The following is a 214,913-nucleotide window of genomic DNA, read 5'->3' on the forward strand; positions in this document are numbered from 1 at the left end:
CGCAGTAATATTGAGTTCATGTGAGCCATGCGCAGAAATGAATGATATAAATTAAATAATTTAAATGATAATATATTAAATTAAATTATCTAACTTAATTGATTAATTTCTAATCAATTATAAAAAATGGCAAATACTTTTGTAAACAGCAAAGAAAATAATAAACTAACTTGATTAATTAAATTAACTTCACTTGGCTTATCGCAAAGACAGTTGAGAATTGAAATATTATCATCTTTCACAAAAATTTGATCCATCATTGAAGAACAGAATTCTTCGATTTCGTCCCTTGAAATACTATTTTCACCAATTAAATCTTTTGATTCAGAAGTTTCAATGTTATCCTCCAAATTATCCAATAAAGATGCTTTTAATTATAAAAGTAATTAACTAATTAATTTGATTTATTTTTAGAATTTTTTATACTTTTTTTAGATTTTTCTTAACATTTTTTTTACAAAATAACAAAATTATAATCTTACATTTAGAAGTATATATTCTATGATTATTTTCATATATTTTCGCCTCTTCATTAGAAGATATCGGTGATGAAATCTAAAAATGAACGGAGATTCTATAAAATTATTAAAATTCACTAAAAGTGGATTTAAAAATAAAATTCGAGTTCTAAATTTTATATTAAAAAATCAATTCTACTATTAATTTTACCAGATATTCGTGTGCAATACGATCAATGGAAATGCTTTTCTCAAGCCACTCGAATCTGTAAAACACAGATATTGGCATTTCGTTTAAAAGAACTATTTTACGACTAACACTCAATCCTAGCTCACAGCTAAAGTAAAGCTCTCTTGGTATTGGGATAATTGTCGGAAAATTCACTTCCGCATGGCACTTGATTTTATTCTGTAAAATAATAGGTTTAGTTCCTTTTTTTGTTTCGAGAAAAAAAAATGTGTGTCTCTGCCGAGATTGTTTAAATTTTACAAAAATTAATTTTCATTCAATTTTCTTTTTATATAAATAGAAACCTTGGTAAGATTTTCATCATATTCAAATAGCAAAATTTCTTTAAATATTCGTGAATTTCGATCTTCATTGCGATTGAATTCAAAATAAATTCGAATTGGAGTTTGTGAATATTTTGCGAGCACAATTTTCAATTTATTTGTTAATTTCTTCGACGATCCATTATCAATTTCATCAGTAATTAAATAAAATGGAGGATTTACAGTGACATTTGTATTTAAGTTTAATCCAGAGTCGTTAATTACGTAAAGTTCATCTAGTTAAATTTTGTAATTTAATTATTAGAGATTTCAAAAAAAAAAGAAAATTAAACAATCATTAATAAATTATTTATACATTATTAAAAAATTATTAATAAACTCTGAAATTTTTTTAAAAAAATTGTTATTAATTATTGATAAACTATTTAGAAAATTAATTAATAAATTATTATTAAATAACCTATTTGTTGCAGTTTTTCGCCATTTGTATCGACATCGATTCGAAATACAAGTTCCATTTTGCTGAATGAAATATTTGCTTCAACAAATGTTGCTTTAAATAAACTTGTGGCTAATAATTTTCTTTTTCCTTCTCCTTGAATGACACCATGTAGGTACCATTCTTCCGTCACTATTTCATTTCTTTGAAATAAATAAAAAAAAAATTAATTAATTAATTAATTGATGAAAAATTTTTTTTTGGCAATTTAGAGAATAATAATTTTTAATTACTTTTTCCAATGAATTTTACAAAAAACGGTGATACTGGCACCAGGTGATAATTCAATCATATGTGGTTCAATTTGAAATTTATCCCTGAAAAATAAAAAAAATTTATAATAAAAAATTTGAAATTAAGAAATTAAAAAAAAATAAAGAAAGAAACAACAAATGATGGTGAAAATATAAAATAAATGTTACGATAATTTATTAAAAGACGTACAATTCTTGTATTTGCGTATTAGGACCTTTCAGTAACGATCGAATATTTGTTTTATTCGCAAATAACAGTTGATGATGTCGAGTGCCTTCATTTTTTAAAACTATCGGCAATACTATATCTTGTTGACTATTAAAACTTAATATTATTCAATTTATTAATAAATAATGAATTAATTAATTTTATTGAAATCCAATACTTCTAATTTGTATGTCGCAAATTTTTTAAATTTGCTTAAATATTTTTTTGAAATGTTGTTTAAAAAACTTAATAAGAAAACTTGAATAAAAATTTTGTTTTTAAATTCAAATTTAATTTTGTTCAATTAAGTAATGATTTTTCTTGAAATTATATATTTTATTTATTATTCTATTCTCCGAGAAGTGGCGCAATCTGGCGAAAGTCCCTGTTGCACCAGGGGAGAAGAAATATAGTAGAAATCTACAATTTTAGAAAATTAAAGTGTAACTGCTCTCTTTTATTTAATTTTTAACTTCATTCTTGCATTAAACATTTGAATAGGAATAAGAAAATAAAATTCAAAAACACATTTCAATAAGGTAATTCGAAATTAAAATTTAAAAATTAATGAAATTTAAATTAAAAACAAAAAATTTTGTTAATTTGTTTAAATTAAAGAAAATTAATAAAATTTAATAAAATTAAAAATTCAAATTCAAATTTTCTTTTAAAAAATATTTTTAAAAATAAATAAAATAAAATATAAAAATAAAAAAAAACAATAATAATCGAATTTGAACCTGAATAGTAGGCCCATCTCAAATATAGGAAAAATATTGGGATTTGTCACAATAGAAGTTCCAATTCCAGTTGCATTTAAATTAATGGGAATTGTCTTGCCGTTTGTAACTTTAATCAAAAGACGATCAGAGAATTTTCCAGCATCGCGTAAAAATGCCGTCACATCGAGTTTTATTGATTGATTGGAATTCAGTTCTCCAGAGATTGGTTGCACAGACCACGGTGAATTCTTTTTATTCTTGTGGTTTGAAAATTAAAGAGAACAACTTGTATACGTAAAAGAAATTGAACTTAACGCAACATTTTTTTTTCTCTTTTTAACAAATAAAAAAAAATGATCAAGTACCTACAATAATTTTTCCAACATAAAATGAAACAAATTTAATTTTCTCTAAACCTACAGTTAGATAAATAATTAATTGATTAATTAATTAATTAAAGAAAAATTCAATACCAAAGAGATGATAAATTCTGCTGAAATTGGAGAGTCATTAAACATTGAAAATTGCAAAGTATTGCAATGAAGAAGATTTATATTTTTCCAATCTAATTGCATTGGCTTGACAAAAATCACAGGACCTTGTCCATCGCATACAAGATTGCAACATGTCGTTAAATTATTTTCACCCAATATTTGCATTCTGAAAAGAAAATAATTTTTTCAACAAAAAAAAATATATATATATTTATATATATTTTTTTCTTTTTAGGTCAATAAATAGTTCGTGAAAAACAAATATAATAGAATAAATTTTCTTATTCTAGAAACATTACAATATTAGGGTTTCTTGTTTGCCTAAAGACTTGTTGACAATGTTTATTGTAATTTTCATTGATTGATGTGGTTTCAAACAACCTTCATTTGGTGACATGGAGTATTCTATATTCCTAATCGATGAAGTCTACAAATACAATATTGTTAATACAGTTTGGAAAAAAAATTTATATTTTTATTATTTAGTCACTTTTAAAAATTTTTTAATTTTTGTTGGTATTAGTAGTAAAAGCTAGTTGTAGTCAGACAACGTTTTAATTTCTCATATTTTTTCACCGAAGTAGAAACAGACAATGTTAGTCAGACTATCAAAATTTAATTCGTAAACGATACTTTCAATCAAATAAAAATGCTTTAAATTATGAAATGTTTTGTAATTAGTAGTAAAAGACAAGTTTGGTCAGTATCAGTAGTATACCTGTGGTATAGTCAGACTTTCCAAAATTCATAAAAATTTGATATATTAGTAGTAAATGTCCATTGCAGTCAGACACAAATTTTTGAACTTTAATATCTAGTAGAATAAATTAATTTCAGTCAGACAAAACATTAAATTCTTGTAATTCTAGTGTGGAACAGTATTAAATAATTTACATTTAAAGGGATTTGAATAATATCAATAATTCTTACGAATTGAGGAGAAAAGTAGAAATATCCCTCAACTTCAGATTTATTTTGAATCGATATTGTTTTCGTGTACGAAAAATTAATGAAGCAAATATCAATTACTATTTCGTTAGGCGTTACTACGAATTCAGCGATTTCCACTGAAAATACAATTGGTAAATAAATTGTCTCTGTTTCTGAATCCCACATTTCGAGACGAAGAAATGTTTTTCCCGAACGTACAATATTCGGAGTATAAAAAATCTGTATTTTGAAGAGAAAAAAAAAATTTTATATTCTCATAAAATTTATATGTTTCGCTAAACTACTATCAAAATATATAATAAAAATAATCATTAGATTGTATAATTTGTTTTATAATCGATTTTATATAGAAACAAAGATTTTTCTGTATGTACTTTGACTGTTAAAGATGTTTGAGGGCAAATAACACCATCAACTGAAGTGATCATAATTTCACGTGGATAAGAGGGAAAAGTGGGTTTTATTTGTGTTTCCGTAAAGTCCTTATATGTGACAGGTGGATCACATCCGTCATCGGGAACATTCAACTTGAATTTTACAGCCACTGGTGAATCATTGTATATACAAAAATCTCGTTCATATGTAAATCCTATAAAAACAAAAAATACATTTTTTTGACAATTTTTTTATATAATTACAATTTTTATTTATTTATTTATTAGCTAATTAATTTATTAACCAATGGCTGTTTTTCCAAAATCTAAATATTCCCTGTCAAATCGAAGAAGTGGACAGACAACAAAACCTCTGTAAACAAATTTTAATTTTACAATACAATACAATACAATATAATATAATATAATAAAATATAAAAACAAATGATAAAATCATAAAATAATAAAAAAATAGATAAATAATAAAATTAATAAAAGTAATAAAAATGAAAAATAATGTTATGCTAATTTTTTGCCTCATAAGATTTATTTTACCTTATGTAAACTGAAATAATTTCCTGACTTTCTTTTATCATAAAATCAATTCTCTCGACAAATTGTCCTTTGTGAATCGAGGTAAATGTAATCATAAAAGATTTAATGTCCTCCGGCTCTAAATTTAATTCAGAAGGAGTAACTTGTAGAGTTCCTCCGAAATCTGTATTTTTTGATTTATAAATCAAACCACCAGGAATTAGACCATTATTTGAACATGTAAGCTAAAACAAATTCGAACTTAAATGATTTAGTGTTTTTTTAATAAATACTATTTTTAACAATAAATTATTGTATAATAAGTTAATAAACAAAATTAATAAAACTTAATTCAATTTCATGAAATTATATTAGAAAATTTGTGAAATGGAAATTTATTATGTATGGAAAATAAATAAGATAACGACGAGAGTTTTTATTGAATTTTTTCTTTTTTTAATTAATTACCTCATAATAATGTGACAAACATACAAAAATATTTCCAGTATCAATTGTAATTGCTGATAATTGCAGATTTGGTCCAATGCAAGTTCCATGCAAACTATATTAAAAATAATAGAGACATGCAGATTAATTTTATTTGAATTTGTAAGGAATTTTTTCATTTTCCAGGAAAACATTCTATTCAAAACAAGTTGTAAATTCAGATGTTCATTACATGAACATTTTGCTTCCTCTTTACGATCAGCAAAAAAATTTGCTTCCTCGTGGAGAAAGCAAAATTTTATTGACAAAATGGGAATTTTTGATTTTTTAACTTTCATTAATTCTTTAAATTTACCTCAAATGAATACTTTATATATATCGATCGATTCGTCTTGACGTAAAGAATACGATTTTATTATATATAACCTTAAATTTTTCTATTTAAAAATTTTTTCGATTAAAAAAAAATTTTTGGAAAAAAGACAATAAAATTTTTTTTTTGGAGTATTATTCAAAATACTTTTGTCAGATTTGAGATATTAATATGATAAATGAGCCTACTAAATTTTATCTAAATCCATTAAAACCTGTTAAAGTTATCTTCTAAACAAAAAAGGGATCCACACACACACACACACACATACATACATCCGGACAATTGATCAGGATCTCATATAACATGTTTCTATAAAGAAAAAAATTTGTGTCCGCCACTTTGAAAAGTTTTATAAACGAAAGGACTACAAAGCTTACTCCACGAGGAAGCAAAAAATTCAATTTTTCTTAGGCAGACGATTTTATTGCATATTCTTGCACAAAATACACCGAAAAGTGTAGAAAAAAATTGACACCCAGATCCGAGTAGAGGAAGACCCTTTTTATGACCAAAAACGCATCCAAAAGCATAAAAAACTAACCAAAAAAATTCAATTTTTCTTAGGCAGAAGATTTTCTTGCATATTCTTGCACAAAATACACCCAAAAGTGTAGAAAAAAATTGACACCCAGATCCGAGTAGAGGAAGACCTTTTTTATGACCAAAAACCCATCCAAAAGCATAAAAAACTAACCAAAAAAATTCAATTTTTCTTAGGCAGAAGATTTTCTTGCATATTCTTGCACAAAATACACCCAAAAGTGTAGAAAAAAATTGACACCAAGATCCGAGTAGAGGAAGACCCTTTTTATGACCAAAAACGCATCCAAAAGCATAAAAAACTAACAAACAAGTTGTAAATTCAGATGTTCATGACATGAACATTTTGCTTCCTCTTTACGATCAGCAAAAAAATTTGCTTCCTCGTGGAGAAAGCAAAGTTTTATTGCTACACTCAAAAATATTTTAGAAAAATTTTCGAAAAATTAAATTCGCGAGATAATCGTTCGGGAATACCGCCAAATTCTTTAGCAAAAAGTCTCGAACAAAAAATGTATGGCGCACTTTTTGATTGGTCCAGCGGATGCTGAGCTACACTCAAAAATATTTTGTTTAAATTTTCGAAAAATTCAATCCGCGACATAATCGTTCGGGAATACCGCCAAATTCTTTAGCAAAAAGTAGCGAACAAAAAATGTATTGCGCACTTTTTGATTGGTCCAGCGGATGCTGAGCTAAACTAGAAAACAAATTCGGAAAAAATTTAGAAAAATTAAATTTGTGAGATAATCCTTCGGGAATACCGCCATAGTGATTAGAAGAAAGTTCTGAACAAAAAATGTATGGCGCACTTTTTGATTGGTCCAGCGGATGCTGAGCTACACTCAAAAATATTTTGGAAAAATTTTCGAAAAATTAAATTCGCGACATAATCGTTCGGGAATACCGCCAAATTCTTTAGCAAAAAGTAGCGTACCAAAAATGTATGGCGCACTTTTTGATTGGTCCAGCGGATGCTGAGCTACACTCAAAAATATTTTGGAAAAATTTTCGAAAAATTCAATTCGCGACATAATCGTTCGGGAATACCGCCAAATTCTTTAGCAAAAAGTAGCGAACAAAAAATGTATTGCGCACTTTTTGATTGGTCCAGCGGATGCTGAGCTACACTAGAAAACAAATTCGGAAAAAATTTAGAAAAATTAAATTTGCGAGATAATCGTTCGGGAATACCGCCATAGTGATTAGAAGAAAGTTCTGAACAAAAAATGTATTGCGCACTTTTTGATTGGTCCAGCGGATGCTGAGCTAAACTAGAAAACAAATTCGAAAAAATTTTCGAAAAATTAAATTCGCGAGATAATCCCTCAGGAATACCGCCAAATTCTTTAGCAAAAAGCAGCGTACAAAAAATGTATGGCGCACTTTTTGATTGGTCCAGCGGATGCTGAGCTACACTCAAAAATATTTTGGAAAAATTTTCGAAAAATTCAATTCGCGACATAATCGCTCCCGAATACCACCAATAAAATAGGGAAAAAGTTTCGAACAAAAAATGTATGGCGCACTTTTTGATTGGTCCAGTGGATGCTGAGCTACACTCACTAAAACTGGGGAAAAATTTTCGAAAAAAAAAATTTGCCAGATAATGACGCGGGAATAATGCCAAAAAATTGAGCAAAAAGTCTCGAACAAAAAATGTATGGCGCACTTTTTGATTGGTCCAGCGGATGCTGAGCTACACTCAAAAATATTTTGGAAAAATTTTCGAAAAATTAAATTCGCGACATAATCGCTCCCGAATACCACCAATAAAATAGGGAAAAAGTTTCGAACAAAAAATGTATGGCGCAATTTTGATTGGTGCAGCGGATGCTGAGCTACACTCACTAAAACTGGGGAAAAATTTTCGAAAAAAAAAATTTGCCAGATAATGACGCGGGAATAATGCCAAAAAATTGAGCAAAAAGTCTCGAACAAAAAATGTATGGCGCACTTTTTGATTGGTCCAGCGGATGCTGAGCTACACTCACTAAAACTGGGGAAAAATTTTCGAAAAAAAAAATTTGCCAGATAATGACTCGGGAATAATGCCAAAAAATTGAGCAAAAAGTCTCGAACAAAAAATGTATGGCGCACTTTTTGATTGGTGCAGCGGATGCTGAGCTACACTCAAAAATATTTTGGATAAATTTTCGAAAAATTCAATTCGCGACATAATCGTTCGGGAATACCGACAAATTCTTTAGCAAAAAGTAGCGAACAAAAAATGTATTGCGCACTTTTTGATTGGTCCAGCGGATGCTGAGCTAAACTAGAAAACAAATTCGGAAAAAATTTAGAAAAATTAAATTTGCGAGATAATCCTTCGGGAATACCGCCATAGTGATTAGAAGAAAGTTCTGAACAAAAAATGTATGGCGCACTTTTTGATTGGTCCAGCGGATGCTGAGCTACACTCAAAAATATTTTGGAAAAATTTTCGAAAAATTCAATTCGCGACATAATCGTTCGGGAATACCGCCAAATTCTTTAGCAAAAAGTAGCGAACAAAAAATGTATTGCGCACTTTTTGATTGGTTCAGCGGATGCTGAGCTAAACTAGAAAACAAATTCGGAAAAAATTTAGAAAAATTAAATTTGCGAGATAATCCTTCGGGAATACCGCCATAGTGATTAGAAGAAAGTTCTGAACAAAAAATGTATGGCGCACTTTTTGATTGGTCCAGCGGATGCTGAGCTACACTCACTAAAACTGGGGAAAATTTTCGAAAAAAAAAATTTGCTAGATAATGACTCGGGAATAATGCCAAAAAATTGAGCAAAAAGTCTCGAACAAAAAATGTATGGCGCACTTTTTGATTGGTCCAGCGGATGCTGAGCTACACTCAAAAATATTTTGGAAAAATTTTCGAAAAATTCAATTCGCGACATAATCGTTCGGGAATACCGCCAAATTCTTTAGCAAAAAGTAGCGAACAAAAAATGTATTGCGCACTTTTTGATTGGTCCAGCGGATGCTGAGCTACACTAGAAAACAAATTCGGAAAAAATTTAGAAAAATTAAATTTGCGAGATAATCGTTCGGGAATACCGCCATAGTGATTAGAAGAAAGTTCTGAACAAAAAATGTATTGCGCACTTTTTGATTGGTCCAGCGGATGCTGAGCTAAACTAGAAAACAAATTCGAAAAAATTTTCGAAAAATTAAATTCGCGAGATAATCCCTCAGGAATACCGCCAAATTCTTTAGCAAAAAGCAGCGTACAAAAAATGTATGGCGCACTTTTTGATTGGTCCAGCGGATGCTGAGCTACACTCAAAAATATTTTGGAAAAATTTTCGAAAAATTCAATTCGCGACATAATCGCTCCCGAATACCACCAATAAAATAGGGAAAAAGTTTCGAACAAAAAATGTATGGCGCACTTTTTGATTGGTCCAGCGGATGCTGAGCTACACTCAAAAATATTTTGGAAAAATTTTCGAAAAATTAAATTCGCGACATAATCGTTCGGGAATACCGCCAAATTCTTTAGCAAAAAGTAGCGTACCAAAAATGTATGGCGCACTTTTTGATTGGTCCAGCGGATGCTGAGCTACACTCAAAAATATTTTGGAAAAATTTTCGAAAAATTCAATTCGCGACATAATCGTTCGGGAATACCGCCAAATTCTTTAGCAAAAAGTAGCGAACAAAAAATGTATTGCGCACTTTTTGATTGGTCCAGCGGATGCTGAGCTACACTAGAAAACAAATTCGGAAAAAATTTAGAAAAATTAAATTTGCGAGATAATCGTTCGGGAATACCGCCATAGTGATTAGAAGAAAGTTCTGAACAAAAAATGTATTGCGCACTTTTTGATTGGTCCAGCGGATGCTGAGCTAAACTAGAAAACAAATTCGAAAAAATTTTCGAAAAATTAAATTCGCGAGATAATCCCTCAGGAATACCGCCAAATTCTTTAGCAAAAAGCAGCGTACAAAAAATGTATGGCGCACTTTTTGATTGGTCCAGCGGATGCTGAGCTACACTCAAAAATATTTTGGAAAAATTTTCGAAAAATTCAATTCGCGACATAATCGCTCCCGAATACCACCAATAAAATAGGGAAAAAGTTTCGAACAAAAAATGTATGGCGCACTTTTTGATTGGTCCAGTGGATGCTGAGCTACACTCACTAAAACTGGGGAAAAATTTTCGAAAAAAAAAATTTGCCAGATAATGACGCGGGAATAATGCCAAAAAATTGAGCAAAAAGTCTCGAACAAAAAATGTATGGCGCACTTTTTGATTGGTCCAGCGGATGCTGAGCTACACTCAAAAATATTTTGGAAAAATTTTCGAAAAATTAAATTCGCGACATAATCGCTCCCGAATACCACCAATAAAATAGGGAAAAAGTTTCGAACAAAAAATGTATGGCGCAATTTTGATTGGTGCAGCGGATGCTGAGCTACACTCACTAAAACTGGGGAAAAATTTTCGAAAAAAAAAATTTGCCAGATAATGACGCGGGAATAATGCCAAAAAATTGAGCAAAAAGTCTCGAACAAAAAATGTATGGCGCACTTTTTGATTGGTCCAGCGGATGCTGAGCTACACTCACTAAAACTGGGGAAAAATTTTCGAAAAAAAAAATTTGCCAGATAATGACTCGGGAATAATGCCAAAAAATTGAGCAAAAAGTCTCGAACAAAAAATGTATGGCGCACTTTTTGATTGGTGCAGCGGATGCTGAGCTACACTCAAAAATATTTTGGATAAATTTTCGAAAAATTCAATTCGCGACATAATCGTTCGGGAATACCGACAAATTCTTTAGCAAAAAGTAGCGAACAAAAAATGTATTGCGCACTTTTTGATTGGTCCAGCGGATGCTGAGCTAAACTAGAAAACAAATTCGGAAAAAATTTAGAAAAATTAAATTTGCGAGATAATCCTTCGGGAATACCGCCATAGTGATTAGAAGAAAGTTCTGAACAAAAAATGTATGGCGCACTTTTTGATTGGTCCAGCGGATGCTGAGCTACACTCAAAAATATTTTGGAAAAATTTTCGAAAAATTCAATTCGCGACATAATCGTTCGGGAATACCGCCAAATTCTTTAGCAAAAAGTAGCGAACAAAAAATGTATTGCGCACTTTTTGATTGGTTCAGCGGATGCTGAGCTAAACTAGAAAACAAATTCGGAAAAAATTTAGAAAAATTAAATTTGCGAGATAATCCTTCGGGAATACCGCCATAGTGATTAGAAGAAAGTTCTGAACAAAAAATGTATGGCGCACTTTTTGATTGGTCCAGCGGATGCTGAGCTACACTCACTAAAACTGGGGAAAATTTTCGAAAAAAAAAATTTGCTAGATAATGACTCGGGAATAATGCCAAAAAATTGAGCAAAAAGTCTCGAACAAAAAATGTATGGCGCACTTTTTGATTGGTCCAGCGGATGCTGAGCTACACTCAAAAATATTTTGGAAAAATTTTCGAAAAATTTAATTCGCGACATAATCGCTCCCGAATACCACCAATAAAATAGGGAAAAAGTTTCGAACAAAAAAGGTATGGCGCACTTTTTGATTGGTCCAGCGGATGCTGAGCTACACTCACTAAAACTGGGGAAAAATTTTCGAAAAATTCAATTCGCGACATAATCGTTCGGGAATACCGCCATAGTGATTAGAAGAAAGTTCTGAACAAAAAATGTATGGCGCACTTTTTGATTGGTCCAGCGGATGCTGAGCTACACTCAAAAATATTTTGGAAAAATTTTCGAAAAATTCAATTCGCGACATAATCGTTCGGGAATACCGCCAAATTCTTTAGCAAAAAGTAGCGAACAAAAAATGTATTGCGCACTTTTTGATTGGTCCAGCGGATGCTGAGCTAAACTAAAAAACAAATTCGGAAAAAATTTCGAAAAATTAAATTTGTGAGATAATCCTTCGGGAATACCGCCATAGTGATTAGAAGAAAGTTCTGAACAAAAAATGTATGGCGCACTTTTTGATTGGTCCAGCGGATGCTGAGCTACACTCACTAAAACTGGGGAAAATTTTCGAAAAAAAAAATTTGCTAGATAATGACTCGGGAATAATGCCAAAAAATTGAGCAAAAAGTCTCGAACAAAAAATGTATGGCGCACTTTTTGATTGGTCCAGCGGATGCTGAGCTACACTCACTAAAACTGGGGAAAAATTTTCGAAAAAAAAAATTTGCCAGATAATGACTCGGGAATAATGCCAAAAAATTGAGCAAAAAGTCTCGAACAAAAAAAGTATTGCGCACTTTTTGATTGGTCCAGCGGATGCTGAGCTACACTCACTAAAACTGGGGAAAATATTCGAAAAAAAAAATTTGCTAGATAATGACTCGGGAATAATGCCAAAAAATTGAGCAAAAAGTCTCGAACAAAAAATGTATGGTTCACTTTTTGATTGGTCCAGCGGATGCTGAGCTACACTCAAAAATATTTTGGAAAAATTTTCGAAAAATTTAATTCGCGACATAATCGCTCCCGAATACCACCAATAAAATAGGGAAAAAGTTTCGAACAAAAAATGTATGGCGCACTTTTTGATTGGTCCAGCGGATGCTGAGCTACACTCACTAAAACTGGGGAAAAATTTTCGAAAAAAAAAATTTGCCAGATAATGACGCGGGAATAATGCCAAAAAATTGAGCAAAAAGTCTCGAACAAAAAATGTATGGCGCACTTTTTGATTGGTCCAGCGGATGCTGAGCTACACTCACTAAAACTGGGGAAAAATTATCGAAAAAAAAAATTTGCCAGATAATGACTCGGGAATAATGCCAAAAAATTGAGCAAAAAGTCTCGAACAAAAAATGTATGGCGCACTTTTTGATTGGTCCAGCGGATGCTGAGCTAAACTAGAAAACAAATTCGGAAAAAATTTAGAAAAATTAAATTTGCGAGATAATCGTTCGGGAATACCGCCATAGTGATTAGAAGAAAGTTCTGAACAAAAAATGTATGGCGCACTTTTCGATTGGTCCAGCGGATGCTGAGCTACACTCAAAAATATTTTGGAAAAATTTTCGAAAAATTAAATTCGCGACATAATCGTTGGGGAATACCGCCAAATTCTTTAGCAAAAAGTAGCGAACAAAAAATGTATTGCGCACTTTTTGATTGGTCCAGCGGATGCTGAGCTAAACTAGAAAACAAATTCGGAAAAATTTTCGAAAAATTAAATTCGCGAGATAATCCCTCAGGAATACCGCCAAATTCTTTAGCAAAAAGTAGCGTATAAAAAATGTATGGCGCACTTTTTGATTGGTCCAGCGGATGCTGAGCTACACTCAAAAATATTTTGGAAAAATTTTCGAAAAATTCAATTCGCCACATAATCGTTCGGGAATACCGCCAAATTCTTTAGCAAAAAGTAGCGAACAAAAAATGTATTGCGCACTTTTTGATTGGTCCAGCGGATGCTGAGCTAAACTAGAAAACAAATTCGGAAAAAATTTAGAAAAATTAAATTTGCGAGATAATCCTTCGGGAATACCGCCATAGTGATTAGAAGAAAGTTCTGAACAAAAAATGTATGGCGCACTTTTTGATTGGTCCAGCGGATGCTGAGCTACACTCAAAAATATTTTGGAAAAATTTTCGAAAAATTCAATTCGCGACGTAATCGTTCGGGAATACCGCCAAATTCTTTAGCAAAAAGTAGCGAACAAAAAATGTATTGCGCACTTTTTGATTGGTCCAGCGGATGCTGAGCTAAACTAGAAAACAAATTCGGAAAAAATTTAGAAAAATTAAATTTGCGAGATAATCCTTCGGGAATACCGCCATAGTGATTAGAAGAAAGTTCTGAACAAAAAATGTATGGCGCACTTTTTGCTTGGTCCAGCGGATGCTGAGCTACACTCAAAAATATTTTGGAAAAATTTTCGAAAAATTAAATTCGCGACATAATCGTTGGGGAATACCGCCAAATTCTTTAGCAAAAAGTAGCGAACAAAAAATGTATTGCGCACTTTTTGATTGGTCCAGCGGATGCTGAGCTAAACTAGAGAACAAATTCGGAAAAAATTTAGAAAAATTAAATTTGCGAGATAATCGTTCGGGAATACCGCCATAGTGATTAGAAGAAAGTTCTGAACAAAAAATGTATGGCGCACTTTTTGATTGGTCCAGCGGATGCTGAGCTACACTCAAAAATATTTTGGAAAAATTTTCGAAAAATTCAATTCGCCACATAATCGTTCGGGAATACCGCCAAATTCTTTAGCAAAAAGTAGCGAACAAAAAATGTATTGCGCACTTTTTGATTGGTCCAGCGGATGCTGAGCTAAACTAGAAAACAAATTCGGAAAAAATTTAGAAAAATTAAATTTGCGAGATAATCCTTCGGGAACACCGCCATAGTGATTAGAAGAAAGTTCTGAACAAAAAATGTATGGCGCACTTTTTGATTGGTCCAGCGGATGCTGAGCTACACTCAAAAATATTTTGGAAAAATTTTCGAAAAATTAAATTCGCGACATAATCGTTCGGGAATACCGCCAAATTCTTTAGCAAAAAGTAGCGAACAAAAAATGTATTGCGCACTTTTTGATTGGTCCAGCGGATGCTGAGCTAAACTAGAAAACAAATTCGGAAAAAATTTAGGAAAATTAAATTCGCGAGATAATCCCTCAGGAATACCGCCATAGTGATTAGAAGAAAGTTCTGAACAAAAAATGTATGGCGCACTTTTTGATTGGTCCAGCGGATGCTGAGCTAAACTAGAAAACAAATTCGGAAAAAATTTAGAAAAATTAAATTTGCGAGATAATCCTTCGGGAATACCGCCATAGTGATTAGAAGAAAGTTCTGAACAAAAAATGTATGGCGCACTTTTTGCTTGGTCCAGCGGATGCTGAGCTACACTCAAAAATATTTTGGAAAAATTTTCGAAAAATTAAATTCGCGACATAATCGTTGGGGAATACCGCCAAATTCTATAGCAAAAAGTAGCGAACAAAAAATGTATTGCGCACTTTTTGATTGGTCCAGCGGATGCTGAGCTAAACTAAAAAACAAATTCGGAAAAAATTTAGAAAAATTAAATTTGCGAGATAATCCTTCGGGAATACCGCCATAGTGATTAGAAGAAAGTTCTGAACAAAAAATGTATGGCGCACTTTTTGATTGGTCCAGCGGATGCTGAGCTACACTCACTAAAACTGGGGAAAATTTTCGAAAAAAAAAATTTGCTAGATAATGACTCGGGAATAATGCCAAAAAATTGAGCAAAAAGTCTCGAACAAAAAATGTATGGCGCACTTTTTGATTGGTCCAGCGGATGCTGAGCTACACTCACTAAAACTGGGGAAAAATTTTCGAAAAAAAAAATTTGCCAGATAATGACTTGGGAATAATGCCAAAAAATTGAGCAAAAAGTCTCGAACAAAAAATGTATGGTTCACTTTTTGATTGGTCCAGCGGATGCTGAGCTACACTCAAAAATATTTTGGAAAAATTTTCGAAAAATTTAATTCGCGACATAATCGCTCCCGAATACCACCAATAAAATAGGGAAAAAGTTTCGAACAAAAAATGTATGGCGCATTTTTTGATTGGTCCAGCGGATGCTGAGCTACACTCACTAAAACTGGGGAAAAATTTTCGAAAAAAAAAATTTGCCAGATAATGACGCGGGAATAATGCCAAAAAATTGAGCAAAAAGTCTCGAACAAAAAATGTATGGCGCACTTTTTGATTGGTCCAGCGGATGCTGAGCTACACTCACTAAAACTGGGGAAAAATTTTCGAAAAAAAAAATTTGCCAGATAATGACTCGGGAATAATGCCAAAAAATTGAGCAAAAAGTCTCGAACAAAAAATGTATGGCGCACTTTTTGATTGGTCCAGCGGATGCTGATCTACACTAGAAAACAAATTTGGAAAAAATTCAGAAAAATTAAATTTGCGAGATAATCGTTCTGGAATACCGCCATAGTGATTAGAAGAAAGTTCTGAACAAAAAATGTATGGCGCACTTTTTGATTGGTCCAGCGGATGCTGAGCTACACTCAAAAATATTTTGGAAAAATTTTCGAAAAATTAAATTCGCGAGTTAATCGCTCCCGAATACCACCAATAAAATAGGGAAAAAGTTTCGAACAAAAAATGTATGGCGCACTTTTTGATTGGTCCAGCGGATGCTGAGCTACACTCAAAAATATTTTGGAAAAATTTTCGAAAAATTAAATTCGCGACATAATCGCTCCCGAATACCACCAATAAAATAGGGAAAAAGTTTCGAACAAAAAAGGTATGGCGCACTTTTTGATTGGTCCAGCGGATGCTGAGCTACACTCACTAAAACTGGGGAAAAATTTTCGAAAAAAAAAATTTGCCAGATAATGACGCGGGAATAATGCCAAAAAATTGAGCAAAAAGTCTCGAACAAAAAATGTATGGCGCACTTTTTGATTGGTCCAGCGGATGCTGAGCTACACTCACTAAAACTGGGGAAAAATTTTCGAAAAAAAAAATTTGCCAGATAATGACTCGGGAATAATGCCAAAAAATTGAGCAAAAAGTCTGGAACAAAAAATGTATGGCGCACTTTTTGATTGGTCCAGCGGATGCTGAGCTACACTCACTAAAACTGGGGAAAATTTTCGAAAAAAAAAATTTGCTAGATAATGACTCGGGAATAATGCCAAAAAATTGAGCAAAAAGTCTCGAACAAAAAATGTATGGCGCACTTTTTGATTGGTGCAGCGGATGCTGAGCTACACTCAAAAATATTTTGGATAAATTTTCGAAAAATTCAATTCGCGACATAATCGTTCGGGAATACCGCCATAGTGATTAGAAGAAAGTTCTGAACAAAAAATGTATGGCGCACTTTTTGATTGGTCCAGCGGATGCTGAGCTACACTCAAAAATATTTTGGAAAAATTTTCGAAAAATTCAATTCGCGACATAATCGTTCGGGAATACCGCCAAATTCTTTAGCAAAAAGTAGCGAACAAAAAATGTATTGCGCACTTTTTGATTGGTCCAGCGGATGCTGAGCTAAACTAAAAAACAAATTCGGAAAAAATTTCGAAAAATTAAATTTGCGAGATAATCCTTCGGGAATACCGCCATAGTGATTAGAAGAAAGTTCTGAACAAAAAATGTATGGCGCACTTTTTGATTGGTCCAGCGGATGCTGAGCTACACTCACTAAAACTGGGGAAAATTTTCGAAAAAAAAAATTTGCTAGATAATGACTCGGGAATAATGCCAAAAAATTGAGCAAAAAGTCTCGAACAAAAAATGTATGGCGCACTTTTTGATTGGTCCAGCGGATGCTGAGCTACACTCACTAAAACTGGGGAAAAATTTTCGAAAAAAAAAATTTGCCAGATAATGACTCGGGAATAATGCCAAAAAATTGAGCAAAAAGTCTCGAACAAAAAATGTATTGCGCACTTTTTGATTGGTCCAGCGGATGCTGAGCTACACTCACTAAAACTGGGGAAAATATTCGAAAAAAAAAATTTGCTAGATAATGACTCGGGAATAATGCCAAAAAATTGAGCAAAAAGTCTCGAACAAAAAATGTATGGTTCACTTTTTGATTGGTCCAGCGGATGCTGAGCTACACTCAAAAATATTTTGGAAAAATTTTCGAAAAATTTAATTCGCGACATAATCGCTCCCGAATACCACCAATAAAATAGGGAAAAAGTTTCGAACAAAAAATGTATGGCGCACTTTTTGATTGGTCCAGCGGATGCTGAGCTACACTCACTAAAACTGGGGAAAAATTTTCGAAAAAAAAAATTTGCCAGATAATGACGCGGGAATAATGCCAAAAAATTGAGCAAAAAGTCTCGAACAAAAAATGTATGGCGCACTTTTTGATTGGTCCAGCGGATGCTGAGCTACACTCACTAAAACTGGGGAAAAATTATCGAAAAAAAAAATTTGCCAGATAATGACTCGGGAATAATGCCAAAAAATTGAGCAAAAAGTCTCGAACAAAAAATGTATGGCGCACTTTTTGATTGGTCCAGCGGATGCTGAGCTAAACTAGAAAACAAATTCGGAAAAAATTTAGAAAAATTAAATTTGCGAGATAATCGTTCGGGAATACCGCCATAGTGATTAGAAGAAAGTTCTGAACAAAAAATGTATGGCGCACTTTTCGATTGGTCCAGCGGATGCTGAGCTACACTCAAAAATATTTTGGAAAAATTTTCGAAAAATTAAATTCGCGACATAATCGTTGGGGAATACCGCCAAATTCTTTAGCAAAAAGTAGCGAACAAAAAATGTATTGCGCACTTTTTGATTGGTCCAGCGGATGCTGAGCTAAACTAGAAAACAAATTCGGAAAAATTTTCGAAAAATTAAATTCGCGAGATAATCCCTCAGGAATACCGCCAAATTCTTTAGCAAAAAGTAGCGTATAAAAAATGTATGGCGCACTTTTTGATTGGTCCAGCGGATGCTGAGCTACACTCAAAAATATTTTGGAAAAATTTTCGAAAAATTCAATTCGCCACATAATCGTTCGGGAATACCGCCAAATTCTTTAGCAAAAAGTAGCGAACAAAAAATGTATTGCGCACTTTTTGATTGGTCCAGCGGATGCTGAGCTAAACTAGAAAACAAATTCGGAAAAAATTTAGAAAAATTAAATTTGCGAGATAATCCTTCGGGAATACCGCCATAGTGATTAGAAGAAAGTTCTGAACAAAAAATGTATGGCGCACTTTTTGCTTGGTCCAGCGGATGCTGAGCTACACTCAAAAATATTTTGGAAAAATTTTCGAAAAATTAAATTCGCGACATAATCGTTGGGGAATACCGCCAAATTCTTTAGCAAAAAGTAGCGAACAAAAAATGTATTGCGCACTTTTTGATTGGTCCAGCGGATGCTGAGCTAAACTAGAAAACAAATTCGGAAAAAATTTAGAAAAATTAAATTTGCGAGATAATCGTTCGGGAATACCGCCATAGTGATTAGAAGAAAGTTCTGAACAAAAAATGTATGGCGCACTTTTCGATTGGTCCAGCGGATGCTGAGCTACACTCAAAAATATTTTGGAAAAATTTTCGAAAAATTAAATTCGCGACATAATCGTTGGGGAATACCGACAAATTCTTTAGCAAAAAGTAGCGAACAAAAAATGTATTGCGCACTTTTTGATTGGTCCAGCGGATGCTGAGCTAAACTAGAAAACAAATTCGGAAAAATTTTCGAAAAATTAAATTCGCGAGATAATCCCTCAGGAATACCGCCAAATTCTTTAGCAAAAAGTAGCGTATAAAAAATGTATGGCGCACTTTTTGATTGGTCCAGCGGATGCTGAGCTACACTCAAAAATATTTTGGAAAAATTTTCGAAAAATTCAATTCGCCACATAATCGTTCGGGAATACCGCCAAATTCTTTAGCAAAAAGTAGCGAACAAAAAATGTATTGCGCACTTTTTGATTGGTCCAGCGGATGCTGAGCTAAACTAGAAAACAAATTCGGAAAAAATTTAGAAAAATTAAATTTGCGAGATAATCCTTCGGGAATACCGCCATAGTGATTAGAAGAAAGTTCTGAACAAAAAATGTATGGCGCACTTTTTGATTGGTCCAGCGGATGCTGAGCTACACTCACTAAAACTGGGGAAAAATTATCGAAAAAAAAAATTTGCCAGATAATGACTCGGGAATAATGCCAAAAAATTGAGCAAAAAGTCTCGAACAAAAAATGTATGGCGCACTTTTTGATTGGTCCAGCGGATGCTGAGCTAAACTAGAAAACAAATTCGGAAAAAATTTAGAAAAATTAAATTTGCGAGATAATCGTTCGGGAATACCGCCATAGTGATTAGAAGAAAGTTCTGAACAAAAAATGTATGGCGCACTTTTCGATTGGTCCAGCGGATGCTGAGCTACACTCAAAAATATTTTGGAAAAATTTTCGAAAAATTAAATTCGCGACATAATCGTTGGGGAATACCGCCAAATTCTTTAGCAAAAAGTAGCGAACAAAAAATGTATTGCGCACTTTTTGATTGGTCCAGCGGATGCTGAGCTAAACTAGAAAACAAATTCGGAAAAATTTTCGAAAAATTAAATTCGCGAGATAATCCCTCAGGAATACCGCCAAATTCTTTAGCAAAAAGTAGCGTATAAAAAATGTATGGCGCACTTTTTGATTGGTCCAGCGGATGCTGAGCTACACTCAAAAAAATTTTGGAAAAATTTTCGAAAAATTCAATTCGCCACATAATCGTTCGGGAATACCGCCAAATTCTTTAGCAAAAAGTAGCGAACAAAAAATGTATTGCGCACTTTTTGATTGGTCCAGCGGATGCTGAGCTAAACTAGAAAACAAATTCGGAAAAAATTTAGAAAAATTAAATTTGCGAGATAATCCTTCGGGAATACCGCCATAGTGATTAGAAGAAAGTTCTGAACAAAAAATGTATGGCGCACTTTTTGATTGGTCCAGCGGATGCTGAGCTACACTCAAAAATATTTTGGAAAAATTTTCGAAAAATTAAATTCGCGACATAATCGTTCGGGAATACCGCCAAATTCTTTAGCAAAAAGTAGCGAACAAAAAATGTATTGCGCACTTTTTGATTGGTCCAGCGGATGCTGAGCTAAACTAGAAAACAAATTCGGAAAAATTTTCGAAAAATTAAATTCGCGAGATAATCCCTCAGGAATACCGCCAAATTCTTTAGCAAAAAGTAGCGTATAAAAAATGTATGGCGCACTTTTTGATTGGTCCAGCGGATGCTGAGCTACACTCACTAAAACTGGGGAAAATTTTCGAAAAAAAAAATTTGCTAGATAATGACTCGGGAATAATGCCAAAAAATTGAGCAAAAAGTCTCGAACAAAAAATGTATGGCGCACTTTTTGATTGGTCCAGCGGATGCTGAGCTACACTCACTAAAACTGGGGAAAAATTTTCGAAAAAAAAAATTTGCCAGATAATGACTCGGGAATAATGCCAAAAAATTGAGCAAAAAGTCTCGAACAAAAAATGTATTGCGCACTTTTTGATTGGTCCAGCGGATGCTGAGCTACACTCACTAAAACTGGGGAAAATATTCGAAAAAAAAAATTTGCTAGATAATGACTCGGGAATAATGCCAAAAAATTGAGCAAAAAGTCTCGAACAAAAAATGTATGGTTCACTTTTTGATTGGTCCAGCGGATGCTGAGCTACACTCAAAAATATTTTGGAAAAATTTTCGAAAAATTTAATTCGCGACATAATCGCTCCCGAATACCACCAATAAAATAGGGAAAAAGTTTCGAACAAAAAATGTATGGCGCACTTTTTGATTGGTCCAGCGGATGCTGAGCTACACTCACTAAAACTGGGGAAAAATTTTCGAAAAAAAAAATTTGCCAGATAATGACGCGGGAATAATGCCAAAAAATTGAGCAAAAAGTCTCGAACAAAAAATGTATTGCGCACTTTTTGATTGGTCCAGCGGATGCTGAGCTACACTCACTAAAACTGGGGAAAATATTCGAAAAAAAAAATTTGCTAGATAATGACTCGGGAATAATGCCAAAAAATTGAGCAAAAAGTCTCGAACAAAAAATGTATGGTTCACTTTTTGATTGGTCCAGCGGATGCTGAGCTACACTCAAAAATATTTTGGAAAAATTTTCGAAAAATTTAATTCGCGACATAATCGCTCCCGAATACCACCAATAAAATAGGGAAAAAGTTTCGAACAAAAAATGTATGGCGCACTTTTTGATTGGTCCAGCGGATGCTGAGCTACACTCACTAAAACTGGAGAAAAATTTTCGAAAAAAAAAATTTGCCAGATAATGACGCGGGAATAATGCCAAAAAATTGAGCAAAAAGTCTCGAACAAAAAATGTATGGCGCACTTTTTGATTGGTCCAGCGGATGCTGAGCTACACTCACTAAAACTGGGGAAAAATTATCGAAAAAAAAAATTTGCCAGATAATGACTCGGGAATAATGCCAAAAAATTGAGCAAAAAGTCTCGAACAAAAAATGTATTGCGCACTTTTTGATTGGTCCAGCGGATGCTGAGCTACACTCACTAAAACTGGGGAAAATATTCGAAAAAAAAAATTTGCTAGATAATGACTCGGGAATAATGCCAAAAAATTGAGCAAAAAGTCTCGAACAAAAAATGTATGGTTCACTTTTTGATTGGTCCAGCGGATGCTGAGCTACACTCAAAAATATTTTGGAAAAATTTTCGAAAAATTTAATTCGCGACATAATCGCTCCCGAATACCACCAATAAAATAGGGAAAAAGTTTCGAACAAAAAATGTATGGCGCACTTTTTGATTGGTCCAGCGGATGCTGAGCTACACTCACTAAAACTGGGGAAAAATTTTCGAAAAAAAAAATTTGCCAGATAATGACGCGGGAATAATGCCAAAAAATTGAGCAAAAAGTCTCGAACAAAAAATGTATGGCGCACTTTTTGATTGGTCCAGCGGATGCTGAGCTACACTCACTAAAACTGGGGAAAAATTATCGAAAAAAAAAATTTGCCAGATAATGACTCGGGAATAATGCCAAAAAATTGAGCAAAAAGTCTCGAACAAAAAATGTATGGCGCACTTTTTGATTGGTCCAGCGGATGCTGAGCTAAACTAGAAAACAAATTCGGAAAAAATTTAGAAAAATTAAATTTGCGAGATAATCGTTCGGGAATACCGCCATAGTGATTAGAAGAAAGTTCTGAACAAAAAATGTATGGCGCACTTTTCGATTGGTCCAGCGGATGCTGAGCTACACTCAAAAATATTTTGGAAAAATTTTCGAAAAATTAAATTCGCGACATAATCGTTGGGGAATACCGCCAAATTCTTTAGCAAAAAGTAGCGAACAAAAAATGTATTGCGCACTTTTTGATTGGTCCAGGGGATGCTGAGCTAAACTAGAAAACAAATTCGGAAAAATTTTCGAAAAATTAAATTCGCGAGATAATCCCTCAGGAATACCGCCAAATTCTTTAGCAAAAAGTAGCGTATAAAAAATGTATGGCGCACTTTTTGATTGGTCCAGCGGATGCTGAGCTACACTCAAAAATATTTTGGAAAAATTTTCGAAAAATTCAATTCGCCACATAATCGTTCGGGAATACCGCCAAATTCTTTAGCAAAAAGTAGCGAACAAAAAATGTATTGCGCACTTTTTGATTGGTCCAGCGGATGCTGAGCTAAACTAGAAAACAAATTCGGAAAAAATTTAGAAAAATTAAATTTGCGAGATAATCCTTCGGGAATACCGCCATAGTGATTAGAAGAAAGTTCTGAACAAAAAATGTATGGCGCACTTTTTGATTGGTCCAGCGGATGCTGAGCTACACTCAAAAATATTTTGGAAAAATTTTCGAAAAATTAAATTCGCGACATAATCGTTCGGGAATACCGCCAAATTCTTTAGCAAAAAGTAGCGAACAAAAAATGTATTGCGCACTTTTTGATTGGTCCAGCGGATGCTGAGCTAAACTAGAAAACAAATTCGGAAAAATTTTCGAAAAATTAAATTCGCGAGATAATCCCTCAGGAATACCGCCAAATTCTTTAGCAAAAAGTAGCGTATAAAAAATGTATGGCGCACTTTTTGATTGGTCCAGCGGATGCTGAGCTACACTCACTAAAACTGGGGAAAATTTTCGAAAAAAAAAATTTGCTAGATAATGACTCGGGAATAATGCCAAAAAATTGAGCAAAAAGTCTCGAACAAAAAATGTATGGCGCACTTTTTGATTGGTCCAGCGGATGCTGAGCTACACTCACTAAAACTGGGGAAAAATTTTCGAAAAAAAAAATTTGCCAGATAATGACTCGGGAATAATGCCAAAAAATTGAGCAAAAAGTCTCGAACAAAAAATGTATTGCGCACTTTTTGATTGGTCCAGCGGATGCTGAGCTACACTCACTAAAACTGGGGAAAATATTCGAAAAAAAAAATTTGCTAGATAATGACTCGGGAATAATGCCAAAAAATTGAGCAAAAAGTCTCGAACAAAAAATGTATGGTTCACTTTTTGATTGGTCCAGCGGATGCTGAGCTACACTCAAAAATATTTTGGAAAAATTTTCGAAAAATTTAATTCGCGACATAATCGCTCCCGAATACCACCAATAAAATAGGGAAAAAGTTTCGAACAAAAAATGTATGGCGCACTTTTTGATTGGTCCAGCGGATGCTGAGCTACACTCACTAAAACTGGGGAAAAATTTTCGAAAAAAAAAATTTGCCAGATAATGACGCGGGAATAATGCCAAAAAATTGAGCAAAAAGTCTCGAACAAAAAATGTATTGCGCACTTTTTGATTGGTCCAGCGGATGCTGAGCTACACTCACTAAAACTGGGGAAAATATTCGAAAAAAAAAATTTGCTAGATAATGACTCGGGAATAATGCCAAAAAATTGAGCAAAAAGTCTCGAACAAAAAATGTATGGTTCACTTTTTGATTGGTCCAGCGGATGCTGAGCTACACTCAAAAATATTTTGGAAAAATTTTCGAAAAATTTAATTCGCGACATAATCGCTCCCGAATACCACCAATAAAATAGGGAAAAAGTTTCGAACAAAAAATGTATGGCGCACTTTTTGATTGGTCCAGCGGATGCTGAGCTACACTCACTAAAACTGGGGAAAAATTTTCGAAAAAAAAAATTTGCCAGATAATGACGCGGGAATAATGCCAAAAAATTGAGCAAAAAGTCTCGAACAAAAAATGTATGGCGCACTTTTTGATTGGTCCAGCGGATGCTGAGCTACACTCACTAAAACTGGGGAAAAATTATCGAAAAAAAAAATTTGCCAGATAATGACTCGGGAATAATGCCAAAAAATTGAGCAAAAAGTCTCGAACAAAAAATGTATGGCGCACTTTTTGATTGGTCCAGCGGATGCTGAGCTAAACTAGAAAACAAATTCGGAAAAAATTTAGAAAAATTAAATTTGCGAGATAATCGTTCGGGAATACCGCCATAGTGATTAGAAGAAAGTTCTGAACAAAAAATGTATGGCGCACTTTTCGATTGGTCCAGCGGATGCTGAGCTACACTCAAAAATATTTTGGAAAAATTTTCGAAAAATTAAATTCGCGACATAATCGTTGGGGAATACCGCCAAATTCTTTAGCAAAAAGTAGCGAACAAAAAATGTATTGCGCACTTTTTGATTGGTCCAGCGGATGCTGAGCTAAACTAGAAAACAAATTCGGAAAAATTTTCGAAAAATTAAATTCGCGAGATAATCCCTCAGGAATACCGCCAAATTCTTTAGCAAAAAGTAGCGTATAAAAAATGTATGGCGCACTTTTTGATTGGTCCAGCGGATGCTGAGCTACACTCAAAAATATGTTGGAAAAATTTTCGAAAAATTCAATTCGCGACGTAATCGTTCGGGAATACCGCCAAATTCTTTAGCAAAAAGTAGCGAACAAAAAATGTATTGCGCACTTTTTGATTGGTCCAGCGGATGCTGAGCTAAACTAGAAAACAAATTCGGAAAAAATTTAGAAAAATTAAATTTGCGAGATAATCCTTCGGGAATACCGCCATAGTGATTAGAAGAAAGTTCTGAACAAAAAATGTATGGCGCACTTTTTGCTTGGTCCAGCGGATGCTGAGCTACACTCAAAAATATTTTGGAAAAATTTTCGAAAAATTAAATTCGCGACATAATCGTTGGGGAATACCGCCAAATTCTTTAGCAAAAAGTAGCGAACAAAAAATGTATTGCGCACTTTTTGATTGGTCCAGCGGATGCTGAGCTAAACTAGAAAACAAATTCGGAAAAAATTTAGAAAAATTAAATTTGCGAGATAATCGTTCGGGAATACCGCCATAGTGATTAGAAGAAAGTTCTGAACAAAAAATGTATGGCGCACTTTTTGATTGGTCCAGCGGATGCTGAGCTACACTCAAAAATATTTTGGAAAAATTTTCGAAAAATTCAATTCGCCACATAATCGTTCGGGAATACCGCCAAATTCTTTAGCAAAAAGTAGCGAACAAAAAATGTATTGCGCACTTTTTGATTGGTCCAGCGGATGCTGAGCTAAACTAGAAAACAAATTCGGAAAAAATTTAGAAAAATTAAATTTGCGAGATAATCCTTCGGGAATACCGCCATAGTGATTAGAAGAAAGTTCTGAACAAAAAATGTATGGCGCACTTTTTGATTGGTCCAGCGGATGCTGAGCTACACTCAAAAATATTTTGGAAAAATTTTCGAAAAATTAAATTCGCGACATAATCGTTCGGGAATACCGCCAAATTCTTTAGCAAAAAGTAGCGAACAAAAAATGTATTGCGCACTTTTTGATTGGTCCAGCGGATGCTGAGCTAAACTAGAAAACAAATTCGGAAAAAATTTAGGAAAATTAAATTCGCGAGATAATCCCTCAGGAATACCGCCATAGTGATTAGAAGAAAGTTCTGAACAAAAAATGTATGGCGCACTTTTTGATTGGTCCAGCGGATGCTGAGCTACACTCAAAAATATGTTGGAAAAATTTTCGAAAAATTCAATTCGCGACGTAATCGTTCGGGAATACCGCCAAATTCTTTAGCAAAAAGTAGCGAACAAAAAATGTATTGCGCACTTTTTGATTGGTCCAGCGGATGCTGAGCTAAACTAGAAAACAAATTCGGAAAAAATTTAGAAAAATTAAATTTGCGAGATAATCCTTCGGGAATACCGCCATAGTGATTAGAAGAAAGTTCTGAACAAAAAATGTATGGCGCACTTTTTGATTGGTCCAGCGGATGCTGAGCTACACTCACTAAAACTGGGGAAAATTTTCGAAAAAAAAAATTTGCTAGATAATGACTCGGGAATAATGCCAAAAAATTGAGCAAAAAGTCTCGAACAAAAAATGTATGGCGCACTTTTTGATTGGTCCAGCGGATGCTGAGCTACACTCACTAAAACTGGGGAAAAATTTTCGAAAAAAAAAATTTGCCAGATAATGACTCGGGAATAATGCCAAAAAATTGAGCAAAAAGTCTCGAACAAAAAATGTATTGCGCACTTTTTGATTGGTCCAGCGGATGCTGAGCTACACTCACTAAAACTGGGGAAAATATTCGAAAAAAAAAATTTGCTAGATAATGACTCGGGAATAATGCCAAAAAATTGAGCAAAAAGTCTCGAACAAAAAATGTATGGTTCACTTTTTGATTGGTCCAGCGGATGCTGAGCTACACTCAAAAATATTTTGGAAAAATTTTCGAAAAATTTAATTCGCGACATAATCGCTCCCGAATACCACCAATAAAATAGGGAAAAAGTTTCGAACAAAAAATGTATGGCGCACTTTTTGATTGGTCCAGCGGATGCTGAGCTACACTCACTAAAACTGGGGAAAAATTTTCGAAAAAAAAAATTTGCCAGATAATGACGCGGGAATAATGCCAAAAAATTGAGCAAAAAGTCTCGAACAAAAAATGTATGGCGCACTTTTTGATTGGTCCAGCGGATGCTGAGCTACACTCACTAAAACTGGGGAAAAATTTTCGAAAAAAAAAATTTGCCAGATAATGACTCGGGAATAATGCCAAAAAATTGAGCAAAAAGTCTCGAACAAAAAATGTATGGCGCACTTTTTGATTGGTCCAGCGGATGCTGATCTACACTAGAAAACAAATTTGGAAAAAATTCAGAAAAATTAAATTTGCGAGATAATCGTTCTGGAATACCGCCATAGTGATTAGAAGAAAGTTCTGAACAAAAAATGTATGGCGCACTTTTTGATTGGTCCAGCGGATGCTGAGCTACACTCAAAAATATTTTGGAAAAATTTTCGAAAAATTAAATTCGCGAGTTAATCGCTCCCGAATACCACCAATAAAATAGGGAAAAAGTTTCGAACAAAAAATGTATGGCGCACTTTTTGATTGGTCCAGCGGATGCTGAGCTACACTCAAAAATATTTTGGAAAAATTTTCGAAAAATTAAATTCGCGACATAATCGTTCGGGAATACCGCCAAATTCTTTAGCAAAAAGTAGCGAACAAAAAATGTATGGCGCACTTTTTGATTGGTCCAGCGGATGCTGAGCTAAACTAGAAAACAAATTCGGAAAAATTTTCAAAAAATTCAATTCGCTAGATAATCGTTCGGGAATACTGCCATAGTGATTAGAAGAAAGTTCTGAACAAAAATTGTATGGCGCACTTTTTGATTGGTCCAGCGGATGCTGAGCACAAAATACACCGAAAAGTGTAGAAAAAAATTGACACCCTGATCCGAGTAGAGGAAGACCCTTTTTATGACCAAAAACGCATCCAAAAGCATAAAAAACTAACAAAAATAATTCAATTTTTCTTAGGCAGAAGATTTTATTGCATATTCTTGCACAAAATACACCCAAAAGTGTAGAAAAAATTGACACCCAGATCCGAGTAGAGGAAGACCCTTTTTATGACCAAAAACGCATCCAAAAGCATAAAAAACTAACAAAAATAATTCAATTTTTCTTAGGCAGAAGATTTTATTGCATATTCTTGCACAAAATACACCGAAAAGTGTAGAAAAAAATTGACACCCAGATCCGAGTAGAGGAAGACCCTTTTTATGACCAAAAACGCATCCAAAAGCATAAAAAACTTACCAAAAAGTTGTAAATTCAGATGTTCATTACATGAACATTTTGCTTCCTCTTTACGATCAGCAAAAAAATTTGCTTCCTCGTGGAGAAAGCAAAATTTTATTGACGAAATGTGAATTTTTGATTTTTTAACTTTCATTAATTCTTTAAATTTACCTCAAATGAATACTTTATATATATTGATCGATTCGTCTTGACGTAAAGAATACGATTTTATTATATATAACCTTAAATTTTTCTATTTAAAAATTTTTTCGATTAAAAAAAAATTTTTGGAAAAAAGACCATAAAATTTTTTTTTTTGAGTATTTTTCAAAATCCTTTGGTCAGATTTGAGAAATTAATATGATAAATGAGCCTACTAAATTCTATCTAAATCCATTAAAACCTGTTAAAGTTATCTTCTAAACAAAAAAGGGATCCACACACACACACATCTCATATAACATGTTTCTATAAAGAAAAAAATTTGTTTCCGCCACTTTGAAAAGTTTTATAATCGAAAGGACTACAAAGTTTCCTCCACGAGGAAGCAAAAATGGAATAAAATTGATTATTCTTAGTCTATTGCAATTTAGGTTCAATTGGTAGGTTTTTTTTAAGATTATAAAAAAATTGTATTATTTTTATTTTACTACCTCAATGAAAGTTTGTCTTCACGGCCACTAATTTCCAAATAGGCAACACTTGTAATTTCTCCAATTTCACTTGGTTGAAAATAAATCATTATATTTTGTGAACTTTGTGGCCAAATTTCACCCTCCTGGAAAATAAAATATAAATAAATAATTATTTTTTTGTATTTGCAATTTTTTTTATCTTTATTGATTGTCCATAGCGAAAAAATTTGAAATATTAAAAAAAAATTACCATTGGATCGAGAAAAAAATTCAAATTTTTATAGGGAAATATTTCATTGACGAGAGAAAAAATTTCCTCTTTGTAAATTCTTTCACAAATTTTTTTATGTGTTTCAGGTAAATATATCTTGTGACATTCCAATTCAGTGCATTGATTTATTTCACTAATTTTAACAACACGATTGGAAAATTCATTGTATCTATTTGAGAAATTAAAATTATTATTTAATATACATTTATTGACTTTGAAAAAAGTAAAAAAAATAAATTAAAAAATACAATGAAAAAGAAAATGAAAAATAGAAGAAATAAAATTAAAAATTAAAATAAATTTTAACAATTAAATAAATCTTGTTCTATTTCTCAACTTTTTAATAAACAACCTGATATAATTTCTAGAACTTTATTGTTTTTAATATTTTTCATCTCTCTTTTTTTACAATTTAATGAAATTTAATAAATTTTTCTGCAAGTAGTATAACGCTATTTACGTCAGACATACTCTTTTTCAAATTTATTCTTCATCTCCATTCTTATTTCTGATTAAAGAAAACTAACTTGACATTTTCTTTTCTTTTTTTTTTTAATCCAAAATTTCCAAGTTTTATTTTCAGTCGAAAAATATATATGTATATAAGAGCAAGAATAAAAGTTCTTTCAGAATTTCTCTACTTTTCTTACTTATTTGTTTTTTTTCGAGAAAGGAATTTTCTTTTATTATTTTCTTTTGAATTAACTGTTTTTAAATTTCATTTTTCAGTAGAAAAATATGTACAAGTCAGACAAAAGTTATTTTATAATTTATCTCGTTGTTGTTTATTATTATTTTTTTTTTTGAGAGAGAGAGAGAAACAAATTTTCTTCATTTATCAATTTGAGTAATTTAACAACATATTACATTTATAACATTAAATAATAAGTGAATAAGAACATTTTTAATAATTATATTTAGTTCCCAGTAGTAATAGTCAATTTAGGTCAGACAATCAATTTCCCATTATTTTATATTATGCATTTGGGTTATATAAAATATATTCTCATGAACGTCATCTTTGTTAATAAATTGATTTTCGATTTTGTAAAGAGAAAAAACTTGAAAAGATGATATTTTCTTGGCATATTTAATTGTATAATTATTTTAGTGCTTTTAATTTTAATGTATATTTTAAGTGAAAATAATTTATATGGGTCATGCAATAATATGCATACAAATTATAAATTATTTAATTAATTCTACCTTAATTATATTTTAACCCTACATTAAATCTACATACAACCTGCCGTGACCATATTTTAATCATAAAACCTAAGCCCTACATTGAACCTACATTACTCTACACTGAACCTACTTCAACTCTCTTTGAATGTTCCTAAACAGAAAAATAAAAATTGAAATAGTAAAAATTAAATGAAAAAAAATTGTCTTTTTTCTGAGGAGTGGAGATATTAATAAAACTGTCTTGAAAAATAAAAATTACCTTAAGAGGAAAATACATTCTTTACAGTTAAATAATAAAAAAGAAAAGTTGGTAAATTTGTTTGGCTTTCATATATAAAAGGAAAGTGGTTTCTAAGGGTTTTTTTTTAGAAGTTTAGCTCTCAAGAGAATTTTCTCTTTGTTATATACATATATATGTACTTTTCTCGTTGTATTTCATCTTCCTCGCTATCACTGTATTTCAACCACCGGAACTTGACGATGTGATCACTTCTGTTGTGAACAGCGAGAAGCTTAGACCTTGACATACTAAAATACGTGTCTTCCATTCGTAGACTTCCTCTCTCGAGACGAATATTACAGTTGACTGCCGATGCTTGCAAGTTGAGGCGTACGATTTCACCTTTTTTTTTTATTTTATTTAAAACGAAAGAGAGTCAATTTCTTTAAACTGATTTAGACGATTCGATTTCCGTGCATCAGTAGAAGTAGTAAAGAAGAAAATTTTTTTTCCTTTTTACCTGATTCGTATTTGAGGTAGAGCTTCGACTCAAAGTCACCCGTTCTGTTTGAGATAAAACTCACCGTAAACTGTATCATTTCCTCTTCTTCTATCATGCCCTGTGTTGGAGTTACATTGAATCTCGGACTGTAATAAAAAAAAATTTGTGAAAAGAGTCCCTTTAGGTACATTTTTTTGAATTTAAAAAAAATTGGGGAAATGAAAAAAATAGTGTATTTTAAGTCAAATTAAAAGTTTTATAGACAAAAAAACAAAATGTAAAAGTATTTTACATACTCTTGAGAATATAGACTGAACAAAGCTGGCATATTTCCAATATTTCGAACCAAAACAGTTTTCGAAGATGAAATCTTTACTGCTGTCGATGGAACCTCGATTCGATCGGGAAAGTCCAAAATTGCTCTCGGTCCAATGGCTTTTCATTTAAATCGAAATACTTTTTACTAATAATTAACTTTTTTATCCATCGTGATATAATTAAATTATTTTTTTTACCAATCATTGGCACTGTAAGAATTTCATTATCAGAAACGAATACTGCTTCATAAACGTAGTCTCTTTTTTCATCTGGAGAAAATTTCACTTCGTAAGATAATGTCATTCCCGGGGCCAATCTCGTGTTCAAAGTATTTCCTTTAAATCCTATTTGAAATGAGGGATCGAGCTCAGAAATCATTTTTACATACTTTGGAACCTAATGGTGTCGAATGATATAATATTTGAAAAATTTGAAAAATTATTATATTATTTAAAAAAAATTAGATACATGCCTTGGATACATTTTGAATGAGAAAGGAGATGGAATACGTTTCATTGACATGTGTTTGTTGAAATATCAAAATATTAGGTGTTGCTTGAAAAGAAATTGCTTTCCGTGCATTTATTATTGAATTAATATCAAGTTTTTGACAATTTTTTATCAAATAATCCGCTCTCTGTTCAGTAGTCATTGTCATTTGCCTGAGATATTCAGACGGAGACAAAAAGATCTGAGAATTATATAAATTATGTTATATACTTTTTATTCTATTTTTATTTTTTTTTATTTGTAAAGATAATAAAAAATTTTATTTTTAAATATTTAATTCTTGATTAGAAAATTATTTTGATTTAAATTATTTACAATAATAATAATAAAGATAAAATTTTATGTATCTTTACCGGTTCGGTTTCATCTTGATTTTTCACTGTTTGATCCGATTTTATTTTTTCGTCTAATATCTTAAAAAGATCAACGACATTAACATTTTTTGAATTAGGAGAAAAGAAATTAAATTCCTTTCTATTCTGTTCCATTTCCTTTGAAAGTTAATATTTTTTTAACATAATAATACTGACAGTTTGAATTTTAAGAATCAACTATGAAGTTATCAACTATTAACGTATTTTTATAACAAAACTTTGTTTTCATTATACAGAAATTTTTGAACAATAATTTAATAACAAAAATTATATACAACCATTTCTTTTTTCTCTGAAATAAAATTTATTTTTCAGAAAAATTAAACATTATTTTTTTATTACAATTAAAAAAGTTTGATCCATAAAAAACATTGTTTATAAAAATTAAAAACGATACAAAAAAATATGTTCCGTTTGTATCAAATTTTATAAACAAACACTACAATTTTAAAATAAAAATTAAATTTCCTTTCCGCGAATAAACAATTTTTACTCGGTGAAATTTTTCAGCGACAACATGAGAACTATGATGGAATAGAATTTGATTTCCTCGCGAGATAAGTGAAACCTCCAATAATTCTTGGTTCTTGAATTTCATTCATTGAATTTTCGTAACGTACAAAATGTGATCTTACATTTTCACAAATTGCAGATTCTTTTACATGTTCATTATCAATATAATGTGGATGCTGAATAATAATATCTGATATGGGAAATTGATTTTGAATATAATTTTCTTGAAAACATTGATATTGTCGATTCTCATTTTCCGGAACATCAGTGTTATTGGTAACATAAGACGCTTTTTTCGATCGTGGATATTCCATTAATTGATTATCAAAATTTTTTATTTTCAAAGGTGGCAATGGATTATTTGGATTCCGTTGATTCTCTAAACCATTGGCAGAAACATTTTTCATTATTTTTTCATGCAATGGTTTTTGTAAAAAATCTTTTGGTATCACTCCCGGTTCTTGAGTGCCATTCAATTTAATGATCGAATCCTTTTTATTCAAATTCACCAAGTACTCGAACCCTTTTCTGGTATCCGACTTTGTCAATGCCTCTAGCGCCTCCTTTATCGTGTCTGCATCTTGTAGACCATTGTTTCGTTGCTGAGGTTGCACAATTTCCTTGTGGTAACGAAGCCGCAATAAACTGGAAGCTTCCACTGAATTTAAATTTTCTCCCGTTGAACAATTTTCATCAAATTTTAATGGAACTGATGGCATTGTTGTAGAATTTTGTTTCACTGTGTGATGATGATTATTATTCGAACATGAACAGTGATTTATCCATGAATTTTGTTGTTGAATATAAGTTTGATGATCTGGTGCTGGAGGCTGATGATGTTGGACCAATGATTGTTGATACAAAAATGCTTGTTGATTTGGTACCATTAGTGATTTTTGATTTACTAACGATTGTTGTTGTGGTATTAGTGGTTGCTGTGGGGATTTTTTATGTGGTACCAGACATTGGTGCTGAGGTACCAGTGATTTCTGATGTGCTACCAAATATTGCTGCTGTGGTATCATTGGTTTTTGATGTTGTACTAACGACTGCTGATGTGGTACTGCTGATTTTTTATGTATTAACGATTGCTGATGTGGTACCAGTGATTTTTTATGTGGTTCAAAAAATTGGTGTTGTGGTACCAAAGATTTCTGGTGTGGTACGAACGATTTATCATTCTGAACTAGTGGTTGTTGATGCATTGAAGATTGTTGCTGCAAATTATGTAAACAATCCTGCATCTGCCGATGATACACCTCCTGGTCCAAATTTGAAACCGGTATTTCTGACCGTTGATCACCCATCTCCATCTCCTGATGACTTTTACCTTGATTTTGAACCTAAAAATATTTATACTATATTTATGACCCTGTTAATTTTGTTATAATAAAAATTTTGGGTCGCAACAAACCTGAGGCGAACGATAATCATCATTCTGTTGATGAATCCACTGGTATTTCTGTGGCAGTAGACACTGGCATTTCTGATCCTCAAGCTGATGTATCCGATTCAGATGCTGATCTCTATGATAATTCTGTATTTTCTGCTGATTCTGAAAATTTTGCTCATTCCAATTAGGTTCGAATCCATAGCATTTGATTTTCTCCATTTCGCAGTAAGTTATCCTCGGTGGAGTTATATGCTCCATCCATTCGGGTTTTTCATCAACGGTGTTTCTTGTAATTTTCCTTGAAACATTATTCCGCTGCCTCTGAATAATTTTCCCTTCATTTTCTGATAAACTTTCTAAATAATTGAGCTGTTTCTTTTGCTCAATGAGCAACAATTGAAATTGTCTCATCATCACATCCTCGGGGAATTGTTGCTGTTGCATTGTGTTTAAAAGTAATTCCTGATCCTTCAGCATTTGTGGCGTGAAGTAATAAACTTTACTACTCGTTTTATTCTGCTGCTGTACATCTGGAGATTTTAATGTGGATTTATTCTGATTGGAGTGCTGATTATTTTGTGTATAATTATTTGGTACAATTTGTTGACTTTTTTCTGCCTCAGCTTGAGAGTGGTTGAATTGTGGATTTACCAAATCCATGGCAAATGAAGTGTATTGTGTTCTGTCATTACGATTCATTGGAAAATGATAATTATTCGAATGATCTTGTGAATGTTTATCATTGTGAAGAAATTGAAAATTGTTTGGAGTCGCTTGAAAATTATTTGGGTTTGCTTGAAAACTATTAGGGTTTGTTTGAGAATTATTAGGGATTTGAAAACTACTAGGGTTCGGATGAAAACTATTAGGGTTGGAATAAAAACTGTTAGGGTTCGGTTGAAAATTATTAGGGTTTACTTGAAACTTATTAGGGCTTGTTTGAGAATTACTAGGGTTCGCTTGAAAATTATTACAACTCTGTTGACAATGTTGAAAATACTTCTGACGATTAATGGAAAAATCCTGCGGTGATGTCATTCCGGAATGAAAATTAGGTTTGTAAAAATAAGATTCCTTTTGTTGTTGATGATTTTGATTCAATACAGAATCATGTTGCTGACAATTATGTAATTGATGATCCGTTTGTTGATGATTTGGTTGTTTAATATTTTCCATTCGCAATGGAATTGGATATTTATTTGGAAAATTATTCGATTGAATTGAATCACGTTGAAACACTGGAGCTGATATTGGCAATTGTTGCATCACTTGTTGCCTCATTTTTTTGGGAGCAAATTCTTTTTGTAAATTGTAATTCTCTTTCAAATATGATTCTCGATAAACAGCTGCAACTCGTCCACCAATTGGTTGTTTCTCGTAGTTTGTTTCAGTTTTAAAATTATCAGAAACAAATTCTTGATTTTGTTCTGTTTTTTCAATTTTGTCATGTTCTCCACTTGGAATTTTGTCATCTTCTCTTAAAGTTTCCTTATATTTTTCAGATACAATTTCTTTTTTTACAATTTCTTGGTTTACATTTTCGTGATTTTTGACAGTTTTTTGACAATTGTCATCAGCCTTGACGATTTCTTGTTCGAAATGAGGAAATTTTTGAATATTGTCCCGGTGAGTTGGAAGATGAGAAACAATTGGTCTTGGTGTGATTTTGTTTCTTGGTGACGATTCAGAAAAAGAATTAGGAGTAAAAAGTCGATGAGTTAGAAGGGGATTGACATTTTTTTGCGAAGTTAGAATACCTTCTGATTGGTAACAATTCTCAGTGGGATAAAAATAGGTTATTTTATGACTTTTTGGAGTTTTTTTAATCAGTTCTTGGTTTGATGTTATTGGTAATTTTTCCTGAATATTTGCAGCATCTCCATGACCAATATTTTGTCTTGTAGGAGATACATTTTCCGTTCTTGTTGATGGTAATAAAACATTTTCCTTTATTCTATTGATTTTCTCCGGTGGAAATGATTTTAATCTCGGTGATGGTGATAAACGATCATTGGATTTATCTCGTGGCGTAAGTTTGATTTTTGGAATATTTCTCTCCAATGTACATAACCTTCCGGAATTTGTGAAAAGATTTTTGCAATTACGCTTCAATGTTTGAGTGGTCATAATTTAGATATTTTCTTTGAAATTTTTAATTCCTAATTCCAATTTTATAAAATCTTTTATATGATTGGTATAAACAGTCTCGCGATAATTTTCTATGAGAGAGAAAAACAAGGTTAATAATTAAAAGAAAAATTATATTGAACTATTTTTTTGTTTTTTTCAAAATTACCTTTTTTGGGTTATTAAATGTGAAAAATAAATGGTGCAATAATTTTTTTGCTAATTATGCAATAGGCTACACTAATTACGAAAAGGAAATTATTGTTGATTAAGTTACAGAAAGAACGTAAAAAAAACAATATAACCAAACTGCTGTCATTATCAGCCAGTTAACCATATTCAGAGATGTAATTTTTTATTGTTAAATAATAAGAAGAAAATTAATAATTAATTAATAAAATTATTATAAAATTTTCAATAATAATTATTTTCATTTATTAAATTTATTTATTAACTTTTTAATTTATTATTAATAATAATAAACAATAAACAATAATAATATTAAATAATGAAGAAGAAATAAATAAAATAAAAAAAAATATAAAAAATGTTAATTAATTTTTTCTTTTGGTTTAGATATAAAAAAATTAAAAGCAAAGTATATTTGTGCTTGCATGGGTTGAAAGTCACTAACTCTGATTATCAAGAGGTCGATTATGAAAGATCATGTATGACAAGCAATAAAGTCACGCACGTATTATACAAGCACGATTTTATGGGCAGTTAAAAAACTGCAAAACTGGACTTTTATATCGACTTGGCTTTTTATATTATTATATAAATTCTCCTCTCTTTATTTTAGAGCTTGGAAAAACTTTTCGCTGAAATAAAATAATATGTACAAGACTTTTCTTTATAGAAGAAAGTTCTAAAAAGTCAAGTTGACTTTTTTTTGAAATTTTTATTTCTCAACTTTAATATTTAATGACAAAGAATGAGAAAAAGGAGATGAAACCATTTATCTTATTCTATACTGAAAAGTGCAATTATTTTTAATGAAAATTTTATCAACATTTTTTTTATACCAAGATTGATATTTTATAGAAAGCAAATTTCATTGTAATTAAATAAATTAAAAGCTGGAAAAACAATTTTTTCTTTTTCAGGAATAATTTACGTTATTCAAATTTTAAAAAAAATTTCCCTTTTTTATATTTATGTATGAAAGGGTATTTTTTATTTGTGAGCCCCGTTTAGACTATAAATAGATAAATAAATAAATAAATAAAAACGACAAAAAAATGAATAACCTTGAAATAGAAGAATAAAAAATAAATCTTGAACAAGAAATTGATAAGATAATTGAAAAACCTAAAAAGCAATTGAAAACAATAGAAATTTTTTTGCAAAGAGTTAAAAAAAATTAATTCAAAATTTGACATTGAATAGATTTTTTTTAATTGTTCTTGTAAATTTCTTACTGTGATATAAGTTTTATATTGGAGATGTTTTCAAGGATCATTCATCTTTCCTTTTCTCTGAGTTTAGAGTCAGACTTAGCTCTTTACGAGAGTCGAGTATCGACCACACAGGTTCTAAGTCGTCATGTAGCGTATGTACTTACTTTATATTCACTGGCGACACTTTATCACGTTTCGTTATGATATATTTTCACTTGCAACCAAAAAGAATTTTCCCTCAAGAATTTTTGAATTCAAAATTTTAATATTTTTTGAATGATTTTCAAAAATTATTCAAAAAATACATTTTGTACTCTAAATAAATAAATACAAACTCTAAATAATAAACACAAAAATAAGACACAGTTTTTTATTTTTTTGTTTATAATTTTTAATTTCCTCAGGAAATCATATTGGAAAAAAATATGTTTTATTAAATTTCCTTTTCAGGGAATGGAAAAAGATAAATAAGGACAAATTACCGATATCAAATTTTATTAACAATTACTAAAAAACATCTCAAAAGTTGTGCAAAAAAAAAAAATTTTAATCTATTACATGTGAGTCTCGAAGTAGAACAAATATCCTGAAGGTAATACTGACATACTTTCTGCTCTATATTGTATATTTTTTTAGAAAAAATTACATCATCATAAAGTGAAAAATAATTTTTCTTTATTTTTATTGTGGAAATTTTTTTTACCACATTTATAATAAAAAATATTCTTTTTAGTAGAAGATACCTTTTATTATGATTGTAACAGAAATCTATCAGTAATAAAAACTGATTTTTCATATGTTTTCGAGAATGACAAAGAAAAAAAAGTAGGGTTTTATAATGCGGGGAATATGTTTTTTTTTTTTTTGTAAAAGCGTGAATATATATCAAACAATACAAAAACCTGCTCCATTGGGAGGCTGAGCAGGAATACCACGTTTGTTCATGCGACAAGCGTGCTCCTCCAAACGCCTCGAGACATAGTCCAGAGATTGTACTTCAAAACTCCAAAGTCGTTCAGCTGCCGCACTTGCTCGAGGCCAGATTCTCGAATGGACGTTGTTTCTGCAAAGTTATAAATAACATATCATTATAATATAAAAAAAGAAATTAATTATGAAAATAATATTGGATCCGCTGAAACTATACAAAAAAGTCACGTTTTTTCCAAACTTTTATGATTTTTGAAAAAGTCAAGAAATAAATATGTAATATTATGTAGTAAAAGTTTCTCAAGTCCATAGATGCAGTTTACATGTAAAAACTTGTCAAAATATATCAGAACTGATATAAAAATAAATTTTACTAAAATTTGTTCAAGAAAACATTTAAAAAAAATTTTTTTAAATATAAATGAGGAAACAAAATTGTTTGAATAATATTTTTGTGATAAATAATTATTACCGATCAACGAATTCAGCCCACATGCAAGCTTCACCGCCCATCATAAGTTTCTTTTGTTCATGTGATCCAGAAAAGGAGAGAGGATCGCAGAGATAATATTTTCGCCAATCACCACCACCAGCAACATGATCCAAGTACCTTGAAACAAGGTAAATTTTCCTTCAAAATCCTATCATAATTTTCCTCATAATTTCTCGAAATAAAAAAAACATACCAGCACGTGGAAAGTATCACTGGAAATCCGGCACTAGTGACGCTGGAAACTTCACTTTGCCAAGTTCCAGTCCAAATTTGAACAACTGTTCCAGGATGAATTTTCACTCCGTTATCGAACACCTATCATGGTTATTGAATTCAATTATTTTCATTATTATTAAAAAATCCAATTTTTTTTGTATTTTTAATTAATAAAAGTAAAACAATCACCTCCTGCCAAACAATAGTTTTTACATTCAAATCATACGTTATATCGAGCAGTCTATTGATGAAAATATTTTCCAATGCTGTGAAATTTTTCGTAATATTGTGATCCCTCATGAAAGTAAGAACATCAGGATTACTTTCCCAGCATTCGAATGGCACTTCGTCACCGCCCACATGTAAATATTTATCTGGGAAAAGTTGCACAACTTCCTCAAATAAATTTTGTAGAAATGTATAAAGAGCAGGCTTTGTTGGATCCATTGGACCCGTTGTTCCATCCAAATTTCCATCTTTATCTATATATTTAATTTTTCTTTATTATTCTATCATCTTTTTGTAATTTATAAAAAATGAATGCGCAATTACCGTAACATTTTGTGAGTAACTCGGGATGACCCTGTCCCCAAGATGTAGTATGTGCAGGAGTATCAAATTCGGGAATTACTCGAATTCCTCTAATTCGTGCGTAATCAATGATTTTTCGAATATTACTTGCACTGTAGATCATTGTTGGATGATAGGAGCCCTTTAGGGAAAGTTTGGGAAATACATTACTTTCATAGGGAAAACTATTGTCATCGACAATGTGCCAATGAAAAACGTTTAATTTATTATAAGACATTCCATCGAGAATTAGGAGAATATCATCAACTGGAATAAAATGACGTGACGTATCGAGAAGAAGACCTCGATGTGGCATTCTTGGCTTATCATAAATTTGTTGAGACGTCAATTTTAGCTGTAAAAAAAATTTATTGTTTTCAAATTTAGAGAATAAACTTTTGAAAAAATTGAACAATTTTTTTAAAAATTTAATTATGTTCTCTAAAAAATAAATTACACTAGCTCCCAGTCCCGATGGTGACAATAATTGCGTGAAAGTTTCAAGACCCCGAAGAGCTCCCCAAACGGTATTTGCACTCAAAATTGCAACATCTGATATTTCGGTGATTTCTAACGAATCTAAGAAGAAGAAATTTTCAATTATTTTGCTTAAGAATTTTTTTGGCAAAATATGTCAATTATTTACGATTTATTATTTACTTACATGATTCATCCATTTGAAAATAAGGTTGCGATTCACAACTATTTAATTTTTGAATCAACATTCCTGTTATGATTCCAGAAATTGATGAATTTGGTTTTTCTATTCCTTGTACTAAATGAGCAGCAGATTTTGCTTCTTCGAAAATTATCGATTTATATCTTTCAATGGCATCTTGCAAAATGGGACAATCATTGTTTGTTGTCTGGATAATTAATTATCAAATTAAAGAATTTTTTCATTTATTATAATAAATAATAATAATAAGTTAATAATTTTTCGAGTAATAAAAACATACCTCAATTTTGAAACTTAATGGTCGTAAAATAAGTGAATTATTTCCCATAATTCTTTTCCACGGTGCAGGCCATGGTTCACCTTCTGTCGCTGGAAACCATGGTCCAAATTTTCTTTGATCAATTGAAAATGATAAATTAATAAATAAAAAAACAAACACTGTAAGCAAAAATAATTTCATTTTTTTTTCTCTCGACTTGTTTCACATTTGAGAGTTGAGAGCCTACTAAACAAACGATGGATCTCTTTGATCGACACAGTGCCTATCATTAGCCATTAAACGTTATCGTTTAATACTCAGAGGCCATTGGTCAAGTGGGAATTACCATCACTCGTTTTACTTGTCTAATCTAATATTTGTCAATCATTCAAAAGCAAAAACGAAACAAAAACATTTCCCCTTTATTTGTTTATTTTCTATGAGACAAAAACTAGTACCATTAATTTAAACTACTGTTAATTACACATGTTATTGAATGATTCATTAATTTAATTGTATTTTATATTTATAGACGAAAATGTTGATTATGAAATAAAATTCCTTATCTCATTTGGCTGTTTTTTAATCTTGTTTCTGTATATATACAATTATGAAATAATTTTTTAATTCTGGGACACATGAATGAAATTTAAGAGAAGATAATTATTATTTAACCGAATTGTCATTTAGCAAAATTTTTATTTAACCGAATTAACATTCAACTCATTTTTTTTATCAGATTGAACTGCTATTTAAGTGAATTTCTACTCTAAATGACAATTCGGTTAAATAAATAATAAATGAATAAATGAACATTTTGATTAACTGTCAATTTGGTGAAATGACAATTCGGTTATTTGAGAAGATACTGAAAAATTGTAATTCGATGAACTGTCAATTTTTTAAAATTCTAATGCGGTTAAATTTGGTTAAATGGCTACTCGGCTGAATAAAAATTCGGCTAAGTTAACATTTTTAAAAAACAATTCGGTTAAATTACATTTCGGCTAAATAACCAATATATTAAATGGTATTTTGATAAAAAGTAAGTATTGTTAATTAGCAATTTGATTAAATGTTAATTCAGACAATTCGATTTATTGTCTATTCGGTTAAATGCAGATTCGGATAATTGACGTTTGGTTAAATTGTATTTCGGCTAAATGACACGTAGAATAAATGGCACTTTGATAAAAAGAAAAATTCCTAAACAGTAGTTTGTTTAAATGTCATTTTCTATTAATTGACAATTCGGTTAAATCCTAATTTGATTTAGCATTAATTTGGCTAAATAGGAATTTGCTAAATGCCAATTTTACCAAATGACAGTTTGATTAAATGTTAGTTAAATTTAGATCCCTAACAACAACGGATATTACAGGATATCTTATGGACGTCCTAGCCGTATCCGGAAATTTGGATATCTCTAGGATGTCCTCAGGATATCTATGGATATCCTAATTACCGGATATCTATAGGACGTCCATATGATATCTTGAATATCCGGATGCTGTTAGGATCATACTCTTCAGTTAAATACAAATAAATAAGGGAAAATTTCTTGAATAATTTATTCTGTCAAAATGCCAATTGTGTTTCTGCACTTTTTTGTCCAAACTTAAATTTTTGAACAATAAATTTTTAATTAGTTCATTTTGATTTTCCCGCCAGCAAAAGGTCATGACCTTTCTCAATATATCTGTGAATACTGTATGAAAGTTGATCTGATTGCTCACAGAATGCAGCACCAGCATTTCTCTCTCTCTCTCTCTCTCTGTTTGAAAATTGATGTCATTGCTTCTGCGTAATCGTTGAAGGATCAAACAGACCCGAAGGGATACATGGGAAATTGCAAACGCGAAAAACGTTTTTCCACCCACTATATAGAATATATGACGTAGAGCTTGCGTTTGCGCGCGTGTTTCCCTTCGACCAGTGGAATATACGCTTTTAGCGACGCTCTAGTCTCTCTCTCACTATATGGAGTACGTTGAATTATCGATCCAACCTCGCGCGTACCCGCTTAGTTCATTGATCGAAAAATAACGTGAGGGTAAAAAAAAGAAAATTTTTTTTTTCTTTTTTTTCTGTACACATCTTCTTCTTTCTTTTTCCATACAATATACATATGTATATACAAATTTATTGTCGCCACAGAAGCGCATCAAATTCTTTTGTTGTTTCAAAATTTAATAATTTCAAGTTCGTTGGACTTTCAGTGAACCCTGAAATAAAAAAAAATCGATGATGGGAAACATATTTTCTAGGATCGTATATGTATATATATTTTTTTTTCTGTTACCCTCTCGTGTTACAGCACTGTTAGGTGAAACGTAGCTTCATTGACGTACCGGGGCCACGAGAGGAAAATCCAAACCTCACACAACTCTTTCGAGTTCTATACCATTCAGATCAGCTTTTATATACATATATATATATAGAGAGAGAGAGTTAAAAGAGTTATCCTTATTAGTGGCGTAAAATTTTTTTTTAACATAAGAAAAATTATGCCTACTTTATATTTTTTTTCCTTTTCCTCGTAATTACACTATTAAATTCATCCTTTATATATGGAGAATGATCCTTAATTAGTCAAGAAGTACTAACTATATATCGAACACTTCCATTAATTATAAATATGGAATTGGTATAATAATATAATTACACCTACAGAAATGATATATTTGTCTCACAGGCATTTATTTGATTTAAATAAAAAATTTTACTGATTGCATTTATTTTTTTTATAAAGAACTTCCAAAGATTATATACATGGGAGAAGGTTTCATAGTCGCGAAAAGTGATAATAATTTGATCATTCTAGAGTTATCTTTATGATAATGACAATATGTTCACGTATTGAAATTTTAATCATATCAGTTATTATTTTTTATAAAAGGAAAATCTTTTTTTTTATTTTGTTATTTTTCGTTGATAAATATGATGACATTTTTTGCATCAGATTGATCTTAATTTGTTTGCAGATTAATAATTTTAATAATTGATTAATAATTTTTTTTGTCAAAAAATACAAAAGCAGAGTAAAAACAAATTTCCATTTTTTATAAAATATTCTTTATTTACTTTTATTATATGTTTTCTAATTTAATATAGTTTAATTATGTAAAAATTATTTTTTATTTATAGTAACAACTATATAACAAAAGTAAAGTCGTTGTATATGCGCCAAGAGTAATAAAATTCTATAACTATAGTTGATAAGGGTTGTTGTGTTAGTTTTTATTGACTGCAGTTAAGGAGTTTGTTATAAATTGTCACTGTTTTGAGTTTATTAGAGGCCATTATTAGGTTGCCCATTATCATCGCTAAGAATACTTATCATTATTTTTTTTTATATCAATCCAATATTTAAGATCATAAGTACAATAAAAAAATCGTATACATTTAGCTGAGAGTTTATTTTCTTTTCTCATGTGAACTTTCGATTTGCGTCGAGAGAAAATTGTGACAATGCAATAAGAAAACTAAAATTGAGACAAATGAACTTTTAAAGAGACCAAAAGTAGAGTTTTATTTCTTTTGATTGAAACTATTTCGATATTAGTCGAATTCTATTACTTTGTGGAGAAAAAGAATAAAAATCTCGTAGATTTTAATTTATTTTTTCTAAATGACTAAAAATAAAATAATATACTCTAATATTAGAGTGAAATTTCCCACTTTTTCTTGCAGTAATATTTTACTTTAAATTTTCTTTCAGAAAATTTTATATCAATACAAAAATTTGACTCACATCAAAGAAACAAATTCGTTGGAGTGAAATCCAGTATCAAAATTCACTCCAAGGGAGTTGAATATGACTCCAGTACTAATTTTACAAAATACCAGTACGAATTTAATAAAAAATTCATCTCTACTAGAGAAAACCACACTCTTTAAGTAGTACAATTCATTCCAAAAATTAAAACAAAAATTTTAATTGAAAAAAGAGTATTTTTTATGCTGAAATTTGAGTTTAAATTTATAAACCCTTGCTTGGAGTGAAAATAATATCTGCCAGAGAAAATCATACTTTCTAAGGAGTAAATTTTACTTTTTACAGAGAATATTACACTCTCTAAAGAGTGAATTTTACTCCAAATGTTAAAAAAAGAATTAAAAAAAAATTTATAATGAAAGTTACCTTTAAATTTATCCTACCCTTCCTTGGAGTGAAATTCACTTTTTCCAGGGAAAAATTACACTCCACGGAGTGAATTTCACTTCAAATGTAAAAAAAACAATTTTAAATGAAAAAAATCCCTTTTCCTTTGTTAATGGAATAGAAAATAGGGGGAAAAGATTTTTCCTCTACCATATATACAGTTGCTTCAAAAGCGAACTCGCTATGATGTGCGAGTTTCCGGGGATATTATGGAAGAGGGGCAACGGAGGGTGCAAGGGAGTGAGTTTGGTTATAAGGCGGGTTGTGGGTGGTGCGCGGTAGGGTGTGGTGGGACGTGTAGAGGAGAACTGTTCGCGACGATTATAGTGGGGAGAAGCAATGCATGGATATGTATAGGAGAGAAAGCAGGAATCGAGCGGGAAAAGATGTGTATGTAGTTGTGTGCCGGTCTTTTACTCTGTAGTAGTACTAATAGTAGTAGTAGTAGTAGTACTTGCATGCTGTGAGAGAAGGCAGAAGGGTAAAACAGGCAGTCAGTTCGCGCGGGTCTGTCGTGCCGTGAATTTCCTTTCCTTCGTTTTTCAAAAGGGGATCGCGCAAACCACCCCTTGTGCCGGTACAGTGATTATTGTGGAGGTGGTTTAAAAAAAGGTGGCCGGAAATCTGAAAGGAAAAAAATCAAAGTATCTAAATAAAGGGGTGTGTGTATGTGTGAACTAAAATTGAAAATAATTTTTTGATTTTTTAATATTCAACCCCTTTGCGAAAGAAGGTAGAGTCGCGCGCATGTCAATGCCGGAAAACTCAAGAAAGATACTAAATATCACTGGAGTTGAAATTCTATATATTTATACATAGGGGAGTGTGTGTTTCGTTTTCTCTCATGGGTTTTCTGTTTGGAAAGAAGGTCAACGATCGATCGTTGTTTGTTGAAAAAGGTCGGAACGGGGAACATCAGTGACACATTCACCGGTCTTTGTCGACATTAACGCCACCTTTTTTCGCTATGGAAAAAGCGGCTTGGAATTAGAATTCTGGAGTTGGATTAACATTTATAATTTTATGCCTTGGAATAAAAGAAGAGAGTAATTCTAATAAAAATTTTCAATTTCAACTGGTAAAATTGTACTCTTCCTTTTCTAATAATTAGAAAAGGAATTCTGGAAATTATGAACGAAATGAGCCGTTCTTATCGTGAGGTGAGGCGACATCGTGCACGACGTCGCCGATGACCGGACACCCCAAAACAGTAATTTCCCCTAAATTCTAGAATAGTTTCTAAATTTACCACCGGGGAGACAGACAAAGAAGAGGAAAGAGTTTGCCGTAGCCAGGCAACGTAAAAGAGGAAACAACTAGAGGGAGAAGGAGGAGAAGGAAGAAAAGGAAGAGACGGAAGGAAAGGAAGAGAAAATTAAGGGGGTGGGGGGGAGATTGCGCCCAAGAGAGAATGTCCAGAGACCCCTATTCAAGTGGAAGCGGCGTGGTCGTCGGTGGTCCAGGAGGTGGGACACGTTCTCCACGTAGTGGTCGTCGTGTTGGAGAATTGCCGACTGTCGATCGTAGTCCATCGAGAAGTTATGCCAGTGGACGAGGTAGTCCATTGGGCCGTAAACGTGGTACCCGAAGTGGTAATAATTCACCGGAACATCTCGGTTACGGAAGTTACCACCATCATGCGCTAGGGAGTCCATATTATTCACGTGACGAGGACCTTGGCAGTCCTGTGATGATTGACGAACGTGGTAGGAGTATGTCAACTGGTGCTGGTGTTGTTCATCATCGTTCAAGAAGTGCATCACGGCCAGCAATGTCGAGCTCAATTGGTTTAACTGCTCGTTACACGAGTCTTGATCGTGCATCGGCGGGTATTCTTGATCATGATCGGGAATTTGTGCCAATTCGTGATCCAAGGGAGCGTAGTCGTGATCGTGGTTTATATCTTGACGATGATATCTACAGTACAAGATCAGCGCGACAAAGTCCAAATACACATATGTTACGCGATGGTGGTAATTACATTGGTGAGCTGCAACATCAGAATAATGATCTTCAACGCGAATTGGGTAATCTGAAAAAGGAATTGGAACTGACGAATCAAAAACTTGGTAGCTCAATGCATAGTATCAAGACATTTTGGAGTCCTGAGCTGAAGAAGGAACGTCAGCTGAGAAAAGAAGAGAGCACCAAGTACAGCCTCATTAATGAGCAGCTCAAACTTCTCAACTCGGAAAACCAGGTCAGTTGTGTTTTGTATTTGGTGGGTTGGGATTTCTTTTTTGGCTCAACATGGCGGCATCTGGTTTGTAATTTTGGCAAATTTTGCTTTTTGAGAGAGGAACAAATTTTTTGTCATTGGGAAAGTATTTTATCTTGTCATTGCCTACCACGTGTGCATCTAGTTGATCAGAATGGGATGCGCGAGTCATCATAGTGTACCATCCTCTCGCTCAATAACGTTTAAACGGATACGCCTTCAGAGGTCAGGTAATCAGGTCGCACCGTATTCAAATATAACCTGTCTTCCGTGTTCGCATGCATTTTTCAGTACGATTATCGCCTCTTCGAATTGATTCAGTCTTTGTCATTCTAGAATTAACTGTCGATAAATATCTCAATTCAATTTTCAGGTACTAAAGAATGTGCAAACAAATTTCTTTTGTTGCGTCGTCAAAATTTTTATAATCCTAATCAGATTTTAGTTGGACAGAACAAAAGTTTTGGTTATCCTAATCAGACTTTAGTTTGACACAACAATACAGAACTAACAAATCTGGTTTGTTGTTGCATCAAACTTTATTCGGTATTTATATTCTTACAGTTATAACAAAAGAAAATTCTGCAAATCGATTTTCAAAGCATGAATAAGTTTTTACATATAATTATTAATATTTCTAGAAATGAAAGCAGCATCTTAAAATATCCTCTAAAAATAAATTGACCAATTGACAATTTGTATTATTATTATATATGCTAATTTGATTAAATTAATTGAGAAATTATCGGAAACATAATTATGAATATAAACAATTTGATTTGACACTTTAAATATATATCAACAAAAAGGTCATATGTGGAAATTAGTTTCACGTCATTTGCATTTATATAGTGTCAGTCTGACATTTTATACTTATTACTGCAATCAGAATTATTCTGTGGTTGGGATGAATGAAAAAAGAAAGGAAAAAAAAGTTATTTCCATTCAAGGGAGAAAGATGAGTTATTCCCTTGAGTAATCAATTGTTCTCATGTGTATGTATGTGTGAGTAAAAGACCATCAGCATCGTAAAAATAAAATAAGAACGCTATTTTCACAAATTGAAAAATTTTCTTTTTAAAATAGTATACAGAAGATATTGTTATTTCCATAAAAGGGAAATTTATCATAAGAAAACTAGATATTATGCAGTTGGATAATAAATTTAAAAAAATGATTTTCTGCCAAAAGATCAAAAAATGAAACTAAAATCGATTTTGATTTTGGCTAATGCCTTTTCGAATTAGAACCATACCTGATGACCTAAATTCTAGTTATCGAAAAACAATTTCTTGATGACGAGAAATATATATGTGGTATAAATTCATCCAAATACAATAGAGAGCAATTAAATTCTTCACGATATATTATGAAAGAAATAATGTGATTACCTTTTTGTCGAAATCGATTTTATTGAAAAGAATGTTTTTTAAAAGTACTTGGATTTTGTATACAAAAGCAATCTCAGTTACTTTTGGTATCCAATCATCATGATCGTTTAGTGCTCAGAAAAGATTTATTCAGCAATGCTGGTAATATATATATATATACAGCATACATACAATTGTATACACAGCCCCCCACACATGCCAATGATATTTATTAGTGGGTTGGCTGAAGATGAATGAATCATTGCATCTAAACGGAAAGAATTTCTTGGCAAATTGCCTGTATTTTCTTCAGTCCATCACTTTTTTGTTCATTACATATCCATAAACATATGGCTGTTTAATAATATAAACAATTAAAATTTCTTGTTGTTTTTTAGTATGAAATACATTTTTTTATTACTTCAATTAATCGTAGTTGATTTAATCAATAAATAAAATTATGAAAATAATTGCATTTCATTGGAATACATTAAACGCATTCCTTTTCTCAAAACATTCCACATTAAATTTTTTCCCCTAATAACTCAATAATAAAACTCGCTTAAAAATAAATTCGATCAACTATTTATTTGAGTAAAAAAAGATAATAATTAATTATATTAGAGTATAATATTACGTAAAAATATAATAAATATTATTATTATTTGAACTTGAATTTGAAGAAAAAAGTATAAATACATGCACATATGTATCGCGTTAGAAAGAGATAGGTCTTAAGAACGATCAGCAGCCGTTTTCTAAAAATAACTGAGTAAATCTTCCATTACCTAGTCGCGCTCATGAAAACTGGAACTGGATCCCGCAAAAGAATGAAGTCTCTCTCTCTCTCACTCACTCTCTTCCATTTCGCGTGAAATAAAGTATAGACGACAAGAGAACATTTTCAACTCTTCTCTCGCGGGCAAACTTAAAGCATCGACCGTATACGCTAATGTTAAAGTAGGTCATAAAATATGTAAAAAATGAGAAAAATATTTTGAGTTCAAAATAATCATAACGTTTTGAAATTTCCATTTTCAAATGCGCAAATAATCTCAAAATAACTTTTTACTCCTCTTTTTATAATAAAAACAAAAAATAATGACAAAAAAGTCTTTAAATTTATACTATAAACATAAACTTAAAATTTAACTTATTTTCGATTAATTAAATTAATTAAGTAAATTTTAAACAGACTTTAATTTATTTAAAATTGTAAACTTAATTGGACTTTCGTTTAATTACATCTTATAAACTCATTTAGATTTTAATTAATTAAAATCGTAAATTAATTAGTTAAATTTCAAAAGGAACAATGACTATTTTTTAATGTGACCGAATTTTTGCATAATTAAGTAATATTCTCATTGAATGAAATGTAAGTTTTTTTACGTATATATATACACGAGAGGAAGTATCGTTATACATGAGTTCAGTATGTCTGGCGTCATGTCAGATTTGTAGCTGTCACATACCCTTTCAATTCTTTCTTCTCACAATCCACCCACGATTTTGAGTTCATGCGTCTCATTCTTCGCGTCAACTTTTTATCCTTTGTTTTCACGTTTACACTTGGTAGCTATGAAGACAACGTTTTACTTGTAGACACATTGCTAAATTTTAAAAGACCATATAGTCTACGTATGCTAAAAGGTTTCTATATGCGCTTTTTAAGAAAAAATATTCATATATCCTACAACATAAGTGACGTATTAAAAGAGTCACTCCTGTTATTTTGAAAATCAATCTTCTGCGTCCTGCACATTTTTATTTATTATTTTAATAATAATATTAAAATGTTTAATTTATGGTAATATTTTAACATTCAGAAAATTTGTCACATAACTATAAAAAATGAGAATGTTTGAGATTATTTTTCAAGAAAGAAAAATATTTTTGCACTTGCATTGCACTTTATTCAATTTATAATCTCAATGAAGTATATTTTAATGTCGCGTTATTTTTATATTTATATTATCGCTTTTAATAACTGATGTCGTTCACTGTCAGGGTGTCGGTCACTGTACCCTTTTCCCTATCAACGCAATGTTTATCCAAGTAGCACGTAATATTACAAGTAATATTAAAATGTTCGCCTCATCCAAGAAATATTACATGTAACATTAAGGTAATATTACTGTTATATTACCTGTAATGTCACACCGTATTATTTTGCATCTTCCCTGTAATATTAGTGCGATATTAAGCTGATATTAAGTTCTACTTGGGTTCACAAATGTGATCACGTAAACTTACTGATCGTAACATGCCCTTAAAGTAAATTTTGTCAAAAAAATTTAAAAAAAAAATAGTGAAAGTAAAAAAAAAGTGATTATCAAAAATGTATAATGAAAATCGTTGAGTTGAAAGTTTAATAAAAGTTTTCGTCAACTTCAAAGGAAAAGCCATCATGCAGAATCGATTACTTCAAGATTGATTGATTTTCCTTTTTAAAAATAAAGAAGGGAACAAGGGCAAGAAAGCCGGAAAGCAAGTTAAGGAAAAGCACGTTTATCAAAGCTAAACCATGAAGAACAATGCGGTCGCGTCGGACGTACACATATATGTATATAATACATAGAGAATATACATATATGTGTATAGCTATAAACACACAAGTGGCGTAGGGTCTCGGTAATCCACCTCGTTATATTTAGGCCGATCGATATAAACCGATGTTAGTATCCACGTGTAAAATACATGTACACCTGCCATATACATAAAACACATATTGGTAATTTCCAATCTTAAAAAAAAGAAACAAGATTTTCATTTTAGGGCACTTTAACATTCACTTTTTTTCAAAAGATTTATTTGCTCCTTTTAACCAAATATTTAATATTTAACCAAACTCTCAGGCGAAAGAGTTTTTATTTAGCCAAATTTCACACCAATTCGGATGTTTATCAAACCGAATTCGTAAAATGAAATTCAGCTAAATAAAAATTCGGTAAAATAGAAATTTGGTGAAATAAAAATTCTTTCATTTAAATATTTAACTAAGTTCGAATACTATGAAATTAAAAAAAATAATTCTCATTTACTTTTTAATGTCATCTACTTTTGTATGTATAATTAAAAATTACAATCTAAAGCCAAGTTTCCGCTATCTTTAATAAAACCGGAAAGTACTTTATAATTTGCTCTCGCAATATGAACCTTTTTAAGAAGAATTCCAGGGTTTTTATTGCAGATGTGATAAAACCAAATGGTTCACTCTAGAAATTGCCCTGGAAATAGAAATAGATTTTACTGTAATGTCATTTGAAATTTTTTTTTTGTATTTCCACAAATATTGCGTATTTCTTATCGTCATTCGCATTATCAGAGATTGACCTGTGAAACAAAAGGTTTCCACTTATTTTCAAATGTGTTTTTCTTTTACTTAAATGTGAAACAATAACGATTTTGAAAAACATTTTGTCTCGCGGTAAAAGTTTTTGCAACCGCAAAAAAAATTAGTTTCGTCATTAATTAAAAGGACCCTCGTTTTTTTTCTAAAATATAAAACGAATTTTTCTGTAATCGAATGCCTCTTTTTTTATTTAAAATAAAATGTTGTGTATTTGAATAAAAAAAATGTCTCCCCTTTTGATCTTTGTTTCTTTAATTAAAACACTAGTGCGAATACGATCGCGGGAACTAAAAACCAAATTTTTTTAAAAACAATATTATAAAAACACAGAGTGACAACGAGGTAATATGATATCTTATACGAGATGAAAGTAGAGACTATTTTATTTTATCTCTCGCGGTCTATAATGGACCAATGTCTGTACGTATTTAATTCTAAATTAGAAGTAGACTCTAGATCGAATATTTCCGGAGTCGTCAATTAAATTGTCCCGAGAGCAAGAAAAATTCAACGAATGATCAGCTTTTTGGCGAATTTCCAATTTAAAGTAAAAGATAGCAACAGGGTCGACAGATTGATGGAGAGAAATAGTATGTATATGGGGCATTTCACGTGAGATTTTCATTCAAAAAATTTTTTTTTGTCTGGAACATTTTTTTCGAATTTTTTATGAAAAATGAGAAAATACGTATTTTTTAATTTTTTTATTTGATACAAATCATAACTTCCAAAATGTTTATCAAATAAAGAAATAAAAAAATACGTAGTTTCTTATTTTTTATGAAAATTTTGAAAAAAACTGTTATAGTCAAAACAAATGTTGAATGAAAATCTCACATAGAATGCCCATATATATATATATTACGTGACAATGGACGTTAGTTTGATCCGCCTAGAAACCATTATAGTGGTGCGCGTTAATGAGGAAATAACTCTCGATGAGTCATAAAGAGAGAGAAAAAAGAGAGAGATTCATGTACTTAAAAAACGTATTTAGGCATTTTACACTAGGGTGGGATCAAAAATAAGTTGTATAAAATATTCTTTATTTCATGAAAATAGGCTTGAAAAATATTCAAATTCAAAATTTTTTTTTAATTCCTCCTTTTTTTAAAAAACAAAATTTTATTATTTAAACTAATTTACAATGTGTTTAAATAATTATAATAATATTAAATAACAATAATTTTTTTTCTCTTTTTATCACTATTATTATTATTAACTTTACATGAGGTTAAGTAGGGGTAGAAGAAGGCGGCAAATTTGAAAGTTACATCCAGGTCAAATTGTTCGTCAGTATAAATGCTTTGCAAATTCCAATACATAGTTTAATATATATATATATACCGATATAATTTTTTAAACTCTCGAGAATTATTTGAATTTTTCAATATTTGAAATGAAAATTAATGTGTTTTAAAAATTATAAAAAACTGAATGAATAAATTTTTTTTTCAAAATTGAAATAAATTCTTGTGTTTCTTGTTGTTTTTCATAAAAAGATGGTTTTTTTAGGAGAGGGGAAGGCCAACTTAATATAACTCTTTCAAAGAGTCTTTCCTCCTACTCTTATCATCACCTTTATACATTTTCTTTTTTTTTTACAGCATCTGCAACATCCACTTTTACTAAGTAGTTTTCTTACTCGCACAAAATTAAATCGTTACCAACGTCAAACATTTTTTTAAGTAGTTTTAAAAGTATTTTTATAAATAGACAAAATTTATATTGACGACGTTTTCTCAATTTTTATTTTATGTTATTGTATGAAATTTTTTTTTAAAAGAAAAAAATATTTAACAAGCGGATTATTAATAATAATTATTATTTTTATAACATTTTTATTTTTATAAAAATATATTTTTATTTTTTTTACATCAGTGTAGTATAGAGGCGAAATTTCCTTAACATATTTAGTAATAATTCGTGGAAATATAAGAGCAATTGCATGAGAGGAAATTGAAGAGTAATGTTGCAGACAGGATGCGTTTTGCTATTTCATTTCGAATCTAGGCCACCGGAGACTGAAATGTTACCATCAATATAAAGTGTAAATTAGAGAAATCAATTAATGATCTTTCAGGATGACCCTTGAAAGAAAAATCACGTACAAATGAAATGCCATCAATATTATTATGAAATAAAATGGCTATTTTTTAATTAATCAATCACCTGTCATACTTGATAAAGTCATAAAATTTTCAGTTAAAAATTAATTTATATAATATACCACTCATAAAATGCGTTAAATGGAACTTTTATTAGATGTACAGAATAACAAATTAAGAAAAAAATTTTTTAATAATTAATAATAAATATCGATATCCTAATTAATTCAACTCATTTTATCTTCAATTATAAAATATTAAAAGTAAGTGCATTTAAAAAAAATCTATTTTGAAGATATGATAAATGCCTGTTTTAAATAGAAATAAAAAAAAATGTGGATTTAAAGACAAGTGGCTTTGTGGGAATTTTCGATCCATTTAGACTGCAGTTAAATGATATGTTGGACGATGAGAAGGAAAAGAAGAAAAAAAGAAAAGAAATGAAATTATTTGAGAGGAGAAAATCAACTATATAAAAAGAATGAGCAGGAGACGAAAAAGAGAGTGAAAGAGAGAAAAGATAAAAGTGGAGGCAAAGTTAAAAAACGTCTCTCTTTTTTTTCTGGCAGAGTGTATGAGTGGGCGCATATATATATAAAGAAGGGGGAAAAAAGACGGAGAGTTGGTGCCGCTCGATAACGCCTCTGCCTCCACTTTGGTCCGCCATCATTCTTCTCAAGCTTTCAGTAGGAGATCTGAAACTTCCGGATATACTATGTGGATACTTTCTTCAAGAATCAACTTTCGCAGTTACTAATTAAACCTATCCCCCCGACATTCTGACTTTTTCCCCTTTTGCCATTTGAAACATCAAAGAAAACCGAGAGAATCATATTAAGAAAATGTCAAAAAACTAAAAATTCCCCCCTCCGAAAGAGAAAAAAAAAATAAAAAAAGAAAAAATTAGAAATCAAAAAATAGGAAAAAGAAGAAAAATATGAAAGTAAAGAATGTGAGTTAATAATTTTTTTTTTAAATTCTTTTACGTTATTTAAACTGACGAATTTTGATATTTATTCACGAGGCGATATAATTATTGTGGTTTTATTGACCTACTTTTCGCTCTTATCAATATTATCCATTTTAGGTACATTTACACAATTCCTTTTTTTGGATCATGATTAATATTCTGCTTTTACTCTAGGTTTGAATACACGAATGCTATATACATAGAGAAGTGGAATTATCTTTTCTTTCTATTTTCCAAAGATTAAAAACTGTCAAAGCCAGAGAAAAGGTCATAATTATTATAGGAGAGTGGTTTCTGTTCATTTAATTGGTGCATTGTGGCTTCAATGAAATTCACATTAGCATCTAGTTTTTTTAATTTCTATTTTTCCAGATAATAATAATTATAATTATTCTTTTGTTTAATATAATAATTATGGATTTTTATGTAACCGAATTTTTATTTAACAGAATTTGATAAAAGGGAAATTCTGTTAAATGAGAATTCTGCTAAAGGATTTTAACTTTCAGATCTATTAGGCACGTATTTGAAACTCATTTTCGAATTAAACGAGCAATGGCAATTTTATTTTATTATCTTATAAGTAAAATTTTTCATTGAACGAAAATCACAAACATTGAATTTAATTAATTTAAGTTATATCTTTAGAACCACATCTGCATTCAAGTAAAATGCTTTATAATGAAAACTTTTTAACACTCGGAGGAACTTAGTGCATTTCAATAAGGCACAATTCATTTTCGATGTATATAATCCACACATATGTGAACACACATATACGATTCGAAATCCTTGCGTTTTACTTTGATTCCACTTTCGTGAGAGGGCATTATTGGTTTTTAGCTCTAAGAACCTATTGAACGAGAGGAGGCGAAAATGTTGGGCTAGATGAAACGGAAAGTGATCTGGACCGTGATGCTGGCCTAAATGATCGATTTAAGACGATTTAGAAATATACCCTACGTGATAAACGATTTCTCATCTTTCTTTTATGATGCTCAAATTTCCAAATGTACAGTAAAAAAAAATTTATTTAATTCAAATAAAGTAAATACAGTTTATATTTTTTTAATTGTTAGCAACAATTTTTTGATAAAATATTTATTAAATACCTTTTTTTTAATATAAATTTTTAGTATTTCCAAATGTATAAAATAAAATCAGTCGATAAAATATAGAACAAAAATGGAACATATATGAATGAGTATAGATATAGGTTGATAATAATAAAATTCCTTGAGGGGGAAATTGAGTACGAGTTTGGCTGACTCGAGTGGATGTTACTACTGAATGACATTCAACCCCGTATACGTATATAAGAAATTTACGAAACCCAAGGGATCATTTATATCCCCTGGATTTTTCCAATTTTTTTCCATTTTTATGTTTATCAAAGCTCACAATTTTCACATGTTCGCAATATTTGTATATTTACAATTTTTAACATTTTCTTTTTATTTATAAATAAAAAAAAATCGTGTTTTTTTTCTATAAAAAAAATTGTTCCTATAAAATTTTTCAAAAATGAAAAATAGAATATTAATGATCTAAACTGTATTTCTTATTGTATATCAAGAAAAGAAGATCAACAAAGAAAGGGATAAATGAAAAATTGTGTGTTATGTCAGTAAGCAGACCTGAAAGCTTTTAAGCTTAACTGTACAGAGTATCTTATCTTCCTTCAGTAGTGGAGCAACTTCATTTTTCTCAGTAGCGTGTATGAGATGTATAGGATAATAAAAAGAGATGAAATTTATTTTGAAACGCATCATAGGGAGAAAAATAAAAAAAAATCAACGATCGTTGTGGGGCAAAAAATGTATTTTTCTTTTTTTCCTTTTTTTAAAAAAACTACTTCCGGGAAAGGCTTATCAGTGGGAGAGGGGGTGTTCGAAAAGGAAGGTAAACCAAAGATTGCAAACACGAGACGTCTACCAGACCTTAGTGTACAGGTAAAGTGCTTGAAGGTATGTATATATATGGAAGCGTGACCTCTTCTATACATACCAGGGCCGCAAAGCTCGGAAAGCACACGGGTTCTCGGAAGAGATCGATCTGGGTACGTCGACCTCCTCGCAACCAGACTCTTATTCCTCCGTTTGGCTCGTTCACGAGAACGTGAAGACTGACACAGACATAGAAATACACATTGGTCTCAAGACAAACTGCTGCCCAGCCTATTTGCACGTCTGAAATTACCAGTCGATCACCCCCCCTCTCTCTTTCTGCCGGCAGACTATGTACAAAACCACCCGCAACATGCAAACTTTTGTTACACATCACGATATCCCGCAGTTTTTCCTTCAAACCCCGGTGATAATTTTCAAAAATTAATTTAATTAATCGATTGCTTTCTGCCAGTCTGCTTTTTAATTTAAAATCAATTTTTCTTTGATATACGCTCAGTTAAAACGGACCCAATTATTGTTTTTTATTATTCATAATTAATATTAAAAATACTTATATGATACTAAAATCATTATTCATTAAAACCAAATAATTGTTTAAAAATTAAAATAATGACTTGAATTTTAATTGCAAACTTAAATTTCGCGACAAGAAAGTGATTTAGCGATTTGGACATGGAAATAGATGGAAACTGTTATTTTGAGAGACGAAAATAGAAGAGATGAAGAGTCTTTTCTGGTTCAAATCAGATTACATAGTCCGATTTCAAAGCAGGAAATTTAAACAAGGATGTAGATCTAATCAGCTGAAAGTTAAAAATACTTCCTCAATTTAAAAGTTTTAAATCCAGGTATATTTGTTTTTATTTCTTCAATTATTTACTCGTTAAATAATTAATAGTTAATAATGTATCGATCTTGAAAAATAAAAAACAGTAATAGAATATTTTGGAAGATGTTGATTTTGAAAAGAAATAAACGGGAAAAATTCCTTTCGGAGCGTCTCGTAAGTATATTAAAGTGGAACGAGAGGCCCGACACCGGATATTATTGGAGCGCTAAATTGTACCTAACTAAATTATTTGCCTTAATTGGTACTCATGTGAGGTTAAAACTTCGTCACTATGTAGCGCGCATTGCGTCAAGCTGATTACATATTATTTATTATGCTTAACAGTAATTAAGTTCTCCAATTTAAAGTCATATGTATGCGTAATATAACATACAGTTTATCTTCATATAACTTTTTAAGTAAATACAAACAGTACTAATAATATTAACAATATTAATAATAACAATAATAATACAATTTTCAATACTTTTATCTCTATGGAAAAAGACATGATTAAAATTGATTGACTTGCTACATAATATAGGTATACGCTTTATGTGTGAATATATGAAGAAATAAAGATCAAATATTATTATTCAGGTCACAATAACCCTCGGTTTATAACATTTAATAGTGCATTGTAACCAGACTTGACTCACATTGAATACAATGGCGAACTTTATTCAAACATAAATCGCCTCCGATTTATTTGATTATTATTGAAAAGTCACTTGGAAGTTGCCCACACATGACATTATAATGAAAGAAGTTTCATTGTTGAAAGTTATACTGCTTTTTGAAAATGAATATATTAAAATATATAAAAAAATATATAAAATTATCCAAATATATGGGTATAAAATAATATACTAAAAGAAATACACGGAGAGAAATATAGTACTAGGTACCATATTTGATCTTATACATATACGGACAGCTGTCTAGATTCTATCCGTTACTATCTAGATTGCAGTGGGTAACATAACCATACTTTTTGTAACATCTTTGATAGTACCGGATAACATCTACTTTTTACCATCCTAAGATCATAAGTTCTTACCATCTATTTCTCTCCGTGTAATAAAAATATTTCTTTCTATTAAAAGTTTTATTTCAACAAATTGATATACACTACATTTTTTATAAAACGTGACTTTTGGAACAGTTATTATGATTTGAAATTTTCCTGATATATTCATCGAAACATATATAAAATATTTTCATAGAGTTAATGTATTATAGCTGTGGAATTTTAAAGTTCGTTTAATTTGAACTTATATTTCACATTCTGGACACGTATATGTCCCGAATAATTCCAACATAACAGAGAGAAAGAGAGAACGTATTCCCTTTACGTTTTGGTTCATTACATTTGTGACAAAATTTTATTTATTACTAACACTGTACTGTCATTTCAAATAAATCAATGACACACATCGAAAACACACATACGTATATTTAGAGTGATTATCTGTTTTTTTATATCTTTGTGAAAAAACATGATGAAAACTACGTCATAGAACAAAAAAAGTATATACCAAAAGTGATGGAAAACATTGTTAAAAATTTTCATTGATTTATTGTTTTATATCACTGTAAAAATAAAATAACAAGTCATCAACAATGATTATTAAATAAAATAGAAATTAAATCTTACTGCATAACATAAAATTTATAATGCGTTTATTAATTGTCATTTTATAGTGAAAATTCAATTATTATATTTTTAATGATACTAAAAGTGGCACTTATTGTAATTTACGATAATTCAATTTATGACAAATATTTTACATTATTTAATTGACATTTGATATATCATATATAGTTATTATGCATTTTGATTTACGACTAACTGAAGTATTTTGTATAATGGAATAAATAAACGGGGATTGAATAAATAAATAAATTTTTAAATGTACAAAAACTGAAATGGAAACCATCCAGTCCTGCAATAAATGGATTACTATTCGGTGATGTAAATTTCGGTCAATATGGATAATCTGTCAATATTTGAAAGTGGAAACAGTATAACATATGCATATACCCCTTTTTTTGTATTTAATTTTAAAAGCAAGGGGAATGTAAATATGGAAGACTTTTCGATGCAAGACAAATTGAATCCTTGTATGGTTAGTACAATTCGATTTGAATTCTCGTCAACATGGGAGCTAATTGAGGTTTACTACCATATGGAGTATTAGGGATCGATAATCCATATGAAACTACAGAGGGATGATGATGAGCACACGTATATGTATATACGACTCTCGTTTTGAAACGTTTAACCCCGATTAACTCCCTTGTGGAATCTGATCTCCAAGGGATATCACACGACTGGATGATTTGATCTATATGTGATATATATATATATAAAACCCTCTCATGGCTTGCAAAAGACGAATATAAGAAAGAATAAGATAAGAGTCTAGAATTTAAACGAAGCCCCGCTTAAGACGAGATCCAATTAACGATCGCGTAAATCCTGGACGCTTTTTCCTTACGCCGAGTTTTACTCTTATACGCCATAAAACATTGGAACACACACACAAATTTTCTATGTATTTGTATAAATGACAATTAAGGTTGTTTGGAACTTATCTTTTATATATATATATATACTGTCAATCTTGACACTCTTTCTACATTTTCTATGCGAGATTAGAAGCTCTACGGTTTTGAAGAAATTAAGAAAAATAAAAAAAAGAGGGGAGATTTACTGGTCGAGAAAGTATATATGTACAATGGAATTCCTATTACGCTTATTACACTTATTACAAGTATTACCTTTTATATTACAGGGATATTACAAAGTACTACGCTTAATTACACAAATACTACTCGGTATTACACGTTATTACCTACCCTTTATTTAAAATATTTTACCTAAAAAAAGTTAAAAAGAAAATGGGATTTTTTTAAATTGTTCTCTGTTATATCTATTTATTTGTCCCATAATTCCCAACGAAAAGTAGTTTCATGCCTCATTAATCGGGTATTATATTTAAAAGAGACTTTTTTTCTCTCCAGGTGGGAAAATTCTCTGTGATGAGAATATATATTTCTCGAGTACGAAGTAACTGAGAAAATTAACAAACTTTCTTGGTAAGAAACAACTGGCACGCGTTGATCCCTCGAGGAACAAATTTTTTCATACTCGTCTGAATTTTAATTTCAAAAAAGCACTTTTAATCTTCATTTACAAAAGTAGAAAAAAACATGAAAATCAAAAAAATAAAAAAAAATGAAGGATCAAAAAAGAAAATAAAAAAAACACGAATAAAAAAAGAAGACCAAAAAACAAAAATAAAACATGAAAACGAAAAAAAAGAAAAGTGTGAAAAAATAATCATTAAACGTAATTTTGTAACCTATGAATATCGTTTTTTCTTTGTAGGGAATTTTTTTTTCATGCATGTCAATAAAAGTGAACGAAACACGTGAAAAGGGTAGTTTTACGGGATTCGTTGAAAGAGGGTGAAATGATTTTGTTATGGGGGCTATTTCACTCTTACAGTGCGGGGTGTGGCATACTCATGTGACGTCACACCACAGGCAAGTTGTCGAAGTTTAATTAGGTCAAATCACGGAATTCAAACATACTCCAAAATTGAATATATATTTTATACAAATTTCTAAAATACATATTTGAATAAAATAATTTTTTACCTCTCTAAATTTTGACTTCTGAATAAATAATTCCATATATTTTATTCTGATGACCGAAAAAAAAGAAAAAAACATAATTGAAATATTACTTTTCCTTGTTATATATGTAGGTATGATCAAGTTTCCGTAAATTTATTTTTCCTCAACGAGAAAGAGAGAGAGAAAGAAAAAAAAGAAAATAAAACCCATATTCTCCTATATGGACGATATTCCATTTTGATACTTCTTTTTCTCGTCATAAATTTTGTTCTCTTGAAAATTCACATTTTCTCCGATTTTCCTCGCAGTAAATAAAAAGCGTGCATTATTCTCATTCATCGAAGATGCTCAACTTACAAAAGAAATTGTCGAGAGAAGAAAGGTGTTACAGAAAAATTTTGTTTTCAAAAAAAATAAATAAAGAAATGAAATTTTACTATTTATTAATATATTCACGGACTAGGATTATTATTGTTTTAGATTTATGGAGATAAATATTTAATATTTTTAATGGTACTATTGATTTTTCTTTATACATATATATTCTTCGACAAATGAAAATATTTTATTTCAAAAACGTTTTCTTAGGGGAAAAACTATTTTTCTAGTTGTCAACAAATGGGAAAATAGAATGAATTTTGTATTGTATTGTACACCTGAGAAAATATGTGACAAAATTTAATGACAGAAATTGAAAAATATTTTAAAAATTTGAAAATTATTTTTAATTGAATTAAAATTATTAAAACAATTATTATTATAATAGTCCTATAATAAAAAATTGGAATTTTGATTGCAGAAACAAAGCATGATGGTTCGGCAACTGGAGGAGGAGCTGAGGCTGCGGATGCGAGGCCCGAGCATTGAATTGCAGCAGCAGATGGAAGTTTTATACAACGAAAACGAGCATCTTACTCGCGAAATTGCCATACTTCGCGACACGATAAAGGTAATTTTCCATATCAGAAAAAAAATTGTTTATTTATTTCTTTCGATTTATTTTCAATTTTTATTTCTAAATAAACTTCTCTGAGAATATTGATTTCCCCGCGATTTTTAATTTTCAAATTAAAAGAAAATTCCAATTAATTTCATAATTTAGTTTTAATCGAAAATTTATTCTTATATAATCGAAGTGTATATACAATATATATAATATGAGTTAAAAAATACAGGTAAAAAAAATACAATTTCTAGTGTATATAGAGTTACAGCGAAGAATTATAAAAAAGATTAAAAGCAATGTAGGTCAGATTGTAATAGAGGAGAGCATTTGTCCAAGTTTTCCCAACTGTCTCGGACAGTTATAAAAAAAATACAATATGTTTTCTCGTTACATTTCAAAGACGTATAATGTCGTACATATTTCTCTCTTTCTCTTTTTATATATATCTAAAGAAAATTGAAAATCCAATGCAAACAAGAATATATATTTTTTTTAATCAAACGAAAATATATATTCAACTGGGCAAGGGGCTAATAAAAATATATGTATGTTTTTTGATTATTTTTTTATTCTCGAGACTTGAGGTAAATGACCGGTAAATTCCTTGCCAATAAAACTGTAGACTGAGATCTTGGCACGTACCAAGTGCCACATGAACACGACATATTTCATGCCAAGCAGTAGACCACAAAAGATCACGATTTGCCTCTTTTTGAAAAAGACAGGTCTCACTGTCAAAATCACTGTCTGGTGAATATTTTTAGGCTTTTATTCTAATTTTTACATTTTTTTTACAAAATTAAATTCTACTGAATGAAAATTCAACTAAATGCAAATTTAGTTAAATAGAAAAATTAGTTTTCAATAAATTTTCCACCAACTTGTAAATAATTCAGTTAAACAGAAATTCGACATTAATAATTTTGATAAATTGCAATTTTGATAATAATTTTATTAATTGTTTATGAAAAATTTTGTTATTTAAAAAAATTGTGGGATATTATAAATCTATATATGTAAAAGGTCAACGTCATCGTAGACAGGTCAACTTGAGAAGCAACTAGTCTTTGGACAGATGCCAAATTATGTAGGCACTTTCTCGTTGCGTCGTTCATTATCAAATTGGCCATCATTTCCGTATACATTTAGTCCATTGCCCTTTTTTATAAATAAAATCTATTTTCTAAAATTTTACTGCATTTTTTGCAAAAAAAAGAAAACAAAAGAAAATATTAAGCTAGGTAGGTTAGTAAGAAAAAAAGAGTTAAAAATCCCAATAAAAATAAAATATGTCTTATGAAGAATAAACATTTATAAAAGTATAAAAATAGTTTTGTAAAAATATAATTTTAAGAAAATAGTAAAATACATGAGTTAAAATTATTTTATATTTTATGGGTACTACCCGTAAAACTGTTATAAATAAATGAATAAATTATAAAGGTGCCTAAATAAATGTAGAAATAAAGAATATTATAAAGAAATTTTCACTGAATCAAAGTCGAGGAATTTAACATTATTTCTTCTTTTTTTTATTTTAGGAACTGGAGCTAAGGATAGAGACGCAAAAGCAAACGCTGCAAGCTCGGGATGAAAGCATCAAGAAGCTCCTCGAAATGCTGCAAAACAAGGGAATGGGTAAGCTTCTGATTTTTATTCAATTTTCAAATATTCGTTTAAATTGTTCATATTTTTCTTCAATGTGACTTTATTAACACTGTATATATTATATATATTGAGTTACAAACAGAGTACTTGAAAACTTCTGTAAACTTTCTGTGTATATAAAAGAGTTCTTTATTCCAAAGCATGATAGGATTATATCATTTTATATTGAACAACCAAATCACTATAATATAAATTTAAATAATATATTCTATTTTGAAAGCAAGATTAAATTCAACTATCTACAAATATTTTAAAAGTGAGATTAATTTTTTTTTAATTTTGTAGTAATTTAATAATTTATACAATATGTGAGATATTTTAAATTAATTGGAAACTTTACGAAAATCTAATTACATTTTGTTGAGATCAATAAAATATTTAGCCAAATATATAATTATTGTTTCATAGTATTCATTATTATTAAAAGTATTTTAATTAGATGGTAATAATTACTAACTTTCAATAAGGTTTCAATTAATTTTACATTCTCCTGAATGATTTAAATCAGTGCCACTAACTTCATATAAATAATATAGAATTATTTGTCATTTTATAAATTTCGTTGTTTATTTTAATATGTATAGTAAGATTTCAATTGTTTATAAAAATCAGCTATTAATTTATCAAGGTAATTGGTAATAAAATATTAATTGTACAATTTCTTAACAAAAACTTTCAGAAAATTCCTTTTTTTTCTTTTGCCATTTATATGTATAGACTGAAAGTATAAAATGAAAATGGAATTATTTGATGAAATTTGCATTTTTTTTCCGTTGCCAAGTAAAACAAATGTAAGCTGTGTGAAAATAGAATTTTACTTTTAGCGAATTTTCTTTTCGTTTATTCAAAATGAAAGTATAATATAAAAAAAAATTATGTGTACTTTTCACGTGTCCAGAATGTAAAACAATAATAAAAAGGGTAGGGAAAAATTTGTACCATTAACTTTCTAAAACTACAAATCCTCCTGAAGTGACTCAAGTGGCCTATATATATATATACTAAACTTTAGTAAATCTTCTGCTCAACTTTTATATGGGTTTAGAACTCGTAATTTTTCATATACTTTTTCTATATAGTTCATGAAAAAGAAAATCGCTTTAAATAAAACTGCAAACAGTTTCTAAAAACATTTTTGCACTGAAATTATATTTTCTAACTGAGAAAACATATTTGGTGCTTTTATATTATTTTAAAGCAGTTTTATTCTTAAATTTAGAAAATTTAGTACATTAATAGTATATTTAATTTAAGAATAAATTGCAAATAAAAAAAATAATCTTAAATTTAATACATTATAATACGAAAATTATTATGGTGAATTAAACCAGATGAAACTTGAAAACGTAGCAAACGTTGTCATTAATGTGTGTCCTGATAAGCAATTCACTGTTCAATGCCTTTCATTGATGCTTTTTGTTTTCTTTGCTATTCAAATAGCATCATTGACACATTTTTTATTCCAACTATATTAATAGATATATTTTATATACTCAATGTCAATATTGATTTTGAAAAAATACAAAATGTATAAAAATTAAAACTGAGGATGAAAAATTATATTTGTGAATACTGGAAAGATCTAGTGTAATATCTACTGTTACAGGAAAAGAGGAAGAGAGGATCATGTTCCAGCAGATGCAGTCCATGGCCCAGAAGCAGGTCTTTAAGAATTTAAATTTTTTTTTAATTATTATCTCGGTCGCGATTCCCACAATTCGCGTCTCATTTTAACTGTACGTAGCTGCTTGCCAGTAGAAATTCGCTGCGTGGCTTATCTTTTTTTTTCTTTTTTGTTCAATTCACAAAATAGCGTAATTTCATCGTCATTTCATATTTTCATATATTCAATTTCATTTGCAAAAGAAATCCCACCTTTTCGTCTCGGAAAATTGCGATTTACAAAATAAGAAATTTACATTCTTTTCATACTTTTTATACCTAATGATTTTTATTCTTAAATCAATTTTCATAATTTAAATAATTCGTATATTTTTCTTTTGTTCGGATAATAATACATGAAAATTGAAAATTATTTTCCAAGGGAAAAAATTCTAAACCAAAAATTGTAATTTTCCGATTCAATAATAGTTAAGAGGATAGGAATTTTCAATAATTTTCTGCGCCCAGCGTTGGTGAAATAACCTCCAATGCTTACATAGTTCTAGATACAGAATCCTGCACCGACATGTTATCGACATTTACTAAAAAAAGGTTCTAATTCAACCCTTTTTGGCAAGAAACAATTGAAAATCTTTTTTTCGTTTTCGTGGCTTTTTTCTATTTAGGAAGGAACAAAAGGACTTTTTTTCCAGTGTCGGTAACATGTTGGTACAGGAATCTGTATTTCGCACATGGGACGTTATCAATTTTTAAATTGGGAATTATTGAAGATGTGTCTTTTGAAATAAAGTAATAAAAAAAATATGGTAAGATCCGATAATTATGTAGCACCTGGTGTAAGTGATACATAAATTAAAAAAAAAGTATTTGCGATACACACTCATAAACATTATATATATGCGATCACACGCGACTATATCATCATCCATCACTGCTATATATATTATTTGCATCATGACTATTGCTCTCTTATAATCACTCTATATAGCCTGCTCTCACTCATTCGCACAATATTAGCATATATATGTCCCTTGCACAACCATCTTCATCACCGCACATTATTGTATAACCTCTTATCGTGAAGTGTACTTTATAGATGTTAATCACTATGCCCATTACATTCCAAAAATTAAAAGAAAGAATATTCAATAAAATTTTTTTTTAATTTTCTTTCTTTTCTTTGAAAAAAAAATAATAGCAAATGAAGAAAATTTTTTTATTTAAATGTAAAATATTAATGGACTTTTTTGAAAATAAATTGCAAAAAAAAAGTTTCGACGAAATTGTAACTTTGTAGTTTTTGCACTTTGGATCTAAAAATGTAAATGGTAAAAATTAGAGAATTAAAATTTTTATTTAAAATAATGATAAATTTTTGATTTGTTTCTCGCGGAGAATTTATTGACAATTTTTTCTTCATTATTATTATTTATTTATTATTTTTTTTGAGCATGATAAAAGTTCTTGGCTGGTGAAGTCACTCGAGAAAAATACGAAAAGTTACTTATATTTGGAAGAGAGTAGTGTCATATATTTTCAATGCATCGATCGAGACTGGAATTGATCTACATAATCGAGAAGTTATTGCCAACAACAAGTCTGGCGACACACAGTAGTCGATGTCTGTTATTCTCCTCTCATATATATGAAAAGTCACAAGGCGGGCTGCATAATTCAGTATGAACCGGAAATTAGGTCTGTGTTCACGTATAAAAGCCTCTATCTCACTATGACTTTTTCCCAAAGAAATCGTTAATATTTTATAACAATGATTTATATAACGTTAATATTTTTATCTCAGAAACTTATTTTTAGTCTCATTAAATTTTACTCGTGATTAACATAAAAATTTATATCAGTAACTAAAAGACTCAATATAAAATTTTTTAAAATTTGCAATAACATTCATAAAATTTAAAAAAATTTATTTTACTGAGACAATCGAGTGATTTCCAGGCCATTGAATATATATCTTTCGAAAGTTCATGCAGAACTCAAACGTATTAACACACAAAACAAATATATTGTTGACAAAAAAAAAAATTTCTAAGATGTATTTTTCTGAATTAAAAAAAAATGTAATAACTGAAATCAAATAATATTAATTTCCCAATTTTGAAGTTCTAATTTTGTAAACCTGGATTAATTTTTTCGACTTTGATATTTATATTTTTTGTTCAGATGGTCAAAAATTGAGGCACCGGATCTTAAAAGGGCACACGCGCCATTCACTTAACATTGCGCATGTGCCCTTTTAAGATCCGGAGCCTCAATTACAAAGTTACAACAAAATTTCACCGAAATCTTTTTTCAATTTTTTTCGTATCTAAAAAAAACGTTTTAAATTGTAAAGAATATAATTATTGAGTAAAAATAATTGAAAATACTTTTTCAATTATATTTCCAAAGAAATAATTTTTTTCCACAATAAAAAATATTCTCGTTTGATTTTTGTACGAATCCTTTCACAAAATTGCATTTCCTCTGTGCCTGATGTTAGTCCTAGGATTTAGGAGGTGTCTACGTGGCTTGAATGGCATCAGAAAAATCGAATGAAATATTCGAAGAGACTATATTTCTTTGAGAATTATAAAATTGACAGCACGAATCAAATGCACAAAAAAAATAAAAATATTCAAATATATATACGTTGACACCGAGTGCACTCGTATCTATATCTATATATATATTATATATTTGCTTGCGTCTCTCACTTCCCCAAAATGAAACCAGAATCATCTCATCTTTCGCACTAGTAAAAAAATGTTTTTCTTTTTTAATTTTATTATATTGTCCTTTTTTCTCTCTCCTAATATCCATGTATTAAGGAAAATTAATATTATCCTTCTATTTCCATAATTAATTCCTCGACGTTTTCTCAAAACTTGAATATTGTCGTTAAATAAATAAATATTTCGACATTACGAAATATTGGACTGACTTTTATATAATTCTCACAATCAAGAGCCATTTTGTTTTTTTCTTATTTTCTTCATTATATAAAAAATGCAATTTAGAATTTAATTAAATATTAATCTTAGTATTAATTATTATTATTATTTGTTATTTTTTTATTATTAAATTAGTTATAAAATTATTTATTTATTTATTGGAATCTTTCAAATAATAAACATTGTTATTTAATTTTTTTTTTTCATTTTGTTATAATATTTAGAAAATATTTTTTAAAAATTAATTTTCCAATCTCACTGGCTCTTGAATTTGCGAGACAATTGAGACAAAATAATTAATAATAAAAATACAGAAAAGTGAAATGTTGTCGAATGCGTGGAATGAGCTGCTTTGGATGTGTAGGTGATAAGACGTTAGCACTCCTCATGGGGATCACGCCCGCATCTGCCCTCTTATCGTCACTCACTTCGTCACAAAAAAAATCATCATCATGATCATCATGAACTATGACAGAATTTGAATTTCTTGACCGTGACAAAACCAAAAGTAAAATAAAAAACTGCAAAAAAAAGAAGACTCTGCTATTGAGGAGACTGATAAGGTACACAATAATGTCAAAAAAACATTAAACTTACATATACACCTGTCATTTATTTTTTCAATCCTTTTTAAAGACAATAAATAAATAATAATAATAAAATTTATTTAATAATTTAACAATAAATCAATATACACTAACGCGGATGAATAATTATACGGGATAAAGATTTACAATCGTCGAATCAAATATACGATACACAATAAGAATAATTATACAGATTTCATGTTTGAATAATTTATACACTTTCGATAATCTAACTATATTGATATGTATAGTTAACATGTAAATTTATATGGATGGTAGATGTGCACTTTAATAGGGCGATCCTCATATTTTGATTTTAGATTTTTTCAATCTTACTTTGAAATTCTAATTTTAATTAATTAATCCCATATATACATATATATATATATAACATTGCGATGGATCGATTAATCGATTCATTAATCGAAAAGTATAAGATTGAAAAAATTTATAAAATATTTTGTACAAGGTCAAAAAAAATAACGATATACAAACATAAGAAAACTTAAATTCGAACTCCCTTTGAGGTTTTTCTCTCTCTATATATATCTTTTTTCTGTAATAATGAATTGTACGCACAAACATGAGCACAAAGAGAGGCCAAAGTCACTCAATTCTTTTGAAATACATATATTTTTTTTTGTTAAAAAATTTGCATCTCGATTTTATATAAAAGAATAGGGATAAAGGAAATAAAATTTTTAAATTTTGCGTAAAAATTTAAAATAAGACTTAAAAGTAGTTGATTATAATTATATAGTACATAATGAATTGGTATAATAAAAATGTATATTATAAAAAAATAGAATTTTAAGATTGTGTGACTTTTGACTCTATCCTGCATTCGGATATTTATATATATATATATCTATATAAAATGCAATACCTATACATATCTATATTTTATGTACGGAATGTTTTACCTTGCACCAACTTCTTTAAGCTCTCACTATCTACTAAATGTGTATCACTTAAATTTTATTCAATAATTTTTTAACTCTAAGCAAAAACTAATCAAGTTTGTCGACATCAATGCAACAAGCTTTTAACTTGTAATTTATTAATATCTCTTAATAATTAATTATTAATAAATCTTTATTAATTAATTTTTATTAAATTCTTAATCCTTAAATGAAATTAGATTTCTTGAATTCTTAAATAACTTTTAATAGAACTTAATTAAATGTTTTTAATTACTATATAATAATTTTTCAATTAAATCTTAAATTAATTAAAGTGCTTTAATCTTCACTAAGTTCACTAAATTTAAAAACTATTATACTTTCCCTAGGAATTTTTATTTAAAATGGAACTTGATAATTTATTAAATAATTATAAATACTCTATATAAATAATTTAAATTCAATTCTTTACTTAGTAATGATTTTCTTTTTTTTTTATAAATATAAAGTAAATTTTATGAATACCTGATATTATGCATTTAATTTTGAAATATTCTGGAAAAAATGCAAAAATTTAAAAAGAAAACAAAAACAATGCATAATACCTCTCATTTTCATCAATAATCACAGAAAATTGTTAGTCGTAAAAAGAAAAACATAAAATGCAAAGCAGTAGAATAAAAAAAATATAATTTGAAAAAAGCAGAAAAGAGTAACACGACTGTATGTAACATTGAGATAAGGCAAAAGTATGTGAAATGTAGAAAAAAAATGAATACTTGAAAAAACATGAAACATATAAAACGAGAAAAAAATGCTAAAAGTTTCACAAAAGTAGATTATAAAGTGTGAAGAGACAACTGCGAAAAGAGGATTAAGCAGAATATGAAAGAAATAAAAAGAATTTTTTTACGAGAATATAAGAAAATTTATATACGAAAAGCAAAGTAACTTATGTAATATAATATAATATATAATATAATAATTGTAAACTTTATTTTGTAATCGAACTTTAATTTTAAAAGGGAAATATAATTGTTAGGGGATGTATTATTTTTTACATAATTTTATTTTATGATCTTGTTGCATTGCATTTTGATAAAGCTTGAAAAGACACACTCTCCCGTTTTTAGTCCTCGCTATTCTTTCTTTTTGATATTTACAACACAATTTTGTCTATTTTGTACGACATTCATTCTATATATAATTCGTGTTAAAACCCAACTATTCGCAAAAAGTTTTCGTAATCTGAAGCTATAGAATATTCTATGAAAATCTTCAAACAAAAATCTTTGAAAAGAAAAAGAGAATTTTATAATAAAATAATAATAATAATTATTATTATTATTATTATAATTAAAGAGTCAATAATGCTTCAAGTTATGAATTTTAAGTGCATTTGATGTGAAAAATGCGCGATTCATTCAAAAATTTATATGGTCGATTCTCCAAAAAAAGGGCATGGCATCAGATAAAAAATTAAAAAGAGGGCACTTTTTATCTTTTACTTATCAAGAAATTAAGGAAAAAACATTTGACTTCTCGAATCCATAATAGTAAAGAAAAATGAAAAAAAATCTACGTTGGTATTTTTACTAAATCGGATGTCGTATCACGTGATAATTTTATTTATTTAATACATTACAATAAATTAGAAAACAATAAAGATAAAGCAAATAATTTAATTAATAATTAAACAAATCGTATTTTCATCGAAAAAAAATTTCTCTTTCGAAAATGACTAATTTCTGGAGAATCACCCATATGTAAATTTGATTTATACATAAAAAATACAAGACATTTTTTTACAGAACATCATTATAATCACACATAAAAATCATTGCTGTATTATTTTTTTTCTCTATTTCTATATATTTATATGTTGATCACACTTCACCGCTGTTATTTATATATATATTTTACCATAAAATTTGCTTTCGACATTAAATTTATATATCGTTTTTTTTAAATTAAATATTCATTACGCATTTATTGCTTTCACGTGAAAAGATCTTGTCCATTCAGCGTTGGCGCAATATTTTATAATCTTTTTTAAAAAAAAACCTAAGCGTTATTCTTAAAAAAAAATTTCCTCTAAGGGAAAATAAGTTTTAAAAATATTATACGTTTACAAAAATGAAATATTCAAACTTGTTACGAATTGAAATAATAATTAACACTAGGAACAGCTTTAATATCTAATAATAGTGTTTTATTTATAGAAACAAAATGTCAAGACAATTTTTTTTACAATTCGTACAAATGAGAAAAGAAGAAAAATTGCAAAAATTAAGGCAAAAATAGAAATTAAAAAAAAATAAATTAAAAAAAAGAATTGATTTTAGAAAAAAATGCGCCTTGCACAATGGACAATGTCGGCCGTACGTCGCGGTGGGCGAAAGAACTGCGGCGGCGCCCGGCATCAACTGGAGGAATTCATTTCGAGTCGATTTTTTATTTTTTACTATTTCGAATTTCGCGCATCGTTAAAAAAAATATATAGCGACGAATCATTGTTCTCCTGTGAGAAAGAAGAAACAATTTACAACGTCTTTGATAATTGCTGATTTAAAAAAAAATAAAAAAAAAAAAGTAAAACTGAAAAAATTCAAGAACAAAAAAAAATGATTTACAAAAGAAGAGCTAAAAAAATGACGGAAGAGATTGCAGGAACAAAAAAAAACTTGTGGCTGAACGTCGCTTTTCTTTCGTCAACCGAGACGCCCTTTTTAACCAAAATCAACATACTTCCGTACTTTCCTCGAGGCCGACCAAAATCGGCATCAAGACTGAAAAGAAAATCATGAAAAAATTTTTTTTCATTCTTTTAGAAAAACTCGGAGCAAATATGCACATTTTTATTTTACCAGTTCAAATTTTTGAATATTAACCCTCTAATGTTAAGAAAGAAGATTTCAATCGAAAATAAAAATATTCTCAAAGTTGCACAGAAAGAGAATATCCTTTTTAAGAAAAATAAATAATATTTAAATTTCAACATTAGAGGGTTAAAAATAAAAAATGAACTTTGATAATTCCTTATTTTTTCCGAAGGTCTTTACAGCCTCGAGCCGATGATGGAAGATCCTCTTCAATTGCAAATCCAAATTTTCCCAAATATATATATATAAAAAACAGAGATAAACAGATTTCTTCACCTCCAATTGAAATTTATTTTCCGATTAAAAACACGAACAAGAACTAGAAATTTGGAATATACAAAAGAAACATTTTAACAATTTAGATTAAATTTGACCCTTCTATGACAAATATATTTTGTATGGAATTATTTTTCCGAAAACAGATTTTAAATTAACTGATTGTACGGAAAATGGTAACAGAAATAAATATGGGGAAAAGAATAAAAATTATCACGATTAGGACCATGTGATGATGATGATGATGATGATAAAACAAATCACGATCATAGAAGGATCAAAAGAGAATCTTATAGAATAACAGTAGAGATGAACAAAAATTGTTTGCTTGAATCTTTAACCGGATTTTGAATTTCAATTGCAGATGAAGAAATCTAAATCAGCTCCCAATATCCCGTTACTCCAGCCGCGAGTAACTCTACTATTGCTTGTTATAAAGGAGCTCAAAGCGACGAACGAGACGCTAAAGAGTCTTCAGACGCAGTTGGAGCTAGCGTATGCAACAACAGCATCGTCCGGTACGGCGGTAACCGGAAGTGGTGGCTCAATTGGCTGCATGGGAAGTGGAACAATACTGGGTGGTAGTGTAGCGGTACCAGGTGGCGTTCCTGGTAGTACAACATTAACAGCAATACTCGAGACAAAAGATGCACGAATACAAACACTCGAGAAAGAAGTGCTGCTCCTTGAATGTGAACTCCAACGAATAAAAGAATGCGGCGGAAGATTAAGGGAACAATTGTTACGAGCAACAGCAATTCCAAGCGGTACCAGTGGCCCAACGACATCATCGGCAGGTATTCTCTTTGGTGGAGCATCAGCAGCACTGACAAGAGGACCATCCGTTGTCACTTCACTGGTACCGTATGGACAATCAAATTCCCTAACGAATTCGTATTTAACAAATTCGGCAGGTCTACAAAATACTTATCTAACTGGCACAACAACTGGAATTGCAAATCCCTATCACGATCGTTACATTGACCCTCAGCATCAGCAAGCCGTTCAACAACTTCATCAGCATCATCATCTTCATCACTATCATCAACAGCAGCAGCAGCAGCAGCAGCAACAACACATTCGTCATTTGAAACATATCGAACCCGCCGCTGCCGGAGCACTTGCACTTCATGCGCACACCTTCAACAAGCACGACATGAACTTCAAACGTCAAGTAAGTTTCTTCATCAACAACGTGCGCATCGAAAAGAACGACACACTCTAGGATAACAACGCTTCTGATGTTTGAAGATGCTCACTAATAATAATATTCTGGTTTTTTTAATCCCGAGATGGACTACGACAACGTGCTGTGCTAATCAGAAAGTATTTTTTGTGTTTGAAAAATATTAAATACGCGAGTCTTCCATCGCCGCGTCTTTTTTTTATATTTTTTCCTCTGAATTTCGAAACTTGTCTATTTTTTTATGTATTTAGATAGACAAAAGAGAGACTGATATCTGCGAAGATTTATATTGTGATAAAAAGATTATATAGTTAAATTAATTAAAAAAAAGTCTATTACATGGCTCATCAGCGAGTCAATATCACACGAACGGTATCTTCCATAGTCTCAACAATGAGTGAGATTATCATGTTCAATCATAAATAGTGATAATAATATAAAATCAGCAAACAAAGTCCTAGAAAATGAAAATAGAGGATTGATTTTAAATACAATTCGGATACGAATTATTAGATGGAAAGTAATTCTGAAAGAAACCTCCCCAAAATGATATAGAAAGAATTAGAGAGAGAAAATTTGAAAAATAATATCTGAATAAATATTTCGAAAAAAAGTTTTTTAATTTTAAAAAAATCTGCTGAGAAATTTAATTTAATAAAAATTCTTGGAAAAATTTAAAAATTCTCAATGTTTTTAGAAATTAAAAAACGTAGAAAATCTAAAAAAAATTCTATCAATATTGTCAAAACTATAGAAAAAAATTTTCCTAAAAAATCCCCTAATAGTAATTTTTGAACAAATTAAAAAAAAAACAATAAAAGCTCAGAAAATATTCTATATATCTAAGATCCAAAATAAAAGTCTACAAAAGTATTTAAAACTATTCAAAAATATTAAAAATACTTCTAAACATTATTTCAGAAAAAATCTCAAAAAGAATATTCAAATACGTAATAATCATATTGAACAAAAAAATCTATACAAATAATAATTCCCGAAAATATTAGAAAAAATTCACAAATTATATAGAAATAGAAAAGATATTAAAAAAATATTTTAAAAAAGATATTATAAACAATTCAAATAATAATTCAAAAAATTTCAAAATAACTCGCCCCAATTTAAGGTCAATAAATGCTGAAAAGAACAAAATAAAAAATCATTTCACTAAAAAAAAATCTAAAAAAATATAGGATTTTAATTTAATTTGAAAAAACTAAATTTAAATTTAATCCGACACCTGACAAAAAATACAGAATAATTTTTTAAATAGAACCCCAAAAAAACTAGATGAAAATTAGCAAGTGGAAATGCAATTTAAAATGATAGAAGGGTCGTTACAAAAAAAAGAAAGTCATTCGGTATATAGTTAGCCGACTAAATTGTGTACCTAATTTTTAGGCCTTAGAAATTGTTGACCCCTTTTGAAATGTCTATAAATATTGTTAATTGTACAGAAAAAAAATTCAATCCTTAAAAAAAAAAAAATAAAGAAAAAAAGAAAAAAAATACTAGAGTCTATATGGTTAAATAGCGAATAAGATTAAAATTTAATCGGTATATTTTCCTAGCTGAGTGCAATTTAACTTCTCAAAGGAACGTTGTTTGATTCCAGTCTTCGCTTTAATATTCGGAATCCGTGCAATATGTAAAGCTCTAGAATAAATTAACTGTATTCAATTATAACTATAATATAATTATAATATTTAAAAGTAATTACTATATTTCTCTACAAGAAATAAAATATTTCTCTACAAGCAATAAAATATTCCTCTACAAGGAATTAAGATCAGACTCATAAAAATATAACTCGGGGTAACAAACTAATGATACGATAAAAGTTTCTAAATCTACGAAAAAGAATAATTTGAAAAACTCCAAAATTGATTTTTATATTATATATAAGATATCAAAAATAAAATTATGCCTTAGATTTTTTGGAAAAAGTAAAATTCAATCTGGAAGAAAATACATTTTTTTTTAAATTAATTTTCAAGAAATGCCAAAATAAAATTAAAAATTGGCAAAAAAAATTTTAACTGAAATAGAAATTAATTTTTCTTCGAAAATTAGTTCTTTAAAAAAGAAGATCTGGGAAAAAAATTATGTATATTTACAAAATTATTACATTAAATTAAATTAATAAAAATTAAATAAGGAAAAAATAAAGATATAATAGGTTTGAAGAAGGATTAATTTTGATTAGGTTTAATTTTTTGAGATAAGAAGTAATTATGTTAATTAAAAATTAATTAATATGTAATTTTTTGTGAACCCCTTTAATTAAAATGAAACATCGGCCTGGCGCATGTCTTGTTTTTGGTGCACTCGTAGTGATCATTGCAATCATCGCACCCTGTATGCTTCAAGTGAACTATAAACTTTGTTATCGTTCGTATATAATAGTAGTAAATCACAGTGATTGTCATGTCATACGTTTGCCGTTGCACCCAAAATAGCATGCGCCAGTCCGGGTGCTCCATATTTCAAACTATATCGTCATAATTTCCTATTTTCACATATATTTATATTTTATATATTGTAAATTATATAATTTTTTATAATTTATATCATATATTATATAATATATATTATATACTATATAATAAATATTATAGATTATATTTTATATATTAAAAATTGTATATTATACATTGTATATTATACATTCACAAGTAACACGTAAATATTACCCTAATATTACTGTAATATTGGGGTAATATTGTTATTGCAATGAAATATTGAGAGTCATTTTGTTTGATGAAAAAAACCATGCTACTGGGGATCGAACTCCGAACCTAACGCACAAGAGTCGAGAGTCTGAACCAACAAACCAATCTGACTTGTAGTAATTTTAATATTTATACATATCTTCTTAATAATCTAAATCTTAAAAAATTCAGGTTAGTTCGTTGCTTAACACTTTCATCTCGTGTGCAAAAGGTTCAGAGTTCGATTCCCTGTAGAGTAATATTACTGTAATCTCCTGTTACTGTAATGTTACTGCAATATTACAGTTTTATATTACGAATCTTCCACGTAATGTTACTATAATGTTTCAGCATAATATTACAGTGATGTTAAGGTAATATTACGTGCTACTTGGATTATATATTATATATAACATATCATATACATATGCAATAATTCTCATCAATTTCGAATCTTTCAAAAAACTCTGAGGCATATCTTACATCATTTTTTAATGTATTCATACATCTAATGACAGTAGAAGAAAGATTCAATTGATGCAATATATTATGACTTATATTATCATTATCATCACCATTTCGCATCTGTCGCAGCTCAGATCATCGCTTTCTGGTCTGTCGTTCACTCGCGATCACTCTTTTCGCGCTCTCTTTAACTCTCTATCTACATATATATATATACATATAAAAATCCACTTTATTACCTTTTCGTCCTTTTTATTATCTCAATATATCCTTTTTAGTTTGTCATTAAATTCCCCTTTTTATTTCACTATTACTTTCAACTCACTGACATTTTTTATTTTATTGTCATCCTTTTCTCCTTGAGATCGTTCCCCCCCACCTCTCACCCTAAGAATACTTTAATGTCTCATTATTTTGTTTGGCTTCCATATCTCAATGTTCTTTCCATTTTTACCTTTGGTTTCTTCTTCTTTTTCTTAATTATTGAGAAAAATTTATTATTTCTTCTTAAAAGTTCTTATTTAACGAAATTTAATATTTTTAATAATATCAGCAAAGTTTTTTTTTAAATCAGAACTTTAATTAAGAAAGGGGGTCTTAGTTTAAGAACATGATTCTTAATTTAAGTGCCATATCTTAAAGCCAGGGAGTGAGTCTTAATTTATTTTTTTATTTTCTTTTCTTTTTTTAAGTAATAGTATTTTTAACGAGAGTAAATATTTATTTAATTTAAATCCAAATGAAGTCTTAAAGTAAGAAAGAATTTACTGAAATTATGTGTCATAATGTTCTAATCCTTTCCATTTTTTCTCTTACTCTTTTTATAATCAATTATTATAATTTTTTTTTAAATTTCTCTTTTATCTTCCCTCGATTATTTCTCGCAGTTCTCAAAACTTTAATCATATCATTCACCTTTTTTCAAAAAAAATTTTTTTTGACCGACTTGACTCGACTATCGTAACATCCACTTTGTGTCTGATCCATATTATATATGTATATTTGTCTGTATCTGTATTTGTCCGAATTTCATTTTTTTTCTTTTTTTTACTATTTAGAAAAAACAAAATGCAAGTCTATTTTCCCTTTTTTCACGCAAAGTCCTTCATCACCCAGTTGCAGCACTGAACTTTCAAAACATTGAGCATGCAATTTTCCGCCCCACGAGGCATGATGCATGTGAGCATATAATAATATAAATGGAAGCTTTCTCTTTTGACTATATTTTGCTCTCACTTCTCTATATATATTTTTTTCGTTCAGTCACTAATCTGGTAAGAAAGGTAAAATTACAAATTTCTCTCATTGTATCCATATATCACAAATAATAAAATTACTCACATTTTATAATATAATGAGAATTATATCATTGATATTTGTAATTTTTCCAATTTTTTCAAAAAAAAAAATTAAAGATGGACGTTTATTTGGTTTATCTAAAAGTTTTCCTTTATTTATTATTCAATAACTGATTGTTACTTCACTATTAATTTGACGTATAATTATAATTGAATTTGAAAAAATTCAATTTAATTGAAGAATTAATTAATTTCATATCTTTATTTCAATTAATTAAATTAATATTGTATATAATTATTATATTATAAAAACTGGTATCTGGTATTTTCTTTCTTAATTTTGTATTTTATAATTTTTTACCCCCTCTTTTTTCTACTTCTTGCATTTCTTGTTATACTGTTCCCCCTAAGCAAATCCGAAATGCATTGCTTTTTTGGAGACACGAAATTTAAATACAGAGGAAACTCTCTAACTGTATTATCGATAAATATGAGAATTAAATAAATAAACTAAATTTTCAAATATATACTTTTACTGAAGTTAAGTAATATTGGTAGTACAATTGTGTATCACAGAGAAATTTATTAACAGTGAATTTTTTTCCATAGAAATTTATTGTCTTCAACTTTTTGTGCGAAATTTATTTTTCTTTGATAAAAAGTATTATTTTCATTTTTTTACACTATGAAACTTCTTTTCTGTAACTAAACCAATTTACTCCAACTAAATTTACTTTCTTCAAGTTTTATTTTCTATATATATAAATAGTATCTTTAAAAAACTTTTCATTGTTTGAAAATTCATTGTTTTTTAGAAAAGCTCTTTTTCCAACAAAATTAATTATTTTTAAAAGATATTTAATAATTAATATAGAAAGAATTTTTCTTTAAAAAAAATTGGAGAGTTTCGACTGTATATATAATAATTAATTTAAAATAAAATATATCTTCTTTTTTTTGCTTTTATGGCTTCTTATCAAAATAAAATTACCAAACACTGAAGAAATCTTTGAAATGCTTGAATTTGTTAATAAAAAAAAAAAAATTGCTAAAATGTACGTGCTATAGAAAAGATGAAAAAAAATGAATGATATAAAAATTTATGCTAAGCCAAATATAACGACTTTCTTGCTTACACTATATAAATACATATAGCCGATAAGATCAACATAATATTTAAGCTTAGAATAAGCTAGAGCTAAGATTAAAGGTAGCAAAATGTTACTTCCTGCTCCGATTACTTCCGTCACTGAATTCACACAAAATTCTTTGAGAAATAACCCAAAAAAGATAAGAGAAAATTTTAAATATTAATTTTATTTGCAATATGATTGAAAAGGAGAGAGAGAGAGTGAGAAAGAGGTAAAAAAGCTGAGTCTCAAACGAAACGTAACGCAAGTCAAATTTAAATCAATTCCAAGTAGAATATTTCAGAGTTGAGAAAATTTCTTAAAATATTTTTTCAAAGTAATAAAATTTACATTTTAGTAAAGTTTACTTTTTAAGTATTTTAGAAAAAAAATATTTAATTTTCCCATTTTGTTATTTTTTTCAAAATATATTAAAGAACTGCAAAAATAATTTCATTGAAAAATTAAACAGAAAACTAAAATTTTACTTTTAGATCAAAAATGAATTTAAAAAAATTAAAAACCTTTTTTTCAAAAGGAAAAGAAAGTATTTTTTTGCAATCGGGGGTGGGAAAGAGAATCAAAAAGTGTGAAATTTTGTCGGAAGAAACTCGGAACCAGGGGGGCCCCCCATATAATGAGCGAAGCATATTAAATGTGGTGCCCGATATTTTAGCTTTCTGAGGAGGTAAGGATATCTCATCCACTGATGCACTTCCGAGTCTCTACCTTTCCTTCGTTTTCCTCTACGTTACGTAACGAAGTCTGTTGTTATGGTAGTGCCTCTGGAGAATCGTAATTACAAAAAAAAAACAAAAAAAAAATTTTTTTTTACAAAAGTTTGACGTTTTAGTAGTTTATTGATGAATTGTTCTATATAAATATTATAATTAATGCTACCTTTATTACTACTGATAATTACAATTTTACAGAGTAACGTTATCTGTACGTATGTAGATAGACGGTAGATCGCGTAAATTTCTTGAATTTATCTTCGGACATTCAAGACGTATTGATTAATTAATTCAAAATGATTTTTTAAACAATTCTTTGTCAATAAATATATTTTTCTTTAAAACTTATTTTGCTTGACGACAGATTTTATAATTTATATTGTTCATATATTGTAATTATTTAATTATAATTATAATTTTTTTTGCTTCATTGTCGATTTTGAGCCAAGAGCAATTTGCTTCAAGACTGACTTTAAATTTAAAATTAAAAATTTTTTTTAACTGTTGAAAAATTGAGTTTGAAGATAAATTTTAGGCGAGGACAATAATTGAAAAAAAGGATCCTCGATTTCAATAATTATATCTGTGTGTGGTGGACGATCGACGAAATTTTGAGAACGACATTCGAGAAAGTTCGTGATCTGGTAGCGTCGGTCCAAAATTGGAAGCACGTACAATTATATAAACATCTCTCCTCGATAATTAATTATAATTATTACCTATTTTTTTCAACAAAAAAAATTTAATTCTTGAGAAGAAAAGTTATATAATGTGCTTTCTAATTCTAGATGTTTTATATATATATAGTTTAGATCTAGTTTGTACACAAACCTCGCTTTTTTGCGATGCAACATCTCAAAAAAAAAAAAATTTTTTTTTTAGAGGCATGATTTTTTTTGTATAGGCAAAAAGAAACTAGGAAATGAAAGAAATAGAAATTTTGTATTCCTTTTTTTGGTTTCACTTTGTCCTTGAGAATTTGCATCGGACCCACACATATACACACACACGCTTCCAAAACAAATAATGATATTAGATCGAACAGAAATAAAATATGTAGGGTACAAGAGAGACACTCTCCTTTTAAAATCCTGACACTATTTTGAACATATTTTTTATAAATATGACACCAATTGTTTTTCTACATAAGCAAAAACACGTATTTATATTATATAATTATACCTATAATTACCAACTACCCTATCTATCTACCTGCAATACAGAAACACTGTTGTTTCGATGGTCTGTCGCTGCATGCTGCGATCCCCTGCCCGAGTATGCGGACCTTGCATATAATATTTTATTTTACTATTCAAAAATTATTTCTAATATTTAAAATCGTTTTTTCTTTTCAATTCTGACTTGATTCTATTCAAATATAATTCTATTCAATTCTGATTCAATTCTGATTTAATGGTAAGTTTTATGCAACTTTTTGGTATGATTCAATTAACATTAACAGTCTGACTAAAACTGATTTGTACTACTGTTATAATTACAAGAATTCTGTAAACTTTGCCTAACTAAAACTGACTTTTACTACTGAGATTAAATGTAAATAAAGAATATGTCTTGTCTGAGTAAACTTTGCTTTTACTACTGAGGTTTATATAAAATAGTTTATTCTTTGTTTGACTGGAACTCACTTGCACTACTGAAACAAAAATTACAATTTCAACGTTTTGCATAGTAAAAACTTTCGTTTACTACTTTAATGCAATTTTTAAAAAAATTAGCCGTCTGACTAAAATTCGCTTAAACTACTACTGTCTGATCGAAATTTACCTGTACTACTGGGATTTACATGACAAGAATTCACCAAATTATGTCCGACCGAAACTTTCCTATACTACTGCAACAATTATTAAAATAGTACACCAGTCTAACTAGAATATACTTGTTCTACTGATTTTTAATTTCAAAATTTCGGAACATTCTCTGTCTGACTGATACTCAGTTTTTCTACTAATATAAAAATAGTACTAATTCCACCATTATTATTATTTTTTTTTTTTGAATCAATTTGAATCAGTTGCAAAGTTTCAATTAAATTAACAAATTTTTCAAAAACCCAATTAAACTTTCAATTTTAAATTAGAATAATAAGAAAAAGAATGAATTATTATTTGAAGAGATGATGTGTCAGATATAAATGAGAAAAAAAAATTTTCGGCAAAAATAAAGAATATTTTGTTTGTTTTGGGAGGAAAAAATTTGTTTGTTTTATTTAATTGAGGGATTGAAGGGGAAAAAAAATAAATGAGTCGCTAGATTGTCGACATACTCGGGCTAGGTGAAAAGAAGACCACGAGCTCTTTACTGTCCCTCGGCTGCCGGAACAAGAGACTGATTTTTCCTGGACGGCGGCTCTTTTTCGCAGCTTGATGAACTTAGAACAGAAGTGCAGCGTCGGGACCAGGAACTTTTAGGGATGTCTGCCAAAATGAGGACCTTGGAGGAACAACATCAGGACTATCAGAGACACATAGCCGTCCTTAAAGAATCTCTTTGTGCTAAGGAGGAACATTACAATATGCTCCAGGCGGATGTAAGATATAAGCAACATTTTTTTTATTTCAAAAAATTATAATTTTATCTTTTATAAAATTAGTTTACAACTTCAAGAAAATGTTGCAAAATTTTTATTAATAGAAAACTTATGTCAAATTTATTTCAGAAAATAAGTTTTAGTTTTTTTAGAAGAAGTAATTTTCAAAAAATTAATAAAAAAATTAAAACTAAAAATTTTGAAATCTAAATTAATATATAAATTATTATAAATTTTTTTCTCTAGGTGGAAGAAATGAGACAACGACTAGAGGAAAAAAATCGTCTAATCGAGAAGAAAACACAGCAGGCAATGCAAGCGCAACAAGAGAGAAATCGTTTCAACACAGAATTAACTGAACTCAAGGATCACATGGATATCAAGGATCGTAAAATTAACGTTCTTCAACGCAAGGTGAGTTTATTTTTTAAATTTACAATATTTATTTACCCGCATGAGATAAATGAAAAATAAAAAGGATTTTAAATTAATCCTTCTTTTTTTCTTCTATAATTTTTATTATCTTTTATTTTTTTTTTAAATTTCTCTTTACATCTGATTCTTTTCTTCTTTATACAAAAATTGAATGTGATTTTATTTTGTTTGTTGTTGAATTTCTCAATTCTTTATAAATGCTTTTTTCCACTATAAACAATATACATACAATGGGCATTCAGATTTTTTTACGCTTCTTTTATCACCATTATTTTTTCCTATATATACATACCCCCATTGAAATATAGAAACAATATAATTGGACGATAACAAAAACTGGAAAATTATTATATTTTAGTCCAGAGTTATTTTATATGCTGTATATATTTTTGTGATATAGTTTAATTTTAGTGCTTGGTATAATGATAAATTTCTTAAATAAATAAATAAAATGGAAAAATATTGTTGTATATTTTTTTACATTTTGTAAGCAACTTTTAAGTAGGTATAGTTGCGATAAAAGAATATATGACAAATGATGTCAGTATTTTCTCATTAATGAGATAAATATTTCATTCGATGAGATATTTAATATTTAACTTAACGAAATCTTTTTAAAGACTCTCTTCAACTTAATAAGCACTTAGAAAAGATTACAATTTTGATAACCACTCTTATGTTTATATATAAGGTTTATCTCCGTCTAATTCTAAGTTTATAATTTAAGTTTATTATTTACAAGAATAAACTTATTATTTATAATTTATTAGGCTTATTTTATAATTCATAGTTTATAATTTTAGCGATGTATGTGTATAATTTATTTATTATATTTGCATTATATATATTATATATTTATTATATTATTATATTTTGTATAATTTCCTAGATTATTAAGATATGTATGTATATTATTTTTACCTGTATTTATGCTTAATGAATGTTTATTATAATTGTGCCATTTATTTAGCATAGATATTTTTAAAAAATGATTTATTTTTTAGTAATTTATTTGTAAATTGTATTTTAGTTTTTAAAATTAGTTTTAAGTTTCCTCAGTTGTTCTCGTTACTTAGGTAACTATATTCTTTTTTTAATAATATTTCATTATATTTTATTATGTTTTATATATTTTATTATTTTCTATTATATTCTATTATATTTCATTATACTATACTCCCGCAATTGTAAAATTTTTCATCTACAAAAATAATTAAAATATTTTTACTCTCTTCTATTTTTAAAATACATTGTAAATTATTTCATTGTTGAAATCTTATAATAAATTTTTCCCCGTTTTGCAATATATATTTATAATTTTATCCACAATTCCCGTTTTTATCTTAATTCAATTTCATTTATATTACATTGAATTTTTTAATATTTCTAATTTTTAAATTTAATCGAAACACACTGAAATAACTTTTAAAGTATAATTAAAGTTAAAAACTGGAAAATAATACGTTAAGAGTGATTTAGAAAAAAAAGATATCAATAATAAAGAATTATTAAAAAAACAAGTAAGTATGTGTAGTTTAAATTTTAATTCAGCTCTTTTTTCTCTCTTTTTAAAGAGCATTTTAAAAAATTTTCCGCTTTTTTAATCCAAAAAAAACTAATTCGTCGTTAATTTCCACTTCTTTTTTTTTAACAACAAGCTTGTAATTAACACTAAATAAAATTGGACCAATTTAAGAGTAATTCAAAACTCTCTATTCGTTCTGGACAATTTCATTTTATGGTAACATGTTATAGTCACGTTTAATTCATTACTAAATATACTAACAACATTTTCAAATTTAACCGCATAAAGAGCTTTTTAATGAGAAAAATAATTTTTTAATTTAAAAAAATCACTTTTTAAAAAAAAATTCATTTTTATTTCTTTCAAAAAACGAACAGAAATATAAATATTTTCTCTGTGTGAAAAAAAAACTAACAAAAAATTTTTTTTATGATCAATTTTTTTGGACAATAATTTTTATAATAAATTTTTTTTTTTTTTAATGATTCAATAGATTGAGAATTTGGAAGATTTACTAAAAGAAAAGGACAATCAAGTGGACATGGCACGAGCACGTTTGACGGCAATGCAAGCGCATCATTGCAGTAGTGAAGGTGCATTAAGTAGTCTCGAAGAAGCAATTGGTGACAAAGAAAAGCAAATGGCTCAATTGCGAGAACAGAGAGATCGCGCTGAACAAGAGAAACAAGAGGAACGAGAACTCCATGAACGTGAAATTGCCGAGTATAAAATGAAAATCCACGCTCTTGAATCAGAGGCTCGTATATACATAGATATATATAATAATAATAATAATTTCAAAACTAATTCAATTTATACTGGTGCAAAATGAATTCCAAAACTTTCCTTAGTCTCAAATTAATTCAGTATCTATCTCTCTTCGTTGCATAAAGTGAACAAACATTTCTCAAAAACTTTATATCTAAAGTTTCTCACGAACAAAATATTTGTCCACTTCATTTTTTTCCCATCATTTATTCTATTTTTATTTTATTTAATAAGTTAATATTTTTATAATATTATAAAAAAAAATTTTGTTATATTAATTTATGTACCTACCAAAATTATTTTTTTTTATGAAATATTTTTTTTATATTTTTTATAAAAATTTTTGTTTATATTTTTCCTTTTATTCAAGTCAATAGTTATAAAAATAATATGAGAAAATATTTTCATTTTCTTTTTTCTGGAGGTATAGCGCGTCTGTATCAAGACAATCAATTATTTATTAAAATCCAGTAGCTTGAGTTTGAATACCTCATATAAACTAAGATCACTTTTTTTTCCTAAGAATAAACTGAATATCATACCCGTGTCAAGATATATTAGTAAATGCTCTTCTTGAATATTTTATTATTGACCCATTTTTTTAAAAGATGCAACAAAAAAAAGTATCCTTTTTAAAGTACACAGTCGAGAAGAGCTGCGAGAGATACTGAAATTAGATTTGAATTCAACTGATTTTATAAATAAAAGAATTTTTTCATCTACGTTACAAGATTACAAAAAGTCAAGTTACTCTTTTAATATGCATAGATTCAACAATGTTTATTAATTTTTTGACACATTTCATGAAAATTAAAGACATTAAATTTATTTCGAGAAAATATTGAAAATTTACTTAAATACAAATTTTTAACAAGAAAACTAAATTTAAATATATAAATTAAAAATGTAGTAAAAACTGTTTAAGTGAGACGCTTCGTTTTCCATATTTTCGTGTTGCAATTTTATGAAAGTTTCCAAAACACATTCTCAGAAATATTCCAACTGTAGAGACCAGGTCCAACTTAATCAGGTTTGACTGCATAAGAAAAAATCGTTAATTTAATAACTAGTAAATTCAATCATTCGAATTGGTATTCACCTTCAATTTGTGGTTTTAATTAATTAATTACTAATTCATTTTTAATTCATAAACTATTGATTTCGAGTAATGTTGTGAATAATTAAAATGTAATTTGATATAATTGTGAAAAGAAAAAAAAAATTTTGCTGATCAGGTGGAGAAACTTGGTGCTCGTTTAGAGAGAGCTTTAGCAGAGAAGGATCGTCTCGAGGCAAAATTAGAAAGTTCACAATCTGAATTGGGTAAAAGTAAAGCTGAGCTTGATAAGGCAGCATCTGAAGTTGGACGCAGCGGTGCAGATTGGGAGGCTGCCAAACAAAAATTGACAAGACTGGAGCTTGAGAATGAAAGGCTGAGGCATGACATCGACAGGTCACAGTCCAGTTTTGGCAGAAATACAATCAACTCCTCGCAGGAAATGGATAGAGTTCAAGAGCGTGCTGAAAAAGCGTCCACTGATCTCAGAAGAGCTCAGGCTGAACTCAGAGTCACTCAGGCCGATAATGAGAGGGCCAGATCTGAAGCTGCTGCTCTTCAAGAGAAGGTGATTTTCTATAGATTATTTTTATTCACCTGTTACTTAATTAATAATTTTTTAATTTATTTACTATTTCGAGATTGCTAATTACGAATCATTATAATGTAATTTCTCTTTTTTCTCTCAATTAGGTGGAGAAGAGTCAAGGTGAAGTCTATCGACTCAAGGCAAGACTGGAGAATGCCCAGACTGAACAAGAAAGCCTTCGCGACGAGTACGACCGGGCACAGGCAACTGTAGCTCGGTTGCACTCCGAGCGTGATAAGGCTGTGGGTGAGCTTGAAAAAGCTCAGGAAGAACTTGAGCGGACTCAAGCTACCCTGGGCAAAGCTCAACTTCAACAAGATAAAATACAAAATCTCCTTGACAAAACTCAAAGCGAAGTTGACAAACTCCAAGAGAAATTGGACAAGTCCCAAACGGAAATTCGAAGGGTAAGAAAATGTCTTCTTTTACTTGTTAAAAATAATGGAAAATAAGAATTTTATTATCAAAAAGAAATAAAAAAAAATGTTTTCTCAGATGCAAATGGAGAGAGAAAAACAAAACTATGACTTTGAGAATGTTCAAAGTCAGTTGGATAAATCTCTTGGTCAGGCAACGCGAATGCAAAAAGAACGAGAAACAATTCAATTGGAAGTTGAACGTCTTCAGGATAAATACGAAAAAGCTCAGGTATTGATTATTTTTAAAAATAAACATTAAAATACATTAATAAATTACAAACAATACATTTTTTCACAATTTTTCAAGAAATGGAAAGGAAAAAAGATTTAGATTTTATATTTTTTAGAGTGCTTTTTTCCAGTCTTAGAAAGTAGGATTTACAACAAAAAAAAATGATAAAAAATAAATTAAATTCTTATGAAAATCTGTAAGAAGATGATAGATTTTCAAGCGATACTTGCGCTAAACGAGAGTTAACATTTATATCTATATGGGTTTATCGTACATAAAATATTTTTCACGGCAGATTATTATGCAACGACTACAAAAGGAGCGAGATAACTTCCAAGAGGAAATGGAAAAACTGCATGAACGACTGGAATTCCAACAAAGCCAGACTGCAAAATTGCAGCGGGATAAGGAAAATGCTTTGTCGGAGCTAGAGTTAGTGAAAGACCGATGGGAAAAGACTCATACATCTCATCAAAAAATATGCGTATGTAATGAAGCATCAAATGTTGAAAGATAAAAAAGTTGAAAACACTATTTAGTTACTCCACTTGTAATTTCTGTTACTATTAAACATTTTTTTTTATTTTTATATCTAAAATTTTAGTAATCCGTTTCTAGACTTCATTCACTAAGATTTTTATAATAATAATTATTATTATAGTAAAGTTGTTTTTACAAAACATCTTTTTCTTTTTTAAGTATAGCTTGAAAGTACTTTTGATTGTTTAATTGATATTTTTAAATAAATTAACTTAGAAAATAAAGAATTTTCCTTGTTCTATTGTAAAATGTAAAACTATAATGCAATTGATTTCTATTCGCAGCTTGAAAGAGACGATGCTTTAACGGAAATTGAAATCTTGAAAGACAAGATGGAGAAAATTCAGTATTCTCTGAACAAAGCTCACGAGGAACGAGAAAGCAGCAATAAAGAATGTGAAAAATTAATGGAGAAATATGACAGGCAAGTATTTAATTTGTTTTTCTTTATTATTATTTACAGTTAATGTTTTGATAATTTTTCAATGAAATCTTACGTTAAATTGCTTAATGTGATTTTTATAAAATAAGTTTTTACTTTCTTAGTTGAAAAAACACAGACTTATTTAATTATTAATTTTCTAATATAAAAATAAAATTAGCTTAATGAAGATGAAAAAATGAAATTTGTTTGTAGATCGCAGAGTGAGTCGTACCGACTGCAAAATCGAATCGACGTTCTCGAAGCGGACAAGGATCGTTTGGAATTGGAAGCGGAGAAACAACAGATGCTGGGTTCAAAGAGCAGAGAAGAGGCGCGTAAGGCGCAAGAGGAATTGGCACGCATTCAGGAGATGTACGACAGAGCAGCACTTCAACTTGGCAGAACCAAGGAACATGAGGAGAAATCCAAGGAGGATCTCGATCGTTTGACAGTTGATTTAGAAATGGTTCGCGAGAGGTACGAGAAATCGCAAATTGAGATGCGTCGTTTGCAAAATGAGCGTGAGAAACTTGTCGCTGACAACGAGAGGATAAGCTTTGAGCTTGAGCGAGCACAATCGCAATTGCACAAGGCTCAGGCGGCCACTGAGAAGACACAAGAGGAACTCGCACGGATGCAACTTGAATTGGAGAAAATGTACGAGAAACACGATCGACAACAGGCGGAAGTTCGTAAGGCGCAAGCTGAGGCTGAGAGATTACGAGCTGATGCCGAGAGTTCACGTGACGAGAGCGAGAGGTACGCGGCACGTTTTGGAAAATATCAGGAGAACACCGAACGTCAGAAGGACGAGTACGAGCGAGCGAAGCTGGATAATGAGAGGCTGCGAGATCGGCTTGAGAAGACAGTGGCGGAGCTCGATAGAGCGCGAAAGGCAGAGCAGGAAGCCTCAAGATTGCGAGCCGATTTGGAAAGGGAGCAAGGCGTTCGAGGTAAATACCAATACGAGCATGAGAAGTGGCAGAGCGAGGGTGGTAAACTCCAGCAGGATCTGGAAAGGACCAAGGAGCGTCTGGAAGCGCGTGATAACGAGCTCAAACGATCGCAGTCGACAATTGCTGATCTCGAGACGAAATTGCACGAGTCACAATTGCAGCTCGATAGATGCCGTGAGGAGGCAAATAAAGTGCGTCAAGCGGAGGAAAAGAATCGTGCCGAAATCGAACGTGCTAGAATTGAGGCCGAGAAGATCAAGGATCGCTATGATAAGATGAAGGTACGAGCTGACGCACTCGAGGCCGATAATGAGAAACTTCGAGTTGAGATCGTCCGTTTGGAGAGGCTTATGCAAACCGAGGGGAAAACAAGATCAGAGAGTGCAAGTATCGAGGTGGAGAGGCTGAGGGCGAGTCTCGATAAGGCCATCACCGCTAGGGATCAAGTCGAGCTTGAGGCTGGTCGTCTTGCTAAAGAATTGGAGAAATCACAAATGCATATCAAGAAATTCCAGGAGGCAGGTGAAGTCGCCAAGAAGGAACTCGAGAGATTGAACAGTGAAGTGAATCTTTCGCGAGAGGAGAGAGATGCCCTGAGACAGGAGTTGAGGAAAAGTCAGCAACATCATCAAATGGCTGGCAATGAGGAGATTGCACGTCTTCAGCATGATCTTCAGCTGGCGCAGAGGGATCGCGACAAACTCGCGGCAATTCACGAAAATCGTGAGAAACACGCCGAGAAGGTTGAAAAAGCTAAAGAGAAATTGGAAGCCGAAGCAAAACAGTTGCAGGTCGAGAGGGATCAATTAGTCATTCAATTGGAGAAGTCCCAAGATATGTTGATGAATTTCCGGCAGGAATTAAACACGAGCGAGGCCGAGGGTGAGAAACAACGGGAGGAGGTGATCAGACTTCAGCAACAGGTTCAGCAATTGCAGCAGCTGCAGCAGAGAGCGCAATCACAAACTCCGGATCGAGCTGCACAGGAGGCGATGGAGGCTCAACTTCGTGAGGTTCATCGTCTAACACAGCAGGTTCAGACTCTCACCCAAAATCAGAATAAGGAGAGGCAACGCGCCGAAATGGCAGAGAAGACTATACAGGAGCTTCAGAAGCAACTCGCTGCCGCAGCATCGGGAACTCCTGCGTCCAAGGAGCAAATTGAACAATGGCGGAAGATGTGCGAGACAGAAAAGCAGAGGGCTGACACTGCTGAGAAGAGGGTGCAGACAATGGAGAGGCAGTTACACGCTCATCAACAACAAATTCAACAGATGCAGGCGAATCTTCATCAGAATCAAAATCAACAAAATGGATCTGAAGCTGCGAGATTGCGAAAGGAATTGGATCGTGCGCGAGAGGAAGTTCAGCAAGCGACAGTTGAACGTGAACGATTCCAGGCACAAATTGAGATGTTGTGTCAGGAGCTGCAGAAAAATCAGGTTAGCAGGCCACTCTCGTCCTTGATGTCCTGCGAAGATGCTGTTACCAAATTAGAGCTCAATGATTGCCCAGCACGCTCACATTATATAATTAAATTGATGCACCAATTTTTTACGCACCTCTCACTTCGCCACTTTTTTACTTTCGTCAAACAAGAGATCATCTATTCGAATATATTATCATCTTATCATTATTTTTCTGCATAATCGACGTCTTTATTATTTTTACGCAATTCATTTATTTATCTGTCATGATTGTTCGTCGAATCTTGATGTTGTTACAGTTTAGCTTTCACTGTAATTCAAGTCTTGCAAAGGAAAGTGTTCTGCTTTAACTTTCATGTTTTTATTTTCTTTATAATTTTAATTTTCTTTAACTGAGACCTAGCAGTGAATGGATTCGACTTGCCTGAAAAATAAGTCAATACAATTTTTAATTTAAACTCAATTATAATTACAATTATAAAAAATAATTTAATAATTATAAATTCAAATTATGTAATTAAATAACTTTTTATTCAAAAAATTATTTTACACGTAAAATTATTTCTACAAAAATTTTTTTTTTAAATGAATAGCAGTCTCTGTAAGAAACGTTTTCATCATAAATCAAAGAGGATTTTATCGGAACTTTTATATTCATCGAAGATTTTGTAACCGTCTAAGAATTATAAATAGAGTCTGTCGACAATTTTCATGAAAATTTCATATCCCTCCCTCCGTTTATGAAAGTTATATTGGGATCACTGTTTCTTGCAAGACTTTAAATTGTCAGTGTCAGAATGTCACGCGTGAAACATTATTTTGTATTATCGATTTACTGCATCAAGACCCCCACGAAAGCATGCACTGCTTCAGTGCACCTGCGTCGTGCCTTAGATTCTATTAAACATATATAACTATATTTGTATCGTTATATCGCTTATGGTTTATTTTGTATTTCACAAATATATCACTCAAATAGGCATCATTACATGTATATATATATTTTATGAATAGTAACATGCAATGTATTTTTTATTATTACTTTGTAAATTCAAAATTGCATTATAGCTTAAAATAATGCATCATTTTTACTGTTTGCATGTTTTTTCTTACTTTCTTCATTTCAACTATATTCATTTTTCTTTTGAAAATTCATTGGAAAAAATATAGAGAAAGTTTGGTGACTTCAAAAGAGATTTGAATGATAATTGTCTATTTTGTTTAATTTCTAATGAAGTTGTGTAATTTTGTTTTCATTGATGATTTTCTGGTTTAGGTGGATCTTCACGAAGCAAACAAGAAACTTCAAGCATCACCCGCGAAAGCTGGCGGCGATACTAATCAGCAACAAAAGCAATTGGAGGATCAGAAACGTCAAGTGGAAGAACAAAAGAAGCACATGGATGAGAAAGCAAGAATGGTCGATCAAAAAGCAAGAACGATAGAAGAAAAAGAGAGATCTCTTCAGAATCTCGATCAGGAATTAAAGAAACGAAAGGCCAAAATGGACCAACTTGAACAACAGTTGCAAAAGGCAATTTTAAAATTTTCTTTCCTTTTTTCCCTTTAGAAGAATGATAATCTTTTAATTCTTTTAATTAAATTATTACCTCCTTATTAGGGAAATTATATATTTCAAATTTATTACAGAGCGGAGGTTCACCAGACAAAAGAATGGTGGAATTGCAAAGAACATTGGAAAATGCAGAAAAAGACTTGGAAAAGGCGAGAGAAGAAGCCGGAAGAAGTTCTGCAGAAACGGAGAGATTATTGCAATTGATGCAAATGACTCAAGAGGAGCAGAACGCAAAGGAGAAACAAATTAGAGATCTTCAAGAGTGAGTGTTTTTGAAAATTAAATAAAACTTAATTTCATCCAAGTAAAATTATCCCATAAATTGAATTATAAATGAATGCAACCCATTAATTATAAGAACTAATTAAATCTCTGCCTTATTTAGAGCACTGAAAGCTGCACAAGCCAAATTAAAAGCGACAGCCGCTCAGCAACAAGAGGTCAGTGAAAGATTTTCAGAAATAATTAATTTTCTTTTTTTGACAATTCACTAACTCTTCTCTTTTCAATTTTTCACGCTTCTCCCTGGATACTCAACAATGCGCAATCGTAAATAAAAACTATCTTTACTAAAAATTACTTGCAAATTACTAATTTTAATAATCTAACTTACAAATTGCTACTAATTCAACAAATTCTGTGTTAATGAATGGAAATAAATAGGCTGGACCTGCCGGATTCTTAAAAAGCTTCTTCTAAGGTCCATTTTGGTTGGAGACTATTTCTCCTTTAATTTCAGTACAATTTGCATATTTAAGCGAGATTATAACGTATATATAACGAACAACTGATTGACACAATAATTATTTTACGTGATTGCTACATTGACCATTATTGACCGTACTTAAACGATAGAATTAACCAAGTTTTAACGTAAAAAAAAGAAAAATAACGACAACAATAATATTAACTACTACCGGATTAATATGTATATACGTGTGTAGATAAAATATATCGAAAAAAATGTTTAAAAAAAATTGAAGAAGCAGTTCAAGTAGGTCGTAAAAAGACCCAAAGGACACGTATACGTTCGTATCCATTCAAAGACACTCTCTGTGACATGTTTGCCTTGTCAGAAGTATAAATCTCCTCTTTGAGTCTTTTTTTAAAAAATATTTTTATTATTCAATTGCTTCTTTTATTTTGTGACAAACTGCTGACTTAGACCCCATACGCGAGGAATCTTCTTGACCAATCGGGATCCAGTGATGGAAAATCGGATGGACGAGAAACCTGGAAGCGTGATATTGAAACGAAAAATCGCAAAATTCTTCAACTTGAACGCGACATGACGCTGATGAAGAAATTACTTAAAAGACATTCTAATCCAGAAGGAATTCAAGAATTTGCCCTTGAACTTGATAAGAGGAAGTTCAGGATTGAGGAACTTGAAGATACTGTTGCTGAATTTCAGGATTTTCTCAAACACAATCCCGATGTGAAAGAACTTCATGATCTCAGGTGTGAATTGGCTGACAAGAGTCAAAGAATTCAAGAACTTGAGGATTGGATTCGAATGAATGGCGAGAGAGAAATAAAAATTGAACGCGAAAGAATTATGGAATTGGAGGAGATGGTGACGCATTTAGAAGATTATGTCAAGGAGCATAATGTTGATGTAATCAAACAAAAATTGAAAGATCGAGAAGATAGAATGGATCAATTACAAAAAAGAATAGACTTTCTTGAGAAGGAATCTATGAGAAATGAGAGAATCAAAATTCGTGATTATCAAGATTGTGGTACAATGATTGATAGAGATTTTCAATTTGATGATAGAAAATTGTTGGAAAGAGATCAAAATTTAATGGAAAGGGAGAAAATGATAAAGCAAAAAGATCAAAAACTATTGGAAAGAGAGCAAATGATTGTGGAGAAGGATCAAAAGTTGAAGGAGAGGGAGCAAAAAATGAAGGAAATGGAACACGCATTGTCGGAGAAAGACAACAAGATACAAGAATACGAACAGCAGGTGATTGAGTGGCAGGACAGACTGAATAAACTCAAAAAGGAAATGAATAAACTGGAAAAGGAATTAGAGGAATATGAGGCTGAAGATATAGGAGTTTTGAAGGAAGAGATCAAAGTAAGGGATGAGAAAGTGGCACAGTTGGAGGAAGAAATTGATTCACTGGAAAGAGCCTTTAATGAAAGAATTGATCTCGAGCAGATCGAAGCTCTCGTGGGTCTTGTCAAGGAAAAGGAGGAACGAGAAAAGGAATTGGAAACTGAACTTCGAGAGAAGAAGAGTAGAATCGAGGAACTCAGTGAGGCTCTCAAGGAAAGTGTTTTGATGACTGACGAAGGGGAGAAGAAATTAAAGAACGAAATCGAATACAAAAAAACAGCCATTGAGAAGGTGAACTTATTTGACTATTTGATAAATATTATAACAATATTAAAATTTGTTTAATAAAATCATTTTCAGATAGGGAAATTGGAGCAAAAGATCGCTTCAATCCAAACGGTTTCTGCCCTAAAGTGTCCTACATGCAGACCATTGTTGAATAAACTTCAAAAATCGGAGAAAAAACTAGAACGTCTTGCTGAAGAACGAACAACTCAGATGGAGGATTTACATCAAATGAAGTAATTATCTAAAATTTTTTGATACTGTTGTCTTATGAGTGAAAAAGTTATACTAAGTTAATATATTCACGATTTACACTTAGACGTGAGGCGTTAAAAGCAGCAGTTTCTGAGAAAGATGCACATTTGGCATTATTGGAGCTAACGGGTTTGAAAACCGCAACTCAGATCGAACAAGCGGAGAATCTTAAGGCAGAACGAAAGATGTTACTGGAGAAACTTAAAGAAGAGGCAAGTATCTTTCAAATACTGATACAGAAAATATGTTACCTTTGAGTTAAAAGTTAATTTCAATTATTGTTGAATAGGATGAGAGAAGTATCGAGTTAACAGCGGAATCGAGTAGTTCATCAACTCAATCGAAAAATGAGCCTGTTATCAGTCACAATCTTGACAATAGAAATCGTCCTGATAGTGAAGAAGTGTTCTTCAATAAAGAACAATTCCTGACGAAAGAGAAGATTGGGTATGTGTATTCATTGTTTGTGTTATTATTAAATTTTTATGTCTACTTCTCTTTTTCAGAATGAAATCAATGAAGAAAGCAGTTCGAAAAACAACAAGTACATATTCCGAGAGGGCAAAGGAAAGCAGATAAGTAGACAACATTAAGAATTGGTTCCTTCGATGTTGTCATATGTGCACTCGCAATTCTAGAATAAAAATCTAGATCATTTCTAGAGTCTAGAAGCTCTTTAACTTCTGTTTGTGGTGTATTTCTATCATAAAGCGACCATTCTTTTCACGCTTTATCCTTGATCATCTTCATCAACATTCTGATCAACATCATCAATATCATCCGCAACATTATCATCATTATGCAATCGCCATTCTATCTCATCAATTCGGCTTTCTGTGGCCGATAAGAAGTTCAAAGGCGGTAACCGATTGGACCTCTTGAAGAAAACCCGAAGACTAATTCAGCCTGAGAAATATAGACAAAACAAATTTTAGAATTCCATAGAATATGGTCTTCTAATTTATTATTTCTCGAGACTGAATTCATTCAGTCTCAATTTTTCTTTTCTTTTTAAGTCGAGTGCTTATTCTTCCAAAGTGTTCGATTAATTCAAGCTCATTGAGCGTGAAAGTCTTTTTTAGAAACTTAAGAACAGTGATAACCGCGAAAGTGTAGAGTCCTTCTTGAGAATTGTTGTTTTTTCTTTTTGTTTTCTTATTTCATCGAGGAGGATTTCCTAAACGCGTTCTTTTTGACCATTGAAGAAACTCTTTTCAAATAAGAAAAGCAGGGATAACTCTCACCATTTAACAATTTACAGTTGTAGCCTAACTGATTAATATTCAATTACTTCTAAATAATAATAATAATAATACTCTGCCTATATTTCTGAATGTCTTACTTGACACTGGGCCAAAAATAATAAAAACGCGAGAGTGTTATTTTGACCTTCAATGATTATATAGATGTAGACTTGATTAGAAGCTCTAGCTCTATAAAGACGAGGAGAAATGATCTTTCCATCAGCTATTAAATACAATTACTTTTCGAGAAAAGTAATTTTTGGAAATTGAAATTATTTTCCAATATAACTGACGGATCGAACAGGTTTAAAAAAAAGAATAACCCATGAAACTTTGAGAATCACCTGCAATCAGCGTGATACAAATCAATATCTCCCCGAAGAAGCTAATTGCAAATTCCATTCCTTTTTTGCATTGTCTCAGAGTTTTCCAAAAACGAAAAAAAAGTAATTTAGTTTAGCAGAAAATTTAAATTAAGCAAGATCGTGATCTTGTACAGTTTTTTTTCATTTGGATTTCTCGTCACGGGTCCAAAGGTCGTCATTGTATAGAGTACGATTTAGTACTACAGTTAAAGATATTGAAGAGATAATCTAATGTGTAAGCAAATAAAATTTGTAAAATACGGAGCGGGAAAAAAGTTTAGGGAGTTATAGAAAAGGGGGATTGTTAGAAGAAGAAAAAAAAGTAATAAAGAGAGTGAGGGAAAAATTGTCAAAATGGACGAAGAGACGCAAAGAGAGAATGAAGAAAAGATAAAGGACTGACAATGAAAAGCAATTTTTTTTGGGCTCAGGTGCTGAATCGTTTTTATGATGACAATAATAACCATTCGTACGCATCTCGCGTCGCTATGAACTCGGATAATTTCTTCTTTTCAACAATTAGATCTGAAAAAATTTTTTGACAATTTAAATAAAATTAAATAATTAAGAATCTAAGAAAACTAAAATTTATCTAAATGCAAAATTACTTTTGTGATGAGAGTGTAAAAATTTTTTAAATTAAAAAAATCAAACTTGAATCCCAAAGAAATTTATTTCTAAAAATATTAAAACTAAAAAAAAACTTTAATTCTTAAAACAAGAAGAAATGAAAAGAATATTATCCGAGTTACTTGATCTTTTGTAAATATTTCAATGAGTCTCTCAGTTCTTCGTCCAATTCCAAATCCCTTGTGTTAGAAATATTATTATTGATGCAATTCGAATTGATATTTATTATGAAAGAAATAAAAAAATGAAAAGAAATAATATTTGAAAATCGTATCTAATGGCGTGTTATTTATCCATATTAAAAAAAAAAAGTGTAATGAAGTAGCAAAGAAATCGTTAGAATTGAAAATCGAATTCTTGTATAAAGTCATTATTGAAAATGTGTTTTAAAAAAGAAAAGAAAAAGAGTCAATGTATCCAACAGAGTTAATCGCTATATAAAAAAATGTATAATAGAGTGTTAAGAAATTATCTAACTCGTTGCTTAATAAAACCTTTAATCTTTATTTTAATGTCCACGTGAAAAAAATAATATAGGCTGTTATATTTCTAGTCTTTAATAGTCTCAGGTTTTTATATAAGTTAAGAAAATATGATGCACCAATCAATATAAAAATATAATTGTTTATAGTATAATTAAATTCTCAAAAAAAATTTTATAGAATAAAAAAAGAATATTTATAGAAAAGAAAAATCTATACAACTTCTTCATTGCAGAACAATTAGTTTATTCTATAAAAATAAATTCTATTATAGAGAATTATAATCTTAGTTAATGAGAAATTTTATTATTGATAGTTTATAGATACGTCAACGTCTATCAAAAACAATGGATCAAAATAGATTAAATAATTTTTCCCTTGTTCTTCTTCTTTACAACAGAGAAAAGATAATTTCCAACGCTCTATGTATAGTAGAATATGAATAAATGTTTTTTTTTTTAAGAAAGAAAGAAGAGGAATCAGGTGTAGAATATATTTAAGAAAAAGAGCCGCCTCTTTGCTGATCTTCGATGTTACCCCGAGTTATGAGTCGCGAATTTAAAAAAAGCTTTTATCAGCGAAAGTTCGACGTTATCTCCTCGTGTACGGAAATTAGGTCCGATGTGCGGAGATGCAAGCCTGTTAGACTATAGAAAAAGAAGAATATGTGTGTAAATTTAGTTAGCTAGAATGGAGAGACTGAAAGATGCTATGATTATAAATGGAATTATAAAAATGAATGCTTTTCAATGCATCTGAATGTTCAAAATAGATTTTGATTGAGAGAATTTAAAAACGGATGCTGCATTCTGTTAAACTGTTTCCAAAACTGATCTGTTACATCCCTAAAAATGCATTCTTGAAAATTAAACTGATATGCTGTATCCTTAAAAAAAAATTTTCAAAAATTTTGAACAAATGCTACATTATAATTGAATGCTATGTATGTATTAGGGAAAAAATGCTAAATGTTAAGGTTTGCTTAGAAAAGTTACAATAAACCAAATATCTAATAAAAATATCTGTAAGAGATATAAAAAAATGAGAAAAAGAAAATAAAATGCGATTTGAAATTGAACGGTGACAACGGGTTGTGCAGGACATTAGTTAACGTGCCACCGTCATATCAAGCCTATATCATCGTGTTACGTCGTGTATTTAAGAAAATTAATATTATATCGTTAACGAATAAAAAAACATTGTTAATGGAGTATGCCTGTTTTGAAAGTGTGTAATGGATTTATCACTTCGTTCATAGTTGAATCTCAATGTAAGTTTACGAATAAAAAAAAACAGACACATACATTGTCATATAGACATTTTTCTCTTTATATATATATAAGGAATTGTTGAAAATTAACAGAGAAAAATGAAATAGAATACGCACACATTTTCTATAATTTCTGTTAAAGAAAACATGGACAGAGATTTTTAATAGCATATTTGATTTTATATCAAAATTATTTTTTTTTAATTAACGAAATTCATCGAACAACTTTGATAACATTATCATCGGTTTAAGAATTCTGTTTTGCTTTTTTGGGTAAATATTTCTCAATTGACATAATATAATTTTACAACCAAATATGAAATTAAAAAATCGATTCATCTGAGAAAAAATTGAGATACCTCTACGAGCGAGGATGAAAAAATCCGAACGTTAAAAAATCGAATTTCTTGTTGACCTATAGATTCTACTTTATTATTTTATTATTATTGTGCTATAGCCAATTCAGAGTTTCAAAATACACCATGTTATAGATGAAATCTATTCGAGTAGCTTAAACAAAAAAAACGACCGATTCTACGTCCGCTGCAATTCTCTTTCTGTATACAATATAATTACCACCGTTTTACAAAACAAAAATAATAAATTACATACAATATACATATACATACATATATAAATATAAAAAAAAATTCACTCACACAGGCCAACAAGGTTTTTCCATATACATATATACATATAAATATATAAATAAATATTGATTCTCTATTTATCGTGCACCGAATTGCGTGTAAAATCCTCAAGAGAGAGAGGCTGTCTCGATTATTTTTCGACTCGACTATTTAGTATGTTTACGAATGTTTTTTATCTGAAATAATTACTAAGAAATCAAATGGACTGATCAGGGATTCACGGCCCGGAAGCTTTTTATGCTGAATCGCAAATTACATTTAAAAAATTTTAAAAAAGTGCTTTTCTCCTGCTTCTTGTCCTTCACCATATTAAACAAAAAGAAAAAAAAATCCCTAAGCAAATTAATGTACGTGGGAGATATTCATCATACTGAAAAATAATTAGACTGCTTGTTTAAAATTTTCATTTATTTTTTAATTAATTATTTTCATTATTATTATTAAAAATTCAATAAGAAAATTTCTAAATTTTTTTATTTCATTCTTTAGATAACAAGAAAATTATTTTCTTATGACAAAAAAAATTGCCTGAACCAAAAATTTTTTTGTTATTTTAATAAAATTTTGATTAATTTAATTTTGTTGCCTTAATTAAAAACTAAAAAAATTATTAAAAAAGTTTTCAATTTTATTAAAATTATTTTATTCAATCAAAAACTAATGAATGTTTATTTAAACAAGCAGTCAAATGAATATTAAAATATTTCTAATTAAACATATATAATAAATTATATAAATAATATATATCCCAGGCCGAGGATCCGTGTTTAATCCTTAAAAAAACGACTTGGCTCCCCGCCCCCTTTTTTTATTCTTCAATTTCTACGTGTTACTGCTATAAGGTAAGACCGTAAGTACTCGAGTGACATGCATACAACTTATATTGTAATAAGGACGTAAGACAACTTATTTCACTCGCGTGTATATATCTAAAAAAACGAGAATTAAAAAAAAATATTCGCCTATTCCTAAACAACACTTTATAGGATAAAAAAAATTTGGGGAGAGAAAGAGCGAGAGAGTGAGAAAAATTGAAAACTGATTTTAAAGATTTGAGTCACAGTGAGAAAGGATGAAGAAAATAAGGAGAATAAAAAAAATTATATAGAATATAAATCATTAAAATCTAAGCTAAAAAATAAGCTAAAAAAAATAAATAAAAATTTTATTGAAGTATATTGTTGCAACTGCCATGCTGTGTGCCATTATATCTAAACAAGTCACATTTGTCGTAAATGAAAAAGGAAAAAAAAATTTAACAAAAAATATATACGCGTCTCGTCTATCTGAACTTCTAATACATTATTATGTTATATTCCCTGAATACATTTTGCTCGAAGTAGTGCTTCGAAAGACAGGTCGGTTTTTATATTCTCATCTGGTTCATATATATATATTATAAATATTATATTAATATAATTCGATTTTACTAATTGGATGTTATGAGATTCAAGGTTGTGATCAAGTGTCATATATATACTAGAAATCCACCTGTCGATCGAGACGTTCATTCAACTGGTTAGGACATTTTTAGAAAAAAAAGAAACTGTTCCACGTATTCAATTAACATTTTTTATTTTATAAAAAGCATTTTCGAAATTTAATTTTTTTATAAAATTATTAATTTTATTTAAAATTTGTTGAAACGGTGAAAAATTATTGTTGTTACATAGTCAATTTGTAAACCGCTTTAAAAATACATTATTGTTAAAAATAAATTTTTTCTTTTCTATAAAATTACTTTTTTTTGTATATCTTATTATATTTTTACGAAAAAAAAATATAAATGTAAACAATAGTTTTTTTTTCTATTCATTAAGTACAATGTGAACTTTGCATATATATAAAATAATTATAATATTTTGTACGTATAAAAAATGATTTAAAAGAAAAAGAATGTTGAAAACGAAAAATTTCTATAAGAAAAATTTAATTAGAATAAAAAGAAGAATACGTGAGAATATTGTAATATTTCACAAAATAAAAATGTGACAAGAATTAATTTTATGGAGGATACCTTCTCGTATCGAAATTTATACATTAAATTATTAAAAAAAAATTTGTAGTTAAAGAAATTCCAAGTTCAAATTTTCTATATTGCAAAAATTTATACTTTTGCATTAAAAAATAAACTTGTTATTAATTTGAGTAATTTTAGAAATAATTTTTGTTTTTTTACGTCAAATTAATTGGAGTTAATTTAATTAATTAGTTAATTAATTGGAAATTTTTATACGGGAACGTATTCGTTAAACTTGAGAAAAATTGGAACTTCACTGATAGCGATGACAGTCCACAGTTAAATGGCGGCGGGTTGTGTGAATTATTTATGCAAAACAACACAAAAAAAATGAGGCGTTGATCCATCATAGATTCAAGCACAATAAGGACTAGTAGGGCCAGGCACAATAAAATTTGGCCGACACATTGTAGGCAGCGATCTGTTAGAGCGACAAGTCATATAAATACCTATATAGCGAGAATATTAAATAAACACATATTGTCTATTGTCAGTCTTGTGTCTTTTTATTTAAAAATTTCCATCATTTTCCTTAAATTTCAATTATCTCTTTTATTTTTAAATAACTAATTTTCGGTTGCAATTTTTTTTCAGAAAAATTTTATTTATAAAATTTGGTGTTTTAATAAATGTTGATTTCTGATAAATTAAATTTTTAAAAAGACCAAATAAAAAAAAAATTTCAAAAATTGACGTAGTTTTTACATTATTCGTGAATCAAATATTATTTATCATTGGATACACAAATCAAATATTTGCATTACAACATTATCATAACTTGAAATATTGAATTTCAATTATTATTATTATAATTAAATTCGGCGTAGGTATATATTATCTGCTTGAACTAAATTATAATATAAATTATTTAGAATATTATTAAAAAATAAAATTTGCTGATTAAAATATAAATAAATAAACAAATTAATTAATTAATTTAATTATTTATTAATTAATATTAAAATAATATAAATATTAAATAATAAATATACTAAATAATAAAAATATTAATATATAAATTAAACATTATTATAATATAATAAATTGTTCTTAAAAATTATTGTATAATTATGACAAAAAAAATATGTCATTGGAATAACAAGGAAATTTTAATTTTTCAATCAATATTATTTTCGATTTTATTGTAGCGTAATCATTTTATAGTGTATTGACAGAACAAAGAAGTGTACACTGTACAATGAACAATTATCGAATATTATTTACATTTTACAGGCGTATTTATAATTTTTAGCCTTATAATGATATTGATCATACAATTTTGACACAATATATACGCAAAGAGGTGAAGTTTTTTAAATTACTATTTACAAATAGTTAAATAATCAAATCATTAAAAACGATCAAATCCAGAGATGAATTAATAGATATCAAGAAATTTCTATTTGAAATATTTTATTAGAAAATAAAATTTCTGCCATCGAATTTATAGAGTGATGAGAGACACCAACAGGAAATATTCAATTAGAATTTATAAAAAAACATAAAAAAATTAATTAATTTATTTATTTTTTAAAAATAAATTTTAATAAAAAAAATATATCAATGTTTTATAAAATAATAATTGTTTTGAAAAATTCACCTCTATATGTATATATGTAAAATCATTGAAAATGTACATTTGGTTACATGTAATTTTTTATCAGATATTAGTTATGTTATGCCAGAAAATAATCGTCTCTCTACTGTTTTAATCCACTTTTATTATTTTTTTTTCGAAATGACAAGTGGAACATTTTATTTATACATACGAGATTTCTAATTACATTGGCCGAAAAATATTCATTTTAAATTATCACATTTATTATTAAGGCCTACTTTCTCTTTACATCGTACGTTTTTCTGTTAATTTCCTCGTATTTTGTTGATAATTTCATTTTATGACAATAAAGTGAATTGTTACTAAATATTTAAAATAACTCGGCTCGGAAAAATTAATTTTTACAATTATACAAAATATCGCACCTAAAATTATAATTTATAGTTATATATAATTATTTATAATTCATATTTATATAATTATATATAATTACAATATATTTGTACAATAAAGATAATATTTTAATTATTAATTGATTCGTTGTAATTTTTATAATAACTGAATAATATTGCATAAAATGTAATAATATCAACAAAATTAGATTGACATTTTTTGGCTAAAAATTGTCTTGACAGAAAATATGATTTCTTTTTTTTATTACAATTTCTTTCTACATTTTGTTAACTTCAAACTATTTTTGCATTTTTTTTCTATATTATATACGGGAAGCTAGTGAACATAACAGGATAGTTATTTATTTTTTATGTTTCGTTTGTGCATATGGACATTTTTTCAAAGAAACGAGAAAGCATTCTTATTACAATTAATATTATTATATTTTTGTGTTACCTAGTTTTTTTTTGTTGATAGAGTGTAAAAAGTAGTAAATACATTAGGATATTATAGAGTCAAAATATGTTATATAGATTTGTATACATTATTTTCATCTGTAAAGAGAAAAATAAAATAGATGTACTATTTTTAGTGCACAAATATGTAATTTTTTGATTTTATAATTACAATTTAGATTATTTTTTAAATAAAAAGAAAATAATACATATATTAAATTTTTTCTCTTTTCATATTTTTTTTTTTTGATATTGATAATCATTAATTAATTACATGTTGTAGCTTCCTTTTAATAGAGAGCATAGAAATAGTATAACAAAATATATGAAATATTTATAAAACGAGTTTATATTGTTAATTATAAAATTCATATTTATTTTTTTCATTTTTTAATTTTGAGGAGATATTGAGCTCGAATATAAGTAAATAAAATTCCCTACATTTTTTTAGTAATAACGATAAAAAAAACTTCCTCTATGAGAAAGCAATAAATTATTTTAATTAAAATATGATTTTCATAATTAACAATACAGAAAATTGAATAAACACCATTTCGTGCAAGGCTAAAGCCGTGTCTTATCACATACTTTTTTTTATTTTTATTAAATTTGTTTCAATATTTACAGTCACTCAATGACACTTAAATTACTCATCATTTTTTATTTGATAAATTTAATTTTGTAGCTCATGGCATATGTTTAAATTTTATATTGTTATTTAATTCGAGTTTTTCTGAGCCCCTTAATTGCTATACGAAAATTTCCGTTAAAATTTTTTTTTCTCATTTTTATTACTATAAATTTTTTTTCCTGGCACATAATTATTCTCAATCCGCGATAGAGATATAATTATAATTTAATCAAAATTACCTTATATTTTTTTTATATATTCTTATATATCTATATAATTACAATTTTCGTTATTTTCTATACAAATATTGGACGTTGGTTGCGTTCAACTTTTTTTTAAAAAAACAGTGCTGTGCACATTTCCTATCAACATTTTTATAGACAATTTGTTTTCAATCAATTTCACTCGTAAATTAAAAAAAATGTATTTTATGATATTATAAAATTATTGTTAAAACGAAGTTTAAAATGCTTTTTTAGATTTTTCATTCAAATGGTCAAGTGCATATAAAACTTATTGACATAGTCTATGTAAAAACTATCAAGAAAAATATTTATACTTTAAAGATTTTTTTTATTTAATTTATTTTTTAAATTACCAAAAAAAATATTTCTGTTTATTTAGATAAATAATAATTTTTTAATTAAATATCGTTTTACATTTTTCAAATACAATTTAAAAAATTGTTTGAAAAATATAATTATTATTTAATATATAAATAAATCATTTAATAAAAAATTCATATAAAACTGAATATAAAAATTAATCTGAAAATTTTGTAATTTTGTAAATCTTTGAAGTAAAAAACTTTTTCCTGTACAGTTGAACTAATATTATACATATGGATTATATTAATATTTTGAAAGCTTGAATTCATCTAAACCCATCACAGCAGTAAATATACATATATAATCTATGATATGGAATGATATGAAAATTCGATAATAGGAAGAGTACCAAGTTTTTGTACAAAAAATTTGTCAAATCTCTGTCCTAAAAAAGTGGTTAATTAATTTTAATATAATCATTAGAGTTACTTAGAAATCTTATTATTATATATACTTGAGTCGATGATAAATATATATATATATACATATATATATATATATATATATATATATATATATATATATATATATATATTGTTATTATTATTAACAAGAGGAAGTTTCAATTTTGTGCTTTCTTTAGAAAATAATTTACGTTTTTGTCGAAAAAATATTTTTTTCAAATTAAACAATAATATTACTCCTCCTCGAAAACATTTACGTTCTTTAATTACAATTGTTAAAATATAAAAAAAATAAATATAACAATGCAATTTTTTTTCGAACAATAATTTCGATTAAAATTTTTTTTTATATAAGAAATTGATGATATTTGATATGAGATCATTTTTCATTGTTATTGGATTTAAAAAAATGTTTTAAAAAAACGAAAGTCGAAAATGAAATTACGTTCCCTGAATTTTAATGTGATATTAAATTTAATGATCGATGAACCATTAATTTTCAAAACTATTTATTATTAACATAAACATTATAAAATAACCTTGAGATCTTTTTTTATTAAATATTAATTTCATATTTAAATAATTAATTAATTATTTTCCAAAAAAAATGTTGTTAGTTAATTTTTTTCAAAGACTGCCCTTTGTTTAAGTAAAGAAATAAAATTGATAGTTATATATTGTATAGCATTTTATAAATGTCAGTCAAATATGTGATAAATTAAAAAATATAAATTGCGGGCAGTGAGAAAACTGCGTGTAATTGATTTTTTTTTTTTAAAAACAAAAAAATCTCTTTTTCCAGTCTAATGGTTTTTTTCCATTCCGTGCGATATAGGAATTCGGGATGGGAAAAATTTCGATCTTCGGCAGTGACAAATTGGCTCTCAATATACATATGCAACAAAATATTTTTAAAAATATCGAAAATTGTATATTCCAAAAATGATATATATAGTAATTGAATAAATATATGGCAAAGAACAACTTTTGTCAATATTAGAAATTTAACATTTGTAATAGAATTGATAGTTTTTTCAACAATACTTTCAATAAAAGTTTTTTTTATTAATTTGTCGTGATTCATAATTTTTTTTTGAATAAACTAACACAGAAAATTAAAAGGCATTAAAATAAGCTGCAACGCTTATTATTTTAATCCAATTTTACTTATTTTAATACCAAAATGGATTAAAATAAGCAAAATTGGATTAAAATAATAAGCGTTGCAGCTTATTTTAATGCCTTTTAATTTTCTGTGAATGTGAGTTTTGAAAGGATGAACAAAAAAAAGAATTAACAATAAGAGAAATATTTTTGTTGACAGCAAAATATTTTGTTGATATTTGATTTGTCTTAAAATCAATAAAATATTCTGTTATCAAATTAAATTGTTTTTTAGATATTATTTCAATAGGCAAATAATTCTTCCATAAATTCTGAATTTTTTTCACTTTTTCAGAAGTTGAAATTTTTCTTTACATTAAAAATGTTAATTTTATTTCTCCTTTTAGTTTTTTTACCTTTATAGCACAGTTTGTAAGGAAGTATTTATATGTATATATAATGAACTGATATATGAAAAATATTATTTTCCAATAGGTTCTTTTTTTCTCATCCGCAAAAAAATGTTCAAGCGCAAATTGGAAAACAATTATTGTGAATCCAACTGCAAAATGTGTTTTTATTTATCGATTTGAGGTATAACAATTTCTTACTCTCAAAGAGCCTTTTAATCATAGGCAAGATAGGCATGTTCTATTCGTAAGACAATATTATTATCTAAATCTAAATTAATCACTATTGATTAAATCAAAAGCACCGATTCGTTCCTTAAATAAATTAAACTTCAATCCTAATAATAATTATTATTATTTCAATAATTGATTATTATAATAAAATGTATACTTATTTAAAAATAATGAAAAGTTTGTGGAAAAATAAATTTTTTTATTAATATTAAAATAAATAATAAATAACAAAAAGAAAAAAATGAATTATTAATTAACGTAAGAATCGTAGCTTTTATTGAAAAAGTCAAAAATAATTACTAATTCAGATTTAAATAATTATTTACTGTTTCGACATTTTGAATATATATATATATATAATATATTTTTTTTATACAGACAACAAGTCTCTTTAATGAACTTTTATTATGTTGTTGAAGCAAAGAAAGTAAATGAGCCATGTTGGTTCTAATTAACTTTTTTCTTTTTCTTTTATTTATGATTTTCTTATTGCTCAGCTATCGAAGGGATCAAATGTCAAAGAACGCGTTTCTGGAAGCTGTCGAATATTACTATAGTTCTGATATAAATTGGAGGAATGTTCGGCATCACCAGCACTAAATCGATGGGAAACTTTATTTTCCGAATCCCATGACTCTCGATAGCCTCTTGACATTACTCGTCTACATGAACTTTTACCAAAACCATAGTTACCTGAAAAGAAAAAAAAAGAAATTTCTCTATTGTCTCTGTACTTACTTGATTTTCTCTTTTTTTATTTGTAAATTCTAAATAAACAATTTATTTAAAAACAATTAATGTTTAGTTTAACATTAATTAATTTCTAAAAACTGACGTCGAATACCTCCGAGTAATAAGATTCAAGTAAATCTGATGAATTTTAAAAAATTTTGTCCGCCATATTGGATCCGCCATCTTGGATTTTTGGAAAGTATGTTCCACTGTTTTAAAATTATATTTACCTGGTGATTCAGATGGTGACCGATGTGGAGAACCACCAATTGGAGAAAGAGGTTCATAAGGTGGTGGTGGAGGTGAAGATGGCGATGGTGTTGGCGATGGTGGGGGAAGCCTCAAAACAGATTCTGGCTCAAGGCCTAAAATTTTGAGAACACGTTGAGGATCGGTTCGTACCCACATATCTAAAATATCCACAGGCCAATCTGTTTGTGTGCAAACATCAATTAATCGCGCAGGTGGATTCCAACAAAGAGCATCCGGTGGATGCGATGAACTTCTTGCTAAAACTCCACTTCCTGCTCTACCCGCTGGCATTGGAAGATTTGGATTACTTTGAGGCGAACTTGCCAAAATTTGTAGAGCTTGAATTGCATTTCTCACCTGTTTTTTTATAAAGTAAATTTCAATGTTTTTTAATTTTTGCGGCATTCTTAAATAGTTTACTTTTCTGCTTTAGTTTTTTTATAACTTAGTTGGAATGAAAATTTTTCTACACTGTTTTATAATTTTGCAGCATACTGTACAGAAAAGTATACTATTCTGCACTTGTTTTTTTATAACTTTGCAAAAAAGCTACTTTTCCGCCTTGTTTTTATAACTTTCCTTAAAATATGCAGAAAAGTGTAGTTTTCTGTACTGCTTCCTAACTTTGTTGGATACAATGCAGAAAAGTATACTTTTTTACACTTCTTTATAATTTTTCTGCAAACTGTGCAAAAAAATATGCTTTTCTATCTGTACTAGTACCATTGAAAAAAAAAACAATTTTTGCCTTATCCTCTAAAAATAAAAATATTTCCTTTACTAAAAGAATTTAGCTAAAAGAAGAAGTTACTTTATCTTGTCATTTATTATTAATAAATTATTTAAACAATTAAACATTTAAGAATTTTTTTTTTGCTGTGAAAAAATGTTTATTTTTCAATGTTTTAAACTCGTAAAAGTTTCATGTATTTCTTTAAAAGTAAATAACTGTAAATTCTTCGTAAAACTTGATATATAATCATAAATTGCAGTTTATTTATATTTGAACAATTTTATTTTATGCCATATCAGTAAATGTTATTATATACGATAACATTTTATTATTTGCCTCTAAAAAGATTGTTATACATTTTTTTGAACAATTTTTTTTTTTAATTTTTAAAACGTGTAATTACATTATCTGTTTCTTTTTGAATTTTTTTTAATAATATATTAAATAGTAAAAACAATATACTAATATTATTTGTTCTGTTATTAGAAAAATATTAGTAATGTTAAAAATAATATATCTATAAAATAACCACGTGGAAAAAATTGAAAATGATTTTGGCAAATGGGAAATTATTTTTTTTTGTATAATTACCTCATAACTGAGCATAGTAACATCTTGATGCAATGTTGAAACTTGTGTATCAAGCCTTTCAACTGATCCTCGAATATGATCTTCAACAATATCATGAGGAGGAACTGCTGTTGTTCTACTTCGAACTAAAACCCCTTTTAGTGGCCTTCTACCTTCTCTACATTTATCCCTTTATGACAATTACAATTTTATTTTAAAATCTTTCAAAATTAATGATTAGGTACATTTTTTAATAATAATAATTAATAATAACCTAAATTTCGCGTGTCTTGGACTCGTTGCTGAATGTAACGGCGATCTATTAGGTGGTGACAAAGGAGACGTTTCACCCTCTTCAGGAATATTCTCGTCGTCCTCACTAATTGACGGAAGAGTTAACGATGGACCATTCATATCTGATTCTTGCTGTAAATTGAAAAATTCTTTCTCAATTTTTCTCTAAGGAAATAAATCCATTGTAAAAAAAATAAAGGTTTGGTTGATAGAATAATTTGATTGTGGGAATTCATTGACGATGTGTGAATATTAATTACCTCAGCTTCATAACCTTCGCGAAGATTATAAGTGAGATCATGTTGAATTTCATTGGCGAAAACTTGTTGATATTCAGGATAGAGACGAAGTACATCAACCAATCCCTGTATGTGGATACACTTGAGATCACAGTATGTTAAAGCTTTCACATCACAGCTTGATTTTACCACAACATCTGTTGCCACAATACTGGGACCTCCATTGGCCCCATGTTGAGGATGCTGTGCGTTAATGTCACTACCTACTAAATCTCCTTTACCTGTACAATTAAAACACCCATAGTTGAGACAATAAAATTGTCAATGCTAATGAATAACCTCATTTTTAATTAATAAATATGATAAAAAAAATTTCTTCTCAATTTTCTTACATTAGTGTTCATCACAAAGACTTTTATTTGCTATTGTTTTATTAAAAATAATTCCAAAATAATTAACAACTTAATTAATTGCTTTGATCTTTTGTGTTTGCTTAGGGTTAATGTACCACGACAAAGTATAAGAAATTTGCAGCTGTTTCCTTTGCCCTATGAATTCCATAATCAATAGAGAATTATGTAATCTGATTTTTGATATTAATGATAATGCTAGATATTAAAATTCAATTTTGTATTTTCTTACAATTAGTACTTTGTACAAATGGGTTCTGCCTGTAAAATTGTATAAATAAATATAACAAATAAAGTCTACTTTTGATTTAGGTAACCGAATCAGACTTTAATCTGATTCAGATATCTGCTTCAAGTAAACTTGACTTTTGATTCGGATATTAAAACCGAAACTAAACTATCTTGATTCTAATGCCGGAATCAAGATTCACTTGTATCCGAATTAAATCTAAAAAGTTCACTTTTGTTTCCGATAATATAATCCGAAACAAATTGTTTTCGTTTTTTTTCTGTTACGATCATTGCCTTTATTATCTAGCTTATTAAAAATTGATTTTTTTACCATTATTTACCTACGATTAGAAACATAAAAAGGTAAAACGTTGCGTTTACACTATACATCTGTTAACTGACTAATCATAACAGATGTCCGTACATTACAGAATCCGTAATTGCGGACCTAAAAATCATCGAGAAAAACTGTAAATTAGTTGAATTTATCAAATTGATATACAAATTTTTATATCAATTTGATACTTTTAAGTTAACTATGGGCAAAGCGATACAAAAAAACAGTTGGATGAATTTTAGAAGGTACCGTTTTCTGTTTGAATGCTTTGATTTTGAACATACAGTGTACAGCAAACAATAAATCCATTATAGTTTATTAATTAATAATAAATTACACATTATCCAAAATAGATATTAATTTTAATTGATCATTATTATTATGAAATTCTTACCTAATATGGCGACAACCATGCTATTTTGCACAACTTCCATACTACCATTACAGAGATAATAAATGTACGAAAGAGCGTCTCCCTTATGAATAAGGAATTCGCCCGGAGCACAGAAATTGTTTCTGATATGTAGTGAAAGAAGTTTGAGGCATCCTTGAGAAGCACTTTCAAATATTGGTAAACTCAAAATTTCCCGATGCAAGTGCATTGATACATCGCCCCTCAATTCTTCTGGAAATTCTTTAAGGGTCTGAAAGAAGATGTTCAACATGAAACTTATGTTGTAGAAAACAAATATACTTGACTTTCACTCTTTTTTATACATCATATATTTTATTAAATTCCCTTTTTTTGTTTTTAAAAATAATTCACATATTTGAATAAATTAGAAAACAATAATATTGAATATGATCAATTTTCAATCTTTTCATTTTTTTATTAATTCGAATTTTATCTCTATGAGAACATTTTTAAAAAATTTTCCAACAAAATTATACTTTTCTTGACAGAGGAAATTGGTTTAGTATTTTAAATTTTATTGAGATACATATATTATATTTTCTCCTACTATATATAGAAAATTGATTTAAATTTAGAATAACCTATTTTACTTCTATAATTCAGAATAATTGGAAATGATTTTAAAACCATACTACTTTTTTTGTATATTGTACAATATATAGAATCGTTATTGATAATTATTGTTAATGATATAAAAAATTCCTACTACTATTTTCTGTAATAGAATAGATAAATAAAGCGCAGTATCTTTTAAATAAAATGTTGAAGCTTGTATTTTTTTACCTCATGTATATCAATCCCGTGATTTAGTGACCACATCGTATGAAAGTAATCTTGCATCCTCTGCTTGAGCTCGTCTGGTATTTGATGAAGGACGAGGAAATCCTTTAAATCCCTCCACTTTGATTGATATAATGACCTTCTTGAATACATCCTTTGTATGATTGCAGTGACATTTCCAAAAACTACAGCGTGCATTAGAGCTGAAAGAAAATTTATATTCGCAGATTACTGATACTGTTATAATTATTATCACACAAATTCCATTAGTTTTCATTTTTTATTTATTTTTCTTTTTTCTTTTCTGTTTTAGTTATTTATTTATAAAAATAAACGTAGTGAAACTTAAGTTAAAAAATTTCATAGAGCAAATTAAACAATTTTATTAATTTTTATTACAATTTTAATTCTCTGTATCCGAAAAAAACTTTATAGAATACTGCAACTTACATCGAAACAAATAATTAATTACAAAAAATAATTTATTTAAAAACTGAAACCCGTACAGAAATGGTATCGCTGATTACAAATCCGATGTCAGTTTTTCAAAATTCCAAATGGCGGATCCAATATGAAGGACAAATTTTTTGAAATTCATTGAATTTACTTGAATGTTACTGCTCGGGGATTTTTGGGGTCGCTGATTACGAATCCGATGTCGGTTTTCAAAATTCAATATTGTGGATCCAATACAGAGAAAAATATTTTTTAAATTGATCCTATTTGCTTGAAATATCAATTTCTGCACGGAAACAACGAAACTTAAAGAATTAAAAAAAAACTATTTATCCTTAAAAAATACTAACCTCCTACAAGCATTGTTAAAATAGAAAATATTTTTTCAAATGTTGTATTTGCTGATACATTTCCAAATCCAACTGACGTGAGGCTACTGCATGTGAAATATAGTGCAGTCACATAGCTATCCATACGAGTGACATTTTGTACGGGAATTTTTAGTCTATCTGCGAGAATGTGAATCCAACCTGTAAAAAAAATGGCGAAAACTAGATCATAAATCGTTGAAGTATTTTTTTTTGTGGAATTTTAGTTTTATTTTTTAGACGCTGGAGTTCTGTATATATGCAGTCATTCTATATGCTGAGTTTTAATAGCTCGACTATATGTCAAGCAATCTCGATTTATTTTCTCACCAGTTGTGCACCCAATTTTCCGCACTTTACAAATTTTTTCTTCTTCTTTTTTTTTTTTTTTTTTTTTTTTGATTCGCATTAATTACTTTTGTGTCAAGTGTGAAAAATGCAAATCCAAAGTCAAGTCTATAAATAATAAACATTTTCATCGGTTTATTTAAAAATTGATTTTTTAAATTTGATCGTTTAATCAAAATGTTTAGAATTTATTTTTAAAAAAATTTAAATATTCTAAGCATGTAAATGGGAAATACAAATAGTGGTTTATTTTAATAGTGATTTAGAATTTATTTTCTTTATTGTCTAAATATATATATATATATATTTGTGTGTGCAACTCTATAGGAATTTAGAGTATGTTTAGGTACGTAGTGACGGTTTGAAATTCAGGTTGACAAATACTGGAGGATCCACTCGTAAGTCTAGTGAATCGTGAAGGGAACGCGGAAGAGATAAGCGCCAAGCTTTTGCATTCTCAATTCATGTAGAAATCTTATTTCTGGGTCAACATTATTCGGATTTTTCTCTTATATATATATATTATATCAGGAAGATGAATAGTATGTTCCAAGGTATATAATTTCCTTTACCATTTCCGGAACATTATATTTGTAATATCTCCTTGACATTGACAGTATTAGGGTAATGAAGAAATTTTCTTTTTTTTTGGGGGGGGAAGGGGATTCAAAGTTGACATTTTTTATTTTAAATTAATTCAAAACTGTTTGCAATGATTTAAAATTTTTTAAGCTCCATTTTGAATGCTTTTGAAAATTCTTCTTTATACTTCTTTATACTACTTGTAAATCTTTATACTTTGCAAATTCTTTTTCTTTTTTAAAATAAAAGTTAATTGCATAAAATTTTTTACAATGTTCCATTAGGTTTTTTAAGAAGTTCTATTTTTCATTAATTAGATGATAGAATAAAATTGTTTATCACAGTTTTTTAAAGAAACAGAATTAATTAAAAAAAATTTCACTTGGCAGTTGTTTAATAAAAGTTAAAAATTCAAATGGCTATAATATTAAGTAGATTCTGGAATCTGAGTTTTTCATAACAACACTCTGGAGAGCTGTCTGTATTCGCCTATCACACAAGTGCTATACAGACATTTACGATTCCCATTGCAACAGGCAAGGGGAGACCAAGTTGTTTTCGAATTTAACTTCTTTTTTTCTCTTCTTCTTCTTCTTCTTCTTGTTTTAAAGTAGGAACAAAGAAAGAAAATACGTCTATTCAAAAGAAAAAAAATATTAGTCTATAAAGGATAATTAAAAAGTTTTACAACATTTTTTTATGTAACTTTTAAAACAATGCAAATTTTTATGCAGAATAAGTATTGTCTATATGTAGATCATCAAAAAGATAAACAGATAAAAATTTATATTAGATAAAGGATTATTATTCTTGAAAAACAGACCCATATTATAATTATTAATTAATTAATAATTTTACTAATTAAGTAATTAGTACAATTTTTAAGTAAGAAAAAAATTTGGCTGATAAATATAAACCAATAATAATATATAAAAATAATAATAAAAAAATATAAACTCAGTAAAAAAATTTCAATTAAAATTTTCACTAAATAAAAAGTTTATTTCTCATTTTAATTGATTTGACTAGATGTTTAGTATATATTATATATATAGAAATCTAAAGAAATTTTCTCTCAGATATTTATTTTTATTTAAATTTTAAAGCAATAATTTTGAAAGTCATCGAGAAACCTGAACTTTACTTTATAAATGAAAAAGCAAGCTGTAATCTTTTATGTTTAGTAAATTTCAAATTTTATCACAACTTCATGTTTCTTGATAACTTTTATAAAGTTTTACGTAAATGTCGAAAAAAAAATTGAAAATATTCTACATAAATTTTAGAGAACTACTTTAAAAATTATATAATAATTAAATTAAATGCAATTTAATTTTAGAGAACAACTTTTGAGTAGTAATTTCCGTTAAAATAAGACTGGTAAACCATATATATCGGTCGAAATTAACAGCTCCACTCCTCCTGTAAAATTCCAGAGAATATTTCCACCTAGTTTTAAATTAAAAGTTTTTTAAATTCCAAGAATGAAAAATTTTACACATTTGATAAATGAAAAATTTTTGTTCTGAAAAAAAATTCTTGTTTACTTTTATAACAGGGATTTTATTAAAAAAAAATGTTCCAATTTTAAAATAGAATTCTACCAAACTGAAACTATATGAAAGAATAGATTTATAAAATTTTTTAATAAATTAATTAATAAATTAATTAAATTAAAGTTTGAAATCCAAGAAGCCAAAAATTTTCCAGTTAAAAAACTAAAAAAAAGTTTAGGTTTTATATCATACATTTATGAACATTTTTTTTTAGTTCAGCTTACTGATTGGTTCAATAAAATATTTTTTTGAAAAAATGTATAGTTTATTTGTTAGGTATTTACCAAGGTCCCATTCTTTATCGTTTCGTAATCTCTCCTTTTCTGCGATGACATACCAAATACAGGCCAACCAATGAGCAACCAGAGTGAAGAAAATCATAAGTAATGCTAATATCATTGCACTATATTGAGAAAACCTATCCATTTTCTGCAGAAGGCGTGCTAGCCTTAATAATCTGGTCAATTTCACCAGGTGAATGTGACTTTGGCCTGATTCCTGCAAAAGACAAATGGATATTATTTTTTAAAAAATGTGCCTTGAAATCATTGATTACGAATCTGAAATTAGATTTTCAATATTCAAAATGGCCGATTCAATATGGAGGAAGATTTTTAAAAAATGTGTATCGCACAAATTTTCCATTTTTACAAAATTTCTCTTTACCTATATATATATATATTTCTATATTTTTTCGAATTTGATTACGAATCTATCACTAAATTCGTAATTTCTGACCTCGAAAACCTCCGAGTAACAAGTTTAAAACGAATTAGATCAACTTTTGAAAAAAATCTTGCATCATATTGAATTCGCCATTTTGAATTTTGAAAAGCTGACATTTCATAGTAATACATATTTTTAAATTTAAAATTATTTTTTTTTAATTCTATTTTTCTCTACTAGATTAAAAAGGAGTTTTGATAAATTTTTCAATTATTGTTTTGTTGAAAATTTCATTTAAAATAATATATATATATATATATTTTTTTTTAACGTAGATATAATTAGAAAATAAATGTTCAAGATAATTACTAGATGATAAGAATTATATGGATAATTTGTTTGTGAATATCGACTATATAAAGGACTGAAACTATTGTTTTATTTTAATTAGCAGTTTTTAATTGTAAAAAGGTGGAATAAATTTTTTTTCAGTCAAAAATGTTTCAATTAAAAATTTTATTTGGTCTCACTGTAATTTTTTCATTAATTGCATTATCAATTGGTCAAGCCAATTATTGTAATATTTGTCGTGATCACACTATGTGTAAACCTCATGTGAGTTGATTTCGCTACGCAAATTATTATTAATTTTTATTATTTAAATAAAAACAAAATTATTGGAAATTGTGTTTTCGTTTCGATAATAAAAAAGCCAGTACCTAGAATTAAATAAATTTATTTTAATTACAATATAATAATACAAAATTTTTTAAGTATACAAGACCAGCTTGTCCAACTAGACAATTTGGCCTTACCAAACAACAAAAGAATAAAATTCTTTCGGAACATAATAGATATCGACAATTGGTAGCTAGTGGTAATGAACCAAGAGGAAACCCTCGAGGTCCACAACCAAAAGCAAAATCTATGCCAAATCTGGTGAGAAAATAATAATTATTTATTTCCTTTTATTTTGTATTTAGTTTTCAATTATTGCAATTTTAATTAATTCCAAATTTAATAAAAAATTAACATATTTTTCTGATATCAAAATCGATAGACAATTTTTCCTAATAATACGCTAATTACAGTACTAGAATACTTTTCCTGTCTTTATTTTAATAAAAATAATTTATTCTCATTTGAAAAAATCATAATAGAAACTCTTTTGTTTTTGTCAAAATAAAATAGGAATGGGATCATGAAATAGCAAATATAGCGCAAACACAGGCTAATTCATGCATTTACGCTCATGACACATGCAGAAATGTCAGTTAGTATTAACAATTTTTCATTTATTATATTGTCAATATTATTAATATTTATATATTTATTTATTATTATTACATTTGTTTTTTATATGTTTTTATAATTGTTATAATTAATTAATTAATTGTTAATATTTTTTAAATTAGTGAACTTATTGTTATAAATTATTTGCCTCTTTAGAACGATTCTCTGTTGGTCAAAACATTGCACAATGGCCTGTGGCTCAGGGTGGACAACCTCAACCAGTGGAAGCTTTAGTAAAATTATGGTACGATGAAGTGGCACTATTTAACCCTCGAATGGTGGAAAATTTTGTGTAAGTCGAAATTATTTTTTTTAGTAAATATACATTTATCTTTACTATTATTATTATTATTATTTTGATGTTTTTTATTAATTATTAATTGGAACTATTTTATTTATAATGTAGATTAAATTAAATTTATTTATTTTTAATATGTTCATAAAAAAATATATATTCTTTAAATGCAGATTTGAGATGAAAACTGGTCATTACACACAAATGTTATGGGCAAAGACAACCAAACTTGGCTGTGGTTATGTAAATTATCAAAAAGGTGGTCAATACATTGTTTATCTCGTTTGTAATTATGGTCCTGCTGGTAATATGCGTGGTGGAAAAGTTTACGAAATTCGACGTTAAAGAGAATAATATCGAAAAATTAATGAATTTTAATCATTAAATATTTTTTGTCATTTTAAATAAATAGAAAAAAAATTATTAAAATCCATTTCTGCAAATATATAACAAAAAAAATGTATATCATTTAATAATAAAGTAATATTTGACTATACATATTATTACATTAATATTATAAATATTTTCAAATTCATTTTAAATTTTTTTAAAAAATTTTAAATAATAACTTTGAAAATTTTTTAAAACAATTGAAAGTTTAAAAAAATATATACAGTGGAACCTCTATTATCCGAACTGAAAAACATTTTATCCGAACTTCTATTATCCGAACTATTTTTTGGTCTCCCGAATTTTAAATTTTATTTTCTCTATTTATTTTATCATTCATTCATTTATGAGAAGAATGCGTGATTTGGCATCTAAAAAACGAATAGATGCTATCTTTCAAAGCAAAATAACCAAATTTATGCCAAAAAAATCTTAAAAATTTCCGAATTTTCTGAGTTTTTAATATATTATTAATTAATATATATTTACATATATGTATATATACTTATGTATATTTAAAAACATATGTATTAAGTTAAATATATAGTTCAACTATACATTTTTTTACTTTAATTATAAAAAAAAATTAAAATCTCTATTATCCGAATTTTCGATTATTCGAACCCGGCCTTGCCTAGATTAGTTCGGATAATCGAGGTTCCACTGTATTAGTATACTTATCAGTTTTCTGATTCAAAGCTAAACGCACGATTTAATTATTAAATATTATTTTTTAATATATCCATTTTTATGAATTTTCTATCTAGATTTTTATTTTTTTTTGAAAGAATAATAATTTTTTATACTATATAATAAAAGAGAATATTGACGAAATATTAAAAAATCGAGTCATGTAAAAAAATATTACTCACGAATTTGAGGGTATAAATACTCCGAAAGTAATACGGGAATCTATTTCACGCATAATTTTTTTCTTTTGCTAAAGTAATAATTATTAACGTATACAGTAAAGTGCTAGAAAAAAAACAAAATGTTTTCTTCAAAAATTGTTTGTTCTTTTTCATTAATTTTTACAATTAATGAAGTTTTCACCCAAGAATCTTGCTTCAATCGAGTAAGAACTTTGAATTTGTTTCAATTTTTTACTTCCACTAATTCATTATTATTGTTCACTCTTTTCTCTATATTTTTATTCTTATTTTAAGAAGAAAATATTTTAAAATAATTTATAAAAATTAAATATTGTTTCTTTTTTTGTATTTATAGGAATTACCAGCACCATCGTGTATTACAGAAAAAAATGGTTTAAGTCCTGGTGAGAAAGAATCAATTCTTGTGAAGCACAATAAATTAAGAAAATGTCTTGCTTCGGGTGCAGAAGGAACAGGTTCAAACAATTACGGACAACCAGCCGCAGCATATATGCCAGATTTAGTAATCAAATTTTATAAATTATTAATTTTTTTTCTCAAATAATAATAATTATTATTAATAATTATAATTATAATAATCTAAAGTAAAATTATAAAATTATTTTTTTTAAACACGGAATGGGATGAAAAATTGGCAAAACTAGCGCAAAAATGGGCTGATACTTGTAATTATGGACATGATAGGTGTTTATTTGGCAGTAAGTAGATGTAAAAATTTAATAAAATTGTTACTGATTCCCAATAGAAGATATTTTTTCTAAAATATATGATTTTATTTAAAAAATTTTAATTATATAGTAATATAATAATCTAATAATGATAATAATTTTTTAATTTTTTTTTAGACGCTATGGGTCAAAATTTGGGATTTATTTCACATTCTGACGAAAGCCAGTTAAATTATCCATCCATTGTGCAAGGATGGTATGATGAAGTAAAAATTTTTGATGGTTCACAAGTAGAAAATGTGATGTAAGTGCGGTATTAAATGTCAAAGAGACACCATTTTGTATATTTTTATTTTGAAACTTTTTTTTATTACTAATTGAGATTAGTTTTTGTATACCGTTTGCCGTGGTCTTTTGTAAGGTTTGGATATTTTATACTCTATTTTAAAAAAAAAATTTTAGACAATATCGCCTATTGTTTTTCTAGGAATTTTGGTGGATCGGCTCACTATACGCAAATGATATCAGCAAACACTACAAAAATTGGATGCGGAGCTATAAGATATAAATCTGACGGTATGACTCGAATACAACTTACATGTAATTATAGTCCTTTTGTTAATATGATGGGAAATGGATTATATAAAAAAGGGACTATAAATCAACAAATGCCTTCATCTGGAAACCCCTATCACTGCGAATAAAAATTTTATTCTATTGTAAAAAATTACATTTTCGATTTTATATTTTTAATTTTAATAATAAAGGCAAATATTTTAAAAAAGCAAATAGAAGATTGGCAATGTAAAATAAATAAATATTATTCTATTGAATTAAAAAATAAAATTTCTTTTTTTCTAGACCTTTTGTTTCTTTTTTTTATCTTCTTTCTTATTGAAGAAAATCACAGCTTATTTCATGAATAGTTTCGCGTAATTCAAAAAACAATTTCACGCTTAATTGTGTAATTAAAATGCAATTTCTAAAGATTTATGATTTGTTCTGAAAACGTGAAGTTAAAAATCATATCAACGCGTTAATACACGTCAAATATTATGAATACCTTCATATATATTATACTAATTTGAATTTGAAAATATTTTGTATTAAATATATAATTATTTATCATGTAAATAAAAAAAATATATAAAAATAATAATAAATTAGTATAATAATTTAAAATTGTAAAATTCAGTGCACTCTATCAGGAAAGTATAACAAATTTAGTGAACTAATAAATAATTTAAAAAAATTTTTAATTGTCTGAATTAATTCATGAATAAAATCCCTGTGACTTAAAATTGATAAATGAAAAAGAAAAAAAAACTTTCTTGATGACATAATATCATTTAATGCTTTTTTTTTGAATAATTTTAAAGGAAAGTTTTGAAAAATTACAAAAAATATTATAACAATTTTGTGGAAGAATTTTCATATTATATAAAATAAATATGTAAACATTTTGTATAATATTTTAAAGATGATTAAAAAGTATGAATTATTAGATATAAGTAAAAGTAAATGTTATTATTTACCATATATATGACTCTAATTTATACACTAAAAGAAAATAATTTTTTTAATTTTTTAAAAATATTTTATGATTTTGTAAAAATATGCTAAAAAGAGAAATTTACATTTTCTATAAAAAATTTTATATAAAATTTAAATATTAAATTTTCAATAAAAATATATTTGAGGTATTGCTAAAATAATTATAAATTTAATTAAAATATTTTAAATAATAATTTATTAAAATTCGCAATATATACTTTGTGCAATCTTTATATATATATATATACAAGGAAAATGCGAATGTATATTTTGTTCGATAAACTGCAACAGTTGTTTTTTCAAAAATAAATTATTAAAGCTTATCTCTAATAAAAGCAATGCTTTTATGTTATTTACATATTTTAACAGTAGAAAAATAATAATCATAAATTGTTTTTATAAAAAATAGTCAATTTCCCCTTAGTAATGTCTCGTTAATTTCATAAATAAAATAAAACTGAATTACTCATTTATGATTAAAAAGTTATAATTATTATTATTAAAAATATTTTATAATTTAAGGAAAAAAATGATGCCATCGACAGTATCACTTACAGAATACAGAACACTTTTAAAAAAAGTTAAATGACTGATTTCAGGTATCAATAAAAAAATAAATGACAATTTAACATCGAAATCGAGTCTAAATTAAGAATTTCGAGAAGTCAGAATTTCTTTTTACATAGTAATGTGAATAAAAAAAGAATTTTTTAAAAATATTGAATTAACTAGAAATGAAAAAAAATTTATTTCATTCAAATAATCGATTACTTGACTATTATTATCAAATAAATATTTATTTGTATCAAATAATTTTTATTTATTTATTATTTATTATTATTACTTTTGGACCAATTATTTTTTTACAGTGAGAAAAAAAAGGTAAGAAAAATTTATTTTAAATTAATGATCTGATAGTATGTAAATAAATGTTCTACTATACAATTTTAAATCCACTTTACCCCATTTGACGACACAAATACAGAAAAAATTTTACTTTCGAGGAAAGAGGATTGCAAATTTATTTTACGATAATGAACACCTGATAAAATTTTAATGTCAACAAAATGACATTAATTAGATGGAGCATAAAGAGCATAAGATTAGTATAAAAGAAACTGAGAAAAGTGCATGAGTAAATTGTTTGTGGTTGAAGTAGCAAATTAAGTCAATCTCATTGCACACTATACGAAGTATAATGGCATTGTTACGCAGTCTCTTTTCTCTTTTCACAATTCTAACAATTGTTGTCCTAATCCAAGGGCAAAATGATTATTGTAACATTTGTCCAGATCATACAATGTGTCGTTTCACTGTAAGTATATACGAAATCCAAAAGTATGTACAAAAATGAGAAATTTTCAAAAATTATTTTAATTTGATTTGATCAGATCAGAATATATTTTATTAATTTCGTATCATTAATAATAATTTTAATGCATAAAAAGAATACAAAATTATAGTCTTTTTTTGAAAACTGTTTAATTTATTTTTTGTAGAACCCAAGACCAGTTTGTAATGCAAGAGTATCTTCTCTTACACCTGCACAAGAATCCGAAATTGTGAGAATACATAATGAATATAGACAAAGAGTCGCTTCAGGCCAGGAAAGAAGAGGAAGGCCTGGACCACAACCACGAGCCAGAAATATGCCAAATATGGTGAGATGGAATATAGAAAAAAAATAAATAAGAAAATAAAACAGTAATTACAATTTTAACTAAAATATTATTTAGTAATTTTGCTAAACTTGTACCAATTTTAATGACTGGTTTGATATATTTACTAATTGTTAATTTTTAATTAAAAACTGTTAACATTATTTTTTTTTAAATTATTTATTTCAAAATTTAGTTTCAAATATTTTAATTACAGTAAAACCCCGTTTATCCGAAGTGGTGTCCCAGTAGGAAATTCTGTATTATCTGAGTCTAGTCTACTTCATCCGAGTTATTTTTAATTTTAGTTTTTTATAAATATGAGTTTATTTTTAATAAATTCTAATTGTTTAAATTATTATGAAATATATACAATATTATTTTCCTGTTTGTAATAAATAATAATTGTTTAAACAATAATAATATTAAAATGTAATAACAATTCGGATTATCCGAGTTTTCGTCTTATCCGAGGTAGGTCCGGTCCACATTAGCTCGGATAACCAGATTCCTACTGTAATAATACAGATTACAAAGAAATATAAGAGAATTAAGAGAAATTAAAGAAATGTTATTTTCACTTTTTAAGGTTTGGGATAGGGAATTAGCAACCGTAGCACAAAGATGGGCTAATCAATGCAAATTTGAACATGACACTTGCCGAAGAGTTCGTAAGTGTATAATAAATTATTTTCAATACGAATAAATAAAAAAAATTCATTTTATTCTAAGTAAATTCTCTTAAAAATAATTAAAATTTCACCAACGTTAAAGATTTAAAAACAAAATTTTTAATTTTTTTTAGGACGTTTCAATGTTGGTCAAAATATAGCTACAGCATGGACAACGGGCTCGAATCCTTCATCAATAAGAGATTTAATAACAATGTGGTATGATGAGGTGGCACTATTTAATCGTAACGAAGTTGAACGATATGTGTAAGTAAAATCAAAAATCATTTGTCCGTAAAAGAAAGAAGTTTCGGTTTTTTGTCTAATTTTACTTGAAATTATGTCGTTTTAATTTAAGATTCCGAATTTCAACAAAATATTATAATTACTAAATAAAAAAATTTTACTAATTTTAAAAATAATTCTCCATATGAAAGAAAAAATATTTTTTTACGATTGTAATAAAATGAATTATTAATTAAATCATAATTTAATTAATGATTTATTACTGGTTACTGTTTAATAATTATGTAACTGAATTACGTTTATATTAACTAAATTATTCTGTCACATACAGTTTATATTTTCAATTGATTTAATTAAATTTTATTTATTAACAATGATTTTTTATAGATTTAGATTGGAAACTGGACATTACACACAAATGGTATGGGCAACAAGTATTAACATTGGCTGTGGATATGTTAATCACATGGTTGGAAATCGAAACACTGTTTTATTAGTTTGCAATTATGGACCAGGGGGAAACATCCGAGGAGGAAAAATATACGAAATTGCTAATTAGAAGAATTTTATTTTAATGAAATATCTTTCTCAAAAATTAAAAGATGTAATGTTTAACAATTTTTGATCATTAATTAATGGTTAAAAATTTGTCAATTTCTATTTAATAAAATAAAACCTTCGTTAATAACACAAAAGAAGATGTCTTGTCGTTTAATTTAGATCTACGCTTAGCTTATTACTGTATTTTTGTAAAAGAAACAAAATTTTAAATTTTAAAACCTTTTTCAGATTCTATTTTTTTTATAAATTAATGAAGAACAAACTATCCTTTAATGAATAGAATCAACATTTCGAGACAATAATTGAAATAATAATACAAGTAGTAAATTAATTATTTATTTAATAATAAACAAGTAACCAATTATTTGGATCAAATAAATTTTTTTACAATGTATCTGCTAAGAGAAATATATTATTTTAAATCAGTGACCTAAACAAGAGAAAATAAAAGTTCTACCATACAAATATAAATCCATTTTACCCCATCTGACATTACATGAAAACTTTTACTTTCGAGGAAAGTGGATTGAAAATTTATTTTATGATAATGTACACCTGATAAAATTTCAATGTCAACAAAATGGCAATAATTAGATTGAGCATAAAGAGTATAAGATTAGTATAAAAGAAACTGAGAAAAGTCCATAAGTAAAGTCCATTTGTGGTTGAAATTGCAAATTAAATTAATCTCGTTGCTCATTATACGAAGCAAAATGTCATTGTTACACAGTCTCTGTTTTCTTTTTACAATTCTAACAATTGTTGTCCTAATTCAAGGGCAAGAAGATTATTGTAGCATTTGTCCAGATCATACAATGTGCCGTTTCAGAGTAAGCATATATTCAAAATACACATAGAAGTACAATTTATTAGAATTTTTTTAAATTGTAAAATAAGAAGAAAAAATTATAGTTTTATTTAAACTTTAATTTTGTCTAGAACACAAGACCAGTTTGTAATGCAAGAGTATCTACTCTTACAACTCCACAAATATTGGACATTTTGAGAGTACATAATGAATATAGACAAAGAGTCGCTTCAGGCAATGAAGGAAGAGGAAGACCTGGACCACAACCACCAGCCAGAAATATGCCAAATTTGGTGAGACAAAAAATAGAAAAACAAAGAAATAAAGGGACGTTTCACGTCAACCTGATTAAGAGAACTTAAAAAAATTTTAATTTCACTTTTCAGTTTTGGGATTGGGAATTAGCAATAATTGCGCAAAGATGGGCTTTTCAATGCAGATTTGCTCATGACTCTTGCCGAAACACTCGTAAGTTTTATGCTATACTTTGAAAAAATTATTTCTTGATATAAAGATATCGGTTTCATTAAGATGTTTTGTTTCATTCAAAATAAAATTTTCCATAAGAAAATAAATTTTTATAAAATAATATTTGAATTAATAGTGCTTTAAAACAGAGAAACTATTTTCTCGATGTAAGTAAAATAAAAATTGTCAACATGAAATATATTTTTGTTTTTATAGGACGTTTCCAAGTTGGTCAAAATGTAGCTACAGCATGGACAACAGGCTCCGATCCTTCATCGATAAGCGACTTAATAAAAATGTGGTATGATGAGGTGGAACTATTCGACCGTAACCAAGTTGAACAATATGTGTAAGTAAAATGAAAATAAAAAAAAAATTTTTGTTCTATAGAAATAAAATACATAATAAAAATCATAATTTAATTAATAATGAATAATTATGTAATTAAATTTTGTTTATTTTAACTAAATTATTCTGTCACGTACAAGTTTATAATTTCAATTGATTTAATTAAATTTTGTTCATTAAAAATGCTTGTTTATAGCTTCAATACTGATACTGGGCATTACACACAAATGGTATGGGCAACAACTAGGAGAATTGGCTGTGGATATATTAATCACATGAGTGGAAATCGAAACACTGTTTTATTAGTTTGCAATTATGGACCAGCGGGTAATATTCGAGGAGAAAAAATATACGAAATTGCTAATTAGAAGAATTTTATTTCAATGAAATACCTTCTTTTGTAAAAAAACAAAATGTTGTACGGTTAACAATTATTGATCGTTAATTGATGGTTAAAATTTTATTGAATTTCTATTTAAAAAATAAAATCTTCGTTAATAACACAAAAGAAATTTGTCTTCTCTTTTAACAAGACCTACATATAGCTTGCTGCATTTTGAAATCTGGAATTTGTACGTACCTACACAAAATTTTTTATACACAAAAATTGAAACCCCGAAGGAATAATAAATAATTCAAAATGTGTATGTAAGAAATCAGCATTTAGTACAAAATAGTTTAAAATTAAGGGGAAATTCGATAAATGAAAAGTTGCATAAAAATAATAGGAATCCTTTCAATAAAAACAAATTTTTTTCAGCAATATTTTTAACCAAATAGTTTTTACCATAACCAAACTGAAAAAAATATATTTGAAAATTTGATCCAATTAAATATTTTTTTATTATAGCCAAGTTACCGATTATTTGGACGAAATAATTTTTTTTTACAATGTATCTGTTAAGAGAAATATATTTTAAATCAGTGACCTAAACATGAGGAAATAAATATTTTACTATACAATTTTAAATCCATTTTACCTTATCTGACGAAATACATGAAGAAAACTTTTACTTTCAAGGAAAGTGGATTGAAAATTTATTTTACGATAATGTACACCTGAGAAAATTTCAATGTCAACAAAATAGCAATAATTAGATGATGCATAAAGAGTATAAGATTAGTATAAAAGAAACTATGAAATGTGCATGAGTAAATTATTGTTGAAATTGCAAATTAAGTCAATCTCATTGCTCACTGTACGAAGCATAATGACATTTTTACGCAGTCTCTGTTTTCTTTTTACAATTCTAACAATTGTTGTCCTAATTCAAGGGCAAAATGATTATTGTAACATTTGTCAAGATCATACAATGTGTCGTTTCACTGTAAGTATATACAAAAGCCAAAAGTATGTACAAAAATGAGAAATTTTCAAAAATTATTTTAATTTAATTCGATCAGATCAGAATATATTTTATTCATTTCTTAGCATAAATAATGATTTTAATGCATAATAAGAAAAAAAAATTATAGTCTTTTTTTGAAAACTGTTTAATTTATTTTTTGTAGAACCCAAGACCAGTTTGTAATGCAAGAGTATCTTCTCTTACACCTGCACAACAATCCGAAATTGTGAGAATACATAATGAATATAGACAAAGAGTCGCTTCTGGTCAGGAAAGAAGAGGAAGGCCTGGACCACAACCACGAGCCAGAAATATGCCAAATGTGGTGAGATAGAAAATAGAGTTTTAACAATGTTTTATATCATGCTTACTGACCGTACCTTGAGATACGCTTTGTAATAATTAAGATCGCCAAATCAACAAATTTTTTGATTGACTTACAATCTCTTGTATTTATGATATTGAACCAGAAGTTGACAGGGATTATTATTTTATTGCTTATTATAATTATTACACAATTTATTTTTAAATAATTTAATTAATAATTCAAATTTCAAAGAATTATAAAAGAATCAATAGAAATTTAAAAAAAAAATTTTACGTCCTTTTTTAAGGTTTGGGATAGAGAATTAGCAACCATAGCACAAAGATGGGCTAATCAATGCAAATTTGGTCATGACACTTGCCGAAGAGTTCGTAAGTGTATAATATATTATTTTCAATACGAATAAATAAAAAAAATTCATTTTATCCTGAGGAAATTCTCTGAAAAATAATTAAAATTTCAGCAACGTTAAAGATTTAAAAAAAAAATTTTATTCTTTTTTTTAGGACGTTTCCAAGTTGGTCAGAATGTAGCTACAGCATGGACAACCGGCTCCAATCCTTCATCATTAAGAAATTTAATAAAAATGTGGTATGATGAGGTGGCACTATTTAATCGTAACCAAGTCGAACGATTTGTGTAAGTAAAAACTAATATCATTTGACTGTAAAAGTAAGAAGTTTCGGTTTTTTGTCTAATTTTACTTGAAATTATGTCGTTTTAATTTAAGATTCAGAATTTCAACAAAATATTGTTTTATAAACACAAAAATTAGCTTATTTTAAAACTAATTCTCTCTACAATTGAAAAAAAATGTATTTGTTCTATAGAAAAAAAAATTAGTAATTAGTTAAATTTATTAAAAATATGTAATTGTTAACAATGCTTGTTTATAGCTTCAATTTTGCTACTGGACATTACACACAATTGGTATGGGCAAAAAGTACGAGAATTGGCTGTGGATATGTTAATCACATGAATGGAAATCGAAACACTGTTTTATTAGTTTGCAATTATGGACCAGCGGGTAACTTCCGAGGAGAAAAAATATACGAAATTGCTAATTAGAGGAATTTTATTCTTCCTCAAAAATTAAAAAACAAAAAGATGTAAAGTTTAACAATTTTTGATCGTTAGTTGGTGATTAAAAATTTTTTAATTTCTATCTAATAAAATAAAATATTCCTTAATAACACAAAAATAGTTGTCTTCTCATTTGACTAGATCTACATATACCTTACCGAATTTTTCCTAGCCAAAAAAATATTAAGATTAATTACTTAATTTTATATGTATTTCAAAGTAACAGGAAATTTTTTTCAACAATTGAACAAACAATATTTTCATCACGTTTCTGGTATATCAATCTCAATTCTAGTCTCAGACGCATGTAAAAAATAACAAAAGCCAAAAAAAAGTTTTATTTACTATTTTAAAATCGATTGTAATATATAAGAAGTGTTTTTGGAACTTTGCATATGTAAATTTTAGACTTTGACGTATGTAAAAGATAACAAAAAGCCAACAAAATATTATTGGCTAAAAAGCTAGAACTAATTCTCATACGGAAATTTTTCATGTGTAGTATCCAAATTTTTAATTTAAAGAATTTAATTATATACAGTTGATTTTATGATAATGTGCACCTGATTAAATTCCAATGTCAACAAAATAGTAATAGTTATATAGGGCATAAAGAGTAACAGATTAGTATAAAAGAAGTTGAGAAAAGTGTATGAGTATAAGTTCTATTTGGTTGAAATAGCAAATTAAGTCAATCTCATTGCTCACAATACGAAACATAATGGCATTGTTACGCAATTTCTGTTTTCTTTTTACAATTCTAACAATTGTTGTACTAACCCAAGGGGAAAACAGTTTTTGGCAAAATTGGAGAAATTTTTTAAAACGATTTAATAAAGGGCAAAATAATATAGAGCAAAATAATAATGGGCAAACTAATAAAGGGCAAAATAATAATGGCCTAAATAATAATGAGAAAAATAATAATGGACAAATTGATTATTGTAACGTTTGTGGAGATCATACAATGTGCCGTATTACAGTAAGTATATACAACAAATAGAAGTTTTCAAAAATTATATTCAATTTGATTTCATGAGAGTAGAATATAATTCATTAATTTGTTATCATTAATAATGATTTTATTGTATAATAAAAAGAAACAATTATAGCTTCTTTTTTTAAACTGTTTAATTTATTTTTTGTAGAACCCAAAACCAGTTTGTAATGCAAAAGTATCTTCTCTTACACCTGAACAACAATCCGAAATTGTAAATCTGCATAATGAATATAGAAAAAAAGTCGCAACAGGCAATGAAGAAAGAGGAAGCCCTGGACCACAACCAGGAGCTAAAAATATGCCAAATATGGTGAGATAGAAAATAGAAATACAAAAAAAAATAAATATAAATTTAAAATAATTATTACAATTTTAACTGAAATATTATTTAGCAATTTTATTGAAAATAATATACAATTTAAATTAATAGATCGATTTCTTTTCAATCGATCTATTGATTTTTGTTAATTTTAAATTAACAACTCTTTATTAACAAATTCAGATTTCAAAATATTATAAGAGAATTAAGAGAAGGTAAAAAAAATTTAATTTTACTTTTTAAGGTTTGGGATAATGAATTAGCAACCATAGCACAAAGATGGGCAAATCAATGTACATTTAAACATGACTCTTGCCGAAATACTCGTAAGTATATATTAATAAATTATTTTGAATACGAATAAATAAAAGAAAATATTCATTTTATACTAAGTAAAAATTCTATCAAAAATAATTAAAATTTCACCAACGTTAAAGATTTTGAAGAAATATATTTTATATCGTCTTTTTAGAACAATACCATGTTGGTCAGAATATCGCTACATCATATTCAACAGGCACCAAAAATGACTCGTTAAAACAATTAATAGAATTGTGGTATAACGAGGTGAATCAATTCAACCGTAACGATGTTGAACGATATGTGTAAGTAAAATTAAAAATCGTATGTCTGTAAAAATATAAGAGAAGCAGGCGCATGGTGCCTCCATTGCAAGGTTTCGTGGTCTGTGAAGGTAACGATTATTACCATGGTAACGGTTGCTATGGACACGGGTGTCATGGATACGGTTGCTATGGTAACTGTTACCATGGCAATTATACGAGTGTACGACGGACGGACGGACGAACGCCAAAGCGAAACTATAAGGCTTTCGGGCCTGAACCACGAAACCATAATTAATAATTGATTAAATCATAATTTAATTAATGATTTATTAGTGTTACTGTTTAATAATTAAGTAATTGAATTGCGTTTATACTAACTAAATTTATCTGTCACGTACAATTAATAATTTCGAGTGATTCAATTAAATTTGATTTATTAACAATTTTTTGTTTATAGATTCAGTTACCATACTGGACATTACACACAAATGGTATGGGCAAAAAGTACGAAAATTGGCTGTGGATATGTTGATTACATGAATGGAGATCGAAACACTGTTTTATTAGTTTGCAATTATGGACCAGCGGGTAACTTCCAAGGAGAAAAAATATACGAAATTGCCTAATAGAGGAATTTCATTTCAATAAAAATTAAATAAAAATTTAATCATCATCCAAATAAATTTCGATTATCTGGATTATTAATTCATAAAATTAATCAGTGTTTATCTTGACGTAAAAGTGGCAATGAAATAACATAAACATTTTGTTTGATGATGTAATATCATATTTTTACTGCTTTTGCATAATACAATTTTGCGTAATCTAAAAGGAAGTTTTTGAAAAAAATTAACAAATATTACAGCAATTTTGTGAACGCTTAAGATAATTGACATTGCATAAAATAAATGCAAATATTTTGTATTATTTAATAGATGATTAAAAAAATCTTCAATGTTATTATTTACCGTATTATTCTAATCTATTTATGCAATTTTATGGGTACATAAAAGCATTTTTTGTAAAATTATTAGTTAAAATTGTTGTTGTTTTTCTTGAACAATTATCGACTATTTCAAATAGTTTATAAAAAATCCATTATTAGATAATATATAGTCGCTATATAAATTATGTGTAATCATTACGTTTAAGGAAAATTGTCATTTTTTGATAAAATAAAATTTGAGCGTTAATCTAGTAACAAATTATTGGTGCTTATCCTTTTAACGAAAATAATGTTTTTAAGTTATTTACAGATATTTTACTAGTAGAAAAATAATGATAAGTTGTTGTTTTATAAAAAAAATAGATAATTATTAATTGAGTACTAAAAAATAAGTAATTCTGGATAATTCATAATAATAATATGGATAATTAAGAAAATGAAAAACCCTTTAGAGATGTTTCAGTTATAAAAAATTTTAAATTTATGCTCATAGTTTAAAAAGCACGTGTTAACTGTTCAATAGTGTAAAATGTGAAAAGTATATATATATGTTATCGCACAATTTTAAATTCACTTTACCTCCTTTGACAACATTAAACTTTTGCATTCAAGGAAAATGAACTGAATGTTTATTTTATGATAATGCATACCTGATAACATTCTACGTTAATAAATTGCAATAATTAGATGGAGTAGAAGTATATAAAAGAACGTCAGAAAAGTGCACGAGTAAGTTGTTCTGATCCAAACAGCAAATCAAGTCAATTTCATTATTATATTCGTAAAACACAATGGAATTGCTACGCAGTTACAGTTTTCTTTTTATAACTCTAACAATTGTTGTCTTAACTAACGCGCAGAATGATTATTGTAAGATTTGTCGTGATCACACAATGTGCCGTTTCACAGTAAGTACAAATTGCTTATATTTTTATTATTATTATTTTTTCTATTATATTTTCAAACAAATTCTACTGAATAATTCTATAAAAAATTGGTAAAATTGTTTCAAGTGGATTTTTATTTTTTGTTCAATATAATAATAATTATTGATATTTATTATTAATCTTTTTATATAGAACCCAAGACCAGTTTGTAATGCAAGAGTATCTTCACTTACATCTGCACAACGAAACGAAATTGTAAATGTGCATAATGAATATAGACGAAAAGTAGCTTCAGGTAATGAAAGACGAGGAAGACCTGGACCACAACCACGAGCCAGAAATATGCCAAATATGGTGAGATAGAAAAATGATGAAAAATATAATTACTGAAAATTTATAAGAAATTAAAATAATATGCAATATGTTATTATAATCTTTAGGGAAATTAAAAAAAGTATTATTTATAACAATGGAAATTTGTTAAATTAAAATTTTTCTTATTAAGGTTTGGGATAATGAAATAGCAAGTATAGCACAAAGGTGGGCTAATCAATGCAAATTTGATCATGACAAATGTCGATCTGTTCGTAAGTATTTTATTTTAAATGAAGTGATGAATATTTTAAATTATCAATGCAGTTGAATGAAAAATATTTTTTCATTTTTTAGGACGTTTTGGAGTTGGTCAGAATATTGCTTTGGCATGGACAACGGGCTCGAATCCTTCATCAATAAGAGATTTAATAACAATGTGGTATAATGAGGTAGCACTATTCAACCGTAACCAAGTTGAACGATATGTGTAAGTAAAATAAAGAATTATTTAACGAAATTTGAAATAGACATTTGTATAAAGGGTTTCGGCCCTGAGCCACGAAATCCTAAAAAATAGTGCGGGAAACAAATTGTTATAAATAAATTTTTAAAAAATGATAAATTACTAAAAATAGGTAATCAATCTATATTATTATATCATCTCTCGTATAATTTTTTATAATTATTATTAATTAATTATTATAATAATTATTTATATTATTTAACCCTATATATTTCATTTTACTTTGTTTTTTAACAATTTTTTGTTTATAGATTCAGTGCTGATACTGGACATTACACGCAAATGTTATGGGCAACAAGTACGAACATTGGCTGTGGATATGTTAATTATATGGATGGAAATAAAAACACTGTTTACTTAGTTTGCAATTATGGGCCAGCGGGTAACATCATAGGAGGTAAAATGTACGAAGTTGCACGTTAAATAGACTTGTTTTATTTAAAATAGTATTTTCTTTTTAACGTTAACAAGTACTTTTGTAAATGAAAAATAAATATACCTAAAAAATTATGTTTAGTGTGTCTCATTTAGTCATTTTTTTTCTAAATCTTATATTTAATATTCTTTGAAGCGTAAAAATTGAATAATATAAATTGAGATTATTTATTTTTTCTGATTTAATGAAACGTTTATCTCATCAGAGTATATATATATATATGTATGTCAGACGCGACAAGAAGGCGACATTTCGCGCTCTAAATTCCAAATAACAATGGAAAATAATTGCGGGCTGTCGCATCTCGTCGAGATTCACAGCATACAATGATTGGTCCATTCACTAACAGATGTCATTCGATATTCTTCGAGCATATTTTCTGTCAACTAGAGAATTTCCCTTTCATCCCTTTTGTAAGGTTTAATAATAAATATCGTATCCGATCCATTGACAAATGAACCTCCATTCAATCTTAAATCTGAATTTAGTGATGCGATTGTGAACTTTCATTTTCACTTCCACTTTGACTTTCATTTTGATTGAAAATTTCTATTGAAAAATGAAAGTCAAAGTGAGTTTAATTATATATATATATATATATATATTAATATGTTTAATATATATTTATAACCCTGCTTCTTATGTAGAGAAAAATATGGCGATAAGACGAACATTAGACATTCTATATCATTCAATTATTTTTTTGTATACTTATATGTATATCTGTATGTGTATGTATGTATGTGTGTGTGAAGGAAGTCTTTTGATGTAGTACTCTAATTTAATTGGGTTCTGTTTATTTTGAAATTAAAACTTCTGAGATTGTAATTAAAATGTTTGTGCGAAAGAAATACGAGGGTCGTGAATTATATATAGGAAGATTTCAATTCAGATATATAAATGAGAAACTTTTTAATTAATACGTTTTGTATTTAAACAATTTAACTAATATTTAATTTTGTTTTTTGTATAATATGTTTTAATTAAATTATTAAAATTTAATACCATTTACTATTATAAGTCAATTAATTTATTAAGTAGATTAATTTTATAATTAAATTGAAACGATTAATTTCATGGAAATATTATCATTATATTAATATTTGAATTAAAATTGTATATTTTAAACAAAATATTAAAGATTGTTCAATATTATAGTTAGGACAGAATATAATTTTTGAGAAATTGTTCATCAAAAGTGAAAACAAAAGTTTTGTCAGTTTGACGCCAGGAAAACGGGACATTTTTTCTGACAACTATAAAAGTTCCTCTTTTCATGTGCTTGCGGGAGTTTAATTAAAAGTATGGAATAGAATGGTTCGTGAAGTTCTTTTAGTTTTTCAATCGTTCTTTTGTTTTCAGTTGTTATGTTTTCTCTCTTGGCTCAAATACGTGTTATATATGCGTACTTTTGTCGAGAACATTGCGATATATAGCAAACGATTAATTAATAGCATTCATATATACATATATATTACTTTCGAACCGCACTTTCCTGAAAATGTGGCTTTGTGCGCGAATTAATAATTTCAAACGAGCTTTAAAAAAAAAACAAAGAATTAAAAAGTAAATAATTTACACAAAGAAATTTGCATATACATATCATTTAATAATATTTTTATGGGACATCTTTTGGCGAAAAGAATATATTTCCAAATGATTTTGATTTTTTTTGTAATTTCCAATTCCTGACCTAAATTTCTATTCTTTTAAATGGAAAAAGTTTTCCATGTTTTTTTTCTCTGCTTTCAACTCTCTATATGAAAATATATGTATGACTAGAAATCATCTACTTTTTAAAATTTTAGTACTGTTTTTTATGTGCGAAAGCTTTTTGAAAATTGAAAAATTTAATTAAATTAAATTGAAATTATTAATTTTTTAATATCGCACATTAAATATATGGGAAAAAAAGAAATAGAATTTTTGTAAAAAAAAAAAAAACAAACAAATTTGATGACATACCTCTCCGCTGTATACATCAGATGCATAAAGTAGATCAAAAGGTAGCGCTGCCACGAGGTCGACTAAAAACCAACTCTTTAAGTAATTCACAGCAATGCTTTTACTGTTACTGACGACTTCTCCCTTTCTGTTTACGTACGTTGTTCGAAAATTAAGAATAATATCTGAAAATTTACAAAATTGCAGTAAAATTAGATGACTTTTTTAAAATTTGAATTTCAATCTTAAAATTATACATCGAAAAAAATCAGAAATTAAAAATAATATCATTGACACCAAAAAAATATTTATTTTTTTTTTTATCGAATTAGTTTCTATATTGTTGGTATTGGTGAATAAATTATGATAACTGTTATAGAGAAGTTGTGATCAAATTTCAAAATTTCGTATATCTATAGCTCTTTCATGTGTGACATGTTTGATAATTTTCTATATATTTGAAACTGAACCCAGAACTTTGACAAAAGTATAGCAAAATTTCCATTCGACATGTAACATAAATCATGTTTTGATAGTACTAAAATTACTAGCTGTTAAAACTCAAAACTTTTTAAAAACAAAAAAATTTGAATTTCATATCTTTTTAAAAAGAAGCGAAAAATAACTTTTCAAATTCCTATGATTAAAGTTCAGTTGGATTAGTTTTATAGAATTTATGCTGATGCTAAGTTCAAAAGGTGGCACGTGAGGGTCAAAATTTCGAGCCCTTGTATCTTCTTGTATCTTGACAACCTGTCGTTATTAGGTCAAACCGTTTATGATGTGTAAATATATTTAGATTATATGGTTGACATTTGTTTAAATATAAGTTTAAAACTTTGTAATTAGATGACTCATATTTTTTTTATTAATTTTCCATTTAATTTGCATATATAAAAAAAATAATTTCACATGTAGAACAAAATTTATATGTGAATTTTTTAAACTTTAAAGTAGCGCAATGAAACGTAAATTACGTATCAAAACTTATGTAAATAACATGGTTGGATATAATTCTCCCATCTCTGGACACACTTGCATGTAGTTTGAACGATCAAAGAGACTTCGTGCAGGATATTCATCCACGATTATTCAGTAGTAATATCGACCAATAGTCAGACAGGAGAAAGCTAACATCGTTTCTAATTCTTTTTCATATAGGAAAAGTTTTCATTATTTTCATCATGTAAATAACAAGTATTTTTTTATTTAACTGAATAGTGTAATAATTTACATAATTTAATAATAATTATAACATTTTTACTATTAGTATATAAACAAAAAGAATTAATATGAAACAAATTATAAACAATAAATTTAAAGTTTTAGAACATTTGTTGTGTATTTTTTAATGCATATTGTTACAATCTATATGAAAATAGTCGCATTTTTTGTTCAACTTTAAAGTGTAAAAGTAAGAGTTCAACTTGACCTAATATATTAATGTCAAGTTGATCTACAACACAAAAAACTCAGACCACGTTTGTTATATTTTTGCATAATATTTTCTTAATGTTCTTTTTGTGAATTTGATTTATAAAATTCGTCTAATTTACTCGCAATATTTATTAGTTTAAGTAATAATAATTATTTAATAGGTATATTAAATTTAAAAAAAAAATTCAATTAATTAAAATTTAATTAAAAAATCGTTATTTATATGTTATTAGATTTATTTTATAATTATAAACTATTAGTTAAATAGTAAATAACTACGAATAGAAAAATTTTATAAGGAAAAATTAAAAATAAATTCTTGGTATATATACAGTGAAATAGTAACGTTCGTAATTGATTCAACTCGATGGGGAATAAATCATTAAAATTCGAAAGAAATCAGAGAATGAAAAGGAGATACCACTTAATTAACTGAATTTCCAACAGTGAGAACTTCTACTTTTCAATTGGATACCGAGGGAGTAATTCTCCAACAGGTCTTCTATTCTGAGTTCATAATTAGGTTTAAATCTTTTCCACTCTTGGCTCAAAGAATTCTAAAATATTTCAAACATTTTTTCAAACTGTAAAACAAAATTTCACTTCCGCAAAGTAAATCATAGAGATTTTATTAATTTTTTTGTTTCCAGTATAATGTTTTATTTGAATTGAAATATCGTTCTTATTAGAGCAAAGTAAAAAAATGATAAAATTATTCCTACTGATTTATGTTTCAATCAAAAAGTATTACATAAAAAATTAATAATATATGTATAGTAAAAATGAAATGTTATTTCATGAATTAGTTATTCATTTTATAAACAATATTTTTATTGTTAATTGTCGAAGGTAAATAAAAGGGAACGTACATTGAATTTCAGACAGAAGAGTTCGAGAATGTTAATTACTATCATTGAATAGCGTAGAGTCACACAGAGATTCTATTTAAAGCCAGGTACATCAATTAGAAGAGAATCCATGAGGATTCTAGCGGAGAGGAAATGAAAGAGCTTTTGAAGCTGATTCGCTTGGTTCTACTGATGGTGGGATCTTTGGTTTTACGACAAAAGCACTTATTTCCTTTGTGATTTATAATTTTAAATAATTTCCACTATTGAAAATTATTGTTGATTTGTGGAAATTTTATATTTTCTTCAAGTTATTTTATTATCAGTTTTTATAAAAAAAAAATATCATAAAATAGTTTACTTGAGCATAAATGTCGATAGCGGGTACACCAGTTGTAACTTTCGAAAATTCCATTTTTTTTAAGTTTCTTAAACTATATGTTTTTAGAAGTGTGTCTGTAAATTTTTATAAAGTTTCTCATTTTAACCAGAGAAAAAAAAATCATATATGTATAAACACAAAAGAAAAAATTTCCTGCGAAATCATAGAATTCCCAACTCCACTATATCCTTGAGTGAGAGCATTTTTGAATATATATTCCAAAAGTTTTAGATAGAACAGAGAAATAATTTTTTAAATAAAAGTTTATGATAACCTTTTATAATAATTGCTATAAAGTTTTCTATTTACATTTAAATAAAAGAAATAATATCTGATGAAAGAAAATAGAAAAAAATTGGCTTTTCTAATTTGTAAAAAGATTCTTTTCCTATGGGGAAACTTACCGGTAATGAAGAGGCTCTCGACTACAACATCGCTAACCATGGTAGGCCTGTCTGTGTTAATGAAACTTGCATTGTAAGGAACAACTACTGCCACATAGAAAGTTGCTATGAGTATTAGCCAATCCCAACACGTCTTGTAAATCCCATAATGGCTTAAGATATATTGGGATTTCTTAATCGCTGAGGTCTTGTACTCTGGAAGTGGCGCTGCCGCGGAATGAAGTAGGGTCTGAAATAATAAATATAAATGTAAAAAAAAATTCCAATCCTATTTTTATTTAATTTCACAGAGATTTGTGATTGTTTTCTTTTTTTTGAAAATAATTTTCCATAAACTATTCACAGGGATAATTAAAAAAGGCTACACTCGAGATTTTTTTAATTATAAAGCTCAAAATATTCCCCTAGGGACATTCTTTATGCAGAAAAAAATAGAAATATATTTATGATTTACATTTCTAAATATAGATATTATTTTCAATTATCTTGGATTAAATTATTTAAAAATTTTTGATGAAAACTAAATTTTTATAAATATTTTTCTAACACCAGAGAAAGTTTAATATTGAAATTTTTGAAAACATAATATTTAGCTTGTTAATTTAATTTTTTCTCTCACCATAAATATTTTTGATATAAATTAAAGTGTAAGTTGTATAAATCTTTTATAATTAAATTTGCAACCCTATACCGGAATTTGAATCCAAATAGAATATTTAAAAAATGTTCTGTAACATTTTAAAATGTGCGTGAGAGAATTTTTTTTTGATTCAGGTTGAATACTTGGGAAGATAATTTTCCGATAAAGCAGAGGCGTGTCAAAATGATTTATAGACGAGTGGGTGAACACACTTGAGAAAGTAGGGTAGGAACTATATTTTCATTCTCATATGCTCACTACTGAACTGTTCAGAAATTCTCTGATCATGATTACGAAATACTTCTCTAATTAATTTAAAAGAAAATTTAGTTCTTCTCAAGTCTATCTCATATTCTTTGCAACTTTTCACTTAATCTACTTTCTATATATTGTAATTTAATCTTCTCAAATATTTACATTGATTGACAGTTATGAATTTTTTTTTCTCTTGAGCTCTATTATCAGAGTTAAAAGTTCATTAAGAGGATATGAGACACTTTATTCTCTTTAGTCAAAGGCATTAAAAATTCTCATCAATCTATTTCCATTTAATTATTTTTTAAATAGATCTTATAAAGCGAATATTTCGATTTTAGTGATTATTTAAATTTAAAATATGTAGGATTAATAAAAATAAAGAACAAATTGAACAAGAAAATTATTAGATTATCACAAATAACAATTCCGAGTGCCAAGGATTTAAATTGTTTTATTATAATTATTTATATGGTACATCATTTTAATTTTTATTCCAAATTTTATTCAAAATTAATAAAAATACAAAAAAAATTTCTTTCTATATAAAAAACATATTTCAATAATAAAAAATGAATACAGATTATATTTTTATAATACTAATTTCTGATACCAATTCCAATTTGATTATAAATCCAGCTTCGATAATAGAATATTTCAGTATAGACACCTGGATAATTACCTAGGGCACAACCTTTACCCCAAGAAATAATTCCAGCAAGATGAACACCAATGACTAAAGGACCACCAGCATCAGCTTTACATGCATCTTGTCCTGTTAAAGATGCACATATTTGACCCGCAGGTAATCGTCCTTGATAATGTGTTCTACTGCAATAATTTTTATTAATAATATTGACCCTTCCCTTTCGTAATAAATTGGGAAATGTTGAATTCATCCATCCCCAGCCGGAAATTTTGGCAAAACTTCCATCTAATGCAGGTTGATTCAACAATAATGGAATAGAATCACGTGTTCCATCAAACTTAAAGGGAGTTTGAACTCGAATAATAGCGATATCATTTACTGGAATGTTATCATTGTTTAGATAATAATTTTCATGTCTTATTATTTGTTTCACTTTGTGAACTGAGCCACCATACTGTAAATCGTTTGTTCCAGCTTTTATAGAATATTGATTAATACCACCAGCGGAGACACAAGCGGCTGCAGTAAGAACGTCAAATTCAGATATTATACTTCCTCCACAATAATGCCTGCCATTTAATTGAACGCTCACTTGATAGGGTATTTCATCAAATCCTGATACTTGTGTTCCTCCCACTATTCGCGACACCAGGCCATTTGATGGTGCCGCTGAAACAATATTTTATAGTTAATCAGAAACAGTTTTTCGTTATTTATATTCATTGGGTCAATTCCGTTTGCTTTAAGGGGGGCAACCACATTAGAAGGTTAGCGAAGTAGGTGTTAAATTTCTTATTAATTTTATACCAAAAACAGAATCCAATGATCACACGCCTAAAAATTAGCCTTCTACTGTGGTTACCCCTCGTTAAATTCATGTTAAGATACATTTAATTGATTTTAATTAATTCTTTAAATGAATTTTCTATCGTTTTTTCAACTTTTACAGAGAAAATCAAAGATCAAAGAATGTGAAACATTTTCTTAATTAAAAAAGTAAAGAAATGGAAATTTAAATTGAACTAGTTTAAGTCACGTGATTAAAATATATAAAGTATATCCATAAATTCTTATAATGGAAAAATCTAATTTGCTTTCAAGTTTTCTAAAGATAATAGATTTCTAGTTTCGTTTAAACAAATATTATTTTTTTAATTAAGATTTTTCTCCTTTAAAAATTTTAATAAATTAAATAAATTTTTTTCCAGTGTAATTAATAATTTATATTTAATAGTGAGTTAAAATTTGTTAATAAAATAAAATTACTAAACTTACCTGTTGCAATAATTGCTACAGTCACTACTGTCAGATATCCAATCATGATTGATGCTTCACAAGCAACTAACTCGGAAATACAAATGTTTCGAATCTACTTCATAAAGCAATGGTCTCTTATAATCTTATCATATAAATTGTTTCCTCATTGACTTTTTCTTAGAAAATAATCACGTTTTACATAATCAGGTGAATCTTTTTTGGAATGATTTATATGCATTTTTTTTATTTTGACATAATTACAAGTATCAAGTATTTGATAAAAACATTTCAGAGAAAATATTGTTCATAAAATAACAGTGATTGTTAAAAGTTATCAGAAACTTATAAATATCATTTTGTATTTGTTAAAGAAATTTTTTATTTGTTTGAATTGTCATTCTTCAAAAAAAAATTGGAAAGTTTTATATTTGTATTATGTGAATTATGAGAGTTTTTAATGATAAGAGTGCTAAAGTTTTTTTTTCTCTTTTTATTGAGGACTAATTTAAGAATTTTTATTCACGACAAATTTTAAGTGGTTTTAAATTATTGCAAGTACTTGCTTCAAGTAATCACCTTGTTTCTTAAGAATAAAAATTTTTAAGATTCTTGACTAACTTTTGAAACTTTTTTAAGAACTTCTTTTTAAGCTCGCACCACATTCATTCTTTGGATTATTAAGATATATTACTGAAAGTTGTAAAGCACTCGAGAAAAAGAAAAACTCCATCTTATATATTTATATATGTCTCTGAAAGAAATATTTTAAATTAAAATTTAAGATGTTGAAAATGAGACGAATGTATGACATATTCAGAAAGGTGAAAAAAATGTCGAGTCTCATCTTTTTTTCAGACCTTTATAAATTATATTTTCAATAATAATGATTTAAAGTCGTCTTAAAATTATATAATGTATAAAGAATCTTAGTGGAAATTCTTTATATTTATTTCTTCCAGTGTAAATTGTGCCGTGTGGCAGTTTTTTGTAGTTTTAATTTAAAAATTTTTTACCTCTCGCCTGAAGAGGAGATTTCTTTTTGGAATACAAAAGAGGAAGTTGCATTAAAAGAGAAGTTCCTATCAGTTTAATTAAATCCCTAATTGTCTCTTATTTTAGTATTTTTAAAAAAATTTCCACAATCATTCAGTTTCGAAAATTGATTTTTAGTCAAGTACAAATAGCACTCATAAACACGTGTCTTTATAGATACATATCTACGGAGATAACTTTCTTCTAATTCTATGAATCATATTTAATTTGGAATGATTGATTTACTGAGAAAAGTGATTTCATTAAACAATTCGTAAAATATTATTATTTATTTTTTACTTTTATCTTTTTCCTATTATGAAATTAACGATAATTATTAACGTAAAATCCAATATAGAAATAAGGTTTAATTTTATAAAAACAAATACCTCAATTTTAAAAAATATAATTTATCATTTTTAGAATCGTTTAAATTTCAATGAAGAAATATGTAATAATTTTAATCAGCTTTAATTTGTGTTTAATGTTTTGCATAAGTATTACCATGCCTAGAGATATAGAATACGTGCAAGGATGAGACGAGCTGTAAATTGAATTACTCGTGCAAGGTATAGAGCTAAGTAAATTATTAGTTGGCTCTGGTCCAGTCATATGAAGGCAGGGGATGTTCTTGTGGGTGTGAAATTTAGTACTTTAAACTTTATGGCAGGATCAAGAATGAAGACATATAGATATAGTTGTTTGTCGACAACAAATCTCAGTTTCGACAATACAACGATAATCTAAAGTCATTTATCGCTCGTTGTAAATGCGTTAGCTCTACCAAAAATAGTATTTATGAGTGAGTAATTCAGTTTTAAATTATCCCTGAGATTATCAATTTTGTTTATTAATTTTAAAGTAATAATATATAAATAAATATTTATACTCACACTATTTAACTTAATCTTATGTTTACTGTCCTGCTTATAATGGCCTGACAATTGATATAGGACGGCTCGACTTCTTCTTCTGCCATAATTAGCTGGAGGAGCTTCAGGATCAAGATTGCCATTCGCATCTGAAAATTGTTAAACAACTGTATTTATAGATAATTAAAAATGTTGCATTTTATTAATGCAGTTTTTTTGGCAATTATATTATTTATCCAATAAAAAATAATGTGCATTTTTTTGTCCTATATAATATTAAAACAAAAACACATTTTTATAAAGTGCGTGTTTTAAAAGATTTAAAAGGCGCAACTTTAAAAGTGTGAGAAGAATATGATTAAATTATATGCTTTTCTGGTGACAGATGCTTAGTTTGCTTTTCTGCATACTAAAATTTTCATAAACAGTGCCACAAACGTATTGCATTACTTTAAAATGTGGTTTAACTCCAACTTTGTACGATCCTTTTTATATGTATATATGTATGTGTGTGCTTGCCAAGTTTAAGCTTTTCAGAGTTTAAATTCAGTATGTGAGGACAGAAAAATTTTACTTTAAACTTGTTTTTAAGTTTTATTCGCATATTGTTTTATTCATTTGTATTTTTAAATTAAATTTAAAAAGAACTGTGAACTTATGTTTATACAAATAAAATTTAATCAATAATTGTTAACTATATAGCATTTTAATAACATAATAATTAAATTGAAAAGAAAGCTTAAAAAATAACAGTAAATTAATTAATATAATATATTCTCCATTATCTGAAATTTCAGACTTCCAATAGTGAATATTCGTGATAAATTAAAAATAACGTTTAATAACAATAATAATAAAGCCTAAAGTGCTATTGGTGTTTTTGCTAGCAAATTGTGTATTTTTAATTAAAAAATTTTTTATTGTGAAAATGTTCTAAATTTATTAGTTGTATAATCAAAAAGCTTTATTGATGCTTAACCCTTCAGCGCCTTCAAAATTTAAACAAATTTTACTTATTAATTATTTATTAAAAGTTTTTCCATTAAATGTAACGTTAATTAACAATTTATTAACATTTTGCAACATATTTCATTATATATTTTAGTTTACTGTTTTAAAAAAAACTCGATTAGTTATATTTTAAAAAGATATAAAAAAGTCAACATTTTCATTGATAATCTATAAAATTGGTTTTTATCACTCGGTAACAAAACAATAGAAACTTTCTTTTAATATTAAGAAATATTTTTTAAAAAATGAGTTTTAAAGGGTTAAACTTAAGCAAAAAAGAAAGTGTGAAATAAATTTCAATCTTTTATAAAAGACGAATTAAAATTAATACCGTATTGATCGTGAATTCCCTTGTTCCTGCATAAAAAATGTTAATCGTCGTGGCTTTTAAAGCGTGATTACATGACGCATGAATCTCTGGTAAAAGTTATTTCATTTATATTTTTTTAACTCATTTTTAACATTGTTTAAAACACTAAATATAGGGGAATTTTTTTTTTTTTTTTTTTTTGTAAAATAAAAGAAAGATATGTGTATTTTGAACAAATACATTGCATCATATTGTGAGCTGTTTTATATATTTAACTGAAAAAAGTTTATATTAGAAAAGTTTTATTAGAAAAGTTTATTGAAAAAATATTAAATAAAAATAAAAACATTACTGAACTTTCCATCATTGATTCAGTGCGACATTTGCAAAGCAAAATTCACTCACCACTATCGTATAACTCACAGAGTTGAAGATTTTTTGTATGAGTGATATCCTTATGTGAGGCCAAAAAAAGAACGACGTCACCTTTTTCGTTTTTTATTGGAACAATGTCAAGTAGGCAGTCGAACGGACTTCCTGTAAAAAAAATATTAACAATTGATTTTTCGAAAAAAATGAAGTAAAATTTTTAACCTTCATGTTTTAATGTACGTTAAAAAAATGGAAAGATTCTTCTAAACTGATACATTTCATCGACAAATTTACATACAGGAAACTCCGAAATTAGAATTTTTGCTTTTAACATGTTTTTAGTATTATTAAATGTGGTTTTAAGCAAATTTTCATTTAACCTAATTTTTTCCATGAAAATAAAGTCACAATAAGTATTTGAAAAAAACTTTCATTTTACAAATAATTTCTAGAAACGAAATTCCCAATTTTCAATTAAACTTTTCTTTCGTTAAATTTTTTAATATTTTTGTTGCACGATTGTTATATTTCAATTACTTCTTTGTTAATTATTCTACCTTCCTAAAAAGAGAAAGAATATAGTTCATTTTGTTAATTTTATTTGTTTACGTTAAAATTGTATTTTCCATTTAATAGGAGAAAAATGATTTCAAAATAAAATTATTATTCGCCAATCAAAACTTTTTTATTTATTCAACAATAAAAATAACAATATACATAATTGATGAACAGGATATTTGTAATATTAATTTTAAAAAAATTTACCAATAAACATTATTTTATCATTTTTATATTTCTTTTTTTAATTTTCTTTATATTTCAATATACAATAGTTTTATAGATTAATTTTTCATCTATAAAAGAATTTGTTGACAATTATAAAAAAAATAAATTTTATTTAAAACACATCCTCATAACGTACAGCTTCATACATTCTACCGCCTAGAACATTACCCGCTGGTCCATAATTACAAACTAATAAAACAGTATATCCGTTTCCATTCATAAAATTAACATAACCACAGCCAATTCTCGTACTAGCTGCCCATAAAATTTGCGTGTAATGTCCCGTATCACAGTCGAATCTGTAAACAAGCATTGTTAATGTAAACTGTAATTAAATTAATCATAAAGTTATAAAAATTTTATTGGACAGTTTAATTTATTTGTTATAAAGGAGATTAAATTAAATTACATAATTACTAAACAGTATAAGTTATAAATTATTAATAATTATAATTAATTTCTATGGACGTCCTACGGAAGTCCTAAGGATATCCTAATTTCCCTGAACAAAATTATATCCCTAGGACATTTTAAATATCTGGATGCTGTTAGGGAATAACTCAAGTAAATCCTTACAATCATTACATTCAATAAACTAATTAATGATTAATTTTAATTCAATAAAACAACTCACACAAATGGTGTAATTTCGTTACGGTTAAATTGTAAAACCTCATCGTACCACATTGTTATTAAATCTCTTATTGATGAAGGATTCGAGCCTGTTGTTGTTGTAGCTCTAGCTACGTTTTGACCAACATGGAAACGTCCTAAAAAGATGAAAAAAATATTTACAGTTATTGTCAATTCACAATTTTATATTCAAAATTAAAAGGAGATTTTTATTTATTTGTGTTTTGTTGCACATGATTTTTTAATGCTTACGAACTTTTCGGCAATTGTCATGACCGATTCTGCATTGATTAGCCCATCTTTGAGCTATGGTTGCTAATTCACTATCCCAAACCTTAAAGTGTTTAATTTTTATAAAATATTCTAAACTCTTAAGTAATTATTAATTATATTATTAATTAATTTATTAACGGGTCTGAATTATTAGAAGAAAATGACTGAAAATTAATTAACAAAAAATAACTATTTAAATAAATTTCTAATATCGTTATCTTCTTTTTTATTATTAATTATATCTTGAATTTTTCATTTCACCATATTTGGCATATTTCTGGCTCGTGGTTGTGGTCCAGGATTTCCTCGTCGTTCATAGCCTGCAGCAACTCTTTGTCTATATTCATTATGCAAATTTACAATTTCGTTTTGTTGTGCAGATGTAAGTGAAGATATTCTTGCATTACAAACTGGTTGTGAATTCTTTAAAGAGAAACAGATTAAATTAAACAGTTTGGAAAATTGTTTTACATAAGTGTTTCAAACAGAAATTTAAATGATTAAATTTCTGCACTGCAATTTTCATAAAAATAACGGTTCTCTAAATTTTGGTTTAAGAAAATATTAAATTTCAAAGCTAAGCAAATTGAAAGTATAAAATTAAAAAATTTATTTTGTACTTACTGTGAAACGGCACATTGTGTGATCTGTGCAAATACTACAATAATCACTTTGCCCGTGGGTCTGGGCAACAGTTGTTAGAATTATTGTTAAAAGAAAACTGAAACTGCATAACACGGTCATTGTGCTTCGAGCAATGAGATTTATTTGATTTGATGTTTCAACCACAATTTACTTATGTAATTTTCTGATGCTCCATCTAATTATTGCAATTAGTACCATTTTTTAAAAGTAAAAATTGTGTCAGAGTACAATTAGAATTGTACATATATATTTTTAGTACTTGTAAAAAAAGCTTTTGTTATTCAAATATATAATTTTTAGTATTTTTTATATATGTATTTATATAATATACATATACATGTTACTACAAGTGAACCGCAGATAAGCAATTAGAGTAAATTGCAAACCAAAGCATTTTCGATTGTATATTTTATACACATGCAGTATTATGTACGTATATACGTGATATTTGAATTGACAGTAGTAAAAGCAATTTCGATCAGCCAACCAATTGTAAGTTCTATAAAAGCCAAATTTTATATACATGTATGTACTTTATATATATATTATATTAGATATATAACTGCGATTTAATCTGCTTGAAATTTCAATTTTTGTTCAAAAAAAATAATCTGTTAACAATCAACCTAACAGTAATAACTAAATAATAATTAATAAATAACTTTTGAATTTTACACTCTTTTTATAATTTATAATAAAAATCAAATTACCCAATCTTTAACGAACCTTCGGCTTTAATTACAAAGAAAAATATTCTTTAATCAAAAAGCAATAATACTTTTCTTATATGTCAATAAATAAATATTTAATTCGATTGAGAATTGAAAAATTATTAAAAACTTATATTGACTTTCAAATGATTTTCTATAGTTTCGGAAAGGTTTCCTATATATATATATAGAATGTTGAGAGGACATAATATAACTTTTCATAAAGTTTTTAAGCAAACATAAAATTCAAGCTTAGTCTTCCCTTTACTTTTTTTTATCAAAAGTTGTAAGAATATTTCCATGAGAGTATATATACAGCGTTGAAACTTTTAATTTGCTCACCGCTCTTTTTGTAAAAGGTAACCTCCATCTTGAGCTCGGTCTTACTCTCAAGGCTTTTGTCGATCATTGCCTTTTCTTCTTCCTTCGTTTCCGGTCCATAAAGAAATTTACAAGCGCAACTCTTTTGCATGATTTGCGCTCGTGCAAATCCTGTCAGCTCACAAAATCCATCGGAACAATAAACAATCGGATAGATCGACGGAACCTGCGCATTTCCCAATACAAAATTGCTGTCTGTAACAAAAAATATAATATTTCTCATTAGTAATCTACTATAGCAAAATAAAATTTGTATTAAATATAGAATTTGTATATAAGTGCAGTTATCACCTGTGGAAAAAACAACTTTCAAAAAATTAACCAAAAGAAAAATTCAGTGTCCATGTATATGTTTTATCCTCGAGATCGATCTGAGGTCAGGGAATTTAGTCACGAATGGTTTAGCATCATTTTAGTAGCGTGCACAATATGACGTCACTATGTTTGAGGGTTTCTTTGTAATTGATGTTATTTTTAAAAAAATAATCTCAAGGGGATAGAGGAAGAAAATGGAAAGTTGAGTGAAAACGTACGAAAAAAAAAGTTTTAATTATAGTGCAATAAAATTTATTTGAGGTTTTAATTAACTGATGTTATTAATTTTTTTGCAATATGCCTATTCTGCTAATTATAATCATAAATTTTTTTTGTGAGAGGAAGATTTATACCTTCACCCTCTTCGTTAGTTTATTTTTAAGTGGAACTCTTAAAAAATAATTTTTTTTTATAACTAAATAAATTTCTTTTTTATCACTTCTCTAAACGAATAGAAAAGGTGATAAAAATCTAAGAAAAGTTAAGCTAGAAGATTTGAAACAAAGCTAATTAGAGAAAATGAAATTCACTAGTTAAGAAACAACAAGGGTTGTATACCTATTTGTTTACCAGAGAAGTTTACCTTGAGGCAATGAATTCTATTTCTAACTGGGCTGTATAAAAAGAAAAGTCTTTTCCTCTCCTTACTGAATTAATCTGACAGGTGGTAAATTTACCTTGTAAATGACTATTTTTTTCTCGAGAAAATATTTCCACAATATAATGTTGTTCAGAAAAAAAGTTTCTTTTGAATATTGAAAAAAATACATTGTATAACAATTTAATAAATAAATAAATGAAAATTATTTATACTATCTTTTTCCAATTTGAAATTTAATAAATTGCAATATTTCTTAAAAAGTATAGTAAAATTTACAACTCATGAAGAAATGGAGCTTTATTTTAACGATTACAATTGAAAAAGCAATAATTTTAATTATTGTAGTTACAGGCAATGTTTGTACTCGTAATTGATTGGCAAAGCTATCACTTCAGTTTAGAGCGTAACGGTATAAAATCGATTAACACCAATGGAGTTATTAGAGCCTACCTTGCAGTTGATTGTTCTGTCATTTATAATCGTCTCATCATCCGCTAAAGGTGATGTATATATGTATTATATTATAAAGTCAAATAAAAATTAATGTAATAATTAACTGTATTATATAAATTGTAGTTTTATAACTATGAGAAAACTTCTTTTTATAAAAGTAGATATAATTATATTATTATTATATTATTAAATATTTAACTAAAAGTATTTTAAATTATATTAAATTTTTCCCCAAAAATTTTTTGTTTATTTTAATGAAAGGAGAATCTTTTTTGAATTTTGATAAGATAATTTTAATGCAGTTTACTTTGTGCAAATAGAAATTCCTAATAAATTTGTATGTAAATGGTGATTTCGAGTGGAAAGCCGACGTTTAATTTGCCCTGAATGAACTCTATGATACTTTCATAATAATTATTCTTGTGCTTATACAATTTATGCAACACTGGAAATCTAGAACTAATTTTCCGAATACACGGAAATTTTCAATTTTAATTTAACAAAATTTTTAATTATTATAGAATTTATAAGAATCAAACAAATTTTTTGATGCTCTCTAAATCTGAATTAGTAAAAATGTTTACTAATTTAAATTAGTGACTCACTTTTTGCTTTAGAATTAGTTAAATTTTACTAATTGTTAGTAAAAGTTATTAATAATTAGTAAAATTTTACTAATTCAGAAGCAAAAAGTGCGTCACTAATTCAAATTAGTAAACATTTTTTGATTTTTACTAATTCAGATTTAGTGAGTGACAATTTCTGTTTTACTGGAATCTTGATAGAAAGTTTTAATTTCGATTAAATAAAAAATTTCTTCAAAAAATCTTTCTATTTTGTAGAAAATCCTATCTATAATCTACTTCTAAACAAAAATTAAAAATAGACATTTCGTGAACATTGATACATGTAAAATTCAAGTACTTAATGAGTTTTACGAAAATATTCGCAAACTTTCTGAAATTCTTGGAAAATCTAAAAAAAAATAATTCCCACCGTTTCGACTTTTTTTTAAACGCGCATATAGATGAAACGAATGCGGGTGCGTCCTTTCATTTGTAGATTGACAGTTCCAGTTAAAATCTGAAACATGTAAATACTCTTGTTCGAAACCATCTGGATTGTACTATTCTTGTCTTTCGAGTTCAAAACTCGTATTCCAAATTTTCGATAACAGTTTCAATTGGACAGACATGATGGACGTTTCGTTATTCTGTCACAGGTTAATGACCTCGTTTTAATTTTAGGTGGTATATGGGTGATTCCTAAAAAACTGGTCATTTTTGAGAGAAAAAAAAATTTTTTTTAAGTTAAATTTTTTTTTCTTTTTTAAATTATAGGTATTTGCTGGTTTTTTAAAATTTAAATAGGAAAATTGAAATTTCAATAAAAATTGAACCTATTATCAAAAAAAGGCTGTTAACTCTCAACTTATAGTTTATTTTAGAATTTGTACCTTAATTCCATCAAAAGTTTTCGCAGGTAAAATTACGCTGACTCCTAACGTCTTTCGCTGAATTTGTAGTTCTCATTATAATGTTAAGAAGCTTTAATTCTTTCGATAAAAGCTTTTTGATTTTATGATGAAACTTGCATTAGCATTGTTGACTTTTCCTGAGAGTCTTTGAAGTAAATAGGATTTGAAAGGATTTTCTTTGTATGCAAACACTTTTTACACATAAATTATTATCAAAACGTTTTTAATAATATAGAGTGGAATTAAACGAAAAGCTTTTACTGAATAAATTTCATTTAAATATGTATTTAAATTGAACATATATTTGCTCAGTATATAAGATTACTATGAGAATTAATTTAAAGTAGATTATATCCATTTAGATGAAAAAAATTTCTTCATATAATTTAAAAAAAAAAATTTTTACTAAAAAACAAAAAAGTATTTGAATTTTATTTAAATAAAGCAGATTTTTTTCTAGGTGTTCCTTTAATAAATTAAATTTTTCCCTCTTTTATTTTATATTCAAGTTTTGTCAATGTATCAAACATATATATAAAGGATATTTGATATATTTGGGGAAAATTTTCAATTTCCCTACAATATTCTTCGAATGGAAATTGAATTTCTTCAACGAGAGAAGAAGACAGTTTATAGTATATGTATACATATAGAAATGATGATAAAATAAATCGAGAAATATATGTAAACTTTTGGGCAAAGGGAGAAACTGATTTACACACCTGTAGTGTATAAATATTGAACAGCAAATATATAAATAAAAATAAAATCCTTAGAAAATTTTATAATACATGAAAAGAGTTGAGCCATACGTAAGAGGAGACGCGGAAACTTGAATTTATGCCAGAAATAAACAGACGTTACGGGTGTACGTCGCAATGTGTGAATCATTTCATAAGTTAGATAACTGATATACCAAAAGAGAGCGCGTGATTTTAAAATTCCTTACCACGTTTATTGCATAAAATAAGAAGCAATATTCACTCTCTTCATACATTCAGGAGACCGATATAAAAGGAAATATTTGAAATTTATGTATGCACACCAAAGAGACGAAGCTCAAATGAAACTGAAAATCGTAACATTTACATATATAGAATATGACAGTAAGCTTTTAATATTTTTCTGATTTTTTGCAAATTTTTTATAGTTGGAACATTTAAGTATCGAATATATTCTACGAATTTTTATTTCTTGATTATTAATTTAATTAATTAGTTTTTTTTTATTTATTTTATTAATTATTCTTTATATAAGTTTTCATTAATAGAATTAGGTAGGGAAATAGTCACGTGACGCAACTATTATATACTATTATATATTAGGTATTATATATTTTTTTTATTTACGCAGCTTGTAAACGTTAGAATAACGTTTCTGAAATTTTGACACCTTTTAGTGTTCAATTAACGTCGCAGAATTTCAAGTTCTAGGGTAAAGCTTTAATTTTCAAGACAAAATATAAAAAATTCGAAAACTAAATATAAATGTCGTTTATACAGAAAAAAATTTGTTTAAAACAACAAAATTTTGGTTAAATGTATTTCTGTACAGTTAACTAAACTTTTCTTTGAATCAGTAAAAAATTTATTTGGCTTAAATCACTTTCTTCGTTTAAAAAATGAATTAAAATAAACCAAACGTTTTTCCTATTAAATTAAATAGACGAATTAATTTAATTATTAGCACTCAGTGAAATAAATAAATATAACATTTTGAAAATAGAAATAAAATTTAGTTTCGATGTTGCGAACAGAAAATTTTCGTAAACAAACATTTAAGACTGAACTTATTAGAGTGAAACCTTCTCTCTTTGACATCTTTATTTATAACGTTTCATATCAACGTTGTTTGTTGCTCAATTAATAAATAACTTCGCTTGGACTAACTTTTCAGGTTTTCCCCGCAGTTTCAACCAGCCATTTAAGGCTCAAATTATTTCTCATGAAACAACTATAAATCGAGTAAAGCTCAAAGTAAATTTCTAATTACACAGGAGAAAAACATCTTATATATATAGAGCGAGAGAGAAAGAGAGCATTTGCCTTTCCAGAAGCTCCTTCGTTCCTTGGAAGCTGAGAGAAGGGCAATTTCATAAAGTTCAGTAAAAAGAGAGGAGAAGGCTTCGCTCCACTCGTACAAGTTAGATGGAATTTTCTGCAAATATCGTTGCAGAAAAAAAAGGAATCCTATACCGACTTTTTCTTTTAAATTTCCCTCTGTTTGTTATCATTTTTTTTCTTGCTGTTTACATTGCGAAAATTTCTAACAATATTGCTGGTAATTAGTCTTTTGGATAAAAATTGATTTAATATGTGACGCTCCATGAGAAAAAGGATCTTAGAGACAACAAAATTTTAGATTAAGGTCCCTTTTCTCATAAGAGTTACTGAATTCCACAAAATTTTACACAAAAGTTACAAATTTAATAATTGAAAATTATTTCTCTAAATTTTTTTCATTGATAAAAATATATGATAAAATTAACTTTGGTACTATTGGAGGTGATAGTATAAATTTTTGGAAAAAAAGTAACGTTTTAAAATTCTAAGGGGAGTATATGAAAGAAAGTTAATTTTATTTTCCTTAACGAGGTCGTAACACGATATAAAAGGTATACTAGAGCTCTTCTCACACCTCACTCTTTATGACCTAAAAGAAATCTCATGACTCTTCTATTTGTTGTTCCAATTTTCTTACACATTTTCTTTTTATCCTTTATATATATAAAAAAATGAATCAATAAACACTTGTTTCTGTTTCTTAATATTTTATCGAACATGTTTAAAAATTAATTTTTCTCAATGGAATCATTAATCATTATTAAGACAATAAATAATCCTTACACTTTAGAAAAATATATTTAAAATTAGGTACAAAAAAAAGAATAATAAAATATTTCCAAAAAAAATTGCTGAATACTCTTTAACATATGATTTCTGTGAAAAATTCAATCTTGATCTTTATATATATATATATATTATGAGACATGGAAAGAAAAGTCATAGACGACCGAAAAGCTTAACCTGAACTTAGTGGGGTAAGGGCTAAAGCTGGTTAACCCTACTATAAGCATAAAATGTGAAAACCCACGCAACATACGAAACTTCCCAAGTTCGCTTTAAGTAACCTCTGAACTCTTACGTGATAAAGCAGAAAATGCGAGATTGAACCTCTCGAGAAAGGGTATATACAATAAAAAAAGAGAGAGAAAAAAGATTCGCCTTTTTTATTTAGCTGAAAAAATTTTTCACTTCTTTTTTTTCATACTACACATGTGGTAACATAATTTATAAACTGAAAGAAATGGATTATAAATTTCGGATTATCAAAAGTGTACACGTTTATAGCATATTGGGTATAACATAAATTTTATACGAAACGAAATTTAATCTATACGAGCGATAAATTTTTTATACATTATTTTTCGCAAATAAAATTAAAACCCATATAAAAATTTATACACCCAAGTAGCACGTAATATAACTTTAATAAGACTTTTGATTTCAATCTTGAGTTTATGTTCGCCTCTTACATAGGGAGGAATAAACTTTCTGAATCATAAGTTTCAAATATGTAATTAAATATATATTTTTTCTAACAATAATTTATTATTCACAAAACAATACGATTAAAACGTCTATCAAGAAAGTTCAAAACTCAAACTAATTATATATATAGTTGAAATTTTCAATTAAATTGTTTGAATATTCAACCACATGTAATTATTGAATATTCAATAACATGTAAATTTTCGTCGTTGGAATATTTTATGAAATTAGAACAAGTATTTTCTTATTCAATATATATATATATATATTCAGGTGTGTTTCAAAAAGTAATCTTTAATGATAAATATTATGACCAAATGTTTTGAAGATTTAGTAATACATAAGTAATATCTTATAATACAGATTATGTTAATGAGAATTAAAAATGTAATTTAAAATGCGCGTGTGACATTGGATATGTTGACATTGAAAAAATTGTACAAATAAAATTTTACTAACGAAATTTGTAACATTTTATAAAAATATAGTTTATAAGAGAAGATTTCAATTTTATTTTATTGCGTATTTGTTGTTTAATTAATAAGAATAAAATTTACTCGATCTTCTTTAATAGCAGAAGGAAAGCGATAGGTGCAATTAGAGTTTCAAGAAAAACAAACTTTTCTGGAACAGAAAGTGGAAAACTTTTCAGAAAGTGGATGATTATATCCAAGAAAGAGAACATCTGCCTTAATTTCTTCAAGAAAATACATTGGAATAAGTTAGAAGTAGATTGCACTCAATTAATTCATATTATCGAAAACATTGGTCAAGTTTTCCGTCTTACGAAAAAAAATATTTTGTTTTCATTTTATAATTATTAATTAACTTTAATTAACTGTTCATTAATGTTACTAATTAATAATAAAAAATAGTAATTTAATGTTAATCAACTATTAATTAACAATAATTAATGATGATCATTAATTAAATAATAGTACTACATTTATAAAAGCAAAGGAATTAATTTATTTTCGCAAATTGGTACTTTTTTTCAAGTACCAACACTGACTTTATATAATCCTTTTTACTTTTTATTTTTCCATTGTTCGAAATCTCTTTTCAATCTTCATTTTATCTTATGCAAAAGAAAATGGTTTAATTTACATGACAATACGGCAAATGAAATTTCAGGCGAATGTGTAAAGAGAAGTAAAGGACACTCAATTAAACACGATCCAATTAATTTGACCTGGTGGAAAGCTTAATTAAAAAAAATTTAAATCATTCTTTACGATTTAATATTTTTGAAAATTACATTTTCAAAAATAAATTGTTTATTCCTTAAATTAATCCTTATGGATTATTTTAAAATACCTAACTTTATTAAATGTGAAGTGAAACAAATTCGACAACCACTATATAATTACCCATCGATTAAAAGTGATGAACGATATTGGATTTTAATCTAATTCACACCCAGTTGCTTGTTATTATATGAATAATAATGGAGCTTGAGCCTCACAATATATATATATATATATATATATATATATATAGACAATTCAACTAAAAAAATTTCTTAAAATTTATGAAAGATAGTTGCATAATTTTATTTTTTTATAATAAATAAATTTTTCTATACCTATTTTTGATTAATTCTTCCTTTTTTATTTGTTTTGCATGTCTGTATATATGTGAAATATTAAGAGAACGTGATCATTTCAATGAAAACTCACAAGCATAATCCTCATTCAACTGAATTAATCATATATGATTAAACGGACTAGACAATTTTAAACATTACAACTTTACACTATTTGTCACGTTCATATATAATATTATTGTTTATCCCTTCAAGGAAATTTATTCTTTTTATAGCGTAAATACTATTTAAAAATTTTTTTAAAAAAATAGAATTTGTTGAAAAGGGTTGAAGCAAATTTTTTACATCCTAAGAAAAAAAGAATTACAATCAACCGCAGGTTTAATCATTAACTTCTGCGTAAATTTGAACAAAAAAAAATTCATTTTTTCCCTCAACCGATAGCCAAAAATTTATTTTATCAAGTTTTTTTATCACCCCTTATTTTTAGAAACCGCAAGTTTTCTGTAGACGTGCCTTACTTCAAAAAAAAGATGCAAAGCTAACTTTGAGGTTCATAAATCAACTTCTACTACGAAAGGTAAAACTCTGAATGTTAGATTTTTATGACCTTTTTTCCACGAACCTTAAAAATATACTTGAAGATATTCCTTCACCTAGATCATATGCTCGAGTACAGCTATCATTTTTTTTTATCTTCTTCTGACTTTCTCTCGTTCATAAAATACTTCACACTTGATCGACAAGTGTAATTTTTTTTAAGAGATCAATTTTCAAAAAGTCGAATACATATTTCCCAGATCATATGAAATATTACAAATTTACTCTCGTAAAAATTATAAGACCGTTTTCCCTGTGAAAGTTTACTTGTACAGGAAATAAAAAATTATGGGCATATAAAGAATATATGCACTGGATTTTTTTACATTTTACCGATTATGTGAAGAAAAAACTAGGAAAATATCGAGAAAGAGTAAAATCATTTTTTATGACAATCATAAATTTTCAGAATTGAATTATTCAATATGATGTAAATTATCATTCGAATTGTTTGTTAATGACATTAGAGTTTGACTAATAATAGTTACAATCGGTAAAATTTATAATTTAATTTATAATTTAATTTATTTTCAAAAAAAAATTTTTACTCTTTTTCAAAGAGTTTGCACGTATAAAATTCTCCTAACCCTTTTTTAGATAATAAAATTCATTTCGACCTAGATTCAGTAATAAAGAATCACTTTATTTTGTTTAAATTTATGACTCACTTAAACCTACTTTTTTCTTTTTATAACGTCTTTCCTGGCGCAGTCAGCTTTGTAATAAGCAACCCCATTTTATCTGCTCACGCTATATTACTAATTTATCATTACGGTCCGAAAAATATATATAACTATATATATTAAAAAAAAAAAAAGATTTTCTCCAGTTGCGAAATTACAGAAAAGTACTTTTGCAGGCGAGCGGAAATTAGCTGTAGAAAAAAATTGAAGTAAATAATTACCAGCATCCACGAGTTTAAATGAAATTTCCCAACAATGGAATATTTCTATTTTGATCCCTGAGTTGAATTTTTTTCCTTATCTTGTTATACAAGAAAAATTTAATTATAGTGTAAAATTAGTCTAATGGGAATTTTTTTTCTTTTCTATTTAAATTTTGTAATTTTTTATTTGATTTTCTTTTGTATAAAAAGGAAAAAAAATTTATCGACATTTAACGAAAGTGAACAAAATCCAAAGAATTATGGGAAAAAGTCTTTGTCTATCTTATATATACTTTTCTTTTTTTAAGAAAAGAATCTTTTCCTGTGAATCTTTCTTTTAGAGACTCTAATACTAAAACGAAAGACTTTCTTCATTCTTCATCTCATTCCCACTTTTATTCTCGCAACAGTTTAAGCTTAACTACTTTTTAAAGTACACCAAACAAGACCAGTATATCGTTAAAGTTTGATAAGGCGTTCTATAAAAATTTTATACGTGATAGGATTAAATATTACCTTTATTATTATAGTCAAAGCAAATGTCGCTATCATAAATAATTTATTTCATTTGTAAATTGTCATTAATTACCATTTTATATTAATGTTTCAATGTTTAAATGATTATTAAATAAATTTCAATCGCAATTTAGATAAAATCAATACTCTTCCATTTTTTTTACATAAATTAAACGAAAAAATTTGTTTTTAATAATAAATGAATATATATCAGAAATGGAAAGCGATTCATTGAAATAAAGAAAATGAATTTATTGATATATACAATAAAGTATCTCTTGACCTAGAATTTAAAAAGCTCTTGAATAAGATAATTACTTATACACATACATACATATATATGTACATGTTAAATTCATTTTAACAATAGCGTTTGCGTGACAAGCGTTGAAAGTAAGTTTCAAAATGAATTTTGCCTGCTTTTAAGTTTTAAACCCCCTGGAGTAATTTTGTACGCAAATAACGCATGACAGGCTACCCTTTTTGTGTTGCTAAATGCAATTTTGTATTTTAGACATTTTGACAATGAATTTCAAAAATTCATGATAAATATATTTCATGATGTGTGTCGTCACGTCGCAGTTAAATAGAAAGTGTCATTTAAATGTATGTAATATAATAAATTTGATGCTACAGGATATGTGATCAATGTTTCCTAAATTTTAAATTAAATTTTTTTCTCATTTTTTGAAAAAATTAAAAATTTAAAAAAATTTGTATGTATAAAATTATATATTTTTTCCTTTTATGCGTTTTTTTATTTATTTTTAATAAATTTTTTAGAAAAAAAATTTAGTGTATTTGCATTTTGACACGTTACAAATGAATGTGATTACAAAAGGTAAATTCGTGCTTAGTCTGAAGAAAGGTTATATATTTCGTTCTGAAAACAGATTACGGTGAAACTCAGTCTGTTGGGAATTTTCCGATGGTAGTCGTTTCGTGGTTTAAATTGGTTTGATACGCATAGCTGAGCTCGAATTTCACGCACGAAAATCTCTAAGGCACACTAGATTTCACCAAGCACAAGTTGGTTCTTTTTACAAGCTACTTGCAACCCTTGACAGATACTTAAATTCTTTCCTTTTCTAGAAAAATTCAAAAAAAAAAGATTTTCAAAAAAACATCTTCAAAAGAAATTAATGTTCTTTTCAATTTTAAAATTATAAATTTTTATCTCAATGAAATAAATTTTTTTTCCGTTATTTTATTTTTGTAAATTAAATTTACATTACATTTTTCTTCAAGTAGTAAATAAAGATATTTTTTTATTTTAATATAAACATTGTTTTTATAATATTCAAAATACTGTATGTTAATTTAAAAAAGTCAAATTAAATTAAAAAATGTTTGCAGCACAATACAAATTTTTATAATTTTTTAAAAAAATTTAATTTTTTCATCCCACATTTTTCTTTAGTAAAAGAAGCTTTTATTGTTCTTGTTTTATAACACAGAAGGAGAAGCCAAGAGTTTGAAGTTGGAATATTAAACAGGGCGATATCACCGAACAAAATTAGGGATATAAGGGAAAATTTTTTTAATAAAATATATTTTTCTGTAAATTTTTACGCAAAAAAAAGAAGAATATAGAAAATTTTTCAACAAAAGTTAATTGACTGGAAAAATAATATATAATTGGACACATTCAATGAATGGAGATTCATTCATTTCGAAATAATCTATCTTTATATATATATACATCGTGCTAATGTTGGATTTATAAATTTACTACCCTCGGGCTAATATTAAAACTGCTTCCACTTTTAATATAAACTGAGAACGGATATTGGCTGTTTAATAATAGCCAATATTTCAATTCAAATTTTATCCAAATATCTTTCTTATCATATTGAAATTTTATTTCCGACAAAAATTATTTATTTTTATATTAAATAGAAAAAATTATACATAATTTCACTTATGGTATTAGTTATGTATATTTAAAATGATTTTTTCTAATTTTTTTCATATTCATAATAAAAGTATTCATTAATTTTTTTTTAAATGAATTGTTGAATTGAAAACATTGGAATTTTTTTATATTTAATTGTTTAATTAATTAAAATTAATTACTATAATAATAATAATAATAATAATAACTATAGCTATTTATTATTATATATAAATTATTAATTAACTAATTATAATTAATAAGATAATTAGTGATTATGAAAAAAAAATTTGTAATTAAAATAAAAAAATCCTGTTTATTTTAAAAGGATAGATGAAAAAGCTTATATCCACACTCCTTAAATCTTTTAGAAAATGCTGTAAAAGTGGTGATTAACGTTTAACGCAATTAGCCACTTCAGCTTTCCTCTCAGACTGTAATCAGCAGTGATTTAAATGGCTTTTTTGCGTTCCTGGAAAAGTTGACCGCATTTTTCTAATGCAATATCGTTCTATGCGCAATGCAGAAAATGTTGAAAAAATTATATAAAAATAAAATCCGAACTGGGAATCGAAAACAAAGAAAAAAAATGTATATAGATTTTATTATATTTTAATTTTTATTATATATATATACACCAATGAGGCTTATTACTAACTAGGTTTGCTAATCACACAAAAAGTACTTTTCTCTTATACGTCAAGATCAGCCTCTTTATGTCCCACTAACTCGAATAAGATTTATCACACGCGATTTACGGATTACACCAATCTCAAATTTCTGCTAATGTTCTCGTTTTTTGATTTAAATTCTCGATAACGACTATAATATAAATTCTCTCGGAAAGTATGTAAATATATGTTTTAATAAAATTTTAAATAGAATATAAATATGTTTATTGTTTTTAAAGTGTTGTGATGAGGGTGATTGGATTTGATGTAGAATCATAGATATTCTAAAAAATTTAATTTAAATTTTCACCCTATTATTAGTACTTTAATGATAGGGTAAAATTTCTAATTAAAATAAAATGATTTATTAAAGTAAAAATAATTTATTAATATTGGTAACGATACATTATTCTATACTCAGACATTAAAACTCGCCCGAGGCGAAATTTAAGGCCTACTTTATAAGGAGTAAAGTAGGGTTAAACAGACCCTCTTTAGCTTCCTCAACCAGTCGCAAATTTCCCTTTCTTCCACGTTTGGATTCAAAGGAGGGTCTAGGGGAGTCTACAAGATCCAAAAGAGGGCCTATTTAGGTTCTAAGGGAAGCTAAAGAGGATTCAAATTTCGCCTCGAGCGATTGTCATTAATTAAATTCTGTGACGAATTTCTTATAATAATATAATACATATATTTTGCATGTATTTTACATGCACATAAAAAATAATTCACTAATAAATGAGATAAGAATTTTTTTAAAACTTTTAACAACTGCATAAAAATAAAGTGTCGCACTTTTATTATCATTACTTCGTTTAAACTTTCGTGTTTAAAGTTCATACTATATGCTGACGATTAATGCTTACTCGTTACAAACCCCCCCTCCCTCCAAATGTTCGTGATTTATAAACGTCACGATTTGCACTCTTGACCGTTTTCTATTAAATTTTAACTACGGTTAAATTTTACGCTTCAAATGTAATAAGAATATTCCTTCTATAAATAATGGCAACAATTAATTATTTCAATCTTCCACAAAATCTACATTTATAGAACTTGACTTTAATTCAATTATTCATTATTAAAAATATAAAAATATAATAATCCCTATATGTTATAATTTACTAAATTTTTTATTTTAGTGTAATATTTATTTTCTCTCTCTCTATATATATATATATATATATATATATATTATGTTTATTTCAAATGATGGAACATTTGAAGCTTGTACTACAATTTTACCAAACTTCCCCCAGCTTAAGTGCTATTTTAGTAATATCAGTAACGATAAATAACATCTAATAATCATTTTCTTTTAATAATTTACTTTAAATAATAAAATTGAAAAACTCGTTATAATGTATATATGCATATATATTGAACTGTTGAAAAAATGCTTTTGCGATTATGTGTGATGCTGTGGCTTCGACTATCGTCCTGGTTACAAATATTCGATAAACAGGTCAAAAAGAGACAGACACATACATATATACACAAGAGTCAAGAAAAGTACATCGCTCCAAATATGTTCCACTTTAAACAGTCAAAAGTCCCTTGAGAACTTGTGCAGAAGGTATCAAAGTCGTGTACCATTTTTCACTTCAAAAGAATTCTGAATTTCACACACACACATATATATATATATATAGCTTCGAGTGGGGAAAAACTCACAAAGAAATATAGCTTCAAATATGGGAGAAAAAAAAAGTTTTTTTATATAAACACATTTTAGCCAGATATGCTTGAAAATGGTGAATGAAATATTTGTAAATATAAAATTTATAATTTATTTCATAGTTTTTATTCTTTAAATTAAAATTCGAATTTAAACAAAAAAAAAAAAAGAAATCAAATGATATTTGTTGAATAATATTTTAGCGCAAAGAATGGATTTTTTCAAGGAAAAGAGGAAGCTTAAAAAAGGATTTACATTGTCAGTATTCATATATGTTTTATGCAAGTCAGGAGTAATTATTTTTTTTCCCCAGTTATTTTATGCGATTATTCCCGGAAGTGCATACATTTTCTCGTTATTTTAATTTTTTTTTTTTTGTAGGAAATTTATAAAATGCTTTTTTTTAAACGTCATTCTATCTTAATTCTTTTAGTGTTTAAAATTTTGTAAGGAAAAAAGCATTTTTATTATATTAAAATTTTTCAACAATTTTAAATTTAATTTATTATGTAATAAAAATTATCGTTAAAATTAAGAAATTAAAGTTTGTATAAAATCAACAAAATTTTGGACTCCTTTGACAGGTGATGATAAAGACGATAGGGGTTCATGTTTGCAATTACACTAAAGGCCTTCAAGTGAGACGCGCGTTCACTAACATCCAATAAATTGACCGTTAAACGTGTTTCTGTACCTTGTCAAATATCCCCGAGTTCACATACACACCAAGACTCTCTGTGTGTTTCCAGAACACATTTCGTATAGTGACAGATATATATTGAAAACGTGAATTAATTATCGATTTGAGTAATTGGACTTAATTAACATTCGGACAAAATAATCCAATAATGGTGTTAATGCAAATTTAATATACTTTTTGAACAAAATTATATAATGTGAAAACATTGTGTATGCCAACATACAGCATTTTTTTCAAATTAAACATATTTCTTGCGATTACATTTAGAAAGAAAACTTGGTGGGATATAAAGAATAAATATTGAGATAAGCAGAGATCAAAGATATATATCGAAACGTTTTAGTATAAAGTCAGAATGGTACCCCTAAAGTGATATATGATTAATATTCCAACCAGTTTGTTATCGTCTATTAAACGCGTGAGTGTGCTTTTTGAATGCATTAAGCTCAGGAAATAACGCGTGTGAGGTTTACGAAATCCTCCTTTATTGACTTTCAGTTCAATTAATTTTCGCGGAACTCGTGGTGAAATTACACACACAGACACAAATATATATATGTATAGAACTAGATCACTGTATATTGTGTTCTATATAGTCGACAGCATATCCGCTTTACTATCAGTGTCTCTCAACTTTGTATTATTCGCAAAAGTCAAATAAACTCGGAAATTGATTGTTGATATGTCCAAGTCAACTATAGGGTTTAATCTCAACAGTTAATTTCGATCAATTGTATAATTATCATTCTATGCAATTAAGGGACAAATCAAATGACTTTTCACAGTAGTTGATTAAATCCCATCGATTTCAATTACTGGCGAGCGCGATTGTAACGACAATCGATTGTAACTACTATTTAACATAGGAAGCACCTTATTAATTAATAAACGAGGATATAGTGATAAACGTTAGTATAGTTACTATTATATCGATTATCGATATATCTTCGTTTAAAACAAAATTGTAATGACAATAAATTTTAACTACCTCGTAAGGTGTGCGTCTAATGGCATATAACTTGTGCAAAATGCAATAATTTATTGTGGTTTGAGTTCTTTAGTCCTGATTTACCTGAGTTAAGCGAACGTTTTTGGCAAATAGTTGTGTAACCATGGGTTAGCCATGCTACAGCCATGATTTGTCTACGTTGTACCCATGATTCAATTACGCATTATATTTACACTGTAGCCACACTTTGGCCAAGCTATAGCCACGTTAGAGCCATGATTGAAGTACGGTATAGATACTTTGGTCACACTATTGTGTGCATTATCGTGGATAATGCGTAACTACAGCATGGCTAAAACATGGCACTAACATGGCTAAATCGTGGTTGTAGCTTGTCCAAATCGTGGCTAATGCGTAAATATGGCATGGCTAAAGCATGGTTCTAGCCTGACTGAATCCTGGTTAAACTATGGTCAAATCATGGCTATAGTCTATCGTAGAGAAAACATGGTGATAACATGGCTGAAGTGTGGCTGTAACGTGGATACAGCTGACCAAATCATGGATATATCATTTCTATAGCGTGGCTATAAAGTGACTACATCGTCGATAAAATCAAACTACATATTACAAATAGTTCATGATGATGACCTCATTTTTTTTAAATATTTCTGGTGAAGAAAAAAAAATTTATAAATTAAGATTTACAGCAAACAATATCGTGTTCTTTTATTTCGTATATTCTTTAAGGTAAAGACGCCGCGAGTCTAGAAATTTTCAGTGGAGTGCATTACGGATTTAGATATAACGATGCGATGGGAACAAGATACACAAGTTTTATATACATATTACAAAGATCCAAAGGGAAAAGAAACCTGAGAACAGAGGGGAATCAGAACTCATCCCGTAATGAGATCAGCTTCACTTCTTTTCTTAAGAAAAATTTAAATATCGGCGTGCATGAAAAAAAAATTCAATTTGTGTTGAAAAATTTATCTTTAAGAAAAAAAATCCACTAGTTGAAACATACATAAAAATTTATTCATATTTGAAAAAATGTGAAAATTTTTATATATTTTTTTCAATATTATATAAATATTTCAAATATTAAACATCACGCCGTGTTAATCCATATATTGATACCTACATATATACTTGATATTTGGTTTATTCGTTATACTATATATATATTTACGTTGTTTTCAAAGATTTTGTTTATTTTATATATATATTATTTATATGATATTGCTCTAAATTTCAGCAGCGCTTGCAAAAAAAAATATTTAAAAATATAAAAAAAATAAAACATTGAAACAAAAAAAGGTAACTTGGAAAAATTAAACCAGCAAAAAGTGAAGAATATTTAAATAGACAGTATGTCAGCAGTGTTTGAAGAAGGTTTCAGCATAGCTATTACACAATGCTGATTCAACAATTTCTGAGAATTTGAAACTAATATTAAAACTGTAACCAGAATACATCATTATTTATACTAATAGTAATGATTTTGTTATCACTACCAATGTTATTAATTTATAACATTTAACAATAAATAAAACATTCGAACAAATTAAATAATACTTTTTAAAAAAATGTTTTTTATAGTGATTCAAAGAAACTTTTTTTTAGTGTTGTAACGAAAATTAAATTAAGCTGATTCTAGAAAACTGTCGAAAAAGAATATAAATAAAAATATGCAAATAGAATACAGAAAAATGGAAAGATAATGATAAATTCATTTATTATTTTTTTATATCCTTTATTTCAATGACTTTAAAAGACAAATTCTTTGTATATATGTGGTAGAGATTTGAATCTATTCGAGGATTCTCGATATGAACAATATATATCCAGTACGGGTTTCTCAAGAGGAATGAATGTCTAATATCGTGGAAACTCTGTTTCAACTGAATCGACCGTGTACACCTCCCTTGACAATATTCTCTCATTGCGTGCATTGGGAATTCAATATCTAACTGAAATGTCAAGTTTCAAGTTCTGTTTTGTACATCTCTGTTTTCAAGTAAACGAAAATTATCCCTAATACTAGAAGCCATTTCAAAACTTTAATTTCGTTTCAATTTCATGTCAATTGAAATTTATTTATCAATTTTAATAATTCCTGTCTGTATACAGATTTTATTTATAAATTTTGAATGTTACTTTTATCATTTTTATCAAATCAAAAAATACGTACTTTCTTATTTTTCACAATTTGGAAAAAAATGTACCAGGCAAAAACTTTTTTTTTGAATGCAAATCTCATGTGAAATACCCCAAATAGTAAAAGTATATTAATAATGCCAGTATAGAAACTTTCGATATAAAAATTATCGATGCAAAATTCAATAAAGGCTATCGTGATAATTTGATAAAGATTATCGCGAAGAGTCAATGAAAATTGTCGATGAAAATTTAATAGAAAGCTTCCATGAAAATTCGATAAAAACATCGTGGAAAATTTAATGAAAAAAAATTCCGTTCAATTATACTGTTAAATTGTTTCTATGGGAACATGAAATAAAATTTATTTTTATCACTTTTAATAAATAAATATGTATTCCATTTAAAAAATTTAATATTTAATGAAAAAAAGTGTAGAAATTAGATAAATTAATTGATTTTAAAAAATAAGAGGATTTTTAATAGGTTTCAAGTACCTCGAAGAGAAGGGAGATTTTTTTTAAGAAATTTAAAGGTATCGTTTTTCAGTAACGCATTTTTCAGGTTTGGTCGATAAATAAAGAATATAGATTTACGACCATCGGAAAAGTGCGGTAAAGGAAAAATGATGAAGGAAGAAAAGAAACTGGGTCGCACTCAAAAACCATTTGTCACAAGAAAACGGAACTTTTTATGTTATATTGATACTCGTTAGTTTAATTTTTTTTTAATCTATAAATTTTTAATTTTTAACATAATTAAAAAAAATTTCATGTTAGTAAACTAGATTTATTGGTTTATTTAACTTTTTCGGATATTAAAAATAATTACGTTATAATTAGCTCTACACTTTGTTAATCCAGACTTAAACTTGCTAAGAGTAATGAGATTGCGGTTCCATTGCAGCAGTAGCGGCACTTGCGGTAATTGTTTAAACGAATGTTGTTTGTTTAATATTTACCCCTAAAAATAGCGTTTTCTTAAAATAGCGACGTCGGCAGTATATCTTTTTGTACAGAATATGTAAAACAACTTTTCAGCATAATGGTGTGATTTTATGAAAGAAAAGGCTCGCGTTTGTTTCTCGCAGCATCATAAATCACAAATTTATGAACCAAATAAATGATTGTCAGAAAATAATAATGGAATACAAAAAAAATGCCTTTTTCATGCTTTTTCTCTCTTTTATACAAGCATACCAACTCTTTTCGGGTAAAATCTTTTTTTAATGGATCCAATGAATTTTCGGACGATAAATTATATTCTTTGGAAAACTTGAATAGAAGATAATTAAAATCTGAAGTAATAAAATATTTAAGTACATTATAAAAAGTTAAATTAATTAAGAATAAAAAAATAGGGCATCAAATATTAAAAATTTAAAGAATTAAAAAAATTATTTCTAATTACCTTATAATTATTATTAAATATAATTATAAAATAATAAAATGAAAAAAGATGAAAGAGAAGAGTTTGGTTTTTATAATATGTAAAAATACGTAGATTCAGTGAAATCTAATAAACTCAAATAGCAGCTACTTAAGTCTTTTTCCCTCTTTCTGTTTTGCTGATTTCAATGCAAATTAATTTTTAAAAAATATATTTTTTTATGGAGCAGTAAAATAAAATGAACATGTACTTAAAGTAATAAATAAAAAAAAACCTAAGCATAAAAAGCATTGCCGACAAATTGAGCATTCCTTTTGAATTTCCAATCTATTCTGTTAAAAAAATGAAAAAAAAATTATAATTTCCAATGAAAGGTACAAATAAAGTAATAAATTCTGAATAAAAACGCATATATTTTATATCAGAGAACATTTCATGAATGTTTTATATTTTATAATAAATATTTAAATAATAAAAGACATAAACAAGAAAATAATATAATTTGTCTGTTGCTAAAATTAAATATAGTATCTGTTTTGAGATTAAAAAAAAAATTAAATACAGCATTAGTGTTTTTTTAAAAAGGGATTAGTTACAATTCCAGATGCGTATATCGTATCAGTATAACTTTGAAACGTAGTTTAATTAATTAAAGAGACCCTCTTTAATTGTCCCGCGATTCGTTCAATATGCTTCTGTCTCAAGGTTTCGTATAACCGAATTATTTACAATATATCGACAATTCATCGAGACGGAGAGAGGATAAAATTTTTATTTTTAGCTCCTTGATTAAATTCCAATGAGATCTAATTACCATTTTTTGTCATTATATATATATATATATTTCAATTTTTTTATATATATTAATGTCTAAATGGATAATTTATTTTATTTTAATAAATGCATGTAAAAATTAACATTAAATTCACATTTGATATAACACAGGGAATTGCACTATAGAATTTTAATAATAGAAATCTCACGAATGGAAATTGAAAGATAAAATCATCGGGAGAAGTGAAGAAAATTAAAGCAAAAGTATAAAAAGAGTTGACATCGTGAAAAAAATTCTCGTTCATAGTAGCAAAGAAGATATAGAGAAGAAAGAGCAAAAGAATAAAAATATAAAGAAAGAATTTTTGCAATATCTCGAAAATGTTTGATCTAGCGTCGACCTTTAGGAAAAAAAAAATTTTCGCTGAATCGTCATAATAGATTTCGAGAGAAGAGATTTTCATTGAAAAGGCTTGTAAAATATTTTCCTCTGATTGGCAGATTGCTGATTCAACTAAATGAGGAGCTGGCTTCGTTAGCTAAGAGCAAAGATCATGTCTCAATATTCTTTCTCCAAATGTTTTACCTGTCAGAATTCTACAAAAAGATATATATTCTTTTTTGACACATAACGATTTTGAATCTATATTCTTATTGATAAATTTCAAATATTTTTTATATATTTTTTCACCTCTTATTTTTTCATAATCTAAGAATAGAAATTTTTTTTGAGAGAAAGAATAAAATAGTTCCAGTGGAAAAATTTGGAAAATTTTTTATTGACTTTCTGTTGATTAAAACAATGAGAGAGAATCTCTTAAAGTTCCTTTTGAAACAATGTTTGCTTAATCAATGTGTCTTTTGAAATTAATTGATTTTCGATTAATTAGTAGCACATGACTAACAATAAGTGGATTGTCATGTACGATGTACGTACAACATATACATATATATATGTAAATTTCACATATATGCCAAACTCATCGTTCACTGAACTGAATATTTGAATATTTGCTTATTCAGCCGAAAATTTCATTCTCTCTCGTATTAATTTTTATTCTTTGTTTTTTACGTATATCTTGAAAATTTTAGTTGAATTAACGAATAAAAATTCTACCTTCGAAAAATCACATTATCACTCATTTGAAATTTAAAAAAAAATGATTGTAAATATTAAAATAATTAATAATTTAAATATTTTAAATATATTTTTACTTCTGTGAAAAATCATTTTTTAGTTTGAGATTATGTTACGTGACTAAGACCCTTAAGGAGGCCTTTTCATTATAAAATTAATAAAAAATAATATTTCATTAAAAATGCAAGAAATATTTTTTCTTTAAACTTAAGATTTAGAGGGAAAATTAATTCTTTTAGTTCATTGCCTTGAGGAAATCGTTTTCTTTTCTAAAATTAGAATCAACGACGTGAAACACAAAGTCAGTGAACTTGCAATTTAAAATTAAATTGTAAAGTCGTAAAATTTTCTTTATTTTTTATTTTTTTGTTTAATAACGAGGAAGAACGTTTTGTTAATAAATATAAGTGAGAGAATAGCCATACAACACTATTTCTATTAAATACTATATATATATATATATATATTCAAAGACGAACAATCACATCCTCTCATCTATTTTCTAATGGTTCGAAATTCAAACTAACAAGACAACTTAAGCGGAAGAATAAACATGAATAACGAATACAGAAGTTTAATTTATTTGCGGAAATATAGTGAACCTCTCTGTCCTTTCATGTGAAACTATATACAAGTGTACTTGTTTAATACTGTAAAATAAATTTATGTAGTCTATTAATATTAATTACTATTATTTTCATATATAAATATATGTAAATGTTGAAATATTAAATGAATATAGGTATAATAAAAAATGTGAATATAAAAATAGAAAATTATTTTCATTAAAATGATAAAAGATTTAAAAAATCATATCGTTAAAAAATTTCCAACCAGTTTCGATTTAGAGACATTGAATTTTTTTTTATCCTTTAAAACGCATTTTACTTTCATTTTAAAAAATGACCTGTGAAATAAACGACAAAGGAATTTAAAATCCCATCAAATGTCAAACTCTATTAAATTGCTTTGAACCAAATTTGCACGATGGAAAAAAAGTGATTTACTCATACGAGTGCGTACAGGAATTAGACCAATGAAAATGTCTATATAATATTTCTTTATTTTTATTATTCTATAAATATTATTAAAAATCTTATTTCTTATATATATATATATATGGTATTCGCATTCTTTTCTTCCCTGTTAATCATGGACTCTTCAACTTTTTTTTTTTTTTTTGCTAATCTCATTTCATTATTTTTCTGCTCGTTCCGCCAACATCTGCCTTATCTCATGAAAATGCGGAAATGAAAAAGAGATTGTACGAGAGTCTTGGATTTCTATTCCATTTCTCGGACTAATGACAGGAAATATATATCCGAACGAGGACTTTATTCCTCTCTTTAATACTTTTTCCCTAATACAAAACTTTTTTTTTCGCTGTGACTGGGTGTTTCTTTCAAACACGTTATTACTTTTGAAATCTTCCGTAATTAAATTATTTTTTCATTGAACTACAGTAGATACATATATACATCCGTTCACTCTTGTAATCTATTGATTTCTGATAAGTAGACAGATATTGCTATATAGGGGATTCATATATGACTTGAATTCACAAAATAAAAAGACAAAAAGTGGGTCAAATTTTCTTTTTTTTGAGTGAATAAATAATAAAAACAAATTCTTTTGAATTTCCAATAATTATTGTTAGCAAAAAAACAGAAACATGGAAAGTTTCGTTGTAGAAAAATTTTTATACACTTTTTCAAATAATATGGATATTAAAGAGAGGCGAAAATAGAAATATTCGGACAAATATTTATCCGAACGTTTTTTTATCTCTTTTAACAATATTTTTCGGATGCAAAAGATTAACCTTTTTTCCATATAATTTTTGTGTAATTTGTGTATAATTTTCTGTATTTTTTTGTCACTAATCCACTGGTGGATTAAATTTCACCACGACGACGCGACCAACTAATACAAGTCTGATTTATTTGGCACCTGATCAATTCCGATAAAGTAAAATAACGAGAGAAAAACGTCAGGCTTAAAAAGATAGATAGTGATAGAAAGTTGCGGAGCCTGTCGATATTTTCAGAGAAAAGGATATGTGTAATTTTGCTACAAAAGCCAATTATTGGGCTTCTTGTTTAAAAAAAAAAATTCAAAAACAGTTATTCGATCTTTAAAATACTGTAATACATAAACTGTCTATAAAATACAGTATTTTATCAATGTAGTCTCATTATAAACTTTTCAAGAACCAATAAAATTTTCTTTTTCTTTTAAAACATGTTTTTAACATTATTTTTTAACTTAATTACTCTATCGAGTGTAATTTAATTTTTATTATTTTCAGCCTTCACGTTATAAAAAAATAGAGTGATTTTGTTTATAAAGAAATTATAAATAAATTTGTTCTGTTAACGAAAACAAATCTAAAAAAAAGTATAGAAACTATTTGCAATGTGTTATATCAACCGAGTAGGTAGTATTTGGTCCGTAATCAAATTTAATTGGTTTATTTAAATAATCGTTGCTTTAGACTAGCCAATCAGAATAGTGATTTTCTGTGAAATATATCCGAAAGCAGTTTTGCTTATAAAATTTTTTCTATATCGAAGACATAAAACCCCATCTATAAAGACTTTGAAATATTAAATTTGCTTTGTCAAGATACTTTTTATCGGAAATAATACTTAGATATACATTTTCTTTCTCATTTTATATTAATTTTATATCAATTTAATAGCGACTTCTATTTGTCAAGAAATGGCTTTTTTATTTTAACAAAGAATAAGAGAAATACAAAGAGATATTATTAAAATTGATTATAATTTTAACTATCTCTCTATTAAAAATGAAATATTAAAATCCAAAAAACCTCAAATCTAAGTTTTATCCAATTTTTAAATATTGATGTTATTTTGAAAAGCATATATAATTATATTTATGCGTCAAATTTATTTTATAAATTAATTGAAATAAAAAATTAGTTTATTATTGTTATTATTAAATTAATCTATTTTTATTATTCATAATTTTTATTTTAAAATTTTTACATTTTTTTCTTTAAAAAAACGAAGAAATTTTTCTGTAATTTAAAAAACCGACACACATAATCCAGGTTAAAATTGATCATATTATCCTATATATATATATATATATATATATATTGGACTTTGAATCCCACAAGTATCGAGTTGGTTATTTACACAAGTTCAGAGAAAAAAGTTATAGGATATCAAATTCCATTTCTTTTCGTTTGGGTCAAAAAATTTAATCATTTCGTGAAACTTTTGACCAGCAAATTAGACTTTAGCGATCTAATTACTTCATCAACTCTTTAGAACTCATCAAAAGCATATTTTTTCAGAAAAAAAGTAAAAGGAATTATGTACCGCAAAATTTAGAAGAAAAATATTAAACATTCTTTTAATCTCTTTCTCTCTCTCTCCACATTTTAATGATAAAAGCTGGAAATTTTATTAATTATCTTACTAATAGATAATTTGAATAGAATACCTTATATATACATGGGTAAAACCTAGATAAATCAAATTTTGCGAAAATTATGCATAGTCTACGAACAGGATTATATCTTAAAAAAAAAAAAAAAAAAAAAATGAAATATTTATTGAGGTCACTTGCCCAGAGCTATTGATTCTCTTTCAAAGTTTAAATCACTAAAGTCGGTATCAAAACTACAAAAAATTATAAAAAAAATGTTCGATTGAACAAAAGAACTAAATATTGCTATTTTTACATTCGATGTTTTTACATTTGTTATAAAAAAATTATAATTAAATGTGCTTTATTATCTTTATTTTTCAATAAAAAACGACAAACCCTATTACATATAAAAAACATTTTTTTGTAAATTTTATTTGTAGGTAAAATTTTTTAAACATTAAAAAATTACTGAAATAATGATAATTTATATTAAAGAAAAAAAAATTTGGAAATATATTTGAAATAAAATTGTATATATACTGCTTTAAATAAGAATAAATTGATTTCGTATCTTTTGCGAGATTGAATATGAAACTGAAATCAATAATTGCGTGTGTGTATTTTCTATGTGTACACGCGTATAAATAATCAAACTACAACACAAGAGCTTTTCTGTAAATCCGAGTACACGAGCTATGAATTACTCATTGATAGATACGATTTGATAACAGAAACAAGCGGTATTTAGCAACAAAAGTGAATATAGCGTACAATTAACATTTGATGAAAAATTACATTTAAAAAAAACGCAATTCTAATAATTTATTTTTATGTAGATTTAATTTCTTTTTTTATTTTAGATCTCTTTAATACAATGAAAAATGGTATAATAATTTTTCAGAGGCCTTTGAAGAAAATTATTTTTTTAATTATTATAGAGATCAAAATACAATTCTGCGTGGAAAAACTTTTTATGACTCAATATCTAAAAAATTTAATTTTCTAGTAGAAAGAGTATCAGACACAATTCACGTTTTTAAGTAAAAAAAAATTTTTTCAAGAGTGAGACAACCTTATAAGTATAGAAAAAGTTATATTGAGTCAGACTCGTTTTAATGGAGAAATTTGTAAAGGGAGAAAAATCACAATTTTGCTTTAATAGAAATTTATCTCATGTTTGGTTTATATTATTAATTTGATACGTATATATTCTATAATTTTAAGGGAAAACATATAATTGAATGCATAATTACCGCGTATAGAACTATTTAATAGTAGAGAATAATTGTAGGGAATAATAACTTCGACAATAACGATTTTACAATAGTATTCAAGAGAGGCGAGTTCTACAAGACAAGTTAAGCGCGTTAAATTCTAAACCTCTAAATGAACCACAAACATAATATTATAGTTAGACTATTCTATATGGAAATGTTTGTAATAAATGTTATTCAACACACGTGAATTGAATTCTACAATTTTATAACAATAAGATCAAGTTTCATTATAATAAATATTTTCGTTATTATAATATTTACGAGGGGGAATTTACTGATGGAAAAATCCCTATTACGTTTATTACTCTATTATTACACTTATTACAAGTATTACCGTTTATTACAGGGATATTACAAGGTATTACGCTTAATTACACAATTTCATTTTTCCATTTTAAAAAATGTCTAATTTTGTTTTTCATCTGAAGCTGTTTTTCCTTTTTAAAAAAATTGTTTTTTAATTACATAAAAGGTATAATAATTAAGAAGTTAATTAAAATTAAAAATTGAAAGGTATTTATTAAAAATTAAAGTTAAAAGATAAAATTCATAAAAACTTTAAAATCCAATTAGTATTTTTTATACATTGAAAAAAAAATTTCATCAAATTTACCTCTATAAAATTACAAGTTGTCCTCTAAAAACGTTTTTCAATGTTCCGCAAGTGAAAAAATAAATATACTCTCTCTCTCTCTCTCTCTCTTTCTGAAAAATTGTTGATGGGTTGCATTACGAGTGAATAAATTTTCAACAAAAAAAAATTGTCTTGTGTAAAAAAAATGTCGTAAAAAAATACATTTACATTTAGAAGGGTGTAAAAAAACATTTTTAAGTGATCAAAAACTTCTCTCAAGAGGCTTCCAGTTTCCCTTTTTTCTCTCGAATCTAGAGATATATTTTTTTTTATGATGAATGTGTATAATGTAACCGCAATGGGGGAGGAAGAGCGACGTATGAAAATTACACAGGCAACTTTACACAATAAATAATAATCAATCAAAGGTTTGAAAAAAAATTCTTTTTATAACTGAATACGCATAAAAGTGTTTTCTACGTTTTTTCGCACAAACAGTAGAGTCATAAAGATAAAAAAGGAGAAAAAAAATAAAAATCTGAATTTTTTTTTGAAATTATATTTTTTATGACTGAGTGTTTTTCAAATTTTTTACGAATGAATTAAATAATTATAAATAAAGTCAATAGCAGAGAAACATTCGTTTCATTTTATTTCAAACAAGAAAAGAAACTAGGAATACCCTGATAGAACAAAATAGGACAATTTCTGAACGGGAATTTTTGTTTCTTTTTCTGAAACATTAAAAGTAAATCAAAAATTTCTTTCTCTTTTTTCTTAATTCTTTGCGTTTTTGATTGAAACTAATAGGAAAATTCACGTAAACCACTTGACCGCGCTCAATGGTCATGTTAGTGATACCATTTCGTGTGATAAATGGGGTGAATACTACAACTTCTGCTCGTCCCCTTGTCGAGTTGTAATTTGTCATAAAGTTAGTTAATCCCTTATGATTTGATTGTATAATAAATAAATAAAACTGATAATACAAATAGAAACTAGTGCAATTTTTTAAGTATTAATTTATTTAATCTTTTTCCAAAGTTATTTAAGTGTATAAAAATGAAGATATTTTTTATCTACTAAATCTACATGTTTTGCGTAAATATATTATAGAGATAAATCATTAAGATTTATAAATAATAGAGAAATATAGAATTACAAAAAAAAATTGTACCAGCAAAGTCATTATTTTTAATTATATATTAAAAAGAAAATTATTGATAAACATAGGAACGAAAAATGAGAAATAGAATACGACAAGGAAACTAAAAATAAAATGAAATCTATAAAGTGAGCAAAAATAAAGAAGTATATATATATAGTATATAATATTAATGAGAATTAAGCACCTCGTTGAATTTCGAGAAGACGGTATCATGATGGAAAATTTTAGTACCATAACTAAAATCTGACTTCAAGTAGTAGCTTTTAAAGTATCTCAGCTGCGTTAGAGTAAATTTATCTTATAAACAAGACAAACTTCAAGCTCTCATTCCCATCATCCATAAACTTCGGACTGATGAGAATTTATATCTATAATCAATAATCAAAAGCTTTCAAGGTCCTTAAGCTTTTCTCACCAGAGAGAGAGACAGAGAGAAAGAGAGTGAGAGAGAGAAATTGCTTTTCATATTATAAAATTGTCTTTGCATCTCAAAGCAACATTTTTTTTATTATATATAGGTATATAAAATATTATTTTATAACACTTTATAAAAAAACCGCCATAATTTTCTATAGAAATTTGTTTTGAAAATTATATTTTTAATTTTATCGTAAAAATTTATATACTTTTTTTTTGTAACCTACATTTCATGAATTAAATTAGCTGAAAAAATAATTTTAATTTTTAAAAATGTTGCAAATTTAAAAACGAATATTCTCAAAATTGTAATTAAATTAATATTTAATTAATTTAATTAATAATAATAATTAATTGAATAAAATAAAAAAAATAATATTGTAATTGACACAAACATAGGATTTAAAAAATTTAATAAATTCAAGTGTCAATATTAAAGGACACATCGAATATGCAAAACCATTGAAATGACAGGAATTTAATTTAGAAATGGTTATATATAGGAAAACTTTTAAGAGAAGTTTAATCTCAAGTGAAACCGCTGCTTTGCGGCTGGGTTTATGATTGCTCAACATAACATTCGCAAACGACTTAAAGTTTAAACCCGGTCATTTAAGCTGCGGGCATTACGATCCCTGAAACTTCGATTGAACGAAGCAAACATGAAACTAGCTTTCATAAAATCCAGTCGAAGATTTATTATTTTTCAATATATATATTGTTGTTTCTCTAGTAGAATGCAATTTATTTTTACCGATCATTAATTTTTTTCCCCTGTAATTAATTTATATATTTTACCCGAAAGAGTGTATATTAATTAAAATTAATTGTTATATTAATCTTTTTTTGTTTATTATATTTATATTATTATTAATAATTAATAATTAATGCTCTACTTACGAGTTCCATCGAACCGTGTTGCAATAGTGTCAAGGAAAGTATTTTGAGGAGCGAGGAGGCCCTTCCTGGCGGGCATTGGGGCCACCCCGCCGCGCTTTAATGCGCTTAAATCTGAAAAAATTAGAACAATTTTAAAAAAATTAAAATTTTCATATCAAATAAATACATAACTAAATTAAAAATTATATCCACATAATTCAGAGGATGAAAGCTCGGGGTAATTCTTATGGAATTGCAAGAGATAAAATTTTTAAATGTAATTAAGTATTTATATAAATTACAATTTTTTTCACAACCTCTCATAAAATAAGTAACAGTCTTAAGGTATTAAAAGAAGAGTATATTCTTTCATCAAAATAGTTATTTGCGTTTCGTTTTTATGGTTCATCGTAAAAACCACACTTAAGTGATTTGTTATAAATCAATGTTTTAAAAGTAGTTAAATTAATTTAATTCATTAATTTTTGTTATTAAAAAGTGTATTTTTAGTTAAAAAAAATCTACAATACGTAAATTAGTAATTAGTTTCTAAATATTCAGTTTATAATTTTTTTTAACATTTGCAAAACGAAAGAGAAATTACACAGAATTTTATTCTGAAATTAATTAAATTAATTTTGAAACATTTCGTCAAGGAATAATATATATAGTTCATTTAGGGAGAATTTAATATTTCTCATATATAACATAGTTCATGAAAGATTTAGCGGAGAAAGTGCAAGAAAGTTTTGCAAGAAAATGATTTGTTTTATTGTATATATGTCCCAGATGGTGGCAATAATTATGATTATGAAATCTGACTGAACTCTATAGTTTTGCATAAACTTTATATATATATTCACATATTTTTAATCGTTATATGCATATTAAGAAAATACACTTGAGATAATGAGATGTCCTTCAAGTATACTTTAAATATATACCTATATACATCACTTTTAAAAGGATAAACTAGTTGTTAATTACTTTTAAAAAGTTTCTTGAACTAAAACTGTGGCAACTGTTGGATAATTAACAAGTCAATAGAAATGAGAAAGTTTTCTTCTATGCTAATATTATTATATGAAAAATTTAAACCTTCGACAACAAATAATAATTAATTAAAAAATAATACTTAAAAAATAATTAATTGAAAATTCTTAATTAGATGAAAATTAATAACTTATTAAAAATTAATAGTTTATTAAAAATTAATAATTCATTATAAATTAATTAATTTCAAATATTAGACATTAAAAATGGAGGGAAATAATTTATTTTTCTCACTACTAAAACATTAATAGGTTTCGAATTAAATTATTAAACTAGTAATTGTTCTATATATATATATAAGAAAAGTCATAATAAGATTCTGTTGCTTTAAGCCGTTTTTGAAAAAAAAACCTTCAACAAAAAGTGCTTCTTTAATATGATTTTCTATCTGTATTTTTTTTGTGTGTGAGAGAGAGAGAGAGAAAATTTCATGGCCCTCAATTCAATTCTATTACTCTCACTCGATTTCAACTGGATTGTACAATTTTCAGATACAAAATAATCCGCAAAGAATTTTCGTAATTAAATTTAAATTTAGAATTCCATTTCCGAATATTGAAATTTAAATAGAGTATGTATTCTGGAAGGAATAAAAATGCGAATCCTTTAGAATTGCTTTTTATAAAAATCAATTTTCTCGTACAAATATTTATAAAAAAAATATATTTTTTTTTGTAATATTTACAAAATTTTATGGTGAATAAATTATCAAAATTATGTATTTTTATGAAAATATTTAAAAAAATAAATAATTTAACTGTAAACGGATCTTTAAACAATCGAATCTTCTTATATTTCTTTGTTATTCGATGCAATTGTGACAAATCTCACGCTGGAAAGTTGTAACAAAATACCCAATGTAGAATCTAATCGAGCGTGTAAACGATATACATATGTATATACAGATAAAGTTTCTGCAATATTTGAAAAATTGGCTGAACGCTACTGCTTCCAATATCACAATTTCTACTTTTGCATTTTTCTTTATACAATGTTGAAATATAAAAAAAGAAAAGAATTTATTATTTCATCCTGAAAAAATAGACAATACTCTTTTATTATATTGACTATTGCAATATTCTTTGTACAAACAAAACCTTTTTTTAAAAAAAAGGAAGAATTCTCTTTTTTTGGGGGTTGATAACTTCTTAACTCGTTACAAGTTTTTTGTTTTAAATAATTTGATATTTTTCCAATATCAACAATAAATATTCCAATAGACAAACGTTAAAAATATTTCAAAATTTCGAATATTTTTTTTGCACTTGTATCTTGAAAATATTTTTAAAAAAACAACGCATTTTTTGTTGATGTTATTAATTACTTTGTCACTACGGAAAAAAACAAAAATTTGTGAAACACGGAGAAAAAAATGGGACAAAGTTTAAAAATGTGTAACTATTTCAAAAATAAATGAACAGCTGGTTACGTCGAATGAAATACATATATCAAAATCAGACATGAAATGTTAGAGAGAAATAGTCGAAATTCACTTTTTACGATTTTATATTTTTTTCCCTCTTATTTTACTATACTCTAGTTTCTGACAGAATAGAAATGTGACAGGAACAAAAGTCCAACTTATTTCCTGATTGTTTTATATATATATATATTGGCTCGTAGAAATTTTTTTTATTTTTTTACATTATAAAGTTTAAAGTTTAAATTAATATATAGTTTTGCTTTATTAAATAAATTAATGTTATATTTCAAGAAACTCTAAACTCCTTGTATATACTTTTTGTATTGTTCATCATTAGGAAAGTAGAATCATTAAATGTAGCAATTATCTTCATTTATATATAAAAGTTCTATATTTAAAGAAATTGTTGAAGTAACTTTAAAGCAACAATTAAATTTCTTTTTTATATAAGAAGATTAATTAAACTTTTTGGTTATCATGCACGATAATGTTGAATCTCCTTTCTGAGACAAGAGAAACAGTCTTTTTTACTTCTCTACTACTATAACAACAAAAAAAAGAACTCGTGGAAACAAAGCGCTTTATTCGAGTTTCGCTCTTTTATTTTACCCTTATTCTTTCTACGAACATTTTGTCGTGTTTCGTTCAATTTTGTTTGACTTTTCTTGTTTTGAAACATATTATTTTCAGACTTCTCTATTATAGTCTTAAAAAGCTGAAATAACAGTTTTCTGATATATAATATAATGTGATATGTCCTAAATAAAATTATTTGAGAAATTATTTATGAGACACAAAGAAAAGAAAAGAATTGTAATATTTTCTTGGAAAAATCAATTAAATGGTAAATTTATTGAGATTTAAGTAAAATTAAAGAGATAGAAAATTTAACAAATATTTTTACGTCGTGGTAAGTCTGTTAGCGTTTTTCAATTTTTGTGCGTCAAAATACAAGGCATAATTTTAAATGTTTAAATGCTGTGTTATAGGTTAAAATTAATAAACCAAAATTAGATGAAAAGTGACAATTTCAAGTTTTAGTGTAGCAATAATAAGCATAGAAAAATCGATATTCAAGAGAAAGCCATGGATATTATCTTGCTTGAGCTTTAGTATATAGGCAGATAGCTTATCAAATCGAGCGAATAAGTAAACTGGGGATAAGGACCCTTGTAAAATGAAGGCAATACGATGTTTGGAATGCAAAACTCACTCTTTGATGCTTTCATTTTGTATATATATATATAGAAAAGTCGAGAGATTCTACTAATGCTTCTTCCACCCGTGGAATATCTTGATCGAATACAAAACCAGGAAATGAAAATAGAGAGAACTTTTCGAAAAAGTTTAGAGGGAGGGGACTGAGTTTACGTTCACTCTCACTACTGTCAAGAAAATTACTTTGTCGCTTCTTATACTTAAATTGATTGTCAACTCCCCGGTGACTCTTAAACAAATGTTATAAATGTTTAGATATATAATCGATTTTTTTTATAATAAGAGAAAAATGAAAAAAAATGAGAAAAATTAATCAATGCTAAAGATTTTTTTCTTATTTCTATTTAAAATTTCCTTTTTGAAAAAATGATTTTCTTTAAGAATTTTTCAATTCTTTTTATTTTTAACTTCTCATTGTCAGTAAAGGCTGAAATAATGATTTATGAAAGTAAATGACTGACCCAAATTGTATTTTTTTAAAAATACTTTCTATTTAGTATTTTTAAAATATGTTTCCAGATTTCCCATTATGTATTGGAACCAAAATCTATAAATAACTGAAAAATCTATTTCTATATGAAACGTGCCTAAAAATGTCTAAGAAAAATAACACTAAATATTATATGAAAAAATATAGAAAAAACAAAATTTTGTAAACTTCCATTGATTCAAAAATAACTTTTTTGATAAATCCCTTTTTATTCGAGATAGAATTATTATATTGTATCATCACAGTAAATCATTCCATAAAAGCTTTTCCGCGTTTTGTGAATTCTTAGCTCGCTTTTACTTTTTTTTTGATAAAGCGCTTATAAATTGATGATTCTTAAAGATTCCTATTATAAGAATTCCAATAGTTGCGAATTTTATTTTCATTCTTTATGGGTATGTCAATATCAGCAGTTAAATGATAAATTCTTTAGTCACGGAAATATACAATTTTTATTTATCGTTTATAGTTGGAAAATATCAACTTCTATAATTTCAGTTCTCGAATCAGTTCAAATATTGTGTAATTTCATTTTGACTTTCACTTTTACTTCACTCTCATTTCACTTTCATTTTTAGTGAAAAAATCAAAAAACTTGTTTATATAGAATTAAAAAAAATAGTAATTATTATAATAATTAAAAAATAGAGACAATTTTGAGAAAAGTAGGTTACTGCAATAATATTCGACTTAATATTTTTGAAGATGAGCTCAAACAAAAGGGGTGTATTTTTAGGAAAGATTATAGAACAAAGGAGAAGGAAGTCAATTGTATTTTCATCTTAGTCTTTGAGCAAATGAAATGTTTTCTCAATGGTGTGAAATTTCCTCGTTAACGCGCAACCCATAAACAATGGCAAAGAGAAAACTTTTTTTTATATTTTTATTCAAATTTTAATGGATTTCTTTTTCTCCGTCGAAAAATATTTTAGCGATGATAAATGTTAACTTTTTTTTTGTTAAAGACAATGGGAATTGTTTATTAACAAATAATTGTGAAATTAGTTAAATAAAAAATTAATTGAAATCTAAAATTTAGGTACTTTAATTGACATTAAAATAATTAAATATTTTTTTCATTTAATTAAATAATTAATATAAATGAAAGTAATAAATAATAATATAATGAATTTATATTGAGTTAATATAAATTATTAATTATAAAAAAATTAGCAATTGGAAATTTTCAAATTTTAATATTTCATTAATAATAACAATTATATTATATAGAAATTATCTATTATAATTATATTATAATATCGCTGGAATATTTATTAATAACCATCACTCCGCGTGACACTATTTTCCGCATCTAATAAATCATATCACTCTTTACGCAGCTTTTAATAAATATTTTATCGATTTTGAAAAAACATTTTTAATTTTTTTCTTGTGCATTAATTATTTATTTAGTTATTTATTTAATAAGAACAAATTCCTAGGACTCAAAGGGCAACAAAGGAACTAAATGCTTAATTATTATAATATAATAATAATTATAATGATACACATTTTTTTCCTTATAAAAAAAGTATAAAATGTTAGAAACAAAAAGACAAACGCATCTATAAATAAAGATTTCTCGACGTGTATATATGTCTGACCAAATCGAGTTTATTCTACTTAAGTGAATTACTCCTTATAAGTAAAACACTGACAATAGTTAATCATGGTTAAAAAGATTATTGAAAGTATAATTTTTTTTTAACTTGTTAGAATTACAAGAAAATGTAAGAAATTAAATTAAAATCTTTATTTATAGTTTGAAGGAATATTTGGAAAATTTCGATACAATAAAAAAACGACTTGAGAATTAAGGGAGGGAAATGCTATTCAAATTCGAATTATTCGAATAATTTGTGAGCAATTAAGTACCATTTGTCATGGGGAAAATTAAGTGATGTATATCGATGATTGACTGAAAGGACAAATCTTCTATGAAATTTAATTCTAGAAGTTCTATAAAACAATTAAAAAATATTTTAAATTAAAATAAAATTTTCTTCGAACAAAACCTATTCATTAATAAGATAAAATTATAATTAAATATACTTCAATTTTCTGTAAGTCTCACGACAACCGTTAAAAAAAACAATGGAAAGCAACAATTCAGAAATTACGTTTAATTATACAAGACTCGTAAACAACACTGCACTACTATTATATGAAATTGAAGATGATTTTTTTTAATTCTTATAAGCTTTAATTAAAATTAAAACCTCTACATAATAGATTTGATAATTCATATTAAAATTTAGTTAGAATTTTTTAATTAGAATTGTTGATAATTAATGAAAAATGTTTTACCATTAACCATTTTCCCTTATACACTGAAAAAATTTTTTATTTGATTCAAATAAGCATAAAATATTGGCATTGGAAAATTAAATTCAAATTTATAAATAGTATAAATCATATATAAAAAAGTCGATAACCTTCAGTTTGTGGCAAATATTATTGAACTAATATCTAAACGAAGATAACAAGATGTAATTATGAAAATTTATTACTTATATATAAAGATAACATTATGTACAAATGTGTCGTAAAAATAAAAATTTATTCTAAAAATTATTAGATTTTTGTTTGAAATAGATATTTTGTTATTTTACTTTTTTTAATGTGCAATTTATTCTAAAAATTATAATATTTTACTTTCAAAATTAGAAAATAGTTTTGAATTAAAAATTATACTCAAAATTAAGAAATGTACATTGTGAATTAAAGAATATAATCTCAATGTAATAAGAATATAATCCTCTTGTTTAAAAGTATAATCCATGCATATTTTATTCCTGAAATTAGAATATAATATTTCTGAAATAATTCATAAATTAAGAAATATTCTCATCTAAAGAAGATTATTCTTTTTTTAAGAATATTACATATTCCAAAAGTAAGAATTAAATGCAAGGATTAAATTCTTAAAATCGGGATTAGAAATATATTTTTAGTATAGTACTTTCAGTGTGGACAAAAAAAAGTAATTTATACTTCTTTAATTTGTCAAATAAAGTTATTAGAAACTTAAATTATAAAAAAATTGATAAAAAAAAAATTATTTTTTTAAATTTTGTTAAAATTTTGTTAAAAATTGAAAAAATTTATTTTTACAAGAATCTTTTCATGATAATCCAAAGTAAAATCTGTCATTGTAAACACCGGCTAATAAAATTGAATGATTTACCCTCTATTTATTTGACACACTTTCTAAGAAAAAAAACAAGTTTTCAGTTGAAATAATTTCCGACAAGAATAATAATTATTGCGAAAGTAGAACAAAAAAAATAAACAATCGATTAAATGACAATATAATATAATTATTGATATGAACCTTATCTGGTGAATAGAAGCTCACAATTGGAGCATAGTTAAGGATCCTTCTTTTTCAAATTCCATCGTAACATTAAAAAATAAATTAACCCCTCATTTTTTTTCACTCAAAAAATTTTTTTTCACTTTTAAAATTATTTTTACCGACACTTCAATCGAAACAAGTTTTGCAAAAATATGATTAAAAAAAAAAAATTTTACACGATATTTTATTTTTTTTATCCGGATTAAAAGATATACACGCAAATCGCACGATGGTATCCGCGGAACTAAACAGGGGAGAGAATTTTCTGTCCTGATGGCCCGGGCGCCTGGTAGACTTGCGCCCGGCGAACCAGGCGCAACATGTGGGAAAACTTGTGCTATATGGCAGGCGCATATCCAGACATTTGTATTTGCCGAGTTTCTGCTTAGAAACACACTCTAAACCCCGTCGGATAAACGCATATACTCATTACTTCACACCGAGCTCAAAGTGCATTGCATTTTTTTTCTTTTTTTTGCAAAAGCTCCTATCTTCTTTTTCTTTTTTTTTATTGTATGCATATTTCAAGATGAGAAAAACCAATATTGTCCATTTTATTTATTCGCTATTTTTACTTGAAAAGAGAAAGGCTTTCATTAAGAATTACTCTCTAAATCTAAACTGGTTTCACTTATTTTAATTACTAATAATAATTAATAATTTTTAGTAAAATACTAAACTAATGGAAGTAGGGAAGTCTTTTTTCAAATTTATAAAGAAAAAGAGATATTAAAAATTTATAAGAAATCCAATGTAGAAAAATTTTAATAAATAATTTATATACATATATATACCTGATGCGTTAGAAAATAGTTACTATTGCATATAAATCCTCCTGCTGAAAGATTCAACAGTTAACAAAAATATATGTAAAACTTTTTTGTTATAAGAAATATTAAAAATTCATCAACATTTAATAAAGTTATATACTTATAATTGTAAAAATAAACCGACAGTTCACATGAAGTTATATGGTAACATAATTTGAAATAAATATATTTTTTTAATTTCGTTTCCTTATTCTATTTTTAAATTCTTGAAATTTTTTACCATAATGTAAAATCCCAACTACTTATGTAAATTAAAAGACTTTTTTCTTCATTTTAAGGAACTGTTCTTTAAATGTTCTACATTGACCATAAAAAATATATAATATAACGATTACTATTATTTTCACAAATGGATTTGTAGTATTTGAAAAACTATCTAAATTAACAGTGAAATATTTCATGATACAATGATATTATAAAAGAGCTAATAATGTTAATAATGAAAGGACTTATCTTTTAAATAATCAATTCTAGGTTAAAAGGAGCCTCAATCACTCTATATCAATAATAAATTTAAATAGAAACTAAGTCAAGGAAACTTTTTTTTTAAATCAATAGAAATCTGTCAAGGGAACAATAAAAATTTATATAAATTTCTAAACCTATAATATATGTTGTTCTTCAAATTATATATTAAAACAACTATATTTGGTGATTCGTAGTTATTAAATGTTTTACTACTGTGACCTAAAATTTTATAATATTGACTTCTATAATAAATTATTATCTGACATTTATTTCATATATTATGCTGAAAAAAAATTAAACTCAATTTTTTATTCACACAAAAAATAATAAAAAGTTTTATGCATATTTTGTTTGAGATTATCATTTGTTTTCGAAATTCAAATTGAAAAATTTCATTTTTTAAAATAACCATAATTTTTTCATATTTGAAATTTATATAATATAAAAGATAATAATTAAAATATAATCTTATTTTTAAATCACAGTAAAAATAATGTCATTTAATTGGTAACAATGATTATATAAATAAGAAAAGAAATTAATAAATTGAAATGAAAAAATCTGTTCTTGACAAGAAAATTGATTATAATCGATATACGTTTATTAGATGGAAATTCTTCTTTGGTATTGCAATTTTTTTTTTAAATAAAGAAACACAATATTGGCATACGTTAAATGAAAATAAAATTTCATTTTGTAAAAGAAACTGCAAGTAAAAAAAAACAATTTGCACATTACCGAAAATAAGATTTTTCACAAAGAGCTGTAAAGCAACTTTATCTTAAAGTACTTCTTTAAATTGAAAAGGAAAACAAGTTTTCCACTGACATGTTTCAAATTCTCATTTAGTTTATTTTTTTACAAAAAATTTTTGAAAACTACTTTAAATATTATTTGCACAATTAAATTAATTTTTACACTAAATTGCAAACTAATTTTAATAATTAATTTAAAAATCGAAATTTTAAAATATCGAACTATCGAAATGTAGATCCTTGGAGATATCGAACTATTGATATATCAAACTATATAATTATGGAAATATCGAACTATCACTATCGAAATATTGAAGAATCGAAACATTAAATTTTTGAATTTCAAATATATATAAAAATTGAAGAAATATTCTATTAACTTTTACATTCAAATTGAATATGAAGAACTCTTGATTAAGTCAAATACTGGTTTTCGATTTTCATTTTCTTTTTAGTGCTCTTGAATTTCTACTATTTCTTTAAATTGGATTAAGTTAAAACGACGATTCATCGAGGCTTTTGCCTTTAGATTTTTCAGTTGTATCCTTCAAAAGAGTGTCCTACTTTTGAAATCTCTTTCAAATCTCCTTTAAAAAGGGGTTTCAAATTTAATACAAATCATGGCACAAAGTTTTAAGTCACACTATGGACATATAAAATTTCTACAAAACATTTAATAAGTTAAAAACTCGAAAAACAATTTTAAAGAATATTTTAAATAAATAAAAATTTTAATTTTATTTATTTCATTTTTTTACTATTTTCAAATTAATTAAATATTTATATATATTGAAAAATAGCTTTATAAAATAAATAATACTAATTTATTTTTTGCCGTATCGATTATTAAACTCTGCTTTTAGCAGTTTATTTGGCACCGATCAGTCGCCTCTAATTTTCTACTTTCAATCAATAGTCAATACGATTTCACAATGAATAAAAATAAAAGTTCTAGTTTTAATGTAAGCTTCTCTTTTTTTTATTGTAAATAAACCCTGTATAAAATATAACCAAGATTATCTAAATCCCCAAAAGGCAATTTGTACCTTTCTCTTTCTAGAAAAATAAAACTCAATATATGTTTTCCAAACTAGAAAGCAGTTGGATGATATTGGTGATTGGATTGTCGAACTTCAACCTCTTGTACCGTTTTAGTGTTACTTTTTCACGAAACAAAAAAAACGTATCATGAAAATTGCTCGGCTTTAGTAAAATTACTAAAGTGGGAATTTAGAAAATTTTTTTCCCTGATATAATTTTACAATGAATTAAAATTTATTTTTCATTAATTGGTTGAAGAAGAGATTGAGTAAAAGGTTAGAATAAGATATATAAATAAAAAATTGGATTATGGGCAAAAAGAAACTGGAAAGGGAAGCCATTGGCACTGGCGTATAAATATTTTTAGGTTCGATTAAGAATATTGCGAACATACATTTTTAAATGCTGCCGAGAAATAGAAATATTCAACTTCAAATTAAACACACATAGAAATGAGAAAAAAAAGTTCCTCCTTTTCAAATGTTTCAAAGTTTTTATGACTTCCGATTGAAGAAGTATAGCTGCGGATTTATAAGAAAAGAAAATTGGTTTCGAAATGTTCAAAAGCCGCGTTATCTCTTTCACTTTTTCAAATGATGCAGCAAAAGTATAAAGTATATCTCGTATATTTATTGATTATTTACAGTTGTATATATATATTAAATAGCCTCGTATTGTCTGATACTATTTTGCATGAATACACAGAATAACCTACTGACACTGGTGACCCGAATGTAATGCTGATACATTGATGATCGATATCATACTATATCCTCTCTTACGGGTAATTTTCAATAACACACCATCAACAGCTGTTCGCACTTAATTTCTTTTCAAGTTCAACGTTTTACACGGATATACAAAATTTACATATCATGAATAAAAAAAAGGGATGCATAAACAAGCTCTAAAATTAATTTGCTAATAGAATTTATTTATTTTCATTGTATATAAAAAATAATTTGAACAAATAAAAATTCAGCTCAAATAAAATTCTAACAAATTAATTTTAGTTATTATTTAATATTGTTAATATGAATATATCATTTAATGTAAATAAAAAAATTTCTACCCAAAAGATATGTTTTTGAATGACATATCTTAAATTTAAAAAGGTGATTGATTTTCTTGCCTTCTAAAGCTTCTTGAGACGTGTTTATACAGCTGCAAGATAAATTAACGACGTTTGTTGAACCGTTTCCTTCAAAATTCTAATTTACAATGTTGATTTTTAACTTTTAATGAATTCAAGTAAATCCACACGAGTGCCATTTGTGCTTAACGATAATTTTTACATAAAGATATATATGACTTGATCGTGGTTAAAATTAAGGTATATAATAAATTTAAAAATCAGCTTTAGAGGCTAAATTTTCATGACTGAGAATACATGAAACAGAGAAATGTTCCTCCGTTATCAAGATGACATAAAAGCATTCCTAGAGGTATCAGTAAACATTTCTCTCGATTCAAATATATTATTTAAAAAATCGTATACAACGTCACAATTAAAATATACTTTATCAATTTTTTTGATTGCTTTGTAGTAGCATTTTTTCTTTTTTAAAAACATAAATTACAATTAATTTTACAGTGAAGAAAAATGAATTGAAAAAAACTGCTTGCATGAGCGCAAATTATAAAAGTGTCGGGTCAGTAGAGATTTGAAAAGTCAGAAATTCGATTTCTTGGTATACATGACGAGCAATCGTCGAGTTGCCTTTGGCACAATCTATATCTGGAACGTCTACAGGTTGTGCAGCTATTCATGAGAGCTTAACACGCGAGAAATACAGTCATCGACCCCCTCCAATCTAACCTAAGTGTGTAAGTTATACAATACTATGAAACTGACCTGCACCAACGTTTCATTCAATACTTATACGTTTGTACATTAAGTGCTGCACTTACACATTACGTTGACTAAACCTTATAAGCAATCTGAACTGTATTATACATATATAACGTATTCTGTTAGGCTTGTCGGTTAACCAATTTTCAAGTAGATCACCTATAAACCAATCACGTGATACATCAACTTGATCAAATTTATCCACTTACCAATTAATCGATTCGAGATAAACCAATATTGTCGCGATTAAAGAGGATCAACCTTCTACCAAATAATATCATTTGCAGTGTCTTCAGGCATATTATAATATTTAATATATAGAGGTCTTATTTATTTTATACCTACTTTCGACGATGACAACTATTATTTTCCTTTTTTTCCTGTGAATTAAGGAAGAGCTCCTATACCACTGAGAAAAATATTTTGCAACACCAACCAAAATTTATTTGGGCCGACTAAATAATTTAGTTGGTATTTAAGCAACCAAACCAAACTATTCTATGTAGAAACTACATATTTTACATTTCTGTAAAATAATAATAAACAAAATCGTATTTCCGGATATGAAATTTAAAATTAAACTTCTACATTTGCAACAAGTGTTTTAACGGATTAAAATTTTATACAAATAGTAAAAAAATGATATGATACATTGTTGTTGAATAATTTTGAATCGTTTTTTTTTCTCTTGGCTTGAAACTAAATTAAAACTAAATTAAAGTCCATCATACCACATGGAATTATTTTACGAAACAAAATATAATTCACATTGGTATATGTGCACGGAAATCTCAAATTGTAATGGACTTTGGTAAAGTTTTCTGTGACGTTAATGGTCATTTCACTCTTTGTCTGTCAGAAGATAAAGGTATATTCTCTAATGGGAATTGTAGTAACAACGCAGTGTCATGACACGAGATTTTGTTTTATTCTCTAATAAATAATTTCAATCATTTGTCAAAATATACAAATATCTTTTCATTTTTGTTAGAGATTAAATACAGTCATCAGAAGACAAATGGAATAGAAATTATTTATCCGTTTTCAAAATTTTAACTTTTTCCTCCATAATTTTGAGTCAATATTTAGTCGGGCATAATAACTTAAATTGGTAGTGAGTAGTATAAGTAAATGTATTGTCTGACATTTTGTTTTTTGATATATTATTAGTGGTAGAAGTAAACGTTTAGTAAGGCATAATAAAATAATTAGAAAATAAGTAGTACAAGTAAATGTATAGTTTTTCGTCAGAGTTTTTAATTTTTTTTTAATTTTAGCAGTAGTATGAGTATGTTTTAGTAAAACGAGTAAAAGTTTAGTCGGACATAATGTTATTCAGTAAAAAAATAAGTAGTACAAGTAAGTTTCAGTTTTTTTGTAATTTTATCAGTAGTAAAAGTACAAGTACTACTGGTAGTACAAATAAATTTTTAGTCAGACATAAGGTACTAATTTTCTAATTTTTTCTAAGTAATCAAATGAAAAATGGAATAGCAATTATTTATCCGTTTTCAGAATTTTAGCTTTTTCCTCTATAATTTTGATGCAATTTTATTATTATTTTTGAGGATATTATTAATTTTTCAAATTGAAAACTGCCATTTCCTATTCCAAGGTATATGCAGGGGAATGCATTGGGAGAATTAAATGTCTAATTTTACATGTTGTGAATTCAAAATAATCGTTTTCAAATGTCAGAAGCAACCACGCATATTGATGATTCAAAATTTTCGTACATGGTATTTCGTATTCTAGAATGTGACTTTTGTATATGATTGTTGAATTTTGGAAGCAATCATCCGCATAATGTAATTCAGAATAACATTCTGTAATTTCTATCTTATCAATAAATCATTGAGCATTGATTATAAATTTAAAAAAATTCCTATATTATAAAAAAACGTTCAAAACGTATAAATATTTATAAATAATATTTTTTTTGTGGAACAGGAAAACATTTTCAAGAGTTTAATTCGAAGGAGTTGATATTATAAGATAATTTGGGAAAAAATGTGTAGGAGGAACTTGAAAGATCAGGGGATGTTTTTCTGACAACCCCAACTTGTATGAGAGAGGTATAATTTAATTTCTTGTGTTTATGTATTGATGAATATAGCGAGGTGAAAAAGGAACTTTTGTCAATCTTGGACAAAAATTTCCAAACTTCTAATCCCACGTTTCAAAACAATGAAATCAATTGAGAAAACTATTTTGGATATGTTTTCTTTCCTAATAGGAAAAAATTAAGACTTAATGAGATATAATGTACAAGAAAGAACTAATCCAGTAAAAACCAACAAAACATAAATTCAAAACATTGATATAGGGTCAAAGAAACATTTATTTGAATTAAATTAAAAATTTCTTTGAAACGAAGATAATTTTTTTGAATCAAAGATAATTTGTTTGAAACAAAGAAATCTTTTTTCTGGGTGTAGTAAATTATTTTAATTTGTCACATAATGAAAAAAGAAAATGCTTTTTCTTAGATTTCGATATTCTTGCACTTTTGCGATTCGCCGAAAGGTTGAAGGTATATACATATATATAATATGTGAAAAATACAATTTAAAATCCTGATCACGTTCGTCATAACCAGTTTTCTCGAGGGTAGTTTCATTTTTATGAATTCAGATACATAAAAGCTCGACACAGATCCTCTCCACCGGAAGTGAAGTGCCCGGATGATGGTCCTCAGCCTTGTCATCTGGTTTTCAGGTCTTTCGTCAGAGAAATCCCGTTCTCACATTTTTTTTCTTCTTTTTTTTTGCCACCACCCTCTTGATTCCGAGAGTGAAGTTCATTGTGTGAACGCGGGAGTATATAAGAGAAGGTGCTGATAAAAAAAAGGGCAGTCGGTGCAGCTAGGTACCAGGGTTGTACGTCTCGAGACTCGTGAGAGAGGGGGGGTAAGGGTGGTTTAGTTGCTTGTTGGCAGGTCGATAAGTCGTCCACCTCTAACACGCGGGTCGACAGGCCTCCACACAGGGAACACTGACTTTCGAATAGGTATCGGCAATGCGGCAGCATTTAAAGCCATTACACGACCATAAAACGTTTCCTGACTTGCAGCTGATGCAATGCATAATCTACAGTAACGATAAGCGCTTTGAGAACCTTTGCCAAAAACGAATCCCTAAAATAAATTAAACTCAAACTATATATCATTTGGATGGCAATCAAATGGATACATTGACCTCAAACATATTAGGTATACATATACCATTGCGCTCAACCTGTATTATAAAAGACAAAATGGCGAATTAGCAGACGAGAAATCAGGATTCGAAAAAATAATTTCATATAAAACATTGGGAGAAACTTAGATGAAAAATAATATTTACATATTATATTAAAAAAAATCTAATAACTATTTAATGAAATATAATTAATTGAATAAATTAGAAAATAAGTAGTGTAAGAAAATATCAGGTCAGACCTTTTAGTTTTTTTTTTAAATTTTATTAATAAGAAAAGTAAATATCTAGTTAATCCTTCTCAATTTTTTGTAATATCAGTAGTAAAAGTAAATGTTTAGCCAGTCTTTCTAAATATTCGTAATTTTTCAGTAATATAAGTAAATTTACCCAGGCATAATGAATTAATAAGGAAATAAGTAGTACAAGTAAATTTAAGTCAGACATGGTGATTTAATTAAAACATAAGTAGTATAAGTAAATATATAGTCAGACATCTTTTTTTGTGTTATTTTATCAGAAGTAAAAGTCAAAATTTAGTCAGACTTTTTAACTTATAATTTTTCTAGTATAGTATATGTCAATATTTAGTCAGTTTTTCTAAATTATGATTTTATCAGTAGTATAAATCAATGTTAATCAGACATAATGTCGTCTAATATAGAAAACTAAGTATTTTTTTAATGCAATTTTCTCAAACACAATTTTTTCGTAATTAAAAATAGGTAATAATTTTTTTTTTATTTTTTAATTAGCATGGAGCTATAATAATAGGTTTGAACTTTAAAACTCGTTTTTCTCAAAACCAGGTTTATGACACTTCTAATTTTAAATGTCTAATGACATTGCTAAATTTTTACCTAAATATCTCTACAAACTCTCAAAATGTTCAAAATTTAATCCAGATTAATGGCAATGTTGTCCCTTTTCATACGGACGTCCACATATAGTCTACATGTATGAATTTTTGTAAAAATTACATGAAATTCGTGAGAAACAGAAAAAATACAAGAATATGCTTTAAAGAAGTTTGAAAAAAATCTTGATAAATAAATTGAACGAATAAAATATAAATCATAATCCTCTCTATAGTAATATTTGACCTCCATCTCCGTGTAAATCTGATTGTTATTCAAATATAAGAGGGTCGTTTAACATAAATTCTCTTATCCCGCAAATATTTTACATAAAATAAGTTTCAGAATATTTAACAAGTCCTTTGTGAATAATAATTGCAATTTGTTGATAAAAGAGCAACATTTTTTTAAATTAATTTATATTAATAAAAAAAAATAAAAAGAGGTTTTTGGTTAAAAATTAAATTTTTTAATTTTAAAATAATCCATTTGAAAAATTCTGCTATCCATAAAAAAATCTAGATAAAATTAATCAAAAATCATAAATACTTCTCGTATAACATTTTATATTGAACGACGATAAAAACGGAAAGTGATAGTATATATATGAGAATTGACGAATGCTTTATGAATCTGGTGGAAAACTCAAGAGACAAGAGAGACACTTATATTCCATCCTCTTTGTACTTTTCCCAAATGCGGTTTTTAAATGAGGACACAACCTCATCGAAAGTCCATATATTCTCACCGAGCGCGCGCGACACATACGTTGGCACCCGAGAATTTCAAGCCAAGCGACGAGGGAAATTAGAGCAATTCGTGTCTACATTTACGGTTTACGGTACCGCAGGGACATCGATATATAGAAATAATATTAATGTTGCACTATCTCGCAATAAGGAAAAACATACAGGGTGATCAAAAAATCTACCGGACTCCCACGAAAAAAATTTTTTTTTTTCAAATCGACACTTATTTAATTCCAATTTTGTGTCAAATATTCGCAAGTTGTTACATTTCTAAATTTAGGAGAAAAAAATTATTTTTTTGGTCCAGTACATTTTGATTATATTGTATTTGAACTAATAATTTCTGTATTTGAAACAAATACTATCGCAAATAATAATTATTTGATATTAGTTAACTAATCGAATATTTGAATCAAATAAATTTTTTTCTATGGGGGGGATGGGGGGGTCCAAAACTTTATTGCGGAAACTATCATTCACAAAATGGTTTTGTGTGTACATGCCATACTTTGAGAGCTTTAGTCGCAGTCTTGCCACTCGGCTGGCCTAGTTTTCTGTTGCTGTTTTGCTTCTGCTTACTCTTCGTCTCCAAGCTTCAACGACACATACAACCCTTCCCTTTCTCGCTCTCTCTCTCTCTCTCTCTCTCTCTCTCTCTCTCTCTCTCTCTCTCTCTCTCTCTCTCTCTCTCTCTCTCTCTCTCTCTCTCTCTCTCTCTCTCTCTCTCTCTCTCTATACTCTGACCCTTTTCAAATCACGAATCAGCAATTTTCATCCAGAGCACGCTATCAGATAACATCAACTATCACGAGTTTGCACACTTCAAAATATGTATACTTTATACGTTGTACAACAACAATTGCTTTCCTATATTGTATATATTTATATATTATCTTCTTTCACTTCCTGTGAACAAGTCCTTTGTAAGCTCGAAATAACAATACTTCTTTTTTTATTTTTGAAAACCTGCCCTATATAGAATTTAAATCTTAATTCAGTTTAAAGTTAATCTCTCAGTCTATGTAGTAGTTGGATATTTTGATTTAAATCTTCTTTACCGACTGAAGATAAGGTAGATTCCTATCTTACCATCGGTCGCTAAAGCATATCTTTCGTTTTATCTTCCATACCTACTGAAAATAAGCTAACTTTCCAAATGTTCAGCAAATCAATAAAATATTTGCCTTTTTTCCCCTACCAGTAAACACTGTAAAAAAAAGTACTCAAATAGTACCGATTTTAGTTATCAAGATAGAAACAAATTCAATACCTAAAGTCGGTATTAAATTAATACCTTTCGTTTTACAGTGGAGATAGAATACACAATCGATCAGAATTGTGGCACCGACTGAAGATAAAATAGATTTTTACATAAGTAGTTATGAAAACATACCTTTTGTATCCCTTCCTTGTCGAGTGAAGTTAAAGTAGATTCCTCTATGATCAGCTGTCGGTAAAACGTATCAGTAATATAAATATATTCTATTCTTAATTGGATATAACAAAATGTTTGTTTACAAATGTAATCGAATAAATTCAATATTCTAAACAAAACTCTAGAACAAAAAATTTTTGCGATACGAAATTCGCGAAAATGAAAAAATTATTAAAACAGTAACAAATATTGCGGAAATTTATGAAGAATATACACTGTATATATATATTTAAATAAGAAATATTACTTGATATTCTTTTGATGAAAAAATTGTTCTAAGTAATATTATTTATTCACAAATTGAACTAAAGTATTATATAGTATATGAAACAAAATTATAAAACTTACATTGAACAATTTAATTTCTATATTTCTTAAATAGAGGATGTTTACTATTTTGTGAATTAGCATTCAATTTTTTATATTCATAATAAACAGCATCATCTGCTCCAGAGGTTGACGCCATATTTCCAGCTTTGCGAACAATCTAGAAGTGAGAATAAAACATAAATATAAATTTTGAAAAAAAATTCTTTAAATGTGATAAGAAAATATTATTATATACTTACAGAACGTCCTCCTTCTCCTGGAATTCTTTCTTCATCAGCGTCCATATCACTGGCTGATAAAACTTTCTGCAACAATTGCATTTGTTCCTCTCGTGTTTTATAAAATAAATCTGGCTCCTAAAAAAAAAATAAAAAAATTAGATAAAATAAATAAATAATATAATATAATATATAATATATAAAAAATAATACTGACATCGTCCATTCCGGCTAATTTTGTGATGACTTTATACGCATAACCCTGATTTACTAAAAATTGTTGTCGTCTTCTAGAATAATCCATTTCAAATGTATCTTGAGAAACTAGCGTATAAAAGAAGGCATTATAGTCTTCAGCTATCGCTCCTGCAATTACCGATAAAACATATATAAAATTGATCCACAAAAACAATTAAAACAAGTTGTAAATACAGATGTTCATTACATAAACATTTTGCTTCCCCTTTACGATCAGCAAAAAAATTTGCTTCCTAGTGGAGAAAACAAAATTTTATTGCCAAAATGTGAATTTTTGATTTTTTAACTTTCATTAATTCTTTAAATTTACCTCAAATGTATACTTTATATATATCTATCGATTCATCTTGACGTAAGGAATACGATTTTATTATTTATAACCTTAAATTTTTATATTTAAAGATTTTCGGTTAAAAAAAATTTTTGGAAAAAAGACGATAAAATTTTTTTTTTTGGGTATTTTTCAAAATCCTTTGGTCAGATTTGAGATATTAATATGATAAATGAGCGTACCACATATTATCTAAATCCATTAAAACCTCTTAAAGTTATCTTCTAAACAAAAAAGGGATCCACACACACACATACATACATCCGGACAATTGATCAGGATCTCATATAACATGTTTCTATAAAGAAAAAAATTTGTTTCAGCCACTTTGAAAAGTTTTATAAACGAAAGGACTACAAAGCTTCCTCCACGAGGAAGCAAAATAGTCAAAAAGTTTGGAACAGAAAATGTATGGCGCACTTTTTGATTGGTCCAGCGGATGCTGAGCTACACACAAAAACATTTTGGAAAAATTTTCGAAAAATTAAATTTGCGAGATAATCGCTCCGGATTACCGCCAAAGTCATTAGAAGAAAGTTCTGAACAAAAAATGTATAGCGCACTTTTTGATTGGTCCAGCGGATGCTGAGCTACACTCAAATAAATTTTTAAAAAATTTTCGAAAAATTAAATTTTAGAGATAATTGATCCGGAATACCACCACAAAAATAGGGAAAAAGTTTCGAACAAAAAATGTATGGCGCACTTTTTGATTGGTCCAGGGGATGCTGAGATACACTTAAATAAAATTCCGAAAAAATTTCGAAAAATTAAATTTTCGAGATAAGCGCGCCGGAATACCGCCAAAAAAATAGTCAAAAAGTTTCCAACAGAAAATGTATGGCGCACTTTTTGATTGGTCCAGCGGATGCTGAGCTACACTCAAAAATATTTTGGAAAAATTTTCGTAAAATTAAATTTTAGAGATAATCGTTCGGGAATACCGCCAAAGTCATTAGAAGAAAGTTCTGAACAAAAAATGTATAGCGCACTTTTTGATTGGTCCAGCGGATGCTGAGCTACACACAAAAACATTTTGGAAAAATTTTCGAAAAATTAAATTTGCGAGATAATCGCTCCGGATTACCGCCAAAGTCATTAGAAGAAAGTTCTGAACAAAAAATGTATAGCGCACTTTTTGATTGGTCCAGCGGATGCTGAGCTACACTCAAATAAATTTTTGAAAAATTTTCGAAAAATTAAATTTTAGAGATAATTGATCCCGAATACCACCACAAAAATAGGGAAAAAGTTTCGAACAAAAAATGTATGGCGCACTTTTTGATTGGTCCAGGGGATGCTGAGCTACACACAAAAACATTTTGGAAAAATTTTCGAAAAATTAAATTTGCGAGATAATCGCTCCGGATTACCGCCAAAGTCATTAGAAGAAAGTTCTGAACAAAAAATGTATAGCGCACTTTTTGATTGGTCCAGCGGATGCTGAGCTACACTCAAATAAATTTTTGAAAAATTTTCGAAAAATTAAATTTTAGAGATAATTGATCCCGAATACCACCACAAAAATAGGGAAAAAGTTTCGAACAAAAAATGTATGGCGCACTTTTTGATTGGTCCAGGGGATGCTGAGCTACACACAAAAACATTTTGGAAAAATTTTCGAAAAATTAAATTTGCGAGATAATCGCTCCGGATTACCGCCAAAGTCATTAGAAGAAAGTTCTGAACAAAAAATGTATAGCGCACTTTTTGATTGGTCCAGCGGATGCTGAGCTACACTCAAATAAATTTTTGAAAAATTTTCAAAAAATTAAATTTGCGAGATAATCCATCCGGAATACCGCCAAAGTCATTAGAAGAAAGTTCTGAACAAAAAATGTATAGCGCACTTTTTGATTGGTCCAGCGGATGCTGAGATACACTTAAATAAAATTCCGAAAAATTTTCGAAAAATTAAATTTTCGAGATAAGCGCGCCGGAATACCGCCAAAAAAATAGTCAAAAAGTTTCCAACAGAAAATGTATGGCGCACTTTTTGATTGGTCCAGCGGATGCTGAGCTACACTCAAAAATATTTTGGAAAAATTTTCGTAAAATTAAATTCGCGAGATAATTGATCCGGAATACCACCACAAAAATAGGGAAAAAGTTTCGAACAAAAAATGTATGGCGCACTTTTTGATTGGTCCAGGGGATGCTGAGATACACTTAAATAAAATTCCGAAAAAATTTCGAAAAATTAAATTTGCGAGATAATCGCTCCGGAATACCGCCAAAGTCATTAGAAGAAAGTTCTGAACAAAAAATGTATAGCGCACTTTTTGATTGGTCCAGCGGATGCTGAGCTACACTCAAATAAATTTTTGAAAAATTTTCGAAAAATTAAATTTTAGAGATAATCGTTCGGGAATACCGCCAAAGTCTTTAGCAAAAAGTAGCAAACAAAAAATGTATGGCGCACTTTTTGATTGGACCAGCGGATGCTGAGCTACACTAGAAAACAAATTTGGAAAAATTTTCGAAAAATTAAATTTTCGAGATAAGCGCGCCGGAATACCGCCAAAAAAATAGTCAAAAAGTATCGAACAGAAAATGTATGGCCCACCTTTTGATTGGTCCAGCGGATGCTGAGCTACACTCAAAAATATTTTGTAAAAATTTTCGTAAAATTAAATTCGCGATATAATCGATTCGGAATACCACCACAAAAATAGGGAAAGTTTCGAACAAAAAATGTATGGCGCACTTTTTGATTGGTCCAGCGGATGCTGAGCTACACTCAAAAATATTTTGGAAAAATTTTCGTAAAATTAAATTCACGAGATAATCGATTCGGAATACCACCACTAAAATAGGGAAAAAGTTTCGAACGAAAAATGTATGGCGCACTTTTTAATTGGTCTAGCGAATGCTGAGCTACACTTAATTAAAATTCTGAAAAATTTTCGAGATAAGCGCGCCGGAATACCGCCAAAAAAATAGTCAAAAAGTATCGAACAGAAAATGTATGGCCCACCTTTTGATTGGTCCAGCGGATGCTGAGCTACACTCAAAAATATTTTGTAAAAATTTTCGTAAAATTAAGTTTGCGAGATAATCGATTCGGAATACCACCAAAAACAAGTTGTAAATTCAGATGTTCATTATATGAAAATTTTGCTTCCTCTTTACGATCAGCAAAAAAATTTGCTTCCTCGTGGAGAAAGCAAAATTTTATTGCCAAAATCTGAATTTTTGATTTTTTAACTTTCATTAATTCTTTAAATTTACCTCAAATGTATACTTTATATATATCTATCGATTTATCTTGACGTAAGGAATACGATTTTATTATTTATAACCTTAAATTTTTATATTTAAAGATTTTCGGTTAAAAAAAATTTTTGGAAAAAAGACGATAAAATTTTTTTTTTTGGGTATTTTTCAAAATCCTTTGGTCAGATTTGAGATATTAATATGATAAATGAGCGTACCAAATTTTATCTAAATCCATTAAAACCTGTTAAAGTTATCTTATAAACAAAAAAGGGATCCACACACACACATACATACATCCGGACAATTGATCAGGATCTCATATAACATGTTTCTATAAAGAAAAAAATTTGTTTCCGCCACTTTGAAAAGTTTTATAAACGAAAGGACTACAAAGCTTCCTCCACGAGGAAGCAAAATAAAGAAAACAAAAAATTAATTACCTTTTTTTGCTCTTAAAATTCTACCCAATCTTTGAGCTTCTTGTCGTCTAGATCCACCGTGCGATGAAATTTGAATCAAAACATTTGCTTCAGGCAAATCAAAAGATGTATCTGCAACTTTACTCACAAAGATTGTGTTCACCTTTATGTTATACTTGAAATTTTGCAGAATTTGTATCCTTTCACTCTAAAAAAGTAAAAAAAATTTCTACTTAGAAAAAAACTAATACAACAAAAATAATTCATAAGTTATTTTTTCTATTTTGTTCTATGTCATCAAAAAACAAATTTAAAAAGATGAAAAATTTACCTGACTAGTTGGACCGTAAATAAAAGGTCTCTGCATTTCTTTAGCATAATGTTTTAGAGCAAAAACATTATCTGAGAAGACAATAGTCTTATCTCCACGTCTTTCGTGATATCTTATAAGATATTGACAGTATCGAAATTTATTTGGATTCATTACGTACAATAGCTGAAAATAAAATTAAAATACAAATAAAAATAAAATAAAAAATTATTATATAAAAAATAAAAATAACAGTGAAATAAATATTAATTGAAATTAAAAATTCGTTATTTAACTTAAAAATTTCAAATATCAACACACCAATTTTCTCGACATTTTGCAATTGAGGTATTCACGATAAAATTCCGCAGTCATTGGACACCAAACCTCAGCACATTGAACTCTTGCAATAAATCCTCGTTTCTGCAATTCCAACCAATTAGCCTCATACAGTTTAGGGCCAATTAAAAAATTAAGGTCTGCAATTTTATCATCCTCACGCAACAGAGTTGCTGTTAATCCCAATTTGCAATGTGACTGAACCAATGTTAATACTCTTCTAAACATTTTCGCTGGTATCGAGTGAACCTCTATAAATTAAAGACAAAAATTAAAAATTAGAATTAAATAATAATTTTTCAAATAAAATTATTTTCTTCAAAATTTAAAAAATTTTACAACTCTGAAAAATTCAAAAAATTATCAAAATCGGATATATATATTTTTTTTAAATTAATTTAATTTGCGATTAAATATATTTCAAAAAAAGTTTAAATTGATAAATAATGATTTTTTTGATAGAGAAAAATTTAATTACCATCTAAAACCATTATTCCCCATTCTTGATCTTGGAGCCATTTCATCGTTTGTTCAGCTTCCCATGAACGTTTTTGAGTGTGTGTAATCATAGAATATGTGGTGATTAAAATTCCACAGCCCATTGGTTTGTCTTTGGCTTCACTAGTGAATCGACAAATCATTGAATCATCAGCAGTTGACCACATTTTAAATTGTTGCTTCCATTGTTCAACGGAAACACCCGAATTACAAAGGACCAAAGCTCGTTTTCTAACTGTACAACAGGCAGTTACTCCAACTAAACTTTTACCGGCACCTATGTAAACAAATAAAAACATTAATTTCGTCCTTTTCATAAATTACAATTAAATTTTGTTTTTTCGTAAAATAAAAACAAAATATATAGAATTTAATATTTATAATATATATATTAAGAAAATTAATTTTTTTCAAAATATTTACCACAAGGCAGAACAATGACTCCGGATCTTGCTCGACCATTGCCAAACATTTTACGCAAACTTTTTTCCTGATATGGCCTCAACACTGCCGATGGTTTCAGATCAATGCTGAAAATTATTTAGTCTTACTAATTCAATAAAATAAATTTGAGAGACAGTAAACAAAAATTTACATACTTTATATTTGGATTATGTGTGTCGTTTCTAAAATCATATTCGGCTAATAACGGATGATCTAATTCTATACATCTTTTTTGTATTACTTCAATTTTTTCCTGAAATTAATTTTGTTTTTATTTATTTACATGTTGTCAAAATTGCACTTTTAGATTTTATTTTAAAAAATTAACTTACTTGATTAACTTCAAAACTTATAGTTTTTAATTGCTGTTCTTCCTCCTCGTCTTCATCTTCCTTATCAATTTTTTCATAAACCGTTGCTATTTCATCAGGAACTGTTTTACTAGAACTAGATGTCTCAGTTGCTGTTGTTGTTGTTGCTGCTGTTGTTGCTGGTTTCGATCCAAACTAAAATTTTTCAAAATTACTCTAACAATTCACTTTAAATTTTCTATTTTAAAATTTCTTTGAATTTGATAATTATTGTCAAATTTGTTAATATTTGTAAATTGTAAATTAAATTTTAATACTAATTGTAAATTAGTAAATAGTAATTATGAATTACTATTGAAATAATTAAAAATTATAAAATTATTTTTAAATTATACAAAAATGAACAACTAATTTTCAAATTATATATATATAAGTACCTGTAAGGCCTCAGATTTCTCTTGAATACACGTTATTAGACCATCTTTATCAACATCGTCAACACTACGCGTGATTCTGCAGTCTTGAATAGTTCGATCCTTTAATAACGTCTGTAAAACTTCTGGAAATGCAGATTCTATGAAATATTTGTTATGCTTCAAAACCAATTTGACCTGAAAAAAAACAAAATTTCTTCAGAAAATTAATTTTTAATAAACCATTTTCTTCTTATTATTATTAAAAATAATAAATAGACCTTGGCATCAAATATTTATATTAATAATTAATTTACTAATTTTATTATTACATTAATTGTTTATTTATTAACAAGACTGAACCTAACCTTTCCATAAGACAATGTACACATTTTGATAAATTCAACAATTCCATCGGGAATACTTGTTTTACTCAATTTATCAAGATATTCAATAATATCGTGTGTTTGAAGACCAACACTAACAGCTGCATAAAGAGAATAAGCCGTCAATTTGTACTGTAAAAAAATGTTTATTATTTTTCAATTAATTACTTTAAGTAATTGGGACGGAATCTCTGTATTATTATATACAGTATTTTCTGAAAAATGATGATAATGGTTAACTGAAAACAAAAATAACTAACCTCGTGAATATATTTGGGACGTGACACAGGTTCAGCAATTGCGACTAAAAAATCTTGAGCTTGTTTATAAACTGGAGAAAATGATTCTAAAAAGATATGTCCGTTTGGTGCCTAAAATCAAGAAAAATAATTATTTAATTAATCAATAACAAATAAAACGTTTCTATTGTTGCTGGTACATAATTTTATCATTAAAATAATATCGCAGAAAAATGAAACATTCTATCAGTATTATATATTTAAATACATCAATTTTAAATATTTAAAAATAAAAAATTAAATAATTGATAAATTCTCTACTTACAACCCATAAGGCCCTTGATTCATGATCTGATTTTAGACTCATTAGCGAACGATAATCTTTTGCTCCAAATTCATCTTCAACAATAGTTCCACTTTTTTCTATATCAACAGTGGCTGCTGAAGGAATTCCTTCCGGTTCTCCTCCATCTGCCGTTTCTTCTTCGATATAATCCTCAAAATCATCTTTAGCCTTTTTTGCAAAACGCTTGTCTAATACGAGTAAAAAAAATTATGTCAATTATGTTGGCAAAAATTGATCATTTCAATTCATTGGAATTTTCTAACTTTTTAGGTTATAAAAATTTCAATTATGTAATATTAATATATAAATAATACAATGTATGACAAATTGTTTAAATAAGTATGAAAGATATGAATTTTTAACTTATTTACCTGATGTGTCTTTCTTGAATCTTTTTGGAGGTCCCATTATTTCTGATTTTTTTCAAGAATTAAAACCAATTCTTTTGGCTAGATGTATTATTACAGTTGATACATATTTATAAAACAGTTATCACAGAACAATAGATTTTAATTGCTACAATAAAGGAATTTATTTTAAAAAAGATCTTGAGCAATACACTTCTGTCACCTTTCGACGTTTTTGATTGAATTTTAGGTTATGATTTTCTTTGAGCCTGATATCGTGACGTCACTTCGAGACAATGACAAACCTCAATTTAAATAAAATAAGAACCTCTTATTTTCTTATAGAGAATGTATTTTCGGATAATTACTGAAATTATTAATTGCATTTTCTATTTAAAATAAATAACTTTTTAATCCCATCAAACATTTTATATTTTCCCGGTAAAAAATATCCAGTGTGACGTCTGAATACGTCGGTAAAATCAATAGCTACCGACTGGTAGGAAATTTTTAGGTTATGTATGAATTGCAAATGTTTTGCATCTTTTGCATTGTGCACATTTTTAGTGACATATTAAAAGTCATTAGTACACAGTTAAATTAAAATATTTCGCACTTAATAAATTACAACTCGTGTGAAATTAGTGTATAATTTATTCGCACTTTTGTAGAATTGTTGGATAATTAATATAAGGTTTTAAAACCCTTTTTCTAGTAACCCAAAAGGACATTCTAGTCAGAGAAAATTTTTCACGACAAAATCTTGTCCTAATAACATCTTTTCTGTGGCGAGTGGCAATTTTTTTCAGGCTACATGTGCATTTTAATTCTTAACTAGTAACTAAAAATTAATTTAGTAAAACAAATTTCTTTCTAATTTCTGCATGCTGGTTTAAAAATTTTGTGATTATCTTTAAGAAGTCATGGCAGACGAAGTGTTAAATGAAATTCCAACAATAAACTCAACAATTCCGAATGCGTCATCCCCTGAGGCAGAAATGTAAGCTTCGAGTTCTACTTTACTTTTAGTACATAAAAATTATGTTGCTAAATTTAATATTTTCTATCGCAAATTGGCAAATGAATTAAAGTTACATAATCATCTTTTAAATAGTATCTAATAAATATTGTATGCACATTTTTAAATTTTCTGTTTAAAGTATTTTTTTGCATTCATATATATATATATATATATATTTCACAACAATCAATACGTTTCAAGTTCATAATTTTTTTTTATTTTTGAAAAATTATTTTTCTTTTATAATTTTTATTGGTGATTTATTAAATTTTTTGAAATCTAATATATACAAGGAATATAATACCTTTGTTGCAATTTGCAATCAGATATATAGGTATTCTTACTTTCCATTTCGTAAACATTGCACTTTTAAATAACTGTAAATTGCTGAGTGTAAACCGTGACAAACAAAGTAGGTCGTTGTCATTCGTTTTCTAAAATTTTTTTTAATATCCCTAAATAATTTTATCAATCTTACCATACAAATATTTATAAGGTTTATAGAATGTCAATCCATTTCTCTTAATAAATTCTCTTATAAATTTAATCTTTTCTTTTACAAAAAATTTTTATTGTATTTTTAAACGTTTTATTTTCAACTATTAAAGTAACGGTTTGATAAGGAAATGAACAAAGAATTTTGTATAGAGTAAGAGAAAATTTGTAGAATTCATTTTATTCAAATATGGCAAATTTCACGCTGTATGATTCAGTATGATCATATTAATTTAGTGATTAAACTGCTTTTTAAGGTTATCGTGTTAATTTATTTTTATTATTTGAATGTATAGTTAATTTAAAAAAAATACTTGAGGTAGGAATTGTCTTTTAGACAATGTCTTAATTAACTGTTTAATCATTTATAAAACATGACACTGTCAAATGTAGACCGCACATTTAATATTTCGTAAGTTGTTTATTTGACAATGTATATAATTGTTCAATTTTAAATTCTATTTTTATCATATATAAAAAATTAATTCGCCCAGTTATTGTGAATTCTACCCAGTAATTCGATATTTGCATTCTGAATTTTTTTTCTAATAATTAAGTAAACATCTATGTAGTAGTATATAATTTTACATTTTTTTCCTTATTTTTCTAAAATAGAATAAAAAATCTAATAATACCAGAACTAACCTAACGTAACCTATTAAAATTTAAAAATTATTTTCCTAAAAAATAAAAGATAATTTACTAAATAAACTCTTAAATAATAATTAAGGTGCATACAGGAGTATTATATATTTACAGATTTTTTAAAAATAATGAAGCAACCTAGTTTAGATATTATTTTCTTTCAGATTGGCAGAATTAAAAAAGGAAGAGGCTAACAAATTTTACGCTACAAAGGAGTACAAAAAAGCTTTAGTTGGATACAGTGAAGCTATTGGTAGGTCAAGTTGAAAGAAATGAATATAATTAGCTAATAATAATATGGGAATAATTTTTAATGAACTAAAATTGAATATTGATTTTGAATAAACTATATTTATTTTTGTTTAGAATTATGCCCCAATGTAGCAAGATATTACAGCAATCGATCAGCATGTTACATGATGTTGAGTCTCTATCGAGACGCATTAAAAGATGCTCAAAAATCTGTCGAATTAGATCCACAATTTGTGAAGGTAATAATAAAAAATTTTCAAAAAATAACCTTATTTTTTACTTACCATGTTTTTATGTTTTAATTTATTTTGTCCCATAGAAAATAATCATTTTAAAAAAATTTCATTTTTCAGGCATACTCCCGTATAGTGAAATGCAGCATAATACTCGGCGATATAGTGAACGCTGAAACTGCAATAAATAAATTAAAAGAGATAGATCCATCAAATGCTTCATTTACATCCGAATTAATGGAAATTGATCATTTACGAAGATTTATCGTTGAATCTGAAGCAGCTTATGCAGCGAAAGATTATCGAAAAGTATTTTTCAAATTTATTTTCACGCTTTTGATATTTTTCTTTATAAAATTAATAATTTCTTTCAAATTTAATAATTAAAATTTTCTTTTTAGGTTGTTTATTGTATGGATCGTTGTTGTAACGTAAGTCCGCAATGTACAAGATTTAAATTAGCAAAAGCAGAATGTTTAACATTTTTAGGAAGGTACCAAGAAGCGCAGGATATTGCAAAGTTAGTTTTTCTTTTTTAAAAAACTTGAAAATTCATTTTCTTGTTTTATAGGATAATTAACATTTTAATGTTCTTTCAGTGATGTTTTGCATATTGACAAGCAAAATGTTGAAGCAATTTATGTTCGTGGCATGTGTTTATATTATCAAGACAATGTCGATAAGGCATTCACTCATTTTCAACAAGTGCTTCGTCTAGCACCGGATCACATCAAAGCACTAGAAATTTACAAGGTAAGTTTTTTTTATTTTTAATTATTTTATTTATATTTTTTATAAATTAATATTTATAAACTCACAAAGTATTCATTTTTCTTAGACAGTTAACAATTTTTTTTATTAAACTTGGTTTTTTTTATAGAAAGCAAAATCTTTGAAGCAAAAGAAGGAGGAAGGTAATGTTGCTTTCAAGGAGAATCGTTATGAAGAAGCTTACAGTCTCTATACTCAAGCATTGTTATTGGATCCGAAAAATGTACTAACAAATGCAAAATTACATTTTAATAAAGCAACAGTTGCCGCTAAGGTAATTATTCACTTCTTTATACCATTTTTTCTTTTTATCATCTAGAATTTAATTAGAAATAATTATTAAGGAATTAAAAATTTGTATTTTTAGTTTTATAAATAGTAATTTATATTATTTTTTTCTCATCAGCTTGGAAGGTTGAACGAATCAGTAACAGAATGCACAGAAGCTCTCAGGTTAGATGAAAATTATCTGAAAGCTTTACTTAGAAGAGCACAATGTTACACGGATCGTCAGGAATTTGAAGAGGCTGTACGAGATTATGAAAAAGCATACAAAATGAGCAAAACTCGAAGTAATATTTTTATTTATTTACTTATATCGATTTATTTCGATTTCTAATTTATTTTATTATTATATGTATTTTATTTATTAACATGTTAAATATATTAAATTTTTTTCTAGATAATAAACGATTACTCACGGAGGCTAAACTCGCTTTGAAAAAATCTCAAAGGAAAGATTATTACAAAATTCTCGGAATTGACAAAAATGCATCTACTGATGATATTAAGAAAGCTTACCGAAAAAGAGCTATGGTCCACCATCCAGGTAAAAATTTTGAAAATTTACATTTTAATGAAAATAGAATTATAAATTAGAATTATTAAATTTTTTTTTGGAACAAAATATTTCTTGTTTTTGTTTTCTTTATTAATTAAATTACAGTAACGACTAAATTAAAATATTTAATTTAAATTTTTAAAAAATTGAAAAAATATTGAAAAAGCAAATACTTATATAAATTTTAGATCGTCATGCAAATGCTTCTGACAGAGAAAAGAAGGAACAAGAGAAAAAGTTTAAAGAAGTAGGTGAGGCTTACGGAATTCTTTCAGATCCAAAGAAGCGATCTCGTTATGATAATGGTCATGACATCAATGAGGATATAGAAGGTATGTTTGCATTTGATTTACTTTCAATTATTCGAATAAATCGACATTTATTTCGATTAATTTTTTAGTTGATTTAAAATTAAATTTTATTCTATTTTTAAATTTTAAGTCACTTTTAAACTTTGAAGTTTAAACTTTACTAATTATAAATATTTTTATTTAAAAATAAATTTTTATCTATTTATCGAAAATTTAAAAAAAAAAATTAAAGTGTTTTATAAAATCATTTTATTTTTTTCAATGAAAATGATAATAAAATGAAATAAATTTGCCCTTATTTTTTAGACATGGATCAAAATGCAATGTTCCACGCTTTCTTCTCGCAAAATGCCTCCTCATTCCCTGGTGGATTTGTATATCAATTCGTTTAAGAATTTCAAAATTTTCAGCGAAAGAATTGCGCATTCTTAATCAGTGAATGTGTATCAATAAATTCATCAATCGTTTTTTTTCGCCTCTAAATGCGAAATGCATAACGATAAATTCGCGCACGTCTTAACACTACTTCTTAAACTGATAAAAAGACTTCTTAAATATAATAATGATAATAATAATATTAATAATAATAATTTCAAATTAATGCTGAACTTGTGAAAAACGTAGCGTTAAGACAACAAGTTTATACAATTTAGAATTATTGCTCCTAGAGTAAAACAAAAAAAAACTATAATGATAAAGGATTTGTTTTATTGTAAACAAATCTTGAACTCTTTCAACTTTCACTCTTAATCTACATATAATATATATATATTTCCAGAGTGTCTAGCATTTAAGGAAATAAAAAGTCAAAAAAAGACCATAAGGAAAGTTATTTATACAAATGTACAAGTTCTTTTTTTCAATAATTTAAAGAATTTATTTTCCTTCGAAAGACGATATTTTGAATTGTTTATTTTAAAGAGTTACCTGTTTAGTGTATTTTCGTTTTATATTATATTTATAGACTTATTATTTATAATCCATTATATAAGTAAAAAAAAATAATTATTGAAAGATTAGACATCGCTAGACACCCTGTTTTTGATGAACTTGTGTTCATTAACATAGATTTTTATTTAATTACTTTATGCAAAACATATTTAAATGTTATGTATCTTCAAGCATCAAATAAACCGTTTAAATATACTGAAATGAATCAAAAGTATTATTATGCTTTTTGAAAATCAATTTTTTAATTTTCATACAAAAAAGTGCCTTATTTCTATTTTTAGAAAATATTTTCTTTCTTTTTTTAGTAGCAAAAAAAGGCTTCTTTTGTATTTTCGTCTTTTTATAGAATGCTGCCTTGTACTTTTAATTTACATTTTTCTTCAATGACACAATGGAAACTCGATAATTATATATATATATTTCTGCCCTGCGTGTTCACGGTGGCTTGTAATGAAGATATTTTATCTGTAAACAAAAGATTCATGTACCAGATATTAATTAATATAGAGGAATTTCCTGTAGGGCGAAAATTTAATGCTCATAGATAAATTATGAAGCAATATTGGACTTTAAATTAAATTATAAATTTTTTCAAGCTAGCAAATTTTATATGATTCTACAGTTAATGTTTTAATTAAAAGGAACTTGGAAATTTCTCAAAAAAATGGTAGATAACAGGGATGTTTCTTTTTTAAAAAAAACTCCTAAATTATCTAAAGTTGATTTTTTTAAATTTATTCAAAAGCATAAATTATTATTTGACCTCATTCAATTATATTTTACCCAAAATTTCGTTTCTAATGTTACAATAAATATTTTGCAATAATTTTAAATCTTCTATATTTGATTGTTCGAAAAATTGTTTATAACATTACTAGTAGTCTTTTAAAAAAGGTAACAATTTTTAAGGGCGCTATAAAACCAAAAAGTGTGGATATATTTTTTTCAAATCTGAAACGATGCACGCAGACATTCATACTTTGTGTCATTTTATCTTGTAAAGAGAAAGAATACTTTTACTAATTAGATTTTTCCTATTTGGAAAAGAAATTATTGAATTTAAATGTAATAATTATTAACTATATTATAATTATATAAATTAATTATGTAAAATAAGGATTGAAAAAGGCCATTTTACTCCCTAGTACTGAAAAGACTATTTTAATCCCAAGAGATGAAAAAAGCAATTGCAATCTTTGGAATTTGATTAATTTGTTCAATTATAATAGTTATATTAAAATCGTAGGACAATTGTAAAATTAAAGAATTAGTGAAAATATTCAATCTTTTTACATCATGAAAAGAAAATTCAACCTAGAGATTGGAGGTGCACAATATGTCAAAGCAACACATCCTCTGTTTCAAAACTTCAGCTCACCTAGATGTTCACTCCAACACCAATCCATCAGTCAGCATTGTTTCTTCCATAAACTTCCACTTCCAGTCTTCAAGCCCAGGTCAATTCCAAGCGCAACTCACAAGTTCTGCTGAGTAGATTTTATACTCCCCCAACTCCCAAACAATCACCCATAAAATTTTCTTTCATATTTGCATATTATGTATAAATAAATATTATGTTTTTTCAGTGTAAAACAGAAACAATTTCGTTTTTCCATTATTGAGTAATCCAAATCTTTGTTTTTTTAATTCTATTGCAATTTTTTGTTTTTAATAAGAGTTTAAAAAATTTTAGAAATCAAATAAAAAAATAAAATTTCTATAATATTAATTATTACTTTTTTTTAAATTTTAATGAAAAATTATTATCAGAGACAATATTTTTTTTTGTATCTAGAAACGTTTATTGGGTCAAATGTAAATCCCGCAGATATATATATATATATATATTATATATGAAATGAAAAAATGAACAAATTTACTCGCATTCCACGTTTATTTATATAATTAATGAAATTCGAATGCATTATGCACTTTGCTGAATGGCTATGGATGTGTCCAAGATCAAATCTTGAAATTTCATTTTGTCATACTTCTGTGTTTCTTTTTTATTTTCGTACTTTTTCATCAATATCAATATCAATATGCCCTGCTTAAAAATCAGTCGATGCACAATCTATGAAAAATTCTTCATATATATGTTTATATATGAAATCGGTAAAAAAAATTGTTTATTTCAATATCACGTACTCAGGTTGACCTTAAACACATCGGTTATAATAAATAAATAATTTTTTTTATTTTGCTTTTTTTTTGTTTTAAATCGCAAATTTCTTTCATCTCATTCCCGCATTACTTTCTGCTCACTTTTCTTCAACAAAACATATATATAATACTTTGTACCGTTATCGTTCAGATAATTATTATATTTCGTATAATATATTGAAAAATCATATCGAAAAATGACTATTTAGAACACTTTTAGGCATCAAAAATCTATTTCACTGCATTCCAAATTTTACATTGACGCAATCTAATACAAACTAGTTTTTTTATGTAAAAATGCAAAATAAATCTTATTTTATCAAAATTTTTCTTTCATAATTTAAACAATAATTTTGTGATTTATAAACTTTGTAAAATATAAAATTGAAATTTTTCTTGAAAATAAAAATTAAATTTATAAATTACAAGATTCTGCATTATTTTATAATAATGAAAATTAATTTTGTAATACAATGAAAATTATAAAATATTCTTTTTGTAATTTTTCTTCAATTACAATGAGAATTAGTTTTTTGATAATATTAACAAACTTTTACGAAAGATAAAATTGACAAAAAATAATTAAATCTATTTTGTTTAATATAATAAATTAATTAAAAAAATTTTTTTCGAATAAAATTATCTTT

The 214,913-nt window shown here is 27.6% G+C and overlaps 14 protein-coding genes across 21 annotated transcripts; 8 read left to right on the forward strand and 6 right to left on the reverse strand.

Annotated features, from left to right (window-relative positions):
* Positions 1 to 3,885: 3,885 nt before the first annotated feature.
* LOC127283183 (hydrocephalus-inducing protein-like) lies at positions 3,886 to 57,927 on the reverse strand. The gene is made up of 6 exons (XM_051307891.1): positions 57,725 to 57,927; positions 29,587 to 29,711; positions 5,476 to 5,569; positions 5,029 to 5,252; positions 4,779 to 4,846; positions 3,886 to 4,688 (listed from the first exon to the last, which is right to left on the reverse strand). The coding sequence occupies exons 2-6, from the start codon at positions 29,673 to 29,675 to the stop codon at positions 4,411 to 4,413; spliced, it is 753 nt and encodes a 250-aa protein (XP_051163848.1). The 5' UTR covers positions 29,676 to 29,711; positions 57,725 to 57,927; the 3' UTR covers positions 3,886 to 4,410.
* On the reverse strand, positions 33,282 to 37,289 carry LOC127283476 (putative uncharacterized protein DDB_G0289263). Its single transcript, XM_051308391.1, has 3 exons — positions 37,154 to 37,289; positions 34,879 to 37,076; positions 33,282 to 34,807 (listed from the first exon to the last, which is right to left on the reverse strand). Exons 2-3 carry the CDS (start codon positions 36,982 to 36,984, stop codon positions 33,476 to 33,478), a joined length of 3,438 nt encoding a protein of 1,145 aa, XP_051164348.1. The 5' UTR covers positions 36,985 to 37,076; positions 37,154 to 37,289; the 3' UTR covers positions 33,282 to 33,475.
* LOC127283477 (beta-hexosaminidase subunit beta-like) lies at positions 38,863 to 41,831 on the reverse strand. Its single transcript, XM_051308392.1, has 8 exons — positions 41,553 to 41,831; positions 41,258 to 41,459; positions 41,051 to 41,172; positions 40,576 to 40,948; positions 40,213 to 40,505; positions 40,001 to 40,122; positions 39,787 to 39,924; positions 38,863 to 39,447 (listed from the first exon to the last, which is right to left on the reverse strand). The coding sequence occupies exons 1-8, from the start codon at positions 41,730 to 41,732 to the stop codon at positions 39,270 to 39,272; spliced, it is 1,608 nt and encodes a 535-aa protein (XP_051164349.1). The 5' UTR covers positions 41,733 to 41,831; the 3' UTR covers positions 38,863 to 39,269.
* On the forward strand, positions 46,086 to 103,718 carry LOC127283475 (ELKS/Rab6-interacting/CAST family member 1). 4 transcript variants are annotated; one of them, XM_051308386.1, is made up of 22 exons: positions 46,093 to 47,896; positions 62,901 to 63,050; positions 64,589 to 64,685; positions 66,322 to 66,377; positions 81,403 to 81,414; positions 83,841 to 84,008; positions 84,255 to 84,422; positions 86,462 to 86,725; positions 87,972 to 88,361; positions 88,487 to 88,789; positions 88,878 to 89,030; positions 89,329 to 89,517; positions 89,858 to 89,997; positions 90,211 to 92,395; positions 93,657 to 93,914; positions 94,031 to 94,218; positions 94,342 to 94,396; positions 95,122 to 96,315; positions 96,385 to 96,545; positions 96,629 to 96,776; positions 96,854 to 97,011; positions 97,071 to 103,718. In XM_051308386.1, the coding sequence occupies exons 1-22, from the start codon at positions 47,108 to 47,110 to the stop codon at positions 97,141 to 97,143; spliced, it is 7,299 nt and encodes a 2,432-aa protein (XP_051164343.1). In that variant the 5' UTR covers positions 46,093 to 47,107; the 3' UTR covers positions 97,144 to 103,718. The 4 variants fall into 4 exon arrangements, with proteins under 4 accessions (XP_051164345.1, XP_051164346.1, XP_051164343.1 ...); XM_051308387.1 differs by lacking the exon at positions 81,403 to 81,414; XM_051308388.1 differs by lacking the exons at positions 96,385 to 96,545; positions 96,629 to 96,776; positions 96,854 to 97,011; positions 97,071 to 103,718 and having other exon boundaries at positions 46,086 to 47,896; positions 94,620 to 95,260.
* Positions 103,719 to 109,374: 5,656 nt separating this feature from the next.
* Positions 109,375 to 198,165, reverse strand: LOC127283534 (potassium voltage-gated channel subfamily H member 8). Of its 3 annotated transcripts, none has more exons than XM_051308489.1 (16): positions 186,968 to 187,224; positions 179,471 to 179,581; positions 150,396 to 150,629; positions 147,058 to 147,171; positions 145,335 to 145,462; positions 140,609 to 140,837; positions 137,559 to 137,722; positions 117,610 to 117,823; positions 114,822 to 115,001; positions 114,019 to 114,218; positions 113,215 to 113,464; positions 111,864 to 112,123; positions 111,584 to 111,735; positions 111,331 to 111,499; positions 109,985 to 110,363; positions 109,375 to 109,715 (listed from the first exon to the last, which is right to left on the reverse strand). In XM_051308489.1, exons 2-16 carry the CDS (start codon positions 179,544 to 179,546, stop codon positions 109,516 to 109,518), a joined length of 2,949 nt encoding a protein of 982 aa, XP_051164446.1. In that variant the 5' UTR covers positions 179,547 to 179,581; positions 186,968 to 187,224; the 3' UTR covers positions 109,375 to 109,515. The 3 variants fall into 3 exon arrangements, with proteins under 3 accessions (XP_051164446.1, XP_051164444.1, XP_051164443.1); XM_051308487.1 differs by lacking the exon at positions 186,968 to 187,224 and adding an exon at positions 198,134 to 198,165 and having other exon boundaries at positions 109,376 to 109,715; positions 147,040 to 147,171; XM_051308486.1 differs by having other exon boundaries at positions 109,376 to 109,715; positions 147,040 to 147,171.
* Positions 118,427 to 120,075, forward strand: LOC127283538 (venom allergen 5-like). Its single transcript, XM_051308493.1, has 5 exons — positions 118,427 to 118,606; positions 118,766 to 118,930; positions 119,183 to 119,264; positions 119,441 to 119,576; positions 119,753 to 120,075. The coding sequence occupies exons 1-5, from the start codon at positions 118,490 to 118,492 to the stop codon at positions 119,922 to 119,924; spliced, it is 672 nt and encodes a 223-aa protein (XP_051164450.1). The 5' UTR covers positions 118,427 to 118,489; the 3' UTR covers positions 119,925 to 120,075.
* On the forward strand, positions 120,877 to 122,390 carry LOC127283537 (venom allergen 3-like). The gene is made up of 5 exons (XM_051308492.1): positions 120,877 to 121,044; positions 121,197 to 121,364; positions 121,479 to 121,560; positions 121,708 to 121,834; positions 122,018 to 122,390. The coding sequence occupies exons 1-5, from the start codon at positions 120,961 to 120,963 to the stop codon at positions 122,232 to 122,234; spliced, it is 678 nt and encodes a 225-aa protein (XP_051164449.1). The 5' UTR covers positions 120,877 to 120,960; the 3' UTR covers positions 122,235 to 122,390.
* Positions 124,195 to 130,680, forward strand: LOC127283539 (venom allergen 5-like). 3 transcript variants are annotated; one of them, XM_051308495.1, is made up of 5 exons: positions 124,195 to 124,399; positions 129,357 to 129,518; positions 129,808 to 129,889; positions 130,025 to 130,157; positions 130,415 to 130,616. In XM_051308495.1, exons 1-5 carry the CDS (start codon positions 124,283 to 124,285, stop codon positions 130,584 to 130,586), a joined length of 666 nt encoding a protein of 221 aa, XP_051164452.1. In that variant the 5' UTR covers positions 124,195 to 124,282; the 3' UTR covers positions 130,587 to 130,616. The 3 variants fall into 3 exon arrangements, with proteins under 3 accessions (XP_051164452.1, XP_051164451.1, XP_051164453.1); XM_051308494.1 differs by lacking the exons at positions 129,357 to 129,518; positions 129,808 to 129,889; positions 130,025 to 130,157; positions 130,415 to 130,616 and adding exons at positions 124,584 to 124,745; positions 125,332 to 125,413; positions 125,548 to 125,680; positions 126,047 to 126,357 and having other exon boundaries at positions 124,210 to 124,399; XM_051308496.1 differs by lacking the exon at positions 124,195 to 124,399 and adding an exon at positions 129,005 to 129,172 and having other exon boundaries at positions 130,415 to 130,680.
* LOC127283542 (venom allergen 5-like) lies at positions 126,875 to 128,397 on the forward strand. The gene is made up of 5 exons (XM_051308498.1): positions 126,875 to 127,050; positions 127,160 to 127,321; positions 127,415 to 127,496; positions 127,713 to 127,845; positions 128,041 to 128,397. The coding sequence occupies exons 1-5, from the start codon at positions 126,934 to 126,936 to the stop codon at positions 128,210 to 128,212; spliced, it is 666 nt and encodes a 221-aa protein (XP_051164455.1). The 5' UTR covers positions 126,875 to 126,933; the 3' UTR covers positions 128,213 to 128,397.
* Positions 131,228 to 133,516, forward strand: LOC127283535 (venom allergen 5-like). Its single transcript, XM_051308490.1, has 5 exons — positions 131,228 to 131,583; positions 131,750 to 131,911; positions 132,165 to 132,246; positions 132,393 to 132,525; positions 132,944 to 133,516. Exons 1-5 carry the CDS (start codon positions 131,323 to 131,325, stop codon positions 133,110 to 133,112), a joined length of 807 nt encoding a protein of 268 aa, XP_051164447.1. The 5' UTR covers positions 131,228 to 131,322; the 3' UTR covers positions 133,113 to 133,516.
* Positions 134,123 to 135,667, forward strand: LOC127283541 (venom allergen 5-like). Its single transcript, XM_051308497.1, has 5 exons — positions 134,123 to 134,340; positions 134,512 to 134,673; positions 134,825 to 134,906; positions 134,989 to 135,121; positions 135,409 to 135,667. Exons 1-5 carry the CDS (start codon positions 134,224 to 134,226, stop codon positions 135,578 to 135,580), a joined length of 666 nt encoding a protein of 221 aa, XP_051164454.1. The 5' UTR covers positions 134,123 to 134,223; the 3' UTR covers positions 135,581 to 135,667.
* LOC127283536 (trypsin beta-like) lies at positions 141,938 to 143,588 on the reverse strand. Its single transcript, XM_051308491.1, has 2 exons — positions 143,428 to 143,588; positions 141,938 to 142,821 (listed from the first exon to the last, which is right to left on the reverse strand). Exons 1-2 carry the CDS (start codon positions 143,471 to 143,473, stop codon positions 142,103 to 142,105), a joined length of 765 nt encoding a protein of 254 aa, XP_051164448.1. The 5' UTR covers positions 143,474 to 143,588; the 3' UTR covers positions 141,938 to 142,102.
* A 359-nt stretch (positions 198,166 to 198,524) lies between the features above and the next one.
* LOC127283543 (general transcription and DNA repair factor IIH helicase subunit XPB) lies at positions 198,525 to 206,843 on the reverse strand. The gene is made up of 15 exons (XM_051308499.1): positions 206,608 to 206,843; positions 206,216 to 206,424; positions 205,912 to 206,022; positions 205,634 to 205,783; positions 205,290 to 205,463; positions 204,874 to 205,047; positions 204,697 to 204,794; positions 204,521 to 204,627; positions 204,078 to 204,374; positions 203,582 to 203,850; positions 203,282 to 203,446; positions 202,972 to 203,158; positions 198,941 to 199,089; positions 198,745 to 198,861; positions 198,525 to 198,662 (listed from the first exon to the last, which is right to left on the reverse strand). The coding sequence occupies exons 1-15, from the start codon at positions 206,642 to 206,644 to the stop codon at positions 198,534 to 198,536; spliced, it is 2,373 nt and encodes a 790-aa protein (XP_051164456.1). The 5' UTR covers positions 206,645 to 206,843; the 3' UTR covers positions 198,525 to 198,533.
* Positions 206,844 to 207,337: 494 nt separating this feature from the next.
* On the forward strand, positions 207,338 to 212,317 carry LOC127283468 (dnaJ homolog subfamily C member 7). The gene is made up of 11 exons (XM_051308374.1): positions 207,338 to 207,583; positions 208,909 to 208,997; positions 209,111 to 209,235; positions 209,350 to 209,538; positions 209,631 to 209,749; positions 209,829 to 209,982; positions 210,110 to 210,274; positions 210,407 to 210,572; positions 210,683 to 210,829; positions 211,030 to 211,173; positions 211,459 to 212,317. Exons 1-11 carry the CDS (start codon positions 207,507 to 207,509, stop codon positions 211,542 to 211,544), a joined length of 1,461 nt encoding a protein of 486 aa, XP_051164331.1. The 5' UTR covers positions 207,338 to 207,506; the 3' UTR covers positions 211,545 to 212,317.
* The last annotated feature ends 2,596 nt before the right edge of the window (positions 212,318 to 214,913 follow it).

This window comes from Leptopilina boulardi, unplaced genomic scaffold (assembly GCF_019393585.1).
Source record: "Leptopilina boulardi isolate dan_hultmark-lab unplaced genomic scaffold, ZJU_Lbou_2.1 LbouV2_31, whole genome shotgun sequence".
Taxonomy (NCBI): Eukaryota; Metazoa; Arthropoda; class Insecta; order Hymenoptera; family Figitidae; genus Leptopilina; species Leptopilina boulardi.

Excerpts from the sequence above, each read along its gene's own strand:
- LOC127283476 (XM_051308391.1), bottom strand. The coding sequence starts at position 36,984 with ATGACCACTCAAACATTGAAGCGTAATTGCAAAAATCTTTTCACAAAT. Across the intron at positions 34,808-34,878 it reads ATGATTATCGTTCGCCTCAG|GTTCAAAATCAAGGTAAAAG; the intron begins GTTTGTTGCGAC and ends AAATATTTTTAG.
- LOC127283183 (XM_051307891.1), bottom strand. The coding sequence starts at position 29,675 with ATGATTTATTTTCAACCAAGTGAAATTGGAGAAATTACAAGTGTTGCC. Across the intron at positions 5,253-5,475 it reads GTTTGTCACATTATTATGAG|CTTACATGTTCAAATAATGG; the intron begins GTAATTAATTAA and ends AATTTGTTTTAG. Across the intron at positions 4,847-5,028 it reads ATTATTTCAGTTTACATAAG|AGGTTTTGTTGTCTGTCCAC; the intron begins GTAAAATAAATC and ends ATTTGTTTACAG.
- LOC127283534 (XM_051308487.1), bottom strand. The coding sequence starts at position 179,546 with ATGCCCGCCAGGAAGGGCCTCCTCGCTCCTCAAAATACTTTCCTTGAC. Across the intron at positions 111,736-111,863 it reads GCGAAGGTTATGAAGCTGAG|CAAGAATCAGATATGAATGG; the intron begins GTAATTAATATT and ends TTCAATTTACAG. Across the intron at positions 110,364-111,330 it reads TTACTATGCTCAGTTATGAG|GTGAGAAATGCAATTCAAGC; the intron begins GTAATTATACAA and ends ATAAAAAAACAG.
- LOC127283543 (XM_051308499.1), bottom strand. The coding sequence starts at position 206,644 with ATGGGACCTCCAAAAAGATTCAAGAAAGACACATCAG. Across the intron at positions 206,023-206,215 it reads AATCAAGGGCCTTATGGGTT|GCACCAAACGGACATATCTT; the intron begins GTAAGTAGAGAA and ends TCTTGATTTTAG. Across the intron at positions 198,862-198,940 it reads AATTAGCCGGAATGGACGAT|GAGCCAGATTTATTTTATAA; the intron begins GTCAGTATTATT and ends TTTTTTTTTTAG.
- LOC127283468 (XM_051308374.1), top strand. The coding sequence starts at position 207,507 with ATGGCAGACGAAGTGTTAAATGAAATTCCAACAATAAACTCAACAATT. Across the intron at positions 207,584-208,908 it reads TCATCCCCTGAGGCAGAAAT|ATTGGCAGAATTAAAAAAGG; the intron begins GTAAGCTTCGAG and ends ATTTTCTTTCAG. Across the intron at positions 210,275-210,406 it reads AAGCAACAGTTGCCGCTAAG|CTTGGAAGGTTGAACGAATC; the intron begins GTAATTATTCAC and ends TTTTCTCATCAG.
- LOC127283537 (XM_051308492.1), top strand. The coding sequence starts at position 120,961 with ATGTTTTCTTCAAAAATTGTTTGTTCTTTTTCATTAATTTTTACAATT. Across the intron at positions 121,045-121,196 it reads AAGAATCTTGCTTCAATCGA|GAATTACCAGCACCATCGTG; the intron begins GTAAGAACTTTG and ends TTGTATTTATAG. Across the intron at positions 121,561-121,707 it reads TGATAGGTGTTTATTTGGCA|ACGCTATGGGTCAAAATTTG; the intron begins GTAAGTAGATGT and ends ATTTTTTTTTAG.
- LOC127283541 (XM_051308497.1), top strand. The coding sequence starts at position 134,224 with ATGGAATTGCTACGCAGTTACAGTTTTCTTTTTATAACTCTAACAATT. Across the intron at positions 134,341-134,511 it reads ACACAATGTGCCGTTTCACA|AACCCAAGACCAGTTTGTAA; the intron begins GTAAGTACAAAT and ends CTTTTTATATAG. Across the intron at positions 135,122-135,408 it reads AACCAAGTTGAACGATATGT|ATTCAGTGCTGATACTGGAC; the intron begins GTAAGTAAAATA and ends TTTTGTTTATAG.
- LOC127283538 (XM_051308493.1), top strand. The coding sequence starts at position 118,490 with ATGTTTCAATTAAAAATTTTATTTGGTCTCACTGTAATTTTTTCATTA. Across the intron at positions 118,607-118,765 it reads ACACTATGTGTAAACCTCAT|TATACAAGACCAGCTTGTCC; the intron begins GTGAGTTGATTT and ends AAATTTTTTAAG. Across the intron at positions 119,577-119,752 it reads CGAATGGTGGAAAATTTTGT|ATTTGAGATGAAAACTGGTC; the intron begins GTAAGTCGAAAT and ends CTTTAAATGCAG.
- LOC127283477 (XM_051308392.1), bottom strand. The coding sequence starts at position 41,732 with ATGAAATTATTTTTGCTTACAGTGTTTGTTTTTTTATTTATTAATTTA. Across the intron at positions 40,506-40,575 it reads GTTACTCACAAAATGTTACG|ATAAAGATGGAAATTTGGAT; the intron begins GTAATTGCGCAT and ends TTAAATATATAG. Across the intron at positions 39,448-39,786 it reads TGGGCTGAATTCGTTGATCG|AAACAACGTCCATTCGAGAA; the intron begins GTAATAATTATT and ends ATAACTTTGCAG.
- LOC127283535 (XM_051308490.1), top strand. The coding sequence starts at position 131,323 with ATGGCATTGTTACGCAATTTCTGTTTTCTTTTTACAATTCTAACAATT. Across the intron at positions 132,247-132,392 it reads TGACTCTTGCCGAAATACTC|AACAATACCATGTTGGTCAG; the intron begins GTAAGTATATAT and ends TCGTCTTTTTAG. Across the intron at positions 132,526-132,943 it reads AACGATGTTGAACGATATGT|ATTCAGTTACCATACTGGAC; the intron begins GTAAGTAAAATT and ends TTTTGTTTATAG.
- LOC127283536 (XM_051308491.1), bottom strand. The coding sequence starts at position 143,473 with ATGATTGGATATCTGACAGTAGTGACTGTAGCAATTATTGCAACAG. Across the intron at positions 142,822-143,427 it reads TGTAGCAATTATTGCAACAG|CGGCACCATCAAATGGCCTG; the intron begins GTAAGTTTAGTA and ends ATATTGTTTCAG.
- LOC127283542 (XM_051308498.1), top strand. The coding sequence starts at position 126,934 with ATGTCATTGTTACACAGTCTCTGTTTTCTTTTTACAATTCTAACAATT. Across the intron at positions 127,497-127,712 it reads TGACTCTTGCCGAAACACTC|GACGTTTCCAAGTTGGTCAA; the intron begins GTAAGTTTTATG and ends TTGTTTTTATAG. Across the intron at positions 127,846-128,040 it reads AACCAAGTTGAACAATATGT|CTTCAATACTGATACTGGGC; the intron begins GTAAGTAAAATG and ends GCTTGTTTATAG.
- LOC127283539 (XM_051308495.1), top strand. The coding sequence starts at position 124,283 with ATGGCATTGTTACGCAGTCTCTTTTCTCTTTTCACAATTCTAACAATT. Across the intron at positions 129,519-129,807 it reads CCAGAAATATGCCAAATGTG|GTTTGGGATAGAGAATTAGC; the intron begins GTGAGATAGAAA and ends TCCTTTTTTAAG. Across the intron at positions 130,158-130,414 it reads AACCAAGTCGAACGATTTGT|CTTCAATTTTGCTACTGGAC; the intron begins GTAAGTAAAAAC and ends GCTTGTTTATAG.
- LOC127283475 (XM_051308386.1), top strand. The coding sequence starts at position 47,108 with ATGTCCAGAGACCCCTATTCAAGTGGAAGCGGCGTGGTCGTCGGTGGT. Across the intron at positions 89,518-89,857 it reads CATCTCATCAAAAAATATGC|CTTGAAAGAGACGATGCTTT; the intron begins GTATGTAATGAA and ends TTCTATTCGCAG. Across the intron at positions 94,397-95,121 it reads CAGCCGCTCAGCAACAAGAG|ACCCCATACGCGAGGAATCT; the intron begins GTCAGTGAAAGA and ends CTGCTGACTTAG.